Here is a 203,999-nt window from a genome sequence, read left to right as displayed (position 1 = left end):
ATCCCCCATCTTCTGGCAGGAACACCCAGCTGGCAGTAGAGATGGACTCTTCTTTCTTGTGCTTTGATGGAAAGTCTTGAAAAAGTATTAATTTCCACTTTTCTATTACATTTTACTCTCTCCCTTGCATAGTTTATTTTTTTTTTTTATTTAGTCACCCTTTTTAACTTGGACCTCTAAGGTGACAAGTACCCTCACCTCCAGCTAGGGCTCATCCCGTCCCCAGGATCAGGCCCTTGGCTTTCAGGCAGTAAGATGGAGCAGCAGCCTCATTAGAATGACAGCAAACAATATGTACCTCAGGAAACTATCAGAGAGTGAAGCATATCCTTGCAGTAGAAGAGAGGAAATTTGAAGTTCAGCAGATGGCTACAAGTCAGAGTTACAAAAATAAAAAGATAGGACACAGGAGTTCTAGAATCTTACAGACTGACTCTAGAGGGAGCAGAGTAAAAAATACAAGTAAATTGGATTTGTGTGGCTTTGATCTTTCTTTTTGTGCAAACTCTCATAAATATGACAAAAATAGTGCATAAACCACTAAGATGTGCATCCCTGATTTACTGTGACCCCTGCCTATATGGTTGACTTGAGCAGCAGACTAAGAAGTTAACCAGTTAACCATGTTGAATACTGAAGTCATGCTGTACTGGACAAAAAAACTGAAATATAAAAGGCATAATAACAGATCCACAAGCTGCGGGTGTCAAAGAAACCTAAACCAAAACAAAAACCACAATTTACAAAGCTCTTAAATTTGAAATGGCAACATTGCAGATGAAAAGTTATGGTCCAGAGGATAAGTGCAATAATAATCAATTCATTTATATTAAAAATGCTTCCAATTCTATTAGAATCTTTTTTCTTTATATACTATTTTTGTGTTCTCAGAGGTTTTGTTCATCTTTGAGCTACAACTATTTCTTGCTTCTGTCCCCATCTTTCCAATATTGTTCAGTCTGCATTTCTGTAAGTCGTGAGATAGTTCGTTGAAATGCAAAGATTTCCTCCTCTCCTGTAAACATGGAAAGTCCTCCAGCTGAATCCTAGATTGATATATAAAAAACGACACAGAACTGTGAGGCACGGATCTATTTTGATCAGCATCCCATCCAAACTATACCTCTGAATTCTTTAGAGAGCTAAATAATACAAGACAGTGGACAGTATAGGGTACCAAAAAGGAAATAAAATGTAAAAACCCTCGAAGTAATGTTAAAGGAAATCCCTGTTTCAGCCACTCAATTCTCTGTAGAAATATGACAAAGCAATATATGTGGGCTAAAAGGAAAATGATGATGTTGGCGCCTACTTCCACTTTTTTGTTGACTGACTCAGTACAGAGCTACATTTTCTTGATTGTTTTAACATACAATTGCTACAGTTTAATGGCTGATTACCATCACTGGTAAAATATGGTTTTATTCTTTCCTTAAAATTAAATAATTATAACAAATGTTAAGTAATCCCAAACCTTAGATGAATTTAAGCAATCAGAAGACAGGCAATACTTTTGGGGGCCAGTATTGCTTGCTTTGTGTACACCGTAATGCACATTGCCAGAGGTTTAATTCATTTGAGTCATCCAAAAAAATTGCAGAAAAATGCCCTATATGGAGCGATCTAGTTAAAAATTATTTTAAAAGCTATTAGCAATTGTAATAAATCAACTAGGTAGATTCCCTTGTAACAAACACAAACTTATTAGGAACCACTCAGACCAGTAGCCAGTGGACAGACTTGTAAGGTAGCTCTGCATCTCTACAAAGAGATACAACTGACAATTTATTTGTCATTTCCAGTTGTTAAACATAGTGAGCTAAACTGATGCCTGGTGCAACTCCACTGAACTCACTGAAATTACATCAGGGTGAAGCTTGGGTCTGTCAGTATTTTCATAATTGTTGAGCAAATACATAGAATATTAAGATATAAAATGATCCCTAGATTTATGCAAAATGGATCCAAATCTATTGATCTTTTCCTTGACCATACAGATACAGTAAAATATGTAATTAGAAAAGTAACAACTGTGGTGCATGGATTCTACTACACAGCAGCAAGCCACCTGGTAAATGTTTACCTCATTCTTTCTCCTGCACTGGTGCCGTGATATCAGACCAAAGACAATTATGCTCTTTTGTAACAAAAGGAGATGATGTTGATATCACTCACCTGGCTCAACCCCAAATCATCCATCAGTATTCTGCTTTCCTCCAGGCCACTGTCATGATGCTCTAGCAGAAACAAGCTTTGGAGAGGTGTCAGTGCAGAACAAATAATGCGTATCTGAAACAGGGAGAAATGTGCATTGGCGCCATCACTTGTGTTCTACACACACATCTCGTATGGGAAAAGCTTTCCAGGACTTCACTTCGTTTTTCCAAGTATCTTAACTTTCACCCACCCACTAGCACTGCAGCTACCTGGATTTATTATTTAGTCACTTGTGAGAGACAAGGAAATAGATAGTGATATTAACTCTAATTAACCAGGTCTTTTTCTGAATAACAGCTTGCAGACTTTTTATGCACATGCCAGGGTGGCAAGTGCTTTCTCCCCTCAGTGAGTCATTCAGCAGGAATGGATCCACCTAACTGTGTCACCTCAGAATACTTGTTATATGACATAATATTTACCGCTGTAATCTACCTTTTTAAAAAAGCAATATGAAAACCACCGGGAAATTATGGATTCTCACTAGTTAGGGTTGCACTGAGAGGATAAATGAACTGCTCAGACATTCCAATCAGCTGAATGTTTAAGGAATATGAAGTCTTTCTAAAAGTTCAGTTTGGCCACTTCATTTTGGACTCTCAAAATTCAAGTGAGTTAAAAATTTAGCTTGAGTTTTATCATTACTACTTTTTAATAATACTATTAAGGCTGGAATAACTATTTTCAGATTGGATTTGAAGAGCTACTGTATACAGTGAAGTACCAATATCCCTATGAGGTTTATGATATAAACATACTGTAATAGCATTGTGGACAGTGGACAGAATATGGATAGATCCCAGACAAAAGATTTCCATTGCAGATCAGTCTCCACAAATATTTAGTTTCACAATGATGGAAAAAATATAGATTAGTATGTATTAAGTTTTAACTGTGATTTTTTAGATGATTTTTCCACAGGATTAGTCATAGGGTAAATAGGGATAATGTTGCTTAATGCTCATATGTACTTTGGAGGAGGTCATATTTCATGATCACCTGATGTGCTTCTTAGAGATGATACTAAGAGGTAACAGATTGCAAAAATAAGTATCTCTGATTTTGTTACTCCATGCCTATGCATACATATTTTCTAAGACACTGTATTTTGTCCCAGTTCAGCATGGTATTTAAGCAGGTTCCTAACTGACTTCAATAAGACTAAACTTCACATGCTTAAAGTTAGGCAGGTACTTAAGTTTCTTGGTGAATCAGGGTCTTTATGATCATCTTGTAAAAGACTGATATCTCAATTGATATTTCCTGATTGCATACATATTTAAGTGTGTACATATATAATCACACACAGGATGGAACTTAATATTTTCATTACTCTTTTAAAATGATCAGCTTAAATATGAAATGCCTTTTTTGTTGTTTTAATAGTGCTGATTTTGCTTCCCCATGATTGAAACCTTTGTAAATCCCAGTTAAGTGGGTGCATTTATCATTACTGTTCCATTAGCAGTTCTGCGACCTGATTTAAAATCTACAATCAATGTTTCTTCTACAATGAATATCACATTTTAACAAATATATTAACACTTTAATATTCTCTTCATTATTAGTCCCGACTGGCTGTGCTAACATGCCAATTGTCCCTTCCAAATTAAAATCATCTAGCCTGAGCTTAGCTCCAGAATACTCAGTGGCACATTCTTTAGTTACTAGAATGACACCACCCATTTAATTGTTTATTTCTTGATTCAGTAAAACATCCCTATTCAGGAAGGACAAATAAGGACCTACCTAAATTTAAGCACATGCTTAAGTCCCATTGAAATCAGTGTTTGTTTTAAAACATCATCGTATTATGCTAAGCTCACAAATTTTCAAAGTGTTAACAATAATTTCTCACTTTAAAAAAAAAACACTTCATAGATTACAAATGTCTAGAAATGGCCAGATTTTACTCCTAAGCGAAGGTACCTTTAATAAGGGAAAATATGTACATTTCAGATATGGAAAAAGCCAAAGTAAGTTATGTTTTTGAAAAATAAAAATAAAGGAAAATTAATTCCCTGTAATTCTGCTTCTCTGAAGACATCACATAGGATTTTCAATCCTGGAATTAAGCTGGAAGTTTTGTGACATTGTACTAAGGAGCACAAACTCAAGAGTCAGAGTAACAGCCGTGTTAGTCTGTATTCGCAAAAAGAAAAGGAGTACTTGTGGCAGTCTCTAAGGTGCCACAAGTACTCCTTTTCTTTTTGCAAACTCAAGAGTGAGAGTCTTATAGGAGTAGGTCTTCAAAGAAGAATATTCAACCTTATTGAATGATCAAAGAATTTTCTGGACATGGTCATTACTTTCTATTTAAATATGAAAAATGTAAGTGACCTCTTTCCTCTCTCAGTACCCAAGCCACTCTTACTAAGGGTAAAGGAAGAAATTAAAATATAGCAGGACCTTGCTAGTTCACACTAATGCCTGGGAGACACCTGGCCAATTACTTGAAACTTGCGAAAAAATAAGGCCCTGATCCTCCACTTAGCTGCCTGTGAGCAGACCCTTCCACCAGCATGGAGCCCCAATGGCTTCATTGGGGTTCTGTGCGGGCTCTGGGGTCAGCCCCCATGGAGCTCTGTCCTGGATTGGTGAGCAAACAATTGTGCACTAAAAGTGATAACAGAGGTGATAGCAGTCTATTTGACTTGATTTTTTAAAATGGATGTTGCAACATTTATTGTGTATTTGAATGATTGTAAAGGCACCCAATGAGTCTTGGCTGGACATGATCATGGCAAATTTTATAGTAGTAGTCATCTCAGTAATATACTACCTCTGTTGTCAAGTCTTTGCCAAAAAATGCAGAGAAACTGCCATTTTTGTGTGTGCAAATTATGTATGTGACTGAACTAAATGTGAGATTCTACTATAGCTGACAATGTTATCTAAAATAAGATGGTCTTACTTGTTACCTGATGGAAGACAGGATTAATTTATAAAATGGCCAAACAACATTATAATACATGTGTAACTGAAACACTTAGTTCTCACCTTATGATCATAAAATGTATCAATAAGAGTAATGAAGCGGCGAGCTTGGGTCCTTTTTGCTATGGTAAATAGTGGTATGTTACGAACAAAGACTGTGTCAAAATTCTTAGATATTTCCAAATAGTCGCTAGCTCCAACTGGCTGAAATTAAAAAAAAAAAAAAAAAAAAAAGTGATCACTGGAATGCCCACTACAGAGAGAATGATACATTAACCCTACATTTCAAAATACTACAATTACAGCATGGTGGATGAAAACTCTTCCAAAATATTTCTTCTTTTCCTTCTTTATATCGTTTGTCTCAGAGAAGCTTCGGTTTCAACGTCTTCCATTTCTGATTGCACATTCCTATTGTTGATGTCTCAACCTAACAGTGCTTGATTGTTCAGAATTTGGCTCATCTGAAAACTTCTCATCTGCTTTTTGACAACACATTATGACCCCTATGACAATCTTAACACAATAACAGCAATAAGGCAAAATCAGCAGAGGAACAGACTGAACATATTGTTTAGCTACAAAATCAACCCAAATTATGAATAATTTGGACTGCTATTAGAAATAACTATTATTGATGCTTTTCAGTAGCAAAATCTGCAGTCAAAACACAAATCCATAGTTTAGATACTAAATCTTAATTAGAAATGTATTTGGCACAACTAAGAGCAATTGTCTAACTTTCCAGATTCTGAAAGAGATGTCACGATATTACATACAGTTCAAAACTTGATCTACCATTAATACTGAATTAAAAGCTTTAATGAAAAGGTTAAATGTTCATTTAAAGATCTGAAATCATTAACAGAAGATACACACTGAGATAAATATCACATGCAAGAACACACAAGCAAATCTGTTTAAAATGATTTTCTGCACTATTTATACATCAAGACCTAAGCTGTTTGCAGTGTTTTTGTAGCCATGTTGGTCCCATGATATGAGAGACACAAGGTGAGTGAGGTAATATCTTTCATTGGACCACCTTCTGTTGGTGGAAGGGACAAGCTTTCAAGCTTCACAGAGCTCTTCCTCAGAGCTCTTCCTCTTCCTGTGAGAGATTGTCCCTTCCACCCACACAAAGTGATCCAATAAACAATAATTACCTCATCCATCTTGTCACTCTCAAGACCTAAGTTCACAGGTCTACATTTTTCCTGCAATAGTCAATGATGTCCCCAATACAGTTAACACTATATTACTACAGGGAATATTTTATATTGAGCTATTCATATGTAACTGTGCTTAGAAGAAAAAGTCTTGCACACTGATTTACAACTTATGGGCCAAATCCTATTTGCCTTACTCATAAAGAGGTAGTTCAGTGCCTTGAATGGAACATGCAGGATTTTTCTCTATCAACACAGAAATCCCTTCATCCATTAATGAAATGCATCTACTTCTACAATTAAATATGGTGACAGTGCATAGCAACACCTTTAAACAACAGCTTAGAACAGGAAGTAAAAAAATGTTATCCAACTGAGAGTACCAGGGGAAGTTTTTTGTAGGTCAAATGCAATTACCCAACTGGAATTTCACCTGGACCTCAGGGCTCACACCTCTCCTCTTAAAAGAAATTGTAGGAGATCTTTAATTACTAGAAGTGACCAGGACCTTGGTTTCAAGTCTCTCTCCCTACATCCAAAGCATCAGTCAAATGGAAGAGAGCCACAAGAATTAAGATCTTGTAGAGAAGAGGTTGTCTATATAAGATACACAAACAAGGGAGAGTGAAGTTCTGAAAGACATTCCAGAAAAATCTTCTCAAGAAATAGTGAAACTGAGGCAACCAGTTTCCAGCTCCTTCAGCAGAGGAAGGCATGGATGCTCCTAAAACTTCTCTAATATCTCAAGGGTTCCCATGGATCCCTTCCCCTCCCATTCATAACCATGCAACATTCCTATGCCAACTACAGCAATTACCTACATCATGGAAAAGTAATATTAAAGTATATAAGTATTTTAGCTGTCTTTAGGGTGTTATATATTGGGTAGTCACTCAACAATTAAGCACAGAGTTTATTTTTCACTTCATTTCACCTCCCCATTCCATGAGTGATGTATCTCGCAGCTGGAATGTGGACCAAGAACAGCTGCATCATCTGGATCAGATAAAGCAGGAAAAGTTTAAGGAAGTTGTGGAAGAATTTGTGGATGGAAATTCTGCAGAAGATATCAAGCTGAAACAATCCAGTTTAACACCAGATTAATCTGACTGAAATACCAGCAAACTGGACAGCAGTCATATTGTATACCAGAGCAAATGATGTACAGTGTATACCATGATGCATCCAAGGATTAGTGAGTTGGCCATAATCAAATGTTTCAGCTAGTGATAACTCCTATTCCAGGTCTCCTGGAATACGCAGAGAAGACTAAATACTTCTGCATTCCAGAATGCATGTAAGGGACACTGGGAAGTGTCCTGATGGTATTTGAGAAGAAGAATAAGCACATATCTGTAATTCCAAAGAAATACATAAGTGAATAACCACTCAGGTCCATTCTAGCACATGACCAGACTAAGCATTCTTCTACTGCAGCTCCAAGTTCTAAGGCATTAGTAACCCATACAGGGTAGTTTTGCACTCTACTTCTCAAGTAGTGACTTGGGCTGCCCTGACTCATTTTAGGGACAGTCCTTTCAAGGATGGAGGCAAATCTCCCAAACTAAAAGCCAATTAATAAAAGAAAAGAAAAAAGTACAAAATATTACAGAACTCCAAACCAAACACCCATCCACCATGGTGGATTGATTTAAATCAAAGTGATTTAAATGAGCAAGCAGACACCCTTGATTTAAATAATCTATTTTAATCTTGTTTTGCATTTGTATTTCTTATTTTCCTTAAGAAAAGTTGATTCTCACTGTTCGGTAAAAATTGGTATCTCTTTTTGTTAACCAGGAGGACACACTATATCCATACACTTTAAGAAATTATATAGCTTAACATACAATTATTCAGATTCTGATTTTTTAAAAATTGTGTTAGAAGATAGTGAATGACTTTTTTAATAGATGATAATTTTTTACTTGTGATTTGTGTCATCTTGCATTTGGATGGAAATTGGAATTCAATTAAAACTGCACAAAGCAGCATTTAAAATTGCTTTTTACTTGTTAAATAAAACTACTTTAAACATGATGGATACTTTTTTCTTATGTAAGTTTAGCAAAACATGTTTTGCATTTAAAAATTAACTGATTTTAGATTGGACATTAGGAAAAACTTCCAGTCAGAGTGGTTAAGCACTGGAATAAATTGCCCAGGGAGGTTGGGGACTTTGAAGAGCAGGTTGGACAAACTCCTGTCAGGGATGCTCTAGATCAGTGCTTCTCAAGCTATCTGATGTGGGGGACCAGCAATTTTTTTTCCCAATGTGCGCACAGACTGGCAGCCGATGGCTTGCGGACCAGCACTAGTCTGCAGACCATCACTTTGAGTAGCACTGGTCTAGATAATACTTGCTTATTATATTAGATAATAATGCCTTGAGTGCAGGGGACTGGACTAGATGACCTCTCAAGGTTCCTTCCAGTCCTATGATTCTATGATTTATTAAATAAAGGAAGTGATTAGTGAATTGAACTAATTGTTTCTGGTCACCATGTCCTTCAAAATTTTAGAACTGGTAGATCTCATCCTCACACACCTCATTTTTATTCATATATTAGAAGAGAAAAACAAGCTTTCCTGCTTTTCAACACCCAGTTGGTTTCTTAACTGTGAATGAACTAGTAATCGAATTTAACTCGTTAAATAAACTGAAATTAAGAAAATATTCTCTCTGAACCTGCTACTGCTTTCAAAAGTTAGTTAAGCACATCAACAAATTTTGCTTCCAGGTGCTTAGTGAGCGACTTCCAGCATGTTTGACTTGCTTTAGCAATTTGGCAGAAAATGTTCTGCTTGTATATTTTTAATGTAAATTATTGTAATGGATTATACTAAGTTTGTGCTTTAACACAGATTGTCATAATCTCACAATTAATTTTAAATAGGTTTTTTTAAAAAGAAAAATGTTTTTAAATCAGATTTTTTTAATTTAATTTTTTTTATAATCATAAATTTTCATCCATCCTGCCACCATCCACTTAGATGTATATCTTCTGACAATAAAAATTACAATTAATTAACCCAATGGACTCCCACTCATGGAGGCTAAAAAGTGCGATAATGCAAATTATACTTTAATAGAAACTGAAATAGTTGTAGAACAGACAAAAATAAAGCTAATGTGTTTCAAATCTGTAAAGAGCAACAAGGTTTTTTATAAACTATGGTTAGTTTTTATGTATATCAAGATCTAATATACACACACTCAATTTATAGACAGCTAAAATATACCTCCTAACAAGTGTAAAAGAAGACCTTGAGGTACTTCAGCAATGCAAAAGGTGGGCAATTTAAACAAAGAGATATCCCAAACCAAATAAAGCTACAGCTAGATGAGTTTGAGCACTCCTCAAGCTTGGAAATAGGTTCTATACTATTGATAAGCCAAACCCATATTCTTGTTTAGAAGCCAAATCTACGCAATAATGCTTGGTAAATATGTGCAGAGAGCACCATGGGAACTGCTATGCAAATCTCCTGAACAGAGAGACCTGGCGACCATATCTGTTCTATTCTGACTGGAATGATCTTTGACATCACTGCCAAGCTGCACACCTGCCTACCTGTAACTGAGATGTAGACAGTAATATCTCTTGGCAACAGGAAAAACTAATCACATTAGTGTCATATGAAAGACAGACCTAGGCGGGCTTTCTAAGAGCAATAGTTCTCTCCATGTAAGAACTCTATGACCTTTTCTTTTCCAAGTTTGTGTAGAAGGGCGTGGGCCTAGCAAACAAGCACAGTGGATTTTAATCCTAGTTCCAACAGTGGCTTGTTTTGTTATCTTGGATGAATCACTTAATGACTTTGAGTCTTACTTTCCCCATCTGTAAACTAGGCATAAGAATAATTCCTCAATTTATAAATGCTTTTATGGTACTTTAAAGCTTATCTTTGCACTCCCCAATGTACTGCTGCTCTGGGTAGGCAGCTCCCTCTCTGCTGTGTTTAAGCAGTTTGAATTTACATTAGGTAATATCAGAAGAGACCAAAAATGCAGCTGAGGGTTAATGTGACAGGGCATCCTGATGATACCCCCTTCCCCATTCTCATGTCCCTGCTACATGGGCAGCATGAAGGGTGCATGGCATTAGCACCCCTACATTGGTGCTATCCCACTGAAGGATCTCTGGGCCAGTTAATCAAGCTTTATGGCCAGATTACACCCGCACTACAGCAAAAAGCAGTTGCATTGTACTGGAGGTTCTGGCTTTTTTAACTGCAGTAATATTCAGAGGCTTCAGTCAGGATTAGGGACCCATTGTGTTAGTCATTGTACAAACACAAGAAAACATGGTTCCAGCCCTTCAGAGCACCTCAAAAGCTTTCCCCCCTCCCATATTTCCAGCTGGTCCTTATCCAGCTGCCGCTCTCTGGCAAGCACTGTGATAGTGTTGGACACACCTGCTGAAGAAATATAAATCTGGATGTGGCCAGCATATCACTGGCAATGGAGCTCATGCATCATCACAGACAGTTATGCTTCCTTCTGTCATGATTCATGATGGAAAAACTAGGTCTGGCAAAAACAACTTCTTTTCTTCTTTCAAAATATGACAGCACGTACAAGTATAAACTAGTAAATATTACAGAAACCCAAGTACTACTTGCTACTAAGGAGGCAGTGTTGCCTCATAGAAGGAGACCTGAGTTCTATTTCTGGTTCTGCTATTGGCCTGCTACGTGACCTGGGGCAAATCACTTCACCTCTCTGTGCCTTAGGTTCCCACCTGTTAACTTTGTAATGCACTTTAGGTCAGATTTTGAAAGGTATTTAGGTACCTAAAGATGCAGGTAGGTGGCTAGTGGGATTTCTAAAAGTGCATATTCAAATTCCACTAGTGCCTACCTTTATTGTTAGGCACCTAAACGCCTTTCAAAATTTGAGATCTATGGATGAAAAGTTTTATAAAAGAGCTGGGTATTATTTTTATAAAGCAAAAATATATTCAACTTAAAAAGTCTGGTTAAACCTGAGACCCTGCTCGGATAATACTGAGCCCTCAGCAATACATCTCCTTTGAAGTTTTGCACATTCTGAAAGGCTCCTGATCACTCAACACAGATTAGGTTCTGACTACCATTAATCTATGTCTGCAAGATTGGTGGCAACTGATAGAGAAATGGCGGTTTTCTAAACTTTACAATTCTGACAGGCTGTATTTTATTTTATTTCATTTCATAAGCCTTAATATAATGGACTTTTCAAGCCATAATTAATATTCTGAATTCACATATCCTGTCCCAGAAATACCAGAAGTTGGCTGATTTATTGAGTACTGAATGGCACTTTAGTTAGTAACATCTCTGAGTATATTACTCCATCTTTTAAATTTTAGTTAGGATTACCTCATACCAATCCGTCACAAGGTAATGATGATATTCCTCATCCCCCTACCTGAGCAATTAAAAAGTTCAACATTCTTGGATGTATCTGGTTATCTGAATAATTTTCCAAATGGGAACAATTAAAATCTACTTTTTGATTGATTGTGCATTCTTTGGTATTGTCTGAATACCTTTTGTTTTTGTAAAATTCTGATCAAGACTCAAAGAACTTTAAAACGATCAGGAGTCTGCAGGACACATTTGTCATTTTAAATTAGCAGTCAGCCATCTCATATGCTGAGCAGACTTTCTGTAATAAGCTTTCACAGATAAGGATCTGATTTGCTGTTGATCTCATTGCTCCTGTGTAAAACATGCAGGTGAGGTAAAATCATTGTAGATTTCTGTAATTAACTCTGATGCCAGGCCTCAAGATTTTATCAACAACACACTAATGCAAAATGCATTAGCACTAACATGGGCTACCTCCTGACCAAGAGGCTAGTCCACTTCAGTTTGCCTGACTGCGCTGTCAACTTTATACTTTTTTGTTTCTCTGTCTAGTTAATGCATGTTCTGCTATCATCATGTCCGTTCAAGTAGGAGGTTTATTATTTAGTGTTCTCTGTAGACTGTACTGTTCTCAGAGTTACTCTTCTATTTCCATTATATATTCCTGGTAGAGATACATGGATAGCTAGCTCTTCATTTAACAAGAGTATAAAACATCCTGCTCAGCAATGACAACACAGTATGTCCTATAGAAACTAGTTTTTCGTAGATAAAAGATGCCTTACATAAGTTAGGATGAAATGTCCTTTTCTAAATGAAGGGAAAATATTATATTGATTGATGCTGAACTAGATTATAGGTCCAGACTTAATGAAATACGTAAGACTAGTGATTGATAATTAAGAATACTGAGTGCTGAAAATCATGTACACAACAATACAATTTAGAATACATACATTTACTAAAAGTCAAAAACTGTTCAAAACCTAGAAGCTTGTGAATTTACATATTGAACAACATAAATATATAAAGTCCTTTCTACAGATTCCAGGGAAATCATTCTTCTCTAAGCAGTTTGGCTGATGATGCACAGAATCAAGACAATACCCTTATGATTATGATTCAAGAGAGAAATAATAAAACTTGGGGCATGACCCGTAATTCAGTTACATGTCTGAGGTTGAAGATGAAGAACACAGATAGCTAAAACACTCTGATACCATGGTGAGGCGTATGGTATAAAAAATGTAAAACTCAAGGCATGGTTGACAGTGTAAGTGTACTGGACAGCTTTGTGAATTTAAAGGTAAAAGACAGTGATTACATTTTACCTATGGTTACATTCTGAAGATTTACTCTAAGAAATTTTCGTACTGACCTACTGACATGAGCTATATGGTCTGACTGTTCTTTAAAAGGTCCACTGTGGGGTTTCTTGCACCTTCCACTGAAGGCTCTGATATTGACTACTTCCAGAAACAATATACTGAACTAGACAGACCAATGATCTGATCTGGTATGATGGTTCCTATGTTAATTACACACAAAAAACCTGGGTTCAAATAACATTATTAAGGTTGCAAAGTTAAGCTCTCAAAAGTTAGGAAATGCCAGAATTAAGGTTGCCTGTACGACCTTAATTCAGCTTCCTTGTGCATATGCATTATGATAAAGTCTTTAATTACATGATCACATACTATTTTTTCAATAGGACCCCAACCTCTCTCAGGAGACTGTGTGAAGGTTGGATCTCTGGAATTCAAGCAAGAAGTGTGGGTAGCTGAAATAGTGGATGATAATTTGTTTGGAGTTCATTGTGGCTAATAACTGTGTAATCAATGCCAGGAAAGGGGTCTTATAAATTCAGTCTGTAGAAATTCCCTTTAAAGATATGGCCCAGGTTATACACGTGGTTTGTATGCAATTGGTTTGCAGTGAAAGAGTTGTCGTGCTCCAAGGAGCAGAAACCATTATAACAGCTACATGCTGTGGTAGCTTTCCAGCAAGGGAAAAGATGAGGAGTGGCTGAAACCTTTATGAGACTTGGGGAGCAGGAAGCGGAGAAGTGTCTCTAGGCGGAATCTGAGATACTAAAGTGCTTGTGGATCTGAAACAAGAATTGATCCCTGTTTGTTTACTTATCGTTTGACAAGTGAAGCAGCAAACATGAAAAAGGGAACCACGGTTGCAAAGTGTGAACCGGTAGATCTGGTAAATGCTGGTACAAAGTAAAAGTACAAGGGAGAAAAGGGTGAAGGTGAGCTCTCAGAGTTTCTATCGGACCTGTTCCAGGGCAGTGTTATACACTTAAATGAGGATTAGGATTCAGCTGTTCTCTGAATCCAGCAAAGAAATAGGTTGTTCTGTACTGGTCCAGCACATGGTTGGTACTGGGGGGAAACCAACCCATTAAAGTGCCCCTTCCCTGTTTAACAGTAGCAAAGAGGGACAAGGCATTATAGGCCATTGCGGAAATGTATGGGGAAGGCATAAATAATCAACCTGCAACCAGTCCTTGGGCCCTTGTGTTGGTTAAGAAAAAGGATAGCAGCACCAGACTTTGTGAAAATGAAATGAAGTAACTTTAAAAGATTCTTATCCATTAGCACAAATAGATGATATCCTAGCAGGTTCAATTTGGTTTTCCATAACGGATCTTCAAAATGAGTATTGGCAAGTGAAATTGAATCCAAAAACTAAGGAAAAAACTGCTTTTCGTAGCAGGTCAAGATTTATGGGAGTTTATAGTGATGGCTTTTGGCTTGTGCAGTGCATCAAGTATATTTGAGAGGCTAATGGATATTACATTACAGGGTATTACATGGCATCCCCTCTCAGCCTGTCTGCTATACTTAGATTATATCCAGGTGTGCACTAAAACATTCACAAATGGTCTGTGATAAGCTGAAGGTGGCCAATTTGAAACTGAACCCAAAGAAATGTGAGTTGTTTCTGGGTACAGAATGAGTGAGTAGGGAATTTCCAGTGTCAAAAGCCAGACACTCACACAAGAGCAGAGTTTCTAGAGCTCTGCTCTTATGGTTTATTTGTGGATTTGACAATATTGCAAAACCACTGTATATGTTGGGTGAGAAAAGGAAACCAACTGTTTTAATTGTAGTCCCAGAGGGGGAACATGTACTAAAAATGTTGGGGTATATAGGATAGTCAAATCCTGATAGAAGGGATCAGATTGAACAATGGTTGTGTTTTCAAAGACAGGAATAGGGGAAATCACTTGATTTCCAATTGAGGTAAACTGCTTAGGAGTAAAACAGAAGTTTGGATCTGTGACCCGACACTCCAAGGAACCAAAAAGGAACCTTTCCTGGTTGGTTACTATGCAAAATTGGCTATTTCCAGCATTGGTCACCCTCTCTGTAGGAGTCTTCCATCTGGTCAGTTGGACCATACACCCTAACGATGATTGATTCTGGAGCTCTCCCTGCAGTCGACAGAAGATAGTGTTTGCCTCAAATACATTACATCTGCAGATATACTGAGGCCCCTTTTTAGAGCAATAGGCCATCTGTGGAACTTTCCATTTTTGGGTTAGAGTGTGATAGACTACCAAGGTACGCACATTGACATGTTCCTTGTAGATGCCATCTTCAAGGTGACCTATAACCACCTGACCCAAAGTTGAATATATACAATTGTAACTTGAGGATTAACAGGTTCTTGCCCCAAGATCAGGTCCAGTTAGATTACTGTAAAATTATCATATAATTTGGGAACCCAAATGTACACAGGTGCAACACTCACACTATAGGAACTATATACATACACACACACACACAATTAAATGATTTATTAATAATTTAGCAAAGTTATACACACACAAACTCAACAAGGCAGATAGAGATAATACAGAAAGTACATTTAGATGGCCATACTTACACCCTGGAATGTTAACCATTATCTCTCTCATCACGGTCACCGTCCTCATCTTCCCCAGTGGCCATCATTCTGGCCCCTCCCAAGGTCTACATCTCTCTACTTGCTGCCCCTGGGAGGTTACTTTTATAATAGGTTATGCTGATGTTACCATGTCCAATGCATATTCAATAAAGGTCCTTATTTGTATTTCCTACCCTTAAGGTGTCAGTTTTCTATAGGTTAGTATATGTATGATGTTACACGTCAATTTGTTACCATGGCGCCTTTGCGGTCGGACATTCTGTCCAGAACCTTCCAGATGCTGGCATCAGCTATGTTCTGTGGGTGGCTGATGTCGGTATTCTGGACAAAATTCCCCCTCTTGCATGCTACTTTCAGTTCCCTATAACTTATGAGTTACTTAAATTTATCTATGCCAAAGGTTATAGGCCTCAAGCCTCACACTATCTATTAAAGCCAAATCTTACAGGATAAAAGCCTGTAGGTTCCTCGCAGAATAACAAAGCAATGAGTATAATATAGGTAAGCTGGCCCACTGGGCTACAGGGGACTTGTTCTCTTAAGTCACTTATGTGCTTTTGAAAATTCCACCAGTGAGCTTCTTAACTTAGTACTAAGTCCCTACCTCTCTCTCTCTCTCTCTCTCTCTATTTTAAACGCTTGCTACATCTGTTTTCATATTAAAGTTAATCTATTCAAGCCAGGGACAGGGTCTTCCTATAAATATGTACATCCCCAGCACAGTGGGGCCCCAATCCTGATTGGAGCCTTTGAGAACTGCTGTACTACAAATAATAATATAATGTAAATTACAGTTTGCAGGTTACAAGGAGGCAAAACAACTTTCAAACTAAAAACATAGTGGGAACACTTTGAAAGATATGGATTGCTGTATTTTTTTTTTTTTTTACTTTGCTGTAGAATAGTATGTGATCTAGTGGTGAGAGGCCAGGACTGGTAGGAATCCTTGGTTCTCCGCCAGTAATGACTTATGTTGGTCAAATCACTTAATCGTTGTTCTTCAGTTTCATAGAATATCAGGGTTGGAAGGGACCTCAGGAAGTCATCTAGTCCAACCCCCTGCTCAAAAGCAGGACCCATACCCAATTAAATCATCCCAGCCAGGGCTTTGTCAAGCCTGACCTTAAAAACTTCTAAGGAAGGAGATTCCGCCACCTCCCTAGGCAACGCATTCCAGTGTTTCACCACCCTCCTAGTGAAAAAGTTTTTCCTAATATCCAACCTAAACCTCCCCCACTGCAACTTGAGACTATTACTCCTTGTCCTGTCCTCTTCCACCACTGAAAATAGTCTAGAACCATCCTCTCTGGAACTACCTCTCAGGTAGTTGAAAGCAGCTATCAAATCCCCCTTCATTCTTCTCTTCTGCAGACTAAACAATCCCAGTTCCCTCAGCCTCTCCTCATAAGTCATGTGTTCCAGACCCCTAATCATTTTTGTTGCCCTTCGCTGGACTCTCTCCAATTTATCCACATCCTTCTTGTAGTGTGGGGCCCAAAACTGGACACAGTACTCCAGATGAGGCCTCACCAATGTCGAATAGAGGGGGACGATCACGTCCCTCGATCTGCTCGCTATGCCCCTACTTCTACATCCCAAAATGCCATTGGCCTTCTTGGCAACAAGGGCACACTGCTGGCTCATATCCAGCTTCTCGTCCACTGTCACCCCTAGGTCCTTTTCCGCAGAACTGCTGCCTAGCCATTCGGTCCCTAGTCTGTAGCTGTGCATTGGGTTCTTCCGTCCTAAGTGCAGGACCCTGCACTTATCCTTATTGAACCTCATCAGATTTCTTTTGGCCCAATCCTCCAATTTGTCTAGGTCCCTCTGTATCCTATCCCTGCCGACCAGCGTATCTACCACTCCTCCCAGTTTAGTATCATCCGATTACAGTGGGGGATGTTGAAATGCCCATATAGATCCTAGGAGACCTGGCATGCCTTACAGCCGTGGCTCATGAAACCTTATATGGGAAACCTGGACAGCAGTAAGGAGAGGTCAATAACAGACTGAGTATGTGCCGGATGACAGTAGAATGTGCCTTTGGCAGATTAAAGGCGCTCTGGCGATGCCTTTATGCCAGGCTAGACCTCAATGAGGATAATATTCCCGTGGTCATAGCCGCATGTTGTACATTGCATAATCTTTGTGAAGCTAAGGGTGAAAGATTTGCTCAGGGGTGGAGTGTTGAGGCAGACCGCTTGGCTGACGTTTTTGAGCAGCCAGATACCAAGACTATCAGAGGGGCCCAGAGGGGGGCAATTCGAATCAGGGAGGCTTTGAGGCAACACTTTGAAATTGAGAACCAGTAATGTACATCTCTGTGATTGGTGCTGCTATGTTACATTACATGTAGTTTTCCTTGGAAATAATGGTGACATTTGGGGCCTTACATTCCAGTAAGCAAATGATGAAAGTGCCTGTGTAGGTATTGGTGGTGCCTGCTATCTCAATTTGTAGGAAACAAATAAAGATGAGTTACCATTCAAAATCTTTGCTCTTGTTGCACAAGAAACAAGACACACACACAAACACACACAAAGATGCTTGGTGGGAAAGGCGGAATCAGGGAAGGGCAGACTTTCAGAGCTATCTGTAGGTCCCGCTATCCTTTTGAAAGTTGTCCAGGGCGTGGAGTGAAAGGGAAACCGAGAAGTCCCAGAAAGCGGAAAGGACTGTAGGTCAGAGTTTGGGACAGGGTATAGAAAAGAGTTCTGAATGTGCTGCAGGGGAGAGTGGGCACGCATCTGCTCAGTCTGCAGCATTATTAAGGACTTCAGCATCTTTGTTTGCTCCTCCACGACTTTAATCATCCTCTCAGTAGCATCCTTAAACTCCTGATTTTCTTTTCTGTCCTGCCTTTCAGCTTCCCTCCACTCCTTGTGTTCCCTTTTCTCTGCATTGGAGCAATGCAGTGCCTCCTGGAACGTGTCGTCTTTGCTCCTTCTTGGGCGCTTTCTCATCTGGCGGAGACACTTGGCTGGTATATGTGGGGTGTTCCTGAAGGCTACATCTGCTGAGGCAGAGGGAACAATCCACAGAAACATGATTGTTATGTTCATGCACAGCACTGAAACATTTCAGTAAAATACACCTTTTGTAACATAACAATCACTTTCTCACTGACCCTTGGCAAGCACACATCTCGGTGAACACCCAAAGTGTGGTGAGTGTTGGCTGGGGGTGCAGGTCACTCTACATGGGGTAAAGGGCACTTTGCAAGGGTTGCGGTGCAGCTGACTAGGGAAAAAATTCTCCCAACCTTTTCCACAAGTGGGGGTCATTATAGCAGACATCTCACTGCTTAGGGTAAGCAGGGAAGCAAGGGCACATCTACTACACACTTGTGGCTTCCGCCCTGGTCCCTATGCTGCTCACCTGTGTGCTGCTTTGGTCCCTGCCCAAGTGACTGCCGAATGGCGTGGAAAAGTTTCCTACAATGGGGGAAGGAACAAAGCAGCTCTGCCAAGGAACCTTTGGCAGAAGATTGCTGAGTACCTCCAGGAAACTTTCCTAGAGATCTCAGCATGCATCAACACCCTGTTCCGCTGTACTAATTAGCTGTACAGGGGAATGTCCAGCACACAGAAACACAGCCAGCTTTGTATATTTCTATACCCTGAACCCACCTCCACACTACACAAACCACAGCCACGTACCAGGCATCTCCTCTCCTGCTTCTTGCTCGCTGAAGAGCAACGGCTGAGACTGGTAGACACCTCCAGAGTGGTGAACAGTTCCTGGCTGGCTACCTACCCCACCGGACGACCCTGCCAGGAGCTCCACTTGGTCATCTAACTCCACCTCTTCATCAATGACTTCGTCCTCAGGGTTAGGTGCTCTTTACACCACCTCCAGGCCTGCTGAAGTATCCACGGGGCTCTTGGCAGTGGAAGTGAGGTTGCCACCAAGGATAGTGTCCAGTTCCTTATAGAACCGGCAGGTCTTAGGTGCAGCATTGGAGCGATGGTTTGCCTCCCCCGCCTTATGGTACAGATGCCTCAGCTCCTTTATCTTTGCTCTGCACTGCAGCGTGTCCCAATCATAGATCTTTTCGCAGAAGGTATCAAAATTCCTACTGCTCAAGCGCAGCTGGGACTGCACAGCCTCCTCTCCCCATATACTGATCAGATCCAGCAGTTCTGCAATGGTCCAAGCTGGAGAACATTTGCTGTGATAATTTGCCATGGTCACCTGGGAAGGTGTGATGAGACCTCTCCATGCTGAGCCAAAAGGAAATGGAATTTCAAAAATTCCCAGGGCTTCTAAGCAGGAGGGGCAGATGGTTGTTTACCTGGCTGCAGGGCAGTGGAGTTCAAACTGCTGACCAGAACGGTCAGGATGGGCATTGTGGGACACCTCCTGGAGGCCAATTAAAGTGATAAAATCAAGCGTGGTGTCAACACTGGCACTTTGTTGACAAAAATTTTGTGCAAAAAGCCTTATGTCTCTCGTCGGGGTGGTTTTATTTTGTTGCCAAAACAGGGCATTTTTGCTGCCAAAAGTTGCATCGCAGTGTGTATGCATTCACTGTTTTGTCGACAAAAGCTGCCTTCTGTCGACAAAACTTTGTAGGGTAGACAAGGTGTTAGGTCGACATAAACTGCATTATGTCGACCTAACTATAGTGTAGACCAAGGCTAAGATGTGCTTTGGATACTTTTATGTAAGTGAATAGTGCCAGCAGAGGGCAGCATTTGCTATGCATAGGTGACAGCATCTTTGAAAGGTGCATCAGGCAATATTGAGAGCAGCTAGACTATGTTCTAGTCCTTAAGAATAAGGAGAACTTTCCTATATCTAGAATGTATACTTCTATCTATTTAATTTATACTAGACTAAGACTGAAGAGTCACAGTTGTCACAGTTATCCATTTTAAAACTAGGTCAAATGTAAATAAAACAGAATGGAAGAAGCAGCAGAGGAAAAGAGACTTTCCATAGAGTCATGAAAAACTTCATGTGGCTTCAGTCTCATGAGATATTTTATTTACAATTTTATAATTTCCAGTTGGCAAATTTGAAAATTTTACATCTAATTAGTATCTGTGCTTTTAAAATAAACAAGGGAGAAATGTTTATTTGACCTCTCTATATATTTACATTATCATAGCTCTTTGACTGACCAAATGTGTAAGGAAGGAAAGATGTTGTTTATTAAACATTTTGTTAATTTAAGGCATCTGGTCTAATCCATCTGAAAGTCTTCTAAAATCTGGTAATTAGTGATAATTATAGGTGCTATTTAATTGACAGGATCCTGATCCTTAGGCTCCAGTTTAATTGCAACCTTTTTCTTAACATACTAGCTATGTGGTCTACCTCACTTTGCAAACATTTTGTGTATAATATAGCACTTTGTGTGGTATATAGCACCTGACATAACTAAACTTTGCAACACTCTTGTCATGTAGCTGAGTTTATTCTTCACATAGAGGTGTAGTGACAGAGAGAGAGAGAGAGAGATTAAGTGACCTATCCAAGGGCACAGAGAGTGGAAGGGGTGTCAATGTCACCATTAGAACTCAGGAGTTGCATCTCAGTCCTATGCTCATCACCTCTCTCAGGTACCTCTAATTAATTAAGTCTGTTTATTTATTTGGAACAGAAGAGGATGTCGAAGCAAAGAATAGATGTTTGATAAAAACAGACAGCTATATTCTGGAACATCAGCCAACATTGAGAAATGTCTTGGTACAGAGAAAAACAAAATTATAGCATCAATTCCAAATGGTAGAAGATTACGTGCAAGTCATGGCAGTTTCTGAACTACCAGCATGAATCTTTAGTGCGTCTGAAGTACAGAAAGGTTGCTACACATCATGATTTTGTTAAAGCAAACAAAATAGGTTAAACCTCTTTCATCCTGCTTTGTTATAAATTATGTTCTTGAACACTGTCACATGAACCAATAAACCAAATAATTAATTGTATATGTTTGTCTTATCTTTCTGCTTTCTTGATCCTATGTTAGTTGATCATAACTGAGAATTCTACCTATTTCAGGACTTGTATCATGACAGATTGAATTGTCCCTGAGTTTACCCAAGACCCAAATTTATGACATACTGCCACGGAGAACAAGTCTGACTTTGTGCTCAGTCGGTAAATAATTACTTGTTTCTACAACTTATGCAAGAGAGTTGATCCTCTCACACATCCTCTCCAGCATAAACCCATCAAAGAATTTTGGCACTCTGGAACATGCAAGGGCTCTAGCAGATTTGAGAAAAATCTGTAATGTATTAAATTCATTGCTGTGCTTTTGTGCCAAGGAGATGATCACATATCAGACCATATCAGCTGGCATATGCTTGTCTGGGAAAACTTCACCTGATATCTTCTGAGATGTTGCTGCAACATTACAGTGCAATCCATAAGAATTTCCAAGGACAACTGATACTCACTGATACTCTGAGTCATTTTTCCTGTCCTAAATTATGTAATGTTGTTGGATATGCTAAACCAAGGATAAATGAGAAAAAGACTTAATTAATGTTCTGTATAATGCTTTGAGGACCTCAGGGGAAAGGTGCTACAGATACAAAGATGTCTACCCACACTATTTTATTTTAGGTAAGACAACATCAGAGATAGATTAGATAGAAAATTATCCATGGCAATGGTAGCTACTTTCTGTTATAAAACCGTGTTTTCAGTTGCTTATAACTATACTATAAGCAAAGTTTGGCCTGAAATTTTCCATACCAGATGGCTGCCTCAGACTGATTTTTTTTGGAAAGTTTCAGCTAAAACCATTCTGCTGTTTGAGAATGAAGCTAAGAAAAAAAATATTGTTCTGCCCATGTTAAATTTTTATAACTGTTTTATTGAGACGTTCTAGTGCTGCCATCGCCATGCTTTGGAACAGTGACATGACATGTGTCAGGAGAACTGCCCTAATGTTACGCACATGTCTTGAGCTGTTCTGTGAAAATCTGGGAGCTGCGTGTGGAGCTGAGAGCCCAGGCTCACAGCCCCCCACACTGCCCCTCTTAAGCTGTTGGAAGTGCTCCTGGTGAGGACACATGCCACCTACACCCTCTCCAGTTTTTCAACATCCTTTTAAAAATATGTACACCAGAACTGAATGCAGTATTCCTGTGTCTATCTTACCAGTGCCATATACAGAGATAAAATAACTTCCATATTCCTACCTACTGCTTCCCGGTTTATACAACCATGGATCACATTAGTTCTTTTTGCCACAGCATGACACTGGGCTCTCTTGTTGAGTTGCTTGTCCACTATGATCCCAAAATCATTTTCAGAGTCACTGCTTTCCAGGATACAATCCCCCAGTCTATAGGTATGGTCTGCATTCCTCATTCTTAGATGTATAACTTTGCATTTGGATGTATTAAAACAGTTTATTTGAATGTATTTGAATACAGCCAAATGCAAAGTTGTATTTCTAGGAAAGAGGAATGCAGTGACACAGATCACTCTATGCTGTAAAACTGCATGGTCTCTTACCCCTTTAGTGGCACAGGGAGGACAACAGCCATTAGGTCAAGTGGTAGAGGTGTGTGCTGCGGATCTAAAGGTCCCAACCCACTGATGACCGAGGTGGGGGTCAATATGGTTCCACATAATGGAACTTCTGTATTTTTAGTTTGCTTTTTAAAAAAACCTAAGAAATTACATATGAAAATAACTTGGTCAAAAGAAGATTATTAAGGTTGCAATATCAAGCACTCAAAAATTAGGAATTGCCAAAAGTAAGGTTGCTCATGCTCATCCCAGTCTTCCGCCACCTCCTCTTCCCAGTTCCTTACCCCTAAGCTCCACTTCCGAGACCACATCCCTGCCTGCTGTGTTGTACCCTTCCATTGTAATTCATATATGGCAATGGGGTGAAGTGGCTTCTCTGAGCGGTTTCACTCATTGTTAAGAGGAGGAGAAGTAAGAACAAAAGGCAAAATTAAAGTTGGAATTGGAACTTTCCCTGAGCATTGTCAGTATCAGCTGTTCAGGTTTTTTTTTTAAAACTAAAACCTCATTAGTTGATTTTCACATATTTATTGTAAAAATTAACTCTCAATACTCTGAATTTTAAATTTATAACTTTTCTTGTTACTGTTGTTTTAAATTACTCACAGAAACTTATGACTGTAAAATAATTTTTTATATGGAAAGTTTCCTAAGTTCACTTTTGCTTTTATTAAACAAATTTCTACCACTAGGCCTGCTTTTGTCCATCCACTGTAAAAAAAAAAAAAAAAAAAAATAACAGAAGGCCCTAGGGAAGAAACCTGGTGGCATTTCCCCTAAATCACTCTATGGGAAGACAGAAGTTTGAACCTTGGTGGAACAAACAAGAGATTCCACAGTAGAATTTTTAGGCCCTCCTGAGATCCACATGGATCTTAGGGAGATGGGCAGGAGGCCAGTACCTTTGGCATGAACTCAGCGTTTCCCTATCCACTATCCTATGGTTTCTAGGCAGCATAACTCATCCTGCTCTTTCCCAACTCAGCCCCCAATAATGGAGGCTCTACAGTACATGGGGAACACAAAAATCTCAATGGAGCCTTGGTTACCTCAAAAATCAACCATCAAACTTTCCACAGAATACTCAAAGGCATTAGCCTTCACTGGAGATCAATGAATAAAAAAAAAAATCTGGAGTTTATAAACAAAATAGTTTTTGAGATAGTAAATTAAAAATGTTAGACCTTTTCTGAAAATTAAAATATTATCAAAATATTATCCTCTCTCAGGAAACTGAGCAGAAAGGTATTATTTTTGTGTTTTGTTTTTCAGGAGAGTGTATGTAAAAAAACCAAAGTATATGGAGTTTGCTATCATGTCTCTCTAATAAACAACAGAGTTCAAAGATGATATTTTACTGAAATGTATTTCTTATTAGAAGTATTTTCATGTCATCCCTACTTCATTGCTCTAGGAGTAAGAAAGCTGTTGGTATATTGCTCAGATTCTCAGCTCAAAAGAAAATAATTTTTTTATTTTGCACAAAAAGGAAAAGTATGTGTCTTTCTGGAGGTATGTAAAACATGTTGAAAATTGTCAAGATCTGAGGTCCAGAAAACTTGCCTTACAATAAGAGATGAAAGGAGATCAATCTAGCTAGCTTACTGAAGAGAAGGTCAAGAGGTGGCTTGATCAGTCTTTAGGCATCAGCACACTAGAGGACTCTTTAATCTAGCAGATGGATATGTAACAAAAGCCAGTGGCTGGAGCTGAAGTCAGCAAAGTTCAAATTAGAAACAAGGCACACAATTTTAACAGGATAAACCACCACTGGTTTGGCACAGATTTCCAAAGGATGTAGTAAAATTCTCCATCACTTGGAGTTTTTAAATCAGAATTGGCTGACTTCTAAAAAGAAAAAGTGGGTGTGGTAATATCTTTTATTGGACCAACTTCTGTTGCTGAGAGACAAGGTTTTGAGCTACACAGTCACTCTACTTCAACCACAAATTGTTGGACTAGATTCAGGAGTTCAGAGTGAAATGTATGGGTTGTGTAGTACAGGAGGCCAGACAAGATGATCATAACAGTCCCTTCTGGGATTGAAACCAATGGATTTAAAGGTAAAATTGCCTGGCTTCACATTTTGATTCTGGTTTTGTCAGACGGGAGTGAATCACGGTTTCTGAAACCTAACGCTTTTGGTTTGCTGAGATGGATCACACCAGAGCTGGCAGGTTTTGCAAATCTTATTACTATGTTTCATCCAACAATTTGTGTCATAATGCAGACAACCTGAATAATTAAACAGTAGTACGCTGACATGTTACTTTTCATATTTGAATAAGCTGTGTCATCCTGACACAGAAGAAAGGTAGGGAAGTTTAGTTATCTGCAAATAAAAATATTAAGAGGGCAATTTTATTTTTTTTAAATATTACTTCATACTCCAAAATTAGAGAAGAAACAAGGTTGGGTCCAGCACAGTCTATTGTGACACAAGGACCCATTAGTACCAGCTGGCAAAGGGTTCAATGTTCTATAACAGCAACTCCTATCAGCCTGACAAACTGACTACACCTAACACACTGCTTTCATAATATTTAGGTCATGTGAGGTGTCTAATAAAAAGGCCATGTGAGCTGTCTAATACAACTGTATGTCATATAGAGCTTCAATCATTGCAAGATGACTGTAAGGATATTTAAGGAGCTATGTGTATGTACTGAAAATATGTTTTTGAGTCTGTGTCCCAGGCATGGTTGACAAACAGGTTTTGCCAGACAAAGGGATGCATGTTCACCTATTGCCTAGGTTCACATGTAGATTAAGCATCGTAAACCAACACAATGGAAGTCCGTTTTGGACTCAACACCAGTATGTGAAAACAACTTGGAGCCAGCACACCAAGAAAGGAACCAGAGGACTCATCCTGACTCTGGAGGAAAAACAATGAGTTCTGGTAAATACAAGGAGAAGCAAGGACATTTTGTTATCCTGCATTGAGGAAGTAAATGGACAGTGTGTTTACACTCATGAAAACAGGATCTCAATGAAGATTTGGTTGAATGCACTGAAAAAGGCTTAAGGATGCGATAAACTTATTTAGACAAAAGGTAAGACTGCTAAGCTAAGTTTAGTTTTGAAGAAGTATGTTATACTTTTGCTTTATATGTAACCATTTCTCTTTCCATTATCCTTGTTCACTATCTCTTAAATCTTAGCCTTTGATAATAAACTTGTGATTGTTTTCACTAGAACTATATCTCCGTGCTGTGATGTTATAAAGGACCTGATCCGGAGTTGTACCAGTCAAGTTGTACGTATACTGTTCTCTTGGGGACAAGAAACCAGGTAATTTCTGTGGGTATCCAGTGACAGGGGCTGGATACTATAAGGGAACGCTTTCAGAGGGGGCCAGGGGCTGGGGTGCACCTGTTGCTAACCTGCAAGGCAAAGTAAGGGCTAGCAGGACCCTGAGGAGATTGTCTGGGTGGTTAATGGGCTTGTGGGGTCAGGGAGCTGACATCCAATTAAGTACACGCAAATCTTCCTCTCGCCAGAGACAGGGAGGTAACAAGGTGACTCTCAGTCCAGGGTACCCTGAGAAAGTGGCACATCTATCTACAACTTCTGGAATGTAGAAATCCCAGAAGCCCATGAATGCTGGCTCTGGGTAGGCCAATCTTTTTAGTCTGAAGGTCAATTTGTTGCACAAGTCTCCTTTTTCTTTCAGCCCCCAAAATGTTTTATACTGGGAAAGACTGCACAGTGTAAGTGAGGAGTGATGTAAGTCTAGGCCAGGCGTTATTTCTCCCTTGGTTGGGAGAGCTGAAAGCATCAAGCCAGTGTGTGAAAGTATTTTGAGTAAAGCACAAGAGTTCCAGAAATTCTTCTGCACCTCCTCTATCCCAATAGCAAGTGGTTACATAACACATCACCCATTTTTATTTGCAATGATGGTTCTCTAACAACTATCATCACTGCATTGGGGGACCTCTCCTACCCATACTATTAGAAGAGTTCATGGGTTTCCACCCTCCCTGCTCCCCAGCTCCTCCTCTAGCCTTTTTTTTTTTTTAAACGTGAGGGGGTTTGGTTTTGGGATACCTGGTCCCTTTGTTTTTGCTGGTTCAGTTCCTGTATGGAGCAGCCCCCCAAAAGAGCCCAGTAACGTTAGCTGCAGCCCCTTTAAATTTCTTTTCCTAGTCAGCCCCATCTAGGGCTTAATGAGCCTGCTTCTATACTATTTTTAAGATCCAGGTTGTCATATGGTGATGGGGGGGAAGGGAGAGAGATTCCATCTCTGAGCAAGGATACTTGTTGGATGTCCAATTCTGTATTCTGCAATTCCTTGCCTAGCCATTCAAAGTCTCCTCCTTCACGCTCATTGAGTCCCAATTTCTTTCCCCAACTCCTAGTCTCTCCCTCTCCCCAGTCCCAGTCTCCTTACCCAACCAGTTCTCACTTCCATCCCATTCCTCATCTGATCCGTCTTGCTCCTTGTTCCAATCTCCTTGTCCAGCCAGTCCCAGTTCTCCCATCACACCCCAGCTCCTTGCCAAATCTGTCTCTCCTCCCCCACTGCCCAGTTCCTAGTCCCCGTCTCCTTGCCCAGCCAATCCCAGTCTCCTTGTTGCTCTTCCCCCAGTTCCTTGTCCAATTTTTTTGTTCTGCACCCCCAGCCAACTGGCTCCCAGTCTCCCATCCTCTCATTTCCCTCACTGGTTCCTAGGCCCAGCATCCCTTCCCCTGCGTCTGAGCCTTCTTGTCCAGCCAGTCCCAGCCTTCCCAATTCCAACTCCCAGTCACAGTTTCTCTCCTCTTCTCCAAGCCCAGAATCCTTGTCCCAATCTACTCCTTTCCCTCCAGTGCTGGTCTGGCTTTTCCCACCGTGTATTCAAATCAGATGGCTTCCTCCATCCAGCTGCCTGGGTGCCAACAGGGGCATGATCAAGAGCATAGGAGAGACAGGTTCCCTGCTCTCACTTCCAATGCCTGGTCCCACTCAGGCCTGAAGCAGCTGGGAGCAACCCTTACAGGGAAGGTCCTTTTGAGCCCCTGGGCCTCTCTGGCCAGGAGTGTGCTCAGTTGCTCTGTGGGGAGGACTCATGTACAGTCTGGTCAGCGCTATGAGGGGATGGAGCATGCTCAGTAAGGAAGTTCAGAGATTTTAGTTGTTAAGCTCTAGCAAGTCTCTACTGAGCATGTGTGGACTGTGATTTTTCAAAGGCTTATAACTTGGTCAAACTCAGGTGGATTTTCACAGGGTTGGCAAAAAGCACATCCCTGACATAAAGGCAACCTTCTGCCAAATTTCAAGTTCCTACTCCATAGCCTGGGGGCACAACAGCATTTAACAGAAAAGGTCTCCATTTTTAATACAGGCAAAACAACCCATTTTTCCCTAGCCTCGTTCTCAGAAATGACTGAAACATTTTGTCTGAAATGTTCTAGTCTACTTTGAAGTAGACACTCAGCATGGGAAATTTAAGCCCAAATGGTTAAAGTTTGCCATAGTTATAAACACCTGAAAACAGAGTCTTATAATAACAAGTGTTTGGTATCACTAATAATAGGCAGTGCTACCAGCCATGCCTGTAACACAGTTACGTAACTGGCTAATGTTATAATTTTAGAGTCCAGCTGACAAATTATCACTGCACTAAACTTTTACCTCTAGAGACCTATCTTCAAACCTGGGTTAGGTCATGTCTGAACAAGGACTTCATGGAACATCTTTAACTTATGACTACATCACATAACTAGCAGAAAACTTGGCACTATTCATCATCATTGGCAATCTTTGCTTAGAAGAGGCACAGAACTGAATAGCAGGCAATGACAGAGATGTGCAATGATAGTTGTGTGGAGAAGCTTGCACAGCACCTGTCTCATGCTTTGAAGTGCCATCAAACCATCACTTGAATGAGCATCAAGTTTACCCAAAATTTTAAACACATTATAATTTTGTTTACACGTTAATGTGTTTTGAGTTTTAATATTCAAGCAATAAAACTAATTATCCCAGCCACGTAATTCTATTTAGATTTTTAATTATATTCTAGGTTGCCTTCAAGAGATTATTATTGCACCATTATCCGTAAGGAAACGTTCATAGGCGTTCACCCCTTTTTAATTTTGAATTCACATCTTTTTTTGTCAGTTTTAAAAAACCATCTTTGGGATACCTGGGGTTTGGAAAATACGAACTTTAAAAAAAAGCCCAACAACTTTGAAAAGACTCAGTGTTAAACTGATCTAGATTTGACTGGGTACTCACTCTGTCACATAGCTCTTCAAATGTGAAGTCTGCAATGGTTCCACAAGCTTTATTCAGCTTCAGCTCTCTGCCTTGCACTTTTAGAATCCTTGGTCTAGTTACTATGGGAACATGAACAAAGACTCAATCTTGTCTGGATAATTACTATAAAATTCATCTCTTACAGATAGGAAATGCATAGCTTGATGAATAATAGCACATGATTCAACACATAAATTAGACAAAATGCTGATACAATGACTGCCACTTGAGTGTGGCATCAACCCATATACAGCAATGGAACTTATTAATTGGTCAGTGGAGATTGGGCATTGTGTTCTAAATGTATTCTCTTTCAAGAGAAATTAACTTACGCACAATCATTTTGTTTCTGAGCCAGCTCATCAAACAACTTATCCATGACAGCCTCCACATCAGCTTCACTTGTGCTACAGTGAAAAGAATAATAGAATATGAAATTAATAACACTTGAAGCCAACATCAAACAGCTGCCTGAGCCTGCTTAGCTTTTTGCCCATAAAAAACAGAGAACAGGATGTTATGCTCTAAATACAAACATTAGATTTAGAATACACTTAAAAGCAGAGAACATTAACTCTCAGGTAGATGATTCTACCTTATTTGCATACACTGAAAGACTTCTGTGTTTTGAGCGGTTTCCAGTAATGAGGCAATACAGGCAAAGCAAATCCATTAACACTATGTGTACCCAATGAGAAAGAAAGGCTTCTGGCTCTATCCTGCATGCAAAATAAAAGCAAATAGACAAGGCAAGGCAAAGCAGTCAAGCATCTGAAGACGTATCCTTTGAAATCTCTGAGAGGGTACATTCTGAAATTAAATATTGAAATGACTATTTAAAAAAAATCAAGTCAAACTGACTGTGCTGATCAAACATTTTCAAGTTAAAGTATCAGCTTTGAAATACCAATCTGATCAATCAACATCAATAAATTTATCAGACTTCTTCCCTTGTTTGGGAAACATCAGCTATAAACAGCAAAGACTCTCACAAAATCACCTTGTGGAGCACACAAACAAACTAATTAGAAGACACTATATGGTTTATAGAGTCCAAATTTATAAGTGTCATCGTTTCTGTGACCTTTTTTCTCATTTTACTAAGCATATTATTTACACTTCTCCTTTAAAAACAGAGTATGAAACCTGATAACAGTAACAAAAAATTATTGTATATCATCAAGCCAAAACTTAAGTATACAATACTTCGTCCAAATTCATACACAGTGATCTGTCAGTGAATTTACTGTTGGTGTGGAAGTCCACCTTTAAGAAGGTATAAGACGCAATGAAGTTTCATTGGTAGCGTAGTTGTAGGCCTTTCTTAATTGACAAATAATGATCTATCATGTTGTACTATTATTCTTTCGTTTACTGTGCCTTAAGCACTTTAACTACAATTAACATTGAAACTAATTAAAATCAACTGAATTAATTTCCAAGAGGAAATTTAACTACAAATAATGTTGTAGGTTTACAACACAAAGCTGTTCAGCATTTCTGGGGTAGAGGTGAGTGGCTGTGGGGAAACAAAACCCCACATTGTTTTAAACTGCATCATGAAGTATAAAGTCAGTCTGAAGTGCTAGGAATGTTATATTTTTCAGTGACACCTTCTGCAAGTGCCATTTCAAACAGTAACACTTATAAAAACCAAATCTTCTAAACGGGAAGTTGTGTCAGCGTAACAGTATAACTTTCTTTAATTCGTATTAGACTCTCTCATTAATGGTATTATTCCAGTGGCACATTACTGCAATGAAATGACATTAGGAAGGAAGTAGTTCAATCAGAAACAAACCAGCAAAGGGATAAGAATATTAAAAATTATTACAAAATGTTTGACCTGAGGGCTACAATGAGCAGGAAGTGCATGAATACAGTTTTTTTAGGTAGATATTTCATTCCTAAAATTCCATACAATTCCTGAGAAGATTTGTGTTGGAAGCTGACAGTGAAACCAAGCAAGTTTACTTCGATCATCACTCTCATAACTTTGATTATTATATGCAGAGTCCATTTGAAGAGGAGTGGAATACAGTTTTATCCACATTTATTTGCATGTTTAAAATAATAGACTATGCAGATTACGAAGGAAGAAGAGGATTGTGTTTTATAAAATAATTCTAAGTGATAACACTATAGCCATATTATATAGGTGTCCTAATGATTGCCTTTACCAGAAAATTGAGTCATGTCAGAGCACACCTGAAGGAGTCATGTTTGATGTTAAACACAATTTCGCAGTCACTGTAGACAAGGACAAGCTGCGTTTAACATTGCAGTAGTTGGTCATGGTTAAACCCTGCTTGAAGCAATAGAAATGTAATTGTAGTAGGGCTGTCAAGTGATTAAAAAAATTAATTGCAATTAGTCACGCGATTAAAAAAATTAATAGTGGTTAATCGCACTGTTAACAATAATATAATACCATTTATTTAAATATTTTTGGATGTTTTCTACATTTTCAAACATATTGATTTCAATTACAACACAGAATACAAAGTGTACAGTGCTCACTTTATATTTATTTTTGATTACAAGTATTTGCACTGTAAAAAAACCAAAAGAAATAGTAGTTTTCAATTAACCTAATATAAGTACTGTAGTGCAATCTCTTTATCATGAAAGTTGAACTTAAAAATGAAGAATTATGTAAAAAAACCCAAAACCCTGCATTCAAAAATTAAACAATGTAAAATTTTAGAGCCTGCAAGTCCACTCGGTCCTACTTCTTATTCAGCCAATTGCTCAGACAAACAAGTTCGTTTACATTTGCAGGAGATAATGCTGCCCGCTTCTGGTTTACAATGTCACCTGAAAGTAAGAACAGGTGTTCACATGGCACTGTTGTAGCCGGTGTCCCAAGATATTTATATGCCAGATGCACTAACGATTCTTATGCCCTTTGATGCTTCAACCACCATTCTAGAGGACATGCGTCCATGCTGATGATGGGTTCTGCTCGATAACAGTCCAAAGCAGTGCGGACCCACGTATGTTCATTTTCATTATCTGAGTCAGATGCCACCAGCAGAAGGTTGATTTTCTTTTTTGGTGGTTCGGGTTCTGTAGTTTCCGCATTGAAGTGTTGCTCTTTTTAAGACTTCTGAAAGCATGCTCCACACCTCGTCCCTCTCAGATTTTGGAAGGCATTTCAGATTCTTAAATCTTGGGGTAAGTGCTATAGCTATCTTTAGAAATCTCATATTGGTACCTTTGCATTTTGTCAGATCTGCAGTGAAAGTGTTCTTAAAATGAACAACATGTGCTTGGTCATCATCCGAGACTGCTATAACATGAAATATATGGCAGAAGGCGGGTAAAACAGAGCGGGGGACATACAATTCTCTCCCGAGGTCAATCACAAATTTATTTAACACATTATTTTTTTAATGAGCGTCATCAGTATGGAAGCATATCCTTGGCCAAAGCATGAAGGGGCATACGAACATTTAGCATATCTGGCATGTAAATATCTTCCAATGCCGGCTACAAAAGTGCCATGCAAATGCCTGTTTTCACTTTCTGGTGACATTGTAAATAAGAAGAGGGCAGCATTATCTCCTGTAAATGTAAACAAACTTGTTTGTTTTAGCGATTGGCTGGACAAGAAGCAGGACTGAGTGGACTTGTAGGCTCTGAAGTTTTATATTGTTTTGTTTTTGAGTGCAGTTATGTAACAAAAAGAAATCTACATTTGTAAATTGCACTTTCAGATAAAGAGATTGCACTACAATACTTGTATGAGGTGAGCTGAAAAATACTATTTCTTTAGTTTATAATTTTTACAGTGCAAATATTTGTAATAAAAAAATACATGTTGATTTCAATTACAACACAGAATACAATATATATATAAAAATGTAGAAAAATATCCAAAATATTTAATAAATTTCAATTGGCATTCTATTGTTTAACAGTGCGATTAAACTGAGATTAATCGCAATTAACTTTTTTAATCGCAATTAATTTTTTGAGTTAATCTTGTGAAGTAACTGCAATTAGTCGACAGCCCTAAATTGTAGTAAATATTATAATACTAAATTGTTTATATGGTTGATAAACAATTAATAAACCAATTCATCATCTATCAGATGTATGAAGCTTTCAGTGGCATGCTAGTCACCATTTAACTTTTAAAACTTTTTCAGGTGGGCACTTAAAAGTCAATTTTTTCTATATGAAGCCTTAAAAGGAATTGCAGCTTTGTAAGTTTTGTAAATTACAGAACGGCAAACCTGATCTTTCTTTATAGTATCCTACTTCGTGCAAAAGAAGGTCCCTCAACTCCAAATTTCTGTAGCATTAGACAACACAGCCGCTCCCCATCAATAATTAGAAGATACAACCACTCCCCCAAAAATGTAACAGGGAATCTTAATCTTCATTTAAAAAAAAATAAAAATAAAAATGGAAGCTTCTAGTATTCAGTAGGATGCTACTACCACTGAGGGCGGTGTCTTATTTTGGTATTTCAAGTGGGTGGACTTATTTTGTAGATAGAGCTTGGAAGATTACTACTACATTCCCCCGCCCCCCCACCCCCCGCCCATGCCTCCCCACAAAAATCTGACCTCCATTCTAAACACAGAGAAATTTCCATTTTTCAGGACACACACATACCCTGTTTATTTATCGAAATTAAAGTTGTGCTGATCATACTTATTAATAGACAGCAGGGTGTGAGGATGGTGGACAAGAATCAGTCAACAGGGGGTGGGGGGGGCAGAAGGAGGGGCATGGCAGAGTTGGCAGCAAAATATTTCAGAGATCTGACAAAAAATGTCAATGCCAGCTCTTCAAAGACTGAAGGTCCTCGTGCATGTAAAAGAAATGTGTATTCCTATGGAGATGGTGAGAAAGAGAGGCAAAATGCATCCATCTCTCTGCTGGAGTTGCAAAGATTCTACTAATTTTTCTTTACTTCACATTACACTATTTCAGTGATTTTCAAACTTTTTTCTGGCGATCCAGTAGAGGAAAATTGTTGATGTTCGTGACCCAACAGAGCAGGGGATGCGGGGTTTGGGGAGGGCTCAGGGCCAGGCAGAGGGTTGAGTTCAGGGGTGAGGGCTGTGGGGTGGGGCCAGGAATGAGGGGTTCAGGATGTGGGAGGGGGCTCTGGGCTGGGGCAGGCGTATGGGAGGGGGTCAGGGCTCTGGGCTGGGGGTGCAGGCTCTGGGCTGGGGCCAGGTATGAGGGGTTTGGGGTGCAGAAGGGGGCTCAGGGTTTGGGGGGCTCAGGGCTGGGGTGCAGGAGGGGGTCAGGGCTCTGGGTTGGGGCTGGGGATGAGGGGTTTGGGGAGCAGAAAGGGGCTCTGGGTTTGGGGGGGACTCAAGGCTAGGGTAGGGGATTGGGGCACGGGGTTGGGATGCAGGCTTACCTCGGGGGGGGGCTCCTGGTCAGCGATGCAGCCAGGGTGCAGAGGCAGGCTTCCTGCCTATCCTGGCACTGCAGAGCACGCTGCACCCCAGAAGCAGCCAGCAGCAGGTCCAGCTCCTCGGCGGAGGCGCGCAAGCAGCTCTGTGTGGCTCTTGCCCGCAGGCACCTCTCCCCGCCCCCAGCTCCCATTGGCCGTTTCCCGGCCAATGGGAGTGCGGAGCCAGTGCTCAGGGCTAGGGCAGTGCGTGGAGCCCAGTGGCCCACCCACCTAGGAGCCAGACCTGCTGCTGGCTGCTTCTGGGGCGCAGCGCGGTGTCGGAACAGGTAGGGACTAGCCTGCCTTAGCCCGGCAGCACTGTCGACAGGACTTTTAACTGCCCAGTTGACGGTGCTGACCAGAGCCTCTGTGACCCAGTACCTTACATTCCAAGACCCAGTACTGGGTTGTGACCCACAGTTTTAAAACCACTGCACTATCTTGTGGGTTCAGGAGGCAACCAGCATCCTTTCAGTGACGGAAAGCTGGATGGGACTACCTTCAGTCTCCATCACTATCACTTGGTCATAAGTTTTGCAACTAGTATCATGTACTAGAGCACTAAGCCTTGGGGCAGATGTGTATGTCCCAGTTATGGTCCTTTAAACTGGGAGCTGTAATTGCAGGTCAAATTCTTGTTCTTAATCATTTGGCTTACAGAAAACAGCATAAAGCTTTCTGCCTCTTAGGTGCGGAAGCAAACAAGACAGATCCAGGGTCAGGGCCCCGCGTGCCTCTTGGACAAAAAAGACTTGAGAGGGAAATAGGTGCAGGAAGCAAAGATCAGACGGGAAGAGTGTGGGGAGAGGCTGTGAAGACCTGGGGCAAGGGTTAGAACGAAACCCTGCTGGGTGATTATGACTGTTACAGTCCGTATTTCTAAATGAATATAGAAAAGCCCTGAGTAAAAAAACTGGAACTGGACAGTTTCCTGGAGCATGATTTCACCTTTTCCAGGTGGTATCTGGCCACTTGCTTCCATACTCCTTCCCACAGAGGCTAACTATGCCAGATCCACAGTCACAGCCTTTGAATAAAAGCTGGCTTTTGGTTTCTGGGCTCCCATAAGGTACAGTACAGTACCATTACGGATTCACCAAATGTTTGTTCATTAAGTATAAGGCCCAGATCCTGCAAAGATTTACACATGCACAGTGAAGTCAGTGAGACTACTCATAGGGATAAAGTTAAAAGGTGCCTAAATCTTTGAGGTATTGAGGCCTAAATAAGTACAATTTTGATCTAATAATTCCAAGAATAAAGAAAAGCACCATGTATTTAGAAAAAAGGAAAAACTTTCTAGTATTTAAATTCTCTTCCTCTACAATGCTTTTTAATAAAATGAATACTCAAGAGTAATTTCACTGTTGTAATTTTACTAACTAGTTCTTTCTACGTCTAGAGAAACAACTGTAACTCTTTAATTTTATTATGTGGTACAGGGACATTTAATTTCAAGAGGTCTGTCTCCCAGGCTGAAGCCCCTGAAGGTGCTCATAAACCTTTGTTACTGGAAACATGCTTTGCGACTACATTGTAATTACACCATGGGCAAGAAGATATTACAGCTATAAATCTCATTTAAAATAAATTTGTCTGCACCACTCTGGTTGCCACTGACCTAATGATAGACTTGCCTTAAAAGCGCGTTGGCAAAGACAAAAGTCTGTGATGCAAAGGTGTTCCAACATTTTGACTCAAAGAGAAGATGTTTCTATCAGGCAGATGTATCCACTTGTACTTATGGCTGTATTGTGTATCATTTAAATATTTTTATTATGTTCAAATACAGAGTAAATGCTAAAGTAAATTCATCGTGGTAAATACAAACAGATCATCTGTCAAAATAAGACTTTTTTTTTATACCCACACCCAACATTAAATGAATCCTTGTCAGAAGATTTCTATAAATACTTAATTACTTTAATACAATATGGATGTTCTTCTATTATAAGTGAATTGCACACTCTCCTACAAGAGGATATTCATTACTTTCTAACCATCTGTCACTTCAGTTCTCCAAACACCACACCTCCCCAAAAATCTAATTAGTTTTGATTCAGTTGCACATTGTAAATGAAGCTAGTGTGGATATTGAAAATGTAGTTTAATGAAGTTAACATTATGGTATAATGGAAGGCAGTCTGCTGTACAAAATGGATCAGAAGGCAAAGAAAGAAAAAAAAAGTCACACTCTTCTAATTGTATTATACATTTTTCCTCTCCTACTGAGTGAGAAGTTATTGGCTATTAAGAAAAAAAAAAGGGGTGGGGGGGGCAAAAATCCCACAATAGTTCAACTTACAGGTAGTAAAGTTTCCCTGCTGCAGGAAGAACCCGTTTCCTATAATCTATTCCAGAATCAAGTTGGATTGTGCTGCAGTATTTCTACAGAAACAAAAGATAGCATGATTACTTTCCTCAGTTCTGGCATTAGGGAATGCAGGTTATAAAAATAAAACTAAAATACTGAAACCATACAAACACAACACAGTCAATCATACTCTGGAAAGAAAGAAGTACCCTACAACTACTTCTAATTTGTAGCAATCTTTATATTTTTTTAGTGCAACCAAGATTATAAAAATTCTTTAACTTGACTGAAACAGAAATACAGTTTTTAAAATCATCAACTAATTAGGTTTTGTTGGGAAAAGGACTGAAGCACAGAACACAAAGATTAAAATGCTCTCCCTAGACCAATTATTTTCTTCATGCCCAACTGATGTAAGTCATAATAAGGAACATATTTTTTTATTTTTAATAAACTATTATAACCTCTCCATTTCCATACTTGAACCATAATGTATTCATGATCGCTCACTGACCCTATTGTCATAATAACTATTCAAGCAGAAAGCATAGAACCAACAGTACCAGGTTGCATACTCTTTGGGTGAAATCCTGGCCCCATATAATTCAATAGCAACCCCCTCATTAACTTCAGTGGGGCCAGCATTTCACTCTTTGACGGGGACTATGTCAATGGGGATGAGGGGATTGGGTTTTTTTAGTTTTTTTTTTAAGTGCCCAAAACACATTTGGGCACTGTACAACCAGCAACCACAACAGGAGCCTCAAGAGAAGAAAGGTCTTTAAGGGAAAAGTCTGAATAGATAAACTTGAATCAAGAAGATAAACAATAAAGCAGAATTTTTTTCAGACAGCTCAACAATATTAAGATTACCCTTCATTCCACAAATCCATACAGTACCAAACTCCATGAAATTGTTGTGGATCTCAGCTTTCCTCTGTATTAATAGATTATCTTTAACAGTCTTAGTAAAGATTTCATACTTTGTCTGACTGTTCGACTAGGTCTGATCATTGATCAAAATTACTTTAAGCAGATAACTAATACAATTCACAAGTGTCAAATCTAGTCTATAACAACTAGATAGCAGAATGAATAGGTTAAGGAAACCTTAGAATACCTTCACTATAAATCTAGGAACACTCTCTTTTTGATGAGTGTGATGCTTTCCTAGGAATTACTGATGAAACAAAAAGTTCACAGGAGGGGACTGTGATGATAGGGAATCTTGCTATCACTTTATAATTTTTCTTGGACATTGCTGAAGATTCTGTAGATCTAAAAGTATCAGTTGTATATTTTGATTTAGCCTTCTTCCTCCTTTTAGAAGACATAAGAGTAAAGGAAAAAAGTGAAAAGGGCACCTTAAAAGAACAAAATCCTAGGAAAGAGAATTATTAGAATTTTCCTGGGAAGGAAAATAAAAACCAACTCCGCCCCGCCCAAATCAAAACAGCAACAAACCTAACATAGTTTAAATGGCCACAAAAGTAAAAAACAGAGTAACATTGTAATTGGAAAAAATACGCTCTGGAGATAGGCAGCAGCATGAACAAGCAAGTGAGGGATGTTTGAACTTCCCCTTAGCATCATCTGTATCTACTGGTAAGCAAGGCAAAGTAGCAGAGCCCCAGAATTTTACAGCAAGGCTGGTGTAGTCTGCTTTTCTTTGTCAGGAAGCCGTACTCAGCATTTCACTCGCTAGAGCTTTCTAGTTCAACAGAAACGGATCAACGAAAATGTAATTTTTTTTGTCAGCCAGAGAAACAAATTTTGGCAAGAGTTATCAGTGCTCTGAGGTCATATAGATCAGCTTTGGGTCTCTGATAATGCTTTGCACTGGTTTCTTTTATCTGGAAATAGTGATCCCTCACTCTCACAGATCTTGGGAGACAGGCCAGTTCTCGCTTGCAGACAGTCCCCCAGCCTGAAAGCAAATACTCACCAGCAACCACACACCATACAACAAAAACACTAACCCAGGAACCTATCCTTGCAACAAAGCCCATTGCCAACTCTGTCCACATATCTATTCAAGGGACACCATCATAGGACCTAATAACATCAGCCACACCATCAGAGGCTCGTTCACCTGCACATCTACCAATGTGATATATGCCATCATGTGCCAGCAATGCCCCACTGCCATGTACATTGGCCAAACTGGAAAAATCTCTACGCAAAAGAATAAACAAACACAAATCCCGTCAAGAATTATAACATTCACAAACCAGTTGGAGAACACTTCAACCTCCCTGGTCACTCAATTTCAGACCTAAAAGTCGCAATTCTCCAACAAAAAAACTTCAAAAACAGACTCCAACAAGAAACTGCAGAATTGGAATTAATTTGCAAACTGGACACCATTAAATTAGGCTTGAATAAAGACTGGGCGTGGATGGTTCATTACACAAAGTTAAAATTATTTCCCCATGATAATTTTCCCCTTACTATTACTCACACCTTCTTGTCAACTGTTTTAAATGGGCCATCCTGATTATCACTACAAAAGTTTTTTTTTCCTCCTGCTGATAATAGCCCACCTTAATTGATTAGTCTCATTACAGTTGGTATGGCAACACCCATTTTTTCATGTTCTCTGCGTGTGAGATATCTATATCTATCTATCTATCTATCTTCCTACTCTATTTTCCACTGCATGCATCCGATGAAGTGGGTTTTAGCCCACGAAAGCTTATGACCAAATAAATTTGTTCGTCTCTAAGGTGCCACAAGTACTCCTCGTTTTTTTTGCTGATACAGACTAACATGGCTACCACTCTGAAACCTGTGGGTTTCTTGGAATTTTGCAGGAGATTATGGGAGTTTGACCTCATTTTCCACAATCACTTAGGGCTTTTAGGAGGCTTTTCAAAATCCTCCACTACTTCAGGGAGTTGTGGGATAGGTACCCAGAGGGCAGTGCAGCTGCAATGGAACAGAAGAGTTGGAGTATGGCTAAGGGGCAAAGTGCATCTGAAACACGATAGCTAGTTTGGTCACACTGCACTGTAGATACTTACAATGATGTTATCTCATTAGTTCAACTACCAATAGTTCTAATTTGCTAGGGAAGATGCTTTGCATACTTTCACTTTGCTGGTGAGGAATGGGGACCGATTACGCAGACTACTGTTATGAGCAGGGTGAAACCTTGTTACGGGTTGCGTTTAAACCTCCTTCAGAGTGATGTGTGAATGAATTCCCCATTGAAGGCAGATAAGGGCCCACATCTAAAACAAAGCCTCACAGAGTCTGCCCAGAAATAGCACTAGGTTTGGCTGGGTATTGTGATCAGACGTATGGGGGTGGGCGGCAGAACTGGGGAGAGAACACCCAGAAAACTAAAAGAAAGCCTGAAGGAGCAGCTGAAAACTCGATGGCTGACTTTGCAAGTGGTTTTTGTGTCAGGGTGCAGGCTGAAACGATTGCTCTTGAGCAAAAGCAGCTGCTTCCTGCTATTAGATTCTGTCTGCATCCAGAGACACAGGACTTTGTACGTTCTTTTTAAATAAACAAATCCTGCATTATAAAAATACCGATCACCAATTTCTATTCCCAACTGGAACACCCACAGGGCCCCAAAAATTGAATACTGCACGGGTCAAAAAGGGGCAACACTACTGAGGTTGGCAGAAGTACGGTAGCATTTGTTGCTACTGCTATTCATAGCTTGTTTGGCTGATGGGGAGTTTACCATTGTGAAGAAGGTAGGAGTTTGTTTTAATCATCCCAGTGATTTAATCTGTATAGTGAAGGAGTTTATGGAGATGAGAATTGTGAATATACATATTATCAATAACAGCTACGAAGTACCTTTGTTGTGCTCAATTTGTGGTTGATTCACTCTTTTGCTGTATGTCTGCCTTGCCTCCTTTTGTTCATAGGTTAGAAATCTTTTTTAGAAGTGAATTGCTATATTGATATTAAATGTAAAATGATTGGTATAGGATCACACAAAATCTATTCTGAAAAATATCTGTATTAGAAACACAAACATGCAGACTAGCTGCAATATCGAAACAGGGTAACTTTAACCAGAAGGGCAACAGAATATGTACATATCAGGGACATGAAATATACATTTTGTGGGTTTCTATTTTCTTTGCTCTGCTCATGTGCAGGGGTGGAGAGCCACAGAATGGATTTAGGGGGATTGGAACGCAGGAGCAGTCCGATATGGAGCATTGTATTATATTGAGCAAGTGGTACAAGCACTGATTTAGGGGTCAGTTACTGGAATAGACACAATGTCTTCCTCTTTAGAAGCCTTTTGGTATTTATTAAATATTTCTCTTTGGAATGGCCATGACCTTGTTTCCGTGTCATGGCAGATATAGTTCATTGTAAGTTCTTTGTTGTCCTGCTTAAAGCTGTCCTGCCTTTCTAACAGTCCTGGTTTTTCATCTTCAAACCAGAGTAACTAGAATATTCATAGTCCTGTTTCATAATGCTCTTTGTATCCCTGGCCCAGGCATGCTTATTATTGTCCCAAAATTCATTGAATTGGACTTTAAAGCCAGCCTCTTACTGCCACCGCTTGCCAGAGTGATGCTATACTCGGCAAGGTGCTTCAACAGCTGGTTGTAGATGATCGTGTTCCCAACAGAGTTCAGCTGCAACAAAATCTCCTTACCTTTCTCTGTGGTCACCAGTGTCTGTATGTCTGCCACTGTCTTTTCTTTTTAAAAGTGAGATAGCTCAATGAGGCCCTAAAGCCTATTTGGCTAGGCACTGTGTACAAATAACAAAAAGATGGCCCCTGCACCAAAGAGTTTATAATCTAGCTTGCAACATGCTCATAGGAAAGCTTTCTCTGAAACATGATTGCTGTTAATTAGATTGTAAGCTCTTTAGGGCAGAAACCATTTTTTCCTTATGCATGTGTGTATAGTACCTAGCATAATTGGACCCTGATCTAGGAGTGGGGCATCTAGCTGCTACCACCAAACAAATTAATAATATAAATAATAAATCACAAAGGAGTGGATCATTGGAGAGTAAATATGCAAGAAACTGATGCTGGCAAAAGTAGCACACAAATGAGCTCTGGTGTGTGCAGTATTTTTGCAAAGGAGACTAAAGAGATTTTCATTCCAGGTTTCTCTAATATAGGCATGGCCACTGTTGGAGAAGTTTAACAAATCCCAAGTTTTGTTTCCATATTTGTAAATTAGGAATAATTTTAATTTACCTACCTCACAGGAGTGTTGTGAGGTTACAGTTAATGTTTGCAAAGAGCTCTGTAAGGGGGAAATGCTGTAAGTGTTAAGTATTAGGAAATGTAACTGGTATGTATTGTAAAAAGAATGAAAATATGCACTAGAAATATTGTATAAATTCAAAATTGAGGGCTTTCAACACTTGAGATTTATAAAAGACGAAGATTGACATACATAAAAAAGGTAAACATTATGGAAGGGCTATTAGTATGTGCTTGTATGAAAAGATGTGTACTGTTCACAAGTACAAATAGTGAACATTATAGAATGTATATAAATGTATTGTGGCAGGTCTAGAAAAATGTCCTTTTCTCCCCCTTATAGATGCCTGTAAAGCTTTATTTATAAATTTGGGAACTGGAAAAAATGATAGTAAAATTTTACAAACTCTTCATGTTCTTAGATGCACTGTCACAGACTTCCCAGCCTTTTAAACTTAATCTTTTATTAACATTTAAAAAAAAGACTAATATGAACTATAGGTTTTAATTTCTCTCTCTTTGGATAACTAACTTCTCCATCTTCAGACTGATTAAACCCTACAAATGTGATTGCATTCTCATACTCACTAATCACCACCAAGAAATCCTAATCAGCAGCAAAAGAACTTTAACTGGAGTCCTCAGATTGTTAGTCCTTAATTGTTAAAGCCACAATCCTAACTATTGGTTTACATTTTTAAAATGGAGCTTTAAACTTTCAGATTTCATCTGCTTGTGCTAGACTTCTCTTATCTTTGTCCCTAAATAAAAACTTAGGGTCAAACCTAGAGTTAGCCTACTCAGGCCTTGTGCTGCTACCTTGGGTTTCCAGCAATTTCTCTGTGCAATGAAGGTATTTAAGGACTGTGACTTCTTACCCCATTCAATTCAAATGCATAAAATTAATCAGCCTTACAATTTATTTTGAACTGGTTTATGTATTTATGTATACAAAGGACAAATACAATTACAGTCTGAAAATGCAATTAGTAAGTTAAAAATAGAGAGTTATCATGTACTCATTACCATATAAGTGGGAGAAAAAGCTTCTGGTTCTGGAAGGAAAAAATGTGAAGCCTCAAAGCTCAAGTGGGGGTAGACAGCACTAAAGAAGAGGCCATAAAACTTAGAACGGCCAATGGGTTGGATTTTACACTTTGAATAGCTCTAATGCTGCGGTTAAAAGTTATTAAATGCACAATGGCTGTATAAATCATCATAGAAATGCAGGACTGGAAGGGACCTCGGTAAGTTATCGAGTCCAGTCCTCTGCAATGAAGAAGGACTAATTATTGTCTAAAGCTTGTCTGACAGGTGTTTATCTAACCTGTTCTACGATGGAGATTCCACAACCTCTCTAGGTAATCTGTTCCAGTGCTTAAGTACCCTTACAGTTAGGAAGTTTTTCCTAATGTCTAACCTCAATCTCCCTTGCTGTAATTTAAGCCCACTACTTCTTATCCTGTCCTCAGTGGTAAGGAGAACAATTTGTCATCCTCCTCTTTATAACAACCTTTTATGTACTTGAAGGCATCATGTCCCCCTCAGTCTGCTCTTCTCCATGCAAAACAATCCAATTTCCCCCCCAATCTTTCCTCGTAGGTCATATTTTCTAGACTTTTAATATTTGTTGTTGCTCTCCCCTGGACTTTCTCCAGGTTGTCCACATCTTTCCTGAAGTGGTGTGCCTAGAACTGGACACAGTACTCCAGTTAAGACCTTATAAGTGCTGAGTAGAATGAAAGAATTACTTCTCATGTCTTGCTTACAACACTTTTGCAAATACATTTTTGACGCATATTTAGTTTGCGATCCACTATAACCCCCAAATCCTTTTCTGCAGTACTCCTTCCTATGCAGTCATTTCCCATTTTGTACTCATGCAATTGATTGTTCCTTCCTAAGTGGAGTACTTTGCATTTGTCCTTATTGAATTTCATCCTCTTTATTTCAGACCGCTTCTCCAGTTTGTCCAGAATTTTGAATTCTAATCATGTCCTCTAAAGCCCCGGCAACTCCTCCCATCTTGGTATTGTCTGCAAACTTTATAAATGTACTCTCGATGCCATTATCCAAATAATTTATGAAGACACTGAATAGAAATGGACCGAGGACACATTCCTCCAGGACCCCATTTGATATGCCTTTCAAGCTTGACTGTGAACCACTGATAACTACTCTCTGAGTACACTTTTCCAACCAGTTGTGAACTCTCCTTATAGTAGGCTTGTCAAGGCTATATTTCTCCAATTTGATTCTGAGCAGGTCATGTCAGATAGTATCAAAAACCTTACTAAGTCGAGATATATCACATCTACTTCTTCCCTCCTATCCACAAGGCCTGTTATCCTGTCAAAGAATGATATTAGGTTGGTTTGACATGATTTGTTCTTGACAAATCTACGTTGAGTGTTACTTATCACATTTCAGAGTAACAGCCGTGTTAGTCTGTATTTGCAAAAAGAAAAGGAGTACTTGTGGCACCTTAGAGACTAACCAATTTATTTGAGCATAAGCTTTCGTGAGCTACAGCTCACTGAATGAGCTGTAGCTCATGAAAGCTTATGCTCAAATAAATTGGTTAGTCTCTAAGGTGCCACAAGTACTCCTTTTCTTTTTACTTATCACATTATTTTCTTCTAGGTGCTTACAAACTGATTAATTGCTCCATTATCTTTCCGGGTGCCAAAGTTAAGCCAATTGATCTATAATTCCCTGTGTTATCCTTATTCTTCCTTTCATAAATAGGTATTATAGTTGCCCTTTTCCAGGCCTCTGGGATCAATCCTGTCCTCCACAAGTTCTCAGCAATAAGCACTAATGGCTCAAGGATCTTTTCAACCAGTTCCTTAAGTATTCTAGGATGTATTTCATCAGGCCCTGCCAACTTGAAGACATTTAACTTCTTGTCTAAGTAATTCTTAACTTGTTCTTTCCTTATTTTAGTTTCAGTTCCTACCCCATTTACATTTATGTTCACTATATTAATCCTCCAATCACTGCTAACGTTTTTGGTGAAAATAAACAAAAAAGGTTTAACATTTTGGCCACAGCTGCATTTTCTGTTATTGTCTTTCCCTGCCTCATTGAGTAATGGGCCTACCCTGTCCTTGGTCTTCCTCTTGCTTCTCATTTGTAAAATGTTTTCTTGTTAAATAAATCTTGTAAAATAAATATTCCTTCCTTTAAACTCTTGTATTATTTATTTGCTATTGCATTCATGTTCGGATACAAGGCCGTTTTTAAATGTTGTCATGATACTAATATATAGTATCTTGATACTAATATATAGTATCATGATACTAATATATAGTATCTTGGACTAGATGACCTCCTGAGGTCCCTTCCAACCCTGATATTCTATAGCACAAAAGTCTGGTAAATAGAGGGACAAAGATTTTTAAGAAGCTCAAATGAAGGTCAAATAAAGTTAATGTATTAACCTGGCAGTCCCCCAAGTAAAATTCCCCTAAGTCGCATTAACATATATGAAACCAAAATAGGTATATTATTAATAGTAAATATTTATATTATGCTTGTACCCAAAGACCTTTCTGGGATTGGGGCTCAATTGTACTGGGCACTATACAAAGAGAAGAGAAAATTCTGTCCTGGATGACTTATCCTCTAAAGAGACAAACAGACAAAGAATAGAGGATGGCTACAGAATATACAAACAAATGAATTTGAAGAACTGGCCCAAGCCAGTATTGCTGCTTTTATTTATTTGGGGGTGCAGTAGGGAGTAAAGCAGCAGGGAAAAGAAAGAAGAACAGAGGGGCAATTGTAGTTCATTGTCTGCCTAGCCATTGCCAGCAGATAAAGTTTTGCAGGCACCACAGCAGAGGATAGTCTTAAGCTTGGACTTGGAGGAGGAGGATGTAGTAGTAGTTGTATGGATTTTATTAGGGAGTTTTCCCCATGTAAGGGTCACCATGAGAGAAAGCATGGAGGTATTTGAGCAGCTGATTAATGGGTAGTAAAGCCAAGAGTTAAAATCGTGAGAAGTTACTAAATCAGATAGCAGCTGAGATGATGGGTTCAGAGTGACAAGCCAGAAAGTTTATTTTACTACATTTGAGGAGAATGAGGTTGCCTTAGTTAAGGTCAGAAAGAAGGAGGTGGTAGCATCACAACATGAAATGAGGATTCATGAGAACAAGACTTTTGGCTGAGCAGATAGACAGGAAAGGCCAGATTGATTAGGATACACAGGCAAATGAACGACAGACACCGGGATGGATTTAAGCGGCAGGGTGCAACTTTATTAAATTAACACTGGGAAGAGGTGCTACACATCCACCTCTGTTCTCATGTATCAGACATTTAACTAATCCAGTGCATGGTTACAGGGCTCCCATCATGTAACTAATAATTTAGGATAGCCCCTGATTGGCCTAGCCCTAGGACTCAGATCGCTTCTCAGTCCTCTCACCCTCAATCCACATGCGGAGGGGAGAGGGTTTACCAAGGAGGGACCTCAGTCCATGAAGACTTCAGGTCTTCCCTTCTCCTGTAGGTTCACCAGTGAAATCCTTGGTCTCATTTGCTTCTGAGAGTTAGTTTTTTTAGCTTTTATTCACATTGGACACCAAACACAAGTTGCGACAAGCTAAACAGTCTTACCATTCCTAATATTAAACATTCAAGACCTATTCCATTCAACCCAATCATGCCTCAACAATACTGTGAGGTAGGTGAAAAACTCCACCAGATCTCAGACAGTCTGATCCACTGTGAAAATCTACTTCCTGATCCTAAAACAGGCCAGCCAAATCCTGAAAAACACAAATCTTACACAACAACTAAAAGGAGAACAGGGGCAGCTAAATGGGGTTTGAGGCTCTTCAAAAGCCCAGACGGAGTTTAAATACACTGGGCAGGTTGGAGGAGAGGATAATGGCCAATCAGCACACCCAGTCCCCAAAGCCTGGCTAATGGGAGATGCAGGACCCGAGAATATGTGGCCAGCTCCTGCCTCCCCACTCTCTTTCAGGGACTGTGCCTCAGTCCTACTGGTCTGATCAACAGACCCTGTGTTCATTTAAGGGGGATGGAATGGCAAGATTTAGTCATAGTAAGACCATGCAGTCAAACTGGGGACTTATCTCTGCTTTATCTACTTATTGAAGGGATCTAGATTACATTTTGCACAAGTATTAAGAACATAAGAATGGCCATACTGGGTCAGATCAAAGGTCCATCCAGCCCCGTATCCTGTCTTTTGACAATGGCCAATGCCAGGTGCCCCAGAGGGAATGAACTGAATAGTTAATCATCAAGTGATCCATCCCCTGTTGCCCATTCCCAGCTTCTGGCAAACAGAGGCTAGGGACGCCATCCCTGCCCATCCTGGCTAATAGCCATTGATGGATCTATCCTCCATGAACTTAGCTAGTTCTTTTTTTAACCCTGTTATAGTCTTGGCCTTCACAACATCCTCTGGCAAGGAGTTCCACAGGTTGACAGTGCATTGTGAAAAAATACTTCCTTTTGTTCGTTTTAAACGTGCTGCCTATTAATTTCATTTGGTGACCCCTAGTTCTTGTGTTATGAGAAGGAGTAAATAACACTTCCTTATTTACTTTCTCCACACCAGTCATGATTTTATAGACCTCTATCATATCCTCCCATAGTTGTCTCTTTTCCAAGATGAAAAGTCCCAGTCTTATTAATCTCTCCTCATATGGAAGCCATTCCATACTTCTAATAATTTTTGTTGCCCTTTTCTGAAACTTTTCCAATTCCAATATATCTTTTTTGAGATGAGGTGACCACATCTGCACGCAATATTCAAGATGTGGACTCAGCATGGATTTATACAGAGGCAATATGATATTTTCTGTCTTATTTTCTATCCCTTTCTTAATGATTCCCAGCATTCTGTTAGGTTTTTTGACCTCCGCTGCACATTGAGTGGATGTTTTCAGAGAACTATCCATAATGACTCCAAGATCACTTTCTTGAGTGATAACACCTAATTTAGACCTCATCATTTTATGTATATACTTGGGATGTTTTCCAATGTGCATTACTTTGCATGAATCAACATTGAATTTCATCTGCCATATTGCTGCCCAGTCATCCAGTTTTCTGAGATCTGTTTGTAGCTCTTTGCAGTCTGCCTGGGACTTAACTATCTTGAGTATTTTTGTATCATCTGCAAATTTTGCCAACTCACTGTTTATCCCTTTTTCCAGATCATTTATGAATATATTGAATAAGACTGGTCCCAGTTCAGACCCCTAGGGGACACCACTATTTACCTCTCTCCATTCTGAAAACTGACCATTTATTCCTACCCTTTGTTTTCTACCTTTTAACCAGTTACCAATCCATGAGAGCACCTTCCCTCTTATCCCATGACAGCTTACTTTTCTTAAGAGCCTTTGGTGAGGGACCTTGTCAAAGTCTTTCTGAAAATCTAAGTACACTACATTCCATGGATCCCCCTTGTCCACATGCCTGTTGACCCCTCAAAGAATTCTAGTAGATTGGTGAGGCAAGATTTCCCTTTACAATAACCACGTAGACTCTTCCCCAACAAATTATGTTAATCTATGTGTCTAACAATTTTGTTTTTCACTATAGTTTCAACCAGTTTCCCTGGTACTGAAGTCAGGCTTACCGGCCTGAAATTGCCAGGATCACCTCTGGAGCCCTTTTTAAAAATTGGCGTGACATTAGCCATGCTCCAGTCATTTGGTACAGAAGCTGATTTAAATGATAGGTTACAAACTAGTTAGTAGTTCTGCAATTTCACATTTGAGTTCCTTCAGAACTCTTGGGTGAATATCATCTGGTCCTGGTGACTTATTACTATTTAGTTTATCAATTTGTTCCAAAAACTCCTCTAATGACACCTCCATCTGGGACAGTTCCTCAGATTTGTCACTTAAAAAGAATGGCTCAGGTTTGGGAATCTCCCTCACATCCTCAGCTGTGAAGACCGATGCAAAGAATTCATTTGGTATCTCCGTAATGGCCTTATCGTCCTTGAGTGTTCCTTTAGCATCTTGATCGTTCAGTGGCCCCACTGGTTGTTTAGCAGGCTTCCTGCTTCTGATGTACTTAAGAAAAAAAATTGCTATTACTTTTCGAGTCTTTGGATAGCTGTTCTTCAAATTCTTTTTTGGCCTTCCTAATTATATTTTTACACTTAATTTGCCAGGGTTTATGCTCCTTTCTATTTTCCTCACTAGGATGTAACTTCTACTTTTTAAAGGATGCCTTTTTGTCTCTCACTGCTTCTTTTACTTTGTTGTTTAGCCACGATGGCACTTCTTTGGTTCTCTTACCATGTTTTTTAATTTGGGATATACATTTAAGTTGAGCCTCTATTATGGTGCCTTTAAATAGTTTCCATGTAGCTTGCAGGGATATTACTTTTGGCACTGTACCTTTTAATTTCTGTTCAACTAACTTCCTCATTTTTGTGTAGTTCCCCTTTCTGAAATTAAATGCTACCATGTTGGGCTGCTGTGGTGTTTTCCCCGCCACAGGAATGTTAAATTTAATTATATTATGGTAACTATTACCGAGCGGTCCAGCTATATTCACTTCTTGAATGAGATTCTGTGCTCCACTTAGAACTAAATCAAGAATTTCCTCTCCTCTTGTGGGTTCCAGGACTAGCTGCTCCAAGAAGCAGTCATTTAAGGTGTCAAGAAACTTTATCTCTGCATCCCACCCTAAGGTCGCATGTACACAGTCAATATGGGGATAGTTGAAATCCCCCATTATTATTGAGTTTTTTATTTTTATAGCCTCTCTAATCTCCCTGAGCATTTCACAGTCACTATCACCATCCTGGTCAGGTGGTCGGTATTCTATCCCTACTGCTATATTCTTATTATGAAGTACATTCTATTGAACAAGCCAAAATCTCGAAGCATTTAAAAGTTACTTTTTTGAAAATTTTCTCTAGATTTTAACATTTTTTCTACTTTAGAATTGTTCAAACTTAAACCACTCAACTATCCATACTTATACATCTTAATGCAGGGGTAGGCAACCTGCGGCATGTGTGCCAAAGGCGGCATGCGAGCTAATTTTCAGTGGCACTCACACTGCCCGGGTTCTGGGCACCGGTCCGGGGGGCTCTGCGTTTTAATTTAATTTTAAATGAAGCTTCTTAAACATTTTAAAAACTTTAAACTTTACTTTACACACAACAATAGTTTAGTTATATATTAAAGACTTATAGAAAGAGACCTTCTAAAAATGTTAAAATGTATTACTGGAATGCAAAACCTTAAATTAGAGTGAATAAATGAAGACATGGCACACCACTTCGGAAAGGTTGCCGACCCCGTCTTAATGTCTACAGTATCAAGTAGGATGAACTGAAAGAGACTTCATACATAATAAAGGAATTATTTAAATGCAGGTTTTATATCAGCTATCCTATATTGCCACAGTGCCCAGTGCACATATATAAAATATATATATACATGTGCACCTGGTTTCAGGTCAACTCTCCTCTTACTGTAATATCTACTCTACACATGTGCAGCAGGTTTCAGGTTCACTCTCCCTTTACCGTAACATTTGGGCTATGTCCACAGAACTGGTTTTACATCAACTCTCTCTTTATCATAATGCCAAGACTATACAATTGTAGCTGGCTGCACATCAGCATTCTCCGGAATGCATGGACTATACATACACACAACTCTCCCATTACTGATCTACACACAGCTGGTTTCAGATCTCGTCTCTTTTACCAGTATAGCAGCACCATACACATACTGACAGTTTTACATCAGCCACTCACACTAAAACACCTCACAATAAAGTGTTAAAACTTTTAAAAAATATTATGCACATTTCAAGCAAAATTAACAAAATCATTTCCCCCCCTCCCCAAAAACAGAGGGAAAGCCAAACAAATAACAGCATTAACACGTTAAGGTTCCTGGACTCCATTCATAAAAACACAATCATTAAAAATAAGGAACTCCTGAGTTTAGGTTCTCTTTCAAAATTTAAGAGAAACTTCCATAAATACTCACCATTTCAAAAACAAAGCATAGCAACTTTTAACTCTGACCATGTTCACAAAAATTTTGTATGTTGCACTTATTATCAAAACAGATTCATATGGGCAAGTTATTGTATAGCACACATATGCCTTTAGGGTAGAAAATGAGCTTTAAAATATAACTTTTATAACAATGCAAGACAGAAATTATTACATTAGTAAATTGTTTATGAGTAAGATAATCTATTGTTTGGCAGACATGCGGTTATGTGTTAAAACATCAACATTAGAATATGTTTCCAGCTACAGATTTCAGATATCTAGTCACTGTGACATTTTAAAAGAACTAAAGAATGATTTATGAAAACCTCAGCTACAACTTAAGCACAAAACCCCCCAACCCAACATGAATGGATATGCTGCATTATATGTTCTCTATGAAAATTTGTGAATGATACAGTGTTTCTTGAATTACATAGCATCAGGGTGTTTAAATATTGAAATGCATCAGCTATTAATATCTTGTCCTATCTCCAATTACTACAGTAATCCAATCAACATTCTCTCTCAAAGCCATTTGATAACACTTTTTAAGAGCAAAAATGTGTACATATATAAATTGACAGTGTATTCAGGGTCTTGTGGTACACAATCTGTTCTACATAATTCTTGTTAGAATCATAGAATCAGCAGGTTAGAAGGGACCCCAAAGGTCATCTAGTCTAACCCCCTGCCAAGATGCAGGATTTGTTGTGTCTAAACCATCCAAGACAGGTGGCTATATTATTTTTTAAAAACTCAAATAAAAGCACCTGTGAAGTATAGATAGAGAAGAGATTACATTGCTATCTTGTATAAATTGTGGAGAATTAATTGTGTAGATGTGTGCTATGAAATATTTTGTATAGAATATTTACTGAACTGTAATCTGTGATTTAATATTTTATTAAATAATGCGTGTGTACGGCAATATGAGATTGCCAGAGTTGAAGATGCTTTTTTGTTTTTATTTTTACCTACATGTGCAATACATGAAAGATAAAGTGATTTTTAAATATTGAGAAGATATATACATATGCATATACGCACATAACTATTAGCTTTATAGAAAAACACACTTTGATGAACCTGTGCAAAAAAATAAAATGGTAAGTGTGGTTTTAAACAAGAGATTACAGGGATAATGACACCACCTTTGTAAAGTGTTTTGAGATCTACTGATGAAAACCCCTATATAGGAGACAGATTTTTATTATTTATTATTATTATTATTATTAACCAGCAAGGATGGCAAAGTACATAAGCTAAGGTCCCAATCCTGCAAAATTTATGCACATGCTTAACTTTAAGCTTCAACTGGACTATTTACATGTATAAAGTTAAGGACATGTATATGTGTTTGCAGCACCAGGGGCTAAAGAGTATAAGTTACCATCACTGTTCTGAACTACTCCAATATGTCCTAAATTGTGAGTATCTTAGGGATGGGGAATCATAAGAAATGGGAAATAAAAAAAAGAAATGTTTTAAAGAACCTGGTACTGTTCCTACTATTGTGTAAAATAACCAGAGTTACATTCTAAATTTCAAGTTAACTAATATGAAGTCATGGTATTTTGTTTCATGGCAATCACTTTTTCTGCTACTATTCCACTAGGATGCAGTTGTATGGATAGAGTGCACTCTCTTTTACAGCACCATTAGAGAACAAAATTCCATACAATCAGTTGCTTCTGCCAACTAACTTGGCAGAAACCTGCTTTCACAAATACATCTGATGGCAAGGACTGCTTCATACTACTGAAGTGAGCTAAGATTAAGATCTTTTCTCCTGTTCTCAGACTCATAATGCTATATAATCAGCTATTACACTTACACATACATACACCATAATTAATTTTAAAAAGAAATATATATGAACACCAACTGTTTATAACCAAGGGCAAGCTGAGCCTGAGAAGTGCAATTCCAACAGAATTTTCTCAATGAAAGGATCAACAACTACTGTTTTAGACTTCAATCTTCCCTTTTCAAGTATATCCTCTCTAGCTAACTCCTTCACGTTACATGACGTCCAAACAAGTATCCAACAGTAACAAGACTGCACAACTGATTTAGACTTCCCTGGCTATTCATGACGACTGAAAATCCCTCCTTCCGTCAAATTATCCAACAACAAGAATTTTCATTAATCATTCTCCTCCCCACCAAGGGATAAAAAACACTCTCCCTTATGATGGAATGCATAAACGTATTGTGGGTGTCTTCCATCACTATTACAAAAAACAGTAGTTTTACTTTTCTTGGCCACAGTCTGTTATCTTTTCTGGTTTCCTTGGTATTTTCATTAATTGACCCATATCAAGTGTCTAATTAAAAGCAAGAGTTTTATTTGAGGGTTTTAAAATTCTTAACTGAGGGATATCAGAAAAAGGCTAACAGACACTTCTCCTTCTGAAGAACACCACTGGAATGGAAATCATTCCAAATAATTCATAACTATAGTAAAACAATAATACTTTCTTAAGTAGGCACATAGTATGTTTAACGAACACATTTGTTTTCTGAGCCACCATATATGATTAACATTAGACTAGTTACAATGGATGGTCTTGAAGTTTTCAGCTAATGCCAATCACCATCTTATTTCAGGATTTAGAGTTAGTCAAGCAGGCCTTATGATTTATAAGACCTGCTCCTCCAGCTGTTTGAAGTTAGGTGGGGCAAATTGGACCGCAAGTTAACACCATCCCTTGTCCTGTTAAGAGAGAGAGAGAGAGAGAGAGAGAGAGAGGGTATGCTGGCAGTATACTGGTTTCTCTCTGGGCCAGCTTCTGAAGGAGATAGAACTAGGCCATGAGTTACACAACATGTATGGGATGCAGGACCCTGAGAAGCAATGGTTACTTGCATTGCTTATACTTAAGGTTAGTCCTGTTAAACGAATATACCGCATTTTCAGCGCTCCTAATACTCTGCTGTCTAGACTCCTAAGAATTTAAATTTACAACAACAAAAGCAGGAAAGAGGAATCGTCAGGTATTTCATGGCATAAAAAACTTGATCAAAGTCTTGTTCGATATGCACTCAGTTTTCGTCTTCATGTTCAGATGCTATTGAAACAGTAGACTTAAAAGAAATAATGTCAATGAATCCTCCCAAGCACTATACATGACCTCTGGGGTAATTAGCAATCATTCAAAAGCAACAAGACTAAAATGTTCTATTCTTTATTACTGTCAGCTCTTATCTTGATCAGCATTTTAATAAAGATGGTTCGTTTCTAAGACAGTTTCATGAATCAGTCATAATTACATTCTGACATGCAGTGAATAGTAAAGCAAAACTAAATATCACTTCATCAACCTTTCTAACCTTTATGCAAGTATTAACTGTAAATAATTTTTACACAATCCTACAACAGAAAATCTGCATATTTCTTAGCTTTGTACATATTCTACCCTAAGTGAATTTCCTGTGACCTATACCTGAAAAACACAATCAGCCATAATTATTTAGTCTTGTGAGATATTCAGGTGTTGCCTTTCACAGCTCAAATCAACTTCAAGTACAAAAGACTACTTGTAATGTATAATGGCACAATGCTTCAAAAGGGTTAAATGAAATGCTACTTTCTTCACAGGGTTTTTCCTATTATTTTTCAATAACTGTGGAATGATACAACATTGCAGGTTACTACAGTGGTGCTAGAAGCATCATTCCTAATACAACTTTAAAAACACTAGAAAAAATAAATTTTGTGGACAATTTTCAAAATGTTACCTTGGTCAGATTTTGCATTTTAAATAATACAAAAACAATTGGACTGAGTTGTTGTAGTTAAGACTGATCATGTATGACAAATGCAATTCTTATTTATGATATTTTAAAATTGTTATTCTAAATAGACAACAAAAATCTAGGCAGTTACGTGTTGACAAACAGAATTTGTAATATGGGTCTTCTTACACTTGTGATAGAAACATTTTCTCTTTAATCTGAGTAGTTTAACAGGAAAATCATTGAGATTAAATCTATGGAATTACACAGATTTACATCATAGAATCATAGAATATCAGGGTTGGAAGGGACCCCAGAAGGTCATCTAGTCCAACCCCCTGCTCAAAGCAGGACCAATTCCCAGTTAAATCATCCCAGCCAGGGCTTTGTCAAGCCTGACCTTAAAAACCTCTAAGGAAGGAGATTCTACCACCTCCCTAGGTAACGCATTCCAGTGTTTCACCACCCTCTTAGTGAAAAAGTTTTTCCTAATATCCAATCTAAACCTCCCCCACTGCAACTTGAGACCGTTACTCCTCGTTCTGTCATCTGCTACCATTGAGAACAGTCTAGAGCCATCCTCTTTGGAACCCCCTTTCAGGTAGTTGAAAGCAGCTATCAAATCCCCCCTCATTCTTCTCTTCTGCAGGCTAAACAATCCCAGCTCCCTCAGCCTCTCCTCATAACTCATGTGTTCCAGTCCCCTAATCATTTTTGTTGCCCTTCGCTGGACTCTCTCCAATTTATCCACATCCTTCTTGAAGTGTGGGGCCCAAAACTGGACACAGTACTCCAGATGAGGCCTCACCAATGTCGAATAGAGGGGAACGATCACGTCCCTCGATCTGCTCGCTATGCCCCTACTTATACATCCCAAAATGCCATTGGCCTTCTTGGCAACAAGGGCACACTGCTGACTCATATCCAGCTTCTCGTCCACTGTCACTCCTAGGTCCTTTTCTGCAGAACTGCTGCCTAGCCATTCGGTCCCTAGTCTGTAGCTGTGCATTGGGTTCTTCCGTCCTAAGTGCAGGACCCTGCACTTATCCTTATTGAACCTCATCAGATTCCTTTTGGCCCAATCTTCCAATTGGTCTAGGTCCTTCTGTATCCTATCCCTCCCCTCCAGCGTATCTACCACTCCTCCCAGTTTAGTATCAGTTTAGGGTGTGGCCCTATAATTTTAGTGATTAAAAATAAACACTTCTAGCTACTGCAGGAGAACACACAATTCATTTTAGAATCTTGCTACAAATGATTTTAAACCCTGTCTATAAATGTCTATAAATACAGTATCCAGTAAATAATTAAATTTCAAACAATGGGAAATGGGTGTAACATATAAGATTCTGATGTTCACTATGATGTATAATATTTCAGATCTTGAAACTAAACAAAATGTTTTTTATATGTGGGAGGGGGAATGGGGCATGTGGCTGGGCACAAAATGTCTTACTTTTTCCAGCCTTTTGAAAGAGGGAGAAGAAGGATAAAGAACAAGCTGTGTGCAACAGAAACAACACTAAATTAAACAGCTCTATTTCACCTTACTCTTTTGAAGGTCACCCTGTCTCCGAGTATACATCATAAATCTTACATGTTGCTTTAAACCTACATATATTTTGTGTATGTGCATACATACACCACCCCAACTATTGTTATTACTAATGGTTCTTAACAGTCTTTAAATAATAAGCAGTGGTTTGCTGAAAGACAGAACCCTAGCAATATCTCATACTAGATTAGAAGTGTAATAATTTACAAATTAATTCCTGGTATAATTCTGTATACTTTAATGAAGTTACACTAACGATAAAGTTGGCTCACCATGTTATGATTTTTTTTATTTTTTAAATTCTCATTTTATTTCTTTCCCTAGTATTAGCCTTTGCTCTTGCAAGAGCTGCTGGCACGGAGGGGGGGGGAAAGGAGTGTTGATTTAAGAAACTAGATTTCCCAGAATAAAAAAAATGCGATTAAGATCTAAACAAAGGCTAAAGATGGCTTACGCTTAGCTCTGATGAGGTCCACTACCTCATTACCCACAGCTGAAAACTTCTGATGCATTTTGTTTCAAGAGAATCCAAAAGTCCTTGCTGTAAAGCAGACTGGGGGGTGCAGAGTCCATTCACTCTTTCTGTATCACAACCATTATGTAAGAAGTATAAAACACTGCCTTTATGCTGCCAAACCACAATGACTCTTCTTACATCAAAGCATTTTCACCAGTAGGGTTTTTTCTTCTAAATTTATTCAAGCCAAGGGCAGGGAGACAACAATTCATACAGACTAATTACACCTAATTATCTATTCCTTTTTTCCCCCACCAACTTCGGCCAGTGTTATTTGCTATCTGGGTTTCTCACAACCTCCCCTTGCCCTGTCCATCCAGCTCAACAGTGAAGTCTTTGAAGAAAACAGTTGTGGCTTTTTACAATTTTCACAATATAAGGTTCAACTCAAATTAAATTATTCTATTATTAGTTTTGACACGTTTATGTGTTAAATATGAAGGTCTCTTGGTTAATTTGGCAAATTCCTCACATCTCTTCATGGTTAGAATCACTGGTAACACCCTCTCTTGTAGGAGCTTCTCCTCAAGCTTTCTTTTCATGATCTAAATGAAATGTTTATTGGATTAAAGTTCTTCTCTGCAGACCTCCATGGTGGCCTGTGACAAAGAGCTTAAAAGCTTTATTAATTGGCTCGGGCTTTTTTGGGGAGAGGGAGGACCTTATTTCACATTACATCACAAGCAAAGAAAACTGCCACGTGTAATTAAACTAATTTATCCTGTTACATCAAGAACTAACGATAACATATCTGTAATATACTTTGATTTGCCCATTTTAATCAAAGAATTCATTCGCTGAAACAGAACTGAGGAAAACCATTATGATTTAAGGGGAAAAAAGAAAAAGAACACAAGACTCAGCTACAGTAGCAATTATATTTACCCTTGGGTGATAAAACCTAGGAGTCTGTATTTGAACAAACTGCCGGGGGAGGGGTGGAATGTCAGATATGACTTGAAAAAAGGCTTGTAATATTATATAGTTCATAGTATCTACAATGCAATGAATAGATCACAAGAATATTATAATCCCTAAAATGTCTTTGAACTACATAAATACAATTAAACAATCCTTGCCTGTAAATATTTTATATATCACATTCTCTCACATGCACACATACACTTATTGAAAGTATTTAGAACAAAACTGTAAACCTCTAATCAGGCACACAGTAATCTGGATGCAATGTGTTTTACTTGTTAAAATGTTCTTTGAAAACTAATCTGTGTCATAAACAAAAACTGTCCTCAAACAATTCTGATATTAAGCACAGTAATTCATGACTACATTGTAGATGAAGAAGTTATTTTTATCCATTTGATTACCAGATATACTTCACAAAAATAAAATAAGCACTTCCACACCTCGCAAAAAAAGTACCTTCTACTTAAGAGCTTGCTTGGTTACATAATAAGAAGGGAAACAAAAGGCCTAACATCTTCAGTAATGAAGAAGTCAATTGATAAGCAAAGCCATTACAATATCAAAGAATTAATCCCCCCCAGTTCTGACTCAGGTGACAGTTCAGCAGAGGTCAGAGTGGCTGACACTGACCTCAAAAGCAGGTTTTAACTATTCAATGTACTGAAAGCTCCTGAGCTATCACAGCATTAGAATGGAACAAGCTGACAAATCAATTTAATCAGCAAAATGACTTTTTTTAAAAACAAATTGGCAGATCAGCCAATCAACAAATGTGTGTGTTCCTATCACAGATGGATGGACAAAGTACAGCACACAATTAAAAAAAAAAAGTTATATCTACCAATTCCTTTATATGAAATGTAAAACCTACAGATCTCTCTAAGAGTTTTAAATTGGTTAAGTTTTAAACACCTTCATTTCTCTGAACCAAAACCAAAAAAATACAGTCAGCTGATAAATATTTTTAAATTGCTCTGAAGATGGTTTTGTAAGAACAGATGTACATTTTAATATGAAAACCCTATAGAATAACTGAAGCAACCTAAGTATCACTATATCACCACCAACCAATGCTGCAAAAAGTGATATTGAACAGTACCACTCCTGTCATTCTGAAAGCAGGTTATTGTGGTTAGCATCGAATTATTTAAACAAAAATAATTTTAAAAAAAATGAAATATTGATTTATTTTGACCCCAAACAAGGAAATAAAAAAATGATTCAACTGAAAGAAATCTTATAGTGGTTTAATCTCTTATAAATACCACCAATTATGGATATCTGGTTTATATTTTGTTTTATTTCAGTTTAAAAGATATGCTCAAAGTTCAAGATATTACTTTAAAACTGTACCTGTCAATGATATACCAATGCTTCAGAATTGCTTATTTTTAGTATTAATAGTAGCTTTATTGTATGTAATAATAAACTTGACAGAGAAAATATTTTAGCTATATGATGAAATTGCACTGTGTGATTGTAATTTACATAGCATTTTACAAGAAATCTTTGGATGTTGAGAATCACTATTTATTGATAGTATTTTTGCACATCAAAGTACGGTTCGTAGAACACCAATAGTCCAAGGAGCCCCTCCTGCTGGTCCAAAGAATTCAATGTTGAACCAAACAGAGGGGGATTAGGTTGTTGGAAAGGGCAATAGTCCATGAGAGGATCTCTCTTTTACTAAGTGGCCTGCAGAATGAAAAAAATTGGTGAACTACTGCCAAACCATGTATTAAAGAATCCCTTCACCTCTCCTGCTAATAAAACAAGAACTCACTTTAGATCTTATGTCATCAAGTTTTTAAAGTATTGGTTACAACTCTACATGTAAATTATCTCTGTAAAAATGTCTGGAAATTTTTCAGACTAAATCACTAGGTACTTAGGCTCCTTAACAATTTGTGGAGTACCTGCATTCTCAAAGCATTTGGAAACTGAAGCTGAGCACTTGTTTGTGAGAATCAAGTAAGCCGTGCCTGTTAAGAAATTTTTGTGAATGTGAAGAAACTTTGTCCCATACCTGCCTACTTTAGAAGGCCCCAAAACTAACAGCACCTTAGAAAAGTATGTATGCAACTATGGAATTAAGGGATTTTCACCAAAATATTTCATATCTGTGGTATATTATATTTAAAAAATGGTATGGACTGAAGAAGCAATCTGATTGGTGGAAGATTACAAATCTATATGAATATTTAGCAACAATTTTTTCTCTGCAATCCATACACCTACAAGAGGGGCAGGATCATGGAGGAGGTAACACTGGACAAAAATGTCCCCTCCCCCACCTTATATTTGTTTCATTTTAGGACTGTGTAAAATCAGCCAATAGATTTTTGAAAATAGATACTTAAATTTAAGCAATGCAGACTTCTATTTCTAATGCTTTCATTTCTAACCACCACAGGCCAGACACATAATTCAGACAAGGAATTCTGCCCCAACAGATGATACTCCCCACTCCTTCCTTTTTTACATCACATTTTAAAGTAAGACTGTCGTTTCTTGTTGTTGAGCTTTTCTGAAGCCATCTTTCGGTTTGCTCAGAGAATCTGGTTTTACACTAAACTCTAAAAGCATCAAGATTTGGTTTGAACCTGATCTCCAGTGGTAGAAAACCAAGCCCTTTTATAATGAATACTCTACCTTGCAGAGTTTCAGCCATGGCATCCTTGTACAACGCAGCTAAGCTGAGAGTTGCCATTCACTCTGTATTCTCTGAAATAGCTAAGTCTTAACCTACTGACAGCTTTAGAAAATTGAACCTGGATTTCAGAATGGATCCAGAATTGGACAGGGAGCCAAGTGCACTCCATGAAGAACTGCCACAGTGTGATCTCATTGGTCAATCCCACTTGGGAAGCAGGCTCCCGTAAATTGAACTAACTGGAGCTTGTATATGGCCTTTGTAATCAAGCCCAGATATTATTTATTATTTTTATTGCAGTAGCTCCCGAAGACCCAAATCAGGATTAGGGCCCTATTGTGCTAGGTGCTGTATGAACACAATGGAAAATACAAGCCCTGATGAGTTTACAATATAAAAAGGCAAGATAGACAAGCATATAAATAAAATACCAAAGGTATACATCTTGTGAATTACTTAAAAAAAAAATCTTTCCCCGACCCACCTCTGCTTCCCTTGTTCCCCGAGCTTGGGGCCCAGCCAATCTGCATCACTAGTGTTGAATTGATATGCCTTCTTGCTCACCCTACAAAAACTGATTCAGGAATGAAAAAACATAGGCATTGCAATTATACAACTTGGAGACAATGAAAGAAAGGATGAATGTGGGTTAAGTCTGTATCTGAAAATAAAGGGTAATTTGCTGATGAGCCAAAGATGGGAAAAGATATTTCTGGCCACTACTACTATCAGTGTGTCTAGGAGCAGCAGTGTCTAATGCATTGCAACTCCTAAATCGTACACCACATTGACAACTCGGAGGCAGATACTCTCAAAGGGTGAGAAGCTAGTTCCTTCCAATTAGTCAAAGTGGTTTCTCCGTCCCACCAATCTCAACTCCATCTTGAGCATATTGAGGTTTAAAGCAGGCAGTTTGACATTGACACTATTTCAAGAGAAGCAGCTCTTTTCAGAAATATACCATTTTCATCCCACTAAAGAGCACTCCCTAAAACCTGGTATAGGAAATTAAAGCCTCTTCTGCTGAGTCATTCTGGATTCAGGCGCTAAAACCTACATTATGATTCAGGCTAATTACTACTGAGTTATGGTGGCAAGTGAGTCCAATTAGCTCCAAGCAGGATATGTGAGACTGGGAGACGCTCTATGTGTGTAAAGGGAATTGAGAACAGAAGAGATCCCAGAGAGAACTCCTAGATGCAGTTAGGACTGATAATTTATGTTTTATTATTTTTTAATTATCCATAAAGCCAAACCCTAGGGAGGGGCTGAGGATGAACTAACTCATGGTCTGTGGACTCTGTTGAGGATAGGGTCAGGATGAAGACCATTCGTAAGCAACCAATTTAATATTTTCCTCCTGAAGTTAGATTGTCATGGAAAATTTCAAGGAACACCTTCAGTTTAATTTGTGTGTGTGTTTTTTAAAAGCTTAAATAGCATAATTGTGAACATGAACAGGAAATGGTGGTTATAATGAGACAATGTAGATGAATACAATGATATAGTTCACATACAAGCATCATGCTTTTGGGAGGAATAAATTGTCATGGTAAAAGCCTATGGCAGACAAAAAATTAGTTTATGTCCACACCTTCTGAACTGCATTCCACCACTTAAGACAATTTGTGTGTCTTATTTTTAAATTTATTCAATTTTAAAAAATGACTGTCCTGCTCCCACAAGTGCCGTATTAAAAATATGAGTTTTGAAGGTCGTTCTTTACTTTATATACAATGCTACCGTTGTTCAGTGTTTGTTATCGAGGACAGAATCCCGTTGCCTGATAAGCCTCCTATGATTTGCTTTTAAAATTTTAAGGGGGATCCAAATTATTTACAAGTACTGTAACATTTACTAAACTAATATTAAAGATGGATTTAATTACAGAAGTATTTAAAAACAAAGTAACATGAAACATACAAAGAACACAGAATAGCGAAAACACAAAGATTACCCTAATAACTAATCTCAGGAGGGAGAAGGTATCTCTTAATATTCCATATGTAAGGTCCTGCCTAAAATCTTGAGATAACTTTAACAGTCAGGATAGTGATCTGGTTTAAAGGCATGTAGTCATTCATTTTTTTGATAGCAAAAGAGGATAAATGACAAATAAAGGGTTTGGCAAGATAGATTCCATAAACCCAGCAATTACAGCAATATGTGTGTGTGTGTGTGTGTGTGTGTGTATGTGTATATACACATATACACACTCCCAGTAAGGAATGAAAGAAGGTCAAGGAGAAAAGACTGATTAATGGCAAAATGAAGGAAAGGTTCCAGTGATGCAGGCTGAACACAGTGTTGCCGCTCAGGAAATTAATATAGTTACAATTACTCCTAAGAATTAGGGCCCTGCATGTTCTAGGAGCACAGAATTTGCTGCAGAATATACCTCTGGCTGCAGAATTGTGTTGGAGAATCTCAGGCCTGGTCCACACATAAAAATTAGATTGACCTAGATATATCGCTCAGGGCTGTAAAAAATTTCACACTCTGAGCACTGTAGTTAGGTCAACCTAACCCCCAGTATAGGTGTGGCTAGGTCAACAGAAGAAGAATTCTTCCATCGACCTAGCTACCGCCTCTCAGAGAGGTGGATTACCTACACTGATGGAAAAACCCCTTCTGTAGATGTAGGAAGCCTCTACACTATGGTGCTATAGCGGCATAAGTTGCAGTGCTGTAGCTATGCTGCAGCAGCAGCTGTAGTGTAGACGTGGCCCATGCTTTAATTTTTAATTGAGTTTATAACTTTTATGGTTATGAAGAAAACCTTTCAACATTGCCTTCTTGACAGCATGAAACAGTAATTCTGAGACATGTGAACTGCCACATTCATCTCAATGAGATGTTAATTTTGAAGCCTGATAAGTTTAAATGTCAACACTGAATGGGATTTTCAAAGGGGCCTAACACAATTATGGGTCCTACTGCCATTAAGCTTTAATGGGAATTGAGTGTCTAACTCCCTTAAGCCTCATTGAAAAATCCCAGCCACTATTAACTATTTCACTGCTGATCACTTTAGCAGAAATATCCAATTAATATATTCATCCCACAATCCCAAACTGCTTCCCACTGATCCGTAGATATCAAAACCTCCAGCTTCCCTTCCCTCAATTTCTACAATACAGTTACCTTTTGTGAATTAAAAAAAATCTGTGCCATACCAAAACCTGAAAGTGTCGATACTGCATACATTCATTTTATTTATTATCAAAACAAACCAACCCCAGTGGTTACTCAACTGACTGCATTATTCATATTTAACTCAATGAAAACCTCCATTTTGAATTTAAATGAAGGTGTTGCAGAATTTCCAGTTTGTCATACCAAAGTATGCAGATGTCAAGGAGCTTCCTACAGAATTTAAGTTCCCCTTGCCATGTAGTACTGGAGTCTTTACCATCCCCACTTAGAAAGCCACTTTACATAGGAGAAAATATATTTAAACGTAAGATGGACTTGAATGTTGAAAAAGTGAGGGACAGTCGAATTCCAGAGAAACTCCAGAGAAACAATTATTTTTCTGAGTGAGAAACAATGAGACCCAGCAATTAAAGTGGTGGTGTAGCAGAATGGTTCCCAAACTGTGCTCCATGGCACATTTGCTGGTGGCCTGCAGAGAGCTGGATGATCACATGGTGCTAATTCTTATATTGTTTGTATAGGTGTCCATGGACATCACAGTAAAGGAAAGCTTGGAAATAAGGGGTTGAATCCAGCCACATGCTAGCCACAAGCAAAATAAAAATGTCCATAAGCAGGGAGGAAAGAATGAAGCAGATTGGTAGTAGGTTCCTTTTCTCCCCTCATCAGCTGGATTAAGTCACAAGGAAAGCATATTGGGGGGTGAGGGGGGGAAGGAAGGGGACAAGGCAAGAAAGAAGCATGTGCATGGGAGCAGAAATGAGAGATGAAATGAAAAGCAAAAGTAGACAATGTGATAACTTGAAAAAATTACGTATTATATAACTGAAAACATAGGAGTACCAGTAACTATTCCTTTACTTAGTGTAGTTTTTCAGTTGCAAAGCCTACATTGATGGAGTGCTTACATTTTAAGATAACATCTTTATAGAAAATGCCATTGGCTTGGGAAAAGTATGCTAGCATGATAAATCTAAAACGTCAAAAAATATTGCAGCAACATTTGTTATAACAATTATAGAAATATTACAGTCTCAACTTGCACATACACAGCTGTAATAAAATTCTGTCCAAACAAATATTTTCTACTATGTTACTTATAGAAGCTAACATTTTGCCCTGTTACATGTTCAGCTTTTCCATTAAATACAGATATTAATGTTACAGATGAAAAGTTGTTCCCCCCCATTACAATTTGCTTCAATGCCATAATAAATAAAGCATTTTTCCTGAAGTAAGATTGAAGTAATCCTGTACAAACCCTTGATTATCAATATGACAGGCAAAGAAAGAAAGCATTCAACAAGTGACTTTCCTTACCTTCAGCACAGCGATGAATGGTACAAAGTTAGCTCTCTGAAGCCCATTTTTATAGAGGTCTGAAAGAGAAAACTGGTACTAGTTTTGCTACTTAGCCTTGCCCCTTAATAATAATGCCAGCTTGTCTTTAAATCTGGCAAATAAAGCTCTATGCTGTTAGACGGATAAAGGAATGAAAGGGAATTGAAATTGATTTCTATTCTTTTGCTGCATGAAATTCATTACATTCTTAATAAGGGGGAAAAAAACAAAACAAAACAGAACAGCCCAAGAAAATCTCAAAAGGGATTCAGTGAAATTAGATTTAAATCTCTACTGAGAACTAAGTGATTTTAGCAGAAGAGATACAAAACCTTTGTATTAAAATAAGCTCATAAAAGAATTGGAAACGTTATGTATCAATCAGTGCAACTATAAGGCCAAAATATACAAAAGGCTTAATCTTAATGATTTTATTTTTTGTAAAAAGATTTAAACTACGAAGAAATAATGTCAATTGCCAGAGTTGGTAATGTCTTTATTCTGTTGATTAAGGTTACTCCCTTCATCTTCTAGTAATTCCCATCACATATACCATTTTTTTCAAGGCAAGAAAATACAATTTGCTTTGTAGGCAAACAATAAAATATGACAGATAAATACATTACCTTTGAAAAAAGGTTTAATTTATTAAAATATTTTATCATTAAATGCATATTTAACATTTATGAAATAAAGTGTAGATTAATAAATATAACTGGTAAAACAGAATTTTATATCTATAATAAAAAGGTCTCTTTTCTGGAAACTATGTAACTGTAGGGACAGGATGAATAGTTCCATTACAGCTTTATCATCATACAATAGTTATGATGTGCTACTTCACTTCATTAATACAAGTCTCCATCTGACTGCAAGGTCGTAACACTTGATAACTGGGCAGGTCAACAGAAGAATGTAGACACTCTGTTACAACTGCTCACCTAAATTCCCCTGCCTCTGACACAGACCATGTCAGATGATTATTATATAAGGATTAGATTTTTATCGCTAAATGTCGGTACATGTTGATTTCCCTATACACACAGGCAAACCAACAAAAAAATAAATCTATAAACATTTAAATTTATAGATCGGCAAAGTAAGAAAAATGCTGTTTGAGAACGTATTAGAGTTTCATTTAAGAATATTTACTTTGTCTATTTTACATGCTGCTTCAATGCACCCCCAGCAGCAGGGGACATTGAAACTGCAGCAGCATCCAATTTGCCTCTCAAGGAGAAGGTGATTTGGGGATCTCATATTCCCCCCTCCAACAAAAAGTGATTGTTAAGTCTCCAACTTCTTGTTAACTGAGTTGATCCAGCCCCAAGCACCATCCCACCCTGGTGCCACCTATCCTGATGGCACATGGCGGACTGCGCATCCCAACTGTGTTGCCACTTTTGTTGGTCTTGTTTTGAACACTTGCTAAATTGACTGAGGATAACTCAGGCAGGGAGGGATGCCTGCAAGCTCTGCAAGGGGCTGGGCAGGACAGAGAGCAGGAGGGCAGCTACCAGTGCTACCGCGGCTTCCTTATTTATACATGTGCTAGCACAATGAGAGCTAGTGTATGTTTTCAAAAACAGGGGAAATCACACCCCTGTAGACATAGGACTTGTCTATACCACTGATTAAGTCAACATAACTTACATCACTTACTCAGAGGTGTGGAAAAGTCACCTCTGTGAGCAACGTAAATTACACTGACTTAAAGCGGTGTCTACACCACGCAATGTCAGCGGGAGATGCTCTCCCGGCGACGTAGCTGCAGCGGCACTGAGGTAGCACGGTAGTGTAGACAAGCTCACAGCCTAAGAATGGGGAGGGAAGAAACAGTTACTCATTCACTCTCCCTTCTGCTGGCCAGGCTCTGCCTGTGTCCTTGAGCCCACCCAATCCTGAGGCAGTTTCTCAGCTTTTCTCCCCACTGTAGAGATAGGAAGGGTTACTAACATCACTTAAAGAAGCTGTGGAAGCAGAGAAAAAAAATATTTGGGAGGGGGGAGAGAGAGGAGGGGGATAGGACCCAGGATGAACCCTTTCTTCCATATATGAGAGAAAACTAGGAGGGGTCTGCATGGCATGGACAGAATACCACAGATTTTTAAAACTAGAGATTTTATCACCATTAAATTCGAATACATGTAAAGTGGCTTTTATAAGAAATGTGTTAGTTTCACTGTACTTTTATCATACTGGTAGCATGTTTGTGTTTACCTTCAGGTGGCCTATTGGATGTTGCCACAACGACAACCCCGTTTTGGAACAGATTTTCAAAAAGCTGTTTCAGAATCATGGCATCAGCAATGTCAGTGACCTGTGGAAGACAACACAGTTGTTTTTCTTGCTTTCAACTTCTGCCATAATAGATCTGCAAATGGTTTCATAGTCAGAAAAAAAAATGGCTTGTTAGTAAAATCCTGGAGAAGGATTCTAATTATTGCTTGGGGAGGGGAAGGGGGAAATAAAGGAGATAATTAATAAGCAGGGAACGCATGGCAATCTTTTAAAACTTGCCTGCTCTTTATTACAGAACCCCATCATTTCTTTACCAATTGCTAAATGAGTCCATGTTAACTTCTATTATAAAACTACAGGTGGGAGACACAGAAAACAGACCTACACATTTCAAAGAGGCCTAATTAATTAGAACCAACATGAAAAATAGAAGATAAAGAAAGAAAATACACACCAGCTGTTTTACATTTCTATTACCTTTCTAGTAAAGGTTGGTAGAGGTGACTTTAAATGGTCATGGGACTTCAGAAATAAGGACAAGTAGCCAACTATACATAATCAGCTGCTGTAGAAAATAGAATGATATGACATAGATACTATTGTGTGATTGTTGCACAAAACAATTCAACAGATGGCCCATCACAAAAATAAGCAATTTCATTGTTCTTTTTAAGTGCCTTCTATTACTGTCCATGAATAATCAAAAGGCACTGCAGTCACTTCCAGCACAGTCAGCCTCTTCTAACCTTCAGACAAAACATTCACTTAAAAAACATGAAAAAAATTGGGCGCTACAATTAATAGTGAAAAAAATTAACAAGCAGGAAAATGAAAATTCTTAGCAAAACTATTTAATAAGGCTAATTTTAACTAACCTTAGGGTATCTAGAAACTGATACTATAGACTTGCAGCATACATAATGTTATACGTCAGAATGGAGAAAAATGTAATAAACTTTTCTGAACAGAAGAAAAATTAGATATGACAGTATAATATATGGGTTACAGAATCTCACAGGCTAATAAAAAAAAATCAATGTACCCAATAACGAAACCATCTTAACTACTGTTATCTATTTCAGAGTGGTAGCCATGTTAGTCTGTAACAGCAAAAAACAACGAGGAGTCCTGTGGCACCCTAGGGACTAACACATTTATTTGGGCATACGCTTTCATGGGCTAGAACCCACTTCATCAGATGCATGGAGTGGAAAATACAGTAGCAGATATAAATACACAGCACATGAAAGGATGGGAGTTGCCTTACCAAGTGGCAGGTCAGTCTAACGAGACAATTCGATGAATGTTTTCCTCATATTTTCCCTCCTATTGTTCATTACATCAACTTGTTATACTTTGTCTTAATTTAGGCCCTGATCCCACAAGGGGGGTCTCTGTGCATCTGGATTGTAGGTCTGGAGCTGCGGGCTCCAATCCTGCAATAGATAACACATGGGTAGACTGCTATACCCACATAAAGCCATGCTTTTCACAGGCCAAACAGTCCATCTATGTGTTATCAGTTAAAGGATTGGAGCCTTAGGCCTAGGGTATGCCTACACTTAAAATGCTCCTGTTGGCACAGGTAATCTACCTCCCTGAGAGGCAGTAGCTAGGGACATGTCTTCACGTAAAATGAACAGCTGTACCGCTGGTGTAGTGCTTCAGTGAAGGCACTACCTACATTGACGGGAGGGCTTCTCCTGCTGGCGTAAGTATTCCACCTCCCTGAGAAGCAATAGCTAGGTCGACGGGAGAATTCTCCCATTGACCTAGTGCTGTCTATACCAGAGCTTAGGTCAGGGTAGCTACATCTCTCAGAGGTGTTGATTTTTAAATTCCCAGTGCAGACCAGGCCTTAGTCTACATTAGAAAATGTATAGCTATACTGGCAAACCCTCCTATTATACCAGCAAGAGTACTTTTGCTGATATAGCTCGTGCCGTTCCCCAAATAAAAGCACTTCTTTGCCAGTATAACTGTGCCTACAATACCAGCAAAACCCCTATTGTAGGCACAGTTATACTACAAAAAAAAAAAAATCACACCCCTAACCAACTTTACTATACTGGCAAAAGTTTTGTGTGTATATCTGGCCTTAAACGTTTGGGGGTTTGAGGGTTAAGTAGTTGAAGCCACTGCAGCCTCCACTTAATCCACCAATTTGTGGGGAACCAAGGCAAAAAGGGGGAAAGGAGGAAAGAGTCAGGCTTTGTCTACACTAGCACTTTTGTTGGCAAAACTTTTGTTGGTCAGGGGTGTGAAAAAAACCACACTCTGACTGACATCAGTTTCACTGACAAAAATGCCGGTGTGGACCGCGCTGTGTCGGTGGGAGATGCTTTCACGCCGACGTAGCTACCACCACTCGTTGGGGGTGGTTAAACTATACTGGCAGGAGAGCGCTCTCCCAGCGGCATAGAACAGCTACACAGGAGACCTTTCAGCAGCGCAGCTGCAGCGGTACAGCTGTGCCACCATAAGGTCCATAGTGTAGGCATAGCCTTAGACTCTGCTCCTGACAGCTAGTTTGGAGACAATGGGGGAAAGCTTTATTAACAGAAGCAGTTTTCTCCTTCCCTGTGATCCATCCTTCAGCAACCATTCACTTAATTCTTGTGGGAGGACTAATATTTAGGTGTATTTTTTTTACATTTGCTTTTCTTCCTCAACAATAAGTTCAGTAACACACTCCATGGAGTGCATGCATCATCCAGCAACCCTCTGGTGTGTTCAGGACAGTTATTATACTTCTATCAAAGTATGCATGTATTGGCTGAGGAACACACAACCTGTTGAGTATAGCTGCTTACAGGTCAGCGACGTACATTTTCCTGAAGGCTCTTCTGAATTATTAAAACTTCAGAAACTTCCAAAGCTGTCTTCAAAACTCAAGACATGTAAAGGAAAGTGGTGCTGACATTATTTAATTTGAAAGTTAAGATCCCTGTTATTTTTAGTTTCTACACACTCAAACAGAAGCTTCTTTTCAACTGCTTGAATGCCACTGTTATTTCTGATAAGAAATCAGAACATAATTTCAAATTTAAAAAGAATTTGGACTTTTTTATTGTATCAGAAAAAAAATCTCAGGCATTGGATTTTTTAAAATTATGATACATATTATTTTACTACAAACTTGGTATTTTTTTTAATTACACACTTATGTGGCAGAATATACTTTCGCAGGAGCAGAGTCCATAATGGAGGATTGAAGAGAATTATAACATTTATGCACACTCCAGTGCAAATGTTTACAATGAAGTAAAAGAAAGCAATGAATAAAGGCCTGTTACTGAGTTATTATTTGATGTTACAGAATTTTAGTGTTTTTGCCTTACCAGAATAAATTAACTTTTGAAAGCTATATAATTAATAAAGCAAGAGTCATTTTGTGTACTGGGGTGCCAATTTATTTTCTTTTGATCTTGTACAGCTTTGGAAGGGAAAGATAATTTTACAGCGTAAGCAAGCAGAAGACAATAACTGAAGCGTTCTCATAGCTCAAGTTTTTTCTGTACCCAGCATTCATTACAACCAGGAACAAAAGAGAAGGCTACAAATTACCAATAAGGGGAGTCTGCTAATGGAGAGAATGGAGAAATTTCATTAGCATTTAAGAGAAAAGATTTTTATGACCTAGTGCTGCTTTCCATTATGACTCACTTAAGTAAAAAAGAAAAAAAAATCCAATAGTTAATTTACATGTGTAAGTGCTTGAGACTCAGTCATCCACTGATTGGTACTGCTCCATATAATGAATGACAAACATAAGCATGTATTATCAGTAATTAGTATTAGCACAAAAATAAGAGCCTAGTTTTTTATTAGAGGCTTTTAATAGCTTTGCTGGCTTGTAAAAACTGTCTAAACTGTAGTTCTTTTTTAAACCCAAGTGATACTGAATAGTATTTAAATACTATCTCTGCGCGATCATTCTGCTTACCAAAAAGTAGGGATTCTATTTTCATTACCATTGCTATCTACCACAGGTAATACAAAATTAGAAGCCTAATTACTTTTGTATAGAGTTATTTCAGCACTCGACAAAATAAAATAAAACCCAGATTTTATTTTGTATCCTAGCACCCGTTAGGATACTGAAAAGCACCAATTATAATTACAAATGGCATGCAACTCAGGATTTTACATTTAGGGCCATCTATTAAAGGAGTATATTATTTATGTGGAAGCAAAAAAGATGGGTTGTTTTATTTATCATAAGCACTAATGACAAAAGATTGGGAAGAATACTATTTATTAATCTGTGCACAAGCAGCTCATATTAAGACTGATCAAGCTTTCAGAAACATCTAGTTCATAAGGCATGCTCAGAGGCTTAACTTAGGCATTCGTATAATGGCACCCATACAGTACTTGCAACATGTACTATTACATCTCCACTTTAAGATACCTGAATTCTTTCAATAAGAACTTTAAGAAATAATAAGTAGAATAAGTCAATATATCCTGAACTAGTTTTCTAAGTCACTTAGTCAATACATTATTTTAATTCTGTATTTCTCTGGTTGTTTCTCACCCCCACTCCTACAGGCTCTAAATGATTTACTCCAGGGTCACTATGATGTGGCTTCAGCCAGGTGTTAAATGGAACTCAGCAACTTCAGCAGTGCTGTTGTCTTTAACAATTCTGCATGTGGTAGTCTCTGAAAAGTGGGCATCTTCATTGCTTTCTGCTGTCAGTGTCACAGAATCTCATCTCCTCTATACCACAAAGAACCACATCTTTAACTTTTTCTCCTATATGCAAAAGGTATCGAAAGGAAACCTTCAATATTTCAACTAAATCTCAACAACTACTTCTGTCCATTTCCACAATGCATGATCCTGGGTTCTGCTGTAGGAATAACGACTTGCTTCCACTGTCATTGTCTTTTCTAAAGTAAAAGGATTTTTCAGCTGTCATTGTGGACAGCAATTTTGTCTGTATGTCACAGTTAATATTTGTTCTGCCTCTTTTGTTTTTCTTCCAGTTGTATTTGTAAATCTAGTATTTGCTTAAATTTGAGTGAATCAAGTCTTGTGTGAAGACTGCCAATTGGCATCTTTGCTGGGGAAACCAACTAGGGAAATGAAGGATAACATGTGTCTTTCTTTAAGAGTTTGTTCCCCCCATTTGAACAGCTCTTCCAGTCATCACATCACTTTGTGACTATTTCGGCAGGAAGATGACATATTCAGAAAGAGAGGCCTTAGCAAATTTGAAAATTGAAAATTGGGACTCACTGTCAGTAATTCAAACCTATACAGTAGCACATGGCTTACATATTCTATGACTTGCTACAAATGATCAGCAATCTACTGTCTGTTTGATCGTTTTGAAATCTCTGAATTCAGAGTAGTACCAAATTAATAAATACATTTCTAAAATTGGCATAAGTATTCAAATACTAAATTTGTTGTTTCCCTCCCAGCCACACCTTGGAGATAGAAAAAGGAAAGCGTTATTTTATTCAGTAAAATGATGGTAGTACTTCTACCTTGACAAAATGGTGATGAGGCAATCAACTTGAAAAAAAAAGGCAATCAACTTGAAAAAAAAAATTCCAGAAGGATCCAAGCCTACCTTTGAAATGTGGAACGAAAACAGAAAACTCCTCAGTACTGGAGTAACCAAGCAGTGGGTATCCATATGGGAAAAGAGTTATTTATACCAGTATATCCAATACTGGAATTAGCAAAGAGGTTCCTTTACCAAGTGTTTAAAATGTACATCTCTGGCATATCATGTTTACTCAAAAACTTCTCATTGCTTAGTAGTATAAATACAACATGGCATGTAGTTGGATTATGTAGCAGAGCTCTGTTTTGTGATACTATTCATACTCACTGGATGAAGTAAATATAAAATTACCAGCAAACAACTAGGTTAAGAATCAGAAATAGTACTTCATTCAAAGCCAAGAGTTAAAACACATGGAAGAGGAAAAACTAAGTGAGTAAGCCTGGTACAAGTGGTTTCTTTTACCAAAGGAACACAGGGAAAAGCAAGCAAGCATGCAGTACAAAAACTAAAGCAAACTCTGAGGAAGCGTAATGTGGTGGTGAAATCCTTGTGCCTGACAAGGAGTGTAGAAATGCACTGGCAGTGTTTTCTAGATGGAAGGAGGAGATTGGGAATAACATATAATCAATAAGACAAATGAACTCTTCTCCCATCTGGCAACATGATTTTTAGCTTCTCTTCTGCCTGTGAAATAACTTTAAAACACAACCAGTCTTTTGCAAGAGAGAAAAAATGGCACATTTTCACTAAACTAAAATTTTACTTATCTATTACAAAGTGTGCTTGTATTTGCACAAGCCAACTAATCAGCCATCATGTATTTTTTGACACTTTTGCATCAATGGTGGTGCACACACACACACACACACACACACCTCCGCCTCCCCACAAGTCTTTGTATTTACAATACCTACACACACAAAAAAATTTTGACATGAGGATCTTCCTCAAAACTTTACAAAAGCCAGGCGATTCATAGCTAAAGTTGAAACTTTTTCTTGATTTCACCCTGCTGTCCTTAAGTATTGCCTGAGTTGCCACCTCCACTCATAAATGAGCAACCAAAGTTAGAAGCAAAACAAAATCCCAAACCAAAGGCTGAATATCTCAGGCTTGCAGAAGCTGAAGGATTTTATACTACTGTACGGGCAACAAAGCCATTATTTGAGAGTCTTCTGAGAAAGTTCAATCAGATTAGGGAAACAGTATTCTACCCAAGTTGCCTTATTATTATACTTGAGGATTTTTTAAAAAACACCACCACAACAAACACACGAAGGTCTGCCACCTGGTCAGTTCATAAATTTGCAGAATTGACCACACCACACCTTTAAAAGAGAGAGAGAGAGAGAGAGAGAGAGAGAGAGAGAGTGTGAGTGTGTGAGTGTGAGAGTGTGTGAGTGTGAGAGTGTGTCGGGGGGGTATTGTCCAACTTGCTGGGGAAGAGGGAATAGCTCTTTATGGCCAAGAGTGGGAGCAAGAATCAGAAGCTGCTGCAAAAGGGGGAGTGGGTCAGCGTGGCGACACCGACTCATCCCCAGGGACCAGAAGAGCTGGGAAGTTCAAAAGGGGCAAGTCTGGCAGGAGAAGCCCCTTTTCCCCGGACCAGGTGGAGCAGCACCCACCCTGCCTCCCCTTGAGGGGGCAAAATAACAGGTTTGCTCAGGCCCTGCTGTGGGCTTCGTGCTAGCTGCTCCTTTCTAGGGGGGCTGGGAAGGAATTTTTCCCTCACCACCAGATTGGCATAGATGGAGCGGGGTTTTTTTCACCTTCCACACAGTGGGTTCAGGAAGGGCTTTGTTATCGTGAGTAGGGAAGGGAGTTAGGCTATGATGTCACAACTCATTATACAAGTGTGGGGCAGAAGTCTATGCAGGTGCTTCACAGGGAAGGGATAGAGCGACCAGATGAATAGCTTGGTAAAGGACTCAAACACAGAGACGACCTGTGCCTGCCCATTGGGGGGGGGGGAAGAGGTGGCGCAGATGACAGAATGAGGGTAGCCAGCTTCAGCAGTGTTACTGAGCATGCTCAGTACAAGCCAAGCAGCAAATCTGGGGGTGCACATGACCTCAAATGCTCGCCCACATCACCACTGTTTAAAAAGGAGCAGAATGCGGGGGGGAGCTCCTATGACTGGTACAGCAGGGAGCCAACCCCCTTACTTATAGCCAACCTTAACCCTTGTTCAAGAGGGGGATGGTAAGGTCCCAGCAAAGGGTTTGCTGCGGGACCAGGATGGAAAAAGAAAGGGTCTGGTGGAAGCCCATCAGGTAGATATTGAATGAACATGGAATTACCTGCGCTGTACATTTTTATCTGCTGAGTAGTCCCAGACATCTAATAATAAAGTTGCAACGGGATTAAAACCATATCAAGTGTCTCTTGTCCTTCTTTCAGTATAGCCAGACAACAAGTTTTGACACAAAAGCCAAAACAAAACACAGTAGTCTCACTCCATGTCTCAAAGACATATCATAACATCTAGTTATTTGTAAATATTCAACTACAGTATATAACTAGCATACTAACTCATATAGTTAAAACAATATTTGACAAAATATCAAACAAAGGTTATTCTGTGATACAGAATCCTTTATCACAGTTGTTCACTTACTCATTAATTTGCATAATTCAATAATGTGCATTTCATCCTCAGTCACTAGGACAAAAAACAAGTTCTAATAAGAGACCAGCGCTGGCTTTTACCTATCAAAAGATATGCAAGAAATTTTCTTAAATAGAATTTTTTTTATTATTAACAAACATTCCTATGAATGACACTGCACCACAGCAATGTCCTTGTCCATTCTGCAGCCATACAGTTTACTAAAGAATTCACTGTTGCTGCAAAATTATACTCTAGAACAGAAGATTTAATTTTTTTTTTAAATTAACTTTATAGCACTAATGGCTATAAAAAAGCATTCCAATATGAACTGACTATAAACTGATGGAAATAAACAATTGTTCTCAGCGTCCACCGAAGGTAGGACAAGAAGTAATAGGATTAATCTGCAGCAAGGGAGATTTAGGTTAGATATTTGAAAACATTTTCTAACTGTAGTTATGCTCTGGAATAGGCTTCCAAGGGAGGTTGTGGAATCCCCATCACTGGAGGCTTTTAAGAACATTCTGGAGAAACATCTGTAAGGCATGGTCTAGGCCTATTTGGTCCTGCCTCAGCATGGGGGGCTGGACTTGATGAGCTCTTGAGGTCCCTTTCAGCTCTACATTTCTACAGCTCTATGATGAAGTGTTGTCTTCTCAGGTCGGTAGATTGCCTGAAACAATGGCTGAAAGGTGTAAGCTTCTCCATTCATCTCAACAGGATATATTAACTTTAAAAACTTAATGACAATTTAAATGTCAACACGGATAACTACTTAATTGCTGATCATTTTAGCAGTAATACCCAGCAAACGTCTTTATCCCAGACTGTCTCCCACAACTTCTCAGAAGCCAACAAGCCCCAATCATCTCAAGCTACCACAACCTCCAGCTTCCCTGTGGACAATTTCTATAATGCAGTTGGTGTGTTTTCAATATAAATTTGTGAGGCACAATTAAAATTAAGAATTTAGGGGTAGTACAGAATAAACTGAATTAATCAAGGTAAGTTAAACAAAGAATATTTTATCAATTTATTATTCATTTTCTTATTTAATTCAATAAAAGCTTCCATTTTAAAATTTATCTGACATGGCCACAGATTGATAGCCCAGTGCACAAAGTCTTCAGGACATTGCCACAGAATTTAGGTTTAATTTGATATATTGTTCCCATGTCCTTGATCTCAATGAGTCAAATTATTATTTTGTTATTTCAATTTCAGGAATGCCGGGGGGGCAAACATGGACCAGTGTACCACTGTGCTAGACGCTGTACAAACTCCTTATAAAAAGAAAGTCTCTTCCCCAAAGTGCTCATAAGAATCTCATCAAATTCTATTTGTCCTCTACAGTGAGCTTTAATGATGTTGATTAGAGCAGATAACTGAAAGGGACTCAAAGTAGACTGAAGCAGTCAACTTCCACCTCTTTGAAAAATATTTTCTTCACAGTCTTGGAAACTCTTTCTATTTCTGAACTTTTATCTTCTACAGTTCACCATGGGCTAGTAACTTGAATACTATACTAACAACAAAGGGTATTATATTTAAGGTAAAAGATCAAACAATACTTTAAATGTTTTATTGAAGCCAGGAAACTCTCTCTAATTAATTACTTACTTGAAATTCATCAAAACACAAGAGACAGGCCCCCTCACTTATTTCCTCAGCTATAGGGGCTATTGGATCATATGACTTGGCCATTAGTCCTGGCTTCCTTTTAGGCAAGCTCTGTTTAAGACGATGTATTCCTGTAGTGAATAAAACAGAAAAAGAAACAGTGGAAGTGCTGCATTTAACTCTGTGGAACATATAAAGCAATAATACACACATATGTAGTTTAGATACAGAAATACAAAAATCACATGCATTATGATTTTAAAAGGCACACTTGGTAATTTTTCAACCCTTTAAAGCAAACTGCTAAAGCCTCACAGAGTCAGCAATCTGTGTTTTCTTGTTTACAAATAAAGTAAAGTATTGTACTGTAGCCCCACAGATGCCTGCTGTTACATACTTTTTTAAAATGGTGCATCTATCCTACCATTGTTTCAAAAAACTTTGATATTGTAATTGGTACTCTATCATTTTGTCTTGCTTCAAATTTATTACCTTGATTCAGTTGCATTTCTTTGAAATTATACCCACTCTCTCCTAGTCTATGCTCTAATAATCAGAACCCTTAAAGCATTTAGAAGTCAGCTGCAAAACACTGCACATTCCATTTCCCTAAAGTATGTTTACAACCTGTAGTCAAACTCTGAAATAGCAGGGAAAAAATCAACTCAGAGAAACCAATCCCTATGGTTTTAAAAAAAGGAAAACTGACTAAGATGCAAAGATTGTACAAAACAAGTATTACAGTAAAAAAATGTACGATAAGGTGTTAGAGATTGTACTCTATGTATGTATTTAAGATAAAGTGAACATTAGGAAAAGAAAGGCCCTGTGGTGGGAGGTTAGCTTTATTACTAGTAGACATAAAGGAACACACAGATAACAAGAGATATTGTCACTCTGGCCCACCTACAAGGGGTGCAAGTGGGGCAATTGCCCAAGGGCCCGGGCCCTTTTAAATCACGTGTGCGGGCTGCACGGCTCCTAGGCACACACGACTGCTCCAGGCCCCGTGCTTTGCGCGACTGGCCAGTTCGTCAGTCCTGGAAGTGACAGGCGGTCCCAGAAGTGACAGATTCGTCACTTCTGCCCCAGGCCCAGCCCTGGGGCCCGTAATTGCTGTCAGCGGGCCTGTTGTCACTGCAGAATGTATCTATTAGATTTCCAGAATATGGATCACCACCAAGTGCAAAATTGGTCATGTATCACAGAAAGCAATTGCTGTCTTGGAGTAGGTGAAGCATAGGGTCCCAAAGAAGGCAGATCTTAATATTTTATAAATGAAGAGGTTAAGTTTTAAGAAACAGTTTAGGGAAACTCTCATTGGAAAAGAGGAGACTAAATAAACTGGGTTTAAAAAAAATTACTAACCGTTTGTAATTGTTGTTCTTTGAGATGCGTTGCTTATGTCCATTCCATTGTAGGTGTGTGTGCTCGCCACATGCACTGGTGCCTGAAGTTTGTTCCTCAGTGGTATCCATAGGGGACTGGCTCTGGTGCCCTCTGGAGTAGCACACATATGCGCTGGTAAAAGGGGCTCCGCTGGCCATCTCCCTCCCTCAGTTCCTCCTTGCCAGAACTCCGACAGAGGGGAAGGAGGGTGGGTCATGGAATGGACATGACCAACAAACTTGAAGAACAACAGTTACAAAAGGTTAGTAACCGTTTTTTCTTCGAGTGCTTGCTCATGTCCATTCCATTGTAGGCGACTCCCAAGCAGTACCTCTGGAGGTAGGCAGGAGTTCATAGATGTGTCGATTGCAACACAGCTCTGCCAAATCTAGCGTAATCTCTGGCCTGCTGGGTAATGGCATAATGCGTGGTGAATGTTTGCACTGAAGATCACGTCGCAGCCCTGTAGATGTCCTGGATAGGGACTTGTGCCAGGAAGGCAGCCGGCGCCTGAGCCTAGTAGAGTAAGCCTTCACTATCGGTGGAGGCACAGCCTGCATCAACTTGTAACAAGTGAGGATGCAGTTTGAAATCCTCTGAGAGGACACCGGAAGGCCCTTCATCCTGTCAGCTATCGCAATAAAGAGCTGAGCTGATCTGCGGAAGGGCTTGGTGTGCTCCAAGAAGAAAGCTAGGGCACACCTGACAACTAGAGTGTGCAGGTGTCTCTCCTCGTTGGTTGCGTGCATCTTTAGATAGAACACTGGGAGGAAGATATCCTGGTTGACATGGAAGTGCGACACCATCTTCAGCAGGAAGGCTGGATAGGGCTGCAGCTGAACCTTGTCCTTGTAGGACACCATATACGGGGCCTCCGAAGTGAGGGCGTTAATCTCGGAGACTCACCTCACCGAAGTAATGGCTACAAGGAATGAGACCTTCCATGACAGGTGCGAGAGACAGCAAGAGGCTAGAGGCTCAAAAGGAGGACCGGTAAGCCTGGAAAGGACTAGATTGAAATCCCAATGGGAAACCGGATCCCAGAACGGAGGAAACAGCCTCTAGAGGCCTTTGAGGAACCTGACAGTCATCTTATGTGAGAATACTGATCGTCCCTGGACGTGCAGATGAAAGGCTGATATGGCCGCCAAGTGCACCTTGATTGATGAAAAGGCAAGGCCTTGGCACGTTAAGTGCAGGAGGTAGTCAGGATGGATTGTAAAGAGGCAGTAACAGGGTAGATATTTCACTCTGAAGCCCAGCAGGAGAAGCGCTTCCACTTTGAAAGGTAAGTAGCTCTAGTAGAGGACTTTCTGCTTTCCAGAAGAACCTGCTGGACCTGACTGGAGCAGGCCAGCTCCTCGGGGCTCCGTCATGCAACATCCACTCTGTGAGGTGGAGAGAGGTGAAGTTCAGGTGCAGCAGTGATCCTGAGAAAGTGGGTCCGGACATACGGGAAGAGTCCACGGTGCTGCCGCTGCCAAGTCCATGAGACTGCCAAACCAATGCTGGTAACGCCAGGCCAGGGCAATCATAATGACTCACGCCTTGTCCCTCTTGATCTTGGAAAGGACCCTGCTGATCAGTGGGATTGGCGGAAAGGCATACATGAGACCTCTAACTATGACAGACGGAAGGCATCTGACAGTGAACCGCTGTCGAGGCCTTGTAACGAGCAGAATTGATGCCATTTTCTGTTCTGTCTGGTGACAAACAGGTCCATTTGGGGAGCTCCCCACCTTTGGAAGAGCATCTGGCAACCTCCGAGTAGAGGGACCACTTGTGGTGAGAGAAGAAGGACCTGCTGAGGCGATCTGCCAGCATGTTCCGTATGACGGGGAGGTGCAAGGCTTCCAGGTGGATAGCATACTGGATGCATAAGTGGCTCAGAGCTTCTTGACACAGGACAGATGATGTGATGAAAGATTTTGCCTCTGTTGCCTAAAAAGCCTTATATCACTTTAAATTGAAGGTTTACAGAAAAACCTCAGAAGAGGTTTAAATTTCGGAAAAATTATAACTTGTTTAATTGGATATAAAAAGGGTGGTGACAGTGTCAGGACCCTTTGGGATGCTTAGAGTAGTGATTAGTTTTAAGAATAAGGTTTTAATTAAATAGAAATTAATAGTAGTTTACATTAAGAAAATCCAGAAATGGTGGCTATAGGATGATGTACTGTGGTGAAAGACTCCATAGGAACACATAGAGGGCCCATAAAACTGATGATGCAATCAGGAGACAGTATTATATCAGCCTCCTATGGGGAATGACTCAGCAAAACCCCATTGAAAGAAGCTACCTATCAAGGGTGAAGCTAAGAAATGTTGGAAGCTGATTGGCTGAGCTTGGGAGAACAAATAGTGTACAAGACCGACAGCCGACAGACTAAACCCTATAAGTGGGTCTGGGGTCCTGGAAGAGAGAAGACACCTGCAAGGAAGAAGATGCTTGCACAGAAGAAGCCACCTGAGAAACAATATCAATGGCAGCAGAAGAAACTAGGCAGCTTTGGGTGGAGGCTTGTTTGACGGAGCAGAAAGACAGCGCTTATTGACGGAGCAGAAAGACCAATAGATGAATCAGAGGGAATCTGATTGGAAGAATGTAAGTTATCAAGGAGTGTATGGATTTTGCCTCCCAATAAAGTTGGATGTCTGTGGTCTGAGAGAGATCTTCCCCTACCCATTCAATAACTGCCTGATCAGCACTTATTGGATGTTAGTGTAAATAGTTAAATATTAAATATGTGTTTAATTGATATATATTATATGCTTAATTGTTATATTGTTATAAGATACAGAGTATTAAGTGAATGATTATATTGCTCTATTATCTGTTATAGTGATATTGAAAGTGTTATTGTAGTGTTGCGTCTTTATTTGCCACGCCGTTTCACTCCTGCAACTGTAACCTTTATCATATTTGTTCCTACAGTACTTTATATCCATCTCTAATCTTTTACTGTGATCACTCATTCTAAATAAATATTATTTTGTTTTCAAAGATTTACTGCTTACCTGTCTATTCTTGATCGGAGGGCTGTATCTGTGTCCTTTCAAGGGAAATCAATCTAGCTGCAGCTTTCCCTGGCAATTCCTTTAGGGCAGGCCACAACCTTGGCTACCGATTTAAATAGTTAATAAGAAAAGGTTTTAAATTAAAAGCATTATTTTAGAGCACATCATTGGTTTAATATAATTGAATTCAAATCTTCCGGTAACCAAGACCGGGCTCCCCCTTGTCTGTTGATGTAGAACATGGAGGCAGTGTTGTCTGTCAGTACCTGCACCACTCAACCAGATAGACGGGGAAGGAACACCTCGCACACCAGGCAAATGGTCCTGAGCTCTCCGAAGTTCACGTGAAGTGACAGCTCCTCCCGCGACCATAGTCCTTGAGTTTTGAGGGAACCGAGGTATGCTCCCCAGCTGAGGTCAGATGCATCTGACACCAGGGACACTGTGGGCCGTGGAGCCACAAACAGAACCTCTTTCATCACCGAATTTGGATTGCACCACCATTAGAGAGAGGTGAGTACCTGAGGCGGTATCGTGAGGAGCCTATCCAAGCGGTGTCTGGCTGAGGAATAGACGGACAACAGTCATATTTGAAGGGGCCTCAGTCGCAATCTTGTGTGCCGAACTAGGAGTCTGAGACAGACCCAAGATCCCTTCTGACCTAAATATCTATGAATCTATTTGGTGAGTGGGTGCGCAGTGACTTGGGCAATCAGATCTGACATTGCTCTGAACCTGGCTTGTGGGAAGAATGCTCTGGCTTGGGTAGAGTCGACGACTGCTCCGATGAACTCTATCCTCTGATCAGTGACCAATGTTGATTTTTGTTCATTTATCAACAGGCCCAGGGCGTGACAAGTGGCTCATAGCACCTCCATACTGTGCTGCACCTGCCCTTTGGAGCGGCCCTTGATGAGCCAGTCATCCAGATAGAGATTGATTTGGACCCCCCCACCCGACACCTGAGGTAAGCTGCGACTACTGCCATGCACTTTGTAAACACTCTTGATGCTGTCGCTATGCCGAACAGGAGCGCTGTGAACTGGTAATGTGCCTGACTGACAACAAACCATAGAAATCTCTTCTGTCCGGGAAATATTGAGATGTGAAAGTAAACATCTTTTAGGTCAAGGGCAGTATACCAATCTCAGGATCCAGTGAGGGGATGATGGAGGCCAGGGAGACCATGAGGAACTTCACCTTCTTGAGATATTTGTTGAAGTCTCAAGTCCAGGATGGAGCATAGGCCCCCTTTGACCTTCAGAATGAGAAAATATCAGGAGTAAAGATATTTCCCTCTTCGTTCTGTGGGAACTTCCTCCACGGCCCCCAGCCGCAGAAGGGCTTGCACCTCCTGGGCGAGCAGTTGCTTGTGAGAAGGGTCCCTGAAAAGAGACAGGGAAGGGAGGGTGGGAAAGAACAAAATACCCCGATGCCTCTGTATTGAGGACCCAGCAGTCCGTAGTTATGGCGGTCCAAGCGGGGAGTAAAGGTAACAAACAGTGGGAAAATAAAGGGTGAGACAGATCCTGGTTGCAGGCTGGGAGTTTGCCCTCGAGTGTCCCCTCAAAATGATTGCCTGGTTTTGGGATGGGCATGGGTCAAGCCTGAATGAGCCCCTGCTGTAGGCTGTTGGCCTTGGTGACACCTATATCTGATGTCTCTCTCCTTTCTGATCCAGGGCTTGAATCCCTTGCAGATATGGCACTTTTCATGAATGTGGGACTCACCCAGACACTTCAGACAACTAAGATGTGGATTGCTGATTGGCATGGACTTCTTACAGCAGGGCTTGAAGCCCGGGGAGCCGGGCATTCCCTGTTCCTGGGCAAAGTCCCTTAGGGGACTATGAATAACTAAGTATGCTAACACTATTAGGAACTGATGACTATCTACAACTATTTACACAATAAAAGTTCAAAGAGAAAGAGAAACCACTTGCCAGAGCAGGGTGGGCAAACTTTTTGGCCCGAGGGCCACATCTGGATATGGAAATTGTATGGCAGGCCATGAATGCTCATGAAGTTGGGGTTGGGAGGAGGTGAGGGCTTTGGATGGAGGTGCAGGCTCTGGGATGAGTCTGGGGATGAGGGGTTTGAGGTGGAGGAGGGTGCTCCAGGCTGGGATCGAGGGGTTTGGATGGAGGGAGGGGGCAGGGGTGGGGCGGGGTGGAGGCTCCGGTCGGTACTTACCTCAAGCAGCTCCCGGAAGCAGCAGCATGTCCCCCCTCCGGGTCCTACACAAAGGCGCGGCCAGGTGACTCAGCACACTGCCCCATCCACAGGCACCGCCCCTGCAGCTCCCAGCCATTGAGAGCTGCGGGGCGGCGCTTTGGGTGGGGGCAGTGCGTGGAGCCCCCTGGCTGCCCCTAAACATAGGAGCCGGAGAAAGGACATGCTGCTGCTTCCGGGAGCCACACAGAGCTATGGCAGGCACGCATGGAGTGGCCACCAACCCCGCTCCCGGATTGGAGTGTGGGAGCGGGACAAGCCCCAGACCGTGCTCTCCAGCGGGAGCTCAAGGGCCACATTAAATCGGCTGAAGGGCCGGATGTGGCCCATGGGCCGTAGTCTGCCCATCCCTGTGCTATAGCAAGGGGAGCGTTCCAGCACTGTCACTGGCAATAAGAAGGAACTGAGGGAGGAAGGGGGCTGGCAGCGCCCCTTATACTGGTGCATATGCACGCCACTCCAGAGAGCACCAGAGCTGGTCCCCTACAGATACCACTGAGGAAAAAACTTCCAGCACCAGTGCACGTGGCGAGCACACACACCTACAATGGAATGGACATAAGCACTCACTCAAAGAAGAAGAATTAGATAAGTTAATGGCAGATAGGCCCATCAGTGACTATTAGCCAAGATGGTTAGGGACATAACCCCATGCTTGGGTGTCCCTAAACCTCCAAGTGCAGAAGCTGGGACTGGATGACAGGGATGGGTCATTCTAAATTGCTCTTTCTGTTCATTCCCTCTGAAGCATCTGGTTCCGGCCACTGTCAGAGACAGGATGCTGGGCTATATGGACAATTTGTCTGACCCAGTATATCCGTTCTTATTATGTTAAATACCCAATCTGATCTTTGCAACATAAAAGGTACATTGGCTAGAAAAATGTCCACTCAGAGGGTGGGAAAGGAAAGAGGAAAAATGAGGGTGGCAATGAATGAAATAACATGATTCTTTAGTAAGGCATACACAGATCTTGACAGATTTTTTTTAATTAGGTCATCTAGTCCACCTTCCTGAAATTTTGCAAAATCGCTTTAGTTATTCTTAAGTTGTTCCTAGCAGACATATAGCTAGTATAGCCCTAAATAACTCAAGTAATGGCAATTACATAACCCTTTGCAGAAGCTTTTTTCACTGCTACCTGTTCTTAGAGCTCAAGTTCTCACTGAGAATAACTGATTCCTGTCCACTCCTAACATTCCTTTTCATATGTGTAAAGTTATGTTTCCTGGACATGGAAGATATCCCAACCCCTAACCCTTCCTCATCTTATTTTCCAAACTTAACTTTGTTTGTTTTCTTTCTTAAATCGTTGTACCCTCAACTGAACACAGATGCCAAATAAGTATCAAATAATTTAACTGTAGCTTTTACATAAACTATATCTTTGGGACACCATCACATTATTTATCTCAGCCAATATAAAATTCACTATTAGCATATAACTTCTTCCGAATGGAGTGTAAGTTAATTGATAAATTATGGGTGTTTAGTTAAGGGGTAAATTAATCTTGAATATACATCTGATTTCACATACATCGCACACTACATTATCTTTTGAGTGGATATTCCTATTAATATTGGATATTGTAGCTATTAATAGCTATACTGGAATAACAGAAGATTCTAACAATGCTTTAATAAATGTATTTTTGATTACTTATGTAAAAGAAAGTGAAATTGGCTCATATGCTAAGAAGAATAAACCAGGGTTGCTTTATAGATCAGAGGTTCTCAAGCTGTGGTCCATGGACCACCAGTGATCTGCGAGCTCCATTCAGGTGCTCTGTGGATAGTTCCCTCTAAGGTGTGCACCTGGGTGGCTGCACACAAGAGAATGAAGAGCCACCCGTCTAGTTAGTGGAGCCGCGCGGGGAGGGGGGAATTTGGGATGTGCAGGGCTGCGGCAGCCAGAGAAAGAAGCGACTTTCTGCAGCTCCAGGGCTGCGGCGAGATGGCCCTTCTTCCCAGCCTCAGCTCAGGGGCTGCCGTGTTGGGGGAGAGAGGGAGAGACCCCACCTCCTTTCCAGCCCCAGCTCGGGGGCTGCCGTGTTGGGGGAGAGAGAGCACATCCATTGCATTAGAAAGGTAAGACTACTGATATTAAAATATGAGTTGTGTGCTTTTACTTGTCGAACAAAAAAGTTAATTGTTAAGTTTTTTTTTATATAGCGCTTTTATCCAAAGCGCTTTACAATAGTTATCTAATGGTACAAACAACATTTGGAAAGATCATTAAGTGGTCTGCCGAGACCCTCAGCAATTTTCAAGTGGTCCACAAAAAAAAAGTTTGAGAACCACTGTTATAGATTATACACTCAATGAGACTCATGTAAATGTCAGAGTATTTGCACTTACTTTTGTGTACATCTAGCATGAAACCATGAAAATGGACTCTCTTTTTCTTCTCTACTTCTATATGAGAATAAAACATGTCCATCACCATTGTCTTTCCTGTGCCTTCAAATAAAAAACAAATAGACTCAACAGGTAGTTAATTTAAAAACAGTATGTACTGATTACAGTAATGATTGTTCATTAGCTTTGAACTAATGAAACTACACTCTTCAGCTGAACAGTAAAAAGCTTGCTTGTTTGGGAAGAGAGATTATATTTTATGTTAAAAGAGCTAGGAGGAAAGTTGTATTTCACTTTATCAAGGACAAATTCTGAAAAAATAAAGTATGACATTTTGAGCCAACAAGTGGCCCTATTGTCTCCATCTGAGTCAAGGCATTTTCATGGTACATTGACATGACTAGAATAAAATCTTCATCTCTCTGCCTCCTTCTTCTTACTTTACACATGTTGTTAAATAGTGGTTATTTAGGAAATAACATGTCACAAACAGAAATACATTAATGCACGCCACTCCATATACAGCAACTGGATCTATACTTAATACCATTCCATATTCTAAAAGAAACAAGTATGAAAAGTTAATTAAAATAGTAACTTGTTATACAAAAAATAAAAAACCTTTGACATTAAAGGCTACATTAGAACTTGAGTAAGTCCTCTGTAGAAGGGCATGCCTGTCCTGTAGCATCCCCTGCTGGTCAAGTGTGGCCCTGCCTCAGTTTCCCCTACTCTCAGCATCCCTTAAGAATTCCACACAGTCCAAAAGTTATAAGACAAAATACCTATCCTGGGGTTCTACTTTATTAAGTTAAAATAAACTTAAAATAAAGTCTCTTTTTCCCAGACTCCAAGTAAAGTCTCCCTGGGCTTTTTTCTCTTCCCTCAGGTTCAGAGGGTGGCAAAGCCATCCTTTCTTGGGGTTATGTTTCTGGGCTCTCAACAGCTACCCCAACAGCTTTCTTCAGGAATCCTTCTAGCACCTTTTCCCTGCCTTTCCGGGCTGAGAGAGATTAATGGGTAGCAGTCCTTCCCTTGTTGCTACCTTCCCCTTTGTAAGGCGCAGATTCCTTCCCTTAAACCCAGGTAGGCAGCAGGCAATCAGTCACAGGTGCACTGGATCCTGCTCCCTCTTAAATGGAAACTCTGTGAAACCCTCATTTTGCCAAAACTTCCAATGAAATCTTTACTGAAACTTACCTACATCTCCATAGATGTAAAGACCTTTCGGAGGTTTGCTTTTTGCAAAGAGCTGCAAAAAAGAGAAGGATCACTTTATATAAACACGGTGTGTAATTAATGTGAGCCTATTGTTGAGGGAATGAAATCAGGTGGCTGGATTTAATTAACTAAGTAGGGCTACCATAAAAAATATTATAAATAAAACAGTTACTAACCTTTCTATAACTGTTGTTCGAGATGTGTTGCACATGTCCATTCCACTGTAGGTGTTTGCGCGCTCCAATGCATAATTGTTGGAGAGTTTTTACCTTTAGTAATGCCCTCAATTTCCCTTCTCTCCTGACCAATGTAATAGCTACTAAAATGCTATCTTCATTGAAAGGTGCAACAGAGAGCAGGTCTGTAGAGGTTCAAAGGGGGGGAATCCATCAGTTTTGTTATGACTAGATTCAGGCTCCATGGTGGAAGAGAGCTCTGTATGTGTGGAAATGGTCTGCCCAAACCCTTTAAAAATCTTACTGCGATCAGGTTGGAAAAAAGGGAGTGATTATCCACAGGAAGGGGAAATGCCAATATAGCTGCTAGGTATACCCTGATTGAGCTAATTGCCAATCCTTGATGATTCAAACACAAAAAAGATATTCTTGCTTCTATTCAGAATGTGTTGGACAAGGGGAGACCCCTTTTAGCCTCGACCAGGTGAAAAACTTATTTTACTTCTCAAGGTAAGTTGACCTCATTGATGGTTTTCTACTAGTCAGCACTACCTCCTGCACCTTTCCAGAGCTGGACTCATTTGCCAACGTTAACCCTGAAGTCTCCAGGGCCTGAAAGCTGGGATGGAGGAGGCGTCCGTGATTCTCCAAAAATAGGTCTGCATGAAGTGTGAGTAACAGTGGGGACTGATTGAGAGGTCCAAGAGCTGTGAAAACCAGTACTGACGGGGCCACGCTGGGGCAATCAGTATAAGACGGGCCTTGTCCTGCTTGCCTGGCAGACAACTCTGGGCAAAAGAGGGATTGGCAGAAAAGTGTACTGCAGACCTTCTGACCACAGCAGTAGAAAAGCATCGGTCAACAAACCTGGGTTGTGTCCTGCCCCCCAGAGCTAAAAAAATAACCTTGCTATGTCTGGGTAAAGGGACCACTCATGGTGATCAACCTTGCTCAGTCGATCTGCCATTATATTCTGAGTCCCTGGGACATGAGCTACTTTCAGAAGTATAGTTACTGATACACAAGTCCCAGAGCCAGATTGCTTCCTGATAGAATAGTGAGGATCGGGCTCCTTCCTGCTTGTTTACATAAAACATGGTAGTCATATTGTCAGTCAGCAACAATATGCCGCTTCCTACTTGGATGTGAGAAAGGAACGCCATGCAAGCTAAACGGCTAGCACCCTGGATCAACTTCTTATCAATCAGGGAATGGTACCAAGATCCTTAACCTCTGGAGGAATGGTGCTACCACCACCATACACTTTGGAGCCGCCAAGAGACCAAAGGGGCGGACTGTGAACTGATAAAGGTTTCCACTGACAAAGAATCTCAGAATTTTTCTGTGGCTCTGATGAACTGCCATGTGAAAGTAGGCATCCTTTACGTCAAAGGCAGTGTACCTGTCCCCCTGGCTCCAGAGAAGAAATAATAGAAGCTAGATTGACCATCCGGAATTTTGATTATTTTTAGGAACTTGCTTAGCTGCCTTAGATCTAAAATAGGTGTGAGACCCCTTTTACCTTCGGGATCAGGAAGGATGAACCTCCTCTATAGCTCTTACAAGATGAAGTGATTATATCTCTTGGAGTAATACTGTCTCTTGGGAGGGGTCCCTGAAGAGAGATGGGGAAGGGCAGAGAAGGGGGTTAGAGGCAGAAATAAAATGGAATGTATATCTCACCGCCACCATGCTTAGAACTCACCAATCTGTTGGGATGTGGGCCCAAGCACAACAGAAGTGGGACAGGCAGTTTGAAAAAGCTGGAAAAGAAAAAGATGGCACTCTTGTATGTAGTGGACTGCTCTCAATCCACCCATCAAAATGAGCTCTTGGAAGATGCTGCTGCCAGCCTCGCTGAACTGGTGGCTGTGGAAGCAGAGGCAGTGGTGGTCATCGTTTGTAACCTCTGCTCCTTCTCCTTGGTAGGACTTGGGGTCCAGGGGCAAATCCCTGAAAACACTGGAACTGAGAAGGATGAAACCCCTTCCACCTCTTTGCTGGGGTGTTAACTTCACAGAGTCTCATCTGTCTTTTCTGTGAAGCGCAATGTTGCTTCATAAGGTAGGTCCTGGACTGTATGTTACACATCTGGAAAGAGGCCAGAAGAGTGTAACCAGAATGATAGCATCACGATAGCAGAGGTCAGGTGGTGCACTGCAGAATTTGCTGCATTGAGACCTGCCTGCAGAGTTGTTCCGGCAACAAACGTTCCCTCCACTATGAGAGGCTGGAACTCTTGTTTCACCTCATCTGGAAGTTTGTCTTTGAACTTCAAAGCATATAGATTCATAGATATTAAGGTCAGAAGGGACCATTATGATCATCTAGTCTGACCTCCTGCACAACGCAGGCCACAGAATCTCACCCACCCACTCCTGCGAAAAACGTCTCACCTATGTCTGAGCTATTGAAGTCCTCAAATTGTGGTTTAAAGACTTCAAGGAGCACAGAATCCTCCAGCAAGTGATCCATGGCCCATGCTACAGAAGAAGGTGAAAAACCTCCAGGGCCGCTTCCAATCTGCCCTGGAGGAAAATTCCTTTCCCACCCCAAATATGGTGATCAGCTAAACCCTGAGCATATGGACAAGATTCACCAGCCAGATACCCAGGAAAGAATTCTCTGTAGTAACTCAGATCCCACCCCATCTAACATCCCATCACAGGATGAAATCGTAGTGCCTCAGCAAAGCTTGCTGGTTTGGAGGATGAAGCTGTAATTCACCTGTGGAATAAAGCTTCCTTCCAAATAAGTTCAGCTTCTTGTCCTCTTTATTTTTTGGCATTGGTGCCCTATCTTTCTTTTACACTGGCTGCTGCCACTACAAGGGAGCCTGGAGGAGGATGGTTACATAGGTGTGTGAACCCCTGGAAGGGGACAGAATACCATCTCTCCCCTCTTTTTGCAGTTGGAGGCAGGGAAGTGAGTCTGCCAGAGCGCTTAGGTAGGATCTAAGATAGTTTTACTGATACATGAGGCTATTCTAGCCAGAGCTGCAGATGTCAGAATGTCCACCAGTTTGTGGGATTTTTCCTGGATGTCCTCTGGGTGGATATCAAGGGTGATAGCCATCCTCCTCAACAACTCCAGATGAGCCTTAAAATCATCAGGAGATGAAGAAATAGGCTCTACCACAATTGGCTTATCAGGGGATGAGAACGAGGCTGCCAATGGTACCGGAGGCTGATCCAGTTCCTGCTCCTTTTGCAGCTGTTCGTGAGAGGGATCCTGACTGCTTGGTGCTGGGCTTGGTACCAACACTATGGTGTTTGAGGTGTTAATGCTCCTGATGCCCAGAAGTTGGAGCCAGCTGATGTGGCCATGGGGATACTCTTGATTGAGAGAGGAAGCCCCATGGTTCCAAAAGGGCCACTGGTGCAGCCTGGTCCCCAACTATGCATAGTCCAAAGGTCACAGCTGAAACCAGGGCAGGCAGGTGACATATCCCCTCGGATGGGACCGGCTAGGAGTTTGATGAAGAAGAAGCTTCTTGTTAGTATGTTGGTGCCGTACCCATCAATACTAGTGAAGAAGGCTGACTCTGAAGAAAGGGGAGCCAAGGAGATCATCTGTGGCTTTCCCCTCGAACAGGGGTGGGTGAAGCTTTTGGCCCAAGGGCCACATCTGGGAATAGAAATTGTATGGTGGGCCATGAATCTTCAGAAAATTGGGGCTGAGGTGTGGGAGGAGGTGAGGGCTCTGGTTGGGGGTGTGGGCTCCAGGGTGGGGCCAGAAATGAGGAGTTCAGGGTGTGGGAAGAGGCTCAGGGCTGGGGTGGGGGTGTGGGGTGCAGCGGGGGGGAGGTGAGGGCTCCGGCTGGGGGTGCAGGCTCTGGGGTGGGTCTGGGGTGCAAGAGGGTGCTCCGGGCTGGGACAGGGAGTTGGGGCACGGGGAGAGGCTCAGGGGTGCAGGCGCTGGGTGGCACTTACCTCCATCTTTAAAAAAGGGAAGGAGGATCCTGGGAACTACAGGCCAGTCAGCCTCACCTCAGTCCCTGGAAAAATCATGGAGCAGGTCCTCAAGGAATCAATTCTGAAGCACTTAGAGGAGAGGAAAGTGATCAGGAACAGTCAGCATGGATTCACTAAGGGAAAGTCATGCCTGACTAAACTAATTGCCTTCTATGACGAGATAACTGGCTCTGTGGATGAGAGGAAAGCAGTGGACATGTTGTTCCTTGACTTTAGCAAAGCTTTTGACACAGTCTCCCACAGTATTCTTGCCAGCAAGTTAAAGAAGTATGGGCTGGATGAATGGACTATACGGTGGATAGAAAGTTGGCTAGATTGTCGGGCTCAACGGATAGTGATCAATGGCTCCATGTCCAGTTAGCAGCCAGTATCAAGTGGAGTGCCCCAAGGTTCAGTTCTGGGGCCGGTTTTGTTCAGTATCTTCGTTAATGATCTGGAGGATGGTATGGATTGCACCCTCAGCAAGTTTGCAGATGACCCTAAACTGGGAGGAGAGGTAGATACGCTGGAGGGTAGGGCTAGGATACAGAGGGACCTAGACAAATTAGAGGATTGGGCCAAAAGAAATCTGATGAGGGTCAACAAGGTCAAGTGCAGAGTCCTGCACTTAGGACGGAAGAATCCCATGCACCGCTACAGACTAGGGACCGAATGGCTAGGCAGCAGTTGTGCAGAAAAGGACCTAAGGGTTACAGTGGACGAGAAGCTGGATATGAGTCAGTGTGCCCTTGTTGGCAAGAAGGCCAATGACATTTTGGGATGTATAAGTAGGGGCATAGCGAGCAGATCGAGGGACATTATTGTTCCCCTCTATTTGACATTGGTGAGGCCTCATCTGGAGTACTGTGTCCAGTTTTGGGCCCCACACTACAAGGAGGATGTGGAAAAATTGGAAAACATCCAGTGGAGGGCAACAAAAATGATTAGGGGACTGGAACACATGACTTATGAGGAGAGGCTGAGGGAACTGGGATTGTTTAGTCTGAGGAAGAGAAGAATGAGGGGGGATTTGATAGCGGCTTTCAACTACCTGAAAGGGGGTTCCAAAGAGGATGGATCTAGACTGTTCTCAGTGGTAGCAGATGACAGAACAAGGAGTAATGGTCTCAAGTTGCAGTGGGGGAGGTTTAGGTTGGATATTAGGAAAAACTTTTTCACTAGGAGGGTGGTGAAACACTGGAATGCGTTACCTAGGGAGGTGGTGGAATCTCCTTCCTTAGAAGTTTTTAAGGTCAGGCTTGACAAAGCCCTGGCTGGGATGATTTATTTGGGGATTGGTCCTGCTTTGAGCAGGGGGTTGGACTAGATGACCTCCTGAGGTCCCTTCCAACCCCGATATTCTATGATTCTATGATTCAAGCGGCTCCCGGAAGCAGCAGCATGTCCCTTCTCTGGCTCCTATGCGGAGGTATGGCCAGGTGGCTTTGCATGCTACCCTGTCTGCAGGCACTGCCCCTGCAGCTCCCATTGGCTGCAGTTCCCGGCTAATGGGAGCTGTGGGGGCGGCGTTTGAGGTGGGGGCAGCGTGCAGAGCGGAGCCCCCTGGCTGCTCCTACGTGTAGGAGCTGGAGGGGGGCCATGCCGCTGCTTCCAGGAACCACGTGGAGCAGCCTCTGACCCTGCTCCCCAGCTGGAGCAGGGTCATTCCGCTGCTTCTGGGAGCTGCGTGGAGCGGCTCCCAACCCTGCGCCCCAGCTGGAGCACTGGAGTGGGGAAGCCCCAGACCCCACTCCCCAGCGGGAGCCGAGGGCCAGTTTAAAACGGCTGGTGGGCTGGATCCGGCCTGTGGGCCATGGTTTACCCACCCCTGCCCTAGATGGTACCAGCTCAATTGGGACCCAGGTGCAGAGATGAAGGTGTTCAAGGTGGTACCTTGGGTGCCAGTGCTGAATGAGTCTCTTTAACTGATGGTGACAGTGGCACTGAGAGGTTTAACAACTCTCTTGCAGCCTCAAACACCTTAGGAGAAGAGGGCATCAGTGGCATCTCAGCGCTTTATGCCTGTGTGGTGTGTGAGAGACTGCAGAGGCTGCCCCAATGGGTAAAAACAAGGGTAAAAACTCTCACATCTGCACACTGCTGTGCACAAACATCTACAGTGGAATGGACATGTTCAATCACTCAAAGAAGAACCTTGCTAAATTACTAACTCAGAAGTTTTCAACCAATCTAATATTACAACAATATGTGGGTTGTGCAAAGGGGAAAAAGAGGAAAAATATGTACAATTTTATTTAGAACTGTTTAAAACAATCATATCTCTAGGAATGCTTACAGTATTTAACACCACACATCCAAACTCCACAATTAAACTTTTCCCAATCCACCATCAAAACAGACTCTCTCATCATCCACTAAACCCTTTGACCACATAGCCCAGCAAGAACTCGGGAAAATAGATTTTGTTATATAAACCAGTATCATAATATTTGCAAATACATACTGTAGATTACCAGCAATGTTTAGGATGTGAAGTTTCTTGGCTTTAAAAAGGAGGTAGGGTTGCGTGGAGGATATTCTTAGTCTCCATCCTTTCTACCTAGAGCTTTTGAGCAAAAGTTATCTCTGGTTTAAGCTTCATTCAAGACAACAGAGTTACAGTAGGGACAAGTCTGTCTTTTTAGGTCTAAAAGTGTTTCACTTCAAAACATGTATTTTACTAACTCACAGTTTATCTAATAGTAAGTTGCATTTATCTTGAATGAATATTGCTGAAGTGTTTTCAGCCTGAGTGGCTGTTACTTGAGACATACCTGTTGTATTTGAAAGTTTGTTTTCTAAGTTACACTTAATAAAGGCATTCCTACTTGCAAATATTTCCATATAGATGATTTTGCTAAGCAGTTTGCATTTATCTTAAGATTCACAATTCACTTCCATTTTTCAAGTAACCGAACAGAAACATTTACAAGTGTATACATAATTCCAAACAGAAATCAGTTTCTAAAGTAGAGAACTGAATAAAAGTCTGATCAGCTTATGAGACTGGACTGACATCCACTACAATATTTCGCACTTGTTTGGTTATTTTAAATGCTGCAATTTCACAAAGCAATAAAAGCTAAGCAAGAACAGAGGAAAATTAAAATTACAACCCTGTGGTCTCATTTGGATTTGTGTAATTGCTAAACAACTTGAATCTGGAGCACATTTCAAAACACAGTGCTACATTAAAGAAACAGTAGCTTCTGTAGCAAAAACATTCATTAATGGGCATACAAAAACATAATACATGACCAAAAACAGCAAGATGCAAGTCTCAGAATAACACGCCTTTTTAGTACCAATATCCTCAACAAATATGCAAGTCTGACTATAATGGAACCACTTATAGTTTTAATTTAGAGAGCTATATTAATAGAAATGCCCCAAAATTTTATTAATTTAATCTGTAGTTGAAACAAGGTTTCAGATGTTCGGAACAGTTCCGCTAATAGATTCCAAGGCCAGAAGGGACTCCTGTAACCATCTAGTCTGATCTCCTGGGTAACACAGGTCATAGAACTTCCCCACAATAATTCCTAGAGCACATCTTTTAGGAAAACATCCAATCTTGATTTAAAAATTACCAGTGACGGAGAATTCACCACCACCCTTGGTAAGTTGTTCCGGTGGTTAATTACTCCTACTGTTAAAAATTATGCCTTATTAAGAGTCTGAATTTATCTAGCTTCATCTTCCAGCCATTGGATCATGTTATACTTTTCTCTGATAGATTGAAGAGTCCATTATTAAATGTTTGTTCCCCGTGTAGATAATTACCGACTGTAATTAAGGGACCCCTTAACCTTCTCTTTGTTACATTAAATAAATAGGTTTCAGAGTAGCAGCCGTGGTAGTCTCTAAGGTGCCACAAGTACTCCTTTTCTTTTTATTAAATAAATAGAGTTCCTTGAGTCTATCATCATAGGACATGTTTTCCAATCCTGGGTCTTCTCTGAATTCTCTTGAATTTACCGATATCCTCCTGGAATTATAAAAACCAGAACTGAACACAGTATTCCAGCGGCGGTTGCACCAGTGCACAATATAGAGCTAAAATAACCTCTCTACTCCAGTTTATGCATCCAAGGATTGCATTAGCCTTTTTGTCCACAGCATCGTATGGGAGCTCACGTTCAGCTGATTATCCACCATGACCCCCAAATCTTTTTCAGAATCACTGCTTCTCAGAATAGAGTCCCCCGTTGTGACAATATGGTCTACATTCTTTGCTCCAAGATGTATACAATTACATTTATTCATATTAAAACACATATTGTTAGCCTGCGCCCAGTTTACCAAGCAATCCAGATTGCTCTGTATCAATGATGTGTCCTCTTCATTATTTACCACTCCCCCTGCAAACCTTTTTAGCAAGGTTTTCTTCCAGGTCATTAGTAAAAATGTTAAATAGACGTAGGGCCAACAACCAGTCCCTGCCGTACCCCAATAGAAAACCCATTTGACGATGATCCCCCTTTACAAATACATTTTGAGACCTATCATTTAGCCAGTTTGTAATCCATTTAGCATGTGCTATATTAATTTTATATCTTTATGTTCTTTTAATCAAGTACCAAGTAAAATACCTTATGAAAGTCTAAGTATATTACATCAACACTATTACCTTTAACAACCAAAACCTGTAATAGAACTGGCTGCAACTGTTTTTGCTTGGGCTTTGAACATATAGCAAGATAATTTAATTGATGACTTTTTCCTGTGTGCATTTGTGCATTTTTTTAAAAAAAGCTTTCTCTCAATATAGTTGCAGAATCTCAGAGTTGTACAGCTAAGGAACAACAACAAAAACAAAAAGGATATTTGTATGAAAATATAGATCTACAAATTTCTTTTTGAAAATAAAAGGATTTCTCTAGAGTAAATTTAGGATTATTGACCGCACACCTGGTCATTTTTCATTTTTTATGAGGCATAAGATGTAATACTTATTAGTAAATAGAAAAAGTCTGCATTTTTAAAAAACTCAGGTTCCACAACTTAAAAAAAACAAACTAACTCTCTCTCCCACAAACACATACAAATAAAAATCAGGAAATGCAAATAGGTCAAAGCAAAAGTGAGGGTGTTGTTGCACAAATGTTTCCATTCTAAATGGTCTGTCTGAGTTGCTTGTAACTTCCTTGAATTTCAACCTTTTGGACAGATACTTCTGTTTGATTCTCACTCCAGGAGTTATCATCTCTGGAAAGTCTGAGAAAAAAAACTGTTTTGGGTCAAAGGAAGGAAGCATAATTGCTTGGACTCTCAGAACATCCAAGATTAACTTTTGAGGATGAAAGCAGAATTTGTCTTCACAAAAATTTATGACTGGTGAATGAAGTATCCCTCCGTTACTTCAATTCTGCTACTGAAGTGGTCTGAATGGATGTTCAGTGAGAGCTTCTGAAGATGTAGTTAGTCCCAGGAAAGGGCCCTACATACTTGGAGGAATTCTAGTGGTTTAGGGGATCTTTTCACATGTAAGTGAAACGATGTTCTATTTTATTTGATGTTGCCAGGAGAGAAGACACTGTAGTCACCTTTAGGATAGCTCATTTTGAAGACAGGTGGAAATTATAAGAATGTAAGAATGGCCATACTGGATTAGACCAATGGTCCATCTAGCCCAGTATCTTGTCTCTGAGAGTGGCCAGTGCCAGACACTTCAGAGGGAATGAACAGAACAAGGCAATTTTGAATTATACATCCTGTCATCCAGTCCCAGCTTCTGGCAGTTGAAGGTTTAGGGACACCCAGAGCATAGGGTTACATCTCTGATCATCTTGGCTAATAGCCATTGATGGACCTATCACTTATCTAATTATTTTTGAACCCAGTTATACTTTTAAATGCTTTTAAATTTTAGCATATGGTTTACTTGGGATTCCTAAAAGTGTCAATTTTTTAAAAAATTGAATCTCCTCCAAATTAAAAGAATAACTTGATTAATAGATTTCCAGAACTGCCAAGCCTAAACATTCAAACACGATGAGTCAGGCATCCAAAATCATGAGATCATGGTTTGTATCAGGGCTCTGAATCACCGCAGCATAACATTTAAGGCACCCAATGATGCAATACAGATGTTGACTGAACACTTTACTGGGCTGAATAAACCCCAGAGCATCACAGCATCCAACTGCTGAAAAAACCAGGCCAGCACTATGCATACAGAGGGGAACTACATACTCTCCACCCTGGAGCAGAAAAGAAATATTGGATCTCCTGGACCTGTGGGGGATAAGAGGCTATACAAGCACAGCTATGGACCAGCTGTAGAAAATGTACATCTAACGGGCAGATTGCATGGCAGTTGCAGGCAAAGGGATACAATGGGAATCAGTAGCAGTGCCGTGTGAAAGCGAAGGAACTTCACCAGGGATACGATAAGGTGAGGGTAGATAACAAGAAATGTGGTGCTACCCTGTAGATCTGCCACTTTTACAACAAACTGCATGCCCTACTTGGCAGGGACCCCGGCAGCGCTCCGTGTACAACTGCGGACACTTCATAGGAAGCTGAGGCAGAAACCCCTGTGGTGGACAGTGAGGAGGGAAGAGCACGTGACATGACAGAGGACTCAAACCATGCCACAAGCTCTTTGAGACTGTGAAGTCAAGCCAGTCCCACCACACAAACACATAGGAGCCCAGTGATAAGGGGGAAGGAACCTTGGGAAGGTTTGTTCAGGAATTATTCCTTGTATTAATTTTTCCCCTTGCTGTTGCTCAAAACCTGATCTCTCACCTTCTTCCTCCCTCCCACTGCCCTTCTTCACCATTTAAAAAAATGGCACCCGTCCCATCCTGAATTTTAGAGAACAAAGGCATTTACTTTTGATTGATTATTGATAAAGTGTTAGAAAATATAGTGCTAGAGAATACATTCTAAAAAATAGTATGGCAGTCAGGTCACACAATCCATGCCACATCAGTGGCCTGTGCTCAGGTGGAGATAGGTAGAAGAAACAGAGGTAGAATCCATATCTGTTTTTCAATATTTTGGCTTCTTGGGTTAGGCTGAGAGGCCCAAGCAGAGTACTTCGTTTATCTGAACAGGGATGTCCCTTTTGTCCTGTTGAGAGTTCTCAGTGAAACTTTAATGGAGATACTCTGTGACCCTCTCCTGAACATTGCTAGGGATGGCAGCCTTGTTTCTTTCCCCACCATAGAAGGCTTTCTCCCATGCCACTCTGTGATGAGCTCAGATGGCATCATTGCAATAGGCTAGCAGCATATGTGCCTGGATGGCTTCAGGACGACAGTAGCAGCTGGTTCTCTGTGCCTTTATCATCCTCAGGAAAAAGATGTTAACAAAAGTGACCGCTGCCGGTGAAAATATTGCCTATATTCACTGCTTTTCCCCCATACCCACAGGCGCCTAGTTTTTAAAGCTTACATGCAACAGAAGCCCACCCTCTTCTCCCCAGAAGGCTATGTCACAATGGTTTAAGCTGAAGAGTGGTTCTGTACCCAGCCTCCCCAAAGCAAAAGTGACCATTAGCATTTGTTAAAAATATTTATGGGAATAATGCAAGGGAGTTTTGAGACTTATCTTTCCCTTTTCTATTGGGACTGCAAATCTAACAGTGTATCTGTTTGTTGTAATCAGCCTCCTGCATGGTGGCCTTGAGAGGTTCCCTCCTCCACACCTGCTGAAAGTCTGACTCCGATGAAGAGGAGAAAGAAGAGCACTCAGGAGGATATGTTTGGCAAGCGCCTCCAATCCTCTGTGGCCTCGGCCCATGAAAATAGGGCTTGTAGAGCCACGAACACATAGAAAGTATGAGAATGGAGGGTTCAGTTGCCGCAGAAGAGGGAAAAGGACTGAGAGGCACATCAGGAAATCCACCAGGATATAATGGGTCTGCTCAGGTAACAAACACAAATGTTGTAGAGCACCATTGACTTACATGCTCACAGAATACTGACTCCACAGATTTTTCAGTCCCTGGAGAACTCTTTGGTCAGTGGTCCCTACATCCCACAACACAACAGATGGCATCACGGTGTGCACCCATACCCCTACTATGCCACACTGGGGGGAAAGCAAGGAGAACCACAGTTACACATACAGAGACCTGTGGAAACTACGCTATCAGACAATACTTGTTGCATTCCATTTTGGACTGTGGGTTTAAAGTTTGGTTAACCCTGTTACACTTTTGCTAGACTGTTTTTACTGAGTTTTTTGCACATTACTTTTGTTGGCTGTTGGTTTGCAATTTTTGAAAACTCTGCATATCTTTATTATTATAGGCAATAAACAACCCATATTCATAAGTTTAAACAAAGCATTACAGATATTATAATAATGTACACCAAGCATTACTGAATTCATAGTGACACACAATCCCTTCCCCCCTCCCCATTTTAAGTAATTTACACTAAGCATTACAGATTCAAAAATGGGAGAGACAGTAACCTATTCCTGAACACTGTTTCATAAAATGTTCAGACAATTCTACTGTGCCTGACTGCTAAAATGGTCTTTTAAGCCTCCCTCAGCGATACAGCTCCGTGGTGAGCTCTTCTAATAGTTCATGTGTCTGATTGTTCAAATTCAGCAGACAGCTGATCCACCTCACTCCACCACCACAGGATAACTTTTCTCCCTTCACTTCACAGACATTGTGCAATAAACAACATGCAGCAATAACAATGCCTCGCTGAAATCCAATCTAGTGGGCAAACATCTCCAATGACTCCTCAATCTACCACAAGCACATTCAACTGTCATTCCACTGAGCCAGTCCCTGAATCTTTCCTTGGTGCTGTAGAGGTGGCCAGTGTATGGCTTCATGAGCCAGGGGAAGGCTGAGTCACCCAGAATCACTATTGGCATTTCAACATCCCCAATTTGAATGCACTGGTTGGGGATGAATGTCCCTGTTTGCAACTTTTTGAAAACTCTTGTTTTCTTAAAGATGCGAGCATCATGAATCTTCCCCAATATCAGTGAAGTGTCCTGTCCTTGCATAACCATTGAAAAGTAACCCTTTCTGTTAATATACTCAGTGGTGACATGGGCTAGTGCCAGAACAGGGATACGTGTGCTGTGTATTGCCCTACTGCAGTTTGGGAAACCCACTGCTGCAAAACCATCCAGTATTTCATGCATGTTACCAACAGTCACAATTCTGTGTAGCAGGAGATGATTAATGGCCTTGCACATTTCTATGATGATGGCCCCACACTGTGGATTTTCCAACTCCAAAATGATTGTCCACTGACCAATTTGGTGTTGCAAGTTTCCAGAGTGTGATCGCTACGCACTTCTCCACTGCCAGTGAAGCTCTCATTTTGGCATCCCAGCACAAGACAGCTGGGGCAAGCTCAGCACACCCCTTCAGGAGCACAGGTTTTTGCACCCGAAATTTCTGAAGCCACCACTCATCATCCCACACCTGTTTTATGATGAAATCCCATTAATCAGTGCTTGTTTCTTAGGTGGCAAAAGTGGTGATACACCGTGAGGAGCTGCTTTGTGAATGCCTGTAAGCAACCAGGCTTTTTTTCCCCCACCATGTCCAATCAGCATGGAGTTATTGAGCCCAAACATCTCTGCATCTTCCTCATTACACTCCCAGTTGTAGTAGTATTTATTCAAGCTCTGCAAACAGGAGAATCATGCATCTTGTACTAGCAGCTGTCATGAGAATTCTGCTGAGCTGTGTAGAGTCCATGCTTCTGCCAGAGAGATAAGAGAAACCTAAAATGGCATGCAGGATTGTGGGAGATTTAAAAAACTGTTCCAGTACTATGGGACGGAACAGGTGTCACAGTTCAGAGCAACTGCATCTGTATTTCCCTAGTGGTCCACCAAGGGAACCCAGGCTCAGGCTTCTGGCTCCCCAGCTGTTGCCGTTTTTGGGTGGAAACCCAAGTCTCTCTCCCTCCCGACTGGTCTATTTCCAGGCTGAACAGTTCCCTGCCTTCATTGTTTTATGCCCAGTATACAACAGTTGGCCCAAGCAAGCCTGCTTTGCTTCTTCCCTTCAGAGATGACACATGGTATAACTGCCAACATTTGTAAGTTACCACACACCACTGCCTATGAAAGCCTATTTTATTAGTTAGGTAGAAACACTGCAGACAAAACATTAAAAACAATAAAGTAACTTACATGCATAGTAATAAGCTTACTCGAGATCACCCCAACTATCTTTGGCAGCTGAGTCATTCAAACCCCAAAAAGGGGTCTCATTTGTGGTCGTTAGTTCATAACAGCCCTAGCTCAAAACTAGGACATCATGAAAATTTAGTCCCTCTGTTATACAGTTTGGAGATCTTAGAACTGGAGATTTCTGGAGCAGGTAATCAATAGACAATCAGTTTCTTTCCTCAGGGTGTAGCTTCAAAGGGAGGGATTCAATGAGAGTCATTTGCATTCTCCTCACCCCAAGTAATTCCCAGGAAATCCATTTCAAACACATTGTCCCAAAAAGTCCTTTGAAATACCACACATCTCCCAGAGATTGCATGAATCTTGTCTTCCTGGTAAAGGAAATTTCATACAATCCCACAACAGTAAATATTATAGAATCATAGAATATCAGGGTTGGAAGGGACCTCAGGAGGTCATCTAGTCCAACCCCCCACTCAAAGCAGGACCAATCCCCAATTTTTGCCCCAGATACCTAAATAGCCCCCTCAGGGATTGAACTCACAATCCTGGGTTTAACAGGCCAATGCTCAAACCACTGAGCTATCCCTCTCCCCCCTAAACATTGCATTTTTAATACAATTGACCCCAAGCTATTAAATGCAATTCAATAAGGTTTAACTCAATCTTATAAGTTTTGCTCAATATATTGCAGGATACTGTCATATCTGTCACACTAGGCATTATTGGATGAAGAAAGTGGCATGACAGAAACTCAGTCTCTACTTTCAGAAATCCCTGGGTGAACTGGAGGCATCCCAGGAATTAAGGTGGATGGTGGCTTTGGGCACACTGGGATACCGACCTGTTGTGCACCGCATTTTATGTCAGTGCAACCATTCACAGAGAGGACACACACTGCTTAGGCAAGCACCCAAGTGTGCACATGTATGAGCGACATGTTACAGTTGGCAGCTATTCAGCAACATAATTTATGTTGACCAAACTTTGTACTGTAATGTAGACATGGCCATAAACTGTCAGATGGAAGTAGAGTAAACTGGAATCATAGTGCAGTGCTGCAGCAAGCCAGCAGAGTGTCTGAATTCAAAGGAGAAAGGACAGAAAGTAAAAAGAAACTTGAATTTTGATGGAGTGAGCAGATGTAAACCAACAAGTAGTATCCAGACCAAGGGATTGCTAATGAAAGAGAAACACTGTGGAGAGCCGTGGAGAGTTATTGTAGTTAGCTTATTCCATTCTTCAATTTTAGGAAGATTTTACACATACACTCCATACGTTTACCAAAAAGGCAGTTCAAATAGTAGGATTTTTTCACACTGCTCTGCAACCAGATCTCCTGATGAATATGGACTGACTTGGAATGGATCTGTAGAGTCCTTCTGGTCCTCTTTTATGGATATTAACCACTTATCATAGAATCATAGATTATCAGAGTTGGAAGGGACCTCAGGAGGACCTCAGGAGGTCAAAGCAGGTCCAATCCCCAATCACTTCATGGGGCTTTGAGTCGTAAAGGAGGCGGGGAAAACAAGGTAAAGTAGTGACTGCACTCAGATGTCTAGTAAAAATACTTAAGTCCACCTCTCCCTCAGACAAAATAGATTCTTGGACAGCTTTGTTTTTGCAGTGTCATCATTTAAAGATAACTAACACTTAATACCTACAAAAGCAAAGAGGTTAAGGCATACCACAAAAGCTGACTTGCACAAGGAATGGTCAAAAATCCACTATATCAATACGCTCCCAATAACCTTCCCAAGAGATGCAATCAGTACATTACCATACAGTCTTAACTATTTCCTTCTTTAAATCCTGTCACATCCAGCCCTGTGATAGACTGCTAACTCCTACTCCTCTGCAATATCCATAAAATACACCATGCTTATGATACCACATAATGCATAGAATCACTGGAACAGGCACATAGTGCGGGATACATATTTTTCTTTTCCTTTTTTATTTAAGTTGCTTTGCAAAAGTTTTGAAAATTGTTTTATATTCTTTAAAATATTAATTTTTCCAAAGGAGAGGCAGAATTTCAAACTATGCTCCCATACCAAATTAAATTAATTTTGTTCTCTACTACTGAGATCCTTTTTATCCTATTTTTAAAAAGTAATTTGTGTCTCTCACAGCGTGTTCTACGCTGGTTCAGACTGGATTTTTTTCTATTCCTTTTTTAATGTCTCTTTGATTAATCACTATTCTTTCCCAAGTGGTAATATGGTCAGAATATTTCATTTCAGTCTGAGAACTCTCCATTATTTCTTGAGTATTTTTAAAAGGGTCTGACAATTTTTTCTGTCTTGGATACTACAGTATGATAGGTGCCTTAGAAATACCTAACTGCCAATTTTAAACGTATTTGGATCATAATGTATTTGCCGATATGAAATTAGTCTAAATATGCAAAATTCCAGATGCAATTCTCTATATTTATCAGATTAGATTAATACAGGCAGTATCAAGTTAAAACATATTAGAGAATATTCCTTATTTAAGAGCAGATCAGTCTCTTTCTCATCCTCTTTTCAGAGCTCCTTTTGGTTGCAGCTATATTTGAAGATATTTTCAAGGTCCTGAATCACATTTACTATTGTTCATACCCTATTTCAAAACATGACCTCACTTAGAGTTGAGCTTATTTCGAGTAATTAATATAGTTGCTCAACAACACTTAAAATGCCTCAGTTGGTGTTTATTCTGAAAACCTGGAGATCTGAAACATTTTTACAAACTCTTGTGGCCTTGAGCCTCAGATATTTTCAGATCCTCTGAACTGAACATACACAAGGTAATTCCTTAATAAAATTAAAGTCATTGTTTAAAATTTGAGGCTAATAATTTTGAAAATTTATTCTATTTGCATCAATAGACTTCATAGCTTTTTTTTTTAAACTCGAGTTCATTTTGAACTAATCCAAAAAAAGCATCTTGAAGTACCAGCAAATTTATATCTATATTTTCATAATGGAAATGTTGTTTCAATCATAGATAATAATAAGGTTTAATAATAAATCTTATGTTTGTCATATTTTAGTGAATAAAGCTATTTGAACCACAGCAACCATTACATTAAACATACAAAAAAAATCAAAACCCAAAGTGTGTTGTGCTTAGTACAGTTCATATCTTCAAGAAGCTCGCAAGTTATCTGCACTGCGGAAATGGGGCCAGATTATTCCCTGATTTCTAATGGTATTAAACCTGGAGTAAGTCCATGATTTCACGAGGTACTCCAGATTTCCGCTGCTAGAAGTGAGGGAAGAAGTCAGACCATGAAATAAAGTGACGTTGCTCAGACTAAATGCAATTGTACTATCAACTATTTGTGCCTGTTTCTCTCCTCATCCTCTTCACCACCATTCCTCATATACATTATCTCAAAAAATGACAGAATCAAAGACAATGATTCCAGCTGGACAGCTGCATATAATTACTTCTTTTAAAAGAACTAGTATTTATCACTCTGAACAGAAAGCATTTCTTGATAAAAGTAGATCATTTCAGGTTTCTAAGAACATCCGTAAAAACTAAAAAGCTGAACTACATATAAGCACCCTCCAACTCCTACTAAATAAAAATCCTTTTGTATATAAAAATATTTTAGCTAATTGCAAAAAGCATCTCTGTAATCTAAAATACACCAATCTGTTCAATTTAATTCCATAACCAATCCTAATTTAAGTATCTCAATAACCAATAAAAAAAAAACAAAAAAAGAAGTCCAGATTTTAGCATAAAAATAACTGAATACCCCTGCCGAGGTTTACCTTGATCTGTTAGGTTTCAGAGTAACAGCCGTGTTAGTCTGTATTCGCAAAAAGAAAAGGAGGACTTGCGGCACCTTAGAGACTAACCAATTTATTAGAGCATAAGCTTTCGTGAGCTACAGCTCACTTCTTCAGATGCATATCGTGGAAACTGCAGCAGGCTTTATATATACACAGAGAATATGAAACAATACCTATTCCCACCCCACTGTCCTGCTGGTAATAGCTTATCTAAAGTGATTTCCAGCACAAATCCAGGTTTTCTCACCCTCCACCCCCCCACACAAATTCACTCTCCTGCTGGTGATAGCCCATCCAAAGTGATAACTCTTTACACAATGTGCATGACAATTAAACTGGGCTATTTCCTGCATAAATCTGTTAATGTGTCAACACTACAAATGATCTTTTCTTCACTAGAATTTTACCTCATGTTAGTTACTGCATGTTAGCTAATTGATGGTAAGAACACACCTTTGTTCCTTGTGAAGATGAACCTTTGAAGACAGGATCATACTCATTAATTACTGGCACAAAACTTGGCTCCACGCAGTCATGAGTTTTCCAGAGTTATGATACACAAATGATTCCAATCAGACAAGCTGTTCTAACTCACACTATATAATAAACCCAGATGGAATGACCACGACAGAACACCCGACCGACTCCTGCTGTGAAAAATAACGAAAAAACCGAAAACCGAACAGCCCCCGTTCCCGCCTAACCTTTTACTTTTTCCTAACACTGAGTGAACCTGCAACAGCATTTCAAATCCTGTGCTAAATACACATAGCAGAAAAAACACACATTGCCTGCAAGTACCTTGCTACAAACAGAGATATTATCATAAGAATTGAAATAAATCTGTGACACCACCTGCAACCTAGGCTTGTGCCCCTCTTGGCTGTCTAATACCAGTGGAGAATGCCTTGGCCCTCAGCTAACAGTAACAGTCAATGCCTCTTTCTGAGACAACACTGAAATAGGTGGTAGTCCCAGTGTCAAGAAACACTAGATGCCAGTGACCTCACCATTGACTATTCAGTGTTGAAATTCTTATTCCTGGGCAAGATTTTAATCAAGACTATGACAGTAAACTAAATGTAGCAACACCGGGCTTCCATTGGTATTCAAACCCCAATCAACCTGGCTTACGCCCAGGTCATGTAACTGAAACAGCACCATTTGCACTGTGCCACAAGTACTCCTTTTCTTTGTGTTTCACCTCTGCCATTGCTGAAGAAAAAGGTGGTACTATGTGATCTACTCTGCCATCTGACATGGATCATGAGGTACTGCTGCCCAGCTACATGTGCTGGCAAGAGTCAACAGAATCACACGAAGCTCATTATACTCATTCTTTTCAAACAGATCCAAAGGAGTTAGGATAAGCAGCTACTGCTCCTGACCAAGAATTTTTGGTGTGTAGAGTCCCACAGAACTCACTCTTCTCACTACTCTTATTTAATATTTCTATACCACATTAGAGAAACATTTTGTGATGAAACAAGTTGCAACATGAATGATATGCCAGTGACACACAGCTCTATTTACCTTTTTCATCCAGTGCAGACGGCATTCCATCCCAGATATCAAAATGAATGAAGGAGACAGAAGCCTGAATTTGGAACAAATGGCTCAACTGGAACAAGACTGAAGCGAGGCTAACTAAAAGTGTTTTAAAGAACCAGTGAACACCAGGGTCTCACTCTGCATCAGGGGCATCTGATCACATTAAGAAAATGTGTCATCATGGGGTCCTACTGGAATCAACATTGTCACTGAATAATAAAGTACCAGATGCTGTCACAGGCACCATTTCCAACTAAATGACAACTACAATCATTCCTCTCATACAACAGCTCTACCACAGTATTTTGTGCACCTGTCACCTCAAGGCTAGACTACTGTAGCTCAACCAGAAGCTTTATAAAATGTTCAAAAAGAAGCTATAACTGTGCAGTCTCCTAAGCAGGATGAGCCAAACACAGCATATCACTTTTGTTCTCTGCAACACACATCTGCTCCCCCATTCACTACAATACCCACTTAAAGATTCTTGTACTGAAGCCCTTAAAAGTCATCTACCTTAACAGCTGCAATCATTCAGTATAGTCTAACATAATTAGGTATAAACTCCAGGAGACAGAGGTAAAGCTCCTTCAACAAGACAAGAGGTTCAAAACTCTGGAACAACTACCCAATGGAGATCAGAGTCCTAACATTCCTATCCTCAGGTCATACTGTAAGATTCAACTCTTTTTCCCCAAAGAACCACAGCAGAAGATAGCCTGGCAGAGTGCTCAAGAGGAGGGAAGATCACTGTCTGCCCTTCTGGACAGTTATGACTTTTTATATATATAATTCTCTGACCAAATGTTGAGGAAAGTAACTGAAAGGTAAAGAGCTCTTGGAAATGAGCTTACCTCCTCTGGCTTAACAGATTTTTGCTTCTTTAAACCCAACACATGCAACTATTCTGCAAATGGGAGTTATGTCAGCTCTAGAAATGACAAACTGTCTAATGTCCCTAGAAATTGTGTGTGTTTGGAAAACACTGAGGAAAACTGATCCCAAAGATCATCCTCACAAAAGTTTGTGATTTTGTTTCCTTTAACTTAAACAGAACTTGAAAGTTTAGGTGAAGGAAGGTGAATGTGTACGCAGTCCCACATGGCCAGGGTTTTTATTTTATTAAAAGATACTTGATACATCTTCAGTTCATGCAGGATATCTTCAATGTTGTTTGTCAGCTGATTGTCTGCTTTTGAGGTTGTAAGGCTGAGCCATTTGCCTCTCCATTCTGATCAATAAAAAAAAAATTAGCAAGCCAATATCAAGAAGGCCTGTTAGCAAGGGAAGACGACAGAGAATCTGAAATTTCAGCTGTGGTCCAACAAGAAGTAATTTTTCTCTGCTTACCGGCTACATCAGGATGCCTAGAATACTCTCAGAACACGTTCAGTGTATATTGTGTTAGCTCTCCTTCGCAGATACACTCAGGAAAACATGTCCCATACATCACAACTGGACTGTAAGGACTCAGACACTGTGTGATGGTGGTAGAGAATGTATAAGCAGATGTTTCATGACTGTATTCCCCCCTCTAACCAGGATTAGCCTATCTAGCCGTGGAACACACTAGGGCTACAAAGCTCCTGTGGGCCAGCAGCTAAAGATGTTATTTTTTACAGGATTAACTCCTTAAAATTGCAATCATAGAATCATAGAATATCAGGGTTGGAAGGGACCCCAGAAGGGCATCTAGTCCAACCCCCTGCTCAAAGCAGGACCAATTCCCAGTTAAATCATCCCAGCCAGGGCTTTGTCAAGCCTGACCTTAAAAACCTCTAAGGAAGGAGATTCTACCACCTCCCTAGGTAACGCATTCCAGTGTTTCACCACCCTCTTAGTGAAAAAGTTTTTCCTAATATCCAATCTAAACCTCCCCCACTGCAACTTGAGACCATTACTCCTCGTTCTGTCATCTGCTACCATTGAGAACAGTCTAGAGCCATCCTCTTTGGAACCCCCTTTCAGGTAGTTGAAAGCAGCTATCAAATCCCCCCTCATTCTTCTCTTCTGCAGGCTAAACAATCCCAGCTCCCTCAGCCTCTCCTCATAACTCATGTGTTCCAGTCCCCTAATCATTTTTGTTGCCCTTCGCTGGACTCTCTCCAATTTATCCACATCCTTCTTGAAGTGTGGGGCCCAAAACTGGACACAGTACTCCAGATGAGGCCTCACCAATGTCGAATAGAGGGGAACGATCACGTCCCTCGATCTGCTCGCTATGCCCCTACTTATACATCCCAAAATGCCATTGGCCTTCTTGGCAACAAGGGCACACTGCTGACTCATATCCAGCTTCTCGTCCACTGTCACCCCTAGGTCCTTTTCCGCAGAACTGCTGCCTAGCCATTCAGTCCCTAGTCTGTAGCTGTGCATTGGGTTCTTCCGTCCTAAGTGCAGGACCCTGCACTTATCCTTATTGAACCTCATCAGATTCCATGATTCATGATTCCAATTCCATGATTATTATTAAATCAAAATCACTGTGTGTAGGCTTATCGTTGTATGTCAAAATAATACCTTAAGCCTTTAAGGGTACATCTATACTCCAATTAGACACCTACGGCTTGCCTGTGCCAGCTGACTCAGGCTCGAGCTAAGGGGCTGTTTCATTGCTACAGACTGATCTCTGGGACCCTCACAGCTCCAGCCTGAGCCCAAACATTTACACCACAATTAAACAGCCCCTTAGGCTGAGCCGCAGGCTTTTAATTGCAGTGTAGACATACCCTAAGTATGACCTTACAGCAAAGGTCAAGTACATCATTCATCTCTGACTTTACATGCAAAAAGTGTTCTATGAAGAGAAAAGAAAAATAACATCTGCCAGCGATGATAGCAGAGTGTATTTTCCAGTAGGTTTTACCATGCTAAGGTGTCAGGCTGCCAACCCAGGAAGGGAACAGTTGTCTTCCTTCTTGAGGTTGGGTGCTAGCTAAATTGAGGAGGCAAACGGGCCACTGACAGCATAGCCAGCGAGTGGCTGAAGAAATGGCTAAAACAACATGAATAAATGGGCCCCAGTTTCTTGCGTGTCCCTCGATCTATTCTACAGCGGCGGCATGGAGGCTGTCCCCAATGAGAGGCTGCTAAGAATCTCAGGGGCTACAAAAAGACTTGCCCTCTCAGTGTGTACCTACAACTGTAGGACACTGATAAGGGATGACTCGATCAACCATTTAATGGAGGAGAAGGCAAGGCCAGCCTGCAAAGTCTTTGGTCTCTGCGAAACATGATGAAGAAAGGAGATGAAAGTGAAGTGAAGAGATAGAAGCACCATCATATTGGGAAAAGGAGAAGGCGCGAGAACTGTTGGACGAATCGATTTTATTGTCAACAAGGAATGGTCTTCAAAAATCATCTCCTGCAAGTTCAAGTCATCACACATCGGAATGCTACACCTCCAACTGAACAAGAACAGCACCCTCAAGATTATCCAGATCTATGCTCCCACAAGCACAAGTGAAGATGATAATGTGGAAAAATTCTATCAGTAGCTCGAAGAAACCCTCACTCAAAAATCCACAAATACGATTGTGAAGGGAGACGTCAATGCCAAGGTCGGAAGAGGGAAAGAAGGCGAAAAGTTCATTGGAAGGTATGGCATCAGCAAACGGACTGCATGAGGAGAGTGACTGGCAACTCTGGTGGAGATGAAAGAAATGTTCATTGGTAACATTGGTTTAAGTAGAACAAGAGAAGGTGGATCATGCCCAATGTGAAGAACAAGAATGAGATTGACTATATTCTGATCGATAAGCGGCACATCATACAAAACATCTCAGTAGTGTAATCATTCAACACCAGTACTGACCATCGCTTGCTTAGAGCGAGACTCATCTTCAACGAAAAGGTAGAGAAGAAAGCGTTACTGATGGCAAATCAGAGACAGGGGCCAAAAATATTCTATGAGGCAATCCTGAAAATGAACATTTCCAAGGAAGACTGAAGTCTCATAGAATACTGTGATGAGTACTATAAAAACTTCACTGATAAGCTGAGACAATGCATGCAATTAGCTAACAAAAAAAGACCGAAAAGAGCAAAGGTAAGAGTCTCAGAGGAAACAAGGAACTTGCTACAGAAATGGAGAACTATGAAGAGAAATGATGGCAACAAACTCAAGTACTCCCTCCTCTGCAAGCTGATAAGACGACGACTAAAGGAGGATTTTGAGAAGTACTGAAATGAAAGCTTCTTAAAGATGGCTAAAGATCACAGAAGCCTCAAAAAATGCCAACGGGAATTGACACTGTACTGGTTGACAATAATGGCACTGAAGAACAAGGATGGAAAAGCAGTAATTGACAGAACAGGGATGGAAGCAGTCTGCAAAGATTTCTGCACTGAACTGTTCATGTATCAAATAAATGTCCCACTACCAACACTTCAACAGACCAATGAGCACATACTCCCAGTCCTCATCAGCGAAGTTCGACATGCAGTTTATCAAATGAAGGAAGGAAAAATTCCAGGAAAAGATGGACTGACAACCAAAATAATAAGAACTGGAGGCCAAGACCTCTGGGAAATTCTTGCTAAGAGGTTTAGCTGGAAGGAGTCCAACACCATTTTGCTGTATAAGAAGGGTGATCGTGAAGATCTAAATAACTATTTTCCAATATTCCTGCTTTCACTTGTTTATAAGCTGTTCCAGACTAATAACAAACTGACTCTCAAAGTTGGGATGAGCAGCAGCCAAAAGAGCAGGCAGGTTTTCGAAGGAATTTCAGCACTATGGACCAGCTAATGGAGCACTCAAGGCAATACAAATTCCCTTTATGCATTGCTTTCGACAACTATGAAAAAGCATTCGACAGTGTAGAGATCAATGCAGTGCTGAAAGTTCTTGCAGAGCAGGGCATCGACACAAACTACATCAACCTATTAAAAGAAGCAAACTCTGACTGCACTATGCATATAACTCTGTTTGACACTCCCCTTCGTACCCCAATCAAAAAAGGTGTGAAGCAAGGAGACATGATTTCACCCGAACTCTTCACAACCTGCCTCGAAATGGTAATGAGGTGGATGAACTGGAAGGGTGGAATTAGTACCAATGAAGAGCAGTTAATCCACCTCAGATATCATGCTGATTACTGAAAACACTATGAAACTACAGAAAATGCTGCAAGAACTCGACAGAAAAAGCAGCCAAGTTGGACTAAAAATGAACAGCTCTAAGATGAAATTTATGCGGCCTGATGCCTTGCCTAAAGCCCAAATAATAGTTAAGAAAGAACAAATTGAAGAAGTCAAGCAATACGTTTATCTGGGCCAAGAAATTAATATGCACCACGATCAGTAAGACGAACTCTCACAAAGAAAGAAAGCTGGTTCGCACGCATTCAGTTCTATCAAGGATGTCCTCCAAGGAAAAATCAACAAGGCAACACACACCAACCTCTTCAACTCAACAGTACTGCCAGCAATATTGTACAGCAGCGAAACATGGATACTGATAAAAGGTAGAGGAGCAACAACTGGCTGTAACAGAGACAGCAATGGAAAGAAGAATTCTGGGGATGGGATTTCAATCCACAACCGATTCCCCAATGAAATGATCAAACAGCAGAGTGGAGTGCAGGACGTCGTTGTTGAAAGCAGGTACAGTAAAATGCGATGGGCCAGGCATACAGCTAGGCTCACTGTCAGTCGATGGACTGCAGCTGTCGCTGAATGGTATCCACAGGAACTGAAACAACCATTTGGCCAACATCCAAAGAGATGGGAAGATTTTATCGTAAAAAGGCATGGCCGCACATGGAGAAGTAAGGCCAGGATAAGAGAAGAATGGAAGGCATGTTGTGATTGGCTCAATCTATATGAGGGCTGAAGGACTGATTGATCAAGGTGAGATAGGAGGCCAAACTCAGCCAGTAAAAAAGTTAAATTAAACTTTTAAAAGTTCACATGGGAACAGGTGCACAAATTATTATTCTAGAATAAATTTGGTTGCCCTGTTATTACTGTACCTATTTTAATATATACCACGGAACACCTCATTTTGTTCAACAGAGCACCAGGCAATTCCCAACATTTATTAAAAATGCATATAGATCATTAAATTAAAACTCCTGCATACCATCCTCATGGAGAAGGCAAAAGAAATCCCAGTTTATTCCTACATCAACTGGCCTCCAGATATAGATCTTTGGCATTGTAGAGTATGTCTACATAGGATTTTCCCTGACCTACACTAGAAAAGGAAGTGTATTAATCCATCCCCCTGCATCTATGTGAAAAGAAGATCTAAGCACCACATCACATGCCCTCTGGATATGGAATATGGGAGATACCCTTTGTGGGTAATTTTAAGGGGAAAAATATCCCTTCCTCTGCTGGTAGCCCAAACACTGATTTCCAAGTGTCTGCTTTTGGATTCAGAAGCAGAATTAAAAAGGAATTATGGAAATCTAGGGCCCCAAGAGCACACATCCACATACCTAGACTTGCAATAGAAGTTTCAAAATAGAGGTTTGTTTTCAGGTAGTGTCCCTCATTTTGGAAACAGTCTTCAATTATTTATTTATTTTTAAGAAATCCCAGAATTGGCATTTTTCAAAGAAAGGCCCTGGAAAGTGATGCGTTAGTCCACAAGCTGGAGAAAGCGAAACCATGATCTGGTAAATAGTAGTGTAAATAGTAATGATGTAGGTCCGATATTTAAGTTTTGTTTAAAAAATATTTTACAAAGCTTAAAATTAATTAGAATCTTGGCATTAATTGAAAAATATTAATTACAAAGTTTGTTATGACAAACGTTTGCCTCCAGTGTTTACAACTCAAGCACTCCAGCATTCTGCCTGTGCACATGCACCAGAAACTGACAAGGCCTTTTTGCCAAAGCTCAGTGAAATACAAAAGCAGACAGCATGTGTGACAAAAAGTACATTTGATTTAGTTTTAGAATTCTTTTAGTTTTAATAACTTGATTATTATTATTATGGTGTGGCAAGCTTTCTAGGGGATGTCCATAAACTACGTAACACATTTTTTTGTTATTTTCATCACTCACTTTCCTCCCCTTGTAACACTGAAACAAACATGCAAAATTAAGGACTCACCCACCCCTAATGTGTTACATAATTTATTGACAGCCGCTTATATACTGAAAGCAAAGAATGGAGTTCCATGCAGGAACAAGAGTCTGATTGCAGAACTGGGGCCAAAGTTAGTAACAAAGAAAGATTTTTTAAAACGTGACAGTCTCTTTAAACATACCCATGTAGACAAAACATTTATATAAAAAATAAAAGTTCTGAGGACAAACATTTAAAGCGGTTTTCTATTATCACCATAAGCCTCACCTTTGACAGAAGATTGTTTGGACTGATACTGTAGCCTTTAAGGCTCTCATGTAACTTCTGCAAGCATTGTACAACTCTTCGTTGTTGTTCATCATTCCCCAGCTCTTCTGCTTTGATCAGAAAGTCATAGTGTTCTAAAGGTCCATTGCAAACCAACAAGGCCCTAGAGTTAGCATCTGCTAGAGTATTAGGGGCTATGTTCTCAGCTGCCTGAATTGTGTATGCTGTAAAATAAGAAATAATTAACTGTTAATAGAAAGGTTCTGAAAGTTGTTTTATTATATCCTTAAACAATATACACATTTACACAAATTATGTTCAAAAATGGCTGCTACTTTAAATAAGTAGTAACAGAACAGTATAGATTAGCTAAATATGCACCAATATATTATATGCAATCTCTTTGTATTTCTCTAAATAAGCTTTTTAAAATGTAGTTCAAAACTGGAAGTTGCTTAGTACAGGGGGGAAGGGTTAAACATGTTTATATATATATATATATAGTGACAAAGCTCTGTCCTTGCCTCCATGGGTCCCGCGTTTCTTGGCGGATTTCACTAGCCTCAGAGGCTCACTGTGACCCTCCACATAACCCTTCTTTCTCTAGAGACAAGGGTCACAGTCTACTGAGCCATTTTAATCATAAGCCAGCGAGGGAGGTGAGGAGAAGTTATCCTTCCTTACACAGTCTCTGTTGTCTCCCAGTCTCAGTGATTAATCAGGGGGCGAGGGGGGGGGGAGGAGCCCGGGCCCACCCTCTACTCTGGGCTCCAGCCCAGGGACCCTAATAGTATCAGCTATGGTAGCTGACCTTTTAGAAACATGACATGTACAATTCCCTGTGCTACTTCCCCCACAGCAACCCTCACTTCCTCAAGCTCCACTTCACCCTTACCTCAGGGCCTCCTTCCTTGTGCCTGATATGGTGTGTACTACTCAGCCTCTCCAACAGCGCAACTTCCTCCCACAGCTCCTGACATGCACACCCACCTGACTGACTGGGAGGCTTTTAACTAGTTTCAGCCAGCCCCTGATTGGCTTCAAGTGTCCTAATCAACCTAGCATTCTCCCTGACTTCTGGAAAGTTCTTAATTGGCCCCAGGTGTCTTAATTGACATGGAGCAGCTTCCATTTCACTTAACCTGGTACCAGGGATTTGTTTAGCCTGGAGCTAATATATCTATCTCCCCCTACTTTTCTATAGCCATCTGGCCTTGCCCCATCACAATATATATATATATACATATACACACACACACATATATAAAATAAATACACAAACTTTAAAAAAAAAAACAATTAGAGCTGGTCAAAACTTGCGATTTGCATTCCACAGGAAATTCTATCATTTAGAAATCTGGCTTTGTTCCAAATTGGAACAAAAACAAAACATTTCAAAACTGACCACAAAATGAATTATTTTTTAAAAAATTATTCAATTAAATTGAAACATTTCATCCCGATTGACTTTAATTTTATATTTAAACTAAAAATCAAAATGATATGATCCAATAAGATAGACAAAACAAAATCAAAACAAAATTTTGTTGAACAACGTTTTTCTGTGGCAAGTTTTGATTTTGCTGAAACATTTTCTGACAGAAAACAGCATTGTGTCAAAAAAATTTTGACCAGCTCCACCCCAACAAAACACTGACAACCAGACAGTGCTATATATCAGGGCAATCCTCAGATCAGTCTGGATGGTCCACCAGAAATCACCATCCCTGGAGGCAAACCCCAGCTATTCCTGATTGGACCTGTGAGTTTGGATCCTGTATAGTTTCTTCAGAGCTGTCTTCCCTCTACACTATGTGGGGGGAGTCGGTGATATGGGAGTTTTGATTCGAAGGGAAGCCAGTGCCCCCATCAAACCCACGGAGCCCCAGTTCCTATTGGATACCCCAAGATCATAGAACAAGTAGCAGCATGAAACCTAGATTTATGGAAGGGAAAGTAATCTGGTGCCGTACAGTTCCTGAACACAGGGCTGAATGCATCGTAATAGAGATCTCCCTCAGTAGACCACAACAGGCTCTCCTTAAAGAAGGTGCATCTTTGTGCCTTGGACTTCACCTGTTCTGTCTTGCCAAACAGCAGCAGAAGGTGATAAACCCTCAGGTAGTCTCTTGGGATGGAAAGGAAAAGTCTTCCTCATTTACAGACATGGGAGATAGAGAGCATGTGTAAGTGCTGATAGAGGGTTCTGTGGGAGAAACTGCTCACGGTTGTCCCAAAATAAACATTTAAAGCCGAGGTTTGTGAAAGAGGAGCACTGCTGCAACTTCACCACTAGATGGACAAGATCTGGTGGGTGACAGAAGAGGCATGGCTAAGCCCCAAAACCTTGGTGACATGTCTGGTGTTGGGACTGCTTCCAGTATCTACAAGATGTAATCCCACTAGAAACAGATTCGGAGAGAGGTCAGGAGCCAAACTATGTCATTCCACTGCATCATCTACCCTACAACAATAATTTGATACACATGGCCAGAATAGACTTCTCAGTCATCCAGTATTTTACAGGACTGATCCATATATCATTAACACTGCTTCTCTACTGTTACCTGTTCTTGAACAGATCCAGAGAAGGGGATTCTTCATTATTATGAGCAAAACGTAGCAAATGTACACCAGAATATTCTTCCATCCTTATTCTTACACTTCTTACAACTTCTTATTCTATCATTTTGTGGTAATGTCAACAATGCTTTCTTCATTTACGGTATATATCACTTCCCTGCAAGCTTTTATTTTCCAGAGTGTAGAAACTGGGCTCTGACCATTTCTCTTCCAGCCTACCCTCTAATGCTTGTATTATATATCACAAAGCTCTGTGTGTGTTTTCTCTATTTCCCTCCACACTCAAAAGTATCCTTCTTAAACTGTGAGGATTACATGTAACATTTCTGATATGGTCACAGCAGAGTGAAAAGCCATATCAGATTCCCCTAATTTTATATGAATTCTGTGTATTTATACAAAAACAGAATTGGCTTTTTTCACAAGAGTGCTACATTCCAAGCTTGTTTATTTTGTTATACATTGTCACTCTCTCTTCTTAAATTCACTGCTTTCTAGAGAGCTGACTCCAGTTTCTATCAGTATTTTTATTTCTGTTCCTAAAATCCATGTATTCAAATTTAATCTCATTTTATTGCATGCAGCCAATTTTGCTGCCCTGCTGGCTGTCTACTACCCAAATATTACTGATCAACATGCCAGAAGATATTGATAATGAAATAAAGTGAAAGAAACCTCTTACTAACAGAAAATAAAAAACAAAACCTGAAGCAAACAAGAATACATGAACTTAGGGCTTGAAAAATCCATTTACAAGTATAAAAATTTTCCTGGCAAGCGAGGAACCTAAGAGCAACTTCTGCTGCATCTAATCTTTCTTTTTTAGAATATTGTTTATTGTTGCAAAGATCACCATTTGAATGTAAACCAAACATAAAACAATGCAGTGATATCTTCCTACATTTGTGATAGACAATTCCAGTCCCCTAGTCTTACCAACCTACAGCAGGGTGAAAATTAAATTGAACCTTGTCAGTTTTTCCTGCTGCTATTCAGAAACTTGCAGCAGCACTGAAACTGATCAATCAGTTTTGATTTTGATTCGAGCTGTAAAGCAATTAAAAAAATTAATTGCAATTAATCGCAGTTAATAATAGAATACCATGTATTTAAATATTTTTGGGTGTTTTCTACATTTTCGAATATATTGATTTCAATTATAACAGAATACAAAGTGTACAGTGCTCACTTTATATTTATTTTTATTACAAATATTTCCACTGTAAAGAACAGAATAGTATTTTTCAATTCACCTAATACAAGTACTGTATTGCAATCTCTTTATCATGAAAGTTGAACTTACAAATGTAGAATTATGTAAAGTGCCAGTGTAAGACAAGCCCTCAGTATGTATTTCCAACTTACCAACGTTGATGTTTCAAATTCCAAGAGGCAGCGTTACAGGAAGGAAATAGTAGTCAGGACTTCTGGGCTTTATTCTCATCTTTGCCATCAGTTCACTACATGACCCTGGGCAAGTCACTTACCCCGCCTATAGTTTACCCGTTATGGTACTATAAAGCTCCTCAGAAAAAGTATAAAGTATTGTTATTAGCCCTGGAATTCCGTTTTTTCCCCCAGCTGCTTCACTATTATGATATGAGAGGACTGCCTGTGCTACTGCTGCTCATAGGAATAGCCCCATGTATAGTCCTTACGATTGGAAAGAAAAGCTTGAAAACATGGTGTGACAGAATATACCCATGTCCACTATTGTAGAAATCTTTGTACAAGGTATGCCTTGTGAGGTGTTATTTGAAAACTCATAATTTGCTGGTCATTATTGTCCTGGTAAAATCCTGTATATGAATTTATAAGATGCCACTGTTTAGTGGTATTAACACAGGTTCCAAACCACAGCCCTGCCCAAACAGAAGTTGGCAAACAGGTCTGTCTCAAAGAAAATGTGTGCTCTGCTTAATCTGCATTTAAGCAGTAAACAGAGTCATCAAGCAGGAAGGGAGACAAAGGGTAAACTAGGTGTAAACAAGGCTGATGGGCCATTACATGCTAAGTGACCATTCTCTGGCTGGAAAGGGAGCAGGGGCAAAAAGAATCTACATTAAGGTCTTGTCTACACTATTGAGTTTTGTCAACAAAAGGCCGCTTTTGTCAAAACACACTACAATGCAACCTTTGGTGGCAAAAATGTCCTGTTTTGGCAACAAAATAAAACTACCCCGACAAAAGACAAGGCTTTTTGCACAAAATTTTTGTCAACGAAGTGCCAGTGTCGACGCCACGCTTGATTTTATCGCTTTAGTTGGCCCGCAGGAGGTGTCCCACAATGCCCATCCTGATCGTTCTGGTCAGCAGTTTGAACTCCACTGCCCTGCAGCCAGGTAAACAACTATCCACCCCTCCCCCTTAGAAGCCCTGGGAATTTTTGAAATTCCATTTCCTGTTGGCTCGGCATGGAGAGGTCTCATCACATCTTCACAGGTGACCATAGCGGCTTATTACAGCAAACACTCTCCCACTTGGACCACTGCAAAGCTGCTGGATCTCTTCCAGTATATGGGGAGAGGAGGCTGTGCAGTCCCAGCTGAGAGTGAGCCATAGGAATTGGGATACCTATGGGCTGATTTCTCGAGGCTTGTGCAAAAAGGGCTATGATTGGGACACGCTGCAGTGCAGAGTGAAGATAAAGGAGCTGAGGCAGGTGTACCATAAGGCGAGGGAGGCGAACCATCGCTCCAGTGCTGCACCTAAGACCTGCCAGTTCTACAAGGAGCTGGATGCTATCCTCAGTGGCGACCCCACCTCCACTGCCAAGAGCCCCATGGATACTCTGGTGGGCCTGGAGATGCTGGAAAGAGGACCTAACCCGAAGGACGAAGTCATTGATGAAGAGGTGGAGTTAGACAACAATGTGGAGCTCCTGGCAGGGTCGCCTGGTGGGGCAGGCAGCCAGAAACTGTTCACCTCTCCGGAGGTGTCTACCAGTCTCAGCAGTTGCTCTCTGACGAGCAAGATGCAGGAGAGGAGATGCCTGGTTAGTGGCTGTGGTTTGTGTAGTGTGGAGGTGGGTTCAGGGTATAGAAATATACAAGGCTGGCTTGTTTCCGTGTGCTGGACTTTCCCTGGTACAGCTAATCAGCACAATAGAACAGGGTGTTGATGCATGCTGAGATCTTTCGAGAATCCACCAGAGAGATCTCTAGGAAAGTTTCCTGGAGGTACTCGACAATCCTCTGCTGAAAATTCCTTGGCAGAACTGCTTTGTTCCTTCCCCCATTGTAGGAAACTTTCCCGTGCCATTCGGCAATCACTTGTGCAGAGACACAAGAGGCACAAAGGCAAGCAACATAGGGACCAGGGCAGAAGCCACAAGCATGTAGTAGATATGCCTTTGCTTCCCTGCTTACCTTCAGAAGTGAGATATCTGCTACAATGACCCCCGCCTGTGGAAAAGTGTGGGATAATTTTAGAATTTTTTTCTCTAGTTGGCTGCACTGCAACCCTTGCAGAGTGCTCTATTCCCATATAGAGTGGCCTCCCACCCCCAACCAACACTCATCATTCTTTGGGTGTTCGCCGAGATGTGTGCTTGCCAAGGGTCAGTGAGAAAGTGATTGTTATGTTATCAGAGTGACATGAGTGCTGTGAGTGAACTTAACAATCATGCTTCTGTGCATTGTTCCTTGTGCTTCAGCAGATGTGGCCTTGGGGAACATCCCACACACACTTGCCGAGTGTCTCTGCCAGATAAGAAAGTGCCCAAGATGGAGCAAAGACGACATATTCTGGGAGGTTCATTGCAGGTCTCCAATGCAGAGAAAAGGGAACACAAGGAGTGGAAAGACAGGACAGAAAAGAAAATCATGAGTTTGTTAAGGATGCTACTGAGCGGATGATTAAAGTCATGGAGGAGCAAACGCAGATGCTGAAGTCCTTAATAATGCTGCAGACTGAGCAGATGCGTGCCTGCCGTCTCCTGCAGCATATTCAGAACTCTTTTCCATGCCCCCTCCCAAACTCCGTCCACACAGTCCTTTCCACTTTTTGAGACTTCTCGTTTTCCCGTTCACTCCACCCCCTCGGACAACTTTCAAAATGACAGCTAGACCTAAACACAGCTCTGAGAGTCTGCCCGTCCCTAGTACCTCTTTTCCCTCCAAGCGTTTGCGTGTGTGTTGTTTCTTGTGCAATAAAAGCAAAGTTTTTGAATGGTAACTCATCTTTATTTGCTTTCTACAAATTGAGATAGCAGGCACTATCAATACCTACACAGGCAGTTTCATTATTTGCTTACTAGAATTTAAGGCCCCAAATGTCACCATTGTTTCCTAGGAAAACTACATATAATGTAACACTGCAGCACCAATCACAGAGATATACATTACTGGTTCTCATTTTCAAAGTGTTGCCTCAAAGCTTCCCTGATTCGAATTGCCCCCCTATGGGCCTCTCTGATAGCCCTGGTATCTGGCTGTTGAAAATCAGCAGCCACACCTGAGCAAACCTTTCACCCTTAGCTTCACAAAGATTATGCAATGTACAACACATGGCTATGACCATGGGAATATTATCCTCATTGAGGTCTAACCTGTCATAAAGGCATCGCCAGCACACCTTTAATCTGCCAAAGGCACATTCCACTGTCACCTGTCACCTACTCAGCCTATTGTTGAACAGCTCCTTACTTCTGTCCGGGTTTCCTGTGTAATATCCCCCACTACAATCTTCTGGTCTGGAAAGAAAGACTCCACTTGTAGCTTTCTATACAGGCCAGTGTCCCTGAAGATGCATGCATCACGCACCTTCTTGGACCAACCCACACTGATGAAACGCCCATGGTGATCCACAAGCACCTGCAACACCATGGAGAAGTATACCTTCCTATTGATGTACTCTGTCGCAAGGTGGTCTGATGTCAAAATTGGAATGTGTGTGCCATCTATCCACCCCTCTTTTCCCATTTCTGAAAAACCGTCCGCTATTTCACGCACATTTCCCAGAGTCACAGTCCTTCGTAGCAGGATGCAATTAATTGCCCTGCATACTTGCATTAACACACCCAACAGTCGACTTCCCGACTCCAAACTGATTCACAACTGGCTGGTAGCAGTCTGGAGTCTGGAGCAGTCACCAGCTTCCACACAGCGATTCCCATTCTGGTGTCCTTATGCACACAGTTCCAGGAAGGTGGCTTTCTGCATCCAAAAGTTCTGTAGCCACTGCTCGTCATCCCAGATCTGCGATATGATCCCACCATTCAGTGCTTGTTTCCCGAGCCCAAAAGCGACGGTCCACCGTCGCAGCTGTTCCGTGAATGCCAAAAGCAATCTAAAGTTGCTCCTGTCCTTAACACACAGCATGTCAGGCAACTGGGAGTCTTCTTCGATTAGGAACTTCGTGATTAACTGCACTGCCATCCGCAATGTCTTCATGACAGTGATCAGAGCATAGGAGAGCAGTGCGGGATCCATCCCTTCCCACAGAGATGGCGGGGTGAACAGCAAACAAGGGCCGTTGAAAAATGCCATGAAAGAAAGCTGGAAGCCAATGGAATGCTGCGACAGAAAACAATGTATCATGGGACACTGAGTCTGGTCCCAAGATGCACCGCAATCCCCTCTGCCCTCCCACAAGACCTAGCAGCAGAATGTGTTGAGCTGGACTGTGGGATACGTACCCACAGTGCATTGCTCACATTGTCGATGACAATGCCCCAACTGTGGACACACTTTGCTGACAGAGGGAGACTGTGTGAATATGCAATACTGATTTTTATTATAGCACTTCTTGATTGTCGACATATCTTTAGTCGACAAAACTCTGAAGTGTAGACAAGGCCTATGACGCCCTTCCTCCTCTCTCTCTGTCCATTGATTTACTGCATGAGAAGGAACAAAGGAAACAGCCATTAAACAGAAGAATGAGTCCTGGCCTAAAAAGTTTGGCCAGTAAGCCTGTTGAGGACCTGTGGTAAGAAAAACTTTGCTTTGAATTTAACATAGTTAAATTAGGCATTAGTTGCATTTTATCTCTATTTTTCTTGTAAACATTTCGACTTTTATGCCTCATTACTTGTATTCACTTAAAAAGCTCTCTCTTTGTAGTTAATAAACTTGTTTTACCTAATCCAGTGTGTTTAAACTGAAGTGTATGGGATACTCCATTTGGGATAACAAAATGTGTGCATATTATTTCCATTGATGAAATAACAGATCTATATAAATTTCTATTATCCAGAAGGCTGGGCAGTACAGGACATACACTTCTTGGGGGAAAATCTGGGACTGGGAGTGCGTTGGGGTCACCCTACAGTATAATTCAAGATACTAAGAGCCTAAGTGTGGATGGCTGGCTGCAGCCCAGAACTGTGAGCGACTTGCATGCTGGAGGCTGTTCGTGAACAGTTCAGGTCAGAGGCTGCAGCAGCAAAGCTTTGTAAAGGGCACCCCAGGTTGGAGGGCAAGGGTGACACAGCTACGCATTAGTCTGGATTGTACTCTGGTTGTGTCACATGGGACAGAGCATAAACCAATGTAATGATGGATTCCCAACTCTGCAAAAACCCTAAAACAATAGGTCTGAGAGGGAAGACCCTATTGATCTCAATGCATTAAGGCTGTGTCTACACTATAAAATCATGTTGACCTAACTTACATCGGCATATAGCCACCGTAGTTATTAAATTGCGAGTGTGTGCACACATTTGGCTCCTTATGTTGGCAGTGCACGCCTGCATGAGGAGCACTTGTATGGATTTTATTGTCAGCATGAGGCATATTGGGACAGGTCCTGAAAGCCAGTAACAGTCAGCATAAGCAACACAATGTCTATGCTGGCACTGCATTGACCTAATTATATCTACACTGCTTGGAGAAGTGGTGCTACTACATTGGCATAGAGATGCACTTACATCAGAGGAAGCCAAACTTAAGCAAAGACACTTCCACAGCTAGGTCAACACAAGGCAGCTTATGTCAACCTAGCCCTGTAGTACAGATCAAGCTTAAGTCTGTAACTTAAAAGGGTCAAGTTAAGTAGCAACATTGTTAACTATTCCAAAGCTTATCGTTTTTAGTATGAACATACAGCTCATGTGTCTTCCCATAATCCCAAACTGCTCTCGTTCCTCCACTACGGCAAAAATTTGTACACAGCTGCTAAAGCCTCCAGATTTGCTCCTGACAAATTTTATAAGGCAGTCACATGATGGCAGCCCAACCCCCCAAAAATATTAAATAAACTAAAAAAAACCAAAAATGCTGGTAAAGTAAATTGAATGTAATATCAAAATAACAGTGACTACTTAAAACCCTCCTGAAAGCTGGAGCAACTTGGAGATCACAGCAGATCCTCGGATGACCTAGGCCCAGGACTGCACTCCTGTCCACCCTTCCCCCTCTCTTCTTCTTACGTTACACCCAGGCTTGGCCAGCTTTGGATCGGGCGTATGTAAGTATGAAAGTGGGTTAGAGTTTGGTGCACTAACGCTTTCTTCCTTCCTTTAAGTGATGTGAAAGCATTTCCAGCACTCTCCGCTGTTATTTTATTATTTTATCAATAAAGCTTTAAAATTTAAACCCTTGGCGTGTTCCGTTATCTCCTCCCTTAATGATCCTGTGGCCTCATACTGATCACCTGATGCTTCAGGCAGATTGGTAACAACAATCTGTTTTGGTGGAGAAATGTGGAGGGGAGGAGCCCTGCGGAGACCACCAACTGTTTTGTCCTTGGTATTTCATGTTTTCTGTGTCCGGCACTGTTGGTATTGCATGTTAAGGATTTTATATGATTAAAGGTGGCCCCACCCTCAGTCATAGCAGGATTGAAAACCGGAGGGAGGTTTAGCATTCCTCTTTCCACCCCGATCGGCGGTGGAAGGGTGCAGGTGGGTCTACCCCCGGTCGTAAAAGTACCGGGCAATGGGAAGAGGGCTTAGAGTCCCTCTCTCCAAACGGAAGGGATAATCCTCGGTGCATGAGACCTCAGCTGTAGTATAACTAAGCAAAAAAGAAAAACTTAAAGCTCCTCACTCTGTCTGCGAAGGGTTTGGGATTTAGTGCATAAACCCTCGGTGGTAGAGGACCGAGTAATATGGAGGGAGACTTAGCGTCTCTCCCTCCAGCCCAGGGGTGAGCATTGCAAGTCCCAGTGCTAACGTGGGCAATGTAAAATCTCAAGTAATTAAAAACACCTTAAGAGTGGTACTACCAAATTGTAATAACATGTTCAAAAAACAAAGGGTATAGCTCGGGACTTGGGTGTCCTGCAGTCATGGGCGATGGCGTCAATGGTGGGTTCATGGCTGGACGCACGGGCATTAGGGGGCGCGGACACGGAAGTCCGGCTGCTCGGCCCGCTGGTGTCATGGAAGTCCGAACCATGGGAGAGGCAGCAAAGAGGGACGAAACCCTGATGCCTCTTTCAAAGGGGGGAGAGAACCTCTCCCAGTTGGAGAGGGCTCTCACCAAGGTGGGATACAATCCCTGGAGTTCTGTGGCGGAGCTTCAAAAAAGCGTACATACTAGGCAGGACTTGTTAGACCTGTATGCCAAGTATAAAAAGCAAAAGGGTAAAAACCTAGCAGCAGCTGTGGGATTAATCTAAACTGCAGCGGCCATGTGGTATCAAATGTTGTTGAGACAAAAAGAACAGTTGGGGAAAAGGTGTGTACCTGATTGCTGGTAAAAATTAAGCAACTAAAAATGCAAATTACTAACCACGCTGCAACAAGTTGCAAGCCTTAAAACAAAACTTCCAGATGAAAAAGGCAAAACGCACCTGCCTGGAAGCACTGGCTATGCAAGTACCAGTCCTTCAAGAACTCGTTGAGGATTTAACCATTCGTACGCAAAATACACCGCAAAGGCAGTGTGCTCGCCATAAAAAAAAAATTAAACAGTTAAAATGCCAATTGGCCGTGCATTCTGTCCAAGTGGCAAGCCTCACGAAAAATAAATCAGGTAACCCTTGTAAGGGCTTTAATCTCTCCCTCTGTGAGAATCCTCAATTTTGGGCAAAACCTTGTTGCACCCCCATAGCAGCCCTCATTAAAACTAAGGAGAGGTCCATCAAACAACTCCAGGATGGGGCTTGGGTCGAAACTCAGAGTGTTTCAGCCAGAATTCAAAGTCTGCTGGGCCCGGCTAACATCTCCATGCTGGCTCGCGAGTTTGGCCGGTTTAAAATAAAAAAAGCTGCTACCTGGCTTCTTTCCTTCTAAAATATCATACCTGTAAATAATTTGTCCCAGCAAAAAATTAAGCGGGTGCTCACCGCTGCCAGTTCAAAGCTGGCCTCCACCCTAAAAATCGCAGTGGGTCAGCTGCAGGGAGAGGGGTTGCTTGTTGTGCAAGCTGTGGCGAAAGTCCTTCTTTCCACCCAAGAAAAATGAAAATATCTGTCAAACCTGGACCAGGCCCTGGAACAAACCAGGTTAAATTATTTTTATCAACAACGTTTAATCGCGCTGGTCGTGAAGAAAATCCAGCCAGTGACCGCAGCACAGTGTCACTTGTCCCAACGTCCCTGAACCATTGCTCAGTTACAAAAGCTTACAAACGGATAAATAATTGGTGAAGAGATAAATTGGGGTTTTGGGCCAAGGACAAACCTGTCACCTGGAAGGCATTAAAAAAATAAAATTATGCAAATTGCTAAGCATTTCAAAAAAACAATTAAAAGGGTAAAGGTGGCAGCGCTCCAGGCCACCCAAAAGGTGGAAGGTACCCCCACATATACTAACTGGGTACCCAGGAACGGCGAAACAAAGCCAGTTAAAAGCCAATCAAACCGGCGCCCCAAAGAGGGCCAGTCTTTGCCACTAACTAAGAAGAAGGTATATAAAACCAAAATGGCAGTCCGCAAGCTTGGAGCTCCCTCCGGGCTCTGGCAGAGGATATGAACAGATGGTATAAAAAACCCACTTTAGTGTTAGTAAAAAGGCTCTTGGCCCTCTCGGCCAGGTGGGATGAATGGGCCGCCAGCATCTCCAAAACCCAGGCCCACACATTGGGTGATATGCCACCCCTGCCCCGGCCTGTGGCAGCAGCCACCCCTTCCGCCCCATCGGTGGAGAATTATCGCCAGCTCCACAAGCAACTCCCGTGGGCTAGGAACCCCAGGGAGGGCTTCAGTTAGGGCAGCCCCATTGTCAGCCAGGCGTCCCGCTGGCAGTATCAGGGTAAAGGAACCTAAAACTCCAACCGCCGCCCCAAAATTGCTGTTGTAGTCATTCAGAGTCCCTGCATGGCCCTGTTGGACAATGGGGCTGGTATAAATGTATTAAATTTTATCCCTGCTAAGGGCAACCCAGGGCCTCCTACCCGGGTCTCTGCCTTCAATTCGAAGCCGCAACAGCAACTAACCGGGAACCAAGTCCCAGTAACGATTGTAAAAACAGTTTTACATGCCTCATTTACCATTAACCCCTCCTCTATAAAAAAGGTAATTTGGGGAATGCCATGAATGCTGGAGCAGCGGCTGTGGTTTAATCCTTACGATCAAGGGGGCACACTATGGCAGGAGAGGGGCATGCCCCTGCCCCGGGACGAGGGGGGTAGGTTTGCCACCGCCATATTGGCAGCTTTAACTGCAGAGGAGGCGGCATATTGAAAACAAGTGGTGCCAGGGGTCTGGCAAACATATCCCTCCAAGTGTGGTAGTCATAAAACGGCGCTAGTGGAGGAGATGGAGTCCCTGGTTCCCCTGCAACAACAACATCCTTATTCCAAAGCAGTGGAGGAGGTTATTGCAGGGGTAATTGCCAATTTGAAAAGACAAGGGGTGCTGCAAACTACCCATAGCCCCTTTAATAGCCTGGTCTTTCTGGTAGTAAAGGCGGGAGGGCAGGCCTAACGCCTTACCGTAAATTACCAAAAAAATAAAGCAAAACACCCCCATAATGGCACCAGTAGTCACTTCAATGCCTAAGGTCTTGCTCCATGTGCAGCCACAAAACAAATGGTTTTCAGTTATTAACCTAGCCAACTGCTTTTTTGCCTTACCCCTTACCCCTGCCTCCCAAGACCGCTTTGCATTTCAGTTTAGGGGAAAACAGTTGACTTTCACATGCGTCCCCATAGGATTCCACAATGCCCCCTCCATCACCCACTAGCATGTGGTGGCTATGCTAGATGAATTGCCCCCGAAGGTCCGTTGCCATGTCATTTCATACGTGAATAATTTGTTGGTGCATGGAAAAACAAAACCCCTGGCACAAAACTTTACGAAAACAATTCTAAATAAAAAACTGGGTTCAAGGTGTCATTAAAAAAGGCACATTTGGTCCAGCGGTCAGTCATCTACTTGGGCATCACCCTGTGGGAAAGGGGCAGGCTAGTAAATGTAGCCAAGGTCCGTGCATTGTGTAAGATGAAAAAGCCCACCAACTTAAAACAATTGCGCACTATTTTCGTGGGCTTTAACTTTATTCGAAACCATATTCCCAATTTTGCCACTCTCACTTGTGGGCACTGCTTAAAAAGAGGGCTCGTGGCACTGGGGCGAGGAACCACAAAAAAACACCTTTAATGCCTTAAAGCGGGCTGCCTTGCAAGCACTGGCCCTCGCTTTCCCAGGCATTGCCAAGCCCTTTTACCTTTGGCTGTCCTGTGGTCCGGAGGCACTGGGGGCCGTCCTCCTTCAAAAAATCACGAAGGGTCTGCTAATCCCAGTTGCATACAATTCCCGGGCGCTACAGCAGCCAAAGATAAAATATAGCCCCTGTAAAAAAAAAAAAAAAAAGCTTGGCGGCGGTATGGGCAGTGCAAACTTTCCAGGCATACACTGAAGGAGCACCAATAGTACTGCAAACCCCGCACACACACTTAAAATACATTTTAACCGGGTCCAAAATGAGTTCAGTCTCAAACACCCGCTTGGCACAGTGGACTCTGTTTCTCACTCAAAGGAGGGTGGCCTCAAAAACTCTGCAGTCCCCGGACCTGATCAGCACGGCCCTGGTGAAACGGTGCAAAGCATTCCTGCAAGGTTGCCAAGCGGAAATGGACAGCTGCCTGGGAATGGGATCCCCTCCCAATCCTTCACAATCCAAACCGGGCCAATCATTTATGGTTTACCAATGGCTCCCTCTTTTTCCACCAAGGGAATTGGTACGCCCAGTGAGCAGCTTTCAGTGGGGGGGATGGGGGTGAGCCTCACCAAAAACGTAGCGCATGGCTCAGCACAAAATGCCAAAATAAAGGCAGTGCTCCAGGTTCTAAAATATAACGCTCAGTTGGGGGAGAACTGTGCGGTATACCTCATTCCAAACAATAGATATGTGGTGCAGGGGGTATCAACGTATATGTTTTATTAAAAAAAAAATTAAAACACCGCAAACCGCAAGCCCATCAAACATCAAAAAAGTGGCAAAAAATAATGGCATTATATAAAGCACAAAAGGGGAAGGTTTACATTGCCTGGCTAAAATCACATGCCTATAAGGATAAGGGATTACTTCATAAATAAAACAAACAAGTAAACAAACTAACTCAAATTTGTTCAACTAAGGTAGCAGCCTTAATCACAAAATTAGCTACCACCAAGCAAAACAACATGGTCTGGAAATTACATGAGTGGGCATATGAGGGGGTGGAGGAAACCCTATTCAAAGTCAAACAGTGGCACAGTGGCCAAAACAAAAACAAATGATGCAACTAATCGTAGAGGGATGCCTTAAGTGTGCCCAGGTAAAGCGAGAGGCCCAGCTCCCTGTTTTGCAGGGGCAAAAAACCCAAGGGGTATGGCACCATCTGCAAATAAATTTTACTAATTTACTACCAACAACATAAAAGGGATATAAATACCTCCTAGTAATAATTAATGTATTTTCTGCCTAAACAAAGGCATTCCAAACCCGGGTTAATACTGTGGCAGTGGGGCCAAAAAACTCTATAAGAAAATCTTCTGCCAGTATGGCACACCCTAAATTATGGTTTCTAATCAGGGGGGTGGCTTTTGAGGAAAAAGTCTTTAAATCCTTGCTGGCGGCCTTAAACATTAAGCAACAAATTCACATCAGTTATCGGCCACAAAGCAGTGGCACTGTAAAAAGGCAAAACCAAAATCTAAAAAATGCCCTCTGGAAAATGTGCTCTACTTCGAAAATGAACTGGCCCCAAAAGCTGACAACCATTTTGGCAGCTTTACGCAATTCAAACTGCCTAGGTACCGGGTACACCCCCTCCCATATTCTTTTTGGTTGTGGGGCAATCTATGAAAATGGGAGAAAAGCTCGCCCGCCAATTCACCAAATGGTTGGTATATTGCCCAGCTTAAAAAAAAAACTTTCTAAAACCCGTAAAGCAGTAAAGGGCGCTCTAAACAAACAAACAAACAAAGGCCAGATGCAAAAAAACCTTCAAAAAAAAAAACAACCAGGGGTGGCAAGTCAAAAATAAGGTAATGTTACAAAAACTGGGGAGAGGGGCCCATACCTTAAATGTTAAGTGGATGGGCCCGTACCCCGTGGTAAACTGCATTTCTCTGGTAGTTTACCAGCTGCAGCTACCCAGTAAATTAAAATGGGCACATGCCAACCAGCTTAAAACCTATGCTTCTTTCTCGGTTTCTAATCATAACGTCGTGGGCCTCAGTTGTGAACCAGCCACCTGACTGAACCATCCAGATTTCCATCTATCCATGGAATTATTTGAATTACAAACAAACAAACAAACAAAAAAGTACTTCCAAAGGCTCTCCATGGTTCGAGCCACCAATGGGGCTCAAGCCACAGTATGGCGCAAGGCTGGAGGGGAGGGGCCATGGGAACAATGCATAGTCCAAATAAACACCGTAGGGCCACAGAGAAATACGTGGTGGGTCGCCCCGGACCTTCCATGCATCCCCGAGGGACAAACTCTGTTCCCCCTGTGGTGGCCTGAAGCAAAATAAAAGCCTAAGGCAAAATGGAAGGCCCCTTGGCAAGCAATAGCCACCCCTAATCCCTAAACAAAATATTGTTGTTACAACCTCCTAAACCAGGCAAACAACATCCATAATAAAAGCCCAAACAAGCCATAGCAAAATAACTAAAGGCTTAGAGGATTTTATGTGCCTCAGTTTCCCCAATAGATGCACTTATAATATGTTGCTTTTTTTCCCCCTTTGCTTTGTTAACAGTGCAAGGCAGTAACAGCAAAAGCCCCAAAACACCCCAAACAAAAGCTGTGGAACCGCTCTTGCTGCTTTAAGCCTATGGAATTCGTCAGGGCAATACAGTGTATGTATGGTGGTACATTTCTATCGAAATCCTCGTGTTTCCGGCGCTTTCAGCCTCCTTTGTTAATTTTACTGTTCTTCAAAATTGGCCCTGGTGAAAAAAACAATCGATTATCCACTGGCAGGGGGGCAATTGTGGCTTAGCATCCTGGGAATGTGGCGTCACATATTACCTGGGCATTTTCCCAGGGGCGGCCCCCTGCCGAGAGCCCCGGGTCCCCTGGCCCTGTGTATCCCTCCCAAATTAAATCCCAAGCAAAATTAATCCAAAAAGGCCCTAAGCCACGCCAAACATCATCATAAAAAACAACATTACATCCCTGCACTACCTAAGCCCACCTCCTAAAAGGTGTGTGTCTACCTGGAAACAGTGGCCCCTACCTTTAAAGGAAAAAAAAACCTCCATCCTTACTGCCAATGCTTGCGGTTCCACAGGGAGGGAAAAATCTAAAAAAAAAAAAAAAAAAAAAAAAAAAAGGCTCAAATAAACTACCAATGGCAGGGTACATGGGCAGGTGTTCAATGTCACAAAAACATTCAATTTGCCATCCAAGTCACTGCTCCACATGAACAGCTGGCATAGGGATGTAGCTGCAATATTAGTCCCCGAACGGTGTAAGGTGCAACCTGACCCCCACAGTTCCACATGTTGGTATATCATCCACTCACACAGCCTGCCAGTGTAAAAAGGCACATATTACCTGCCTCAAACAATTTCCAGCCTCCCTTCTTAAATGTAGCCTCCTCCGCTTAGTCCCTAGTCTTCAAAAAATAATCCTAGAAAGGCACCTCCACCTCTCCCCTCACCAGCATTGGTGGCAGATGGCACCCGCCACCAACTAGGAGGCGGCCACTCAATGCTAAATCCTCCTAAATGCCACCTTAAAAGTATTAAACATTGACCTACCCCTACCACGACTTCAGGCAGGGCTGGTGTAACCACTAGGCAGACCAGTCGGCCGCTTAGGGCGCCAAGATTTGGGATGCCAAAAAGAGGTTCCCCCCAATTTTTTTTTTTTGCTTCATCCAAAATGGGACAGGGCGCAGTTCAGTCCTTTCCCCAAGCCGCCTTCCCCCATACCTGGGTCTCCCTCGCTCTCTGTCTTTTCCACACACTACATTGGGCAGCTCTGTCCCATTATGTGTGCAGGTTGCCTCATGGCAACCCAGTTGTGCACGCAAGGAGGGTTCATCTTTGTTCCTTTCTTCTTCCAGGGAAAACCTCTGCCTGGGGCAAATAAATCAAGGAGCCGGATCAGAGAGCTTGTCAGGAATGGTCTAGATCAGTGGCTCTTAACCTGGGGTGCATGCACCCCCTGGGGGTGGGAGATGTCTTTTCTGGGGGTGTGAGGCGTGCCAGATTTTTTTAGAAGGTAAATCATCGAAAACACAAATTAAGCACAGGCCCGTAAGTACAACTACTTTGTTTCATCAAACCTATATATTTATTAACTTTATACATTTTTTAACGATTTCTGTAATATACAAACAAAAAAATATATCTAGGTTTAAAGAACTGACCTACTTCAACAATTTTTTATAAGGGCTGTGAGAACATATTTTGAGAACCAAAGGGGTGCAGGCTGCAGTAAAGGTTAAGAACCACTGGTCTAGATAATACTTAGTCCTGCAATGAGTGCAGGGGACTGGAATAGAGGACCTCTCGAGGTCCCTTCCAGTCCTACGATTCTATATCCATGAGGAGATGTCAGAGAGACAGGCTGAGATTTTAGTTGAACAAGAGAGAGGTCCAGAGTAGAGAGGTAGGTCTGCATAAAGATGGTAGTTGAAGTTGTGTTTGTGGCTAAGATTACCCAGAAATAAGGTGCAAAGGAAGAGAAAGGAACCAAGAACAAAGCCCTGTGGAATCTCAGACTGAAAGTTGCAGAGGGTGGTGGTGCGGGCAGGGAGGGAGAGAGCAGGGGGAAGGATCCTCTGAAGGACAGACTGAAGGAGTGATTTCAGAGGCAGGAGGAGAACCAGGAAAGAACAGTCACAGAAGCCACAGGAGAACAAGAATCCAAGAAGAGCATGACTGACTATGTTAATATGGCTGACAAGTCAAGACAATTATGATGGAGTGCTGGGTTCTGAGCTTTGGCTAGGAAGAGGTCATTAGGGACTTTGCCAAGAGCAATTTCAGTTGAGTGAAAGGGACAGAACCAGGATTGGAGAATAGTCTCAGATAAAATTGGAAGAGAGCAACTCCAGACAATTATTGTAAACAGTGCATTCAGTGAACTCAGAGAAGAAAGGGGGAAGGGAGATGGGGCAGTAGTCAAACAGGCAAGCAGGGTCAATGGTGTGGATTTATTTATTTATTTATTGAGATGGGAAATACTAAAGCTTACTTGTATTGTGACAGGGAAAAGCCAGAGGAAAGTGAGAGGTTAATGAGAAGAGTAAGGGAGGGGAGGAGAGTAGATGCAAGAGAGACAGGATGGGATGCCTACAGCATACAGAGGGGTTAGAATACATGGGGCCTTGCTCATAATGCTTTCCGCTCAGGCTAAAACTGGTAGGTATAAAAAAGCATAACCCAACATCATCTTCATTCTGTTTCATTCTGAAAGGAGATTCACACGTGATCTCCTCTACTGCTATGGAAAAAAGGTATGAATAATAAGGAGGGGAAGAAAGAATTAAACCTCTGCTTGTGTACATATTACCCCTGTGGCTCAACAAAAGAAGCAAAATGAAATTAACAGGAATACAGTCAGTTACACCTGACTGCTGCTTCCCCCAGGCACTGTTGCAGAAATACTGGAAGTCAAAGCACAGATGCAGCAGAAAAGAAAAAAATGCTAAAATGGGATGGGTTGTAGGAACAAACAGAGGCTTGAAGAACAAATGTGGAGACTACAGAAATTTGGCATACAAAGCACCACTTGGTCCATCACATATCTGCACAAAAAATGTTCATAATGATGCAAAGGTAATCAAACTGTTTGCATTAGATTTCCTTTCAGCAAGGCTAACCGTTGTATGGTCTTCCACTATGCCAGTCTTCACTTGTGCAATGTGGACAGAAATTGCTGGTGTAATAACACCAGCCAAGCAAAGAGTCTACTTTCCCACAGTGCACTGATCATTACTTAGGTGGTCTGCCTGCTCTATTTTCTTTATGGCAATACACAGAGTCATGTTTGCAGGAAGCAACATACTGAACAAGTCATACTGCACACACTGCAGCTCATTTGCATATTATTTCACAGCAATCAACTTCAAGTATCTCCTATAAGAGGACTTCTCCCCATGAAGATATTCACAAATCATGATCAAATCATTTCTTAAGCTTCTCTTGGTTAAGTTAAACGGAGTTGAACTTCTTACGATTCTCACTGTAAAGCATGTTTTCCAGACTTCAAACCATTCTCATAGCTCTTTTCTGAACTCTTCCCTATTTTTCACAAGCACTGGATACAATATTCCAGGAGTTCTCTCACTAATGCTGTTCGCAAAGGTAATACTACCTCCCTTCTATTCAATCTTCCCCTGCCTATACATCCAAGGATCATGTTGGCCCCCTTAACCAAAGCATAATACTGTGGGAAGTCATGTTCAGTTGGTTTGCCTACCATGATTTCTAAGTCCTTTTCAGAATCAATTCCTTCCAGAATACAATCCCCTATCCCATAAATTTGATCTATCTTCTTTGTTCCTACATATATGTTACATTTGACTGTATACCTACACATGCTATTCATAGGAGCCCAGTTTATCAAACAGTTTACAGATTACTCTGTAAAACTGACCTGTCCTTATTCTTATTCATTACTCCGCTATTTAGTTACCAGCTTCTGTTCTCCAAACTCAACAGAGGGTGATGAAGAGTGCAGTTCCTCATCTCCTGCGGCAGCCCCAGCTGGTGATCAATCTGTGGCTCACTGGTCAATAGTCTCACTTTGACAACCTACCCATAGTTTGTTAGACCTGAACTTGCAGTTGGCAAACTATGAGTGATCACCCACTGAGGACTTACAGAGCTGGAGGCTTTACTGGCATGGAGGGAGAGGGGAAGGTACAAAACAGCAGGAAGCAGAGAATGCAGCCTCACTTAATGATCCATAACTGGATCCAGACCTGCAAAGGTATAGTAGGGGGATCAAGACAAGGGAGGCCCATGGCTGAGCCATTTCTAGGGAGGAGCGCTAAAGACGATAGGGCGAGGATCAGAGAGGAGACTCAACCAGTGAACTAAGGATGTTTGCCAGCAGAGGGAACTGTCAACTCTGACAGCTATTGATTATGTCAGTGGGAGATGACCATACTAGCATTCAGTTGATTGAGATGCCATCAGGGTCTTACCTCTACAAATTACAGGGGTAACTCAATGATTGCGGCTGCCCTGATAATCAGCTGAAGCATTTGTGTTTGGACACACGTGTATTTCAATCAATTGAGGGGGAGCAACTGGTGTTTATGCTAGTAAATTTCTCCAGTAGAGAGGAGGACTCCGAACATAGGAGTTTAGGAAAAGGGACCTCATCTCCTTATACGTCTGGGGCTTGGAAAATGTCCTCGCCCACATGCCAGAAAACTTCTCCTGGCAAGCAGGTGAGGGCAGGTACACGTAGCCATAATGGGACACTGAGCGAGAAACGTGGTTTGTTCCTTGGGAGCAGGGCTACAGCTGCCCACCAAGTGTCAGTTACACAGAGGCTCATTCTTTCCACTGCCGGGGGAAGGAGACACTGTCCTTTGCTCCTGGCTCTCTCTTTCCTTCTTGCACCAAGGAGTGAGCTGAGCCTCCCCGCCATTCTGCTGCTGCCTGCGGGTAGCTCCGTGAAGCTTATGCGTATCTGAGCAACTTACCTGCTGCTCAGACAAGGGAGAAGAAGCCCCCGACCCCACTTCCGTCCCAGCAGCCGCGGGGTGGGCAGAGGGCAGCGCCGCTCGCTTTACTCCCAGTCGCAGGGAAGGGAGCGCCGGGCGCCCCAAGCCTATCAGACCCCCAGAGCCAGGGGAGCGAGCAGCAGGGACACACCGCAGCGCTTCTTCTCCCTCCAGCCCTGGCGGGGGAAGGCCCACGTGGGGGTGCCCAGTGCCTGGGGGGACCCCGCGCAGAGCATCACAGCGCGGGGCACCCCCGGCCCATCAGCCTCCCCGGCGATACGGGCAGAGCTGGCGCTGGCCCGGGCCTCCCAGGGGCGAGGCGGCGCCGCCTGCACCCAGCCCGGGCTCCCCCCCTTTTGCGGCCGGCACTGACCTCTCTGCGGGGCCGCGGCCCGAGCCGGCAGCAGGCGGGCTGCGTGTCTGGCAGCGGTAACCAAGGGCGACACGGGCGCCGCCATCTTCCCGGCAGGGTCGGTCCTCCCCCGCCCTTCTAAGTAACTTCACTCAGAGCCTGGAGGAGAAGCGGCCAGAGCCGTCCCCCGGCCGGGTCGCTGCCGCCGTGCGTGACACGCCCTCTGCGCGCGGCAGAGCCCGAGCTCGGCCCCACCCTCTCTCCCTCCGTTCGGGGCCGAACCGCATCCCGCAGGGCCTACAAGCCCCAGCATGCAACGCGCCACCTCCGCCCGCCAAGCGACCGGGAGCGATGCGTGCTGGGAAATGCAGTTTATTCTGGGCTGCAGGAGGAGCTGGGCGGGCAGCTCCTTCGTGGCTGGGCCCGAGGTGAGGCGCGTCCCTGGGGGGCTCATGGGCAGCCTTCTGCCCGTGCATTTGCTCAGTTACCCCTAGGAGGCTGGGACTGGTTCGGCTCACGTTGACTGAGGATGTCTGCCTGTTGCCCCGGCAGGAGAAGTGGTGTGTGTGATTTTACCAGGTTCCTCTGTCTCAGAGGGGGATTTTTCATGCCCCTCTGACTCCTCAACAGGGAAGAAGGCTGGTCTTGTAGGGAAGGTTAAGGATGTGGATGTGGTACAGCTGGGTTCAGTTTCCGTTCTGCCACATCCTTCCTGAATAATGTTAGGCAAGTCACTTAACCTCTCCAGGGCCTGGGTGACTGATCCCTGCGCTGGCTGGCTCTAGGGACAGAATGGGATGTTGCTTGTGTTTCCCTTGCTCAGGGGATGAAGATGTAGACTAGGGTAGCCCTGAGACCTCTCACTTGCACTTCATGCTGCTGGAGCTCCCGTGGGACTTGTGGCAGTGAGGGATGCTTAGGGTAGGGTGCAGATCTGCCTCAGCCATGCCTCTAGTCCCCACCGCTGCCATATGCTAGGGCAACTGAGTAAGAGTAGAGGAGTAAGTGGTAATGTAGTGTAGCATGTGCTGATTTGTCATTAAGTAGAAGGGTGAAACAAGCATATTGTATGTGCAGAGAGGTCAAAAAGGAAATGTACAAAACAAAGTAAAAGAAGGGTGTAAAATAAAGCAAGCCTCAGCCACTGATTATTTGCAGTTCCTACTTAAACCCCTTATCCCACTTGGCATAAACTGTACTCATTCTACAAACCTACTGAGTGCCAGATTGCTGCAATTTACACTACTTTACCACATGTATCCACTTACTCCAATTTTTTTTAAAACTTACATGCTGCATATAATTTACACCATGGTTTACAACACTACTGGATTTGATTCAGAGACTTCCATGGAAGTAGCAACTGCTTACCCTCAAGTGTGCCCCAAATTGAATGTGAGCTTCTTTCTGTAACGCAGATTGTTGCAGCTTTGCTTCAGCATAGTGAATTTATGAAGGATCTTTGCAGTTAATTTACATTTCTTGGTGTTGGTCAGCTTGTGGGGTTATTTTTTTCAATTATGTAGATTTTGTAACTGAAAGTGAAAGGCTAATACTTCTGGCTAGAGCAAGATCTGGGGCACAGAGATGCTGTGCCTCCATTTGCATGCCAGTACACTTTGATGTTGAACAGTAACATCCCAACATTTTCAGTGGGGAGCACATTTTGCTGGTTTTAAGGCAAGACACAGGGACTTGAGCATAAGGAGTCTCTTTCCCTGGTGTAGTCAGGTCAGAAAACCTATCTCATACTCAAGAGAGCATGAGGGTAGGGGATGGGCTACTTCCCTAGCTTGGTATGGCCAATTCCCCAGTCAGCTAATGTGGGCTATCTTCTGCAGCCTGTAGTACAGGGGTGGGCAAACTTTTTGACCTCAGGGCACATCCGGGTTGCAAAACTGTATGAAGGGCTATGTAGGGAAGGCTGTGCCTCCCCAAACAGCCTGGCCCCCATCCCCTATCTGCCCTCTCCCACTTCCCGCCCCCTGACTACCCCCTCTGAACTCCCGACCCATCCAACTCCCCCTGCTCCTTGTCCCCTTACCGTCCCCCCCCCCGGGACCCTACGCCCTACCAACCCCCCTTGCTCTCTGTCCCCTGACTGTCCCAACCCCATCCACACCCCCGCCCCTTGACAGGCCCCCCGGGACTCCCACGCCTATCCAACACCCCTGTTTCTCATTCCCTGACTGCCCTGACCCCTATCCACACCCCTGCTCCTAACTGCCCCCCCAGGACCCCACTCGCTATCTAACCCCCCCTGCTCCCCATACCCTGACTGCTCCCCCCCAGAACCTTCGCCCCATCCAACCTCCCCCTGTTCCCTGTCCAACCTCCCTGCCTCCTTACCATGATGGAGCCAGCTACGCCGCCACGCTGCCTGGCAGGAGCTTGCAGCCCCACCGCCCGGCCAGAGCCAGCCAGGCCGCCGCATTGCCCGGCAGGAGCAGTGGGCGAGAGCGCTGACGGTGTGGCAAGCTGAGGCTGTGGGGGAGGAAGGACAGTAGGGGAGGGACCAGGGGCTAGCCTCCCCGGGCGGGAGCTCAAGGGCCGGGCAGGTGCCGTGAGCCGGATGCGGCCCACAGGCCATAGTTTGCCCACCTCTGCTATAGTAGCTTGGTATACATCCTACTATTTTTGTCCAAAGGAACAACAGTGGGTGTCCCACCATGCAGTGCTGCTGCCAGCCCTGATAATTCTTGTGCTTCACCAGTAAAATGGCACTAGCAATTACTGCATTGTTAGTATTTCTCTGCTCCACGTCCCATCCCCACAACTGCTACTCCACCCAGAAAGACCAGATTTTCAACCACTAGTTTCTACTGCCATCTCATCTTTTAATGGCCTCCACAGCAGCCAACACAAACATAAACAAGTTTCAAAGCTTATCATCACATATGGCAGCTCCTCCCATAGTCTGTTGCCTGTAACCATTACACTGAGACCACATCTGCACTATAGAATTATGTCGACTTAAGTTATCTTGGTGTTAAGCCGCCGCAGATATTATATCGCTTGTGCATCTCCACACTATGCTCCTTGTGTCAGCAGTGCATGTCCTCACTAGGAGTGCTTGTATCGATGCAGAGAGCAGTGTACTGTGGGTAGCTATCCAACTGTGCAACTTGCCACCATGTAGCACTGGGTGTTTTGAGAAGGTTTTGCAATGCCTCATGGGACTGAAACGAGTTGCACAGTGGTGACTGGGAGCACGGGTTCAATTTTATATAATGCAATGTTCTCCATCCCATAATGTTTCACTCCTCTTTTCAAAATCACTCGCACAAACCTGCGCATCCCTCCTTGCTGTCCGCCATCTGTGACAGAAGTATGGATCCTGCACAGCTCTGCACTACTGTGATAAGCATTGTAAGCATGGGCTGCCTGATCCTGCAGTATTTGCAGAGTGACAAGAGAAGGCGCAGAGAACATGATGATTCTTTGGAGGCTTGATTGCTGTGGGACATAGAAACTATCCAAGGTTGTTGGCAGTTTTCATGGAGCAGCTTCAGATGATGGAGCACCAGTTCTGGGCCTAAGAAACATGCACTAATTGATGGGATCACATTGTGATGCAGGTTTAGGATGATGAGCACTGGATGCAGAACTTTTGGATGGGCAAGGCCATATTCCTGGATCTCTGTGCAGAGCTCATCCCAGCCTGCCCCCACAGCCATACCAAAATGAGATCCACACTGACAGTGGAGAAGCAAGTGGGAATTGTTCTGTGGAAACTTGCAATGCAATTTGAAGTTGGGAAATCCTCTGTAGGGGTTTTTGTAATGCAAATGTGCAGGGTCATTAATCACCTTCTGCTATGAAGGACTGTGATTCTGGGCAATATGCAGGACATAGTGGATGGCTTTGCATCAGTAGAGTTCCCAAACTGTAGTGGAGCAATAGATGGCATGCACATCCCCATTTTGACACCAGACCACCTTGCCACAGAGTACATCAACAGAAAGGGCTACTTTTCTATGGTAATGCAAGCTTTGTGGGATCACCGGGAATGCTTTACTGACATCATTGTGGGCTGGTCAGGGAAGGTGCATGATACACACATCTTTAAGAACACAGGACTGTTCAGAAAGCTGAAAACAGGGACTTTGTTTCCCGACTGGTGGATTACCATTGGCAATGTTGAAATGCCAAAGTGATCCTGGGAGACCCAGCCTACCCCTTGCTCCTATGGCTTATGAAGCCATACAGAAGCCACCTCAACAGCACCAAGGACTGCTTCAACTACAGGCTCAACAGGTGCAGAATAGTGGTTGAATGTGTCTTTTGTTGGTTGAAGGGTCGCTGGCGCTGTCTACGCACAAGCTTGAACCTCAGTGAAAAAAATATTCCAAGGGATATAGCTGGTTGCTGTGTCCTGCATAATATATGTGAAGAAAAGGGGGGAAAGTTTCTGCTGGGGTGGAGGGCACAGGTGGAGTGGCTGTCTGGTGATTTTGAGCAGCTGGACACCAGGACTATCAGAAGGACTCAGTGCAGAGTTATATGGCTCAGGAAGGCTTTGAAAGACCATTTTAATAGTGAACCGGAGTAGTGAGTTGCTGTAGTTTGCTCTACCTGTCTTTGGTCTTTTGCAGCCCTGTATGAACCCTTTGGTGAATGCTGTGTGTATAATAATATAACATTGCCAAAGCACCTTTTAATACTGTCTGTAAATGATGTCAGCCCCAGCCAGCATGTGTTGTGAACAAATAAAGATGAACTAGGTTTCCATAAACAGACTTTTATTCCATAACAATGCAAATAGAAAAATATTTATAACTTAATAAAACTTCATAAGTTCTTTTTCCGTAATTTATTAAGGGAAAGAACAGTCATTTCCATTTCAGGTCAGTGTATTGGCAGCTGTACATATCTTTAATGTCACCTGGGGTAGAGTGGTAGGTGTAGTAGGGAGAGAGCCTGAGATATAAGCTCTTGTATTAGAGGCCTAAGCTACAGTAGTGGGCAAGCTTTGCTGATGTAAAGCAAAGTTAGAAAAACTCAGGCTGTGAGCAAACATCAGGCTCTGCCTCCTTGCAAGTTCACAGAATCTGTCAAGAACAGGGCTGATATTGCAGAAACACATATTCTTACGAAGTGCTAGGCACAGAGTACTCATGCAAACACATTCCAGAAGATTGGTACCAGAACATCCCAATATCAAGGATGGGACAAAAACATTCCCCCAGGATAATAGGAACACACAGACGCCTCCTAAAAGATAAGGTCAGGATGACAATGTGATGAATAAAGATGTTTTGATCAAACCCACATGTACAAGGAGATGGGTAATAACTAGCCACGTCAAGGGGCAGTAACTAACTATGTCAGAGGGGCAGTATGTAACTTGTTTCTACAGTATGTAACTTGATAGAAACAAGAAGTATCTCTGAGAGAGTGTCTTGGTCCAGCCGAGGGGGGAATGGAAAGTCCCACCATTCACTGAGCTGCATCCATTGTCATGGGCATACATGTCTTAGTATCCTCGTAGAGTGTGCCAGGTGCTATTTCCGTGCTTTGTCAACAATAAACCTGGCTAGGTGCCTTCGTGCCTTAATGGATCTTGTGGTCATTGGGCAGTTCGCTTGAGGTCTGCTGTGCTGGCTGTCTGCACAGAGCTGGGGCAGCACACAGAGAACACACACACACACACACAGCTGAACATCTAACCACAGTAGAGATAGTACAGCAGCCCCTGATGCCACGAGGAATGTTGAGAGGAGGTGTAGGGAGGTCCTGATATGAAGCTCTCTATGGGCTGCAGAGGGAGGCGAGCATGGGATTGTTGAACCTTCAGGTCCACCAGAGTCAGCAGCATGTCTGTTTGCTGCCTGAGAAGTGCAAGAATCTCCTGCTGCACATTCCTCTTCTTTTCTTATGCCTGTCTCCTCTGCGCTCTGTCCCCATCCATGCTGTCTGCAAGAGTGATCCTCCAAGCCCTGTGCTCATTATCTGAAGCAGCAGAGCCTTGCAGAATTTCTTGAAACATGTCATCCCGAGTCCTCTTCCTTCTTCTCCAAATTTGGCTCAGCCATTCTGCTGGTGTGGATGGAGAGACCCTCAAAGCCACATTTGCAGCAGCTGAAGATACAATACACAGAAATACTATTATCACTGTATTCGCGAGATAAATCAAAACCTATGATATTGAACTCACTCCCCTTGAGTTGCGCAAGTTGTAAGCACTACATCCTCATTTCGCCTTAGGATTTATACAGCATAGTGGCAGTCACAGCACCAGTGTTATGGGGTCACTCACCATACTGGCACCTCCTGGTGGGAAGTTTGGGAATTAGCTCAGCCCCAGCAGATGTGCCCTCGGGTGGTGATGGCTCTCCCGTCCTCACCTCTGCCTGCAGACCCGTTAGGCTCCTTTCTCTCCGTGTCTGCTTCGTGCAGGGCTGTCCTTACGCAGCTGCGTAGGGCACCTGAAAATTTGGGGCACCACTGGGTCTTAGTGTCCACCCATCAGCCTTTCCTATCCCTGTTCTGACCCTTCCTGCAGGCTCCGAGTCTGAAATGAAATGAAAATGAAAAGGCGTTCCAGGCTGCCAGACCTATTAGCACAACATTGAAACTGTCAAAGAGCCATTCAAGGGGTAATGAAGCCATTTAACAGGCATTTGCCAAACCCCAGGTATATACTGTCAGTTTCTTAATTTACTGACAAAAACAGTTGTGCATTACTGTAATATTTACTCAGAACATGTCAGTCTACAGGACCTTAGTTAAAATTTGCTTTAAAAATATTTCAGTAGTGTGTTGGCGAAGATTATAAAATCACATCTCTAAAAAATCCTTGCATAGATTTTTAGATGCACAGTCATCTTTAGCCTTAAATGCCTGGATCTTCAGACATTGTTTTTTTAAATAAATCCTTCAAAAGACCACCCTTATCTAAAATACACATTTTAATTACTATAGTAAAAAAAACTTGCTTCCAAAGTCTTTCTGTCCTTTCTGTCCATCCCTTTCTCCCTTCACCCACTCTTATCCCTCTTACCCCCATTGAAGAGGTTCCTTAAAGGGACAATACCCCTTTCCTTCCAGATAGCTGGACAGAGTTTCCCTTTCTTCTGATTATCTGATGAACTAGTTTTAAGAGAACCCGCCGGAAAAATCAGTACCTTAGTAAGATATAAAATCCTTTGTTATGCCTAAATTTTTGGAGACATATTTTTTAAAGTTGGTGAAATTTCATAAATGTGTCTATTGTTATGGAGATCACACAAAGTAAATTAGTGTTCCCTTTCCTACAAGCAATGAACATTGTTATGAACATTCTAAACCTCTGTGACTGATTACTACATATTTAACTCACTGAAACAAAGACATTATTTTAATTAATCTGGAATGATTACTTTATGAAGGCTTTTAAAATATAAAATCATCTTAGAAATACTGATGAAGAAAATGTAAAACAGAGAAGAGCTGCATCATGTATTCCATAATATAGCAAGACAGCCGACTCACCCTTACTACTAGTGACAGGTTTCAGAGTAGCAGCCGTGCTAGTCTGTATTCGCAAAAAGAAAAGGAGTACTTGTGGCACCTTAGAGACTAACCAATTTATTTGAGCATAAGCTTTTGTGAGCTACAGCTCACTTCTACTAAGTTTTTGCAAATAAATGTCTGACAAACTTCAGGGCATATCAAAAACCCTGTGATTGACATTTTTTATACTCAAGTTTAGTGCTTGTAATTAGGTACCTTCTGCATGAAGGAGAGGGTATGGGGGTCTCTGCGGGGAACTGTGACTCTCTGCCACCGTGAGGCGGGCCAGGCATCTTATTATCCTTTGCTGCTTTGTCCCTTCCCGCCGCCAGGCTGCGAGCTCAGGCTGCAGTCGGGCATAGGAGCACCAGTTTAATAATACTGCATAGGGCCCCATAAATCCTAAGGACAGCCCTGGCTTCGTTGCACAGCCCTCCAGCTGTGTCAACATCTGGTTTCCCTTTCGGGGGACTCCTCTAACAAGAGTCCAGCCACTCCTCACAGCAGCTTGATGGTCCACAGCCAGGTCACTCCTTCCTTGCTAGCACCTACCCTTCCCCAGATATTGGTCTCTCTGTAGCCCTCTAGGAAGGCAGTCTTCTCCCTAGGGCTTGCTGCAGCAGACTCATTCGCTCTGGTTCCCCTGCAGCCATTCCTTTGGCTACCTACTGCTCACCCTCCCTAGGCTGGTTTTAACCTTCTCAGGGCCAGTGCGGGGCAGATGCCCCGTCACAACCAATCATGGTGAGTATGGCCCTGGGGTGGGAGGTGAATTGGGAAAATGAGGGGGGATAATTCACAGGCATGAGTATGTGGCTATAGGGCAAGCAAAAATACTGCAATCGTTTTCCACAGATGGTAGTGATTTTAGCCGATATCTCACTCCTGAGGGTAATGGATGCTGAAAGGGAACAGCTTTGGCAGGCATCTGTCTGCTGTCTGGGATCATATGCTGCTAGCCTGTGTGCTGCAATGGTTCCTGCTGAAGTAATTGCTGAGTGGTGTGGAAAAGTGTCCTACCATGGTGAAAGAAATAAGGCAGCCCTCCCCAGAAACCTACAGCAGAGGATTGCAGACTACCTACAGGAAAGTTTCACTGAGATCTCTGTGGAGGATTCACAGGACATCCCAGTGCACATAAACCAATTGTTCCACAGGGCCCCCTCTGCCTAACTTTAGAGGTGGGGAGAGAAGCAGAGAGCAACTCTACCTCTCTTGTTTGTTTAACTACCTCTTCTAGCATAAGTAAAGAGAGTAAATCAAGAGATGTGTCCTGCTGTTTTGGGGGTTCCCTCCCTGTAATTTTAAAGCAAACAGCATACTTACCAGAGGTTCCTTCCCCTGCATCAGGCTTGTGCTGAAGTCAAACACATGTCCTGGCTCATCGTGCAGCTGCACCCGATTGCCTGTTCCTCATACTCCTCCTCTTCTTCCTCCTCCTCACTGTTCACGGAAGGGGGTCCTCTGACTCAGGCTCCTTCAAAGTATCCTCACGGTTCTTGGAGGTGGTGGCAGGGTCTTGTCTGAGGATGGCATGCAGCTCTTTGTAAAAGTGGCAGGTCCGCAGTTCCACACCAGAGGGGGGGAGGGATAACTCAGTGGTTTGAGCATTGGCCTGCTAAACTGAGGGTTGCGAGTTCAATCCTTGAGGGGGCCATTTAGGGATGTGGGGCAAAAATTGGGGATTGGTTCTGCTTTGAGCAGGGGGTTGGACTGGATGACCTCCTGAGGTCCCTTCCAACCCTGATACTCTATGATTGTTACCCTCCCTTGCCTTCTGGTACACCTGCCGCAGCTCCTTTGGCTTTCATGCAGCACTGCTGCCTGGTCCCTCTTGTAGCTCTTCTCCTCCGTGCCCCAAGCAACCTGCTTGTAGATGTCGACATTTATGTGGCTGAAGCTGAGCTGTGTCTGCACAGCCTCCCACAGACGCAGGAGATCCAGCACCTCCTGTGTATTCCAAACAGGAGTGTGTCTGCAGCGTATAGCCAGCATGGTCAGCTGAGCAGTTGTTAGATGAGCGCTCCAAGATGGGCAACCACAACCAGAAAATGGAGTTTCAAAAATTCACGAGGCTTTATAGGGGAGGGGTGGTTCCCTGCCAGCTGGTACCTAGGCAGCCGAGTTCACAGTGACCAGAGTGGTCAGGGTGGGGTATTGTGGAACAGCTCCCAGAGGCCACTAGCATGCAATGTGAGTAACGCAGTGTGTCAACCTACATTGACCTTGGCTCTGTACTGCTTGGGGAGGCGGTGTTAAGTCAATGTAATGGGGCAGCTACGTTGCCGGGAGAGAAATTTAAATGTAGATGCATAGATAGCTATGTCGATGTAAGCTGCCTTGCATCGACTTAACTGTGTAGCATAGACCAATGAGACATAACCATCATAAAAATGTGAGCAACATGGCACCTCACATGCTGCTTTTCCTTACTACCATTTATACTAGCATGAAGGCCAGGTCCAAGTATCAGAGCACATGCCTACCTTTAATATAACTGTGACAGGTTGGTCTGCCCTCTTACGGGTAGTGGTGCCTAATGGTCAGCTCACCCCATTGTGTGGCTTGGCCCTTTAAGGTTTGAAATGTCCTATATATTTAGGGACCTTGGGGTTATTGATAAAGTGGTCCTGGGAATAAGTGGTGCTTGGGAGAAAATCTTGACACTGTATCTTTAAAGGCCTGGGGCCTCTCCCCCAGGCAACTGAGCAGGGAGAAGGGAACTGCATAAATGCCTCCTGCTTCATAGTAGGACAGATGCCAGCAGGAGAAGCCTGAGGATTAATTGAGGAAAAGGGCTATCTGAGGAAGAAGCTGGCTAAATTATAACCCAGCTCCAGGAGGAGTACTGGGACAACTAACAAAGTAAGCCACACTTTGTAGAAAAAATTAATAAATCAAACCCCACAAACGGGGTTCACGTTTTTGAATCAACTCAAGTCTGGTAACTGATTGAAAGAACCCAAGGGAGTGGTGAGTGAGATAAAGTGGGGTAGTACAAGGGGGCATGTTGGAGACACACTCACCCCTTGACAATATCCCATGGATACAGCTCATCAAATCTGAGCTGTAGTCGATGGATCTACATAAGGAGCCTTTGCAAATGAAGGAAAAGCATTTGCAACAGTAGCTCCCAATGGGTAAAACTTCCTGTGGTGGTTCAATCAACTTAGGTGCCACTGAGAAGATGCACTTCTTCCATGCCCTCTACCAATGCAAGAGCAATGTAATATCATCCAGCCAGAAAAGCTTCGCGGTGAAAGAAATTCCTCTAAATATGTTATAAAGGCAAAGAGAAGGTGGGTCAAGTTCAGAGGCGAGTCTAAGTAAATCTAGAGAAAGTCTAAGTTGAGGTAACTTACGTCTTTGTCACCCAAGTACAGACAAAGACTTAGACTTCCTTATATTTACTTACACCAATTTGCTGAGGTGTAAGTAGGTTTAAAATAGTCTTACTGCATCTATAGAAATTTAGGTCTAAGGGTCTATGAAGAAGTCTAACTTACATCATCATACATGGAACTTCTGAATCTGCTGCAGTGAATTTGAGAGCCAGTAAGGCGGCTCCAGAGTGAAGACCTGCAAGGGGAAAGAGAAGTGTTGTCTTTCCATCTTAGATGGCCTCCTTATCATAGTATCTTTAATGTATTTATTCTCACAACACCCTGTGAAGTAGGGGAAATGCTATTATCCCCATTTTATAGACAGGGAACTGGGGTACAGAGACAATAAGTGATTTGCTCAAGGTCAGACAGAAAGTTTGTGGCAGAGCAGGGAACTGAACCTCGGTCTTCCCAGTGAATGCCTTAACCACTGAACCATCCTTGAGCTCATTGTCAAGCTCTACACCCTTCCAAGAATCTGCTTATTATATTTCTCTGGTCTGTCCTTCTCAGTCTATGTTAAATTTTCCAAGCGCTCTGAACTCTAGAGCAAGAGCCTTGTTTGGCCTCAGGAACACTATTCTTGGTGTGATTTATCTGATTCCATCCCCATGCTTCCTAGGAGATGGAGTTTGTCACAAAGAAAGCAGAACAGGAGTGGGACTCTCAACTGAGGGTAGCCAACTATTTGGATTCCAACAGTCAAGAGAACTAGATAAAAAGGACAGTGGGAATGAAGGAAGGAACTAGATATAAAAGGACAATGGGAATGAATGAAGGAATCATCAACCATAATGTGTGCTTCTGGGTTATTTGCATAGCTAGCTGCTAGCCCCTTGCTCGTCCTCCTTTGTTGGGGGGCATTGATCAGTGTTCACATCGCACTCGCCGTCAGTACCTGGCCCAAGCTGGGGAAGCTAATGATCCAACCTGCGGACCTAATTCAGTGATGAATCCTGGTCCCATGCCACCTGAGGCATGTTGCACATATGCTTAGAAGAAGTGGTCAGTGGGTTCATTGCAAAACTGACTTCCCCTCTTTTCTCTGTGTTGAAGTGTGGAGAGTGTCTGCAGTGCCCTCTGCAGGCTCTGCTGATTGTCCTTCCAGCTTAGCAGAAACACACCCAACAAGCAGATTTGAGCTTCAAGAGTGTTGCTCTCTGAGTACTTAGTGTGGGGGAAAAAGCTGAGATAATTTCACAATCTTCTCATCCGAGAAACATGTAGGAAATACTTTGGATTACCACAGAGACATCAGTTTTCACTGATATATACCTTTGTGACATCCATTTCCCATAAATTACTTCTGAGGTAAATTTCTGCATTTCATGGAAAAGAGAAGTCATTTTCATTGAGCACTGCTCAATAATTTCTTCTTATAAGACTGTTTACAAGCTGTACTTTAGTGCCTTAGTTTGCATTTTTGCTAGAAAGCAAAATATGTCCTTAATGCAATTACTAATTTTTAAATAATTATTTTGATATTGAAAATACTAACAATGATTAAAATGTACTTTTGAACATACTATTTAAAAATTGTGTGGTTGCTCAAAACACATTTTCTGTGCTATATATACCTAGTTTAGTAGTGATCTAAAATGCCATTTTTATCACATCTTTAAAGAGTTGATTTTAGTGTATTTCCTTTCTACCCTGCCTTTACTGAGCAGTGATTGGTTTTGACTCATTCTTGTATGATACATACATCAACACCTGTGCCCATTTAGCAGTGAATTTCAGTACAAATCACAGTGACTTGAATAGACATCTCAAAAGAAGCATTACAATTGTAGCAATATTTTTAGAAACTCAAACAAGGAAATAAACAACTTCAGTAAAAGTAATTTAAATAACAAATAACTTATCTTTATAAACTGCTTCTCTCCTTGAGAACAAAGAATAAACAAGGAGACAAGCCTCTTTTCCTTCCATTATTAACTCAGATCACAATATGAATGGGTGAAATGTCAAGAATAATTGGAGCAAATCACAGCATAATCTTCAGCAAAAACATGTGATTTATTTAAATTGTCACTGCTTTTCTTAATAGATCCTCTGTTTAACCTTGTTATCCAAGACAGCATGTAAAAAAAGGCACTCTTGGATTTGTTCTGAAATTGTCAGCTTAAAGGCATGTACTCTACTGTTGTGTTGTGAACCATAATCTAGGACACTTTCGTGTTATGAAACATCAATATATTGTATTGTGACCCTAAGATGCTACAATTACACTGGTGCATGCACCCCAAAACAGTATTTTTCCATTCATTTAAGAGTATTTTGCCATTCATGGTCATGGGGATTCTCTTGATTAAGACCATGTAATGGGTACTGTAATGAGAGATTTTGCTTTGAATGTTCTGAGATACCTTGCAGCACCTTAATAGAAGCTTGCAGAAAAACCTTGGAGGGGGTTTAAAAACACCGTACAACTCACTTCTTCCCAGTAATATAATGAAGGTGGTGACAGTGTCAGGACACTTTGACTTGCATAAAACAGCAGTTAATTTTAAGATTAAGGCTTTAGATAAATAGTAATTAGTGATAGTTTGAAATTAGAAATCCAAAATGGTGGATGCAATAATCCTATATGAAAGACGCAGGGTTAGGATAACAAGAGTTCCAGCAACTCACAGGGAGAAGCTTTGCTTTTTAAAAATAGGTTAGAGAGAGGAGCTCTACCCAACATGGCAACCGGGGTAGGAGCTTTACTATCTAAAAATAGGAATGATGTAATAGGAAGGATCTAGAATTATGCTAATATCTGGAAGCAGATTGGCTGAGATAAGATGACCTTAAGAGAGCAACTAGTATATAAGGTTGACAGCCAGCAGGCTTAGTTGTGGGAGTTTGGGGGCGGGGGGGGGGGGGGGGATTGTGAAGATCAAAAGCCTCAAGACGCAGCACGAACAGCAGAAGCTGAGACAACTGCAGCAGTATCTTAAGAAAATTCTAGGAAGCAGCTACCTGCAGAAACAGCAGCAGTAGAATCTCCTAGAGGGCAGCAGCTTTAGAACATAGTAGGTATGGAAGCCTCTAAGGCAGACAGCCTGAGGGAGATGGTGGCGGCAGCTTTAATCACCACTACAGCGGCAGCTCCTTCAAGACAAACAGCTGCCTCAACTCCATGGAGACAGCACCTGCCGTCATTTCTGGTGCCATCCCCACCCAACTGACAGAACAGAAGGACCCCTGAGATGAGTCAGAAGGAATTGAGAGGAAAGAGTGTTAGGGCATGGCTACACTTGCAGATGTAGAGCGCTTCGAGTTAAACCCGCCTTCGAAAAGTGCAGTAGGGAAAGTGCTGCAGTCTGTCCACACTGACAGCTGCAAAAGCACTGGCATGGCCACATTTGCGGCACTTGCAGCGGCACTGGGAGCGGTGCATTATGGGTAGCTATCCCACAGAGCACCTCTTCCCATTCTGATGCTGTGGCTTGTGGGAAGGGGGCGGGAGGTGTGGGGCATTCTGGGTCCTGTCCCAATGCCCCGTGATGCATCAGTTCACATCCCAGCGATCCCTGTGCTTCTGTCCACATTTGGCGCCATCTTTCAATATTTTTTGTACTGCGCACTCTGTCTTCCCTTTCGGTCTGCGGGAATGGAGCCCGAATTGCTGAGGAGTATGCTGATGAGTCTCGCCAGCACATCACGTTTGGCAGTCAAGTTATTCCTTATGATCCAAAATGACAGTGAGGGCTCCGATGATGATATCGACTCGAGTAACTTATAGGACACGAGATTGCTTGTGGCATTCACGGACATGCTCACCACCATGGAATGCCACTTTTGGGCTTGGGAAACAAGCACTGAGTGGTGGGATCACATCGTCATGCAAGTCTGGGATGACGAGCAGTGGCTGCAGAACTTCTGGATGAGAAAAGCCACTTTCATGGGACTGTGTGAGGAGCTCTCCCCCACCCTGCAGCACAACGACATGAGACTGAGAGCTGCCCTGATGGTGGAGAAGTGGGTGGCTATTGCAATCTGGAAGCTGGCAACTCCAGACAGCTACCGATCGGTCGCTAACCAGTTTGGAGTGGGAAAGTGGACAGCTGGAATTGTGTTGATGCAAGTTTGCAGGGCCATTAATCGCATCCTGCTTAGAAGAACCGTGACTTTGGGTAATGTGCATGACATTGTGGATGGCTTTGCACAAATGGGTTTCCCATCTGCGGAGGGGCGATAGATGGCACACATTCCAATTCTGGCACCAGCCCACCTAGCCTCAGAGTACGTTAATCGGAAGGGGTATTTCTCTATGGTTCTCCAGGTGCTTGTGGATCACCGTGGGCATTTCATTGACATTAACGCAGGCTGGCCCAGAAAGGTGCATGACGCATGCATCTTTCGGAACTCTGGCCTGTTCAGGAAGTTGCAAGCCGGGACTTTTTCCCCAGACCAGAAGATCACCATAGGGGAAGTCGAAATGCCCATTGTGATCCTTGGAGACCCTGCTTACCTTTTAGTGCCGTGGCTCATGAAACCCTACACAGGGAGCCTTGACAGCAGCAAGGAGTGTTTGTCACGCCCCAATGGCCTCCTCCCTCAAGGAGTCCCCAGGGAAGGCAGATCAGCATTGTATGTGGCTAACACTGTTGCAATCATTGCAAAGCATTTTGGAGAGGGTCAAAGGTGTGTGAGTGGAGAGTGGAAGTTTCCTTTGCAGAGTACGAGAGGCCGGGGGAAAGAAAGAAGAGGAGCAGAGAACGGGTTAACTCAACACTTCAGCTAGCTCCGTGTGAAGATAAAACGCTGGCCCCAGCCCAAGGTCATGGGCTCAACAAAAAATCAGCAGCTGCCCAGCTGTAAAAAAAAAAAAATCTAAATTAAGCAAAGCTGCAAAAATAGCAGCAAAAACAATAAAAGCAAACAAAACAGCAACAGCAAAGGCCAATAGAAGGGAAAACAAAGTCTCCAGAGCTGGAATGTTTTGGGAAACAGAGGAGGCCACAGCAAGCCAGTTTGGACTGGCACAAAAAGCACCAGGAGCAGAGGTCCCTGAATGGAAACAACCCCCCCCCCCCCCCCCCAAAACGAGCCCAGGACTTAAAACCCTCCTAAGAGCTGGAGCAACTCGGAGATCAACAGCGAATCCTTGGATGACCTGGGCCCAGGACACCACACCCATCCACCCTTCCCCCCTCTTCTTCTGACTTTACATGCAGGCCTGGCCAGTCTCAGGTAGTGCGTGTGTGAGTATGAAAGTGGGTTAGGGCTTGGGGCGTTAACGCTTTCTTTCTTCCCGAGTGACATGGGAGCATTCCCAGAATTCTATGCTGTTATTATTTTATTAATAAAGCTTTTAAATTTAGATGCTTGGTGTATTCCAGTACCTCCTCCCCAAACAATCCTGCAGCATCAGCCTGATCAACCGACGCCCCAGGCAGATTGGTAACAAAAATCTGTCACAGTTTTGGTGGAGAATTGCAGAGTAGGGGAGCCCTGCGAAGCACACCAACTGTTTTGCCCTTGGTATTTCATGTTTGCTCTGTCCTGTACTGTTGGTATTACATGCTAAAAAATTTATAATTAAAGGGGTGCCCACTCTCAGCTGTAGTAGGCCTGAGAACCCGAGAGAGGTTTAGCATTCCTCTCTCCACCCTGGTTGGCAGGGATAGGGTACAGGTGGGCATACTCCCAGTTGTAGAAGTCTGGGGTAGTTGGAGGAGAACTCAGGGAGTCTCACTCCACACATATAATCCTTGGTGCATGTGCCCTCAGTCGTACTATGACTGAGTTGAAGAGGAGGACATAGGGTGTCTCACTCTGCCTGGGAAGGGTTTTAATGTATGGACCCTCAGTAATATTGGACCGAGTAATACGGAGGGAGGCTTAGCGTCTCTCCCTCCAGCCCAGGGAGGTGAACATTGTAAGCCTCGGTGCCAATGTGGGCTACATAAAATCTCAAGTAATTAAAAAAATCTTAAAAGTGGTACTAACAAATTGTAACAGTATATTAAAAAAACAAAAGCGTGTAGCTGCGGACTCAGGAGTTCTGCAGTCGTGGGCAATGGCATCAGCGATGGGTTCAATCCTGGACGTAGAGGCATTAGGGAGCACAGACATGGCAGTCCGGCTGCCCAGACAGCTGGCATCATCGAAGGCTGGTGGACCTGATGTCCAAGCCATGGGGGAGGCAGCAAAGAGGGACGGGACCCTGCTGCCTCTTTCTAAAATGGTTGAGGACCTCTCCCAGCTGGAGAGGGCTCTCACCAAGGTGGAATACAATCCCTGGGGTTCCGTAGTGGAGCTTCAAAGAAAAATGCAGACTTGGGAGAATTTGTTAGACCTGTATGCCAAGTATAAAAGTCAGAAGGGTAAGAACCTAAGGGCAGCTGTGGAATTAATTTGGACTGCAGCAGCCATGTGGTATCAAATGTTGTTGGGACAGAAAGAGGAGTTGGGGAAAAGAAAAAAGGTGTGTACCTGACAGCTGGTGGAAATTGAGCAACTAAAAGCACAAATTACTAACTAGGCAGCAACCCAAGCCTACACCCAGGACAAGTTGCAGGACTTCCAGGCGGAAAAAGCGGAACATACCTGTTAGGGGGCTTATTCCTTCACCCACTTACAACCCTGGTCCTTCTCGCATGAACAGAGAGCAACAATACCCGAAGTCCAAAGGTGCAAACAATTCGATGTTTATTGGGGTGAACTTCCAGCAAGCATGATTCCAGTTTCCTTCCTTAGTGTCCCCTTTCCCAGCTCTGACACCACAGAGCCTTACTGTGTCCCTGTTTCCATTCCCCCCCTTAGCAAAACATGATTCCAATTTCCTTACCCCATTCCCTGTTCCCATTTCTCCCACCCACCCACTTGCTGATTGACTGCAGACTATATAGTAAAACTTGAGTTCTGCTTAGCTATACCTTAACCAATCATTTTACATTTAGTTTGATAGCATTCTGTCTGGCAAGAACTCACTTATCTATAGCTGAGATGTGAAATCCTCACTTCTGTATTGTTTTGTCATTATAGTTCCCACTTTGCTATTGTTTATTTGCATAGTCTCTGTCTGGTTCTGTGATTGTTTCTGTCTGCCGTATAATTAATTTTGCTTGGTGTAAACTAATTAAGGTGGTGGGATATAATTGGTTAAATAATCATGTTAGGAAATGTTAAATAATATGTCAGGGTTGGTTAGTTAAATTTCAGTAAAATGATTGGTTAAGGTATAGCTAAGCAGAACTCAAATTTTACTATATAGTCTGCAGTCAATCAGCAAGTGGGTGGGGGAATGGGAACAGGGAATGGGGAAATTGGAATCATGTTTTGCTAAGGGGGGGAAATGGGAACAGGGACACAGGTAAGGCTCTGTGGTGTCAGAGCTGGGAAGGGGGACACTAAGGAAGGAAACTGGAATCATGCTTGCTGGAAGTTCACCCCAATAAACATCGAATTGTTTGCACCTTTGGACTTTGGGTATTGTTGCTCTCTGTTCATGCAAGAAGGACCAGGGTTGTAAGTGGGTGAAGGAATAAGCCCCCTAACACAAACCATCATTGGAGTGCCTGAGGTGTACATTTTGGGGTAACTGTATAGGTATATTCTTACCTGCAGTATTTTGGTATAGCTCAGCCATACTGCTTGTCCCTCTCTCTGTTCAATTTCAAATAATGGGATTCTAACTGGGCAAAATGTAGATCATCATTAAGGGCCCACTCTCAGGTTTAAAATCATGGGACAGATTCACTCTTGCTTGCCCATGGAGGTATAAATTATACCTCCCTGTGCCGGCCTGGTCCACTGACCCCCAAAGGGAACTGGCCTGAGGGTGGGGAGGCAGCACGATCTCCATGTGTCCTCTTCTGGGTTTTTGCAGGAGGAGAGCAGCTTATTTGCGCTTCAGGCTCCATGACAGCCTCACCAGTGGAAGCTGATCCGGCCATGTCCCCCTTTTGTCCAGTACTTCTCCCATTTTGGGCTGTGCTGGATGCCTGTTGGCAACCTGGTAGAAGGGAATTTGTAGTTGCTTTTCACTACGGCAGCTTCCTCCAGACGTCATCCTGTTGCTGGGGTCCTGTACCTATGTTTACACCAGCAGAATTTGGGGGTAAATCTGGGCTGATTTTAGCCAAATTTATTACAGAAAGAAATCAAATGTTATTACCAACCTGTGTTGCTTACGATACTTAGATGAATAAGAATTTTACAAATCTAATTGACTTCTCACTGTTTAGGCTGTTTTGTTTATATTTTCCATTTCACTTGGCTTGGACAGTAAATCTTGTCAGAGCTGTCCCGGAACAGTGAGCAGGAACTTTGTGGTATATGCTGGGAGGAACAAGTGTACACTGCAGCTTTAACACTTTGACGTCCTGTTCACAATGGCACTGCAAAGGTGAAGGATGTAACGGTGCTCAGCTTTACTCAAAGCCAGTGCCTCAGAGTAGTGGTACGAGTGCCTCTGGATTGTTGGAAGAAGTTTTGTGTGCGGACAGGAAGCACATTATAATCATGCTTTTAGATGTAAGCAGGGTCTGAATGAACTCTCCCCTGACAGCTAGTTGGGGAGGGGGAGAGACTTCAGAAGCAAACTGTATTTACATGAAAACACCTACTCTTCACAGGTATCTAGCAGACAGGAACTGTGTAGCTCCATGTGATCAGTTTTGGCTGGTGTTGAGTTACAAATCACATTAGTACTGAATGCAGGGGTAGTGAAATGTTGTTATCAGTGTTATCTTCATTGTATGAGTAAAGGGGATCAGAACTGTGCTGAGCTAAAAGGAACTCTCTAAGCCAGGGGCTTGAATGCCAGACCCCCGTGAAAGTACAGGAGTGGGGGACAGGTGTTCCAGCCAGGAAGTGTGGACTCTCCCTAAGGGTCCCTGGTCTGTACCTCCCCACTGTTCAAAGATAAAGCTCAGTAGGCTTCATTAGGAGCCTTTTGTTATTTTTAGTGCTCAAAAAAGAGCTGAAATCATTTGTGGTGGGGCACATGACTTATGAGGAGAGGCTGAGGGAACTGGGCTTGTTTAGTCTGCAGAAGAGAAGAGTGAGGGGGGATTTGATAGCAGCCTTAAACTATCTGAAAGGGGGTTCCAAAGAGGCTGGAGCTAGGTTGTTCTCAGTGGTAGCAGATGACAGAACAAGAAACAATGGTCTCCAGTTGCAGTGGGGGAGGTCTAGGTTGGATATTAGGAAACACTATTTCACTAGGTGAAGCACTGGAATGGGTTACCTAGGGAAGTGGTGGAATCTCCCTCCTTAGAGGTTTTTAAGGCCTGGCTTGACAAAGCCCTGGCTGGGATGATTTAGTTGGGGTTGGTCCTGCTTTGAGCAGGGGGTTGGACTAAATGACCTCCTGAGGTCTCTTGCAACCATACTCTTCTATGACTCAATGTGGCAGGGGGCAGCTAAATAGAAAAGCTTAGACTTTTCAGCTTCCCTGAAATAATGCCAGTACTCTTCTATAAATTCACATTTGAAGTTCTGAACCTGGAGTTTGATCCAGATGTGTGTGTAATCAACAGTGGAATTCACAAAGTTTTCCCTGCATGACTGCATGATCAGTGTAATATCCAATAATAGCATAAATATTTGCAAAAAGAAAAGGAGTACTTGTGGCACCTTAGAGACTAACCAATTTATTTGAGCATAAGCTTCCGTGAGCTACAGCTCACTTCATTGGATGCAAACACTGAATGCATCCGATGAAGTGAGCTGTAGCTCGCGAAAGTTTATGCTCAAATAAATTGGTTAGTCTCTAAGGTGCCACAAGTACTCCTTTTCTTTTTGCAAATACAGATTAACACAGCTGCTACTCTGAAACCTGTCAGCATAAATATTATTATGTTTATAGAGTTGGGAGTTGCTACCTGGGAGAAAAGAAGCAGAAAGGTGAAGTAAGAAAAGGGAGGAGCGAGGCTGGAGGAACTGTGGGCAGCCTATACATAGAGTGCAATTCATCTACAAACAAGGCCTTTAATGGCTTTTCCCCACCCATCATCTCTCATTCAGTATCAGAAGGTTGACTCTTGCCTCTGGCCCATGATGCCAGCTGCTATTGCTCAATTTACTTGTTCAATTTTCAAACAAGCACTTTTGTGCTTTCTGCCATGCTGCACCTCATGCTTGAGAGGAATTCCCTTAAACAGACTCAAAACTAACTCATTATCCTTCTTCCAAACCCTCCCTTGCTTTGAGATCTACAAAAACATGAACAACAAGGTACATCAATCCACACTTCAATCACTTCCTTATGAACCTATATTGTGAATCATCCCCCACTCCCATTTTTTAAGTGGCCTTGTCATTCATAACTACATTGCATGGCAATAAAGCCACCCCTTCCACAAGCACTGAACCCCTACTGCAACACAATGAGCACCATCCCCCGCACCAAGTGCATTCATAAAGGTACTATTCCCCTGTGATGGGTTGGATCACAGAAACCCTCTGGGAGCTGCCACCTGATGTGCTAAGACTACTTCTGCTCCTGCTTTCCTGTCCTGCCAGCTTAGGACTCCAGTACCCTGCCTGGTTTGAGCCAGATCCGCTAGCCTGCTGCAAACCCAGACCCACGTCTGAACCACGTCCCCTAACAGCTGTAGGCTTAACTGAAAGCAGCTTACAAAAGTGTTCCCATCTTTAACACTCAGATGCCCAACTCCCAATGGGGTCCAAACCCCAAATAAACCTGTTTTACCCTGTATAAACTTTATACAGGGTAAACTCATAAATTGTTCGCCCGCTATAACACTGATAGAGAGATATGCACAGCTGTTTCCCCCCCCCCCCCCAAGTATTAAAACATACTCTGGGTTAATTAATAAGTAAGAAGTGATTTTATTAAATACAGAAAGTAGGATTTAAATGGCTCAAGTAGTAATAGGCAGAACAAAGTGAATTACCAAGCAAAATAAAATAAAACCCACAAGTCTATGTCTAATAAAACTGAATGCAGACAAAACCCCACCAGCTTCAGTAAGCTTCTTTTTACAGACTAATCTCCTTTTAGTCCAGGTCCAGCAATCACTCACACCCCCTGTAGCTACTGTCTTTTGTTCCAGTTTCTTTCAGGTATCCTTGGGGATGGAGAGGTTATCTCTTTAACCAGCCAAAGACAAAATGGAGGGGTCTCCCACTGGCTTAAATAGACTTTCTCTTGTGGGTGGAGACCCCCTCCTCTCTCCTATACAAAGTCCAGCTCCAAGATGGAGTTCTGGAGTCACCTGGGCAAGTCACATGTCCATGCATGACTCACAGTTTTTACAGGCAGAAGCCATTGCCCACATGGTATCTTGAATGTCTCCAGGAAGACTTCTTATGTGGATTGGAGCTTTCGAAGATGCATTGTTCCTTAAGTGCTTCTTAACTGGGCACTTAACTTTGCAAATTCCTTTCTCCAGGAACTGAGCAAATGCTCTACTAAGGTTATTTAGAAATCAAGCCAGTACACGGCCAATATTCATAACTTCAACTACAAAAATGATACAGGCATACAAATAGGAGGAATAGATTCAATAGAGCATAACCTTTACAGAGATATTTTACATGGCATATGTAGCATAAAACATATTCCAGTTATGTCGTTTATATACATTCATAAGCATATTTCCATAGAGCTTTATGGTGTGCACTGTCACATCCCTCTCTTTCATTGGGTCACGCAAGTCCATAATGTGGAAGCACAAAGAATCCCTGACTTCTGTTGCTTGGGTGCATCCAGCTTCAACCATGGTAGGTGCACTGTCTGACTGAGTGTACCGATTCAGGGGCCGCTCACTGTCATAGGTCTATTCAGGGGGAAATGGCTCACCTCTGGCTTCTCAAAGATTGCGAAGATGATACACGAGGCTTTTAGTTGCTCTATACTGTGTAAAAAAAATCAGCAGCATCAAGAATAGCACCCAAGCATGCAAGAAGGGGAAGAAATCATCTTAACATTCACCTCCCCCAGTTATCATAAGAAAAGTAGTGACTGGATCATAATGCTTAAACATGGATAGTTAGCACTGTTAAAGATTAAAGATTTAAGGCTTTTGATAAGTAATAAATAGTAAGAGTTTAGAGTAGGTATAGCTAGAAATCTAAAATGGAGGACTCAGACTGAATTGACCAGTAGGAGACTGGGGTGAAATAAAGTTCAGCAGGGTAAGGCTGAGTTCACTCCAAAATACCTGAAGGAAGAGGTCAGGAGCAGGCTCTTAACTAGGTTCAGCTCAAATGACAGATAAAGGTGATTGGCTAAGCAGGTATTGCCCCACTGGGGGATCTATGCTAATAGTTGGAATTGAGAAAGCAGCCAATCAGAGAAGGCCAAAAATCAAATACAAGGCAGAGAGATGGCAGGCTTGGGTGTGTGAGTGGAGAAGGAGAAACACAGAAAAACAGCACCAGAACCAGAACGAGCAGAAGGACCAGAGATGGTCCAGAGGGGTATAATTCCTCCTTAATCATAAGGAATGCATAATTATGATTGTAAATAAAGCTGGATGCCTGTGTCTGAATGAATTTTACCCCACCTATTCCATGATTTCCTGATCACCATTCTTAGAATGTTATTATTTAGTAATGTTCTTTAAGGTGTAATGTTACTTTATACATACGTATAGGGGATCTATGTGTTACATTGTAATAGGTTTAATATTATGTCACAGCATTGTATTAAGGCTTGATACCAGGGGTGGCCAACCTGTGGCTCTGGAGCCACATGCAGCTCTTCAGAAGTTAATATGCGGCTCCTTGTATAGGCACCGACCCCGGGGCTGGAGCTACAGGCGCCAACTTTCCAATGTGCCGGGGGGTGTTCCCGGCTCTGCCACAGACCCTGCACCCACTCCACCCCTTCCCATGCCCTCCCCTGAGCCTGCCATGCCCTTGCTCCTCCTCCTCCCCTCCAGAGCCTCCCTTATGCCACGAAACAGCAGATTGGGAGGTGTGGAGAGGGAGAGGGAGGTGCTGAAGAGCAGGACTGCTGGTGGGTGGGAGGCACTTGGAGCGGGGGAGGTGATGGGGGGCTGCTGATGTATTACTGTGGCTCTTTGGCAATGTACATTGGTAAATTCTGGCAGCTTCTCAGGCTCAGGTTGGCCACCCCTGCTTGATACATATATAAGGGATCACTCTGTACCATATCATGCAACACTGTATCTGCATGGTTTCTGTAGTCTATTGCAGTGGTCTCCAACCTAGGGTATGCGCACCCCAGGGGGTGCGCGAGATGATCCCAGGGGGTGTGCAGCAGCAGGAGTGCCGCTGGCCGGCACTCTGCCGCTTTTTTCTTTGGCGGCAGCTCTGCACGTCCACGGCTGGTGTTCCCCTCCGGCAGCGCGTCTGCGGCTGGTCTTCCGGTCTTCTTCCGTCGGCAGCGCATCTGGTCTTCTGGTCTTCTTCCGTCAGCGGTATGTCTGCGGCAGGTCTTCCGATCTTCACCCTGGGGGCGTGTGAACCAAAAAGTTTGGAGACCACTGGTCTATTGTGTCACCGTAGTATATGATTTCTAAATGAAATGTAATTGTGTTATGCTATGTGTCATGTATTGCAGTGTATTCTATCTTGCTTATTAAGTGTATTGTAACTGATTATTTTCTTTAAAATAAGTTATTTTGTTTTTGAAGAATTACTCTTGAGCATCAATCCTTTGAGTGGAAGGCTGGATTCAGGTCCTCTCATGGGTTAACAGAACTAGTCTGTTCTGGGGAGTCTTCTGAGATGAGACACAAACTCCCTGGTAAAACCAGGGCAATTCCTCTAGGGTGGGCCACCTCCTGTTACCCATTGATGCAGACCAAATTGACAATTGCTTTACAGTTATAGGTAAGCCATTACTGGGGTGCCTTGGGTCCAAATTTTGGGGTAACAGAGCACAGCAAGCCACAGTAACGCAGACAACATTGATGACACTGCAATCCAAATGGGCCTGTAGACAGCTCCAATGGGATTTCAGTCTGCCAAAAGCACATTTAGCAACCATTCTATACCCACTGAGAGTGTAATTAAACCTTCTTTTGCCGGGGCCTCTGAAATCAGGGAATGGTTTCATAAGCCAAGGCAAAAATGGGTATGCAGGGTTCCCCAGAATAATGGTGGGGACAGTACCTCTCTTTATGACAATGTAATTTGGTGGGAATAGTGTCCATCCTGTCTGTGAATGTAGACTCCTGATCTGCAAAAAACCCTGGCATCATGAACTTTCCCAGTACAACCCACACGGACATTCATAAATCATCCTCTGTGGTCCACTAGGGCCCACATAACAATGGAGTAGTACCCTGTGTGGTTTATGTACTAATGCTCCTTGAGGTGAACAAACTATGGGCACATGAGTCCCATCAATGGCCCCAGCACAGTTTGTAAACCCCATTGCCATGACTTTACCCACAGTCAACTCTCAAACACCAAACTGCTTGGCAATGGACCTACAGAAGTCTGGGGTAGCCAACTTCCAGATGGTTACAGCAACCTGCTTCTGGACCAGTAAGGGTGACCTCATGTGTGTATCTTTATGCTAGGGGGTCGGGGCAAGCTGCTCACAAAGCTCCAGAAATGTAGTTTTTTTCATGCAAAATTTCTGAATACACTGCTAGTCATCCCAGGTCTGCATGACCATGTGATCCCACCAGTCTGCACTTGTGGCCCTGTGCCAAGAGCACAAGTCTAAGTAGGGGGCGTCAGTGGTTGTACTGAGTGTAACAGCAGCATTAACCAGTTTGAGTCTCTTCCTCCTCTGCCTCCTCCTGATCAATCATAAGCTGTATCAAGTGCCTTTGGTGGGTCAGAAAACACCGCCAAAACGTCCACCAATGCCTTACAGAAGCTCTGCCCGTTTCCTGACACAGGAGTGTAAGTGCAAGCAAGAGACGTTCTTCAAATGGCATCTCTGCCATGTTGCTGGTTCCAGTAGCTGGGAGCACACAGACCAAAATGACTGCTTGGCAGCATGTGTTGTCAGTTGTTCAAATTTCCTGTAATGTGCAATGTGGACAGTCCAGTTTTCCCACAGTCCATCACAGTCCAAAGGCTAGAGCAGCCACATTTCAGGTGGGTGCTAGAGAGTCTTGGATATGATTGGTTTGACTCGGGACTGCATACTACAGTGAAGACATTGGATCCCAGGTTAGAAAATTCTTAACATGTGGTTAACAATCAGTGCCAACAATCAAGCCCTGGGTTATCTAACCCAGGATCAGCTGACTCAAGTCCCTCTACCTCTGGGCTTACATTGCAGTGTAGACATACCCTAATGCAAATTGCTGGTGGCAGGAGTCATGGACTCTGGATGTTGCTTCCCTCTTGGTTTGCCAGAACATTGTTTTCAGGGTACAGTACAAGCATTACCTTGTTGGGAAGGGGGATTGATATGGTTATTCTGGTGTAGATAGTAGGGAGGAATTTCATTTGTTTCATGGTTGTAAAGATATGTTGGGGAGATATGTTGGATATATACAACATTATCTTCAGAGGCTAGCTGAGCATATACAATGATTCTTTTGTTCTGAGCCTGGGCAGATCTTTCTGAGTAATAAATGAGTAATAGAATTTAGTTATTATTTTAACTGTATTTATGACAGCTTTCATATATGTGGGCTATCAAATATTTTCCTAAATGCCTCAAGATTTTTGAAAGTTGCAATAAATCAGATGGAAGAAATAAGTATGATTACCTAATAGAAATCCTGAAAGCCAGGTTTAAGAACGTAAGAATGGTCATACTGGGTCAGACCAATGGTCTATTTAGCCCAGTATCCTGTCTTCTGATAGTGGCCAATGCTGGGTGCTTCAGAGGGAATGAACACAACAGGCAATCATCAAGTGATCCCTTGTCGTCCACTCCAAGCTTTTGGCATTCAGAGGCTTAGGGATATCCCGAGCATGGGGTTGCTGCCCTGACCATCTTGGCTAATAGCTAAGGCTACGTTTTAGTCATGGGTATTTTTAGTAAAAGTTATGGACAGGTCACAGGCAGTAAACAAAAATTCATGGCCCATGACCTGTCCATGACTTGTACTATATACCCCTAACTATAGTGTTCTGGGGGGAGCGGCTCAGGGGTGCTGTGGGTGTTCTGAGAGGGGCAGCCCTGGGGCACCACAGGTGCTGGGGCGGCGGGCAGCAGTGTGCAGCCCGGGATCCTCACTGGTGCTGGCGGGGCTGGCAGGCTCCCTGCCTGGCTCCACACGGCTCCCCAGAAGTGGCGACATGTCCCTTGGCTCCTAGGCGGAGGCGTGACCAGGGAGGCTCCAGACACTGCCCCTACCCTGAGTGCCTGCTCCGCAGTTCCCATTGACTAGGAACCACAGCCAATGGGAGCTGGGGGGGCGGTGCCTGCAGGCAGAGGCAGCACGCAGAGCCGCCTGGCCGCACCTCCACCAAGGAGCTGAAGGAAGTACATGTTGCTGCTTCTAGGGAGCCCCCCAAGGTAAGTGCCACCCAGAGCCCTCCCCCACACACACCCCAACCCCCTGCCCCAGCCCTGAACCTCCTCCCACACCCAAACTCCTGCTGCTGCTGCTGCTGGGGGGTGGGAGGGGCATGATGGCCCAGCCAATGGAAGCTGCGGAGCTGGTGCTCAGGGTGGCACCTGCACCACAGGCATGGGCAGCGCACAGAGTCCCCCATGTCACCTCAGGAAAGGAAGCAGAGATAAAGTTTCTTGACACCTTAAATGACTGCTTCTTGGAGCAGCTAGTCCTGGAACCCACAAGAGGAGAGGCAATTCTTGATTTAGTCCTAAGTGGAGCACGAGATCTGGTCCAAGAGGTGAATATAGCTGGACCCCTTGGTAATAGTGACCAAAATATAACATAATAAAATTTAGCATCCCTGTGGCGGGGAAAACACCACAGCAGCACAACACTGTAGCATTTAATTTCAGAAAGGGGAATGAGGGAAAATGAAAAATGAGGAAGCTAGTGAAACAAAACACAAAAATGAGGAAGCTAGTGAAACAAAAATTAAAAGGTACAGCGCCCAAAGTGAAATCACTGCAAGATGCATGGAAACTTTTTAAAGACACCGTAACAGAGGCTCAAGTTAAATGTATACCCCAAATTAAAAAACGTAGTAAGAGAAACTATGGTGACAAATCTGAGGAACTGTCCCAGATGGAGGTGTCATTAGAGGAGATTTTGGAACAAATTGATAAACTAAATAGTAATAAGTCACCAGGAGCAGATGGTAGTCACCCAAGAGGTCTGAAGGAACTCAAATGTGAAACTGCAGAACTACTAACTGTAGTCTGTAACCTATAATTTAAATCCTACTTCTGTACCAAATGGCTGGAGGATAGCTAATGTGACGCCAATTTTTAAAAAGGGCTCCAGAGGTGATCCTGGCAATTACAGGCCAGTAAGCCTGACTTCAATACCAGGCAAACTAGTTGAAACTATAGTGAAGAACAAAATTGTCAGATTAGCATAATTTGTTGGGGAAGAGTCAACATGGCTTTTGTAAAGGGAAATCATGCCTCACCAATCTGCCAAAATTCTTTGAGGGGGTCAACAAGCATGTGGACAAGGGGGATCCAGTGGATATAGTGTACTTAAATTTTCAGAAAGCCTTTGACAAGGTCCCTCACCAAAGGCTCTTAAGAAACGTAAATTGTCATGGAATAAGGGGGAAGGTCCTCTCATGGATTGGTAGCTGGTTAAAAGATAGGAAAGAAAGGGTAGGAATATATGGTCAGCTTTCAGAATGGAGAGAGGCAAATAGTGGTGTTCCCCAGGGGTCTGTACTGGGTCCAGTCCTATTCAACATACTCAAAAATAATCTGGAAAAAGGGGTAAACAGTGAGGTGGCAAAATTTGCAGATGATACAAAACTACTCAAGATAGTTAAGTCCCAGGCAGACTGCAAAGAGCTACAAAAGGATCCCTCAAAACTGGGTGACTGGGCAACAAAATGGCAGATGAAATTCAATGTTGATAAATGCAAAGTACTGCACATTGGAGAAAATAATCCCAACTATACATCTAAAATGATGAGGTCTAAGTTAGCTGTTACTACTCAAGAAAGAGATCTTGGAGTCACTGTGGATGAAAAACTCCATTCAATGTACAGAGGCAGTCAAAAAAGCGAACAAAATGTTGGGAATCATTAAGGGATAGATATTAAGACAGAAAATATCATATTGCCTCTACATAAATCCATAGTACATCCATATCTTGAATACTGCAAGCAGATGTGGTCACCTCATCTCAAAAAAGATATATTGGAATTGGAAAAGGTTCAGAAAAGGGCAACAAAAATTATTAGGGTTATGGAACGGCTTCCGTATGAGGAGAGATTAATAAAACTGGGACTTTTCACTTTGGAAAAGAGATGACTAAGGGGGGATATGATTGAGGTCTATAAAATCATGAATGGTGTTGAGAAAGTAAATAAGGAAATGTTATTTACTCCTTCTCATAAGACAAAAACTAGAGGTTACCAAATGAAATTAATAGGCAGCAGGTTTAATACAAACAAAAGGAAGTATTTCTTCACACAACACACAGTCAACCTGTGGAACTACTTGCCAGAGTCTGTTGTGAAGGCCAACACTATAACAGGGTTCAAAAAAGAACTAGATAAATTCATGGAGGATAGGTCCATCAGTGGCTATTAGCCAGGATGGCGTCCCTAGGCTCTGTTTGCCAGAAGCTGGGAATGGGCGACAGGGGACGGATCACTTGATTATTACCTGTTCTGTTCCTTCTCTCTGGGGTATGTGGCACCGGCCACTATTGGGAGGACAGGATACTGGGATAGATCGATGGACCTTTGGTCTGACCCAGTGTGGCCGTTCTTATGTTTGACGCTGCGCCTAGGAGCCAGCGGGACATACGAGTTGCTTCCAAAATCTGCACAGAGCCGGCCCCTGTAGCCAGCTGGACTTTTAGCAGTCTGGTCGGCAGTGCTGACCAGAGCCATCAGGGTCCCTTTTCAACCCAGGGTTCCAGTCCAAAACCGGATGCCTGGCAACCCTACCTATAAATGAGAAAGGAGGAGAAGTGACTGGGGAGCCTGCAACTCCCCCTCCCTCACAAATGCAGAGACTATGAACTCAATCCTAGGGCGAGGGAAGTTCCTGGCAGTTTCCCCATAACTATTATTAGGCCCCAAGTACTGATCTGGGCCTGCCCCATGTAGCTTTCCATTTCCTTCTGCGTGCGGGCCCATGAAGACAATTTTTTTCAAAGACCTGCCTGTTGCGCCCCTTCCCGGTGCAGTATGAGAGTTGTAGTTTTCTCGTCCCTGCCCGTGCTAGCTCTGAGCGAGTTCGGCGGCAGGGAAAGGACTACAAGTCCCGGGATTCCCTGCGCGGCTGGTGGGCGCATCCGCTCGTGCCGGGCGGCGGCCGGGTCGCTGCGCGTTGCTGGGGAGTCAGCTGTTTGCCGGAGAATAAGAGGGCGAGTGGGGTTAGCTTGCTACGTTCCTGCTGTCTCTGCGCGGCTGTCTGCGAGGGAGGGGCGGGGACCCGGCGCGGGCGGGCAGGGAAATGGCCGAGACCATCGCGGACACCAGGCGGCTCATGAGCAAACCGCAGAATCTGAACGACGCCTACGGGCCTCCCAGCAACTTCCTCGAGATCGACGTGAGCAACCCGCAGACCGTGGGGGTCGGCCGGGGCCGCTTCACCACCTACGAGATCAGGGTCAAGGTGAGGGGGGAGGGTCGGTGTCCTGGGGCTGCCAGCGAGCGAGCGGGGGTCCTGTTGCTGCCGCCCGGTGGACCCCCAGGGTTGTGTCTCCCCTCCCCCGCCGCGTGGGTGAGGTAGCGTCTTCTCTGCTCCCTCCCACTCCAGGCTGGGACCGTCTCCCCAGCCCCTCTGGGCTGTAACCGTGACACGGCGGGGGGCTGGGCCGTGCTGGGGCCGCGGATCCCCCCCCCGCGGGTAGCGCCGTCTCTCACATTCCCCATCTTGCGGCTGGGAGGGCCCGTGCTGGCGGGCCTAGGGCCCGGCTACGAGCCCCGCCTGAGCAGCTGAGGTGATGCCGCCCCTGTTCCACGGTGTTCGCACCAGGTGTTAAAACTCCGCCTAACCTGTAGTGTAAACCTGCCGTAAGGGGGACACTTGACTCTCCTTTCCCGCCCACTCCACTTTTGTGAGGGTGGCACTGAGAGACCAGAGTGGGGCTTGGCTCCAATGTGAGCCAGTCTGCCTTGGAGGACTAGGGGAAAGCTTGATGAGGGCCTTTGTATGGTTTAGCTTATCTAACTCTCCTGCTAGTTGGTGTGTGCCCTAGAGAGGTCTTATTTATGTTTGTGACAACTTGGCAGTGTTGTTGCTGTGGTGGCCTTGGGATATGTGGGGGATGGAATATCTTTTATTGGACCAACTTCTGTTGGTGAGAGAGACGCTTTTGAGGTTCCCTAGAGCTCTTCAGCTCTGTGTCGCTCCAATGTGTGTAGTGCTCCTCAACAGAAGTTAGTCCAATAAACAATGTTACTTCACCCACTTTGTCTCTTTAGTGAGAAGTGACAGGTTCACTTTAAGGAAGATGTGCAAAACATAAAATCACATTTTTATTTTTAAATAAGCAGCTTCTGCTATGTATTTGGGTGTCTGTCAACAGTTTCTCAGGCTATTGAAACTGGAGCTCAGGCCTTAAGTAATCTTCCTGGCTAACATATGCGTATGGATATCTTGTAGGCATCTGTTTGCCAGGGTGGATAGTAATGACTGAATATATTTTATTGGTGTAATGGGGCTCAGCTAATAGAAGCATGGGAATTTATTTTAGATTATAAACTATTCCTGAGAGGCATATGAAAGCTGTGTGATAATGGATCCCATCCTTATGCAGAGCAAAGGAGCTAACCTTTTTATTGGGGGGGGGGGGAAAGAGTCTGAGCTGGATACAGGCTTATTGATGGAAATAAAATACTGTAAATAAAACTGCAACTGGCTTTTTTGCTCTTGACTAAGACAATGAGGAGAATTTATAAATAAAAAAATGTTGTCTTGTGTCAAAGTTCCTTCCCCACTCTGAACTCTAGGGTACAGATGTGGGGACCTGCATGAAAGACCCCCTAAGCTTATTCTTACCAATTTAGGTTAAAAACTTCCCCAAGGTACAAACTTTGCCTTGTCCTTGAACCCTATGCTGCCACCACCAAGTGTGTTAAACAAAGAACAGGGAAAGAGCCCACTTGGAGACGTCTTCCCGCAAACTACCCTCCCAAGCCCTACACCCCCTTTCCTCATCAATTTGTACAGGTGAACACCGACCCAAACCCTTGGATCTTAAGAACAATGAAAAACAATCAGGTTCTTAGAAGAAGAATTTTAATTAAAGAAAAGGTAAATACCTTACACGGTAATCAGATTCAGAACATAGAGAACCCTCTAGGCAATACCTTAAGTTACAAAAAGAGACAAAAGCAGGAATATACATTCCATTCAGCAGAGTTTATTTTACTAGCCATTAAACAAAAGGAAATATAATGCATTTCTAGCTAGATTACTTACTAACTAACAGAAGTTCTGAGACTGCATTCCTGATCTGTTACCCTTTGTTCTCTCCCCCCCGCCCCCCTCGATTTGAAAGTATCTTGTCCCCTCGTTGGTCATTTTGGTCAGGTGCCAGCGAGGTTATCTTAGCTTCTTAACCCTTTACAGGTGAAAGGGTTTTGCCTCTGGCCAGGAGGGATTTTATAGCACTGTATACAGACAGGTGATTACCCTTCCCTTTATTTTTATGACCTCTTGTAAAGTGTTAATGTAGGTGGGTGCTATTTAGATTTTTGTTGCTGCTGTAGTACAGGGGTGGGCAAACTGCGGCCAGGGGCCGCATCCAACCCTCGAGCTCCTGCTGGGATCTGGGGTCTGGGACTTGCCCTGCTCTGGTGCTCTAGCCGAGGAGTGGGGTCTGGGGCTTTCCCCACTCTGTGCGGCTCCCGGAAGCAGTGGCATGTCCCTTCTCCGGCTCCTATGCATAGGGGTAGCCATGGGGCTCCATGTGCTGTCCCCACCTCAAGTGCTGTCCCTGCAGCTCCCGCTGGCCGGGAACCGTGGCCAATGGGAGCTGCAGGGGTGGCGTCTGCAGACAGGGCAGTGTGCAGAGCTACCTGGCCGCACCTCCACGTAGGAGCCGGAGAGGGGACATGCTGCTGCTGCTTCTGGGAGCTGCTTGAGGTAAGCACCACCTGGAGCCCACACCCTGAGACCCTCCCATACCCCAACACCTTGCCCTGATCCCCCTCCTGCCTCCAAACTCCTCAGTCCCAACCTGGAGTACTCTCCCACACCCTCAACTCCTCATTTCTGGCCCCACCCCAGAACCCACACCCCCAGCCAGAGCCCTCATCCCCTCCTGCACCCCAACCTCCAATTTTGTGAGCATTCATGGCCTGCCATACAATTTCCATACCCAGATATGGACCTCTGGCCAAAAAGTTTGCCAATCCCTGCTCTAGTAAATGGAGCAATTGTATTGCACAGTAATAATGTAATATCAAACTGAAGTATATTACCAAACCAAGTGTCTAAAAGTGTCTCTGCTTGTACTGTCAAAATAATGGGCTGAAGTAAACTTGCATGATGTAATGTTCTTAATCTTCTGAATTACTTATTAACAAATCCCACGCAGAAATATGCTAACTGAAAATGGTGCCAACCTTGACATATGAGCAAAATATTGAATCTTGAACTTAAATTGTAAGTTAAATGTATCTTTAATGATGAATGGTGTGTATAAAACAGGGTAGGGAGAAATAGAATTTGATACTTCAGTTATCTAGTGTGTATTCTGCATGTCTACTACACTCTCTAAATAATTGGATTTTAATGGTCTTGGAGCCTAAATTCTGAAATGCCTATGAGTTTGGATGTATCTCGTTACTTTTTTCTATGAAATACCCTCCTCACTCCCTTTGACTCAGAACTATTATGTTAAAACATTGGTCTCACTTGACTTGGATTGGCTAACATAGACACTTGTGGTAAAATCCTGGCACTAGTGAAGTTGTTGTGAGGCAGATTTTGCCTACAATATTGATGTAGTGCAAGACTTAGAAAAACTTACTAGCTGGATGCCTAAAATTATTTACAGGAGGGGTGGATTGAGTCCCACTACCAAGGCCCAGGGGCAGTGTTCTCCTAAACCCAGCCTTCTGCTGGTTTTGGTGGAGAGGGAAAGGGAGAATGCTGGGATTTTTACTGGAGTGTTGTTGCTAGACTGCTTTTTGGGCTCAGTTGCTTATAACTGTTCCTGAGTAGTAAATGGCTAGTATGTCATGTGGAGCTCTACCCCCTTCTAGATGCTGGGTGGTAAAAGTAGCCTTGTCTAGTCCCTCCCCTCCATAGCCTCCTGTCTACTGTTAGGGAGGTGGAGGAATAAACCTGTGCTACTATACTCCTCCCCAGTCTTTTTTTTTTTTTTTTCCTGCCCCTGGGGTGGGAGAGAGATCCTCTCTTGTGAATAACTCCAGCTTGAAGCTGTTCTTGATGGCTTCACTAAGACCCACAGGGATATAATTAGTAGAAGTGAAACTAACCGTTTCTCTCAATTTTACTCAGCTGCTGTTTGGGTAAACAGCAGTGGTGGCACTGGAGTTGCCAGTCTCTAGACAGAAGAAGATAACATTGTCAACCTTGCAAGTGTTAAATGCATGTAAACTATCTTCATGAACAATGACTAGAAACTTTCAATGAAAGCTTTATCTATGCAGAAGCTGATGGCTTAATTCTCTGTATGCATACAAGAGAGCTTGCTGCCAGTCAGCAGATGAGACCTGATATAGTAGTTCGTGAGTTTTTAAAGCTTATCTACAGTAGGCCCCTCTTAGAGTTTGGAATCCAAGGTTAAAATTACTCCTAAACTACCTTTTATCTGAGAGCTTGGAAGCCTTGGTTGGCAGGGTTTGATATGACTACTTGGTTCTACACAAGTTTGTCCTCGTTTTAAAATGCTTCTCACTTAGTTAGCTAAAAAGTTGGTGGCTGAATTTCAGTTGGAAGGATCAAGTTATTTCTAGCAAGCTTAAACTTCTGATACTTAAAAGCCACTGTGCATTAATAACCCCACTTGCCAATATTAACTTCAAGTGTTTCTTAAAGCCTAGAATAAATTCCTCCAGCATCTACAGATTTTAAAAAAGAAACTGTCTGCAAACACTTGTCAGCTAACAGTTTTATTTGTAAGTTCTCATTCATGCTTTTTTGTGACTAGACAACTCCATAATAGTCTTACTCTATCCACTTTCCACTTTTAACATTTCAGTTGCTCTGACCATGACATTGGAGGCGAATAAGTGGTAGAATTTCATATTTGTTATATTCTTGCAGCACTTCAGTCTTTTTTTCCCCCCCCCCCTCTGAAATCCAAACAGGAAAATAATTGTGAATATATCTGAAGCACATCTTTAATGAATGTGCTTATATGATGTATACAGCTAGGTGAGTATTTTAGCTTTGAATTTGTGAATGCTTAACCAATGGCTCAGGATGAATAGTACCACTTGATGTTAAGTAAAATATTTAAAAGGGCATAGGTCCCATTGTCAATTGACTTAAGCACTTAAGGTGGATAATAATCTGTACTTTTTTCTAAAAAAGCCTATGCTTTAAAAAACAAAAAACAAAACCTATTGGAAATTGACCACCTATAGTATGGTCTAAACCAGTGGTTCTCAAACCTTTGTACTGGTGACACCTTTCAAATAGCAAGCCTCTGAGTGTGACACCCCTCCCCCCATTATAAATTAAACACACTTTTTTAATATATTTAACACCGTTATAAATGCTGGATGCAAAGTGGGGTTTGGGGTGGAGGCTGACAGCTCGTGACCCCCTGAGGGGTCCAGACCACCAGTTTGAGAACCCCTAGTCTAAATGTATTGAGACAATGTTTCAGCTTCCAGTACTTCCATTTTTGCAAATGACTTAGGCAAGAAGAATTTACATTGTATACTTTATGCCAGGAGGATTAAATATGTTGGTACATGTAATATGCCAATAGTTTGAACAATATTTATGGAGATCTGCTCTATGAAATATAGAATTGTAATGTAACTGAGTTCTTTCATAACTAAGCAGTAGTGTTGTCTAGCCTTTATAGTAAAGTACAGATTCTCTGCAAGAGATTGTATCAGAGAAATAGAGAACTCAGCTATGCTTGTACAAGGAATGTTTCATGCTGTAAGGGTATGTCTACACTATGAAATTAGGTCGAATTTATAGAAGTTGGTTTTGTAGAAAGCGTTTTTATACAGTTGATTATGTGTGTCCCCACACAAATGCTCTAAGTGCATGTAGTTGGCGGAGTGTGTCCACAGTACCGAGGCAACCGTTGACTTCCGGAGCGTTGCACGGTGGGTAGCTATCCCACAGTTCCCGCAGTCTCCGCTGCCCATTTGAATTCTGGGTAGAAATCCCAGTGCGTGATGGGGCTAAAACATTGTTGCGGGTGGTTCTGGGTACATATCGTCAGGCCCCCCTTCCCTCCCTCCTTCTGTGAAAGCAAGGACAGACAATCATTTTGCGCCTTTTTTCTTAAGTTACCTGTGCAGACGCCATACCACGGCAAGCCTGGAGCCTGCTCAGCTAACTGTCACCGTATGTCTCTTGGGTGCTGGCAGACACGGTACTGCATTGCTACACAGCAGCAGTTTATTGCCTTTTGGCAGCAGAAAGTGCAGTATGACTGGTAGCCATCATCGACATAGTCCTGGGTGCTCTTTTAACCGACCTCGATGAGGTCAGGGGTGCCTGGGCAAACATGGGAGTGACTCGGCCAGGTCATTTCCCTTTTAAGTTTTGTGTCATGGCAATTGAGTCCAACGGGCAGTGCACTGTCTTTTAATCAGCAGCCAGCAGAAGATGATGGCCAGCAGTCATACTGCACCGTCTTCTGCCGAGCACGCAGGAGATGACTATGTACTGCACAGTCTGCTGCCAGCAAGATGTATAAAGATGGATGAAGTGGCTCAAAACAAGAAATAGACCAGATTTGTTTTGTATTCATTTTCTCCTCCCTCTGTGAAATCAACAGCCTGCTAAACCCAGTTTTGAGTTCTATCCTTGAGGGGACCATTCAGGTTCTCGCAAAGCAACCCCTTTTGTTGATTTTAATTCCCTTTAAGCCAACCCTGTAAGCCATGTCGTCAGTCTCCCCTCCCTCCATCAGGGCAACAGCAGACAATCATTCTGTGCCTTTTCTGTGCAGACGCCATACCACGGCAAGCATGGAGCCCGCTCAGATCACTTTGGCGATTAGGAGCACATTCAACACCACACACATTATCCAGCAGTATATGCAGCACCAGAACCTGGCAAAGCGAAACCAGGTGAGTAGGTGATGTCAGCGCAGTGACGAGAGTGATGAGGACATGGACACAGACTTCTCTCAAAGCACAGGCCCTAAGAATGTGGGCATCATGGTGCTAATGGGGCAGGTTCATGCGGTGGAACGCCGATTCTGGGCTCGGGAAACAAGCACAGACTGATGGGACCACACAGTGTTGCAGGTGTGGGACGATTCCCAGTGGCTGCAAAACTTTCACATGCGTAAGGGCACTTTGATGGAACTTTGACTTGCTTTCCCCTGCCCTGAGGCACAAGAATACCAAGATGAGAGCAGCCCTCACAGTTGAGAAGCAAGTGGCAATAGCCCAGTGCAAGCTTGCAATGCCAGACAGCTACCAGTCAGTAGGGAATCAATTTGGAATGGGCAAATCTACTGTGGGGGCTGCTGTGATGCAAGTAGCCAAAGCAATCCAAGATCTGCAGATACCAAGGGTAGTGACCCTGGGAAATGTGCAGGTCATAGTGGATGGCTTTGCTGCAATGGGATTCCCTAACTGTGGTGGGGCCATAGACGGAATCCATATCCCTGTCTTGGCACCGGAGCACCAAGCTGGCGAGTACATAAACCACAAGGGGTACTTTTCAATAGTGCTGCAAGCACTGGTGGATCACAAGGGATGTTTCACCATAATCAGTGTGGGATGGCTGGGAAAGGTACATGACGCTCGCATCTTCAGGAACTCTGGTCTGTTTCAAAAGCTGCAGGAAGGGACTTTATTCCCAGACCAGAAAATAATTGTTGGGGATGTTGAAATGCCTATAGTTAACCTTGGGGACCCAGCCTACCCCTTAATGCCATGACTCATGAAGCCGTACACAGGCAGCCTGGACAGCAGTCAGGAGCTGTTCAACTACAGGCTGAGCAAGTGCAGAATGGTGATAGAAATGTTCATTTGGACATTTAAAAGCACGCTGGTGCAGTTTACTGACTCAGACCTCAGTGAAACCAATATTACCACTGTTGTTACTGCTCGCTGTGTGCTCCACAATATCTGTGAGAGTAAGGGGGAGACGTTTATGGCAGGGTGGGAGGTTGAGGCAAATCGCCTGGCTGCTGGTTACGTGCAGCCAGACACCAGAGCAGTTAGAGCACAGGAGGGTGCGGTGCACATCAGAGAAGCTTTGAAAACCAGTTTCATGACTGGCCAGGCTACGGTGTGAAAGTTCTGTGTTTCTCCTTGATGGAAACCCCCCCCCACCCCTTGGTTTACTCTACTTCCCTGTAAGCTAACCACCCTCCCCTCCTCCCTTCGATCACCGCTTGCAGAGGCAATAAAGTAATTGTTGCTTCACATTCATGCATTCTTCATTAATTCATCACACAAATAGGGGGGTAACTACCAAGGTAGCCCAGGAGGGGTGGTGGAGGAGGGAAGGACAAGGCCACATAGCACTTTAAAAGTTTAAAACTTATTGAATGCCAGCCTTCTGTTGCTTGGGCAATCCTCTGGGGTGGAGTGGCTGAGTGGCCAGAAGTGCCCCCCCCCACCGTGTTCTTGGGCTTCTGGGTGTGGAGGCTATGGAACTTGGGGAAGAGGGCGGTTGGTTACACAGGGGCTGTAGCGGTGGTCTGTGCTCAACCATACGCTGGAGCATATTAGTTTGATTCCCCCAGCAGCCTCAGCATTGAATCCTGCCTCCTCTCATCACGCTGCCACCACCTTTCAGCTTCAGCCCGCCTCTCCTCCCGGTCATTTTGTGCTTTCCTGCACTCTGACATTGTCTGCCTCCACGCATTCGTCTGTGCTCTGTCAGTGTGGGAGGACAGCATGAGCTCAGAGAACATTTCATTGCGAGTGTGGGGTTTTTTTTTTGCCTTCTGATCTTCGCTAGCCTCTGGGAAGGAGAAGCTCCTGTGATCCTTGAAACACATGCAGCTGGTGGAGGGGGGGAAAAAAGGGACAGTGCTATTTAAGACACATTTTATAGAACAATGGGTATGCTCTTTCATGGTAAACCTTGCTGTTAACATTACATACATAGCACATGTGCTTTTGTTCCAAGGTCGCATTTTGCCTCCCCCACCGCGTGGCTAGTCCCTCCACCCTCCCCTCTCCCCATGGCTAACAGCGGGGAACATTTCTGTTCAGCCGTAGGCAAATAGCCCAGCAGGAACAGGCACCTCTGAATGTCCCCTTAAGAAAAGCACCCTATTTCAACCAGGTGACCATGAATGATATCGCTCTCCTGAGGATAACAGAGATAAAGAACGGATGTTGTTTGAACGCCAGCAAACATACACTGCAATGCTTTGTTCTACAGTGATTCCCGAGTACCTGCTACTGGCCTAGAGTGGTAAAGCGTCCTACCATGGAGGGCGCAATAAGGCTGCCCTCCAGAAACCTTTTGCAAAGGCTTTGGGAGTACATCCAGGAGAGCCACGAATGCCAGGGCAAATTAATCCTTAAACATGCTTGCTTTTTAAACCATGTATAGTATTTTAAAAGGTACACTCACCAGAGGTCCCTTCTCTGCCTGGCGGGTCCAGGAGGCAACCTTGGGTGGGTTCGGGGGGTACTGGCTCCAGGTCCAGGGTGAGAAACAGTTCCTGGCTGTCGGGGGGGCGGGGGGGGAACCGGTTTCTCCGCTTGCTTGCTGTGAGCTATCTACAACCTCATCATCATCATTATCTTCTTTGTCCCCAAAACCTGCTTTCGTATTGCCTCCATCTCCATTGAAGGAGTCAAACAACACGGCTGGGGTAGTGGTGGCTGAACCCCCTAAAATGGCATGCAGCTCATCATAGAAGCAGCATGTTTTGGGCTCTGACCTGGAGCGGCTGTTCACCTCTCTGGTAGGCTTGCCTCAGCACCTTAAGTTTCATGCGGCACTGGTTCGGGTCCCTGTTATGGCCTCTGTCCTTCATGCCCTGGGAGATTTTGACAAATATTTTGGCATTTCGAAAACTGGAATGTAATTCTGATAGCATGGATTCCTCTCCCCATACAGCAATCAGATCCAGTACCTCCCATTCAGTCCATGCTGGACCTCTTTTGCGATTCTGGGACTCCATCATGGTCACCTATGCTGATGAGCTCTGCATGGTCACCTGCAGCTTGCCACACTGACCAAACAGGAAATTGAAATTCAGAAGTTCGTGGGCCTTTTCCTGTCTACCTGGCCAGTGCATCTGAGTTGAGCGCACTGTCCAGAGCGGTCACAATGGAGCACTCTGGGTTAGCTTACGGAGGCCAATACCATCTAATTGTGTCCACAGTACCCCAAATTTGACCCAGCAAGGCCGATTTCAGTGGTAATCTCCTTGTCGGGGGTGGAGTAAAGAAATCTATTTTAAGAGCCCTTTAAGTCGAAAGAAAGGGCTTTGTCGTGTGGACAGGTGCAGGGTTAAATAGATTTAACGCTGCTAAATTCAACCAGCTCCTAGTGTAGACCAGGGCTAAGAATGTTGGCTTTAATTCTAGTTAAGTTCCTCCTTTTTTAGTGTGTGTGAGAAAGGGGAGAGGGGGACAATGAGCTGCTGTGGTGGTGGTTTATCCTTTGTAGGCTTTTCAAAAACACTGATTAGCACAGGAGGAACAAATTTGGTACCTGTTTTTTGAAATTGTGTGTGTGACTTTTTATTGAAAGTTTTACAACTTTACTTATAATACAACTGCATTCACAACTCTCTCCTAGACTTGTTAGAAACATACTGTTGAAGGGCAAGTGCAGAACTGGAAATACATTATAGGATACTAGCTTAGGAGAAATAATTAGAATGTCAACTTCTGAAAGGGGAAGTGGTTTAAGAAATAGTAACTCCTTGTTTCAGGACAATGGGAAGGAGACCAAATATGCCCATCCATTCATTTCTAAATGGTTTGAGTATGAAGTCTTAATTTAGATATTTTCCTAATGACTACCTACACTAAAAATTAGAATTATTGAAGTGTTGTCCACATTCATCATAATATAAAATCTAGGAATTCCAAACCTTTAGTCGAATCACATTTCTTCAATGCCCTTCTATGTGCTCTATCATTATATTGATTCTGAACACTCTGATTTGGTTTACACCAATTAATGCAGGTCTTAGTGGTGTTTTGTGTTCATATAAATACTTCTACTTTGTATGTAAAATGCAGTTTTCTACTCATAATGTTCTGTGCCATACTGATTAGAACTTAGTGAAATTAATCATTGTTACATTTGCTAGGGCAAGTAGGCATGTGATAGCAGAATATTTCAGATCTCTCCTTATTTTAGAGGAGGCTTGCCAAAAACATTCTTGTCAGCTCAAATTTCATACTGTCATATTTATCTTATAGAAAATAAGGAAGCCTTATAATATCAGATGTCCTAGCTAGGACTGCAGCAGTGTCATGATGTAGGGTAGGGAAATGTCATGGATACCATGATTTTCCCGTTTGTCCACATCTTGTCCATGATTTCAGTACTCACCTTGCAGGCTGGGCCTCGCTCACCACTCTTGGCATTGCCACCTGGCATATGGGTTCACGGCACCGTTCACACAGATTCAGCCTGGCCATTGACCAGCCAGGTCAACTTTGAGTGAGTGAGTGTGCTGCAACCACTTGTGCCAGGTCACAATGACCAGAGTAGTGAGCCAGGCCCAGCCTCATAGGATGGGAGCTGCAGGAGCTGCCCCAAAGGGTAAGTATGGGGGCAAGCTAGCTCTCCTTCCCCTTTCTGCTCTCCTTTCTCTTCTCCTCCTCCCCCCCCCCCCACACACACTGTCCCTGTGTCTCATTGTCACTTGTAGCAAAAAACAAAACCCATGACTTCTTCTAAACTTACTAGGACTGCTCCATGATTTTGGTGTGGGGGGGTGTGGTTTTTGGATTTTTTTATACCAGGACAAGTCTGCACCCCTACTCAGCCTTATCAAAACTTGACTTGATATTATTAACTGCTTTATTTTAAGGGAAAGCAAAACTTAATCGTAAAGGAATCAATTTCTCTGAACTAAGTGACCATTGTAGCATCAGAGAACCCTATACTTGCAAGAAGCAACTTTGTGCCTCTATCTGGCCATTTGAAAGACTTACAATGATTAAGATTCCTTGATATCAATCTTCAGGAGTTTCTTACACAACCGTTTAGACACAAAGTGCCTGTAATGCAATCCTAACTGCACAGTTGAAGATTAGCCTAGCATGGGAGAATATTCAAATGGCATAGAACTGGTACTTCCATCTCTGGGCCCTCTCTGATGTAGAGAGGAATGTCCTACACATTCCAGGTTATGTTGTTACAAGGTAGAGCAGTAGAGAGCAGCCCCAAGACTGCTCTAAACTATGTTGGTGACCAAGATAATGAAAAAACTGATTCCAGGATTAAAGAACTGTAAACAACTGCTTTTTGGGTCTCCAGCACTTAAGCCCTAAGTGAACAACCTACTGGAAAATATACCTAATCGGTGCCAAAGAATTCATTCAATAGCTGATACAAAAATATGTAAAATCCCAGGATATTTATGAAATAACAAACTGATTATCACTTTAATCTAGAGTGATCGATTATGTTCAAGTCAGTCAGTTGGCTGGCTAAGATGTTTTTCTTAGTGTGAAGGGAATCTTTTTTTAGAATTTTTAAAAACTAAGTGTTTATGAACACCAAGTAACTTCTTTTTTACACTAATATAGTTTTCCCTAACTCTAGTTAGGAATCTGAGTGTATGAAATGTTCAGCTATGTTTGTAGGCTTATCTTGAATTCAGTAAAGGCATATGAAAATTTCTGGTCTGACTGGCATAAAACATTGTATAGTTCATAACCTGCAACCAGGTGCTCTGGGTTCATATTTAACAGCAATGGACAGCTGTGTGAAAGCAGATATTGTTTGATCATTTATTGAGAATAAAGCATGTCTTGGTTTAGACTGCTGGAGATGCAAAACTGCTGCTCCCTGGTGACATAAGTAGTAATGATGTCCTTCCAGTCTTTAGATCTCCTGAAAGCTCTTGCTATCTCAGTTTATATTTGCCTCGTGTAATTGTGCATTGGTGACAATTGGATATTTTAGAGGAAAAACAAACTTAGAATGAGGCAATAAGATCAAATGTAGAGTTGATGGACTGAATTCTGCCCTCAGATGTTTGACTTCTACCAGAAAAATAGAGTAGAGTTTGGTCCTCTTTTTACTGCACACAATGGTGCTCCCAAAACATACCAAACTATATACAAATAGCTACTATAAAAGCTTGCTGCTTTTCAAATTTGGGGGGCTGATGTAAGCCAAGGACAAACTAAAATATGAATGAGAGAGGTATAATATATAGATACTCAAGCCTTCTCTTCTGAAGTTAGTTTTGCTAACTCTTTCCTGTGTGGAATAGAGGCAGCTTGTGAGGGGAGACTTCAATCCATCCATATTGGATATGGAGAATGACTTCTTGGTTTGGTGGGTTGTGTGGAACTACACTATAAAAGCAGCATAACCGCTTTTGTGGCAGCAGCATTAGGACCAACATATACACTTTTGATACTTATCCAGGGCTGAGGGGAAAAACTTCCAGAAGCTAAACCCACTGGCTATAGGCTTGCACAGAATTCTCATCTGTCAGAGGGAAGTGGTAGGACCTCTGAGAGGACTATCCCTTCCACCCTCTAGGTGGGCTTCCATCTCCTCCCCAGAAACTGAAGGATGAAGCTATTTGATAAAAATGAAATCACCTGTGAGAACAGGTTTTTTGTTTTTTTTTCCTCCTCTAGAGTTCTATTTTACTTCACTGAGCCTCTTTTCTGACCTCTGTGAATACGTCAGTGCCTGGCTCTGCTGATAACTTTATTTAGGAGCAGCAGAGTGAAACCGACAATTCTTACAGTACACTCTCAACAAAGTTCTAATCTAAGTCAGTGTTCTGTTGGTGTTTAAAGCTCTGAGCAGCACCATGGGCACTAAAGTGATCTACAGTCTTAAAGACAACAGTGCATTTGTAAGGTTTACTCTGCAACCAGGTGGACTAGAAGTTTATCTTAAGGGAGTCTCAGTTCTGCAGAAATCGATAGTAAGTAGCTTAAGTCATCAATGGCAAGTTGAAAACTTATCCTGACAAGCAGGCGTTGGTTTTTTTTTCGAGCCCTAGTCCAATGTGCCATAGCTTGAAGTATGAAATTCAATAGTAACATTAGTGGGTGTGTCCACAGAATATATTCTTATAAAGTTGAACTCCATATTTGAACTTTAAATTAAAACAAAATGCTTTCAATATAGGAATGTCTTTATAAGACTACAGCACTATAAAAATTCTTGTCTGACTTATCGCTTCTCTTTATATCCCATTAAGTGGCAATACCGGGGAAGAAGAGGATGGTGTGACGCAGATGTATATGTAACACTAGTTCAGAATGAGCAAGAGCGTGTTCCAAAAAGTATTAAATAGTCTTGAATACCCTTATTGTACTTATATCTAACTGTATTTTGGAATCCAAATGCAAGACATTCTTTTCCAGGGGAGCATATTGTATAAGGTAACTCAAGTGTAGGGGCAGATCTAAACATCTTGGACAGTGGGGGGGACTCCTGGATTTTAGATAACATTCAATCTACTCTTGAGATTTTTTTTCCTAGGGAGACCTTTTACTGTAGCTTCTGAATTTGATTTAATAACTTGCTAGCTTTGTCTTCGTACTTCAGAACTCTGGTAATGTCAAAATATTCACTAGATGTCTGCCATAACAATGAATGGGCTATATGTTAAAGCCCTCCATTTTCCAGTTGGCTGGCAGAAGGTAATAAAGGATCACGACTCCAGGCCTGAATGTTACTGCTTTACAGTGTCAGAGCTCCACTGGGATGATGCATGTTTTATTGCGGGACGATGGAAGGCTCTTTTCATTGCTGAAGACAATGTTCTATTTAGTTTTTTACAGGTCTGAATTCAAAGTGCTGATTCAATTGTAGCTTTTTCCATAAAATGCAATAAAATCTTTTTTGAAAGTTAATTGCATTTAAGCTTGTGCCATCAAAAGTGAACTTAGTGCATTTTTATGAAGACCTACTATAGCTTACTTCAAAAGACTACATCCAAAGAGGTGCTATGGCAACAGGGTAGTTAAGAGGAGAGCGTATGCGGCGGGGACAAGTACTGCAATGTTTCTCATGAGTTCTACTTGCAGATAGTTTTTATTTTGAATAAAACTGTCCCATACTGAAGGAAATGCAAAATTACTGTTAAGTATCTAACTCATGCAAGTGTGTGGGTGAGCTGCCAGAGCATGCAGAATGACTTACAGATGGAATGTCAACTTCAGCTTTCCTTCCTCTAAGACAATCTGTATAGTGTTTAGGTTACTTTAATGTCTTTTGCATGAATGTTTTCAAAATGCATACTGGTAATAGGAACATGAGTGGCTGCTGTGGAAGGGCTTCTTCAGATCAATTGAGTTTATTTTAAATATTTTCTAAAAACCATCTAAAGCTTGATTACTTTTACTTCTATAATAAACTTCTATTTACAGGCTAAATGATTAACCCTCTAAATTCAGCTTCTACCTGTCTTACCATATGTATAATCTTGGCTAGTGGGCTGCTTTTTTTTTTAAGCCTGAAGGGGATTAGACCATATTCATGGGCAACAGTTTGCCAAATTTCAGTTTAAGGATTAGCCTTTCTAAATTAGTATTCAGCTTTTCATTTATATAACAAGTTCTTCTCTTTTTTTTTCTTTTTTTTTTTAAAGTGCTTAAATCTTGGGCTGAGCATAGCTGTTACCCAGGGCAACTTTTTACAACCAAGCTAATGCATCTTGAAAAATCAGGCTCCTAGTATTGTCTTGTCATAACCAAGAGCCAGTTCTGAGATGTGTGGGAGACCTGGAACTCTCATTGAACTTGAAGTTGCAGGTACTTGGAACTCTGTAGGAGTGGGCCAGTAAGTCACTGTTCAGTGCATGTGCCAATATCTAGCCTTTTTGAGAGGGGAAATTGATTATTCCAAGTCCACAAACCTGTCCTTGGCCTAAACAAACATTTAATCCAATTCATAGCTATACTCTTCCTACTTGTCATATACTGCTAGGGAAATGTTTCTTTGCAGAATTAATCTGTTAGAGAATAGGATTTTAGTAAATTCCGTTTGACGTAAACCAGCAGAATGGAGCACAGCAACACAACAGGAGAGGAGATATAGCTGACACACAATGGATTGAAATGGGAGAGACCACTGAAGTGCTAACAATGGCAAATCTGATAAATTAAACCCCTTGTTTTGAGTGAGTGAAACTAAATGATAGCTGGTAGCTAATCTTGGTTATAATGAATTTATTTCCCTTGAAGTTCTGGTATGTTGGCTCAACCATATCAAACATCAGATTTTGTTTGTGGTGCAAATACAATTTAATACGCTTTCCATAAAGACTTCTCACAACAAAAATGTAAGCGCTCTTCATGCTTATGTTGAAACAAAATACAGCAGGTATGACTTACAGCATATTATGCCTTTTTACACTTGGCTTTGAATTTTGTAGCCCTTTCATTGTGTGTAAGTGACGTATTAATTCTGCAGTTCTCTAAAGTAATTTTTTGTGTTCCAAATGTTCCAGTTGGGACTGGGCATCCAGTGTTCTGGATGCACACAGCAGTCCTTGACCTGAAAAGCTTACTCCAAATACAGGGTAGATGAAAGTTATGGGAAGGAATGCAGTTTGGTTAATTCAGGTATCAAACTTGGTTTTGGTCCTTTGTACATTAGTGGAGGACAAAGGTGGGGGGGGGGTGGATGAATTGGAGGACAAAGGTGGGGGGGTGGATGAATAGGAGTGAAGGGTAGGGGGGGAGTTCAGCAGGGCTGTGAGTGGATGTTCATACCAATATGATCAGCAAGTAGGAAAATACTCAAGCAAAAAAGTTCCTGAAATTACCTGTTTCCAAAGGTGCCTCCATATCTCCCATCATATAGCTGTCTGAGCTTCCAGCTCCTACCAAGAGGGAGGGGAGTCCTTGTGCCCTGAGGTCAAACTCTGCCCTTGGAGCAACATGGGCTAGAGGAGGAAGTATGGGCTACAAGGAGCTGGTTATGAAAGATCTCCAGAGGCCAAAAATGCTGCAGATTTGCATGGATGCAAATCTGCAGCCTCTGTTGGTGATAGTTTCTTTAATGGAACTTGTTCCAGGAGTTGAAATATAAATTCTTAACATTGTTGCTTTCCTCTTCTAATGGGGGGAAAACAAAGCATTGGTTTGAACAGTCTGATCATTTTGGCATACACAGGATACTCTGATGGTGTCTTTGTTAAAGTAGATGGATCCAACCAAAATAAACTGGACTCCTTTGGAATCATGAGGGCTAAAATCTTTAGCAGAATAACTCTTGATGCAATTCTGTTCTGAAGTAACTTGGAGTCCAAAGATGCCTTTGTTTTTCTCCCTCTGTGTTGTCTGATTATGGACACATCTTTAGTTCTTGTTAGTCTTGCATAGCCAACATTGCTGTAAAAGAGTGAGCTGGATTATGGTTAGTAACTCCCTCCCTGACTCAAAGTCCAGACAGATTGCAGAATATTTGTTGTTTGACCTAGAAAGAATACATTTGGACTCTGATTCCAAACAGATTTTGTAGGGCTGGTATTTTGAATCTGTATTGTCATTTCAGAAGCATCTGATTGCACTTCTAGTATTCCAGAATACCAACTTCATTTTCTCTTAGAGAACTGTGATGCTTTGTGGAATCAGTCTGTAGAATTTATGAATTCTGGTTTCATTGTGATTTTTTTCTTATGAAAATTGCTGTATCATGGAATGTCTGTATATCTGTATCCACCACTGTTCCCTCTAAGCTGTGCACAGGTGCACACGCACACAGATCCTAAACACCACACACACAAATTTGCACAGAAGCACAACAATTTGCACAGAAGAAATTTTTTGCACACATGGTCTGTCAAAAATTAGAGGGAACATTGGTATCCACCATTGCTGACAAGCCTCTAACCATGTCTCTCCCAGGCTAGATATAGTGGAGAGGAGATATATTAAGGAGGCTGGCTACAGCTGGAAGAAGCCAGTTCCTCCCGCTTGCCTGTAAAGGGCTGGGATTTGGAGAGTGGAAAATTACAAGACACATGACACAAGGACTCAGCTGTTAGTGGTGGGACTTGAGACTCTCAAAGCCACACAGGAAACTTAGGGCAGAGGCAGGAATGCTTTTGTAGCAGTAGAGGCTTGGCTTAGCTGCAGGATCAACCAAGGTCAAAGTATGCTGGCAGAGAGGGGGTCCATAACTAAGAAGAAAACACATGTGCTGCAGCAGAAGGACCCTAGACAGTCCACAGAGGATCCTGACTGCAGTCCTAATTTTTCAGAGTGGTGAATAAACTGTTAGAGAAATGTATGAAGGGGGTATTTTTGTATATTTCTCATGCTTAAGTAAAGAGCAATGATTTAGAATCCTGTGCAAAGTCTCTGTTGTGACATCTATCATATTCCCTGAAGTTAACTGTAGACCCTGAACGCCCATGTGGATGGGTTCTGGGAGAGGGTGTGTTTAAGCTATGCAGGAGTCTGGGGGGTCAGTACTGATCCTGGGGGTTGGACAACTAGACCTTGAGGTCTAAACTCACAGGATGGGGTGCAAGATTGGGAATCTCTTTTCTGAGAATGTGCCTAGGGACCTTTAAACTAAGGGCAATATGTGACCTTCCACTGGTGGTATCTGGACCAGTGATCTGCGAGGTCACTCCAATCCTCAACTCTGGAAGCCAGCCTTACTCTACTCTGCTGTGAGAACCCCCACTCCCAGGCTGTTCATGCACAGCCTCTAGCATGTAAACTGCTCCCAACTATGGGAGTGAGCACTTCTGGCCAGCCGCTGCTTGGATTGTGCAACTGAATGACACTACCCAATACCTCTGGCCTCAGACACAATCCTAGGAATCTCCATCTTGCAGTGTCCAGTTATGCCCAGTGGACGCTGCAAGCTTCTGAGTTTGTCAATTTAACAAAGAAATTGATATGTATCAGGCTTGTTATCCCAAGGGGAGTCTGACATGCTTCAAACCAAACACACACTGCTTCAGGTAGAATAAACAAATGTATTACTTAAAAAAAAAAATCTCTTTTGTAGTTGATTATAAGTCAAAGCACAATAAGTCGATTTGCTTTTATTTCATTTGACCGAAACGCATTCTAAGCTGATCTTAATGCTTTCAGTGCCCTTACAAACTTAGGGCATGGCTACACTGGAAACTTCAAAGCACTGTCACGGAAGCGCTCCTACGGCTGCGGTTTGAAGTGTGAGTGTGGTCGCACATGAGTGCTGGGAGAGCTCCCCAGTGCTCCTGGTAATCCACCTCCATGAGGGAATTGGCTCCGAGCACTGGGAGCGCAGCTTCCAGCGCTCAGCCTGTTTACACTAGCGCTTTAAAGCACTCTGACTTACTGCACTTGGGGGTGATTTTTCACACCCCTGAGCCAGCAAGTTAGAGTGCTATAAAATGTAAGTGTAGACAAGCCCTTAGATGCTTCTCACCACAGGCTGGCTGGTTGACCTTCAGCCAGGCTGTCCCCTTTGATCAGCGCTTCAGTCGAGTGGTGGTGGTGGTGTCTGTAGATGGAGGTGGGGGAGAGAAAGAGAGCATGGCAAACATCTCTCCCTTTCATAATGTTCTTTCTTCCCTCTTGGCTTTGATTTGGGGGGGAGAGCAGAGTCAGGTGAGCATTACCTCATTGCAGTCCCAAACTGACCAGCAGAAAGGGGGTGACTCACCTGAGTCCAACAGATCCTTTGTTGCTGTCTAGGCCAGTGTCCTTTGTTCCTGTGAGGCTGGGCTGGGTTTATCCCATCCATGCCCTGATGAGGTGTGAACTGCTCCTGGAGAGTTTTTACCTGGGCTTGTTTTCAGCTTCATAACTGCATACATCAAATTACAACCTATAACAAAGCTCAGTGCATCATGAGCCTTCCGAAGACACCCAGCATGACAAACTTTGCATTGGATAAAGAAAAGGAGTACTTGTGGCACCTTAGAGACTAACCAATTTATTTGAGCATGAGCTTCCGTGAGCTACAGCTCACTTCATTGGATGCATCTGATGAAGTGAGCTGTAGCTCACGGAAGCTCATGCTCAAATAAATTGGTTAGTCTCTAAGGTGCCACAAGTACTCCTTTTCTTTTTGCGAATACAGACTAACACGGCTGTTACTCTGAAACTTTGCATTGGATACCACACAATCCTATTAGAAGGATGAACATGTGGGTGCAGTGTGTTTCCCTGAGGTACAGAGTGTCACACGGTGCATGAACCTTGTTCAGACTTCGGAGGAGTAAAACAGATGGAGTGTGGTAAGGTGGGTCCCCCTCACAGCAGCCTGGTGAACACTCAAGATGGGGCAGTCTGGTGACTATGCATTGGATAGCAGTTTGTAAACAGTAAAGGGCCCCAATAAGTATTTGACTTTTTTGATGTTAGATGGGGAAATAAAACAAGAAAACTTTTAAAAAGACTTGAATCCCTGAAGTACTTCAGCTCTTTTGTGGTCCCACTTTTTTAACATGAGCCATAGCCAGCCACCCTTACTGTGCCAGCTTAGACTGATGCAAAAAAGCTGTTTCTTTTGTTTTCACCTTTATTAGACTAAGGTTATTGCTTATTTTGATGGGCTGGCTCACCAGCCTTTATGAAACAATTTAGTGAATTTTTCTTACAGAAGTAGTGCAAACTTGTGCTGTAAATAGGAAACAGTTAACTGTAGCAGCAGCTACTGGAATCAGTGGCAATTCTCCCTAATCTCACGGGTCATGATGATCTGTGGCTCTTATAGTGAATAAGTGAATGAATGTTGCTGCTCATATTAGCCAGAGACTCTAGTAGGCTTGGTTTGGATCTCTTGCTTGCTGGCATTGTTACCTGGTGCCATAGTTTATGCCTCCTTGCACTGTCTTAGCAGGAGCCCTCTTCATGAGGAATTGATCCCAGCCTTCGCCTGCTGGCAGTTACAGCTTCTTCATGAGTCTTTGGTACAATAGGCAGCTGCCTGGCTAGATCATCTGATGCCTGCTCTTCTTGTTTCTTCATCAGAGGTTGAAAGGGATGCAAAAGCTATTTCACCCCTTCTAATGAGATTCATCTTGGTACTTTGGGTTGCTCAAGCCCCTCTATCAGCTCCTGTAAAGAGGCATGTATAGCCCACTTCCACTGGGAATACAAGGTAGGTTAACAGAGAGAGGCTGTAAAGTGAGAGCAGGGTGGGTGAGAAACAGGAAAGCAAAACAGTGCTTTCAGTCTGCAGACTTGCTTGAAAGCAGATCCACTCAGATGTGTCAAACAGGTGTACTTCTGGGAAATGAATATGGCTGTATCTGCACTATTTAAAATAGCTGTAACTGCAGTGATTCTACTTCCTTCAAAAGGTATGTTAAATGAAAAAAGGGGTTAATACATTGCTAGTCCTTTTTCATAGCTTCCTTCAGGTCATGGATTTGAAGTATAGTAAAAGTACACTGGTCAGTCCACATGACTTCTCATCAATAACTTTCAGTTATGAAATACTTGCTGTTATGTCTAACCCATTATGTTTTTCAGGGCTTTGTGAAGTAGATTTAATCAATACCAGTAGATGCTTTCACAAATGCTGAAACTGCATCAATTAGCCACAGGGTATTTCAAAACTGGAGGAACTGATGGTTTGTTTCCTGTGCCTCCCAACTTCTAAGTGCTGAAATAGTTAAACTTATGAGTCAGATTTAATCACAGTTGTGCCAAAAGTTCAAAAAGGAAAATGTGGAAGGTAAAATGAGCTGAACTGGCATTTTTACCCCAACATTGTACCTGTAAGCCTGATATGTTGTTTAAAGATTAACTTTATAGACTTCCGTACCCAGAAGTATGAAAAATCTTAGGGAACTCTTTTCATAGGCTTGATCTTTGCATTGAATAAAAGAGCAGCTAATCCCTTTTATTAAGTAACTTGAGAGGAGGGAATCTAAAATGTGAAATCTCACCTGCAGAAAACACTCAATATTGTAAAGGCCTTTCTATCTTTAGACACTTACAAAGACTTAATATTTTAATGCGGAAGGTTGAACTCAGTTAAAAAGCCAATAGGTGAAATCAGAGAGAAATAATCCAGTTCTTTATTTCTGGGAATCCTCATCCTGCACTCTGGGGGACCTAATTTATTCCCTGCTGGGGATAAGAATAGTGTTCTGTACAGAAAGCCAGCATCTTTAAATATAAGCCTGACTTTTAGTATAATAAGAGTCTTGTTAGCTGCATTTTTGCACTTAGTCATTAGTACAATGAACAATGTTGTGGTTACCTGGGAAAGAACTCAAATGCTGTCAGACGTCCAGTGAGCTCAGATTTAATGTATGAAACATACAGTGTTATGCACACAAGCATCTGTAGAAAGTACATGGGAGTATATGTAAGTAGCATAGCGTAGAAGTTCATACACCTCAGAAAAGCTTAATACTAAACAGAACTGCTTTACTACATTAGGCATAATACAAGCTCTTACTGACTGGCAGTTACACCTATGTGTGCAGTGACCACTAAATAGGCCTGTTTCTCTTCTATATAGAAGTAGTTTCGTAAGAGGTAGTGCAATTATAGGCAATTAAATTTGTCCTCAGTGGCTTAACTCTTCATTCAACCTCAAAATATCATTTGGGTAGCCACAGAGCTTAACTGCCCACTTCCTTTCTTAAATGGAAACTGTCTGAGTTGGGCCCAGAATTTGACCACAGCTTACTAGTTTGTATAGTCAGTAACGGTCAACACGTGTTTCCAAACCGAAATTTTCATCAGTCCACCACTCATCTGTAATTTTAGGGTTGCTCATAACAGTGTATGATAGACTAAGGAGTCTCAGCTCTTCCTGTGTAGTACACCTGTGGGAAAGATACTAGAGGGTCACACACTTAGTTGCTTGTGTAGGGTGAACTATACATCCAGTTGGAGAAAATTAAGCGGGGGTGGGTTTGGGGGTGTGTGTGAGAGAGAGAGCAGGGATTGCCAGAGAATCTTCTACCTGCAGCATGGAATAGGCACTCCATGGGCCTGTTTGTTTATGGTTTTTTAAAAACTCTTCCTTCCTTTTTTCCCCACGCCTAAGAGTGGAAATCAGGCTTTTCCCATTGATGCATAGAACACTCTGAAATTTTGGGATTGATCCAATGTGTGGCACAAAAAGCCTTCAGGCCAAAGCTCATGTGCTTGCCAAGGAGTCAGACTAGATCAAAGGTTTCAGAATAGCAGCCATGTTAGTCTGTATCGGCCAAAAGAACAGGAGTACTTATGACACCTTAGAGACTAGATCAAAGGTCATTAACAAACTGTTAATGTGTGTTAGCATGGTGCATGTGGACAGTTAGAGTGCAGCAGGCTAATGGGGCAAAGATACCCAACCATTTAGTTCAAGGCAAGCTAAGGTGTGAATCGCTGCTGGAATGCCCTCCCCTCCCCTAGAGCAGTGCTTCTCAAGCTATCTGATGTGGGGGGCCGGCAATTTTTTTTTTTCCAATGTGTGTGCAGACCGGTAGCCGATGGCTCACGGACTGGAACCGGTCCACAAACCACCACTTTGAGTAGCACTACCCTAGAGCACCATCCATCTGAAGATATCAAAGCCTGAGAGAATTCACCCTTTCACTCTCCGGACCAACAAGAGACAAAAAAAGTAAGATTAGTCAGTTCCTGCTGCCTTGATCCCCCTCTGCCCCGAGCTTCCCCACCACCCAGGCTTGCAACCTCCACGTTGCCTTTTACTCCCCTACCCCCAGAATGCTATTGAATCCTGTTTTCCATCACTGCTAAACCCTGGTCCCTTGCCTTGGTCATCTCTCCCCGTGATTCCTGTAATTGTTGCCTCTGCAGCCTTGCTCCATCTCCCTTTGCTGCCCCTTGCCCAGCCAAAGAGTCACTCACTATTTCAGATCCCTGCACAGCTTCCCCTTGCTTTCTGCATCTAGGGCAGATTTCTCACCTGTAAGGCCCTACCCAGCTCTTCCTGTCTGTCTCCGTCCCCCACTTTGCTCAGCCCAAGCTTCCCTCCACACCATGCCTTCATATTCTTTCACCAACACCTTTATGCTGCCTTTCATGCCCCTGCCTTCTGTGGGGAACAGTCTCCATCTTTCTGTAGGTCACATCTCAATTCCTCCTTCATATTCCTCCCTACTGCAACTTCTGAGATTCCTGCACATATCCCTCGGTGTGCTCCGTAGGTCTGACCTGCTGACTGGATCATAGTCCTTGGGACAGGGACGTCTGTAGAAGCTGTCACTGGCACACTGCAATTCTGAACTTCTAGTACAAAGCTCTCTGCCACTCTGAAATGGAAAATGCTTTATTATGTAGGCTGAGCTGTATACCAATGAGAGAATAGCGTATTAAGCTAAGTGTAGGCAGGAGCAAGGGATGCCAGAGATTCCTCTGTCTACAGCACCAAATAGGTATTCTGGACCCAACCAACAGAAATCAAGGTATTCCAATTTGCTAGTTTTTCACGAGAATTCTACCCACACATGCTTAGAACAGTCCCTGAAATTTTGGAATTGAGTGATTGAATGCTGTAATGAAAAGTTGCCATGTTAAGCAAAGAGACTTCCATCAGGTTGAGTGTAGGGGCCTGACTTTAGTTGGCCAAACCCATTCATCCATCAGTGACTTATCCAGGGTGGTAGGTGTATGTGAAATAGCAAAAGGGAGACCAAAATCTTAAGTGTGTAGCTGTCTAATATCTACTACTGTTCTCAGCGATGAGATGAGCCAGGATTATTGTAGACTATAAGAAGCCAATAGGATTCAGTGAAGTAGAAAGAGCTTTAATATATGTATCTAAATGTTGGCTCTGATTTTGTTTGTAATCTCTCAGTATATAAACATACAGAATCTCAAGCTATGAAAGTAGGTTAATAAATTACTTTAAGTTAGTAGATCTCAAGCATTGCCAGGTAATATTTCCCTTTGCCAGTTGTGAGCAAGTTGCTCAGTGCAAGTTTGTCTGATTAGTTTTGTACATAATTGACTGTCAGACTTTTCTGCCATGTCCACTCTGTCAAGTGGCCTTAATATGGTAGTGGGAGTCAAAAATTCTCTTCCTTTCTCTGACCCTTATATGCTATGAGACAGTGTCACACATCTGTGTCTTATTTCCTCATCTGTAAAATGGATACCAGGCTCTGAAGGAATGTCGAGGACTAACATCTCTACAGTGATCCAACTATGGAAAGCCCTGAGGGGAAGGTTATAAGCGGGATGAAGACTCTTTGGCAGGGGTACCAGAGGAAAAAGTGTCCAGTTGCCAACCTTAAAATCAAGTACCACCTCCTGTTTAAAAATAACTGCACACAGGAAAACCTCTTCATTATCCCTTCTGCCCAAGAACTGTTGTGAGAATCCTGATGAACAAATGCATCTTGCATTTGATCCGAGTTTTGAAAGATGGGGATTCCAGTATTTCATGAGAGTCAGATCGGTAGGTGTGGCATGCTCCTGAGAAGGCCTAACCAGAGAACCTGCCCTTAGGGCTCAATTTTAGTTTAATGACTTATGGAAGTTCTTGACATCGGAAGTGAGCGCTAATCCTGACCCTCAGTGTCATTGGAAAATATTGCTGAATGTGAACTGTTGGAGACCCATTGCTATATTTTCACATTTCACGGAACTTAACGATCACAGGTTATTTATGGTCTTATCCCCCTTCTGTCTCTGTTCCTAGGTCGCAACAAACTGCCTAAGTGACATTTGCTGCCAAAAAAATCTTTAATACTAACTAGTAAATAATTATGTAGCCTATTATAGGAGGAGCTGGTAGTGTTGCTTGTAGTCAAGGTTGCTTAACAAGTTGTATCACAAGACCTTGTCAATTGCTTATAAGCTATACCAGGCTGAAACATCCCATGCTGGATGTCTGCCTTTGGCTGGATTTTTTTGGGAAAGGTGTGGGTGTGGGTTTTTTGTTGAAGCCATCCAGCCAGGTCATCCTATAACTAGGTTGGAGGGGGATGGAGGTAAATGCCCATGTCAAAAAATCTGTTTCATTGGGAAGCTGTAGTGCTTCCATGCTCTGGTGAAGGGACTTCAGATTTGGCAGGGGTATCACCCTGGAGTCAGATACACATTTTTCACATCCCTGTAAAGTGTCTAATTTGGCCGAAGTATAACCCTCTGAAAAATCAGCCAGCAAGTGTTTGCAGGCTTGTTAAAAGCTGGCAGCTAAATTCTCTGAAGATTCAGTCTTCACTGAACATGCTTATTCCCCCCCCTCTCCCCCAGCTCCCACATGTGACTGGTCTGCAAATACTTTATCCCCGCTGAGCAGGACTTTCCCTGTAATTGCTGCATCTGGCTGTTGAGAGCTATTGTGATGCCAGGCACCAGAACAGAGAGCAGGGAGACTCTTCTATTCCTTTTTTAAATTTTATTTATTTATTTTAAAGGAATGCTACTGATGTTGCTAAGTTAAGCACTCAAATTTTAGGACATGCTAGATGTAAGGTTCTCGCTGCAATCTTAATTTGTATGTATTATGATAGTCTCTTTAATTGGTCACACTTTTTCCACAGGACGGCTGCCTCATTTAGTGCACAGGATTGACTCTGCCCACTGAATGGGCAACTATTTAATATTTTAATTCTTGTCATTCAGTGTGTGGTCCCAGTCCTATTCATGTGCGGAATAGAAAGTTATTAATTGTATCATGGTCCAAGGTATTGATTTGAACACCCAAAAAACCGAACCCACCTGTGAGGCTTTTGGTTGAAGTGACTTGTCTCTTGTTGCATTATAACTCTTTTGCAGAGGCACAGATAGAATACTGTTTGCCACAGTGGCATTCAACTGCCTTTACAATGAGATTCTGCTTTCTGTTCCTGGAATCCCCTGTCTCATTCACTACACACCTTCCAACTTCCTGAGGCAGGGGTCATACAAACAACACAACTGTGATTCTTTCCCAGAGCACAGTCTATCCTGTGCACAAAATGAGACTTGTATCTTGAGGGGTGGCAGGTGAGGGAAAGTATGTGATCATGTAATTAAAGACTGTATCAATGCATCCAAATTTACAGCTTTAATTCTGGCATTTTCTAACTTTGAATGTTTGACTTCACACATCAGTGTTTAACCTTTTTTTGTTTAACTTAAGAGCAATGATGAGGAAAAACATTGACTCCTTTCCTCCTTTTTAAGGAAGGGTATTGGGGAATGTCATGACTCAGAACTTAGCAAGAAACTTCAACCTATTTTTGTCATTCTTCCCCTCCCCCCCGCATCAGTTGTTCATTTTGAAAGTGTAGTCACTTAGTGATCTATCTTTGTATTTCAGACAAACCTTCCTATTTTCAAATTAAAAGAGTCTACAGTCAGAAGAAGATACAGTGACTTTGAATGGCTGAGAAGTGAACTTGAAAGAGAAAGCAAGGTGAGTCAAATACTAAAAAGTAAATATACAAATCTACTTGGGAAAGCTTAATTATCACAACATATTAACCTTTAAATTCTCTACTGGGGTGCTGAAGACCATATAAAAGCTGTAGAGAGGCTTCAGGTTTTAACTCCAAATTTAAATGTCGTAATCTTACGGTCTGACACAAGTATAAAATCGCTTTTTCTATGTGGACTAACTTTCTTCATTGCTTCAGTGTAGGCAAACCAATTCCTTTTTCACAGCCTAAATGCAGTATTGCTTATTGAGGTGGTGAGGGGGTGTTAATCTGCTTGCAGGCTGGAGTTATGGTTACTTTTTTTTTTCTTTTAAATTGTTTTAGGTTGTGGTACCACCCTTACCTGGAAAAGCTCTCTTTCGTCAGCTTCCTTTTAGAGGAGATGATGGAATATTTGATGATTCATTTATAGAAGAAAGGAAGCAAGGTCTTGAGCAGTTTATAAACAAGTGAGTGAGTTTATTTCTTAGCTTATGAACAAATGAGTTTTATTAGCTCCTTTCCATCTTTTAGTGTTAAAAGGTGGCTACACCATGTTTTAGAACAATAAGCTAGATGCTCAAACCACAAGTTTTAAAACATAAAATGTTAATATCCAAATCTGATGATCATATCCGATATTCAGCATTTACTCATTCAGCCATTCTCATGTGTTGACCAGAGTTCTGTATGTTTTGCTTAGTTAATTTATGCAAATTAATACTGAAATTACAGCATTCAAAAAAGTTCTACTTGTATGATTCTTTCTGGAAAAAGGTACGTTCCGTCAGACAAACATTTTAAGCTTACAGACATTTTGTTTGATTGCAGAAGTGAGGTATTATCAGCTCATGTCATGGGGCACATTTTTCTTTTTTATGGTAAAATGTGTTCTTTTGAAACTGTAAAAACGCTACTTGATTGAGACAATCTGGTATATTCTATTTATTAAACTAAATATCAATTTGAAACAACCAGGTTGAATCAGGTTGTCTAAAAGCTAAAATAACCTAAAGGCTTATGCCAGGAAGCAGAGGTGGCCCAACTACTTTTTTTTTTCTTCCTCCCTCTCTCCATGTATTGACCCAAACAAAACTCTTTAAAGTAACTCTAAGCTTTCTAATACCATTTACTGTAAAGCAGACTTTCAAAGGCAGTCCAAAAAAGTACTAATTTGTAGGTGGGAGTGCTGTGGGGCTTTTGTAAAGTGTACCTCATCTGTTTTGAGAATCAGTGATGACTAAAATTAAAAAAAGAAATCTAGAAGTTATCATTCTGAAAGATAAGCATTTATAAAGGACAATAAACAATTACACTGGCATTTAATGTCATTGAGACCTAAACTGCATGAAAGTTTCAACTCTTGGGAGTAGCACAAATGTCTGACACTTTATGGCAGATTGGTTAATGGCTTGGTTTGCTCGGAGGCAAAATGTTCTATCCTCCCCCTCTCCCCCTTCCCCAGTATATGTATAGATTAGAATACTGCTTCAGAATTTAAACAGCTGAGGCTAGGAACTTTCAAATATGGCCTGTCAGTGAGGATAAAAGCTGAGGTAATACATTTTGACTTTGATGCCTTTAACAAAAGCATCTGCCAAATTCAGGTGTTCATACTCTTTGAAAAGTACAGAACTGAGTCTGTTTTAAATCTAGTTGAGATTGGGGCTATCAGAATTTTAAATTTGGGTTTGGACAGATCAAATATGTCCAAGGTACTTCAGTTTTTCTCTTAAGGAAACAGCACGGCTTCTTTTAATCAGGAGACATTTGGGAATGGGTACTGAAGACCCTCTTTTAAAAGCAAAACTATGAATACTTGCATGTCAGACAGGATAAACACATGTACTTGCTACACTAGATCTGGACAGTGAAAGGGTGTTTTGTATGTTTTAGAAATCTGGACTTCATGGACATAAACATAACCCTACTAATGATGCTACTAGGATAACATGACTTAAAACCTGCAACCGCTAGGTTCTTGAGGCAGGCACCCCTACAAAAATTATTCTAAGGATAGCATTGAATAATAAGTGCTACTTCCCTATCCAGGTATCTTACTACTAAAATGCCTTGCATCATGTCTCAAAGCTCATTTAATCTGTCTAGCAGAGTGTACCAAGGAAATAAACTTGAGAAGGAGATCGCAAATGGCTTATCTGCAGCTTAATGTTTTGTGCTATGGATACGTAGTAAGGCTAAAAGTACCTCTTACGCTTTGTTGAACAAACAAAAGGTGAAGAATAGAATTCTATAGCAAGTCACCTATCTGGAAAAAATGCATTCTAAGTTTGTAAGTGGTATGTTGAGTGTGATATGTTGAATGTCACATTGACTACATATGCCTTGGAAAAATCTAGCTTGTTTCATTCTAACCTGCTCCAAATGAACTTGCTCTTTACATTTAATTTACAGCCTCTTCCAAAAGTAACATATATCCAGGTACAAAAGACAGCTAATCCAACTGCAAGTAGAGTACACTGTTGATGCCCATAAACTTGCTGGAAAAGTTTAAATCCATCTTGAATAGTTAACAATATATTCTGAAATTGTAGAACAAATTATTCAAGTCAGCTTCCCTTCTTTTGAAAGATAAAAGCAGATTTTTAATGCAGTTATTGATGCCTCTTGAGTACAGCTGGAACAGCAGCCATTACTGTGTAAAACTCCTGATTGCTCTGAACTTGTTGATTCAAGTTTAACATATCCTACTTTAATGAAAAGAGCTGTTTCAGGTAATAGCGTGTGCTGTGGCTTAACAGAGAACGACAGTGGTGAACCTTGAGAGTTGGACCCTGGTCCTCTATGTTGTAAAGCAGATCCAAATATTAGCGTTACTGAAAAGTACTAAAAAACAAATCACCGCATTCCCGAATTCTCTTGCAGCTAAGGTTGAGTGTTTCAGGGGAGTCTTGCTAGCACCCAGAGAGCACGCTTTCCTTACCAGAATTCTATACTTAAGTCTAAATGAGTAGTTAAGGTGTTGGCTTAATGATTATCTACTGGCACCTTCATCAGGTCGCACTGCTATCCACACTTTTGACTGCTGGATGCTTGAATACAGAGTTTTCTGGTAGCCTATGTCTGCACAGGTGCGTAATTTAAAGAACCAACTAAATGACAGCAGTGTAACTTGACTGAATTACTTGCAGCCATTCAGGATTGTGGCTGGGTTAACCTTGAGGTTGATAGTACCATCTTTGCACAATGCAGTTCTGACACCAATTTTGTTGTACCAATAAAATAAAAACCATCAGGATCTTATTAAAAGGGGAAAAAAGGCAAAATACCACATTTATTGTGAATATAGAAAGAATCATAGTAAGCAGTTATAGCTGTAACATTACACACGTACGTACGTACGTACCTACGTACGTACCTACGTTCTGCAAGGTTATCATAGTTACCAGCCTTAGAGTTGCTCATGCCAAGCCACTGGCCAAGTGGCCTGGACATGAGCAGGGAGCAGGGCCTTGTCTGATGCTCCTGGAAGTTGGTTTGCAGAATCAGACCCCTAAGTTCTCACTTTTTAGAGTCTGTTTTTATAGGAATTTCTTCCTATGCCAGTCTATGGGAATTGCTTCATCATGCTGTTGCTGATTCAATCAGCGGATAGCACATTCCTGACAGCTCCATGCTGCTAGATGTTATCTTGTTCTTTGGTTCTCCCATTCTTGAGGCTGTTGGGTGGATTCCAGTCTGCCCTCCGGGGGTCCTCTGGTTATTTCCACTTGACGCCTTCTTCAGCCAATGGACACTGGATTCTTAGGCTGGCACCTCCCTGATCATTCAGTTATTATCCACACCAAGCATCCATCCACATACATCCTCTATCTCTATTTTAATCACAATTGTTAATACAACAAAAGGGCGGGGAGTCTCTGGGTGCTGTTTCTGTTACAGAATATTGCTTTGAGTCTCTCTGTGTGAATTGCTTTGAGAACAGACTGTCTTAGAATGTACTAATGCAATCAGCAGCTTGCAAGTTTCACACCTAGAGGGAGAGAAACAGTACCAAAACCAAGAGACCTCTTAATTAGTAATACCCTGGAATTTAAACTATGGGGAATCACACTCATACAGAACTTCTTTAATATGATCCAACAATTTGGGACACAGCATTCTGTGCCATACTTGCATCAAGACTGACTAGTTTCACCAGTGTGCACAGTGCAAACATCAACAGCGATGATGCAGCCTGTGCTGATTTAGTATTTACACAAAAATTCAAGGGCAAGAACAAAGTGCCTGGTCCAGGTTGCATCTTACTCTGGATGATCTGATGTTGAGCTGTCACACCTTTAACTCTTTCTCCAGCTTGGTGGAAAGACTTTCCCATCCTCCATATAAGAGCAGGGTGACTAAGACTGCTATTGCTAAAGAAAGGATTGTCAAATTCCTTGCACAGTGCACCAGAAATGTAAGGCTTGATGCTAGGACTTGTCTGGTAAAGTCTGTGGCCAAACTGAAGCTGCCAAGATAACAGCTTTTGCTGGCAGGTTAGCTGACCTACATAGCCAAAAGTCACTTCAAAATGTGGAAGGATTGCTCTGGTCAAGAATCTTTACAGAGAACAGAGCCAAGAGCTGTGGAAGGTCTTTTGAGGGCATTGACCTCCCATGACATCAAGTTGCTAGCATGCAGTGGAAAGTGCTGTTATCAAAAGTGTCTTGCTGTATGGGCTGGCAAATGTCTGGCTTCCACTCAGATCCAGAAGAAGCTTTGACTAAACTTTGATTCCAGAAGAACGTGTTCAAAAAGTACAGGCCGTTTTACAGGAGGTGAAAGACTAAGTCCTCTATAATCTCAAACGATCAATAAAATCAATCTATAATCGTCAAAACTCAGATAGGCAAAGTAAGAAATGCTGCCTCACTTATTACTTTGGTATAAGGATATTTACTTTGTATATTTGGACATGTGATGTTGACAGTTTGTTTTAACAGATTTGAAAAGTTAAAGCTTTATAACCTCTATTAATTAGTCTGATCCTCCCCATAATTTTCCACACAGTGAAAACTTTATTGATGATGCTTAAAACCCATAATTTTGTGCTACTGTGAAAATGTAAATAAAATTTAAATGTTGAAATATTAAAAAAACTGCAGAGCCTAGTCATGTTATAGGTCATCTGCCTTATGCTGGATCTTTTGAATTTCTATCAATTCAAAGAAAAGTTTAAAGATGGTCATTCTGGGGACTCATTCCTTTCCAAGAGAAAAGGGGAATCGGAGCCTTCTGATTCCTGCATGCACGTTCTGACCACAGAATGAATCTCCAGTTTTCAGTAGAACAGAAGTGCTAATCTTGGTCTGGAGTCAGTGTTGCTCAGTAATGGTGGCCTAGTTGCACAGACTCTGAGTAACATGTTCCCTGACATGAATGATTGGGATGGATTACACTACTGTGGAAGGTACCCTAAGATTGACTGATTCTTAGATATGTCTACCCTGCAATAAAACACCCACAGCTGGCCCATGCCCACTGACTTGGGCTCAGAGGGGTTGGGCTGTGGGGCTATAGAATTGCAATATAATCATTCAGGTGTAGGCTAGAGTCTGGGCCTACAACCCCCTCCCCTCCCCAGGGCACAGGCTCCAGCCTGAGCCCAAATATCTACTCTGCAATTTTATAGCCCCTCAGCCCAAGTCAGCTGGCACAGACCAGCCATGGGTGTTTTATTGCAGTGTAGACTTTAATCCCTACTGGACTAGAAGAATGCCTACATGCGCTGCTAGAACTTACTCCAAAGCAAAAAACCTTCCTACATCAGGGTGGGATCAAGTATGTCTGAGGACTTGCCTGAGCCAGTGAATCAGTCCTTGTTACAAACTTTGGATTTGGCCTTATTTTTATGGTACCAGATTGACTGACTGGTCTGTGCAACCGCTGTAATGTGGAGATAATTTAATAAATTAACAAATGAATATGCCTTGCTGTAATCTAGCTGCTTTCCCTCAATGTTTTAAAGACACCTGACTCACTGGAGAACATCCTGTCATGTACCTCCAATATATGGTATAAACACAAATATCCCAGGGGTCAGGATGGGAAATTGAAGAAATACGTGAAGTCTCATTCTTGCGTAATGTGTTGCATTTTAGGTGTATACATTTCTTATCTGGGGTTGGGGATTTAAGTGTCTTCAGGTTAAGAACCTGAAGGGGGTTTTAGCAAAATGTATTAAGCTTTTGTTTCACTATTTGTCTGGAACTAACTTTTTCTTTTCTTCCTAGAGTTGCTGGCCACCCTCTAGCACAGAATGAACGCTGTCTTCACATGTTTTTACAAGATGAAGTAATAGACAAAAGCTACACGCCATCCAAAATAAGACATGCTTGAATGCTCTAAATATACACCTCAGAATAAATGTTAGTGATTAATACACATGGTTTAAGAGTTTATAGTTAAGCATGCTGCAGATACTGGCACAATAAGCCTCCACTATACTAACGTGAGTATGCTGCTCAGTCTTTGCATTAATTTTATGGCAGTAAAGAACTAATTTGCTTTAGCTAAATCACTCCATGAATCTCTTACGATTATACTAGCATTAAAGCTATTTAGAGTCCATCCACACTAGTGATGGAGTCCTTTCCACTCTTGTCTGCAGTGACCCTAACAGTTTACTGAGTTGGCCTTACTTGAACTAGCACTATTCCAGTGTCACATGTTCACTTGCATTTGATTAAATCACTTGACTGTTTCTTGTTAAAATAACTACTATATTATCTGTTTAACTTTTGTGTAGAGAACTGAGGCACTCTTTCAAATATCCCCATGTGTAAGATAGACACTTCTGCAATTGTCTTGAAGCTTGTAAAACACTTTATACTGAAAAATGAGGGAATTATCTTTATATTCTGTAAAAAGAAAAATCAAATTTATATACTAAAATCATTTGTCAAAAGTTGTTTTGAAATAAAAGTGAAAATGCACTTCCAGTGAGTCTGTTGCTCTGATACTGACATTGAGTTGGGGAGGGAGAGAAATGTTTTCTTCCCTTACATTCCTTCACCTCCTGAGCAAGTTGGCTCACCTCAGATACAGTATAAATTTGATAGTCTTTCCACTTCTGGTGATATCACATACTGCTAGCCAGTAATAAGTTACAAGTTCTTGCATTACAATAGTGCACCCGTAACAAGGTTGTGGCTCAGAATGTATGAAAGTGAGTAAAAGGTCACCTGTAGAAAACCTAGCCAATTTGAATTGCAGAGTTGGTCACTGGCTCTAGATGCAATCTCTACATTGCATCTGCCGCTTACAAGAGAATGGGAGGGAGCAATGTTTCTTACAAGGTTTTCACTATCGCTGGACTTTCCTTGGAAAGGAGGATGAGTTGTGATCAAACTGAAGATGGAAGCCAGTTCATAGTTGGATACAACTAGCATGCTTACTTCTTGTACTGAACTTGCCCAGAAAAAAATAGTTAGTTCTCTTAGTAATGTAAAAGGAACCTGTTTGAAACAAACAGAACTGTATGATAGAAATATATTTAACAAGTTAATGACATGCAAGCTGGTGAATCATGAGTTCTTAAACCCTGCAATTCTTTGACGGGCTCAAAAATACTACAATATCTTACCTTGGCAGCTTGGACTAGAGTAGGGGCTGGTTGCTACAATCTAGGAATAAATCTGAATTTTATATACTAAGAATTGCCTATTAGGGAGTCATTTGACAGAACAGCATTGGTGGTTCTCATTCTTTTTAAGTGTTGCACAACTTCCGTTTTTATGTAAATGAATTCTTAATCTTGGTTTGCTGAAGACTGAGTCCAAGAAAAGCCATGAGCTTCAAGTAATACTCTGGACAGTTGCAACAGAATGAGAATACTGACTCAGCTGTACATAGTTGACTTTTTAGTATAAAGACCCAATTTGTGTACATACAATCAAACTGCAATGCTTGCTGAAAACACTCAATATCAATCCAAATGCTAACACCTGCAGTCAAATGTACTACAGTGTTCTAAGAACACCGAATGGGTTTGTAGTGGCTTTGATTTTTTTTTTAAAAAAAAATCTGCATGGTTGCTGTTCCTTATGCTCCCTCTCTGAAGCCCCTGGACATTCTTTTAGTTGCAGAGTCATCTGTCTATAGAACATTTACAAGTTGGGCTGTTTATGAACAGCTGTTGTATCACTACATTATGGAGCCCCCTACTGGGAGTGAGTTGCATTCGTCTCACATTCCCCTCCCCATCCTTCCAAGATGCTGGGGGCCCTCGTCTGACATTGCTCAAGACTTTGTGGCGCTTCAGAGGCTGAATCCATAGAATGTGTCACTCAGTTGCTTCCTTGCTTATAAGTTGTTTCTACGTATAGATCACTGGATTCTATTCTAGTAGTCTTTAATACTGGATGCATATTACTAGTAGCTGTCAAACTTCGTTTTCAAGTATGGTCAGTTGAGATCCCAAAGGAGTTTAGTTGAACTCCTATTCAGTGTAGTAAAATGTTTACTCTTAAGCTGTTTAAGATGCATGTTAAGATGTCAGTGTTACTCACCTTAAAATCTGTTAAAGTGTATGTGTTGCTCACGCAAGGGGGCTGTTCATAGATAATGTCTAAAAGCCCCTCAACAGACTCTTGTGCCCATCTAAGGGATCTTTAGGGAGCTGTTGAAAGCTCTGTCTTGTTCCCCTCGCTGCACAAAGGTCTTCCTAAAGCTTTGCGGTGCTCTCCCAGTGGTTTAGGGGGCCAGCCTGTTAGAGCAGAGCCTCTATATTCTGTCTCTATTCCCTTTTTATTGGGGGTCTGGTTGCCTTACATGTGGAAGGAAACTGGGATGGAATTGATGCGCTGGGCTTGTCTGAGTCCAGAAGAAAAAGCTGGAGGCTTGAGCTGAAATAAGAACAGAGGCAAAGTGACCCCTATGATCTCATGGAAACACTAACGAATCTCTACCCTTTCTATCACAGCCCCCTGGTGCTTTAACTCTCAGCGCTCTCATCTGGGACCTGTCAAGGCCACTGTCCCAATCCAAAGGAGGACCTTGTCCATTCCATGCCTACTGTCATTTTAAAGCCTACCTATATATGAGGGCCCTGGCCATGTTTCATGCCCAGAAGTATGGTGTTTCTCTGTGCTATATAATCCCAAATACAGCCAGGGGAAAAGTCCATCCTTGTCTCCCCATCTCCTGGCACATAAGGTCTTCTGGGGTGGAGGACAACCCCTTTACTCTGTTGAAGAGCATCGTAGCTGAGCCCCTTTCCCTACTGCCTGAGAGGGTGCAGGAAGTAATGGGGAAGGTGACTGAGTTTGAGTTTTGGCTAAACCCGCCTTGGAGGTGACTGGAGGCAGCACCTCTACAACAGCTACCTGCCCTGCAAGTTGAGTTATTTAGAGGCATGCTGCCCTAAGAGCTGAGTTAATTTGTTGTGGCCCCTGCAACCTCCAGTACTGCCTCACCTTCCCATCTACTCTGCCTGAAGCTGAATCATTCTCAAGGCAGTCACTTCCTTCTGGGGCCACCATCTCTCTTCTCCTCACCTGTGTGTGTGTGTGTCTCCTGGCCAAGGGCCTCCTGGTCCCCAAGAGAATCATCAGAGTCACAACAGAGAAGGGGGAAGCGCTGAGTGATTTGGGGATGGGAAAGAGCAAAGAAGCCCTTGAGTGGGAGGAAAGACACTTTCCTTATGTGCCCCAGAACTCCACAATTAATCAGGTTTTATGTACAAAAATAAGCAAGGGCCAAATTCAGCTCTCCTTTACAATTGCCTTCTCAATAATATTGCACAGGTTTTTGTGAGAATGGAATTTGGTCCCTTAAGTATTTTTATACACCAAACCTGCTGAGTTAGAGTACAAATATATGGTAATGTGGCATTGAGAGTGCCATTCTGTCATCTAAACACTTCTGAATATTGCAATGCAGATTTAAACATAATTATCAGGTGCGAGACCATAGCCATCTTAAAATACAGTTGTGATTTTCCCAAAGTATTTGATTTTCCTCAGATGACCATAACATTTTTACAAAGAAGGATCTCAGGAGAAGTTGTAATGAAAGCAGACTGGGTTTGGGTAAGCTTCTGCTGTGCTGCTTTAGGTTTGGACTCTGGTAAGTTACACTGTTTTTCTTTTCAAAGGGGAATTGTTTAACGCTTTTAGAGGAAAACGGCAATGAACATAAAGTATAGAATAGTATCCGGTACGAAACTGCAGAAAAACCTGAGTGTCTCTGGATTAAGTTTAGAAGTGTGTGCAACAAGAGTGATGTAGTGGTGGGAGTCTGCTATAGACCACCGGACCAGGGGGATGAGGTGGATG

The 203,999-nt window shown here is 42.1% G+C and overlaps 2 protein-coding genes across 6 annotated transcripts; one reads left to right on the top strand and one right to left on the bottom strand.

Annotated features, from left to right (window-relative positions):
• Positions 1-472: 472 nt before the first annotated feature.
• On the bottom strand, positions 473-136,525 carry AFG1L (AFG1 like ATPase). Of its 2 annotated transcripts, XM_073336943.2 has the most exons (14): positions 136,296-136,525; positions 131,468-131,533; positions 114,323-114,546; positions 87,384-87,435; positions 86,184-86,285; positions 77,188-77,318; positions 67,409-67,508; positions 65,168-65,226; positions 37,065-37,147; positions 29,674-29,744; positions 29,317-29,417; positions 5,218-5,358; positions 2,176-2,289; positions 473-1,046 (listed from the first exon to the last, which is right to left on the bottom strand). In XM_073336943.2, exons 1-14 carry the CDS (start codon positions 136,378-136,380, stop codon positions 918-920), a joined length of 1,458 nt encoding a protein of 485 aa, XP_073193044.1. In that variant the 5' UTR covers positions 136,381-136,525; the 3' UTR covers positions 473-917. The 2 variants fall into 2 exon arrangements, with proteins under 2 accessions (XP_073193044.1, XP_073193046.1); XM_073336945.2 differs by lacking the exon at positions 131,468-131,533.
• A 29,872-nt stretch (positions 136,526-166,397) lies between these two features.
• SNX3 (sorting nexin 3) lies at positions 166,398-200,663 on the top strand. 4 transcript variants are annotated; one of them, XM_073336941.2, is made up of 5 exons: positions 166,662-166,742; positions 173,251-173,371; positions 193,623-193,718; positions 194,065-194,189; positions 199,956-200,663. In XM_073336941.2, exons 2-5 carry the CDS (start codon positions 173,270-173,272, stop codon positions 200,059-200,061), a joined length of 429 nt encoding a protein of 142 aa, XP_073193042.1. In that variant the 5' UTR covers positions 166,662-166,742; positions 173,251-173,269; the 3' UTR covers positions 200,062-200,663. The 4 variants fall into 4 exon arrangements, with proteins under 4 accessions (XP_073193043.1, XP_073193041.1, XP_073193042.1 ...); XM_073336942.2 differs by lacking the exon at positions 173,251-173,371 and having other exon boundaries at positions 166,398-166,676; XM_073336940.2 differs by lacking the exon at positions 173,251-173,371 and having other exon boundaries at positions 166,399-166,742.
• Positions 200,664-203,999: the final 3,336 nt, after the last annotated feature.

This window comes from Lepidochelys kempii, chromosome 3 (genome assembly GCF_965140285.1).
Source record: "Lepidochelys kempii isolate rLepKem1 chromosome 3, rLepKem1.hap1, whole genome shotgun sequence".
Lineage (NCBI taxonomy): Eukaryota > Metazoa > Chordata > Testudines > Cheloniidae > Lepidochelys > Lepidochelys kempii.
The sequence above is the reverse complement of the archived record's forward strand: the minus strand, read 5'-3'. Positions and strand labels throughout refer to the sequence as shown.

Coding starts and splice junctions, on each gene's coding strand:
- AFG1L (XM_073336943.2), bottom strand. CDS start 136,380: ATGGCGGCGCCCGTGTCGCCCTTGGTTACCGCTGCCAGACACGCAGCC. Junction 131,534..136,295: donor GGCCGCGGCCCCGCAGAGAG/GTCAGTGCCGGC, acceptor TTTTTTTTTTAG/ATTTTTCCCTCCCTGTGGAA. Junction 77,319..86,183: donor CATGCTAGATGTACACAAAA/GTAAGTGCAAAT, acceptor TATTCACTACAG/GAATACATCGTCTTAAACAG.
- SNX3 (XM_073336940.2), top strand. CDS start 166,581: ATGGCCGAGACCATCGCGGACACCAGGCGGCTCATGAGCAAACCGCAG. Junction 193,719..194,064: donor AACTTGAAAGAGAAAGCAAG/GTGAGTCAAATA, acceptor AAATTGTTTTAG/GTTGTGGTACCACCCTTACC. Junction 194,190..199,955: donor CTTGAGCAGTTTATAAACAA/GTGAGTGAGTTT, acceptor TTTTCTTCCTAG/AGTTGCTGGCCACCCTCTAG.